The 252,893-nt window shown below is 47.2% G+C and overlaps 3 protein-coding genes across 4 annotated transcripts; 1 reads left to right on the top strand and 2 right to left on the bottom strand.

Annotated features, from left to right (window-relative positions):
- Positions 1-23,967: 23,967 nt before the first annotated feature.
- TECPR1 (tectonin beta-propeller repeat containing 1) lies at positions 23,968-59,473 on the top strand (the record flags this gene model as incomplete). Its single annotated transcript, NM_001133184.1, is given in 26 exon segments — positions 23,968-24,047; positions 24,623-24,779; positions 29,981-30,224; positions 31,080-31,262; positions 31,459-31,581; positions 32,565-32,690; positions 34,884-35,058; positions 35,177-35,277; positions 37,525-37,626; positions 39,246-39,391; positions 42,256-42,746; positions 43,195-43,340; positions 44,211-44,366; positions 44,853-45,002; positions 45,108-45,265; positions 47,042-47,169; positions 48,091-48,193; positions 51,110-51,206; positions 51,332-51,411; positions 52,495-52,551; positions 53,042-53,222; positions 53,691-53,826; positions 54,439-54,531; positions 58,189-58,295; positions 58,420-58,539; positions 58,694-59,473. Coding segments are annotated over 24 exon segments (3,498 nt in total). The 3' UTR covers positions 58,808-59,473.
- A 1,293-nt stretch (positions 59,474-60,766) lies between these two features.
- BHLHA15 (basic helix-loop-helix family member a15) lies at positions 60,767-64,859 on the bottom strand. The gene is made up of 2 exons (XM_009242546.3): positions 64,683-64,859; positions 60,767-63,952 (listed from the first exon to the last, which is right to left on the bottom strand). Exon 2 carries the CDS (start codon positions 63,896-63,898, stop codon positions 63,326-63,328), a length of 573 nt encoding a protein of 190 aa, XP_009240821.1. The 5' UTR covers positions 63,899-63,952; positions 64,683-64,859; the 3' UTR covers positions 60,767-63,325.
- Positions 64,860-66,504: 1,645 nt separating this feature from the next.
- Positions 66,505-169,415, bottom strand: LMTK2 (lemur tyrosine kinase 2). 2 transcript variants are annotated; one of them, XM_024250151.3, is made up of 14 exons: positions 168,969-169,415; positions 138,764-138,891; positions 134,756-134,900; positions 124,517-124,590; positions 121,094-121,212; positions 116,497-116,584; positions 104,201-104,334; positions 90,840-90,924; positions 88,976-89,097; positions 85,091-85,240; positions 81,388-84,346; positions 72,409-72,541; positions 71,928-72,170; positions 66,505-70,642 (listed from the first exon to the last, which is right to left on the bottom strand). In XM_024250151.3, exons 1-14 carry the CDS (start codon positions 169,069-169,071, stop codon positions 70,614-70,616), a joined length of 4,512 nt encoding a protein of 1,503 aa, XP_024105919.2. In that variant the 5' UTR covers positions 169,072-169,415; the 3' UTR covers positions 66,505-70,613. The 2 variants fall into 2 exon arrangements, with proteins under 2 accessions (XP_024105919.2, XP_024105920.2); XM_024250152.3 differs by having other exon boundaries at positions 168,975-169,394.
- Positions 169,416-252,893: the final 83,478 nt, after the last annotated feature.

The raw sequence follows: 252,893 nt of genomic DNA, 5'->3' as shown, positions 1-252,893 counted from the left end.
TGGGGGACGAGGGAGATATCTTGTTCCGGAAACCTTGACAGTCACCATTGACTCTCCTCCAATGCACCAGAGGAAACCTAAACCAGGATCATGCCCTTTCTTGAATACTCTTGAGAAAGGCTGATAACCCACCACGTGAGCTTCTGGGAACACACAAGCAGCAAGTATCTCACATGGTAGAGACTGGGACCAAAAAGAAAAATAAGAAAAAAAAAAGGAAGCAAATATAATTTCAAAATCCAAGGCTGTAACCAATTACAAGCGCCTGGCTCAGGGAAGGCGCTTGCCAAATATTTGCTGAATATTTGCTAAATGTTTATCTTAGATAAACACTTTAAGTTCTGAGTTTTATGGTTAGCCTGAGGTAAGCCTTACGGTTCTACTAGGCAAATATTTCTAAATATTTTATAACTTAAGCACGTAAGTTTCTACATGACACAGACAAAAATTTCTCTTGCTGAGTGACAAGACAAATTATATCACAAGTCATGTGTGTATATATATATATATATCCTCTATGTATGTATTTACATATTTAAATCTATATTACACTCTTCATTCTCTAATGGGGTAGTCCTCACTACATAAATCTGCTTGGTAGAACATACTTAACTCACACAATGAAACATAGAAAGCATTTCTTTTGTAATCCACATTTTCAAGCACTTGCCACAAGAACAATGAACAAATTCTGGGCCAGATATGGTGGTTCATGCCTGTAATCCCAATACTTTGGGAGGCCAAGGCGGGAGGATTGCTTGGGGCCAGGAGTTCGAGACCAGCCTGAGCAACATAGTGAGACTCTGCCTCTACAAAAAAAATGTAAAAAGAAAGCGCAGTGGTTCACACCTTTAATCTCAGCACTTTCGGAGGCCAAGGTGGGTGGATCACTTGAGGTCAGGAATTCGAGACCAGCCTGGCCAACATGGTGAAACCCTGTCTCTATTAAAAACACAAAAATTAGGGCTGAGCACAGTGGCTCACACCTGTAATCCCAGCACTTTGGGAGGCCGAGGCAGGCGGCTCACGAGGTCAGGAGTTCGAGACCAGCCTGGCCAGCATGGTGAAACCCCGTCTCTAATAAAAATACAAAAAAAAAAATTAGCCGGGCGTGGTGGCACACACCTGTAGTCCCAGCTACCTGGGAGGCTGAGGCAGTAGAATTGTTTGAACCTGGCAGGCAGAGTTTACAGTGAGCCGAGATTGTGCCACTGCACTCCAGCCTGGGCGACAGACGAGACTCCATCTCAAAAAAAATAAAATAAAATAAAAAATACAAAAATACAAAAATTAGCTGGGCGTGCTGGCGCATGCCTGTAATCCTAGCTTCTCAGGAGGCTGAGGCAGGAGAATGACTTGATCTCAGGAGATGGAGGTTGAAAAAAAAAAATTAACGAAAGCACAAATTCGGAATGGCAAGTTTCTAGCTAAGTAAGTTTCCAAGCTGCTGTACTCAAAACCCCTGAGAAGCAGCTGCAGGATTAACAGATGCACCGATACCTCCAGGCTAAAACGTGGATGTGAACACATTTCTGGCAACACATGCAGAATTCAGTGGACACCTTTTATCTCTGCTATATTCAGAGTAACAGAACAGGGTGCTTTTCCAAGACTTCTTCTTGATCGGTGGCAGGGTGGAATCCAATAAAACATCAGCCAAATTTGGATGTCAAGGGCAGTGAGTTGTGATTGAAACAAGTGGTTCTTATTCAGACTGTTCTATCTCCTCCCTGGGGGACAGGCACAGGTCAGTTAACCTCAGGGAGCCAGGCTTTCTAAAACCAGAGACCTCAAGCATCCTTTCCGAATTATAATCATGTGTATTCTTTGGGGGCATTTTTATCTCATCACCTTCCAGAATGACAGAGTCATCATTTCTAAATGCAACTTCACGGCCAGGTACGGTGGCTTATGCCTGTAATCCCAGCACTCTGGGAGGCCAAGGAGGGAGGAAAACTTGAGCCCAGGAGTTCAAGACCAGCCTGGGCAACAAGATCTCTACAAAAAATAAAAACCAGGCTAGGCGTGGTGGCTCACGCCTGTAATCCCAGCACTCTGGGAGGCCGAGCAGGTTTGGAGTTCAAGACCATTCTGGCCAACATGGTGAAACCCCATCTCTACTAAAAATACAAAAATTAGCCAGGTATGGTGGCGGACACCTGTAATCCCAGCTACTTGGGAGGCTGAAACAGGTGAATTGCGTGAACCCACGGGGCAGAGGTTGCGGTGAGCCAAGATCACGCCACTGCACTCCAGCCTGGGTGACAGAGCAAGACTCTGTCTCAAAAATAAAAAATAAAAATAAAAAAGCTTAGCCGGGCATGGTGGCATGCACCTGTAGTCCCAGATACTCAGGAAGCTGAGGCGGGAGGATCACCTGAGCCCGGGAGGTGGAGGCCGAAGTGAGCTATGATCGCACCAGTGCACTCCAGCCTCGGTGACAGAGCAAGACCCTGTTTCTAAATAAATAAATAAATGGAACTTCAGGGGAGAAGGCAGCAGCATATCCCACTGCTCTCTTTTGTGTTGAGTACCGTGTTGTGATTCATACTTCCATATTCTGTCGTCACGATTAACCCCAGAGCCATGATGAACAGATATTATCATCCCCGATTTACAGATGAGGCAAGAGCCGGGCTGTTCATTGAGCAGGTCCCCTGAGCCCTTTGTGGGCCTTATCTCTGTATCCACAATGCCTCAGATGTAGTAGGAGCTCACTAAATGTTTAATTGAACTCAAGGTCATGTGCCCACAATCATTTGACTGCTAAGTGGGGATTCAAACCTAGGTTCTCCCACCTCCAGACTCAAGCTCTGGTTCCTAGACCATAAAGGGCATCCTCTCTTCAGGCTAGAAGTATGTCTGGATCATGACATAAGGCCATTCCTCATTTTAAAAAATCAAGAGCAGCCAGGTGCGGTGGCTCACTCCTGTAATCCCAGAACTTTGTAATCTCAGAAGCTGACGCGGGAGGATTGCTTGAGCTCAGGAGTTCGAGACCAGCCTGGGCAACATAGCAAGACCCCATCTCTTTTTTTTTTTTTTTTTTTGGAGATGGAGTCTCACTCTGTCGCCCAGGCTGGAGTGCAATAGTGCAACCTCGGCTCACTGCACCTTGAACTCCACCTCCTGGGCTGGCTCAAGTGATTCTCCTGCCTCAGCCTCCTGAGTAGCTGGGATTACAGGCACCCACCACCACGCCTGGCTAATTTCTGTATTTTTAGTAGAGATGGGGTTTCACCATGTTGGCCAGGCTGGTCTTGAACTCCTGACCTCAGGTAATCCACCCGCATTGGCCTACCAAAGTGCTGGGATTACAGGCATGAGCCACCACGCCTGGCCCCCATCTCTATTTTTAAAAATAAAGAAAAAAGAAAAACTGAAGCCAGGCATGGTGGCTCATGCTTGTAATCCCAGCACTTTGGGATGCCGAGGTGGGCAGATCATGAGGTCAGGAGTTCCAGACCAGCCTGGCCAACACAGTGAAACCCCGTCTCTACTAAAAATACAAAAATTAGCTGGGTGTGGTGGCAGACACCTGTAATCCCAGCTACTTGGGAGGCTGAGGCAGGAGAATCAGTTGAACCCGGAAGGCGGAGGTTGCAGTGGGCTGAGATCATACCACTGCACTCCAGCCTGGACGACAGAGCTAGACTCTGTCTCCACAAAACAAAAAAAATTTTTAAAAATAAAATAGGCCGGGCGTGGTGGCTCACGCCTGTAATCCCAGGACTTTGGGAGGCCAAGGCGGGTGAATCACAAGGTCAGGAGATCAAAACCATCCTGGCTAACACAGTGAAACCCCGTCTCTACTAAAAATACAAAAAATTAGCTGGGTTCGGTGGTAGGCGCCTGTAGTCCCAGCTACTCGAGAGATTGAGGCAGGAGAATGGCGTGAACCCAGGAGGTGGAACTTGCAGTGAGCAGAGATTGCGCCACTGCACTCCAGCCTGGGTGACAGAGCAAGACTCCGTCTCATAAATAAATAAATAAAATAAAATAAAATAAATTGAGAGTGCCTAGATGGCAGGGAAGATGCCAGTGGAGATGATTGATGCTCTTTGGGATCTCACTCGATAGTTTTGGAGATTACGAGTGTCATTCAGGGAAAATGAGGCACCTCTGTGACTTTTCTATTCTCTATCAGATGACAATGAAAGTTATCCTGATTGTTGGCCAGGCGCGGTGGCTCACGCCTGTAATTCCATCACTTTGGGAGGCCGAGGCGGGTAGATCACCTGAGGTCAGGAGTTCGAGACCATCCTCGCCAACATGGTGAAACCCCGTCTCTACTAAAAATACAAAACTTAACTGGGTGTGGTGGTGCGCACCTGCAATCCCAGCTGCTCAGGAGGCTGAGGCAGGAGAATTGCTTAAACCTGGGAGGTGGAGGTTGCAGTGAGCCAAGTTCACGCAACTGCAGTCCAGCCTGGATGACAGAGTAAGACTCCATCTCAGAAAAAAAAAAAAAAAGTTATCCAGACTGACAGAAGGTCTTTCCCTATTGGATCTGTTAGCTGTGGTTTAATTTATGATGGCATGTTCTCACTTATATGTGGGAGCTAAACGATGGGTACCCACAGACATACTGAGTGGCAGAATAGACGTTGGAGACTGAAACAGGTGGGACGGCAGGAGGGGGGTGAGGTCTGAAAATTACCTGTTGGGTACAATGTTCACGATTCTGGTGACAGGTGCACTGAAGGCACAGACTTCAGCACTATGCAATACCTGCATGTAAGGCATCTGTCCTTGTGGCTGGCTGGCTGCAGTGTCTCACGCCTGTAATCCCAGCATTTTGGGAGGCCAAGACAGGAGGATTGCTTGAGCCCAGGAGTTTGAGACCAGCCTGGGCAACACAGCAAGACCCCGTCTCTACAAAAAAATATTTAAAAATTAGCCGGGCATGGTGATGTGCACCTGTGTTCCCAGCTACTCAGGGTGCTGAGGTGTTTTAAGGCTGGGAGGTTGAGGCTGCCTTGATCTGTGATCGTGCCACTGCACTCCAGCCTGGGCAGCAGAGCGAGACTCCATCTCAAAAAAAAAAAAAAAAAAAAAAGCCAGGCGCGGTGGCTCATGCCTGTAATTCCCTCACTTTGGGAGCCAAGGCGGGCAGATCACTTGAGGTTAGGAGTTCGAGACCAGCCTGGCCAACATGGTGAACCTCATCTATACTAAAAATACAAAAATTAGCTGGGTGTGGTGGTACACACCTGTAATCCCAGTTACTTGTTAGACTGAGGCAGGAGAATCGCTTGAACCCAGGAGGCAGAGGGTGCAGTGAGCCGAGATCACGCCACTGCACTCCAGCCTTGGACAACAGAGCGAGACTCCGTTTCAAAAAAAAAAGAAAAATAAAAAAGAAATCTGTACTTGTACCCTCTGAATATATAAACATTATATTATAAAACTGAAATAATCTACGATGGTAGAGAGAATTGAAGTGGAACTTGAGGCAAACTTGTCCCCAATCACCAGAGCTCTGAGTGTGGTGACAGGAGGCATCATCTTTGGTTAGGATGAAGCATAAAAATGACCACTCCCAGGCTGAGATGGAGAGGTCACTTCCTTTGGTTAGTAAGGGAGCGGCTTTCAGGACCCACCCCCAAACGATGATGTTTAGGGGACCCTCTCAGGGCCTACAAGGATCTGGGTCTCCTCCTCTCCGTCATTATTCTGTTTTGCCAGCAGTGCCCAGAACTCGATTCTGCTTCAAGCCACAGAGTGGAGAAGACACCGAGGCTTGGAGATGCTGTTTCATGGAGTCTTGGCTTTGTGGAACATGTGAGCTTGGGGGGCAGCAGTGGGGAGGGGTTCTCCAAAGAAGAGAGGCTGCCATGGTGAAGGGACAAAGGGAAGGAGCCCCCAGGGCCTCCCGATGCCACTGCGGCAGGAGGGTCCCCTCTCCTCTCCCCCATCCCTTCTCTTCCCCAGCAGGTACCCCCCATCCTCTCTCTGGCCCAGCCCACCCTCCGCTGCCTCCCTGGTCTGTTCCGGGGGCTCCTACCTTCAGCTTGCACTGTGGAGGCCATGGCCGTTCTTGGGGACACGCCCAGGAATGATGCGGGGGTGCCTCAGTACGGGGCGGGGGAAAGCCCCCTTAAGCTCCAGCAGAAGCCAAGCAGTCACCGGTGGGCCAGCGACCGACATGAAGGAGGGACCAGACAGACAGCCAGGGGGAAGGAGCCATCGGGGGTGTTGGGAGGCCCGGGAGGAACTGGGCAGAGCCAGGTCTCGCCGGGGACAGAATGTGGCCTCACAATCCTGCCCCACCGCCAAGATTCTCAGGTTCTGAGCCTGGAGTCCGGCTGCTAGCCAGTGACTCATGGTGCCCACAGCCAGGTGCCACCACTCGGAGCAGGAACGGTTTGGGGAGAAGCTGGATTAATACCAATGCCAAGGGAATCCTTGATAAAAACACTGACTTATGAGAAGTGGCAACGGAGAACCAGCCACATGAACACAAAATGTGACAAGACAATGCCCAAGTTGCCAAGTGACAAATGCCCAAGCCAGCAGCTCAGTTTCAGGCTTTCCCTGAGGCCCTAGAAAGTGTCTTTAGGGGCCAGGTGTGGTGGCTCATGCCTGTAATCCCAGCACTTTAGGAGGCCGAGGCCAGCGGATCACCTGAGGTCAGGAATTTGAGACCAGCCTGGCCAACATGGTAAAACCCTGTTTCTACTTAAAATACAAAAATTAGCTGGGCGTGGTGGTATGCACCTGTAATCCCAGCTACTAGGGAGGCTGAGGCAGGAGAATCACTTGAACCCGGGAGGCGGAGGTTGCAGTGAGCTGAGATCGCACCATTGCACTCCAGACTGGAGGATAAAAGCAAGACTTTGTCTGAAAAAAAAAAAAAAGAAAGTGTCTTTAGGGTCAGTTGAGGTGAGCAGATAGTCTGATCCATGAGTAGACAGGAGTGGCCCCTCAGTTCCATGAACTAAGCCCCCCTCAGAGACCCCCACCTCAGGCTGGGCTCATGCCTGTAATGCTCATGCCTATAATCTCAGCACTTTGGGAGGCTGAGGTAGGAGGATGGCTTGAGCCCAGAGTTTGAGAACAGCCTGGGCAACACAGCGAGACCCCATCTCTACAAAAAATAAAAATTAAAAAAAAAAAAGATCATCATTCATTCATTCTAGTGGATCATTTTCCTTACTTTCCTGGGACAATTCCTTTTTTGCATTTATAATATAGCATTAGAAAAAGGGATATGGGCCGGGCGCGGTGGCTCACGCCTGTAACCCCAGCACTTTGGAGCCAAGGGGGATGGATCACCCGAGGTCAGGAGTTCGAGACCAGCCTGGCCAACATGGTGAAACCCCATGTCTACTAAAAATACAAAAACTAACCAGGTGTGACGGTGCGCACCTATAGTCCCAACTACTCAGGAGGCTGAGGTGGGAGGATCGCTTGAGGCCACAAGGTCAAGACATGGCCTCCCAAAGTGCTGGGATTACAGGCGTGAGCCACCATGCCTGGGCTCTTCAGTTTTTGAGAAACGCTTTTCCATGGAAACACACAAACACACGATCCTCTTGTATTCCTCTATCCAGGAACTATGACTTGTAGTCTGTCGTGTGTGTGTGTGTGTGTGTGTGTGTGTGTGTGTGTGTGTGTGTGTGTACAGCCTTATTGAGGTGTAATAAGGGTGTCTTGCTTTTTTTTTTTTTTTTTTTTTTTTTTTTAAGAGACAGGGTCTTGCTGTGTTGCCCAGGCTGGTCTCAAACTCCTGAGCTCAAGTGATCCTCATGCCTTGGCCTGCCGAAGTGGTGGGATTACAGGCGTGAGCCACTGCTCCTAGCCCTTGTGTCTTGCTTTTAAAGCCTACACAGCCTTCTTATCCATCTCATGACCTAGACTAGTCCCAGCCCCTGTCACCTGCAAGCCTCCTGTCTCTGCGTATCCCTCCCACCATCAGAGTAATCTTCCTTGAGTGGCTGTGCTCAGCTGAGCCACCAGCTCTCCCTGCTTAAAAACCTTCAGTGGCTCTCGGCAGCCCATGGTGTGAGATCCTGGCCCTTCAGCGTGCCATTCGGGACCACCCTGCCCTGCATCCATTGACCCTGAGTGCCCAAGAGAAGCACCTTCCACACGAGCTGGTCTTTTTTTTTTTTTAGAAGGAGTTTCGCTCTTGCTGCCCAGGCTGGAGTGCAGTGGCGTGATCTCTCCTCACCGCAACCTCCGCCTCCCAGGTTCAAGCAATTCTCTTGCCTCAGCCTCCCGAGTAGCTGGGATTACAGGCATGTGCCACCATGCCAGGCTAATTTTTCTGTTTTTAGTAGAGATGGGGTTTTACCCTGTTGGCCAGGCTGGTCTCGAACTCCTGATCTCAGGTTGTCAGCCCACCTTGGCCTCCCAAAGTGTTGAGATTACAGGCGTGAGCCACTGCACCTGGCCTTCTTCGTGTTTTTCTTAATTTGACTTCCTTGAGATCAGCAGGCATATTTATCTATGGCTCCCTCTCCATACCAAGATCAAATTATCTTTGTCTCACTCATTCCACTGTGGCTGACAGACCCTAGGGTGGCTCCCAGCCTCTCTGCCTCCTATGTAACCCCCTTTCCTTGAATTGAACCCTATCTTCCTTCTAGCTAATAGAATATGGAAAAGATGAAAGGGTTTGGCAGATGTACTTAACTGAATTGAGTTGCTTTTGAGTGCCTCAAAAGGGAGAATATCTTGGGTGAACTTGTTTTAATTAATAGAAGCCCTTGGAAGAGGGATTTGGCCCTTTTGGAGGCTAGAGCCTCTCTGTCCTGCTGGCCTTGCAGAAGCAAGCAACTATGTTGTGATCAGCCCCTGGAGAGGGTCATGTGGCAGGAAATGGCAGGTGGCTCCAGGACCTGAGGGAAGCCAGCAGTCAGCGAGACACAGGGTGCCTTCCATCATCGGTTGCAAGGAAATGAATTCTGCCAAGTTGGACGAGCTTGACAGCAGATTCTTCCCCACTCGCACCTCCAGATGAGAATGCAGGCTCTCCCTCCAACACCTTGACTGTAGCCCCAAGAGACCCTGAGCAGAAGACACAGCCAAGCAGTGCCCAGACTTCGCCCGTGGAAACTGTGGAAGAATAAATGTGTGCTGTTGGGAGCTGATAAATTTGTGACCATTTGTTGTGCAGTGTCTTAGTTTCTTTGGGATGTTACAACAAAATATCTTAGACTAGGTAATTTATAAATGATAGAAATTTATTTCTCATGGTTCTAGAGACTGGGGAGTCCAATATCAAGGCCCCAGCATATTCAACGCTTGGTCAGGGCTCACTCTTGCTTCATAGTTGCCCGCTTGCTGTGCCACCGTGTGGCAGATGGAGTGAACAGCTGCCTCAAACCTCTTTTTTTCTAAGTTATCATTATTATTATTATTTTTGAGACAGTCTTGCTGTGTCGCCCAGGCTGGAGTACAGTGGCACGATTTTGGCTCACTGCAACCTCCTGCAGCCTCCATCTCCAGGGTTCAAGCAATCCTCCTGCCTCAGCCTCCCGAGTAGCTGGGATTACAGGCACGTGCCATCATGTCTGGCTGATTTTTCTATTTTTAGTAGAGACGGGGTTTCGCCATGTTGGCCAGGCTGGTCTCAAACTCCTCATCTTACATGATCTGCCCGCCTCAGCCTCCCAAAGTGCTGGGATTACAGGCATGAGCCACTGTGCCCGGCCTATGTTTTTCTTTTTTTTTTTGAGATGGAGTCTCACTCTGTTGCCCAGGCTGGAGTGCAGTGGCGTGATTTCAGCTCACTGCAAGCTCCGCCTCCTGGGTTCACGCATTCTCCTGCCTCAGTCTCCCGAGTAGCTGAGACTACAGGCGCCCGTCATCACGCCTGGCTAATTTTTTGTATTTTTAGTAGAGATGGGGTTTCACCATGTTAGCCAGGATGGTCTCGATCTCCTGACCTCGTGATCCGCCCGTCTCGGCCTCCTAAAGTGCTGGAATTACAGGCGTGAGCCACCGCACCTGGCCGTTTTTCTTAATTTGACATCCTGTAGATCAACAGGCATATTTTATCTTTGGCCGCCTGTGGAAGCCTTTTCATACTGCAATCAAATTCTCCTTCTTGTTTCTCTGAATCACTTCCACCGTCTGCCCCCATCTCTGACCTTTCACAGGCGCTTACTGAACACTTACAATACCTAAAGATCTATGCCTGGCAGTGAAGGAGCTGGTCAAACTGTGCATTAAGAAATCCACATTCCTGGCCAGAGAGAGCCTCGAGCGGGAGGCCTTTAGGGACACAACACCATTTACCCACCACGGGGCATGGATATGGCCCCTGGTGACTTGTTTAAAGAAAGACAGAAGGAACAGGAGGAATTCATGTCATCCCAGGCATCTGTCCCAGCCCTGCCGCTGAGCTGATGAGCTCGAAGGGACAATGACTGGGTTTTTGACAGTTCAGTATGTGAAAGAATTCAAATTTACAGCTGTTGGAATTTTAAATTATTCTGACCTCTGAGAGGAATGTGGCTAGGTGACTTGACTCACGTGGCATGCAGCTTTTTTTTTTTTTTTTTTGAGACAGTCTTGCTCTGTTGCCCAGGCTGGAGTGCAGTGGCACGATCTCGGCTCACTGCAACCTCCACCTCCCAGGTTCAAGCGATTCTCCTGCCTCAGCCTCCCGAGTAGCTGGGATTACAGGCACCTGCCACCATGCCCAGCTAATTTTTGTATTTTTAGTAGAGACAGGGTTTCACCATGTTGGCCAGGCTGGTCTCGAACCCCCGACCTTGTGATCCACCCACCTTGGCCTCCCAAAGTGTTGGAATTATAGGCATGAGCCACCGTGCCTGACAACTTCTGTCTTTTTTTTCTGTAAATAATTAGGAAGACTAGGCTGGGTGGGGTGGCACATGTCTATACCCACTGCTTTGGGAGGCTGAGGCAGGAGAATGGCTAGAGCCCAGGAGTTCCAGACCAGCCAGGGCAACATAGTGAGACCCTGTCTCTATAAAATTGTTTTTAATAAATAAATACTTAGGAAGACTAAATGGAGCCAGAGATAAGACCCTCACAGATTACGATCCCTACAGAGGGAGTAATAAATTATCTTCCTTGAAACTACACCAATAAAATTGCTGTAATGTATACACTGGTCTCGTATGGAAAATGTAATCCTGGCAGGGCGTGGTGGCTCATGGCTGTAATCCCAGCACTTTGGGAGGCCAAAGCAAGCAGATCGCTTCAGTTCAGGAGTTCGAGACCAGCCTGGGGAACATGGTAAAACCCCATCTTTACTAAAAATACAGAAAAAATAGCTGGGTGTGGTGGTGCATGCCTGTAGTCCCAGCTACTCGGGAGGCTGAGGTAGGAGAAACACTTGAACTTGAGAGGCAGAGGTTGCAGTGTGCTGAGATAGTGCCACTGCACTCCAGCCTGGGAGACAGAGTGAGACTCTGTCTCAAAAGAAAAAAAAAAAAGGCAGACACGGTGGCTCATGCCTGTGATTCCAACAATTTGGGAGACTAAGGTGGGCGGATCAACTGAGGTCAGAAGTTCAAGACTAGCCTCGCCAACATGGTGAAACCCCATCTCTACTAAAAATACAAAAATTACCCAAGCATGGTGGTGGGTGCTGTAATCCCAGGTACGTGGGAGGCTGAGGCAGGAGCATCACTTGAACTCAAGAGGCAGAGGTTGCAGTGAGCCGAGATTATGCCACTGCACTCCAGCCTGGGTGACAGAGTGAGACTCTGTCTCAAAAAAATAAATAAATAGCCAGGCATGGTGGCTCACGCCTGTAATCCCAGCACTTTAGGAGGCTGAGGTGGGCAGATCACCTGAGGTCAGGAGTTCAAGACCAGACCTCTATTAAAAATACAAAATTAGCTGGGCGTGGTGGCAGGCGCCTGTAATCCCAGCTACTCGGGAGGCTGAGGCCGGAGAATCGCTTGAATCCGGGAGGCAGGGGTTGTGGTGAGCTGAGATCGCGCCATTGCACTCCAGCCTGGGCAATAAGAGCAAAACTCCATCTCAAAAATAAATAAATAAATAAGATACAATAATTTTTTTAAAAAAGAAAATGTAATTCTGCTAAAACTTCTGTCTCTGCCTATCTCCACCAATGTAAGTTAAATCTTAACTTCTCTGCTTCAGAATGCTGGCCTTCATTTGTTGGGAGTTGGTGTTCCCGGGTGGTCATCCTTGAGCTCTATAACTAACTGTATTTTCTCCATTACATTATTTAAGGTGGACAAGTATGCCAACTCCCCTCTGTTGCTTGGGAAATCTGGATGTCTTTGTAGGTGTGGTATAATAAGAAATATATTTGACTTCTGTCCCTAGTTCTTGGCTCAGAGCACCCCTTGACCTTGGAATTTCCTGAGTGATAGGCGTGTCTTTTGTTATTAATCACACCTGAGTTTCTGCTAATATGGTGACTTTAGCCCCTCGACAGTGGCTGGCAGTCAGAAAGACCAAGTGATTAGAGTTGGAATTGTAAGCCCCACCCTTTGACCTCTGGAAACGGGGAGGAGGCTGGAGATTAATCTCTATAAGAACTTTTGGGCCAGGCACTGTGGCTCACACCTGTAATTCCAGCACTTTGGGAGGCCGTGGTGGGAAGCTCACTTCAGCCCAGGAGTTCAAACCAGCCTGGGGAACATAGCAAGACCCCATCTCGACGAGAAATTTAAAAATTAGCCTAGGAAGACTATAGTCCCAACCACTCGGGAGGCTGAGGTGGGAGGATCGCTGGAGTCCAGGGAGGTCAAGGCTGCAGTGAACCAAGATTGTGTCACTGTACTCCAGCCTGGGCAACAGAGCAAGACCTTGTCTCAGAAAAAAACTTTTGGCCAGGCATGGTGGCTCACGCTTGTAATTCCAGCACTTTGGGAGGCTGAGGCGGGCGGATCACCTGAGGTCAGGAGTTCCAGACCAGCCTGGCCAGCATCGTGAGGCCCCGTCTCTACAAGAGTACAAAAATCAGCCAGGCATGATGGCAGTGCCTATAATCACTTCAACCTGGGAGGCAGAGGTTGCAGTCAGCCGAGATCGGGCCATTGTACTCTAGCCTGGGTGACAAGAGTGAGACTCCATCTCAAAAAAAAAAAAAAAAAGAACTTTTGATTGAGATCTGATGAGGAAGGTGGAGTGCCCAGAGAGGGTGTAAAGCTCCATGTGCCACCGTCTCTCCATACCTTGCCCCATGCACCTCTTCCATCTAGTTGTTCCTGACTTTTAACTTTTATAAGAACCTGGTCGGCCGGATACGGTGGCTCATGCCTGTAATCCCAGCACTTTGGGAGGCCAAGACAGGCGGATCACAAGGTCAGGAGTTCGAGACCAGCCTGGCCAATATGGTGAAACCCCGTCTCTACTAAAAATACAAAAATTAGCTGGGCATGGTGGCGGGTGCCTGAAGTCCCAGCTACTCAGGAGGCTGAGGCAGGAGAATCGCTTGAACTTGGGAGGCAGAGGTTACAGTGAGCTGAGATCACACCACTGCACTCTATCTAGCCTGGGGGAACAGAGTGAGACTCCATCTCAAAAAAAAAAAAAAAAATGAGCCTGGTCAACATAAGTGATGTTTCCCTAAATCATTCTAGCAAATTTTTAAACCCAAGGATGGGGTTGTGCTGTTAATCTGGTTTGGATGTTTGTCCCCTGCAAATCTCATGCTGAAACGTGACCCCCGGTGTTGAAGGCACGGCTCAGTGGGAGGTGTCTGGGTCATGGGGGCAGATCCCTCATGAATGGCTTGGTACCACCCTCATGGTAATGAATGAGTTCTTGCTCTAATAGTTCATGCAAGATCTGGGTTTTTTTTTTTTCTTTTTTTTTGGGCAGAGTCTCACTGTCACCCAGGCCAAGGAGGGTGGATCACCTGAGGTCAGGCGTATGAGATCAGCCTGGCCAATATGGTGAAACCCCATCTCTACTAAAAATACAAAAGTTAGTTGGGTGTGGTGGCGCGCGCCTATAATCCCAGCTACTCGGGAGGCTGAGGCAGGAGAATCACTTGAATCTGGGAGGCGGAGGTTGCAGTAAGCTGAGACTGCGCCACTGCACTCCAGCCTGGGCAACAAGAGCAAAACTCCATCTCAATAAATAAATAAGTCAATAAATAAATGGGAAGCAGAGCATAAAAGTTTGGAAATTTGTAGCCTGGCCATGTGGTACGTAGAGAAGGAAAGAACATTTTCGGGGGTGGAATTCAAGGAGCTTGTGGAGCAATCATTTGGTAGAGAGATTTACATGACTAAAAGGGAGCCAAGTGCTAAGAGTCAAGAGATGGAAAACAGGCCTGGAAGCCATTTTGGAAGTCTTCAGGACAGCCCCTCCCATCACAGGCCCAGAGGCTTAGGAAGAAAGCATGGCTTTAGGGGCCAGGCCCAGGGCTCCACTGTCCTGTGCAGCCTCAGGACACTGCTTCCTACATTTTGGCTCCAGCTCCAGCCGCAGGCCAAAGGTCCCAGATCTAACGGAACTGCTACTCCTAAAGGCACGATCTGTAAGACCCGGCAGCTTCCACGCGGTGTTAAACCTGCAGGTGCACAGAATGCAAGAATGAAGGAGGCTTAACAGCTTCCACCTAGATTTCACAGGATGCATCAGAAAGCCCAGGTGCCCAGGCAGAAGCCTGCAGCAGAGATGGAGCCCCTGCAGAGAGACTCTACTAGGGGAGTGCTGAGGGGAAATGTGGGGTTGGATCCCACACATAGAGGCTCCACTGGGGCACTGCCTAGTGCAGCTGTGGGAAGGGGACCACTACCCTCCAGACCAGACCCAAGAAAGGTAGATCCACCAGCAGCTGGCATCCTCAGCCTGGAAAAGCCACAGGCAGCAGACTCTAACCTGGGAGAACAGTCATGGGGGCTCTCCCTTGACATGGAGTAAAAGGAGACTAAGCTTTAAGGCTTAATGTCTGCCCTGCTGGGTTTCAGACTTGCCTGGAGCCTGTTACCTCTTTCTGTTGGCCAATTTCTCCCTTTTGGAATGGGAATGTTTACCCATTGCTGGTATCACCATTGTATATTGGAAGTAACCAACTTGTTTTTTATCTTATAGGCTTTTATCTTACAGCGATTCTTCTGCCTCAGCCTCCCGAGTAGCTGGGATTACAGGTGCTCGCCACCATGCCTGGCTAATTTTTGCATTTTTAGTAAAGATGGGGTTTCGCCATGTTGAACAGGCTGGTCTCAAACTCCTGACTTCAAGTGATCCACCCACCTGCCCAGGCCTCCCAAAGTACTGGGATTACAAGGTCTTGCTATATTGCCCAGGTTGCAATGGCTATTCACCAGCAGAGTCCCACTACTGATCTGCACCTGGCTACTCAGGCAGCTGAGGCAGGAAGATTGCTTGAGCCCAGGAGTTTGAGGCTGTCGTGTGCAATGATCACACCTGCACTTTGGCTTGGGCAATATAGTGAGACTGCATCTCTAAAAACAAAAAAAGAAAAGCATTTACTAAAGATAATCTCTCTACAAAATGTGATTTGAAATATGTACATAATGGCTGGGTGCAGTGGCTCATGCCTGTAATCCCAACACTTTGGGAGGCTGTGGCGGGTGGATCACTTGAGGTCAGGAGTTTGAGACCAGCCTGGCCAACATGGCAAAACTCCGTCTCTACTAAAAATACAAAAATTAGCCAGGCATGGTGGTGAGCACCTGTAATCCCAGCTACTGCAGAGGTTGAGGCACGAGAATCACTTGAGGCAGAGGTTGCAATGAGACGAGATCATGCCATTGCACTCCAGCCTGGGTGACAGCGAGACTGTATCTCAAAAAAAAGAAAAGAAAAAAGAAAAATGTAGGTAAAACCAAATTAATAAGTATTATAAATAGACATGTATTATTTTCATTCTCAAAAAGTTGAGCCAACGTTTATAAAATTATTTGAAGGAGTTTTGACCTATTTCATTTCCAGCCTATGATGGTTCATCCTTCCTCAGCAACCCAAGAATTCTGACTAGCTGTGTGAACTTAGGCAAGTTACTTTCTCTCTGTTGACAGATGGGGCTGATAACAGCTACTGGGTCTGCCCTTACATGTGGTGAGCTCCAAGGAAGGCTCTCTCAAATAATCGTGAGATCACGCCACTGCACTCCAGCCTGGCGATAGAGTGAGACTCCGTCTCAGAAAAAAAAAAAAAAAAAAAGTTAGTGGCTGGGTGCGGTGGCTCACACCTGTAATCCCAGCACTTTGGGAGGCCAAGGCCGGCAGATCACAAGGTCAGGAGTTTGAGACCAGTCTGGCCAACATGGTGAAACCCTGTCTCTACTAAAAATACAAAAATTATCAAGGCGTGGTTGTGTGCGCCTGTAATCTCAGCTACTCAGGAGGCTGAAGCAGGAGAATCGCTTGAAATCGGAAGGCGGAGTTTGCAGTGAGCCAAGATTACGCCACCGCACTCTGGGCTGGGCAATAAGAGCAAAACTCCATCTCAAAAAAAAAAAAAACAAAAAAATTAGCCAGGCATAGTGGTGCAGACCTATACTCACAGCTACTCAAGAGGCTGGGGGTGGAGGATTGCTTGAGCCCAGGAGGTTGAGGCTACCGTGAACTATGATTATGGCACTGCACTCCAGCCTGGGTGACAGAGCGAGACCCCATCACACACACACACACACGAATCATGTGATGCTGTCACTTGATAAGTTATCCCATTCATGTAAAATTAGGTGAGTTGCTCCACCTCCCAGGCTCAAGTGATCCTCCCACCTCAGCCTCCCAAGTAGCTGGGACTACAGGCCTGTACCACCATGCCCAGCTAATTCTGCATTTTTCAGTAGAGACAGTATGTTTAGTAGAGACACTATGTTGGCCAGGCTGGACCATATGTGCTTTGTAAAACCCTTCCTTAATTGTAAAACATAAGACACAGAGAAAAGCATATCAGACATAAATCTTGTGAATTATTTTAAAGCAAAACCTGACACCACCAAGGTCAAGCATGAGAATCTTGCCGGCCAGGGCCAACCCTCTGTGTTCCTTTGCTGCCCCAAAGGCATCCACATCCTAGTTGTTGTAACATTATGCTAATCACCTCCTTCTCTTTATACCTTTTTTTTTCTGAGATGGAGTCTCACTCTGTTGCCCAGGCTGGAGTGCAGTGGCGCTATTTCAGCTTACAGCAACCTCTGCCTCCTGGGTTTAAGCGATTCTTCTGCCTCAGCCTCCCAAATAGCTGGGATTACAGGCGCACACCACCACTCCCAGCTAATTTTTTGTATTTTTAGTAGAGACGGGGTTTCACCATGTTGGCCAGGCTGGTCTCGAACTCCTGACCTTGTGATCCACCCGCCTCGGCCTCCCAAAGTGCTAGGATTACAAGGGTGAGCCACCGCGCCTGGCCGTCTTTATACTTTTACTACCAAACATACACTCTCAAACACTATAATAAAGTTCTTGGCTGTTTTTGAAATTCACATGTCAATGGGATCACATATATTCTTTTGTGTTTGGTTTTTCTCTCCTTGGCATGTGTTCAAGACTCACTCATGTTGTTGCATTTAGTTGTACTTCATTGTTTTGTTACCAATAATATTACACTGTATTAGGTTGGTGCCAAAGAAATTGTGGTTTTTGTCATTACTTTTACTTATTTATTTTTGAGGAGTCTTACTCTGTCACCCAGGCTGGGGTGCAGTGGTGTGATGCGATCTCAGCTCACTGCAACCTCCGCCGCCATTGGGGTTCAAGTGATTCTCCTGCCTCAGCCTCCCGAGTAGCTGGGATTACAGGCATGTGCCACTATGCCCAATTAATTTTTGTATTTTTAGTAGAGATGAGGTTTTGCCATGTTGGCCAGGCTGGTCTCGAACTCCTGACCTCAGGTGATGCACCTGCCTCGGCCTCCCAAAGTGCTAGGATGACAGGCGTGAGCCACCATGCCTGGCCTTTTTTTTTTCTTTTTGAGATGGAGTCTCACTCTGTTGCCCAGGCTAGAGTGTAGTTGCATGATCTCATCTCACTGCAACTTCCACCTCCTGGGTTCAAGCGATTTTCCTGCCTCAGCCTCCTGAGTAGATGGGATTACAAGTGTGTGCCACCATGCCCAGCTAATTTTTGTATTTTGAACAGAAACAGGGTTTTGCCATTCTGGTCAGGCTGGTCTCAAACTCCTGACCTCAAGTGATCTGCCCACCTCGGCCTCCCAAAGTGTTAGGATAACTGGTGTGAGCCATCGCACCCACTCTGTCATTACTTTTAATGGCCAAAACCGCAAGTCCTTTTGCAGCAACCTAATGTGACTCCATAACACCGATCATGCATTCCACTACAGGTGGACACCTGGGGCTGTTGTTACATAGAGAATGCTGGTAAGGTGTGTACGTACAGCACCTAAATCACTGCTGGGCCACAGCACAGTCCTAGCTTCAGTTCTATGAGGTCATGTCACTGATTTCCCCAGTGATGGCACCAGCTCGTACTTCTACTCCCTTAGCCTGTCTGGCAGGCAACTCATTGTGGGTTTAATTTGCATTTTCCTGCTTATCGCTGTAGTTGAGCACTTTTTCATAAGTTTATTGACCATTTGTTTCTTTTTCTTCTTTCTTCTTTTTTCTTTTTTTCTTTTTTTTTTTTTTTTGAGACAGAGTCTTGCCTTGTCACCCAGGCTGGAGTGCAGTGGCACGATATCGGCTCACTGCAACCTCCGCTTCCCGGGTTCAAGCGATTCTCCTGTCTCGCCCTACCGAGTAGCTGGGACTACAGGCATGTGCCACCACGCCCAGCTGATTTTTTGTATTTTTAGTAGAGACAGGGTTTCACCGTGTTAGCCAGGATGGTCTCAATCTCCTGACCTCGTGATCCGCCCGCCTCGGCCTCCCAAACTGCTGGGATTACAGGAGTAAGCCACCGTGCCCGGCCCTTCTTTTTTCTTTTGAGACAGGGTCTTGCTCTATCGCCTAGGCTGCAGTGCAGTGGTGCAATCACAGCTCACTGCAGCTTCAAACCTCCTCGGCTTAAGCGATCCTCTTGCCTCAGCCTCCCTAGTAACTGGGACTATAGGCACGCACTACCACACCTGGCTAATTAAAAAAATGTTTTGTAGGGATAGAGGCTCGCTTTGATGCCCAGGCTGGTTTCAAACTCCTGACCTGAAGTGATCCTCCCACCTCCGCTTTCCAAAACTCTGACGTTACAGGCATGAGCCACCATGCCGGGAGATTACTGGCTTTCAGAGACACATAAGAGAATGTTGTGGAAGGTCACACCTGCTGCCAGGTGCCATCAATCCTCAGGACCCTGTTTGCCTGGGATTTGCTATGGAAGGCTCAGCAGAGCAGAGACCAGGAGGTGCTTCAGTTGTTCACAGGTCCTGCCTTTGGCGATGGTTAGTGGAATCTGTTTCTGTGCTGGAAAGAGAGCTGACAAAGTTGGGGTGAGAAACATCACACTGGACTAGGTTAATTACATGAAATGGAACTCATTTGTGTAAATTACTATAAAACACAGCGCAAGACATTTTCGGTACGATAAGTGGTTTGACAAATTATATTTCTGGAGTCGAAATATACAGACATGTTCCTTGTGAAACATACAGGCGTAACACAGATTGTAGGTTGGTTTTGAACATACTGTGCAAGTTTACCATCATCAGAAGCTCCTCAAATTACTGTCAGGAGCAGTCATGTGGTGTCGTGCAGAGTAATGTACGAAGCGAGCTTCCAGCCACTGGTAAATACAGAGACCATATGGATGCCTACTGGGACACAAACATTAGGGACTTCAATTAAAGGGAGATAGCAAGTTTTATCTTGTTTGCTGGAGAGTAGATTCTGTTGAGCCAGGGACCTGGACTTTTCTTTGTCTACTCCTGATCCTTGTTATACTGCAAAGGGGCCTCGATCCAGACCCCAAGAGAGGGTTCTTGGACCTCACATAATAAAGAGTTTGGGGCAAGTCCATAAAGTGAAAGCAAGCTTATTAAGAAAGTAAACGAATACGCTGGGTGCAGTGGTTTACATCTGTAATCCCAGCACTTTAGGAGGCCAAGGTGGGCGGATCACTTGAGGTCAAGAGTTCAAGAACATCCTGGCCAACATGGTGAAACCACGTCTCTACTAAAAATACAAAAATTCGCTGGGTGTGGTGGCGTTCACCTGTAATCCCAGCTACTCAGGAGGTTGAGGCAGGAGAATTGCTTGAATCCGGGAGGTGGAGGTTGCAGTGAGCTGAGATAGTGCCACTGCACTCCAGTCTGGGCAGCAGAGCAAGATTCTATCTCAAAAATAATAATAATAATAAAGCAAAGGAATAAAAGACTACTCCAGGCCAGGCGTGGTGGCTCACGCCTGTAATCCCAGCACTTTGGGAGGCCAAGGTGAGCGGATCACCCGAGGTCAGGAGTTCGAGGCCAGCCTGGCCAACATGGTGAAACCCCATCTCTACTAAAAGTATAAAAATTAGCCGGGCATGCTGGCGTGCGCCTGTAATCCCAGCTACTCAGGAGGCTGAGGCAGGGGAATCGCTTGAACCCAGGAGGCGGAGGTTGCACTGAGCCAAGACCGCGCCACTGCACTCCAGCCTAGGTGACAGAGACTCCACCTCAAATAAAATAATAGTAATAATAATAAATAAAAAATAAAAGAAAGTAAAGGAATAAAAGAATGACTACTCTACAGCCAGAGCAGCAGCATGAGCTGCTGGACTGAGTATACTTATAGTTACTTCTTGGTTCTATGCTAAACAAGGGGGTGGATTATTCATGAGTTTTCCAGGAAAGCAGAGGGCAATTCCTGGAACTAAGGTTTCCCCTCCTTTTCAGACCATATAGGGTAACTTCCTGACGTTGCCATGGCATCTATAAACTGTCATGGCACCGGTAGGAGTGTCTTTTAGCATGCTAATGTTTATAATTAGCGTATAATGAGCGGTGAGGACAACCAGAGTCACTTTTATCACCGTCGTGGTTTTGGCGGGCTTCTTTACCGCATCCTCTTCTATCAGCAGGGGCTTTGTGACCTGTATCTTGTGATACCAAACCTGCTGACCTCCTGTTTCATCCTGTAACCAAGAATGCCCAGCCTCCTGAGGATGGAGCCCAGCCGTTCTCAGCCTCATTTTACCCAGCCCCTGTTCAAGATGGAGTCGCTCGGGTTCAAACGCTTCTGACCCTTGTACTGTAGCACTGACCTGATCAATGTATCCTACTGTGAAAGGAAAATAAATCTCGGGACCCCAAGATCACTAAGCCAGAGAGGTCAAGCTGAGGGTCGCGTCAGACAAACCTGCCTCCCGTTTTATTCTTCAATAAGATAGCTAGAAAGTTCAAAAGAGCTACATACCCCCCTCACAATTTCTCCACAGACAAATTCCTTTTGGGCCTCAAGATCTTTGTCCTAAAACAGTTCTGATGAATTTTCCCTGGCAATGTAAATTGATAGCTTATCTTCACAGGTACAATGCAGAAAGTCATCCCTCCGCTCACTGAAGACAAATGCATATGGATTTCTTCCTCTGACCTATTGTTTATACAAAAATGCAGATTCACTGAGCCAGACAGTGAGTAAGGCATATGTGACTATTCCTCTACCCACTCTCACATGTAAATTGTGTATTCAGTGAAAGGCTGATCACAGACTCAAAACAAAGCAAACTTCTGGCCGGGCATGCTGGCTCACGCCTATAATCCCAGCACTTTGGGAGGCTGAGGTGGGTAGATTACCTGAGGCCAGGAGTTCAAGACCAGCCTGGCCAACATGGTGAGATCCTGTCTCTACTAAAAATAAAAAAATTAGCCTGGCGTGGTGGCACACACCTGTAGTCCCAGCTACTCAGGAGGCTGAGAAAGGAGAATCACTTGAACCTGGGAGGTGGAGGTTGCAGTGAGCTGAGATCTCACCACTGCACTGCAGCCTGGGCGACAGAGTGAGACTCCCTCTCAAAAAAAAAAAAAAGAAAAAAAGAACTTGGGGTAGGGGGACATGGGTCCCCAGCCCCTGAATTCAGGAAAACTGTATTGAACTTTGTCACCACACATGAAAACTGCAAGGGGCCACAGAAAGCTCCTAATTCAATGCCTCTTTTTCATTTTTTTTCAATGTCTCTTTTAATGTGGAAACTAAAGCTAAAGAAGAGATAAATGGCTACAGAGTGTCACAGGCAGGACAGAACCCAGGGCTCCCTACCTCTAGACTGTTTCTCCAGCAGTCTACCAACCACTCATCCTCCTCCTTTTTTTTTGAGACAGAGTTTCACTCTGTTGCCCAGGCTGGAGCACAGTGGCACAATCTCAGCTCACTGCAACCTCTGCCTCCTGGGTTCACCCCATTCTCCTGCCTCAGCCTCCCGAGTAGCTGGGACTACAGGCGCCCGCCACCACACCCAGCTAATTTTTTGAATTTTTAGTAGAGACGGGGTTTCACCATGTTAGCCAGGATGGTCTCCATCTCCTGACCTCGTGATCCACCTGCCTCAGCCTCCCAAAGTGCTGGGATTACAGGCGTGAACCACTGCGCCCGGCCCACTCATCCTCCTTCCGCTAATAGTACCCTCATCTTCCTCTGAGGAGCCATCCCCTGTGCCTGGCTGAGCCCTTATGCTTGAGGGGGGCTCTGCCCACATCTCCAGATGAAGTCCACAAATGCCAGTCCCTCAGGCCCAAGCTAAAGTCAGGGTCAGACACAGGACTCCGCAGAGCCATCTGGGGTGAACAAGAGGCTTCTGGGGGCGTTTTCTTCCACTGGAGCTGACCTGTGTGGGGCTTCCCCAGAGATGAAGGCCCAGGAAAAGCCTGTCTGCAAGCCCAGAAATGAGACAGAACTTGGGGGGGGAGGGGGAGAAGGAATAGGTCCCTAGGTCCAACCAGGTGACATTGTTTTAGCTCAATGTCAGGTAGTATCTAGCCTTTCACCAGATGCCCTTTTTTTTTCTTTTTTGAGAAGGAGTTTTGCTCTTGTCGCCCAGGCTGTAGTGCAGTGGCACAGTGGCACGATCTCAGCTCACTGCAACTTCCACCTTCCCGGTTCAAGCGATTTTCCTGCCTCAGTCTCCCGAGTAGCTGAGATTACAGGCATGCGCCACCATCCCTGGCTAATTTTGCATTTTTACTAGAGTCAGGGTTTCACCATCTTGGCCAGGCTGGTCTCAAACCCCTGACCTCAAGTGATCCGCCCGCCTCGGCCTCCCAAAGTGCTGGGATTACAGGTATGAACGGCCGCACCTGGCCCAGACATCTTTCTTTTTTCTCCTTTCTCCATCCTAACCTTGCCAGTTTTCTGCCAGGCGGGATACAGTGCTTTCAAATCCCAGCTCCATCGCTTACAACGTGAGTCGCTCCACCTCTGAGCCTGTGTTCGCATTTGTAAAATGGGAATGACGCCGCCAGCTCTTTGGGTTGTCGGGAGGATGAAATGAGAAGACCCAAGTAAAGCACTTAAGTCAATGCCCGCCACCCCGGAAGGACTCGCATATTACTATTAATATATTAGGCCAGCTTACACTGGGTTTTGTCACTGACAATAGAGTTTGAGCAATCCAGGGCCTGTTACTGACACCACACCATGCTATAGTCACAAAATCACATATGCTTCCAGGACTCCTCCTCGAAAGAGTAAAGCTTTAAGTGTAGTGTGTGCTCAAGGGCTACGTTTCAGTTCGATGGATACCAGGAAGACACCTGTTCCCTGCGTCCTCTCCACGCCCCAGGCCGGGCGCCCACACGCTGCTCCTCCTGTCGCCGCAGAGCCACGCACCCAGGTACCCTCCCCGCTACCCCTTCTCCTCGCCTGCAGGGGGTGTCCACACCGCCCTCTCCGCTCCTGCAGACCGGGTCCCGAAGGGCGGCCGGGCGGTCCACGGGCCGGTGTCGCGCCGCCAGAGAGAACGCGGGAACTCGCTTCAGCCGACTCCGGACTCCTGACCTGGCACGACCCCGGAAGTGGGCGGGCGCGCGACCGCGAAGCCAGCGCCGACGCGGCGCACCGCAGCCAATCGCACATCCCAGGCCGCAGCGTCCTGGCGAGGCTGGCCAATGGGCACGGGGCCTGATGCCGCTTCCGGCCCACCCTCTCGCCTGGGCCCCGGGAGGACCGGTCCGCTCCTCCCGGACGCCGAGGACCTACCACCACGACTCCGCCCCGAACGGTGCGGGCCCAGGTGAGTGCAGCGCGGCGCCCCAGCTGCAGCGGCGGCCAGGGCCGTGGGAAAGGTTGGGGCGATGAAGGGCCGGGCACGCCGCCTTCCCCACCACCCCCAGGCTGTTTGCTCGCGGGGAGGGAGGAAGGAGGGACCGCACTTGTCCTCTCGCCTGCACACCTGGAGGGTGCCGCCCCCGTGCCTTGCCCTGGAACGCCCACAGGCTAGCGAAGTGGCCTGGTGCAGGTGACGCCCACATTCCAGCCTTTGAACTGGAGACAGGAGAAGCGGATCGCGGCATCCTGGTTGTTTTCGAGAATCACGCAGCAAGGGGCCTGCCTAGCCCTCTCCCTGGGCATTGATTGGAGCAAATCTGCTTGTCGTAAGATTAGCTTTGGCAGATGGTCAGGGCCCAGAGCTCCGACATATGCTACTGGTGGCAGTGCAGGGGCCCCACCTGTCACCCAAGTGCACAGCACTGGGCTGAACGCCAGGCTGACTCAGGGCACCTCCTGCCCGGTGGGGCTGGGCGGACCCTATTCTTCAGGAAAGAATCAACTACCATGCAAGTTCTGCTGCTTTTTCCCACCTTTTAGGACCCCGATGTCGCTTTTGAACAGCCCCTGCACCGGGCAGCCAGCGAGCTACTGTAGTAGGCATTGCCGACTCTGTTTGCATACCGGATCGGAGTGACAGTGTAATAGAAAAACAAGCAAGAAACCTTTTAGGTAGGACTCCTAAGGCTCAGAGGAAGTAAGTGCTTGCGGAGCGTTCTTGGTACTGTGTCTTTTCCTCTACCACATCTCTGTGCCCGCCTCTCTTGGGTGCTTTTTTTGGTCTCTGAAAGGATCTGTGAATAAACTGAGACAGAAAGGCAGATGGCTTTGAGGGTGGCGAGCAGACCTTCTTCGTGGAACGACTGAAGGTTCAACTCAAATTCATCTGGTAGAAATTCTTGGTGAATTCGAGGCTGCTGATTTGGAAGATTTTCCTCCGTCCCTCTAACCCTACAAAACAAACAAGTCCCAGGATCCCTGAATCATGGGGCTTCATGTTCCAACCCCCCTTTCAAGAGTCCTCTGACCCAGTGACCCTGTGTAAGTTGCCTGATCAGCTCACAGCCAGAAAGTGGCCCATGAGGAGCTAGGGAGAGCCTCTTGGCAGAGGCAGAAAGAAAGTGTGGCTGACCAAGGATGGTTACCGCATGTCAGCTGTAGCTGGGAAGTGACGACGGGTGCCTGGGTCTCCACTCTGAAGGGAGTTTGTAAATACAGCAACCCCCCACCCCTTCCTTTCACTGTAGCAGAGTCTCCTCCCATTAACTGCCCAGAAGATTCAATGATGTCTATGAGGAAATTAGTGCTTAGTCATTTATCTTAAGTCAAAATCTCCTTTCATTCAGCTCAACCTGCAGACTGAGTCTAGCTAACCTGCTTGCTTATCCAGTGAATTCTGAGCTATCTTTGTTTTTTTTTTTGTTGTTGTTGTTGTTTGTTTTCCTTTTTGAGACAGGGTCTCACTCTGCTGCCCAGGCTGGAGTGCAGTGGCACAATCATAGCTCACTGTAGCCTCAAACTCCTGGGCTCAAGTGATCCTCCTGCCTCAGGCTCCCAAGTAGCTAGGATCACAGGCATGTGCCTGGCTAATTTTTTTTTTTAACTTTTTATTTTTGTAGAGATGGGGTCTCCCTGTGTTGCTTAGGCTGGTTTTGAACTCCTGGGCTCAAGCGATCCTCCCACCTGAGCCTCGAAAACTGCTGGGATTACAGGCATGAGCTACTGCACCTGGCCTCTGAGCTGTCTTTGAAGACTAACTTACATTTAACACTATAGAAAGTGACAATTTAAAAAAAAAAAAAAACCTTCATCTTCCCCTAGCATTTTATTGAAGATTTTCACACATACAGCCAAGTTGGAAGAATTATACAGTCAGCATCCCCATCCTCACCAACTAGATTCTACTATTGACACTTTACTTGCTTTATCACATATCTGTCCACCAATTATGACCTTACTTTTCAAGTTATTTGTGGCATTTATTTTCCCTGGAGAAGTATTTCTGTTTTAGATCAGGGAGTTGGCAGTGTGTTGGAGGTAGGTGGTGGTGATTATCCTTAAATGTTGTTTCAACACCCACTGTGTGCAGAGACTGTTATGGAAATGAAGAGGCTGAAGACTCAGACCTGAAAGGGACTTGGTTTTTTGTTTTTCTTTCTTTCTTTTTTTTTTTTTTTTTTGAGATGGAGTCTTGCTGTGTTGGCCAGGCTGGAGTGTGGTAACACAATCTTGGCTCAGTACAACTTCCTCCTCCCAGGTTCAAGCGATTTTCCTGCCTCAGCCTCCCAAGTCAGCTAATTTTTGTAGTTTTAGTAGAGACGGGTTTCACCGTGTTGGCCGGGCTGGTCTCAAACTCCTGGCCTCAAGCGATCTGCCCACCTTGGCCTCCCAAAGTTTTGGGATTACAGGCGTGAGCCACCACGCCCAGCCCCATTCTGCCTTTTATAGATTAGGAAATTAAGGCACAGAGAGGTTAGTTAGCTTTTGGTGGTACAAGAAAGTGAGGACCCCAGAATGCAGCATTCTGAGATCCAGGCAGCTCTGGACTCTCTTAGTCACTGTGAAGGTGCCAGAGGGACGCTTAGTCCTGATCAGTGAGGCACGAAGGGTCATCAGGGGTCCCAGCTCAGTTTCAAAGCTGGTGTTCTGATTTTCTCATATGTTTGACGGGCATTGTTGTCCTGGGGTGGAGGAGGTCAGCTGCTCTGGGAGGAGCTCTTACTCCCGGGGCTTCCTCCATTCTGCTGGGCAGTCTCCCTCCTATTCTTTTCCCCTACTTCCTGTTATGGGAGTTTCCCAGAGCTGAGCTTTTGTTCTGCTTCCTGTCTCCCTGTTCCTCACCCTCTCACTCACTTCCTTCTCAACCTGCATTCCGTCTTCTTGGTGTTTGTAAGATATACCTTGTCCCGGCCGGGGCCAGGGGCCTATGCCTGTAATCCTAGCACTTTGGGATGGATCACCTGAGGCCAGGAGTTCGAGAACAGCCTGGCCAACATGGCAAAACCCCATCTCTACTAAAAATACAAAAATGGGCCATATGTGGTGGTGCAGGTCTGTAATCCCAGCTACTTGGGAGACTGAGGCAGGAGAATCACTTGAACCCAGAAGGTGGAGGTTGCAGTGAGCCGAGATCATGCCACTGCACTCCAGCCTGGGAGTAGAAAAAGACTCTGTCAAAAAAAAAAAAAAAAAGATATACCTTGTCCCCAAAGAGCCTAGTTTTTTTTTTTTTTTTTTTTTTTTTTTGAGACGGAGTCTCGCTCTGTTGTCCAGGCTGGAGTGCAGTGGTGCAATCTCGGCTCTCTGCAACCTCCACCTCCTGGTCCCAGCGATTCTCCTGCCTCACTCTGCTGAGTAGCTGAGGTTACAGGCACGCGCCACTGCGCCTGGCTAATTTTTGCCTTTTTTTTAAATAAAGATGGAGTCTTATCATGTTGGCCAGGCTGGTCTCGAACTCCTGGCCTCAGGTGATCCATCCGCCTCGGCCTCCCAAAGTGCTGGGTTTACAGGCATGAGCCACCGCACCTGGCTTTTTTTTTTTTTTTTGCCAGTGGCAGCTGCTCCTCTTTTCAGACATGCTTCTATCTTGTGTCATCGTCACAGTCACCCGGCCGTCTGGAGCACCCGCATGGCTCTGGCATGCTGCGGGAGCACTGGGCCCAGCCTCCAGGCACCTAAATAAACTCTGCCTGTCTCCTTTTGCTCCGGTTTTTAAGTCAGACTGGCCATGTCTTCATCTGTAGGCTCTTTCCTGTCTTCAGGCCCCGGGGCAGTGTTCTGTGTTGGATCTAGGAGCCGCCCTGTCGGGCAGAGCTTCTCAGGTGATGGCCCTGGTGGCTTCATCCGGTAGCTCTGTGTTTGGCTGCCTTGTGCCTGGCCACCTGGCCCTGCCACAGTGGAAAGACTGTTCCTATCAGGAGCCAGGGCTCCAGGAAGGACACCCCTGGGTGCGACAGCACTGTGGGTCCTGGAGGTGGGGCCAGGGGTGGTCAGTGGCAGAGCTTAGCAATAGCCTTGGCTATGCCTACAAAGCACAGAGAAAGAAGAAAGGGCTGGGTGCAATGGCTCACGCCTGTAATCCCAGCACTTCGGGAGGCCAAGGTGGGAGGATCGCTTGAGGCCAGGAGTTCAAGACCAGCCTGGGCAACATAGCGAGACCCCATCTCTACAAAAAAATTTTAAAAAATTAGCCAGGTATGGTGGCACATGCCTGTAGTCCCAGCCACTCAGGAGGCTGAGGCAGGAGGATAGCTTGAGCTCAGGATTTCAAGGCTGCAGTGAGCTATGATTGCACCACTGCACTCCAATCTGGACAACAGAGCAAAATATTCTCTTAAAAAATAAAAAAGAAAAATAAAGAAAGGAGTAGAGAATGGCAGAAGAAGAGAGCCGGGGGAAGAGAAGGAGGGAGTCACTGAAGGCGCATGAAGAGAAGACCCCTATGTCCTTGAATTCACATGGTCACGTTGGCTCTGGCTAGAATGCCCTCACTATGCCCAGATAGAGGCCAACATGGCGGGGAGACCTGCCCACTCTGGGGAAGGACCCCTGGGAAGGCAGTGGCGTAGTTATATCTTTTGAGATTCAACTAAACCTGTAAGCTTTCATTGATTCTTTTGAAAACAAAGATCTGGCCAGGCACGGTGGCTCAAGGCTGTAATCCTAGCAGTTTGGGAGGCCGAGATGGGAGGATTGCTTGAGACCAGGAGTTTGAGACCAGCTTGGGCAACATAGTGAGACTCTGTCTCTACAAAAACATTTTTTAAATTATCTGGGTATGGTGGTGCATGCCTGCTGTCCCAGGAGGCTGAGGCGGGAGGATCACTTGAACCCAGGAGCTCGAGGCCGCAACGAGCTGTAATCAAACCACTGCACTCCAGCCTGGGCGACCGAGCAAGACCCTGTCTCTACTTTTTAAATTCTTTTTTTTGAGACAGGGTCTCCCTCTGTCACCTAGGCTGCAGTGCAGTGGCACTGTGTCTGCTCACTGCAACCTCCATCTCCCCGGTTTAAGCCATTATCCTGCCTCAGCCACCCGAGTAGCTGGGACTACAGGCACACACTACCGTGCCTGGCTAATTTTTGTATTTTTAGTAGAGATGAGGTTTCACCATGTTGACCAGGCTGGTCTTGAACTCCTGGCCTCAAGTGATCTATTTTTAAATTCTTTCAAAAACAAAAAAGAGGCCGGGCATGGTGGTTCATGCCTGTAATCCCAACACTTCGGGAGGCAGAGGCAGGTGGATCACCTGAGGTCAGGAGTTCGAGACCAGCCTGTCCAACATGGTGAAATCATGTCTCTACTGAAAATACAAAAATTAGCCAGGTGTAGTGGCGTGCACCTGTAGTCCCAACTACTGGGGAGGCTGAGGCAGGAGAAAACCTGGGAGGTGGAGGTTGCAGTGAGCCAAGATCCCAAGATCGTGCCATTGCACTCCAGCCTGGGTAACAGAGTGAGACTCCGTCTCAAAAAAATAAACAAGAAAACAAAGAATAAGCAGTTGGCCGGGCGCGGTGGCTCACGCCTGTAATCCCAGCACTTTGGGAGGCCGAGGCGGGCAGATCACAAGGTCAGGAGATCGAGACCAGCCTGGCCAACGTGGCAAAACCCCGTCTCTACTAAAAATACAAAAACTAGCTGGGTGTGGTGGCAGGTGCCTGTAATCCCAGCTACTCGGGAGGCTGAGGCAGGAGAATTGCTTGAACCCGGGAGGTGGAGGTTGCAGTGAGCCAAGATTGCGCCACTGCACTCCAGCCTGGGCGACAGAGTGAGACTCCATCTCAAAAAAAAAAAAGAGAAAAAGAATAAATAGTCACAGTAGAAGTCTCCCAGGTTTCACATGACTCTGATGTCCCCTGGGCTGGGAGCCTGAACGCTGGCCCTCGTTCCTGCCGCAGGTTACCTCCAGCCTCCGCCATGCCCAACTCAGTGCTGTGGGCGGTGGACCTCTTCGGGAGAGTGTACACGCTGTCCACAGCAGGCCAGTACTGGGAGCTGTGCAAGGACTCCCAGCTGGAGTTCAAGCGCGTCAGCGCCACCACACAGTGCTGCTGGGGCATTGCCTGTGACAACCAGGTCTACGTGTATGTGTGTGCCAGCGATGTCCCCATCCGCCGCCGAGAGGAGGCCTATGAGAATCAGGTAGCGGCCCTCATGGTTGGAGCTGCCGAGCGGGTCAGTCTGCTGGGTTATTGGTTAAAATGAGGAACCACAGAAGGGAAATAGAGTCCCCAGATTCCCCACCAGTTCCTGCCTTCATTTCCTTCCTTGTACTTAAAATCTGTGTTGCTGCCAGGCGTGGTGACTCACGCCTGTAATTCCAGCAGTTTGGAAGGCTGTGGCGGGCAGATCGCTTGAGCTCAGGAGTTTGAGACCAGCCTGGGCATCATGGCGAATCTCTGCCTCTACAAAAAAAATACAAGAATTAGCAGGGTGTGGTGGTGTGCACCTTTAGTCCCAGCTACTCAGGTGGCTGAGGCAGGAGGATCACTTGAGCCAGGGAGGTGAAGGCTGCAGTGAGCCATAATCGTGCCCTGCACTCCAGCCTGGGAAACAGAGCAAGACCCTGTCCCCCTGCACCCCGCCCCTCCAAAAAAAATCCAAGTTGCATAGTATCCAGGGTCTTTGAGGCTGAAGCCACTATTGTGTCCTCACCAAAGCAGTCTGGCCAGCTCCCCATGAGAGCAGGCTCCAGTGGTTTCTGGGAGCCCAGGACAAGGTGTGCCCTCCACCGCCTGCCCTGCTCACAGCGCCGTGGCTGGCAGGATGGTTCTTTGCCCTTTGGGGCTGCGCTGATGTACTTGCTGGCTCATGATGAAGTGGTATGGGGATCCCCAGTTGCTGGGTCCCACACAGGCCCTCTGCTCACTTCCTATTCTGGAGATCAATGATGGGGTCGGCTGGGCAGGGTCAGCTGGTCCTGGAGATACCTGGCCCGCCTGGGTTCCCGCCCAGCAGGCTTGGGTCCAAGGCTGCCTCTGTGTCCCCGGCCCTCAGCGCTGGAATCCCGTGGGCGGCTTCTGTGAGAAGCTCCTGCTGAGTGACCGCTGGGCGTGGAGTGATGTGAGTGGGCTCCAGCACCGGCCACTGGATGGGGTGGCACTGCCCTCGCCGCACTGGGAGTGGGAGTCTGACTGGTATGTGGATGAGAATTTTGGAGGCGAACCCACCGAGAAAGGGGTAGGTGAACTCGGGACCCTCCGTGACTGCCCTGTGGGGAGGGGGGGCCTGGGGCTCCGCCTGTCGCTGCTTCTGTCTCCTGCACCCTGTGGTGCCTGAGTTCGGGTGTTTTAGGCCACACCCTCCCTCCCCACCTTCCCCAGCTCTTCAAATGCCTTCCCCGCAGAGCCTGAGAGCCCCTTCCTCGGTGTTTCAGGGGTGGACGTATGCCATCGACTTCCCCGCCACCTACACGAAAGAAAAGAAGTGGAATTCTTGCGTGCGGCGCCGGAAATGGATCCGGTACAGGAGATACAAGTCCCGGGACATCTGGGCCAAGGTCTGTGTTCCTGAATGTGGCTTGGGGGCAGGACAGGGCCAGGACAGACTGTCACATGCAGCCTCCTCTCCACCTTCCCCACCTGTGTGCACCAGGGGACGCCACGCCCACCTCGGGACCTGGCCTTTGAGCTGTTTCCTGTCCCGGGAACACCACGGCACTGTGTGTCCCTTCACTTGGGAGATAGTCACACAGGGAGCCAGGCCAGGCCCAGGACGGCACAGAACTTGCCCTGATCCTGGTGTCCAAGCTGCTGTGTCCCAGACCGAGCCTCCATCTGGCACTCTGTCCTCCCCCTCAGCCAGGGGAGGCACCTCTGGCTCTAGTGTTGCTCCATGACCCAGAGGAACCTCCCAGCTTAGGGAGCACAGCCCTGGACCCGGGTCTTGGCGTGGTCTCCAGTGAGTGGAGGCCTCCCTGGGATGTCCAGGGCTCTCAGGTGGGGCTGCCCCTGGGACTGGGAGAAGCCAGGAGACCAGGGAGCTGGCCCTATTTTTTTTTCTTTTTAGAGATAGGGTCTCGCTCTGTTGCCCAGACAGTGCTCTCTTGCACTCTGTTGAGTGCAGTGGTACAGTCACAGCTCACTGCAGCGTCGAACTCCTGAGCTCAAGCAATCCTCCCACCTCAGCCTCCCTAGTAGCTGGGACTACAGGCATGCACCACCATGCCCGGTTAACTTTTAAATTTTTTGTAGAGGCTGGGTGCCATGGCTCATGCCTGTAATCCTAACACTTCAGAAGCCAAGGCAGGTGGATCACTTGAGGCCAGCCTGGCCAACATGGTGAAACCCTGTCTCTACTGAAAATACAAAAATCAGCCGGGCAGGGGCCCCCACAGTCCTGATGCTGCCTTCCCTGTGAATTAAGGCAGCTGCAGGCTGGGCTGGAGAATGAACGTCCAGATGGCAGGCGGGCGGTAGGTGGGTGCACGCCCAGGTGCCCACTGGGCGCTGACTGCTACCGCTTCTCACTTCCTTGCTTCAGATCCCCTCGAAGGACGACCCCAAGGAGCTGCCCGACCCCTTCAACGACCTCTCTGTAGGGGGCTGGGAGATCACGGAGGAGCCCGTGGGCCGCCTGTCAGTGTGGGCTGTGTCTCTGCAGGGCAAGGTAAGGCCAACCCCTCTCTCTGCCCTGGCTCTCCACGATCCCACCTCCTGTGGGTCCTGTCCTGTGCACCCCCTGGGTCTTGCTCCTCCCAGGAGCTCCAGCCCCCCCACCCCATGCCAGCTCCTGGCCTTTCTCTCCTCCGAGCCCCCAGCGTGCTGATCAGTGCCCAGCCTCAGCTCAGGTACATCAGTGCGGCCTCCTCAAGACAGATTCTGAGCTCCCTGCCCGCTCCCTGCTGGTGCCTCCCACAGTCTTCAGGAATAGTGTGGGGGTGGGTGTGTGGGTGACAGAAGGTGTGCCAGTGGACGGATGGGTGGTGTGTGGGCAGAAGGATGGATAGGTGGGTGTGTGGATGGATGGGTGGATGGATGGGTATGTGGGCAGATGGATGGGTGGGTGGGTGGGTGTGTGGATGGATGTGTGGGTGTGTGTGTGGATGGATGGGTGTGTAGGTGGGTGTGTGGATGGGTGAGTGAGTGGGTGGGTGGGTGTATGGGTAGATGGATATGTGGGTATATGTGTGGATGGATGGAAGGTATGTGCAGATGGACAGATGGGTGGATGTGTGGATGGATGGGTGGGTGGGTGTGTGGATGGGTGGGTGAGTGGGTGGGTGGGTGTATGGATAGATGGATAGGTGGGTATATGTGTGGATGGATGGAAGGTACATGCAGATGGACAGATGGGTGGGTGTGCGGATGGATGGATGGATGGGTGGATGGATGGGCAGATGGATGGGTGTGTGGGTAGATGTGTGGATGGATGGGTGGGTGGGTGTGTGGATGGGTGGATGGGTGTGTGGGTGGGTGGGTGAGTGGATGGATGGATGGGTGTGTGGGTGGGTGAGTGAGTGGGTGAGTGGGTGTATGGATAGATGGATAGGTGGTTATATGTGTGGGTGGATGGAAGGTGTGTGCAGGTGGACAGATGGGTGGGTGTGCAGGTGGACAGATGGGTGGGTGTGCAGGTGGATGGATGGATGGGTGGATGGATGGATGGGTGGATGGGTGGATGGGTGGGTGGGTAGGTGGGTAGTGGATCTGTGGCTGTTTAGAGAGAGGCAATCCTGTCTCAAGGAGTTTGTGAACTAAGCAGAGGAATCGAAGCAGCCCCTGAGGGCAGCAGAGGCCCCGAGGTTCCTGAGCTCAGGGCACTGACACTCGAGTCACGGCTTTCAGTTGCACAGCAGGATTCTTCAGTTGCTCTCACCACACACTGACCACAGCTCCCCAGTGGGCTTAGCAGTTATCAGAAGTTGTGGGTTTTGTCGCAGCCCCCCTCTGCGGCCACGTTGGCCTGGGCATAGGCGAACACAGTTGCTTCCTCAGCCCTGCTGAAGGGCGGTGGCGAGGGGCCAGGCACAGTGAGGGCCTGGCCCAGGACTGAGCCCCCATCGGGGCGCCATGCCTATCTGGATGCAAAGAGAGAGAGGGGAGAACAGGGGCCCCAGAGCTGTGTTTGTGTTCCGGAATGTCAGCCATGAGCTGGTGCTGCCTGCACCACACCTGTGGTCCATAAGAGATGGCACCAGGACCTGGGCTTCTGTAGAAGCTGGGGAGACAGATGGGCCACCTGCTAGCCAAAGGGAGGCTCCTAGGCCTAGTCCTGCAGGACCTGCTGTAGGGGGATGGTGGCAGGATTGGGAGGCTGGGTCCCCCATCTGAAGACAGCCCTATGGGGAGGGTCCCTTGCCCTTTCTGGATCACGAAGTGACATGTAGTCTCCCCCAGGTAAAATGAGCCAAACAGTTCGGACACTCTGAGCACGTTGCTCCCAGTCTTAACCATTCAGTGAAGGAAAAAAGAACTGACGTCTTAGATAGTTTTATGAATGGGAGTTGGAGCCTCCCCTGGAGCCGGGTGTCGTGAGAGCACATCGCCACAAGGGGGCGTGGGACACACGGGCTGGCCAGAGTGGCTGGAGACCCACGTGCCTGAGACTGGAATCAGGTAGTGGGTGGGTGTCCATGAGTGGGTGGGGTTGGGGGCGTCACCTCAAACAGATGAATGGAACAAGTGTATCCCCCAGGACCGCCAGAATCCAGGGTTTGCATTTTTTGGCCGGGGTAGGGGTCAGGAGTGAGATCTGGACGGTCAGGGGACATAGGTCCTACCCACCACCATACCGAGACCCCCATGCTTGGCTGGTGTGAATGAGTTGATGCAGGTTCTATGTCCCTGTCTTGCGTCCCAGGTGTGGTACAGAGAGGACGTCAGCCACTCCAACCCCGAAGGGTCCTCCTGGTCCCTGCTGGACACCCCCGGGGAGGTGGTTCAGATCAGCTGTGGGCCCCACGACCTCCTGTGGGCCACACTCTGGGAGGGGCAGGCCCTGGTCCGGGAAGGAATCAACAGGAGCAATCCCAAAGGTGGGCAGCCCGGCCCCCCCACCCACATACCCTGTACTGGGGAGAAGGGTGAGGGTCACTCGCTCCCCAGCTGTCCAGGCTGATGGGGGCCACTGGGGGTTTCTTGGGGGCCCGGTAGGAAGTTCCTGGTCCATCGTGGAGCCTCCTGGATCTGACAATGGGATCATGCACGTCTCGGTGGGAGTCAGTGTGGTCTGGGCTGTCACCAAGGACTGGAAGGTAAGATAGGGATGAGGCTGGGCAATCACTTGAGCCCAGGAGTCGGAGACTGCAGTGAGCTGTGATCGCACCACTGGACTCCAGCCTGGGTGACAGAGCAAGACCCTGTCTCAAATTAAAAAAAAAAGAAAAACCCAGGCCGGGTGTGGTGGCTCACGTCTGTAATCCCAGCACTTTGGGAGGCCTAGGTGGGCAGATTGCCTGAGGTCAGGAGTTCGAGACCAGCCTGGCCAACATGGTGAAACCTTGTTTCTACTAAAAATACAAAAAATTAGCTGGGTGTGGTGGCGGGCACCTGTAATCCTAGCTACTTGGGAGGCAGGAGAATCGCTTGAACCTGGGAGGCGGAGGTTGCAGTGAGCCAAGATTGCACTACAGCACTCCAGCCTGGGCAACGAGAAAGACTCCGTCTCAAAAAAGAAAAACCCATTAGAACAAATCCGGCACCAGCCGAGCACCATGCATTGTTTGTTGCTGAAATTGTTGCCAATCTCCAGGACGTTTGGTGCCGTAAAATCCTCCTCCACCCACACGCTGGTACCCAAATGCAGCAACTGCGAGTATCACCTAATAGGCTGCAACATTTCGAAGAATCAGAAGCGAATTTCCTGAAGCCCTCGGTTAACCGAGCGCCTCCCCATCCTCTAGTCACTGCTTGTCTTTTGCATCTTATCAGTGGCAAGTCCAATAAAACCAGCTGATTTCCGATTACTCACAGGGTTTTTCTTTTGTTTTTTTTTTTTTTTTTTTTTGAGATGGAGTCTCACTCCATCGCCCAGGCTGGAGTGCAGTGGCGTGATCTCGGCTCACTGCAAGCTCTGCCTCCCAGGTTCATGCCATTCTCCTGCCTCAGTCTCCCGAGTAGCTGGGACTACAGGCGCCCGCCACCACGCCCGGCTAATTTTTTGTATTTTTAGTAGAGATGGGGTATCACCGTGTTAGCCAGGATGGTCTCGAACTCCTGACCTCATGATCCGCCTGCTTCAGCCTCCCAAAGTGCTGGGATTACAGGCGTGAGCCACCATGCCCGGCCAGTCACGGGGTTTTTCTAACTGCTTGTCAAGGGGGTTTCCCTGGCCCGGGGGATGGACAGCCCACACGTCTGCGTCTGTATCTCCAGTGCTGAAGCTCTCAAGAACCTGAGGCCACTCCCAGCCCACAAAAATACAGACCAGACTGTCCCCTACATTGGATCCTGGTCACCCCACTTCCCAGAGACCACAACTTCCAAGCCCCTCTTACAGCAATGTGTCACTTTCTTTGGATTAAATGGGCAACATTGGATTTCTTTTTTTTATTTTTTAATTTGAGACAGAGTCTCGTTCTGTCGCCCAGACTGGAATGCCATGGCGTAATCTCAGCTCACTGTAACCTCCGCCTCCTGGATTCAAGCGATTCTCCTGCCGTGGCCTCCCAAGTAGCTGGAGTTCCAAGCGTGTACCACCACACCCGACTAGTATTTGTAGTAGTTTTTAGTAGAGGCAGGGTTTCACCATGTCGTTCAGGCTGGTCTCCAACTCCTGACCTCAGGTGATCCACCCGCCTCAGCCTCCCAAAGTGCTGGGATTACAGGCGTGAGCCACCGTGTCTGGCAGCATCTCGGGAGTTCTGATAGCACAAGGTCTCCAGTAGGTCTGAGACTAACGGGGCCTCCCAGGCCACCATGGAGAATGTATAAGAACAGCCCAGATGGAATGCCAGGTGGCGGGGTGGAGCATGAGCAGCCGCTGAATCACAGAGCCACAGGTAGTCTGGGAAAATCTAGTGGGAGTGTGTGTGTTTTTACACGTTGACATGAAAATACTTTAAGTACTTCTTGAAGTACTAAGAATAGACCCAAAATAGGGGTCTTGTTTTTTCTAATAATGAGCTTTTTAAAAACTAGTTTTCCTAAATAACAGTATTAAGGCCGTTGTCTTTCACAGGGACCAACTCAATTCAAATAAAGTAGCCTTTTCCAAGCGTTAGGCTGGAGAATGGGCAGGAAGCTGCCAGGACACATGTGGCTGAGGCCAGGGGATCCTCAGCCCTCGTGGGACAGTGCCAGGCACAGGAGATGCGGTCGGGGTGTGGGAAGAGCAACGTAGATCATGGATAAGGGCTTCCTCGCTAAATGCTGTGCCACTGCTCATTTGTGACGTGAACCAAAGGATCAAATTATTCACTTGTTCTCCCTGAGGCTTAAACGAACGAACCGTCTGTTTCAGTGGCCCTCCAGGAAGGCATGTTTATTTCTGACTTCCCCAGGTGTGGTTCCGAAGAGGCATCAACTCTCACAATCCCTGTGGCACCAGCTGGATTGAGATGGTTGGTGAGATGACGATGGTGAACGTGGGAATGAACGACCAGGTGTGCACGTGGGTCCGCAGCCCCTAAACAGCAGGGGTCTCAGAATGGGGGCTCCTGATGCCACACAATAGCCCAGTGGCCCCTTCCCACTGTAGGAGAGCCCCCCACTCCATTGTACTGAGCAAGAAGTTCTTTCTGAGGTGCCAGGCTTCCCTCTGCTGCCACACCCTCCTCCCACCCCCCCTGGTGGCACAGCACCCAGAGGCCAGGGGGAGACAGGCACCTGCTAGCGCACAGGAGTGCTGAGCCCGAGGTGACTCAGCTGAGCCTGAGCCTGAGCCTGCCAGGGCCAAGGGACAGAGATGCCACAGCCTACCTAGCCAGGCCACCTGGGCCCTTTAGCAAACCTTACTTCTTGCCCAAAGGCAGAAAGTAGGATGCCTACCCAGAAACCTTTTCCATGGAAAGTGAGGTCAGAATCAGGGAGGTTACTTTGCATCTTAAAAAAAAAAACACACACACACACACCACGGCCAGGTGTGGTGGCTCACACTTGCAAATCCCAGCACGTTAGGAGGCTAAGGTGGGAGGACCACTTGAGCCTAGGAGTTTGAGACCAGCCTGGGCAATATAGTGAGACCCCATCTCTACAAAAATTTAAACATTAGCCAAGTGTGGTGGTGTGCACCTGTAGTCCCATCTACTCAGGAGGCCAAGGCAGGAGGATTGCTTGAGCCCAGGAGGTCGAGGCTGCAATGAGCCATGATTGCACCACCGCACTCCAGCCTGGGTGACAGAGTGAGATCCTGTCTCTAAAAAAGACACCAAAAACATTCCGGGCACAGTGGCTCACGCCTGTAATCCCAGCACTTTGGGAGGCCGAAGCGGGTGGATCGCCTGAGGTCAGGAGTTTGAGACTAGCCTGGCCAACACAGTGAAACCTCGTGTCTACTAAAACTACAAAAATTAGCTGGGCATGGTAGCACGTGACTGTACTCCCAGCCACTCTTGAAGCTGAAGCAGGAGAATCAGTTGAAGCTGGGAGGCGGAGGTTGCAGTGAGCCGAGATCACACCACTACACTCCAGCCTGGGCGACAGAGCAAGACTCCATCTCAAAAACAAAACAAAACAAAACAAAACTTAGCCGGGTGTGGTGATGGGAGCCTGTAATCCCAGCTACTCGGGAGGCTGAGGCAGGAGAATCACTTGAGCCCTGGAGGTGGAGGTTTCAGTGAGCCAAGATTTTGTCATTGCACTCCAGCCTGGGCAACAGAGCAAGACTCTGTCTCAACAGCAAAAACAAAAACAACAAAACCAGGACCACCTCGGGGTTCACTGGGGGCATCTGCTTCCCACCAGAGGGCACACGCAAGACAGGGAGGCAGGTGAACCTCATTTCCTAACACAGCGTCCCCCAGCCCCGCCACTTCCCCTGGACCTTGTCACCTTGAAACTGTGGGTCTGCCTGAGGTCAGGGAGACGGGACCAGGTCGCAGCTTCTCCTGAGCCCCCTTCCAGTATTTGACTTCTGTGCCCACCACACAGCCCCAGCATGGACTTTCCCAGCCCACACACACCTGCACATGGAGGACCCTGCCTGCATTTTGCACCCCTAGGAAGTGAGAAGAGCCCCCGGGCCTGCGCCCAGCTTCCCTGGAACACAACCTCTCTCTTCCAGGTGTGGGGCATTGGCTGTGAGGACCGAGCCGTGTACTTCCGGCAGGGTGTCACCCCCAGCGAGCTCAGCGGGAAGACCTGGAAGGCCATCGTCGCGGCCCGAGAGTGTGACCGGTCACACTCTGGCAGCTCATCTAGTCTCCTCAGGTGACCAGGGGTGGCAGGGTGCGCAGAAGTCAGGCTGGGATGGGCTGTCTAAGCCTAGGTGGTCACGTCCAGAAGAGGCTGCCACCTGCCCCACTGGGTCTTGGGAGTTGTCCCAGGCAGGAGAAAATGGGTCTCCACTCACAAGAGCCACAAGAGCCAAAGCCCTCCTGCCTCGGTCCCACAGAGAAGAGGTCCTGGGGGCAGCCCCGGGTGGCCGCTGGAGGTGTTTGACACACTCTGGGCTACTGGTGGCGGCAGCCTGGGAGCAGGGTAAGGCTGGGCAGTCGTGATGGAGGTGAGGCTCGACCCTGAGCTGGGTTGTCCCATTGGGTCCAAGGCTGAAGATCTGGGGCAAAAACAGTTTCTCTGGGGTAGAAGTAAAGGCCCCTCTGTCCAGGGGAAACAAGGACAAGACAGAGGGTCTCTGCCTAGCCTGCAGCAGTGGTCTCAGGGTCAGGCATCGGGGTCTCCTGGAGGGTTTGTTCAGACTTTGATCTCCGGGTCTCACCCTGAGTTTGTTTGAGACTTGGTATTTCTCACCAGCCCCCAGGTGATGCTGCTGCAGTTTTGGGGCTGCACCTGGTGGTCCGTGGGTCTAAAGAGCATGGACAAGCCCCAGCTCTGCCTACCGGCCGTGAGAGCACAGGCAGACAACTCAGTGGATGAGCTGGGGACATCTCAGCTCTGCAGCAGGCGTGTCCACATCATGGGCGTGGATGGAGATGGCGCTCAGGGCCCGGGCTCTGCAGCCGTCCACGTTCCCACCTGTAGTTGTGACCCCTCCCTAGCCCCCGGTCCATACCCCTCTGGGCCCTGAGCCTGGTGGTTGCCACCCTGCTGTGCTGTCAGCCCAGAGGGCCAGGGAGGACGGCCAGGGCAGGTGTTTGCTCATGTGTCACCTGAGGGTTTAGTCTGCTCAGATGGTTGGTTTTTTTTTGTTTTTTTTTTTTTTGAGACAGTCTCACTCTGTCATCCAGGCTGGAGTGCAGTGGTATGATCATGGCTCACTGCAGCCTCAAACTCCTGGGCCCAAGTGATCCTCCCACCTCAGCCTCCCAAGTAGCTAGGATTACAGGTGTTCACCATCACACCTGGCTAATTCTTGTATTTTTAGTATAGACAGGGTTTCCCCATGTTGGCTAGGCTGGTCTTGAACTCCTGACCTCAAGTGACCCTCCCATCTCTGTCTCCCAAAGTGTTGGGATTACAGGCATGAGCCACCGCACCTGGCCAGCTGGTAGTTTTTTTTTTTTTTTTTTTAGACGGAGTCTCGCTCTGTCGCCCAGGCTGGAGTGCCGTGGCATGATCTTGGCTCACTGCAAGCTCCACCTCCCGGGTTCACGCCGTTCTCCTGCCTCAGCCTCCCAAGTAGCTGGGACTACAGGCGCCCGCCACCACACCTGGCTAATTTTTTGTATTTTTAGTAGAGATCAGGTTTCACCGTGTTAGCCAGGATGGTCTCGATCTCCTGACCTTGTGATCCTCCCGCCTTGGCCTCTCAAAGTGCTGAGATTACAGGTGTGAGCCACTGCGCCTGGCCCCAACTGTTAGTTCTTAAACTGGAAAGCACATTAGAATCAGCTGAGAAGCTTCAAAAACTACAGATGCCAAATCTTTATAACTTTGAGGTTAGCGATAGCTTCTTAGATATGACACCAAAAGCACCGGCAATGAGGAAATACAGATAAGTTGGACTTCATCAGAATTAAAAACTTTTGTGAATCAAAAGGACATTATCAAGAGAGTGAAAAGTCAGTGGAAGAAAGGCAAGGCTGGGTGCGGTAGCTCACACCTGCAATCCCAGCACTTCGGGAGGCCAAAGTGGGAGGATTGCTTGAGCCCAGGAGTTCAAGGTCAGCCTGGACAACGTAGTGAGACCCCATCTCTACAAGAATTAAAAAAAAATTATCTGGGTGCTGTGGCATGGGCCTGTAGTCCTAGCTACTTATGAGGCAGAGGTGGGAGGATCACATGAGCCCAGGAGGTCGAGGCTGCAGTGAGCTATGATCATGTCACTACACTCCAGCCTGGGCAACAGAGAAAGACTGTCTCAAAAAAAAAAAGACAATAACAAATGCTAGTGAGAACATGGAGAAATTGGAAGCATCATGCACTGCTGGTAGGAATGTGAAATGGTACAGCCACTGTGGAGAACAATTTAGCAATTCCTCAAGACATGAAACCCAGAACTGCCATGTGAGCCAGCACATCCACTGCTGGGTGTATACCCAAGAGGCTTGAAAACATGTTTTAGTCCATTTTGTGTTGTTATAAGGGAATCCTGAAGCTGGGTCTTTTTTAAAGAAAAGGGATTTATGGTCGGGCATGGTGGCTCACGCCTGTAATCCCAGCACTTTGGGAGGCTGAGCCCAGCGGATCACTTGAGGTCAGGAGTTCAAGACCAGCCTGGCCAACATGGTGAAACCCCGTCTCTACTAAAAATACAAAAATTAGCCAGGCGTGGTGGTGCATGCCTGTAATCACTCAGCTACTCGGGAGGCAGAGGCAGGAGAATCGCTTGAACCTGGGAGGCGGAGGTTGCAGTGAGCCAAGATTGTGCCGCTGCACCCCAGCCCGGGTGACAGTGAGACTCCGTCTCAAAAAAAAAAAAAAGAAATACTAATTCTAGATCTTCACTCTCAGATATGTCGATGTGATTGGTCTGCAGGGTGTCCCAGGTGTCAGCTCCCTGGAAGCAGGTGCTGATGTATACCTTGCACAGGGGAAGAGACAGGAGTTCAGAGAGGTTCTGACTTGCCCAGGGTTCCACAGGCAGTCATGGTGGAGCATGCTGGAGCCAGGCCTGCCTGACAGCGCCTGTTCCCCTGCAAGGGAGTGATGGGTCTGCCCTGATTTGTCCCCAGTGCCGGCTGCTTCTTCGGTGACGAGGTGAGGGGTAGTGGCGAGTCTGCCCCCAGCGACACTGATGCCTCCTCGGAAGTCGAGAGACCAGGGCCTGGCCAGACTCTCCCTGCAGAGCCTCTAGACGATTCCAAGAATGCCATGGAGAACTCAGCCTCAGGCCCAGGGGCTGGCAGGACCACAGAAGATACCGTGGAGGATGCCTGCCCAGCCGAGGGCAGCAGGGAGGCCAGACCCAACACACACCCCGGCCCAGCCACTACCCCGGCCGAGCTGCCCTGGACCAATATTGACCTCAAGGAGCCCAAGAAAGTGCCCAGCCACTCGGCCGCTGGCTTCCCCGAGACCACCAGCCTCTCCTCGCTGGGGCTCTTCCCGCTGGGCTTGGAGGAGCCGTATGGGGTGGATGACCACCCGCTGTGGGCCTGGGTGTCGGGAGGCGGCTGCATGGTGGAGGCATGTGCCGTGCCCAGGTGGTTCACTGTCCAGGCGGGTAAGGGCTCCTGCAGGGCCTGGGGGCATCCACATGGCCAGGTGCCCTGGGGGTGTGGGGTATGGGAGGAGGCCGGGGTGGGGGGGCTCGGGCAGGCCTGCTGTCCTCCCTGGATGCCTCACTGTGCTCAGCAGCCCTGAGCCAGACATTGCGCTCCTCTGTGGCCTCCAGAGACCAGCCTGAGGCTGTCAGGACCTGGAAGCACAGTGGCCAGTGCCCCTTCCCCTGTCTGCAGCCCCTCCCCTGTGCTAGCGGTGGTGGCCGCTTTCTAGGCTGAATTACTTGGGGAGAGCAACTTGTCCATCAGGGCGAAGAGTGGAAGGAGGCTTAACAGAGAGCGTAGCTTTTGAGCTAGAAAGGGCTGATTTGGTGGAGGGGAGTGCCGTGGCTTCCTGCCCAGCTGCGGGCAAGACGGTGCCCCGGCCCTGAGGCTCTGTCTGCCCCACAGGCCTGTCCTCCTCGGTACACATGCTGTCCCTGTCCATCACACCGGCCCAGACCGCTGCCTGGAGGAAGCAGATCTTCCAGCAGCTCACAGAAAGGACCAAGCGGGAGCTGGAGAACTTCAGACACTATGAGCAGGCCGTGGAGCAGGTGGGCGTCCCAGTGGCTGTGCACACATTTTTTTTTTTTTTCCAGCAATCATTCATTAAGCACCTGCTGTGTACCAGCTCTGAGAGAAACGGATGCCTCCATCCCCCGGTCTCCCTCCCAGATGCAGGCATAGAGAAATGAGCTCAGGGTTTCTTCATCCATCCTGAAGACTTTGGTTTGGGCCCCACTGTGTTCCGGACTCACTGGAGGCCCTGGGGACCCAGAGACGGCAGCAACCTTAGAGGGTGGTGGGTGGGGAGGGGAGGGTGACCAGGGAGGGGAACCACGTCATCCTCTCCCTGCTGGAGGGAACCCTGGGAGCCCAGGGGTGTAGCGTGTGATTGCAGGGAGTTAGCACAGAGGGCGGCCGGAGACCCCACCCATGGGCCGACCCTGCTTCTGCCCCGCTATCCTGTGGCAGAGCCTGGCCCTCAGAGGCTCACAGTCAAGTGTGGGGGTGACAGGGAAGTCACACAGAGCATGTGACCCACCTCATTCCAAAGGCCCCTGGACACAACTAGGCTGTGGTTTGGGTTCTAGCTCTGCCACTGGCTCACTCTGTGACACCAAGCCAGGCACGGAACCTCCCGAGCCTGTCTCCCCATGCAGAAGGTGGGGTGGCAGTGCCCACTCTCTGGCTGTTTGAGAGAGAGGAGGTTGTATGGAACAGCCCTGGCTCAGCCTGCACCTATCGGGTATCTGGCAGTGTCACTGTTATCATTAGCGTAGGAGGAGCTGGGCTGACGGCCGGGAGTGCCGGGTGGGCCCTACCCCAGCCCTGCCTCCTCCTCTGGGCACCCCCAGCCCCGCCCTCCTCCCCTGGCACCCCGGGCCTGCCTGTGATGGTGTCCACTGCCCCGGCCTACGCAGTCGGTGTGGGTGAAGACCGGGGCGCTGCAGTGGTGGTGCGACTGGAAGCCCCACAAGTGGGTGGACGTACGCGTGGCCCTGGAGCAGTTCACGGGGCATGATGGCGCCCGGGACAGCATCCTCTTCATCTACTACGTGGTCCACGAGGAGAAGAAGGTGCCCGCAGGTCCCACGGGAGATGGGGCCAGGGAGGGGGTACAGAAATGGGGGTGCCCAGGGGAGGGGTACAGAAATAAGGGTGTCCAGGGAGGGACACAGAAATGAGGGTGCCCGGGGAGGGGTACAGAAATGGGGGCACCAGGGGAGGGGGTACAGAAATGGGGGTGCCCGGGGGAGGGGGTACAGAAATTGTGCCCCAGGAGAGGGAGTACAGAAATGAGGGTGCCCAGGGGAGAGGGTACAGAAATGGGGGCACCAGGGGAGGGGGTACAGAAATGGGGGGTGCCCGGGGAGGGGGTAAAGAAATGAAGTACCAAGGGAGGGGGCAGGGCTGGGGGTACCCAGGGGAGGGGGCAGGGCTGGGGGTGCCAGGAGAGAGGGTGTCCGAGGGCCAGGGTCCCAGGGCAAAGCACAGTGGGGGTTGCCCTCCAGAGGCCTCCTGCCCTGGGTGACAGCCCTGCCGGGCGCCTGCTCTGTGAACAGTACATCCATATATTCCTGAATGAGGTAGTGGCGCTGGTCCCGGTGCTGAACGAGACCAAGCACTCCTTTGCACTGTACACCCCCGAGCGGACACGGCAGAGGTGGCCGGTGCGTCTGGCTGCCGCCACCGAGCAGGACATGAATGACTGGGTGAGTGGGTGGTGGTCCCCTCAGGCCGGGGGGAGGGACAGCCATGGTGGGGCAGCCTGGCCTGGCCTGGCCTGCTCAGCAGTGACTGGCGTTGTGGCACACCAGCTCGCCCTGCTCAGCCTGTCCTGCTGCGAGAGCCGGAAGGTGCAGGGCCGCCCGTCCCCGCAGGCCATCTGGTCCATCACCTGCAAGGGGGACATCTTCGTGAGCGAGCCCAGCCCGGACCTGGAGGCCCACGAGCACCCTCTGCCCTGCGACCAGATGTGAGTGGGCCGCACTCCGGGTGGGTTCTGGGGCCTGGCCTCACCCCGAACTCGTGGTTACAGAAGGGGGATCCAGAGGACTGGAGTCCACGCAGGGTCAAGCTTCTCGCTGACCAGCCAGAGGCACGGCTACTGGTTCCTAGGCCCCCAAGTCCCCCTGGGCCTGTCCAAAGACCCCAAGAGGGGGCACCAGAAGCCCCACTGGGCCCAGGGTGGGTCAGTGCCGCCCAGCAGCCTCTGAGCATCGGGAGGAATGTGGAGTGTGGGTGAGGGGCACAATTCTCCACCCCAGGGGGCTTGCAGGCCATAGCAAAGCAGTCACGTCTCTCCACCTGCACAGGGCACAGACCCGGTGCTCAGCCACCTCCAGCTCCAGCTGAGCGGCCTGGGGCCTGGGGGCAGAGAAGAGAGAACCGCTGTGGGAGAAGAGTTTGGGGGCGTGGTGAAGGCAGAGCTGGTGGGGTTTGAAGTCCAGCGGGAGTGGGCGGAGAGAGGACTTGACGTTTGGCACTGGGAAGTGCCGGTGGATACCGGACCAGGGGGACCCGGAGTAGCCAGGCTGGAGTGGGGTGAGGGCGGGGCCGGGCGCACAAGCCTAGGAGGCATTGTTCTGCTGGGGACATTGAGAGCCACAAGGCGGGGCTAGGCAGGTTGACTCACGCCTGCAATCTCATCACTTTGGGAGGCTGAGGTAGGAGGATCACTTGAGGTCAGAAGTTCAAGACCAGCCTGGGCAACATAGCCAGACTCGTCTCTACAAAAAACAAAAAGAAACCAAAAAAATTAGCAAGGCATAGTGTCACGCACTTGTAGTTCCAGCTACTTGGAGGGCTGAGGTGGGAAGATCACTTGAGCCCAGGAGTTCAAGGCTGCAGTGAGGTGTGATCACACCCACACCACGGCACTCCAGCCTGGGCAACAGAGCGAGACCCTGTCTCAGAAAAAAAAAAAAAGCCACAAAGGGGGAATGAGGTTCCCTGGGGGGGATCTGAACTGAGTCCTGAGGAGGAGGGCCCGGCAGGGGACATGGGGGCTATAATTCTGTCCCCTGTGGGACAGAGGCTGCCCCGGGGGTGTTCCCAAGCTGACGAGGTCCTGGGCTTCATTACCCATGGGCACTGGGGCTGGGGACATAGTGAGCCAGAAGCCCTGGCTGCAGGAGGAGACAGCAATATCCTGTCAGAGGATTCAGACTACCTCTGGTGACAGTGACAGTGACAAGGTCTCAGCCACAGGAGGCTGTGACCTGCACCAGCCACAGCCTGCACTCTGCCCGCCCAGGAGGCCATGCTGTGCTGGCGCCACCTCCCATCGACACCCTGGAAGCCCAAGGGCCGTGCTGTCACTCATGCAGAGGATTAGACGTCATGTCCGGCTCTGCTCTGTGATATTCAAGCCTGGCTGCACCTGCCACTGTGGCCAGCCCGTTCCCCCAGGTCCCAGACCCCAAGGGGCCCTGTGAAACACGCCGCTGGCCTCATCCCCCTCCATGTCACCATGGGGCTGAAGTGGGTGGGTTCCAGAAGACTCCCAGCCCGTGGAGAGGGTCTGACCTGCACAGCCCCAGTGCCGAGACCCTGCACCTCTCGTGGGCTGAGTCTCTTTAGCGTTGATTAATATGAACACGGAGGTCAGGCAGGGTGGATGGTCTGTGCTTGGAGACCAAGGGCTGGGAAAATCCCAGAACCACGGGAGGCCACGGAACAAAAGGGCGGCCAGGCAGGGTTGGAAGGTGGGGCCTGAGGGGTTTCCACCCGCCCTCTCCCATCCTTCCAGGTTTTGGCGGCAGATGGGAGGCCACCTGCGGATGGTGGAGGCCAACAGCCGGGGCGTGGTGTGGGGCATCGGCTATGACCACACGGCCTGGGTGTACACAGGTGGCTATGGAGGCGGCTGCTTCCAAGGTGAGGGCGGCCCGCGCCCCCCCCGGAGCCTTCCTGGGCGTTCTTTCCTCTAGTCCCCGTCTGGGTTCCCTGCCCAAGGCCAGGGCCACTGTCCCAGTGTTCACACTCGGCTAACAGCTGGCCGACAGGTGACCTTCACCACTGCCAGCCTCCACCCGGGATGGTCCCTGCCAGTACCCACTTCCAGCTGAGGGCCTCGAAGGTTCCAGAGAGGCAGCGGCCAGGGTCCACCGGCATGTCCGGCCCCTCATTTTCAGGGCATTCGGTGGGTTCTTCCTTCAGGGTAGGCACTCGCTGAACTTCTGTGGCCCCCCGATTTCTAGGAGCCAGGGTCCCTCTGTTCCTGCTGGAAAACGAAGGCAGAAACAGACACTGAAATGGGGCGTTCCAGGTCACAGCCCACATGCCCCATGGGGGAGCAGCTAACCCCAGAGAACTGTGGTCCCCTGACACCCCAGGAACGCATATCTGAGCAGGCTTTCCAGCTTCCCTGTGTATGAGGCAGGAATGACCTCTGTCTTCATTTTACAAGTGAGGAAGCCGGGGCTCACGGAGGTTCCGTTGATGGTCCCAGGTGCCTTTGGTAACAGAGTGAGCTGGGTGGGCCTCATGTCTCCCTGGTGCTAAGTAGGAGGGCAAGGTGGGAAGAGGTGCTGGAGGGGTGTGGATGGGAGGTTTAATGCACAGCAGGCTGTGCTCATCGAGGTTGCATAATCCCAGAATAATCACAGTCCCAGAGGAGAAAACCCAAGCCAGGCCGACCCCCATGAGATAAGCTCAACAGGACTGTTTGCCCCTCTCCGCTGACCTGGCTCCAGCCCGCCCTCCCCGTCTCTCTGGGAATCTGTGCTTCAGACGGAAAGCCAGAGTCCCAAGCGGAGCGTATGTGGCCTGGGTCCCAGCAGCCACCTCTCCCCACAGGCCTGGCCAGCAGCACCAGTAACATCTACATGCAGTCAGATGTGAAGTGTGTTCACATCTATGAGAACCAGCGCTGGAACCCCGTCACAGGCTACACCAGCAGGTAGGTGGCACAGGTGCCCGGCCAGGATGCTGCCTGGCACAGGCCTTAGTCCTGGCAAAAACAGGACAGCAACATCCACCGTACCGTGGAGTCCAGCAGAGCCTGATGTCAGGCCCCCAGCAGGAAACTAACCGGATCTTACCACTCACTGAGATTTCTTTTTCCTTGAATGTTTTTTTTTTTTTTTTTGATACAGAGTCTTGCTCTGTCACCCAGGCTGGAGTGCAGTGGCATGATCTCAGCTCACTGCAACCTCCGCCTCTTGGGTTCAAGCAATTCTCCTGCCTCAGCCTCCCGAATAGCTGGGATTACAGGCGCCTGGCACCACGCATGGCTAATTTTTTGTATTGTTAGTAGAGACAGGGTTTCACCATGTTGGCCAGACTGGTCTTGAACTCTTGACCTCAAGTGATCTGCCCACCTTAGCCTCCCAAAGTGCTGGGGTTACAGGCATGAGCCACCGCGCCCGGCCGAAAGTCTCTAACTGTATTGACAAAGTTTCTACCTCCAAGAAATGTATGTAATTCCTCCTTAATCAGATTCTGTTCCTGATTCAAGCACCAGAGATAGAAGAAAGAGAGGTTTTGTACTTTTGTTTTCTTTTTCTTTTTTTTGAGACCGAGTCTTGCCCTGTCGGCCAGGCTGGAGTGCGGTGGCGTGATCTTGGCTCACTGCAACCTCTGCCTCCCAGGTTCAAGCGATTCTCCTGCCTCAGCCTAACAAGTAGCTGGGATTACAAGCATGCTCCACTATGTCACGGCTAATTTTCGTATTTTTAGTAGAGACGGGGTTTCACCATGTTGGTCCGGCTGGTCTCGAACTCCTGACCTCATGATCCGCCCGCCTCAGCCTCCCAAAGTGCTAGGATTACAGGTGTGAGCCACCGCGCCTGACCTATAGTTTTCTATATTGGAGCTTTGACATCTTTTATTAGATGGTATTTCATATTTTTGGACACTATTATAAGTGGCATATTCAAAGTTTTACATTTTTTTTTAGCTTTTTGAGGCTGTCTAAAGAAATGCAGTTGATTTCCTCTCCTGCTTTTCTTTGTTTTTTTTGTTTTGTTTTGTTTTGTTTTTTGAGACACAGTCTCACTCTGTCACCCAGGCTGGAGTACAGTGGCGCGATCTTGGCTCACTGCAGCCTTTGCCTCCTGGGTTCAAGCGATTCTCCTACCTCAGCCTCCCAAGTAGTTGGGATTACAGGCACGTACCACCACACCTGGCTGATTTTTGTATTTTTAGTAGAGACAGGATTTCACCATGTTGGTCAGGCTGGTCTCCAACTCCTGAACTCTCGAAGCCCGCCTCAGCCTCCCAAAGTGTTGAGATTACAGGCATCGTCAGGCGTGAGCCACCGCGCCTGTCCTCCACTTCTGCCTTTTCCAAATTGATGAAATAAACACTTAGTAATAGAAACAACAAACTCTCTGACGACTCTAATCTCACCAGCCAAAGACAGCAACTGCGATTAGCATGTGGGGTGTGGCCTTCCAGCCATCCTGTGTGTCCGTGTTGGGGGCAGACAAGGCCAGGCACAGGGAGGTGGCTCCATGGCCTCACTGTTCCGTACCCAGAGTGGACCCAGTGTATCTGACTTTACTCAGCCTTGGACGTCTCGACCATATGTGACCTTTTCAGTGTCCTATGGAACCATTTAAAGGATGTCCCTGTGTGTAAATATTTGTGTGTCTGTGTGTTTACCCCAGTAAATCAGGGGATTTGAGATTTTCTAAGGCGGTTGGCACATATCGCCAAAATATTTCCATCCTGAAAACCTCCGCCTCAGCTGTGGGCAGTGTCCACACAGCCTGGCAGCACGCTTGTATCTCCACCCCCTCCTCACATCCTCCTCAGTTCCGACGGAGGGCAGGGCAGGGCAGGGCAGGGCTGCGCGCCCACATCTGTCTCAGAGAGGCCGAAAGGGCCACAGCTGGTCATCACAAATGCGTGCCCCAGCTGCGTTCTCCAGGCATCTCAGCCTCAGCCGCCCCCAAAACTGCCCTATGGGCTGCTTCCTGCCACTGGAGTGTCCTGTGGTGACACTAACAAAGTACCACAGACCACATGGTTTGAACAAGAGAAATGTGGCCACATGTGGGGACTCACGCCTGTAATCCCAGTGCTTTGCAAGGCAAGATCAGCCTGGGCAACAAAGCAAGACTCCATCTCTACAGGACATTTAAAAATAAATTAGCCAGGTGTGGTGGAATGTGTCTGTAGTCCCAGCTACTCAGGAGGCTGAGTTGGGAGGATCACTTGAGCCCAGGAATTCGAGGCTGCAGTGAGCTATGATCATACCCCTGCACTCCAGCCTAGGTGACAGAGCGATAGCCTGTCTCTGAAAAGTAAGAAAGAAAGAGAGAAAGAGAGAGCGAGAGAGAGAAAGAGAAAGAGAGAGAGAAAGAGAGAAAGAAAGTCTTCTCCCCTCTATGCATGTGTCTGTGTCCAAATCCCCCCCTGCCTTTTTTTTTTGAGACGAAGTCTTGCTCTGTCGCCAGGCTGGAGTGCAGTGGCGTAGTGGCACAATCTCGGCTCACTGCAACCTCCGCCTCCCGGGTTCAAGCGATTCCCCTGCCTCAGCCTCCCGAGCAGCTGGGACTACAGGCATCTGCCACCACACCTGGCTAATTTTTTGTCTTTTAGTAGAGATGGGGTTTCACCATGTTGGCCAGGATGGTCTCGAACTCCTGACCTCAGGTGACCTGCCCGCGTCGGCCTCCCAAAGTGCTGGGATTACAGGCGTCAGCCACTGTGCCCAGCAGGCTGTCACCTCTTAGGAGTGCGAGTGCCTGAAGGTGGCTGGTTCTGAGACTGGAGCTCGGTGCTTCCCTGTGGGGTGTTATGGGGGTGTCTGAGTGAGCCAGTTGGTTACCCAGTCGCCCTCGTCACCCGCCCTGTCGTCCTGCCGCAGGGGTCTGCCCACGGACCGGTACATGTGGAGCGATGCCTCGGGGCTGCAGGAGTGCACGAAGGCTGGCACGAAGCCCCCGTCCCTGCAGTGGGCCTGGGTGAGGCCCCGCTGCCCCCTGGGGGGTTGGGAATCTGCCCTCCCACCCCTCGTTGCCCCTCCTCGAGTGTTCTGACTGCCCTCTGGATTTGGGGGGTCCCAACTTCACTGACTCACTCCTCCCAGGTTTCCGACTGGTTCGTGGATTTCAGCGTTCCGGGGGGCACGGACCAGGAGGGGTGGCAGTATGCCAGCGACTTCCCTGCGTAAGCCTCTCCCTGCACAGGGCCTTTGGGCTGGGTCCTGAATGTCAGGGCCCTGGAGTGTGTGGCCTCTGGCCTCACTGCTCTTCCAGGCTGGACCCTGGCCCCTAGGCCTGGCCAAGGAGCAGACCCCTGGTGCCAGCCCTGCTACTGGAGGGGGAGGAGCCAGCGGAGGGGCCGGGAGGGGCCCAGGGGAGTGCTCCCTGCACACGTGGCACCCCTGGCCTCCGTGCGTGGCATGGGTAGGAGCGCCATGGCTCCCCCGCGCCACGTTCATCCCTGCTGTGCCAGGCACGGGCTCTGGGAGGATCAGATGGTGGCATCCAGGGCACCAGATTGAGGGGCTTGAGGAGGGCGAGTGGCCTCGACAGCCTTAGCAGGGTGAGCTCTGGGGGGCTTTGAGCCAGGCCCTGAGTGTTGGGGGGCCCAACACGAGATGTTAGGTGAAGGGGCAGTGTGAGCCCCTTGGAGAGATGCAGTCGCTGTCGCGAGGCCCTGGACCCTGGCGGTGCAGGTGCACGGTGTGGGCAGGCCCTTCACGGCACAGTCTCAGCCTGTTGGAAGATGGAGCCAGGACAGCCTGAGCTGGGGCCCAGAGCCAGGTGGCTTCTGAGCAGACCAGGACCGTCCCCTCGGCCACAGCCAGGCCTCCTGGACCACCCTCTGCTCAGCCTCGGGCCTCATCCTGACCGAGGGCTCTTGCTCCCCAAAAGGGCTCTGACGGGGCCTGGGGAGGGGAGGGCTGAGTCCCCTTAGCCTGACCCCTGACAAGTGACTGCTCTGCTCCAGCCCCAGGGAGGCCCCGACCCCCTTCCCCAGGGAGCGCCCTGCCCCTGGGAGGCCCCAACCCCCAGGAGGCCCTCCCTGCAGGTCCCTGGGGCTGCACTCAGCCCTGACCCCGCCGGGGCAGCCAGGAAGCACCTCCTGAGAGCCGCGCGTGGTGACACCTCCTCCTCTGAACCCCATCCGTGACTTCCACCCAGTCCCCATGCCCTGTAACGGGTAGAACAAGAATGTTTACATGCACGGTCCCTTTCCGGAAACTTCCACGAAGTGGCCCTGATTTCATCTTCTTCCTCCTTGCAGCTCATACCATGGGTCCAAAACGATGAAGGATTTTGTGAGGAGGAGGTGCTGGGCCAGGTGAGGCAGGGCTGCGGGTGACTGTCACGGTCAGGCTCCTGGAGGAGCCGCCCCTGAGGGAGCTCTGGTTCCCCGCACCCTGGGCCAGATCTCCTGGCCTCTGACCTCAGTCCCAAGGGAAGAATCAGTGGGGAGTAGGGTGAAGAGGGAAGCCGAATCTAAGTAAATGTCAGCCCAGGAAATGCCCGCAGGCTCCCAGTGCTCTCTGGTTTCAGAATAGTTTGTTTTCATGAACAAATAAGAGAAATGTCACTGGCACACTCCGCCTGTGAGCTGGACAGAGAACGGGGCCTGGCTGGAGCTGGGGGTGGGGGTGGGGGCCTGGCTGGGCCTGGATAGGGGTGGGGGTGGGGAGGAGGCCACCTCTGGGCCCCTCTTTCTACCCACCCCGGGGTTGGCTGCTTTCCTCCTCCTGGCTCCAGGGGCAGAGGCCCTGGAGCCTGGCAGTCACCTTGGGGTCCCCGGGCTGTGTCTTCTCTCCACTGTACAGAAAATGCAAGCTGGTGACCAGTGGGCCCTGGCTGGAGGTGCCCCCCATCGCCCTCAGGGACGTGTCCATCATCCCGGAGAGCCCGGGTGCCGAGGGGAGCGGGCACAGCATCGCCCTCTGGGCCGTCAGCGACAAGGGGGATGTGCTGTGCCGCCTGGGCGTGTCGGAGCTCAACCCTGCGGTGAGTGCTGGGGCCAGACGGATTCTTCTTAAAATGAGACCCTTGCTCTGGAGTCCGGCTGGGCTCGGACCCTGCTCAGGACAAGCCCCTAGGACCAGTGGACACTGCCTGTGCTCCGAGTGGGTCCCTGTGCCCTGGGGCAGTTGGCCCAGGAATGAGGCCGGTGGGGCGGGGGTGACAGAGGTGGGCCCAGGGGACACCGCGGCTCTTTGGCACCCGGTCCTTGGTGGTCAGCACCCCGGTGAGGTGCACACGCCCATGGAGGCGCTTTCCCTGCTCGCAGGAGGGTGAGATGCGCCCAGGATTTCAACAAGCACCGAGATCAGGCCGGGTGGGGCTGTGTGACTCCTGGCTGTCCCCCAGCCACCTGTGCTGCCCACCCGCTAGGCCCATTTCTGCTGGGCCTGGAGGTGGGGCCCTGGGGGTGGAGGTCCTGGTGACCTCAGCGCCCCTCCTTGCCGTCCCCAGGGCTCCTCCTGGCTGCACGTTGGCACCGACCAGCCCTTCACCTCCATCTCCATCGGGGCCTGCTACCAGGTGTGGGCCGTGGCAAGGGACGGCTCCACCTTCTACCGGGGCTCTGTGTACCCCTCGCAGCCAGCCGGTGAGTGCCGCGCCCCAGGAGCCCCTGCGGTGTTCACCTTCCGTCCAAGCTGATGTTTGCTGAACATCTTCTCTGGGCCAGGGTCCCCCAGAAGCCGTGTCCCCCTCCCACTGGGACTGACTGGGAGGTGGTCACCCTGGTGATGGGGCAGCCAGAGCCAGGCCTGCCTGGCCCTTCCCGGGGTGGCCCCTGTGTCTCGGCCCTGCAGGGTCCACTCCACAGTGACCAATCTGGTGGCCGCCCGGGAGGACGGGCTGTGCTGGCTTGTTCTTCTCCAGATGTCCAGTGTCCAACACGGGGACGCTGGTACTCAGCTGCCCTCTGCACAGGGATGGGTTAGCAGGGCAGCCCCTGAGGCTGGGTCTCCACCATGAGCTGCACAGGAAGCCTTCGTGTTGTGCTGGCAAGATGAGTCCATCGGAGCCCGCCACGGCTTCCAGAGACCCCAGGCACAGTGCTGGGTGGACGGCAGGGCACGGGTCAGCTCTGTGTGGCCCACAGCTGACACCAGGCTACACATCCGAGAGGCAGCTGGGGACCGAGGCCCACAGCCCCACCTGGCCCATGCGAGCAGGAGAAGGCCGCATGCCTGAGTCAGCGTCCCCTTCACAGGTGACTGCTGGTACCACATCCCGTCCCCGCCGAGACAGAGGCTGAAGCAGGTGTCCGTGGGGCAGACGTCCGTGTACGCCCTGGATGAGAATGGCAAGTTGCTCTTTTTTTAAATTTTTAATGTTTTGGCTGGGCATGGTGGTTCACACCTGTAATCTCAGCGCTTTGGGAGGCTGAGGCCAGCGGATCACCTGAGATCAGGAATTCGAGACCAGCCTGGCCAACATGGTCTGCATGACACAGCGAGACTCTATCTCAAAAAAAAAAAAAAACTTTAATTTTTATGGGTACAGAGTGGGTGTGTATATTTATGGGGTACATGAGATGTTTTGATACAGGCATGCATGCATAATATCACCTCAGGGTAAAGGGAGTATCCACCTCCTCAAGCCTTTATGTTACAAACAATCCAATTATACTCTTTTAGTTATTATTATTATTATTATTATTTTTTTTTTGAGATGGAGTTTTGCTCTTGTCTCCCAGGCTGGAGTGCAGTGGCGCGATCTCGGCTCACTGCAACCTCCACCTACTGAGTTCAAGCGATTCTCCTGCCTCAGCCTCCCAAGTAGCTGGGATTAGAGACACGCACCACCACACCTGGCTAATTTTTATATTTTTAGTAGAGGCGGGGTTTCACTATATTGGCCAGTCTGGTCTCAAACTCCTGACCTCAAGTGACCTGCCCACCTCGGCCTCCCAAAGTGCTGGGATTACAGGCGTGAGCTACCACGCCTGGCCCTCTTTCAGTTATTTTAAAATGTACCATTAGCCAGGCGCAGTGGCTCATGCCTATAATTCCAGCACTTTGGGAGGCCGAGTTGGGCGGATCACTTGAGATCAGGAGTTTGAGACCAGCCTGGCCAACTTAGTGAAACCCGTCTCTACTAAAAACACAAAAATTAGGCCAGGCGTGGTGGGTCACACCTGTAATCCCAGCGCTTTGGGAGGCCGAGGCAGGTGGATCACAAGGTCAGAAAATCGAGACCATCCTGGCTAACAGTGAAACCCCATCTCTACTAAAAATACAAAAAATTAGCCAGGCGTGGTGGCGGGTACCTGTAGTCCCAGCTAATCAGGAGGCTGAGGCAAGAGAATGGCGTGAACCCCAGAGGCGGAGCTTGCAGTGAGCCGAGATTGCGTCACCGCACTCTAGCCTGGGCAACAGAGTGAGACTCCGTCTCAAAAAAAAAAAAAAAAAAAAAGCCAGGTGTGGTGGTGCGCACCTATAATCCCAGCTACTCAGGAGGCTGAGGCAGGAGAATCGCTTGAACCTGGGAGAAGGAGGATATTGATTGCAGTGCACCAAGGCATGCCACTGCACTCCAGCCTGGGTGACAGAGCAAGACTCTGTCTCAAAAAATAAAATAAAATAAAAATAAAAATAAATAAAGTAAAATGTACCATTAAAAAAATTTTTTTGTTGTTTTTGAGACGGAGTTTCACTCTTGTTGCCCAGGCTAGAGTACAGTGACATGATCTCGGCTTACTGCAACCTCCGCCTCCCAGGTTCAAGCGATTCTTCTGTCTCGGCCTCCCAAGTAACTGGGATTACAGGTCCCCGCCATCATGCCAGGCTAATTTTTTTGTATTTTTAGTAGAGATGGGGTTTAGTAGAGATGGGGTTTGTATTTTTAGTAGAGATGGGGCCATGTTGGGCAGGCTGGTCTCGAACTCCTGACCTCAGGTGATCCGCCGACCTCCGCCTCCCTAAGTGCTGGGATTACAGGCAGGAGCCACTGCGCCTGGCTCTGTTGTTTTTTGACTTTATAATAATGGCCAGTCTTGCAGAAATAAAGTGGTATTAATATCTCAGTGTGGTTTAGATTTGCATTTCTCGGATGATTAGTGGTGGTGAGCATTTTTTCATGTTTGTTGGTCATTTGTATATCTTCTTTTTTTTTTTATTTGAGATGGAGTTCTGCTCTTGTTGCTCAGGGTGGAGTGCAGTGGTGAGATCTCGGCTCACTGCAACCTCTGCCTCCCGGGTTCAAGCGATTCTCCTGCCTCAGCCTCCCGAGTAGCTGGGATTACAGCCATGCACCACCACGCCCGGCTAATTTTGTATTTTTAGTAGAGATGGGGTTTCTCTATGTTGGTCAGGCTGGTCTCGAACTCTCAACCTCAGGTGATCCGCCTGCCTTGGCCTCCCAAAGTGCTGGGATTAAAGGCATGAGCCACCGCGCTCGGCCGCATATCTTCTTTTGAGAAATGTCTATTCATGTCATTTGGCCACTTTTGGATGGGATTATTGGTTTTGTGTGTGTGTGTGTGTGCTGATTTGTTTGAGTCCTTCTAGATTCTGGTTATGAGTCCTTTGTCAGTTGCATAGTTTGCAAATATTTCCTCCTATCCTGTGGGTTGTCTGTTTACTCTGATGATTATTTCTTTTGCTCTGCAGAAACTTTTTAGTTTAATTAGGGCTCATTTATTTATTTTTATTTTTGTTGCATTTGCTTTTGGGATCTTAGTCAGAAATCCTTTGCCTAGGCAAAGCTCTTGAATAGTTTTTCCTAGGTTTTCTTGTAGAATTTGTATGGTTTTAGGTCTAGATGTAAGTCTTTGATTCATCTTGAGTTGATTTTTTAACATGGTGAGAGATACGGATCCAGTTTCATTATTCTACATGCGACTATCCAGTTTACTCAGCACCATTTATTGTATAAAGTGTCCTTTCCCCAATTTATGCTTTTGTATGCTTTCGCAAAGATCAATTGGTTGTGGGTATCTGGCTTTATTTCTTGGTTCTCTCTTCTGTTCCACTGGTCTATGTGTCTACTTTTATAGCAGCACCATGCTGTTTTTGTTACTGTAGGCTTGTAGTATAATTTGAAGTCCAGTAATGTGATGCTTGCGGATTTGTTCTTTTTGGTTAGAATTGCTTTGGGCATTCAGGCTCTTTATGGGTTCCATATGAATTTTAGGATTTTTTTTTTTCTAATTCTGTAAAAAATGATGACAGTATTTTAATAGGAATTGCATTGAATCTGTAGATTGCTTTGGGCAGAATGATCATTTTCATGATATTGATTCTTCCACTGATTCATCCCATACTCATCAATCCATTTGTTTCTGTCATCTATGATTTCTTTCAGCAGTGTTTTGTAGTTCTCCTTACAGAGATCTTTCACCTCCTTGGTTAAGTACATTCCCAGGTATTTTACGTTATTTTTTGCAGCTGTTGTAAAAGGGGTTAATTTGATTCTCAGCCTGGTTGCTGCTGGCATGTAGCAGTGCTACTAATTTGTGTGCATTGATTTTGTAACCTGAGACTTTCCTGAACTCATGTCAAATCTAGGAGTCTTTTGGAGACGTCTTTAGGGTTTTCTAGGTATTTGATCCTATCATGGGCAAACAGAAACACCGTGACTTCCTCTTTTTCGATTTGGATGCCCTTTCTTTCTTTCTCTTGCCTGATTGCTCTGGCTAGGACTTCCCTTGTCCACAGTTTCTGCCTCAGCAGAAAGAGGATCAGGACGCCGGCCGTGCCCAGCACAATAGGGTGATTATGAGGCTTGGGGGATGCCCCGAGTGTGCAGAAGGCGGAGCTGGCTACAGCCCAGGCTCCTGAGTGTGGAGAAGTGGAGGAGGCTGTGGCCCTGACTCAGGGGCCAGGACCCTCCTGCCTCCCCGGCAGCTTCCCAAACCCCGAAGTGGTTAGAGCAGGATCTGGCCACCGGCTGCCGGGCCACACGGGAAGGAGGGGCCCGAAAGGTCTTCCCCTTTGACCCTCACTGCTTCTCTCCCCAGGAAACCTGTGGTATCGCCAAGGGATCACGCCCAGCTACCCGCAGGGCTCCAGCTGGGAGCACGTGTCCAACAACGTGTGCCGGGTGTCCGTGGGGCCCCTGGACCAGGTGGGGGTGCTCAGGGGGTATCGGGCACTTGGGGTGCTCTGGTTCCGTCTCTGGTCTCCCCCATCCCATGCCCAGCCGTCCCACGGCAGGTGGGGCTGAGGGCTTCATGGGGTCTGTGCTCCAGGTCTGGGTGATCGCCGACAAAGTGCAGGGCAGCCACAGCCTGAGCCGGGGGACAGTGTGTCATCGCACCGGAGTGCAGCCTCACGAGCCCAAGGGCCACGGCTGGGACTACGGCATCGGGGTGAGCGGGACCCGCAGCCTGGGGCTGTGTTGTCACCTTGTGCCTGCACTGGGTGCTGGAGATGGGGACGGCCACTGTGGGAGGCCCCCAGGCAGAGCCCCTCCAGGATCCTCGAGTCCCCGAGTCCCCTGGTGACGCAGCTCTCTCCTTTCAGGGAGGCTGGGACCATATCTCTGTCCGGGCCAACGCCACCAGGGCCCCCCGGAGCTCGTCCCAGGAGCAGGAGCCGAGTGCCCCACCAGAGGCCCATGGCCCCGTCTGCTGCTGAGGCCTTCCCCACACACCTACATGCAGGGACGGTGCCCAGTTTGGGGGATCAAGGCTGAGCCATTCTTGTGCTGGAGTGTGCACTGTGGGAGCGATGTAGCCCAGGCGGACTCAGGAGGGAACCTGGCCCCAAGGCTGCGGCCACTTCAGAGGCACTGGCTGAGACGGCCCTGAAATGTGAAGCTCCGCGGACACTCCCGCACGTGTCCCCGTCTGCGAGAGTCCCCGGGGTGTGGGGCATGGGGTGGAGCTGCACTTCCCAGAGGCCCCTCCCACCCTTCCCTTCCCGTCTCCCTCCTGCCTTTCCAGGACTAGAACCCAGAACCTGGAGCCCTCCGGGAACGCCGGCCCTGGGGCAGCAGAGCCCAGGACGGAGCCCTTCTGAGCCGGCATCTCAGACAGCACCCGGGCCCCACCAACCCTCACCAAGAGAGACGGCCGTGGGGCTCAAGGCCTCTTTACCATGTGCAGTGACCATTTCTCAGAGCAGGACTTGCAAAGAGGCTTTAATTTCAAAAGTGAAGGAAGGCGGCCGGGCGCTGTGGCTCACGCCTGTAATCCTAGCACTTTGGGAGGCTGAGGTGGGCAGATCACCTGAGGTCAAGAGTTTCAAACCAGACTGGCCAACATGGTGAAACCCCATCTCCACTAAAAATACAAAAAAAAATAAAAAAATTAGCAGGGCGTGGTGGTGGGCGCCTGTAATCCCAGCTACTCGGGAGGCTGAGGCAGGAGAATCGTTTGGACCTGGGAGGCAGAGGCTGCAGTGAGCCAAGATCGTGCCACTGCACTCTAGCCTGGGCAACAGAGCGAGACTCCATCTCAAAAAAAAAAAAAAAAAAAAAAGTGAAGGAAGGAGACAGCAGATTGGAAATAACACTGGAGTGGATGGGATGTCCTCTTCCCTGAGGGAGCCGGGGTACCAGACGGGAGGCTGGGAGAGGACGAGAGGCTGCCCCGTGGCTGGAGGCAGCGTCCATGTGCGCAGTCACCATCATCAACCCCCATTTGGCCCCTTCCCCAGACGTGCTGGCGACGGGCTTCTTGGATGTCAAATCATGTTGTAGGGGGGTGCAGACTGCAGGCTTCTGTGGGGAGCAGTACTGTGTCCGTCGGCAGTGGCCATGGGACCCTCAGCCCGTCCTGCACATGGAGCAGGGCGCACAGTCACCCTCCGTCCTGTGGCAAGAGCCCAGCCTGGCCCAGCCCGGCCAGGCGAGGCAGAAAGTGTCGGCCAAGTGGCCCTGAACCCCATCCCGCAATCTCTCAGCTGCTTTTTATCCCTTTGTGCCCCACTGGGAGTTTGCTTCCTCTAACTGCACACTTTGCCCGGGAGGTCATCAGAGCCCAACCCCAGGCTCTGCTCGGTTGGAGAGGGGATGACTTCGCCACCACCTGACCTTCCTAGGGTCCTGGTCTCACTGTCAGCAGGGGGTCTGTTGTGTGTATTTGTACAGTTTTGCTGTATGGGGTTTGTCACCCAAAAGCTGATGCTGAGGAAGCCCTCCCTGGGGCCCTTCCCGTGGGCATCTGAGAGACCTGGTGCTCCAGTGTTTCTGGAAGTGGGTCCCAGTGCCGCCGGCTGTGAAGCTCTCAGATCAATCATGGGAAGGGCCTGGCGGTGGCGGCCACCTGGAACCACCCTGTCCTGTCTGTTTACATTTCACTATCAGGTTTTCTCTGGGCATTACGGTTTGTTCCCCTACAACAGTGACCTGTGCATTCTGCTCTGGCCTGCTGTGTCTGCAAGTGGCTCTCAGCGAGGTACGGGGAGGGCGTCACCCTGCAGAATGGCAGAGCGACGCGTCCCCTCGCTGCTGAGCCCCAACTGTTTACCTGCCCTGCATCACTTCCTCGGATGCTTTACTCAATAAACATTTTTCCTGGCGCATCCATGCCCTGGTGTTTTTTATCGATACGTTGATTAAAACGCGTGGTTCCCCATGTGCCTGAAGCAGACATTGCCGTGAAATTTTTTATTTTTGTTTTATGACACAGCATCAATTTCATGAATACTTTGAAAGGGCCATTAGAAAAAATAAGAGCCAATTTGGGTCATTTGAGAAACATTTTCAGCACAATTACAGCGGGGGCACAGGCCGTTCGGCTCCAGCTGGGTTTTCCCAGACGCAACAATTGTGGTTCTGGCTTCTCCGCTGGTGGGGATCGGGCTCGCGCCTCCGGAGCTCTCAGGGCGCCTGTCTGCTGGGGGGGTGGGTACATCCACAGCCCTGGGGGACGGCGCATGGGGTAGCCCAGGAACGGCATGTGGGTCTCTGACCCACTTGTGCAGGGACTTGAGGGAACTCATCCCGATGGCCGCGGCAGGGGCTCCCCACAGGATAAAAGGATCCGGCCTGGCCTTGGGGTCCAAGAGGAGGGCCAAGGGAGTGGACCTGGCCCCTGTCCCCTCTCCTCCTCGAAACACTGGACACCCTGAAGCGAGACTATGGCTGCTGAGGATCCTGTGTGATGTGGCCGCGGGGCGTCCCCTCTGGCCTCAGGGGAAGAAGGACTGGGTGGCTCGGCCCAGGTCACCCTCTAGGAAGCAGAGGAGGTACAGATGCCAGTTCTGGGCAGAAAGAAAGAGCCACTGAGGCCATTGTCCTGAAGGCGGTGACCCCCAGGCCTTCCTGTTGCCCCCCGGGAAGCCCTGGGCTGCGCTGGACACCAGGCCGGGTCTCCATCTCCTGGACTGAGGCTCTTCTGGGCTTTCAGGCTTAGCTTGTCGGTCCATTCAGCAAGTTCAGGGGCGGACTGAGCCCTGCTCTGGCCATGGTTGAGCCGGAAACAAGAGCTGCCATGTTCATAGCACCTGAGTACCCCCGCCGGGGAGGTCTCTGTCATCTCGTGTCCCCGCTGGGCAGGTGCCCCGCAGCAGGGGAGCCCCGGGCTCTCTCTGTCCCAAGTTCCCAGCTGCATCCAACCTCAGCTCACAGTGGTGGATCACCCTGACCTTCCAGAGTGCCCCTCCCAAGGGGCAGACCCAGCGTCCTGGAGTCCCCACTCCAAGCTGTGCTGAAGGACAGCTGGGGAGGTAGGGCCAGGACCAGACCAGGCCTCTGATAAAATCTCATCGAAATGAAACCAATGTGCCCAGGCCACCTTAAGGGGCCCTGACCAGGAAAGTTAGGCCTGAAGCTGCCAATGCCAGATCCTCAGGGTGTTACCTGTGTCCTTATGTGGCTAGGCCTAACCCCAAGTGCCACGACCCCCAACTTGGGGAGGGCAAGGCCACCTGGTGGGGATGGGCCAGCCAGAGCCCTTGGTCTCAGCTGTGGCAGCCACATCCCTGGCCCGGCTTGGCCCTGAGGGCCTTTGGGACATCTCTGGGCAGACGCATGAGGGAGGGGAGAGTCAAGTAGCCAAGTCCGGCAGAGCCAGTGAGGCAGGAACGCCCAGCAGAAGGAAGCTGGGCTTGGGGCAGCAGAGACGTGCCAAGCCACCAGGCCCGGCCATGAGGATGAAGCACCTGGGCGGGGGAAGGGACGTACCTGCCACCCCAAGGCTCCACCAGGCAGAGAGACCCAACGGGCTGCCAACTCAAACCAGGACCCAAGCACGTCGTAATGTCCTACAGACAGCCAATTACATGATAACCCCCCATCAGTGAGAATAAGTAATGGCGGTGGCAGGGGCTGGGTGGGGGGCACACTCGCTCCCCGCACAGGCCAGGGCTGAGCAGGAGGCCTCAGATCAGCTCCTGGGGAGCAACCCAGGGCCTTGGGGCTTCTCTCCCATGCCCAGAAGGGCTGCTCCAGGAACACCCAACCCTGTCTCCTGCTCCAGCTCCACGACGCCCCTCACACCCTGCCCCAGACCCTCCACAACCAGGCACAGCCTAGGGTCAACACATCCAGGAGTCCCAACTCGGAAGGAGGGAGGAAGAGACTCCAGCCCCTCCCCACCATTCAACTTTTGAGGATGAATTGAAGGTCATCCTGATTAGAGTTTCTGGCAGCTCCAACCATCTCGGATTGGCCCCACTCCCCGAGCAGCCTTGGGCTCTGCCGGGCTTGTCCCGGGACTCAGTTTACCCCAAATGAGGATGCTGAGCCCAGGCCCCATGTGGCCCTATAACAAAGGTTAGAGAGGGGATCCCTTGCTGAGGCTTTGGCCTTGGAAAACCTGCAGGTAAACCTTTTCCTGGAATCTCCCTTGCCCTGGAGGAAGTCAGGGTGAAGAGACGTTAGTTCCAAGGCTAAGGAGGCCTTTCAACTCCGGCTGAGACTGCCTGACTCAATGAAAAATCAGGATCCGACTGGGCCCTACCCAGAGGTTTGGGCCTCACGGCGCTGTCCAGGGCCACAGCCGCAACTAGGCCACTCGCTGGTCCCCAGCGGGGCAGGAAAAATTGCTCCAGGGAAGTGGCTGAATGTTCGGGGGAAAATGGAACCGCTGAGGCCGCGTCCTTGTGGGGTGTCACCACCCATCTGGGGCTCGCGGCTTGGAGGGACTGGGGCTAGGAGGAGCAGGCCGGGCAGCTGCGGCCACCACCACCCCCACCCAGGGCTGGGTGCTAGGTGCCCTCTCGGAAGCTGTGGATCTGCGTGGAGTACCTCTGCAGGTGGCCCTGGGGCTGGGCCTCGGTGGCCCCCAACGCGCCCCCCGCCACCTGCTGCTGCTGCTGCTGGTAGTGCTGGTAGAGCTTGGGGCCCGGCCCCTCCAGGCCCGGGAGGCGGCTGCTGGACATGGTCAGGATGGTGGCCGTCAGCGATTTGATGTAGTTCTTGGCCAGCGTGAGCGTCTCGATCTTGGAGAGCTTCTTATCCGCGCGCACGTGCGGGATGACTTCACGTAGGGCCTGGAAGGCGTTATTCAGCTTGTGCATCCGCTGCCGCTCCCTCTCGTTGCTCTCCAGACGCCGCTGGATGCTGCTGTCACGACGGCCAGCGGGCCCCGAGGGTCCGGGCCGCCTGCGCCTGCCCTCGCCCGGAGCCCCTGCTGCGGCCCGGGCCGGCCGGCTCCGCAGACCCTTGGCCGGCTCTGGCCCCGGGTTCGGCAGGGACCCGTCTGGCGTCCCTTCCCCGGGGGTGGCCTCTGTGTCCTGCACCGGGGCCCGGCGCCGCGGGGGCCGGTTCTTGGTCTTCATGGCCCTAGACTGGCTGTCCTAGGAGCTGGTGGCAGGGAGGTGAGGCCCTTGGAGCTGAAATCCAGAACACAGGACACTCTGTGTTCACCCCACATGGCCAGGGGACCCGCTGGGGTGCCGTCCCCGGCAGCTTCCTCCTTGCTGACAGCAATGGTACCAGGGGCAGGGGTTAGCGCTCCGCGACTGGAGGTCCTTCTGTTCACACGCTTAGCCCTGGGCTGACCCTCCACACACCCACGCCCTTGCTTTACCTCATACAGACCTCTGGAACCTGTCCTTGTCCCTGCGTCCCCGTTCCCCCAGGGTGACTCACCCTGACCCCTAGATCTTCCTCTGGCTCATGCCCCTCACTGCCCCCCGAGTGCCTCCTGAGCTCGGTGACCTTTGACACTTTGCCTAGACCACCCTGAGATGCGTCCCCCACCCTAGCTTAGGGGGCGTCTCTGCCGGAGGCGGCACTGACTCCTTCATCCCGTGGGCGGGCAGCGACTCCAGCCACCAGGCTCTCGCTGTCCTGACCCGCTGGACGTGACACGTGCAGGGACAGCACTGGGGCCAGAACCGCTGCGGACATGGGGCAGCCGTGGAGGTCAGAGGTCGGCAATGGCCAGGGCCTGGCGGCAACCCCCAATCCCACCACGTGGATGGCCCCCGTGGGGGCTCCAGACAGACCAGAAGTCCCCCACCCGGGTTTCCCCACAGCCCCCACAACCCAGCCGCCAGGTCCTGCCCCTGGGTCCCCTCCCCGCGGCCCTCTAACCCGAGTTCCCAGCTCCCGGGTTACCTGGGGATCCGCGGCCGCACGCGCCGAGGCTGCCCACGGGGGACAAGGACACGTCGCTTTAGCCGCTCCGGGCGGGGCCGCGGACGCATGCAAATGAGCCCTCGGGGCGGGGCCGGGGCCGGGTGTCCCGGCGGGCGCGGGGCAGCAGTGGCGGCACCTGCGGGCGGACGGCCGGCCGGCGCCTGGGGCTCCCGGACCAGGTGGCCACGCAGCCCCGCCCCCAGCTTCCGCCCCGCCCCCAAGATAGACAACCTCCCCCGCCCGCCTCTCCCTATCCTCTCCCTACTGCCCCCCAACCCTCGTCCCCCAAGACAGCCACCCCCGCCCGCCTCTCCCCATCCTCCCCCGACAGCCCCCCACCCTCGTTCCCCCAGACAACCTCCCCCACACGCCTCTCCCCATCCTCCCCCGACAGCCCCCCGACCGCCCCGAGATACCCTCCCCCCATCCGTCTCTCCCCATTCTCCCGCTACAGCCCCCCCAAGACAGCCTGCGTCCCCACCTCCCCTACTCCCGTCCCCCGACAGCCTCCCCACAACCTGCTTTTTCCCATCCTCCCCCTCAATTTCCACCCGCACTTTCCGCACCGGCCTACCCCATATCCGTGCCCGAGACAGCCTCCCACCGCCCGCTTTCCCCGACCCTCCCCCTGACACAGCACCCCCGCATCCATGCCTTCCGCGATCCTCCTTGCCCGGCCTCTCCACTCGTGGCGGGGTCCCGGGCCCATTCCGCCAATGGGAAACAGGTCTCTGGGTGCCGCCGGACGGAGAGGTGGCCCGGGTTCAGGCTCAGCACACAGAGCCCAAGTCCCAGGAGCACCCCGAGACGAGCCACTCCGCGAAAACGCGGGCATCTCCCAGGGGCTCCCCTGCCCCGCCCCCGGGATGTTTAGCGGAACCTGGGGCTCCTACGGGCTGAGGGCGGAGCCCGAGTTGGGGTGGGGGTGGGGGGCTCCTTGGGCAGGTGTGCAGTCCACGGGAACGCCTGTTTGTTTTTTTTTTTTTTGAGACTGAGTTTCGCTCTTGCTGCCCAGGCTGGGGTGCAATGGAGCGAGATGATCTCGGCTCACGGCAACCTCCGCCTCCCGGGTTCAAACGATTCTCCTTCCTCAGCCTCCCGAGTAGCTGGGATTACTGGCATGCACCACCACGCCCGGCTAATTTTTGTATTTTTAGTAGAGACGGGGTTTCTCCACGTTGGCCAGGCTGGTCTTGAACTCCTGACCTCAAGTGATCCACCCGCCTCGGCCTCCCAAAGTGCTGGGATTACAGGCGTGAGCCACCACACCCAGCCAAAGCAGCATCTTGCTCAGGGACCATTCGGGGCTGCTAGGGGTGCGGTGACTGCGAGTGTCACGCTGGCTGGCAGGCCTGGGCTCCACACTCATGGGTCTGGCTGCTCTGTCTCAGTACCTCTGGGTGGGAACTCAGGTTCTGAGTGGGGTGGGGGGCCGGCACAGAAAGGCTGGCTTGGAGCCAAGGTTAGTTAGTTCTTCTCTTGGCCTAGAGGCTCATTTGAGGCTGGGCCAAACGAGGTCCTTGGAAATGAAAATGCTTCCGAAATTCATGAGTGCAAAGGCATGGATTATAGACACGCTTCAAGGTGGCAGGAACACTAAACAGGTTTGGTTTTCCAGTGGTTATACAAAGCTTTATGTCCTCGGGAGTGCGGGGAGTTTAGGTCTGTCACGCAAGCTCCAGAGGGTCCAGGGCAGGGGCCCGGGGCACAGGCTGCGGGCGCTCACAGCAGGGCAGGGCCAGGCCACCCACCCAGGTGGCCCTTGCACGGTGGACAAAACACAGAAGAAACGCGGCCAACAGAGTTTATAAATATATAACTATATTTATTTTGAATATTAAATAGTTTTTAAATTACAAGCAATTTATTGAATCACACTATGCATCAATATACAGTAAAAATCTTACAATTTAAAAATGTACACAATTTAAACTGAAAGTTCATTGACTGTTATATTGCCATGAACCTCTTCTGCCTGTGTTAAAGGACAGCACGGAGGCCTGGTGGCTGTGACGGCCCCCTACGTCCTCCTCTGCAGACGGAATCCGACGGTGGATCCATACACCAGCCCCATGATCAAGATCCCGCTTGGCACATGTAGGCCTGAGCACTTAACCAGCACGTGTCCAGGCCGGTCAAACTGATCTTCACAGGCTGTTGGTAATTCAACACTGTCAACGCATCTTTAAGAATTTCTTTATAGATGAAAGAGAATGTTCTTTGTTAATAAAGACTTGAGCCAACCCCATTGCTACTTAGGAATATTGTTTTGGAGATTTCCATCGGAAGTCACTGCGTATACCCATTCTTTTTTTAAGGCTACTTCTCATAAGGCTCATGTTTTGAAGCCACTCTAACAGAAGCCCAACCTTTGGCGTCTAACCCTTGGTTCACTTCTGAATTTTCAGATGATGGGCTGAGTCAAGGAAGAGCAGGTGCTGCCTTCCTTCCACTGGGTCCCTGGGGACAGACATGCAGTAGGTCCTTAACTCTACAAATACCCTATTTTGGGAAACAGGAATAAAAGGAGGGGTTCGGAAAGGCCTTTTACAGCAGCAAGACAAACCAAGAATTTTCTTAGATAAACCCATTTCTATAGAAACGATCGAACCTGTACATTTAAAAATAGAACGAACGCTGTTTGCAATTCGGCTTGGTCGAGCTTTCTGCACCCTTACGGTGAATGGCTTCTCGTCCACACACACACGGGCCAAGTCTCAGAAGGATTTGGGGAGCACTTTTTCTGTGTTGCCCTTTCTGGCTTATTGACAGGATCATTTGAAAAGACAAATTCGCATCTAGCTAGGAAGGAAATGAAAACTAGATTATTTTTGTTATAGGATTTAAAATGCACAAACTCCACCAAAATAGGACTGATTCAGATTGATTCTGGGTTGCTACCCCATAGAAGGCCAGAAAATATTCTAACCTTCCCCCACATTATCTAGAGAATGCCACTGATTTCACTGTACAACTTATTAGAACAAGTACATTTTGAAAACCCACCACTGATGACCAACTTATTAGTTAAAAAATAACAAAACAAACAACAAAAACCTGAACTGAACACAGCACATGCTGACATTTCAAAAATGGGCTGCAATTTTTATTCTACTTAAATTTCCTGTGTATTGCTTGGATTTCAAAAAAACATGTTAACCCACATGTTGATTATAAATATAAAATCTCGCCCCTCCATGCAACACCACACTAAGATCCACTACCCCCCAACTCAATGTATAAAATGCTTTTTTGGCAATTAATTATGAGAGACTCAAAATAAATAAAAATGGGAATTATATTATGAAAAAAAAATTTTTTTTTTTGAGACAGGGTCTGGCTGTACCCAGGCTAGAGTACAGTGGCATGGTCTCGGCTCACTGCAACATCCATCTCCTGGGCTCTAGCCACTCCCACCTCAGACTCCCAAGCAGCTGGGACTACAGGTGCACACCACTATGTGCCCAGCTAGTATATATTTTTTTCTTTCTTTTTTTTTTGTATTTTTAGTAGAGACGGGGTTTCGCCATGTTGCCCAGGCTGGTCTTGAACTCCTGGGCTCAAAGTGATCCGTCCGCCTCGACCTCTCAATGTGCTGGGACTGCAGGCATGAGCCCCCGCGCCCGGCCAAAATCTTAATCCTAGTGGAAAACTGACAGCCCCAAAAGGTCAATAAATGTACTCGAGGCTGACACTGTATAAGAAGACGACAGATTCCATGATCTGCGTGACTTTGGTCATTAAATCTGAACTCCTTAAACCTGCAATTGAAAAGGTAGTATAATCACGTCTCATTTCTCCTCAGCCAAGACTAATCTTAGATGTAAAAACTGAGAAAACTCAGGAAGTCCCCACAGCAAGAATTCAGAGTCATGGCAATTTTGGCAAAATCATCTTCTAATGCCCTGTTAATTAAAAAAAAAAAAATTCGCGCATCCTGAGAGCCAGTGGTGCTCCCCACACAGCCCAGGTGGGCACCGCGTCCACCCCATTCCTAGACAGGAGTGGACTCTCTCCATCCTGAACGTCTTGCTGTGGAAAGTTATTGCTTAGTATAAAAAATGAGAGAAGTGGGGTGGAACTGGCAATGAAGGTCATTTGCTGCGCACGCTCTGGCAACGTCCGCCTGCATTTTGCACTAGGACTCAACTTCCTTCCGTGTACCCCAGGCGGCCCCTGCATGGGTCTGGAGAGTGCCCCAGGTTGCGCTGGAGTCTGGAAACGTATCAGCACCGGAAAATATGTGGGGTGAAGGGCGAGTGTGAGGGGACTGCAGGCCCGAGGACCCCCGAAGGAACGGCTGCCTCCCCAGCACAGCACGGCACGGCCGCGCTGCACCAGCCACCGGGGATTTCTTATGTCAGAGCAGAACTCAGGGAGGGAGGTGTGAGGTCGCCCATGACCACACGGGCTCGTGCCGATGTGACGAAGCTACACTGGGAGCACTCGGGCCCTTTCAAAGCCAGAAGAGAACCTGGGGCTTAATGCAGAACGGAGGGTCCGTGAGATGAGTCCCGGGCCACGCAGGACCACCCAAGGCCCCGACCCGGACTATGTGTCGGCTGCTGATGCTCTGCCGTCGTCCCTTGTCTGCTCCCCTTCACAGCTGCAGGATGTGGTGTTATCTCATCCCACACGGATAACCACAGACTGGCCAGGCCCAGCTGGACGTGACGTGGAGTGGCTCGGAGGAGAAGATTCGGCTGTGGAGGTTTTTTTAAAGCTCAAGTTCCCACCACCTGAAGTGTGCACACATCATCAAGTCAAACCGTCCCCCACGGCCGGCGTGCTCTGCGGGGATGAGTCTGCCTGAGTTCCCCGGCTTCTTCCCAGCAGCCTGGCCTCCGAAAACCAGGCAGAAGAGCTGCGTGGAGAGAAGCGGTGCGGTGCCCCGTGCGGGGTGCAGCTCTCTGGACCTGCCACACCAGCACGTCCCCAGGGATGGGCTGGGTCCATCTGAGGTCGGCGGCCACAACCTGTCGGTTTTTACCAAAAGGGCTTTAAAAAATGGGACGTGGGGTGGAAGAATGACAAGGAGAGGCTGCAAGACCTCTCAGCTCCTCAGAGAGAAGCCTCATTTGCTGCGGGGAAGCCACTTCATCAAGAAGAGACAAAAATGCATTCAATTCCATCAACAAAACAGTGGTATTTTGGACTCATTGAAAATATTTCCTATATGAACATAAAACACTAACATTCAGAATCATTTATCATTTATGAAAGAGTACCATATGTACAATCCCAACAATCCTAGACACAGTAGAACACTCAAAATATTTAAGCTTTACAAGTACCATGCAGCGCAAACTATAAAACAGAAAAAAAAAAATCAAACTAGTGGATAGCATCGGCTTGACCTGCCTCATTTTCCTTGAATAATTTAAGATTCTGTACAACAATGGAGACTCTCGGAACATTTATCCACAGTGCAATTACAGAAAGCAATTCGTGATTTCTCTAGAAATAATAAATATGGCTCACTGGTGACCATTCCCCTCACGTGTCCTCTGTGGTGCCCACACGTGTGCCGGGATGTGCAGGCGTGGACGCAGAGACGCCCCTGTGGAAAGCACACACGTGGTGCGCACAGCTCCACACACGCGCGCACACTGAGGCCGTGCCCCTGCCTCCCCCGACGGCCAGCGCGTGAGCACTGCCTGGGAGGCCGCGGCCGCGGGTGCACGGGGCACTGAGGGACGCCGGCTCCTGGACACGGCCTCGCTCCGCACCTGGGCTCCCGAGGGCCCCGCCTTGAACGCAGCTCAGAGCCATCTCCCTCTTCACCTCTGGATTCTTCCTCCCAATCTCATGTCAGCAAATGGCGAGTGGATGTCGCTGCTCGGGCTGAGGGCGCAGGGGCGCCGCTCCAGGGGAGCAGCCTCGGACCCGAGCGTGCGCGTTGGCAGCCACCTAGTCCTTTTCTCCGTCTTCGCTGCTTCCTGTTGAGAGAGGAAGCGAGACGACAAAGCTGGGTTTTCAAAATTATCAGACAGGCACGGCGTGGAGGCCTGTGCGCCGCACCACAGGAACGGAAGCGGGTGTTTTGAGCCCAGCACTGCGCGAGCCACCCTTCCCGTCCTTTCCTTCGGAAGCAGCCCCTGCCTGACTCTCCCACAAACACATCTGCTAAGCTCAAATGCCAGCTGGGCGCTAAGGGTCAGGGTGCAGAAGAAGTCAGCTGGGATCCACACATCTGCCCCCCACAGACTGGCAGATAGCAGGTGTTATCTAATCGGCACAAATGAAGCCTAGCGCCGATGCAAATAAAGCCTCTTTGTATTCCATATTTATTATTTGATCTGTAAACTTCCAGTCAAAAAATGAGCCTATTAACCTTTATCTTTCAATCTAGTGATGGGGAAAGAAGGCTCCCTATGTTCAGATACCTCCACTTCAAACGGCCCCTGCCCATTCACCCCACCTCGCCCTCGGGAGCCACACCAGGACCAAGACTCAGTAGCAAACCCAACATTCCAGGGGCAGCACCAGAGGGCATGTGGGCTGGTCCCAAGGCCAGGGGTCAAGTGCTCTTACGAGCCTGCTGAAGAGCAGGTTCTCTCTGGGAAAGGAGGAGACAGAGTGTGGAGGGGGGACTATGCAGCCACAGGAGAAAAAGAGGAGATGGCGCGCAGCCTGGGCATTCCTGGGACCCAGAGCCCCTCTGCCTCAGCCTGGCCCCACAGGGTGGGCGATAAGGAGCCTGAGAGTGACCACAACAGGCAGCGGGCGTGGCCCCGAGAGCACACTCAGGATGCTGGCAGTTTTACTTATTTATTTATTTTAGAGACAGGGTCTTGCTCTGTCACCCATGCTGGAGGGCAGTGGCACAATCATAGGTCACTGCAGCCTTGAACTCCTGGGCTCAAGCATTCCTCCCACCTCAGTCTCCTGAGTAGCTGGAAGTGCAGGTGCACACCACCACACCCAGCTAATTTTTTAGTTTTTAATTTTTGTAGAGATGGGGTCTCACTATGTTGCCCAGGCTGGTCTCACACTCCCAGGCTCAACTGATCCTCCCACCTCAGCCTCCTGAGTAGCTGGGATTACAGGCAGGAGTCACTGCACCCAGCTGATGATGGGAGTTTTATAAAAACGAGTTTGTAATCTACTCAGCAAATGTGAAGAAGACATGAGATTATCAGGCCTGCAAGACCACCGTCTCCCAGCTGCAGCGCCCCACCCCCGACCCCGCACTCCCAACCCCCAGCACGCGGCGCCTCTCACCGCCCTGCTCGATGTCTGAGTCGGTCAGGTGTGTGAGGGAAAAGCTGGCAATGTTGGCGGGAGAGATGGAGAACCGGGAGTAAGGCGCCAAGTGCGGCCAGCTCTGCTCCGTGCTCCGGGCCGGTGGTGGCGGGGAAAAGTACTTGGATGTTTGGAGAGAAGGCTTGGAGCTGAGCAGGTTACTTGTTGTCTTTGACATAAAAGGATCTGGGGAGAAGTCATCATCCCACTCAAAGCCGCCGCCTAGAAATAAAAAATAAAACCCCACCCTTTTTATCACTGCGTGATGAGGGAGAGGGGGAGCCTCTGGGCAGGTGCACCCTGCAGGTTGGAAGACACAGCCCGGCCCGGCTGGCAGATGGCAGCGCTGTGCCCATGTCAGGGGGGCGTCACTAAAGCAACATGGGAAGTTACCCTCAAAAAACCTTTACATTACTCAATTTTTCAGTTTCCTTTAAAACTAGTCAATGACGTGAAATACCTTCTTCGTCGGTGGAGCTTTCAGAGTTGATGCACCTGCTCAGGTAGGGAGAGCCTGAGGCTGGGGCTGGGCTGCTCAGGTCCGGGCCACACGCCTCTCCTCCACAGGGCCCCAGCTCTTTGGTTGGGGTCTCCTGAAAAGCCAAACAGAAACTCCTGTCAGCAAAGGCCTGCTCACAGGAACCCCCGTGTGACCGCTTCCCCACTGGCAGGCGCATCAGACTGATTGACTGAGAAGTGAGCGTCTCAAGACAAAGGCGGCTCCGGGCCTGGGAGGACGGACAGACACGAGGCTCCGTCTCTCCCTCTGCCTGCAGCTCTGACCTGGGCAGAGGCATGAAGCACCTCTCTGAGGCTGCAGAGAAGCGCAGAGCAGCAGGCAGGCGGGGACGAGCAGCAGCGCTCCAGGTGCCACCCGCCAGCAACAAGTGTGTCGGCTTCTCCTCCACAATCCCCTGCCTGGACTCAGTTCAGCCTGGAATCCAAAGTGGGCACTGCCCTGGACAGAGTGCTCCGGGAGAAGCCCTTGGTTCTGGCTTCGGAGCAGGAAGGGGATCTTCTGATGCTCAGAAAGAGAAGGGGGAATTCCAGCTTTCTTCTCTTCTCTGTTCTCTTGCTCTCCAGTCCCAAGCAATCCCGGGGCAGCAGCTGCCTATAATCCTGAGGGCCATGAAGCCTCCTCTCCACTGGAGGACTGTGACCCAGAGCGGGAGGGGACCCTCACTGGGTTTTTTTCCCTTCTGTCCTCCCACTGCTTGGCTCCAGATGTGCGTGCGATTGCAGGAAGTATGGCACATCATGTAACTAAAGCCTCAACTTTCTAGCTAGGGGACCAGAGAGGCCCAAATAACTGCAAGTATCAGGGACATCACAGAAGAGGGAGGAGCTCAAAAGGGTGACCTGACGAGGCTGTTGGGGGGCTCCTGGGCTGTGTGTGGTAGATCTGACTCTGAACACACCAAAGCTTTGAAAATGAACCTCAGGGGAGACCGGGGTGGCGTGCGGGGCACACACGTGGGGCAGGTTCAAACAGCACAGCGAAGGCTTTGAAAGGGGAACTGGGAACTGACACTGAAACCACAGCCCACAGAACGCCGCTTGGAACTTGTGGCCTGCACCCACCGGGTTAAGGCCTGCTAAGATAAAAATATCAACATGATTCACAGCATTTAAACATGGCACAGACTGCCTAACATGATAGGAGGATTCAAAAGCTAAAATTACTTTGCATTCAAAAAACGAGGAACACCTCAATTTACCTGGGAAAAGAAAATCAACAGGTGCCAGTGTCACGGTGCCACCGATGTTGGAATTATCTGAAAAAGGACTACTATAAAAATGCTCCTACAACTAAGGGGAAACACTCTTACCATGAATAGAAATAGGGAAAATCTTAGCAAAGGAACAGATGATAAGAAGAATGACAAAAAGCAAAACTCAGAAAAGTACAATAACCAAAATCTAGCAACTCAATGGATGGGCTCAACAGCAGAATGGAGATGACGAAGGAAATCATCAGGGACCGTGAAAATAGAGCAACAGAAATCACCCAATCCAAACAAGAGCAAGAAAGAAAAAACCTGGAGGAGGAAAGGACCAGAGCCCCAGAACCTGTGAGAGAATACACAGGGTCTAACCCTGGAGTCCCAGGAGGAGAGGAGACAGGGCGTGGGGCAGAAAAAGTACTAGAAGAAAATACTGATTGAAAACTTCTCAAATTTGGTGAAAGATACAAAACTACAGATTTAAGAAGTTTAGCAAAACAAAAACGGGATAAATACAAAGAAACTAGGCTAGGTGGGGTGGCTCACATCTGGGATCCCAGCACTTTGGGTGGCTGAAGCAGCAGGATCCCTTGAGGCCAGGAGTTCAAAACCAGCCTGGGCAACACAGTGAGACACTGTCTCTACAAACAATTTAAAAATTAGCTAGGAGTGGTGGTGCATGCCTGTAGCCCCAGCTACTCAGGAGGCTGAGGAGGGAGGATCGCTGGAGCCCAGGAGTTCAAGGGTGCAGTGACCTATGATCGTGCCACACTGTACTCCAGCTGGGTGACAGAGCAAGACTCTGTCTCAAATAAAACAAAACAAAACAAAACACACACACGAAGAAATCCACCCTCAGATGCACCATAATCAAACTGCTGAAAGCTAAAGACAAAGATTTGAAAGCAGCCAGGGATAAAAGATGTATTACAGCTCGAGCATCCCAAATCTGAAAACCAAAAATCCAAAATGCTCCAAAATCCAAAACCTTTTGAGCGCTGACATGACGCCCAAAGTGTTCACTGGAGCACTTGGCATTTCGAATTTTCAGATTTGGGATGCTGAACTGGTGCATATAATGCAAATATTCCCAAATCTGAAAAAATCAGAAATCTAAATGCTTCTGGTCCCAGGCATTTCAGACAAGGGACGCTCCACTTGCACTTCTAGGAGAAGAATGATCTGAGTGACTGCAAATTTCTCATGAGAGACCGTGGAGGGCGGAAGGAAGGGATACATTTTTAAAATGCTGAAAGAAAACAATTATCAACACAGAATTCTACACTCAGAGAAAACAGGCTTCAGGAATGAGTGTGAAATAAAGACAGCCTTAGATGGAAAAAAAAAACTAAGAGAATTTATTTAAAAATAAAAGGAATCCTGCAAAAAATGGGTTTTTAAAAAAAAAGAGAGAAAAGAAAAGCTAGTTCAATTTCTTTAATTAGAAGGGAAAGAGTCCCAGAAGGAAACCTGGAACATCAACAATGAAAAAGAACAACAGAAGGACAGGAGGCCCTCCAGATCAGAGTTCCACATCCTCAGAGTCAACCAACCAGGACAGAAAACATTCAGAAACAACCACAAATAAGAAATAACAGTATAACAACAACAAAAACAAAATAAATAATACAGTATAATAACTATTTTCATGGCATTTACAGTGTATGAGGCATTATAAGTAATCTAGAGATGACTGAAAGTCTGTAGAAGGATGTGTGTAGGTTATATGCAAATATGATGCCATTTCATATAAAGCACTTGGGCATCCTCTAATTATGGTATCCAAATTATGGAACCACCACTTCTTGGAAACCAAGGGACAACTCCAGAAATGATCTGAACAGAGGTCAGTGACAAGACCGCCCGTGCATAACCACACCTGTGCATACTAAGTCCTGTGGTTAGCCTTGCGGAACCCACATATACAAAAAGTCAGCCCTCCATATCTATACACAGGTTCTACATCCCGAGAATACTGTGCTTTTGATCTGTTTTGGGTTGAAAAGAAGCCATGTGTAAGTGCACTCACACAGTTCAAACCCATGTTGCTCCAGGGCCAACTGTATAATACTATTCATTTCCTCTTGAGTTTCTTAGAATGTGTTTGATGACATAAAGTCAAATGTGTTGCACTGTCTTGAGGGGTTATCAGTGTACATGTATGCAACATAGAAGAAAGAGCATGTCAAGATGGGGACGGAAGGCAAAAGGCCTAAGTGACAGTAGGGTTTCCACATTCCATCTGAAATATGCAAATACAGATTCTAAGTAGATTGTGAGAAGTTTAATACATACATTGTAACCCCCAGAACAACCACTACAAAAACTACACAAAGAGAACAGTGTTAAAAAAAAAAAAAAGAAAAAGAAAAATGTAATACTAAAAATGTTCAATTTATTAAAAAGAGGAAGAATAGAAATAAAAATAGAACAAATAAAATGGTATACATAAATCCAAAATAGCAATAATTTTATTAAAGGTAAATGATCTAAACATACCATTAAAAGGCAGATTTTTCAGAACAGAGTTTTAAAAACCCCACCTAACTATAAGATCTGCAAGAAACTCATGTCAAATATAATGATACAGGTAAATTAAAAGTAAAAGGATGCAAAAGATACACCACGCAAACATTAACCAAAACAACGTGGCCAGGAGCGGTGGCTCACGCCTGTAATCCCAACACTTTTGAAGACCGAGGTGGGTGGATCACTTGAGCTCAGGAGTTTGAAACCAGCCTGGCCAACATGGTGAAACCCCATCTCTACAAAAAATACAAAAATTAGCTGTGTGTGGTGGTGTGCGCCCGTAGTCCCAGTTACTTGCGGGGCTGAGGCAGGAGGACTGCTTGAGCCCAGGAGGTCAAGGCTGCAGTGAGCCAAAATCATACCACTGCACTCCAGCCTGGGTGACAAAGTGAGACTCTGTCTCCGAAAAAAGAAAGAAAGCTGGAGCAGCTCTATGAATATAAGACAAAGGAATACGGAAGGACATTACGAAAGGATAAAAAGGTCAATTCAGCAAGAAGACCTCATCATCCTAAATGTATATGCACCAACAGAGCTGCAAAATACAGGAAGCAAAAATGAACAGAAATGAAAAGAGAAACAGACAAATCTAAAAATCACAGCTGGAGACTTCAACAACCTCTCTCTGAGTAATAGAACAAGCATGCAGAAAAATCAGCAATGACAGAGAAGAACTAATACCATCAACAAATTAAATCTGACATTTATAGAACGATCCACCCACTAAAACCAAAATACACACTCTTTCAGGTACACATGGAATAATTCACCAAGAAAGACCACATCCTGGCTCTAAGATAAACCTTAACAAATTTAAAAGCATTGAAACCATATTAAATATGTTCTCTGCCCATAATGGAATTAGACTAAAACTTAATAACAAAAAGATACAATAAAATCTCCAACTCTTGGAAATTAAACAATATACTTATTAAACAATATATTAACAAATTATTAGTAATTATTAATTATAACAATATATTAAACTATACTTATTAAACTATGCTCCCAAGACGAAGTCTTACAAAAAACTTTTTGATCTGAATGAAAACGAAAACTCCACACATTAAAATTTGCTGGGTGCAGCTAAAGTAGTACATAAAGGGAAATTTATAGCATTAAATTATTAGAAAAGAAGAGGCCGGGTGCAGTGGCTCACGTCTATAATCCCAGCACTTCGGGAAGCCAAGGCAGGCAGATTCACCTGAGCTCAGGAATTCGAGACCAGCCTGGGCAACATGACAAAACAAAAAATACAAAAATTAGCCAGGCACGGTTGGTGGGCACCTGTGGTCCCAGCTACTTCAGGAGGCTGAGGCAGGAGAATCCTTTGAGCCTGGGAGGTGGAGGCTGCAGTGAGCAGAGATTGCACTACTGCACTACTACAGCCTGGGCGACAGAGCGAGACCCAGTCTCAAAAAAAGAGAAAAGAGGTCAGGCACGGTAGCTCAGGCCTGTAATCCCAGCACTCTGGAAGGCCGAGGTGGGCGGATCATGAGGTCAAGAGATTGAGACCATCCTGGCCAACATGGTGAAACCTCGTCTCTACTAAAAATACAAAAATTAGCCAAGCGCGGTGGCACATGCCTGTAATCCCAGCTATTCGGGAGGTGGAGGCAGGAGAATTGCTTGAACCCGGGAGGTGGAGGTTGCAGTGAGCCGAGATCACGCCACTGCCCTCCAACCTGGCGACAGAGTGAGACTTCGTCTCAAAAAAAAAAAAAAAAAAGCAAAATAAATTCAAAGCAAGGAGAAGGAAGGAAATAATAAAGACAAAGCAGAAAAATCAATGAAATAGAAAAGAAAAAAAAATCCATGAAAACAAAAGCAATTTTTTGGAAAGATCAACAAATCTACATAATCTCTTCCAAACACTATCAGAGAAGGAAATACTTTCCAACTCATTTTATGAGACCAGCATTAATTACTCCGATAACAAAACCAAAGACAGTGCCAGCAAACAAACAAAACCCAAACCAACGAAAAAAACCTAGGTGGAGCCCACGAATGTTTATTCCTCAAAGCTGGAGAGCAGGAGCCTCTCAGGGTCTCACCCTGCCGCCCCAGCTGCAGTGCAGTGATGCAATCATAGCTCACTGCACTCTCAAACTCCTGGGTTTAAGCGATCCTCCTGCCTCAGCTTTCCAAAATGTTAGGATTATGGGAGTGAACTACTGTGCCCAGCCTTCAGTGCTTGTTTATAGTATGATGGATCAGGCTGGAGGGAACGCTGTCGCACTAATTGCAAATAAGCATCATTACCTGCTACTTTTGTCTCAAGAACACTGTGCACTGAGGAGGGACATTGCAAGTGCTAAAAGTTGAATGCGATGCCAGGCTGCAGACTGTAAAGGCGCATGCAAGATGTGGCAGGGCTCAGTGGTGAAAAGTTCTGTGCTCGGTCCAGGAGACTCGGGTCAAGCCCTAGCACTGCTACTCACTGGGGCCAGACCCTGTGCAAAGTTTACCTACTCTGAGCCTCAGGGTCCTCTCCATGAAGATGGTGACAACCACCCCCACATGGGGAAGCAAAACAAGACTCAATGTATAATAAGGTGCTGGCGCCCACAGACTGTTCACCAGCCTTTACTACTTTACACGGTAAGTGCTGGTTAAGTATTTGCTGAACTGACAAACAGTGATATAACCGAGAAACAATGCTGCCCAATCTCATGAACACTCAGTTAAAAGTTTGGAGCCAAGATACTTCAACTGCTTAAAAACTACACAACTTCAAAACCAGCTCATTAAAAAAGAAAGCAGGAGTGGGAGGAAACCCTCAGTCCTCGGCCTGAACGCTTGGTGGCTGTCGCTTCAAGGCACGCTGCATGAGACGCATAAGCAAACGAATTTCAGATCATCAGAAAGATCTTCCTCATTTTCTTCTGGCCCTGACGCACCTTCCGACTTTCTCCTTGACACTAACTTCCTTGTCAAAGCCTCGCGTCCATTAAGCATGTCTGGTATTTGATCTCTGTACTTTCCATCCCATAACTAGTGTGCCCTTGTCACAGATCTTCATCTTTTGCAATTCTGTCTTCTAAAGCCGGAAAAACATAACATCCTCCACAAAGACTTGTGAAAGGGGCCCATGCTCTGCGGCCCCAGGGAGTTTTCTCCGCACGCTGCTTCCACTGGGACTGCGTCCCTCTCACTACTCCAGCTACCCCCAGGCTTTCAGGAAGTGGGGACAGCGTGCTCCCTAGCTCCTACCCGCAGTGCTCACCGAGCACAGTTGACAGTTCCGTCCCACCTACACATGACCCCATCCATGGAGAAATGCAGCAATAATCCAAGTTCACAGACATGGTAGAGAAAGGGCTATGTGGATGCATTGAAAACAAAACACAAACCCGAGGGGCCAGGTGATCCCTTCTCCCTTCCACTCTTACTAGAAAACGGCAGCTTGTTTTCCCAGGCTCCCTGAGCTCAGAGGCTCCTGAGTTCGAGATCTGCCTAGGAACCACCTGGGGAATGAAACGAGAAAGACGGCCTCCTGGCCCCTCTCACAGAATCAGGTTCAAGAGGTCAGGCTGAGCTCAGGAGGCTACTTTTTTTTTTTTCCTGAGACAGGTCTCACTCTGTCACCCAGGCTGGAGTGCAGTGGTGCAATCTTGGCTCACTGCAACCTCTGCCTCCCAGGTTCAAGCAATTCTCATGCCTCAGCCTCCCAAGTAGCTGGGCCTGCAGTCTTGCCTACCATGACTGGCTAATTTTTACATTTTTAGTAGAGATGGGGTTTCGCCTTGTTGCCCAGGCTGGTCTTGAATTCCTGACGTCAGGTGATCCGCCCACCTTGGCCTCCCAAAGTGCTGGGATTGCAGGCATGAGCCACTGTGCCTGGCCTTAAACTTTTCATTTTTAAACATCCAGTTCCCCGCCGTATATGCTATAGCTCAAATGTGGGTGACTTAACGATTTTTAAAGAAACATCATAAAAACCAAAGTGAACAGAACACAGAGGAACAACAAGGCATAAAGTGATGTTCAACAGACGCAGCTCCTGGGGGAGGAGGTAGAACAGTGCTTGGACCCGCCATAGCCACGGACCCATGAGGGATGGTGCCACGCAGGGGCTGAGACCAAGGTCTGGGTTCCCAGAACGGAGCAAAAGGGAGGGTAAGCAATGTGAAGGAGACGGCGACGACTCCTGCACCTTCTAGAAGGTGAGGGGACCCCATTCTCATGTCCCACCACTGAGCTCTCCCAACAATCCAGCTGATTCAAGCAGCAAATTCAAGGGCTACAAAGACTAGTATGAAAAGAACTTTTTTTTTTTTTTAAAGCATGCTTGAATTATACGGCGTTACATTTTTAAAGGAGCCTAAATCCATGCCCACTCAGCAGTGCACACTAAGCTGCCTGCTCCAAAGCAGGGAAAGAGGACAGGTCAGGGGACAGAGCAGAAGGACCACAGACACTTCTGCTGTGTGTCCCACCACCCTCCAGACACCCACCGCAGGGCTTCTGGTTGGCCCCTCTCCTGAGCTGTCTCCAGGGCTGCACGCCAGCCATGGTTCCAGGCTTGTACCCAAGTGGTGGGTCCTACTGCCAACTGTCAGGTTCTAAAAATTGGAGGCCGAGCGCAGTGGCTCATGCCTGTAATCCCAAAACTTTGAGAGGCTGAGGTGGGAGGATGGCTTGAGCCCAGGAGTTTGAAAGCAGCCTAGGCAACATAGCAAGATTGTGTGTCTACAAAAATTAAAAAAAAACAAAAACAAAAAAACCCACAAAACCTTAGCCAGCCATGGTGGCATGAACCTGTGGGCCCAGCTATTATGGAAGGTGGGAGGATCGCTTGAGCCCAGGAGTTCAAGGCTGCAGTGAGCTGCAACTGTACCACTGCATTCCAGCCTGGGCCACGGAGCAAGGCTGTCTCAAAAGAAAAATAAAAAGTAAAACAGTAAAAATTTGGTGTGTAAAGGGTGACTAATTCAGGAAGACTCCATTAGAAGACCCAGGAAGAGCATTCAGGTCTCTTTCTCTTAATTTAATACGAACTCCCTGAGCAGATGACATTTCTGCATATTCTTAGAACTCTAACCAAGCCCAAATTACTTTTTATGAGTAATCACAATCTGCTGCCTCAAAATGGCAACTAGAAAACAGACCACACTCAATTTCCTAGCACATTTTGGAATCCTTATATGGATATATAGAGAAAATGATTTAGAGGGAACAGATACCTGGTCAAACAGGTAGACTGTGACATCATCGAAAAACGTGACTGCCTTCTTTTCCTTCTTCCAGTCCTCGGGCAGTGGGTCGGGGGCATCGGCTGCTGTGGGCTTCAACAGACTCCGCAGGTGCCTTCCGTCCTCATTGCTGAGGATGATGGGCACGGGGTGCTCGGTCTCATCCTCCGACTCGGAGCTGAGGCTGTGCAGGTTGAAGGCCCGCAGGTCCTCGTCCGAGTCGTCGCTGTTTTCGTCCTCCTCGTCCGCATCCATCCCGTCCTCTGAGAGGTCGAGCATCCCCGACACCCCGAGTTTCCCCAGGTACTTCCCTTCGATGTCCGGCTCCTTCAACTTCAGGCCCTCGGTGTGGCTGGACAGGGACTTGTCCAGCGCGGAATTGGTGTAGGCAAGGAGTTCGTTCGTGTTGGTCCCCGTGGAAGCGAGGGTGCAGGGGTGATCGTCCTGTGTCTCGAAGTCATCACCGCTGCTAAGTTCTGCGTTCAGCACACTCCAGGGACTGCTGGCCTCATCTTCCGTGGGATGCACCTGCTGGGCAACACCAGTCTGTGCTGGCTCCGGCGTGGCTCTTAATTCCAGGTCACTGGAGTTGTGCAAAGCAGACAGACAACTTTCATCTGGCTGGCTCTTTCTGGCTTCCAGGCAGCTATCCTGGGCAGCAGGACTTTGCTCGGGGAGGACTGGCTCAGGTAGGGGCTGCTCCTGTACCAACACCAAGGCGGATGGGGAGGTTCCCGGGACCTCCTCAGACCTTTTCTCGGGCTCAGAGTCATTGTCTGAGAAGTACGCAGAGTCTCGGTATGAACCCTGGGAGCCAGCTGTGAACGTCTGAGGGGTCACTTCTGTGCCTCTGTGACCATCGCCGGCATCTGAGATGACAATGACCGGGTTGGGAGGGAGACCGCTGTGGCCGCCATCGCCTGCGGTGGCTGGTTCTGAGTCTGCAGTGCCCTCGGGAGCGGGATGCAAGGTCCACTCAGGAGACTCCAAGTTCTCTGTTTCGTAGCCGCTGTCTGCCGGCTTATCGGGGGGCACTAATTTCTGGGGAGTGTGAGATCCTAAAGAGTCCAGTAGCGCTTCGTGGACATCCACTGACTCCAGAGAGTCCGGCGTTTCCAGGGACGGCTCAGAGGCTGGGAAGGGTGCTGACAAGCTGTCTTCCAGGAGGCTGTCCTGACTGGTTGAGTCTGAGGAGAGGGCAGACACCAAGCCTGCTTCTTTTGCTGCATCTTTAGAATTGAGCTGATTTAAAGTCTCCACAGCCTCCAAGTTTTTCTCTAGCTGGCGATGACTGTGATGGTCTTCCGAAAATGGTTTATTGTGTACTTCCTGTCCCAGTTCTGGGAGACTACTCCCCACACTCACCCTGCTGGCAAGGATGTCATCAGCAAGAACAGAGTTACTTTCGGTGAGTTGCAGGGTCTCCTCACTCTCGCCAGGAGAGTCCTGGGACCTGTCATCCAGGCTGTGGGTTTTGGCATCGGTCGAGAGAATTTCAACCGGGACAGTCACAGCGTCTGGACTGATGTCCTGGCAGAGACAGTCCTCCGGGACAGTAACGTCTAAACACGTGGGCTGGGTTTCTCCCTGTGTCGGGAGTGAGTCTGGGGGTACCCGACGGGGCGTTTCTTCTGTTTCGAAGGAGGTAGGAGGTACCTGCACTTCCGGGGAAGACTGCAATGAGGTGCTCAAAGTGTCACCTGTGAGCATGACATCTGTATCGTCACCCTTTGTGCTTATGTTTTCCTGCAACAAAGACAAGCCTGGCTTATTTTCAGCAAACTGAAGCTCAGTATCTAAAGAGTTTCTACGTGACGTTTCTAACATAGCTTCAGTAAAACCAGCATTCTTAAGTTCTGTCTGAAGATCATTTATGTGTTCTTTGCTGGACAATGAGCCTTTTAGTAAGTTTTTCTCTTGAAGAAATAAAAAGTTTTCGGACAATTCTTGAACATTCAATGGATCAAAATTATCTTGGTGCATAAGATTATCTGATAGGCAGAGAGGCTCACTGTCAAAAAGCTTACGGGGCTTTTCTTTCTCAAAGTGGCCCGTTATGACTGACTCTTTGGGGTTATCCAAACTGGAACTTAAAGTGGCAGGTTTAAAGTCGGCCTGAACTCCGTTTAATTCCATTAAGTCGAATATTTTTTGGTGACTGGGCAAATCTTCCGATTTGTCCAGATCATTAAATATATTGTTGAAAGGGCTCTCGGGGCCACTGGTCATGTGTAAGTCCCCTGGTACGCTAGAGTCTTTGGGGTCTGTACTGCTTTGGAAGAAGTCCTCATCCGTACTGGACTCCTCAAGTTCAACGCTCCTGAGCGCCGTGAGCTGGGACGGTTCAGGGCCAGTCCTTTCTGGATTATCCATGTCGGTTGTGAGCAGCGCTGGTGGGTAATCAAGCTCCAAGTTACTACCACTTTTTTCTTCTAACTGGATATAATAGTCACTTCCAACAGAAAGGTTGTGGGCATCAAAAACAGGAACCACTCCGGGGACCCTCAGGGGGACGTCCTGGCCGCTGTCATCTTGCTTTCCGGGCCCGGGATCTGAAAGCGAACTCTCAAAAACTTCAACCGGATAGAAGATGCTCGTGTAGGACAAGGCTTCGTCCAGGTGGCCCTGGCTGCGCTCATCGAAGTGGTCGTGCTTAGCGGCCTCCCAGACATACTCGAAGCTCAGGCCCTGGCTGGTTTCGGTCACGGTGAGGACTTCCTCCATTTCACGACCCAGCCGGTCCCTGGCAAAGTGGTCAAGAATTGGGAATGCAGCATTGTTGGAGGAGTCTCTGCTGTTTGTGTTCGGCTTCAGAGCGTTCCACTGCTGTTCAAAGTCGACCTCTGAGTCCCGCTGGCTCTGCAGCCTCAGGTAAGTCAGCAGCCTGTGCACGTCTTCAGCTGCAGGTCTCTTTTCTGGTGACAGCCAACAGAACTGTAAGACTTCATACCTGAGCAGCACATGACAAGCAATCAGTGGAACCATCACGAATCTTTTTTTTTTTTTTTTTTTTGTTCGAGACAGAGTCTTGCTCTGTCACCCAGGCTGGAGTGCAGTGGCATGATCTCGGCTCACTGCAACCTCTGCCTCCTGGGTTCAAGCAATTCTCTTGCCTCAGCCTCCCGAGTAGCTGGGATTACAGGCGCCTGCCACCGCGCCCAGCTAATTTTTGTATTTTTAGTACAGACGGGGTTTCACCATGTTGGCCAGGCTGGTCTCGAACTCCTGACCTCGTAATCTGCCTGTCTCAGCCTCCCAAAGTGCTGGGATTACAGGCATGAGCCACTGTGCCTGGCCGAATCAGTTAAAAATATCAAAAGAGGCCAGGCACCCTGGCTCACACTTGTAATCCTGGGGCAATGGGAGGCTGAAGTGGGAGGATCACTTGAGCCAGGAGTTTGAGAACAGCCTGGGCAACATAGTGAGACCCTGTCTCTACCTTTTTTTTTTTAAAATACAAATAAATAAATAAACAATATGAAAAGACTTTACAAGGACCCTAAAGCCAACTCAACACCCCAAACATTTCTACACCTTCATCACTGCCAACCACATTAAGTAGTTCAGCTCATGGCGAGATCATGGTGAAAGAGGAAATGAAGAAATATAATATTTGGCCCACGAATTTTTTTGTGTTTTGGGGACACCTCACAGTGAAGACTAAACAGAACAGGCGGAATGTGAGGCTACCAACCATCTATCAGAGTAGGGCTGCTCCAGCTGGGGCTTCGGGAGTTTTGTGTCTCTCTCTCTAATGACTTGGTTGAGGACGTCTAAGTTGGAAAGGTTTGAATACGGCTGTGTGGCATTGTCAAAAAGCTCCCAAAGTGTCACACCCAGGGACCTGTTGGAAAAAGAAAATGGCTGTTTCTCTCTCCCTTTAGATGTCAAATTTTTAACACTCACACTTGTTACATAGCCAGTAATTTTAAGGACAAGGTGTGTATTGAAAAGATTATTAATAGGATCTTTTTTGTTGTTTTTTTTTTTTTTTTTTTTGAGACGGAGTCTCACTGTCGCCCAGGCTGGAGTGCAATGGCGTGATTTCCACTCACTGCAACCTCTGCCTCCCGGGTTCAAGAGATTCTCCTGCCTCAGCCTCCCAAGTAACTGGGATTACAGGCACCAGCCATCATGCCCTGCCAATTTTTGTAATTTTAGTAGAGATGGGGTTTCACCATGTTGGCCAGGCTGCTCTCAAAGTCCTGACCTCAGGTGATCCACCTGCCTTGGCCTTCCAAAGTGCTGAGATTACAGGCGTGAGCCACCACAACCAGCCAAGACCGTTCTTTAATCTCAAACCAATAATCAACAGCACAATAGCAAAAACAGAGGCATTTCTATTAAAATGAGGAAGACCACGCCTATTTGCTACTGAATACCACCCTAGAAGTTTTGGCCAATGAAAAAAGTACAAAACAGAGATAATAGGTGTAATTATGTGGATGAGATGACTATCAACTTTTAACTACTCAATAAATTATTGTAAAGACCATCAGAATGTTCTAAAACTTTGGCAGAATGGCTGGAAACAAGATAAATACCCTTAATTCTGATTTTTTTTTTTGGTAGAAAAATACACCTATTAACAACAGTAGTATACACCAGAAAGTATCTAAAAGGAATCTTTACATGGGCAAGACGATGTCCTCTCTGTGAGACCCACAAGTTTGGTTTGAGTTACTCCCCAGTATCGTGGGTTTTGCTGCTATTCTGAAGGGATCCTCCATCACACTGGCAGCTGTCTGTATGCCAGGAGAGGCCCTGAGGGCTGCCTCACCACAGCAGGAACGCCCTTCTCAGTCTCAGCCCTATCCTCTCTCACACCCTGGTGCTCTGTCCCCACTGAAACAGCCTCTGCTGGCTTCCTGGGTCACAGGAGCTGCCTCTCATTTCCTCCACAAGGTCTCTGCATTTCCTCCCCACCACGCACTGCCTCCATCCTGCATTTGTGTCTATTTACTGCAATGTTCCCAAACCTGACTCTCATCTGTGTCCTCTAGGAAGCCGTGAACACACACACTGGTAGGTCAGGTCCACCCCTAAGGATGCTTAGTTGGTAGATCCAGGTGTGGCCTAGAAAACTCGCGTTTTAAAAAGTTCCCCAGTGATTCTGATGTCCAGCTAACCCCTCCACGACACGCCCCAAACAACAAAGAAGCAACTACATTTTGACAAAAATCACTAAAGGAGAGCACCAGAGCACATCAAAGGAGTAACAGGGACTCAGGAAATTCAGGACAGCCACAGCGAGAGTGTGGAAGGAAACGCCTGGCCTCCACCACCCCATCCCCGGCAAGGGCAGCCAGGAACCAGGAGCAACTTTCTTTTCCAGGTAACGGCAAGTAAGAGGATCTCACTGTGGACACCTACATCCTCACACTGCTCACCGTGGACACTACGGTCCTCACACTGGGGTCGCCTGGGGTCCTCACAGGCAGTAAGCCCAGCTGAAGAATTCAATAAATGAAATAAAAAGAAAGACAGAACTTCAACAACAGACTCAAGCAGAAGAACCTCTCAACTTGAAGAAAGGTTGTTTGAAATTACCCAGTCAGAGGGAAAAAGAGAGAAGAATGAAAAGGAGTGAAGGAAGGCTTCAGGGCTTATGGGAGACTACAGAGCAAACAAATACACACATTACGGGAGTTACAGAAATAAAAGAGCTAGGAGAAGGCAGAGAAAGGCTATTTAAGGAAAGAACAGCTAAAAACTTCCCAACTCTTGGGAGAGATACAGACATCCGGATCCAGGAAGCTCAAAGGTCCTCAAAATACAATCAACCCCAAAAGGTCATTTCAGAGGCACATTATAGTCAAATTGTCAAAAGCCAAATACAAAGATAAAAATTCTAAAAACACCCAGAGAAAAGCATTAAGTCACATAGGAGGGAAGTAGAGAATGGGATGATATATTCAAAGTACTGAAATTGGCAGCCAAGAACACTATGCCCTGCAAAGATAATCCTTGAGAAATGAAGGATGGCTGGGCGCGATGGCTCATGTCTATAATCCCAGCACTCTAGGAGACTAAGGCATGAGAATTGCTTGGGGCCAGGAGTTCAAGACCAGCCTGGGCAACACAGCATGACCTCGTCTCTACTAAAAAAATATATATAATAACTTTTTTTAAAAAAATGGAGAAATAAAGTCTTTCCCAGATAAGCAAAAACTGAAGGAATTCATCACTATGAGACATGCCTTAAGAGAAATGGTCCAGGAGTCCTGTATCTAGAAGCTAAAGGAGGATAACCATCATCATGAAAAAACACAAAAGTATCAAACTCACGATACACAAGGTAGAGCAGATACACAAGAGAGACAGAAAAAGGAAGAAAACCTCATCACTCATGTGGAAGCTAAAAAGGTTGATCTCACAGAAGTAGAGAGTAGAAGAGTGATTACTTGAGGCTGGGAAGGGGAGGGAGAGGAGGAATAGTGAGAAGCTGACTAACGAATACAAAATTTCAGCTGGGAAGGAGGAATAAGATCTAGTGTTCTAAAGCACTGAAGGGTGACTATAATTAACAACACATTTTTGTATATTTTCAAACAGCTCTAAGAGCAGCTTTTGAATGTTCCCAAAAACAAAAAGAAAAAATGATACATGTCTGAAGTGAAGGGGATACTAGTTACCCTGATCTGATCATCACACACTGTATATAGGTATCAAAATATTACACTGGGCCAGGTGCGGTGGCTCACGCCTGTAATCCCAGTACTTTGGGAGGACAAGGCAGGCGGATCACTTGAGTTCAGGAGTTCGAGACCAGCCTGGCCAACATGGCAAAACCCCATCTCTACTAAAAGTACAAAAATGGTGTGGTAGTACATATTGGTAATCCCAACTACTCGGGAGGCTGAGGCACAAGAATTACTTGAACCAGGGAGGTGGACACTGCAGTGAGCCGTGAGCCGAGACTGCACCACTGTACTCCAGCCAGGGCGACATTGAGACTCTACCTCAAAAAAAAATATATATATATATATCACACTGTACCCCATAAATATGTCCAATTATACACATCAATGAAAAAAATAATAAAAGCAAAAAAATTGTTTTAAAGAAATCAATCCAAAAGAAAGCAAGGAGAGAAAAAAAAAACCAAAAAGCAGGACAACAGCACATAAAACATAGCTATAAATTAAGAAGGCTGTGACAAAAACTGTTAGTCAAAGTTTTAGGTGCATCTTTTTAGCTCCCATTAAACTGACTCCTATAAATCATAGTATAAACATGATAGTCCACACCCCTTTCAGTTTCTTCTTTCACTTCAATAAATACATATTAAATATCTATTATATGTCAGGCCCTGTGGGAGGCACGGAATATGAAACAGACTTGGTTCCTGCTTTTCTAAAGGAAAATGGGTAGCAGAGGCAGTATTCAAAACGTTAACTCCATCACCACAATTGTGATAATTACTATTTACGTCTCTTAAACTGTCTTTTTCATACCATCAGGCACTCTTTTCTTCCTACATCTTATACAACTACTTTCCTTTAAGGAAGTACTCAAAGAGGAAGAAGTTAGGACTTTGCCAAAGAAATGCCTAATAAAACGGTAAGCCAATACATACCAGATATTACTATACTTAGTCTGATCTGCAGTTAGCAGTCTGTCTTGAAAGCTGGTTACTAATTCTGGAGCAGTCCATCGCAGAGGGAAAACTTTTTTATCATCTGTTTCAATATAATCCTCCTGTTTTGTTAGAAAGCACACAGAATTTTGAATACAATTATACTTTTGGTGAGTTCAAGAATTTAAATCCATGGTATTCTCAGAAAACATATACCCAATCCAAAAAACCAGGTCAGAAAAAAAAGCAGGCATGAAGAGCAACTTTCTGGGCAGAAAGTGGGTAAGGAGTTTCTCTGAAGCCTCCTGGGCTTCATTAGCTCATCTGCGAGCCATGAACGCTTGCTAAGTCATCCTTCTTAGAAAAGGAAAGTACGCTGTGTCTGATGCGTATAACATAGACTTTGAGCAAAACACTACAACAATATATACTGGGCCTTATGCGCTGAATAGTGAAGCCAGTTAGTGAGTAAGACCGTGGGCTTTAGACTGACAGATCGGGGTTTGAAGTCCTCATTCTACCATTTACCAGCTGTGTGATTCTACGCGAGCAACAACTTTGTGAAGTTTTTTCCTGATCTGTGAAACGAGGAGAACACAAACCTCCCCTCTGTGGTGAGGATTAAATGAGATGATGCAGGCTGGGCTCAGTGGCTCACGCCTGTAATCCCAGCACTTTGGGAGGCTGAGGTGGGCGGATCACAAGGTCAGGAGTTGGAGACCAGCCTGGCCAACAGGGTGAAACCCCGTCTCTACTACAAATACAAAAATTAGCCGGGCGTGGTGGCGGGAGCCTGTAGTCCCAGCTACTCGGAAGGCTAAGGCAGGAGAATCGCTTGAACCCAGGAGGCGGAGGTTGCAGTGAGCCGAGATCGCGCCACTGCACTCCAGCCTGGGTGACAGCGAGACCCCATCTCAAAAAAAGAAAAAAAAAAAGAGATGATGCAGGATGCAGGCAGGTGCTAAGTGCCTGGCATCTAGCAAGTGCTCAAGACACTAGAGCTACTATGTAGATGAATAACCAATTTCTATTTGCATAATATTTTTTGAAAATATTACCCGTTTGGTCCTCACAAGAACTCCGAAAAATAGAACAGATCTTATCCGTATGTTGCTGCTCAGAAAGCGGAGGTCAAGGCTGGGTGGGGTGACTCACACCTGTAATCCTAGTACTCTGGGAGGCCGAGGCAGGCAAGTTGCTTGAACCCAGGAGTTTGAGAACAGCCTGGGCAATATATAGCAAGACTCCATTTAAGAAAAAAAAAAGGAAAGGAAAAGAAAATGGAGGTCAAGTGGCTTATCCGAGGTCTCCTGACAGCCTGGAGCTGGGACAGTCCCATTCCCTGCCCCAGAACGCTCTACCTCATTCACTGGGGCTACATAGACACACACAAATGGAAACTTCATTGACTTCTTCACTTATTTCCTTTAGGATATATTCATGACAGAGTTTAAAAAAACCTAAATCCCCAGGTTACTGAACATGAGCTGAAATTTTACTGACCACGTAATGGAGAAACATTTATACGATATGTATATTTTATCATAACAGGTAATAATAATAACTTTTGCTCATGTGTTCACTCTAAAATTTATTATGTACCATCAGACTACATCATTTACAGTGTTTATAAATATTTTTAAACAAAACTTTTGGAAAGCTGTTGCAAAACCTCGGACGCAAAGCCGCAGACTTACACAAGCCACACACCAGAAGCCTAGACCACCTTAAGATGACTGCTGCAAATCCCTCTCCAGAAAGCCTCATGACTAAGATTCTTATACAAACAGTGGGGCATTTGGTGACATTACAACTTCACAATTCAAATTAAATCAGACTGAAAACATTTAAACCTCTGGCTTACCTTGTACCTGCTGAATCCTATTCCGTAATCTCCCACTTTCACATTTAAGTCGGAGGTGAGAAAACAATTCCGCAGGGCTAAATCACTGAAAACAGAGGGAAGTGAACACGGCAAGAAGAATCAACAACCAGGATCATGCTGTATGGAAATGCCACAGAAATGGGCTTTCTCTCGGGATCCGAGTAAGTATATTGAGCTCTCTGCTTAAGAATTAACCTCTTAAAATTCTTTTTCATAGTAGAAGTATTATATATGTCATCAATCACTTAAATAATAAAGATGATCACACTTTTTGGCAAGTAACTAGCTCAGGTTAAATACTGACCATATCTGTACCATGTTCTGCATTAAAACCGGATTTACGGCTTGTTTCCTTGTATTTTCTTTTTTTCTTTTTTCTTTTTTTTTCTCATTCAATTTAGAAGTTTATTTTGCCAAGGTTAAGGACATGCCTGTGACACAGCCTCAAGAGGTCTTGACGACATGTGTCCAAGGTGGTCAGGCTACAGCTCAATTTTATACATTTTAGGAAGACATAACACATCAATCAATACATGTAAGATGTACAATGGTTCAGTCAAGAAAGGCAGAACAACTCAAACACTCTAAGTGGAGGCCTTCCAGCTCATAGGTATGTTAGAGTAGGTAGTTAGGCAGATGTGGACAGGTCAGGAGAGCACCCCCACACACATACCCCCAACCCCTGTTGCCCCCAGGACTGTCAGGTGACAATAAAGTGATGGTCAGGTGGTTGTTAAACTGTCTCTCTAAAATGGTAAGTGGTCACAGCCAGCACCAGGAAAAGACAGTCTCCTAACAGACAGAAAACACTCAGAGCTGGTGTTATCGTCTTCTCAGTAAGACCTCAAACAGGCACACTAAGAGGCAAAATGGCCCCTTATATGACCTTCCACTGGGAACGCTCGACAGGTAAGGGAAAAACTCCTCAAGTGAACATGTGCGCAACTTCAGCAAACCCCAGAACCATAACAATGTATAAAACCCCAAGTCAAGGGATGAACAGGGCACTTGGATCATGCAAGTCACCCGCTTGGCCCTTCCAAGTGTACTGCTTCCTTTCACTCCTGCTCTAAAACTTTTTAACAAATTCTCACCCCTGTTCTAAAACTTGCCTCAGTCTCTCCCTCTGCCTTAAACCAACTACTGCCTCTCAGCGAAATTCTGTCCTCCAAGGAGGCAAGAATCAAGTTGTTGCAGACCCATATAGATTCACCACTGCTAACAGGTGGATTCAAAGATTTTCCGATTAGCAACTTGTCAAATGAGTTTACCTAAAGACCAGAAACCCAATCGGGCATGGTGGCTCACACCTGTAATCCCAGCATCTCGGGAGGCTAAGGCAGGTGGATCACTCGAGGCCAGGAGTTCAAGACCAGCCTGGCCAACATGGCAAAATCCTGTCTCTACTGAAAATACAAAAAGCTGGAGTGAGGCCAGATCGTGGTGGATCACGCTTGTAATCCCAGTACTCTGGGAGGCCGAGGCAGGTGGAACACTTGAGGTCAAGACCAGCCTGGCCAACATGGTGAAATCCCATCTCTACTAAAAATACAAAAAAATTAACCGGGCATGGTGGTGCATGCCTGTAATCCCAGCCACTCAGGAGGCTGAGGCACGAGAATCATGTGAAACCCAGAGGCGGAGGCTGCAATAAGCCGAGATCACACTACTGCAATCCAGCCTGGGTACTCAAAAAATAAAAAATAAAAATAAATAAAAAATACACACCTGAAATTCCATATAAGGGAGTGTCTGGGTTAAGATAAGGGGTTGTAGAGACCATGGTTCTTATTATGCAGATGAAGACTCCAAGTAGCAGGATTCAGAAAGAATAGACTGTAAATGTTTCTTATGAGACTTAAAATGATGAAAGACTCAAGATAATTCTCTCCAGGATCAGAGAAAAGACCTAGAAAGGGAAAGGCATTCTCTACAGAATGTAGATTTTGCCTGTAAGAGACAGTTTTGCAGGGCCATTTTTAAGTATGTCAAAGGAATATATTTTGGGGCAAAATACTTCAATTTCTTCCAGGGCCTGCTATCTGTCATGTGATGCTTTACTTTAGTCAGGCTGGAATATGGTGTCTTATTGCTACAAAAAGTCATAAGATCTCTGTTTTAATGTTAATGCTGGTCAGTTATGCCTGAATTCCAAAGGGAGAGTATAATGGGGAATCTGATCGCCCCCTCCCCATCATGTCCTGAACTGTGACATGTCCTTGGCTGACAGGATGAGTTCATTCAGACAATTAGGAAGCTTAAAGTTTTATTTTTAGTTTACACTTCCATATTTCAGCTATTGTGAATAATGCTGGTATGAATATGGGTGTACAAATTATCTCTTTAAGACCCTGTTTTCAACCATTTTGGGGATACACCCATAAGTGGTATCACTCCATCATATGGACATTCTATTTTCAATATTTATAAGGAGCCACCATACTGCTTCCCACTGTGACTGTACCATTTTACCTTCCCACCAACAGAGCACAAGGGTTCCAATTTTTTCCACATCCTCACCAAACATATTATTGTCTGATGTTGATAGTAGCCATCCTAATGGGTGTAAGGTGGTATTTCATTATGGTTTGACTTGGATTTTCCTAATGATCAGTGATGCTGGGCATCTTTTGGTGTACCTATTGCCATTTGTATATTTCCTTTGGAGAAATGTTTTTCCAAGTCACCCATTTTCCAATCAAGCTGTTTGTTTTGTTGTCGAGTTGCAGGAATTCTCCATATACGCTTTATATAACCCTTTTCAGATATATAATTTGCAAATACTTTCTCCATTCGGTGGTTATCTTTTTACCCAATTGATAGTGTCTTTTGATTAACAAAGTTTAAACATTTTCATGTAGTCTTCTATGTTGTTGTTGCTTGTGCCTTTGATGTCATACCCAATAAATAACTGCCGAATAAATCACTGTCATAAAGTTTTTTCCTTACTTTCTTCTAAGACTTTTATAGTTTTGGGTCTTACATTTAGGTCTTTGATCCATTTTGAGTTAATTTTTGTATATGGTGTTAGTTAAGGGTTCAACTTCATTTTTTGCATGTGGATATCCCATTTTCCCAGCAGCATTTGTTGAAAACACTATCCTTTCTCCATTGAATAGTCCTGGTACTCTTGTTAAAAATCATTTGACCGGCTGGGCACAGTGGCTCACACCTGTAATCCCAGCACTTTGGGAGGCCAAGGCAGGCAGATCACGAGGTCAAGAGATCAACATCTTCCTGGCCAACATGGTGAAACCCCATCTCTACTAAAAATACAAAAATTAGCCGGGCATGATGGTGGGTGCCTGTAATTCCAGCTACTGGGGAGGCTGAGGCAGGAGAATCACTTGAACCTAGGAGGCGGAGGTTGCAGTGAGCTGAGATCGTGCCACTGCACTCCAGCCTGGCAACAGAGCAAGGCTCCATCTCAAAAAAAAAGAAAAAAATCATTTGACCATACAAATGAGGTTTTATTTCTGGGCTCTCTCTTCTATTTCATTGGTCTATATGTCTTCCTTATGCTAGTACAACACTGTTTTGATTACTGTAGCTTTGTAGTAAGTTTTAAAATCAGAAAAGGTGAGTCTTCTAGCTTTGTTCTTCTGTTTCGAGACTGTATTGTATTATTTGAGGTCCCTTCAGATTCCATATGAATTTTAGGATATGCTTTTCTATATCTGTAATCCCAGATACCTGGGAGGCCTAGGAGGGAGGATCCCTTGAGTCCTTGAGATGGAGGCTACAATGTGCTATAATTGCACCACTATTCCAGCCTGGATGGCAGGGTGAGAGCCCATCTCTTTGGGGAGAACTTTACTGGTCCACAAATCTAGCTGACATGTGAAAATGCATGTTCTTGTTGTAGATCAAAAATGACTTAGGCTTAGTACAATAGAGTTCTCCAAACACAAGTCTTGGTTTGCAAACAGAAATTGAAGAGGAATCAAGAAACAGAGACAAGCTAAGTTCTCCCTCAACTGAGCTGCTGGAAAAACAGCATCTCCAGATTTTCTTTCAGGCTTTGAGAATTTTTCTCCCATTCCACACTTTTATCTTGATACTGGTATCACTGTGGTGCAGAAGGGCTCCCCAGCTTCTATTCCCTGAATCCTCCTCCTCCTCCCCTCCTCTTTCTCTCTCTCTCTCCCTCAGTCTGCCAGGCACTCATGGAACCGGAACCAGCTGGGCCCGGCCCGACCTGAAAGAGCATTTCCTTGTATTTTCAGAGTGACTAAGAAGGAACTCTAAAATTCTATTAGCAAAATTGGTGAATTTTTTTTACAGCTTGTATTACTTGAGTAATAGTCTAGTAATAGTCTGTTATAAGTAAATATTAATATAATTTATAACTTCAAGCACCCCAAAATAATCCACATTATTAAAAATGTTTATTTTTCCCCTTTTTCAAAGATATGCAAGCGTTGTGGTCAGGCCCTTTCCAAATTACTTTCATGATTTCCAAACTCTACTTCTCCACAAGGGAGGTAAAGAGCATATTTCAAGACATAGAACAATTATAGAATTTATTTTAAGAAAAAGTTAATTTTCAAAAACACAATTTGACAAGTAAAAACTACTTTTTCTAAAGGAACTTCCCATACACACAACAGATTAAGTTTTCTGGCTTTTGGCTTTAACCCTTAGAGTCTTTATCATCACCAACTGGTATACAAATAAAAAAGCCATTAAATTAAAATAGAAAAGGAGGCCTAATCTACAGTTTTAAGTTGTAAACTGAAGATATCAAAGCTGAATTTCCATAGTCCAAAATGTATGCCTTTACAGAACGGCAAAAGACCAAAAACTTAAACTATTACATTCATATTTTCAAAAATTTTAATTTCCAAAGCTCACATGTCCAAAATACAAGGATAATGGAGGTGATGATGGCAATGGCTAACACTGATATAATTCGTTAACAGCTTGGTACATAACACTGATTCAATAACATAATCATGGCTAATATTCACAAAGTACTTACTTCACAAGAGGCATTTTACATTTTCTCTAAGTATTTAATCTTCACAACAAACCTGTGAGGTGGGTACTATTATTTTCCTCATTAACAAATATGGACACTGAGGCAGAGAACTGAAGTGACTTCGCTAGGGCCACAAAGCTAGCAAGGTAGTGTTCGGTAGTATGTTTGTGTTTTCACCGTCAATAACTCTCAACGACGGTGCAGTGACACTTGCAGCTGCTGTTCCAAGCGTGCAGCTGGTCCTCAATGTGGATTCCAGTTAGCTACATCACATCACTTGCCACACTCTTTGTGCTTACAAGTGATTTTCTGCACTCCATCCAGAAGCCTTCAGGCCTGCTGAAGTGCCTGGGAAAAACCTTGGGACACCTGTGACTCCACTGTTATGAACAACATAGAATCTTCTAATTGTAAGAAGAACGTTGGTCCCCACTTCTTGGAATTAAGCAAGGGAGAGAGGGAGGGAGGGAGACAGGGAGGAGGAACATGCCATTTGAGGACAGAAAACTGAAAATGCTTTAAGTAAGGCTGCTCTATCCACTGGGCCAACAGCTGTGACTGCAGATACAGGTTTTGCCAATAGAGGCTCCATCACTGGGCACCACCAATGACCGCCTCTAGGGTCTATAAACAGACCCTGTGAACCTTCCCGACATCTCCCTCCTGAGACCAGGACAAGGAGCTGGATGCCAGCATCCCAACAAGGGCAAGCACGAGTCCTGCTAGGCCAGGGGCAGCAGCCTGAGGCTAGCTTGGGTGATGTCGAGCTCAGGCACTTCCTGGACGGCAGGATGACTGTCCCACTCCCTCCCTCCTCTTCTCTCTCCATACTAACATTCCACGTAGGTCTTTGGATACTTAAAATGTGAAGGCTTGGTAAAAGATGAACAATTACGCCTGCAGAAGGTCCTTGGCTCTCATTATAAAACTCCAAAGCAAGCAACTGGTGTTCCTGGGGAAAAGGCAATGCTTCTCACGACCTGAAACCCAGAGGTGGTGAGGAAGCAAACAGTGGCAGGACTGGGTCCTGCCCCACTCCTCCCCAAGCGCCCAGGCTCCACAATGCAGTGGGAGGGAGCCCTGGGCAGTCGGGAGGCCAGGAGCTCATCTCAGTTCCACTGCTGCAAGACCATGTGATGCTGGGCTGGTCACGTGCATAGCAGAGGAGCCTCAGTTTCCTCACAAAACAACAGGATGCACTTGAAATGGTTAACTCACAAGGCTGTTGCAAGGGTAACACTGAAAAATACATGAAATGTTTTGAAAACATAAAAGTGCTGTACAGATTCAAAGTAATGATACAATTTGGGCCAAAGTTGGTAAAAATAAATACTATCTGAAGCCCAACAACGTGCAAAGCTAAAGAAAAACACACAGGTGTCACTTCTTAACAACAGAGGGAACTCTTGACGTCAATGGCTGCTTTTGTCAGGAAATGCAAACACACAGCCAGTCTGCTCTCCCTTCAAGTTGAAAAACAGGTCCAGGGATGAGGCTACCAGTGGCACCAGCCCCGAACGGCTCTCAGAAAGCTCTGGCAGGGTCGCCTGAGCTTGGCAGCACTTGCTGTGACTGAGACCACAGTAACCACGAGACTCAGGGCCGCATGAGCAGAGCGATGGACAGAAAGTGGGAGCCCACGGTTCTGAAGGGTTCCCACCCCGATTCACAAGGAAGCACTACTGCTTGCTGCTCACTCATGCTAGGACTAGTTTGCACGTCTTCAGGGTTCTCCAATGCAAACTCAACATGCAGGAGGCATTTTCAAAATAATCCACACCTCTATTATGTGAACTACTTATGCTTTCCAGAGTAACCTGGATTCCTGATAAGAAGAGTTCACAGACAGGAAGCAAAATACCGGAAAGTTACTGAATACTCTTCTAGCAGCTTGGCATACTTTATCTCCATCTTGACAACAGCACTCCAGGGCTTTAAAGATGATCCCCATTTTATAGAAGAGACAGAGCTCCGAAGGATGAAATAACCAGGCTTATACTGGTAAAGCTCGTGAGAGGTGAATGAAAACTTCAATTCCAAAGCCTCTCTCTGCTCGTCACGTCATTCTGACTCTGGCAGCCACAAAGACTTAAGCTTCCGAAGGGACTCTGCACTTAACACTCTAAGATGGGATGGAGACGTACCAGGAGAGGATTAAAACAAGAGGATTCCGATAAAGCACACAGAGGCAACTTTATACTAGAGTTTTGACAGTGTTTGCCCTGCTTATTAGGTCAGTCTTTGCTAGCTGGGCAATGGTACATTTACTGAGTGCCTGCTGTGTGTAACTCAGGCACCTGCTAGGATTTGGGTACACAGAGTTCTTCCACAGGGTGTGAAATTCTTATTACACCCTAGGGAAAACGCTTCTGGCTGGAATAGGGTCCACCACTGATAGTGCATATGTATAGCCCCAGCTACCTGCGAGGCTGAGACGAGAGGATTGCTTGAGCCTGGGAAGTCAAGGCGAAGCAAGTCAGCCATGATCGTGCCATGCACTCAAGCCTGGGTGACAGAGCAAGACCCTGTCTCGAAAAAAATAAAAAATAAATAAAAACCCTGTTCAGATTCGAATGGGAATTCTTTGAGTGAACTGGCATTTTTGTGTGGCCTCCCCACCATAAATCATGGTGCATCTTTCCATGTGTCCACGTTATTTTACATTCTTCAATAAGATTTCACAGTGTTCTTCATACAGTCCTGTATCTTTCTCACATAATATATACCCAGATAATTTATAATTTTGGCATTATTCAGAATAAAATGGTTTTTATCCATCTTCACTGCTGGGTACATAATTACACCTTGTAGACTTATGTATAATGTCTTATAAAAAGCCACAACAAATTCTTTTATGAATTCTAATTTTTTAAAAGCATAGTTTCTTGGTTTTTCTAAACATACGACATGATGGCACCAGTAAAGAAGGGCAATGTTCTCTTCTTTTCCAATGATTGTGTGGTGTAGCTCGGTGGTTAACAGTGTGAAATGTGGAGGCAGAGGGTGTAGCTTTGAATCCCAGCTCTGCTGGCTTCCAGCTGCACGACCCTGAACAAGTCAGTATACCTGTCTGTGCCTGCGTCTCCTGACCTGTAACACAGATGGGAAAACCAGCACTACCACTTAAGAGTTGGTGTAAAGTAGCTGGCATGTGGGAAGCATTCAGTAAATCATTATTATTGAGATGGAGTCTCGCTCTGTCATGCAGGCTGCAGTGCAGTGGCGCGATCTCAGGTCACTGCAACCTCTGCCTCCCGGGTTCAAGCGATTCTCCTGCCTCAGCCTCCCGAGTAGCTGGGATTACAGGCGTGTGCCACCAGGCCTGGCTAATTTTTTTGTATTTTTAGTAGAGATGGGGTTTCACCATGTTGGCCAGGCTGGTCTCAAACTCCTGACCTCAAGTGAACTGCCCACCTCGGCCTCCCAAAGTGCTGAGATTACAGATGTGAGCCACTGTGCCTGGCCTATTATTATTTTTTTCTTTTTTTCCCCCTTATTTCTTGGGCTTATTATTTTTAAACTGATAATTTTATAGTTTGTGTTTGTATTCGCTAGTACCTCCAGTGAAATGTTGGAAGGTAACAGAAACAGTGGGCATCTCTGCCTGGTTTCTCATTTAATTGAAAGGACTTTATTATTTTGCCATTTAGCAATAGCATGATATTGCTATTGAGTTTTGGTAAAGTTTGGAGTCTTAGTCCATATGATATTTAAGTTGTATCTTTCCTTTCCTATCCGAAGAAATGTTTCCCATTAGAGGAGAATATGTTTACATAGTTTATGTAAACATAGAATAGCTGCTGAATTATACTAAACGATGTTTCTGCGATCTACTGCTATAATGTATTTCTCCTCTTTTATTCTGTCAATGGAATGAATTATGTGGACATATTTTTATAATACACATCTACCCTTACAGTCCTAGAATAAGTCTTAATTGTTTTGTTCACACACTGCTAGATGCGGTTTGCTAGTATTTGTGCCTATGTTCATTCAGGAGAATCGTCAATAATTTCTTTATGTCATCTTTTGCTATTAAGCTTGTGTTGGATTCATGATGAGTTATAGAAATTTCCATCTTCTTTATGGTCCAGAATAGTTGAAATACACTGGAGCCACCTGTTCATTAAAGGTCAGACAGAGGACACCCATGAAACCCTCTGGACCTAGAGCCTTTTAAAATGAAAGCTCTTTAATCACCTTCCCAGTGTAGCTACTCGGCTGATTACAGTCTTTCCATCTCTTCCTGGGTTGTAGCTGCAGTCAAACTGGTTCCTTTCCCTTGAAGCCTTTCCTCATTTCTATGTGACATACATCATGGGAGATACAAAGGTCAGGAAGATACAATCCCTGCCTTCAGCAAGTCTTCCATGTAGAGAGGGAAATAGGGAAACTTCATGGACACCCGCCACATGTAAATTCCTGTTTGGTTTTCTTTTCGGTAGTGTCTTCTCTTTCTAAACCAGCCTAAGCTGTAGTGCAAGTGATTAAACACGCACACACGTGAACACACAAAGCTCTGGGCATGCCATCCCACTGCCTACAGAACACAGCCTGAAGGCCTTTTCCTGGCACTCAGGCCCTCTGTAATTTGGTTTCAAGCTGCGTCTCTATTCTTATCTCCCACTATCTTCTCTCCTGAGTCTTCTGTTCTAGTAACACTGGACTATCTGACATTTCCCTAAACTCCCTTTCTTTTCCTCCTACCACATACATCATCTTGCTACTCCCTTCTCCAGCAATTCTGAATGTCCTCCAGTCTTCAACTGATGCCCATTCTTCAAGGATCACTAAAACGCCACCTCCTTCCAAAAACCGACCTGGACTCTTCCCAGACAAAAGTAACTCTTCCTCCTCCTGCAGAAATGACCACACACGGTATGTGCACCTGGGTACAAACTGCTCATCAAATGATCAAATGAGTGGCTGAGACAGACCAACCACTCAGCACCCCGAGCCTCAGTATTCTCCTCTGTGAGTGGGATGAATAATGGCACCTGCCTCGTGGCACATGGGGTGGCCCTGACGATCAAATCACTACTCACAGAAAGTTCTGCAAATGCATGGAACACGGCAAACACCCTGCCAAATGAGAACGCGTGTTTCCACTCTCCTGCTGGGGTGGTAGTGAGCAACAGGTGTGCATTTTGCTTTGATTTTAAATGTATTTCTCTGTCTCTCACCTTGTCACTGGATTTTAAATGCATTTCTCTACCTCTCACCTTGTCATTGAACTCTGCAGGCAGTGGAAGTTCGCTGCACACTAACGCCAGTGTTGCACAGCAGAAAGTAACTGTAACACTACAACTGGGCAAATCCTATAGAGGTTCTTTTGTACACAATGGTCACCCAGGTACTCCGCGAGGCTACCCCCTCCAGGTCTCCAGCTCCATGAGCTGCTGCGAGGAGACAGGCCGCCCATGAGAACTCCCTGGCTCAGCTCATCACAGCGACCTGGTGGCATCTCACAGATGGGCTGCTCAGGAGACTGGCAGGCAGGGGACAAGAAGTCCTGGGCTCCAGGCCAGCAAGGCGAGCGGGATGGCACAGCAGCAAGCTGGCAGCGCCTGCTGTTTACATGGCTTTCCAAAACTCACATGCACGACTTCCGAGACGCAGGCTCCTCAGACTCCAGGTTAAGGCTCTTCTTAAACAATAGGTAGAAATACAACTTCACCGTGGGTGCCTTACTAGATTAGTTTCCAAATGGAGCTAAGAACTTTAATTGGACGTGTAGGTTGTTCTATTTTCAACCAACAGAGGAAGTCCTACTTTAAGTCAACCAATAAATATTCTAAATTCCAACTTAAAAATATACTATATGATATGCTACTGACAAAAAAGATCTTAAAACACAAAACTTTGGCCCAAACAGAAATTTAATATAGATATGATTTTTTTTTTTTTTTTTTTTAACAACAAAATGAAACAGCTGTCAATGGTTTCAAGGGTTTTTTTTTTTTTTTTTTTTTGAGACAGAATCTCGCTCTGTCACCCAGACTAGAGTGCAGTGGCGTGATCTTGGCTCACTGCAAGCTCTGCCTCCCGGGTTCACGCCATTCTCCTGCCTCAGCCTCCCGAGTAGCTCGGACTACAGGCGCCCGCCACCACGTCCAGCTAATTTTTTGTATTTTTAGTAGAGACGGGGTTTCACCGTGTTAGCCAGGATGGTCTCCATCTCCTGACCTTGTGATCCGCCCGCGTCGGCCTCCCAAAGCACAGGGATTACAGGCATGAGCCACCATGCCCGGCCTCAAGGATTTTCTTTAACTTGAGTTTTAGAACTTGAATAAAATCCAAACTATGTGATTTACTCATCATCTTTACTTGTTCTAAAGTCCACAAGATTTGAAATTAAGTAAAACTTTAACTTGAAACTCATAGGAAAATACTATTTACTCTGATATCTTTGCCAATTTAAAAAATACAGATTCTAGTTGTCTTTGATAATTTGACATTGCTGATTCCAATATGATGCTCTTTTAAAATTAAACCCCCTTCTCCAAAATTTAAGAATTCCTAAACCAGTATTAGTAATTATCTGCATTTTGTAAGATATTAACAATGTAAATTATGCTAGATAATAGCCTGCTATAAAAGACATCAAAAGCTAAATATAGGCTTTCTCCATTATGAAATCTTTATAAAGCTTCATGTAAGGGATTCTGCTTTGGGTCTTAAGAAACTGGTAACTTTTTGAGTCTTTAAAAAAAAAAAAAAAACACTTTACCAGAGTGATTTGTTTACTATCGCAAATCAAACAAGATATAAATGTGTAAGAAGAAGGTTAATAATTTTCCTCCGTCCCCCCTTGAAGGAATGTTGACAGTCTGATAGGCACAGTACTTTTCCACGCCTGTTTAGACACACACACCTCTAGAAATACAACCAGGTGTTTTCATACTTAAAACAAAAAATGGAATCACACTGTAAGTATATTACTGTGAAATCTGCTTTTTACAAAAAAGAATACTTCAAGCCAGGCACGGTGGCTCACACCTGTAATCCCAGCACTTCAGGAGGCCGAGGCGGATGGATCATCTGAGGTCAGGAGTTTGAGACCAGCCTGGCCAACATGGTGAAACCCCATCTCTACTGAAAATACAAAAATTAGCCAGGCCTGGTGGCGTGTGCCTGTAGCCCCAGCTACTCGGGAGGCTGAGGCAGGAGAATCACTTGAACCCCAGGGGTGGAGGTTGTAGCGAGCCGAGATCACATCACTGCACTCCAGCCTGGGCGATAGAGACTCTGTCTCAAAAAAATAATACATAAATAAATAAAAAATAGAATACTTCATACACATCCCTTCAAGTCAAGACACACAGGTGTTCCTTTTTAGGTCAATGGATTACTAAGAGTTAAATGATTTACTTAAAGTCGACTAAAGAAATACTGCCTGGTTTCCCTGGAGACCTAAGAAATAATTTTAAATATATCGTGTTGTTTTTAAACATAAAGCACAGCTCAAAAGCCTAGAGGAGAATAAGCAGAAATCTCCTTTCGGGTTCACAGAACAGACTCGTCATTTGAGACAGGACTCCAAGTCCTTTGATGTTTTAATTACGAAAATCACCATCGATGGTCTGAACAAAATACAACGTGTTCCAAAGAACTATGGTCATTCAAGGCGTGAACCCGGGAGGCGGAGCTTGCAGTGAGCCGAGATCGCGCCACTTGCACTCCAGCCTGGGCAACAGAGCAAGACTCCGTCTCAAAAAAAAAAAAAAAAGAACTATGGTCATTCAAGTGGGCCTGAAAGGTTGCAACAGAAATGTGCTACACAGATCGCTGTGCTGCTCACAAGCAGCCCCTGACTACCCACCCGGGGGGGGGGGGGGGGCTCTTCAGATCGGATCCCATGACACCTCTGCTTCCAAATGGGCACCTGAAGCCCACCCTTCAGCTGGCCAGAAACCAGTGTTATGACCTTGTACAAACAGAAGCTGCTGGCCTAGAGATTCTCTCTTCCTCTCTCAGGAATGTGAACTGGGACGCACCGTGAAACCGGGCGGGTGGCACCAGAAGCCTAAAGCTGGTGTGGCAAGGATGAAACACGCGAGGTGTCATACGGTGGATCGGGACTGTTTACTCCCAACTCTGAGGCAGGTACAACTGTTCACATTCTTTGAAATGCTGGAAATAATAAACGTATTAAGACATCTTATTCCCTGGTACTGGTTTCAATGAAGCCCAACTCAACCCTGATCCGGACATGGGCAAGAACGAGATCGCTTCTACCTACATGTGCTGGGTTCATTCTGCCACCTCCTGTCCTCCTTAAGTTTCACAAACCCGGCAGCGTCTCTGGACTGGCCCGCCGGCACTGTGTGGGGCGTGCACCGTTGACGCAGGGACCCACCTGTGCAGGAAGTGCAGCTTGTGCATGGCGGCCAGCCCCGCGGCGATCTCGCATGCCATCCTCTGCAGCAGCATGGTCTGTGAGTCCCCCCGCATGTGCTCCTGCTCTGTGCGCAGGTACGCCTTCAGGTCGCCCTGCAAAAGTCAGCCCCTTTGAGTTTCAAAACGAGCCACAGGAACAAAGTGAGCGCTTAAATACGTGCCTCGGTGAACACTAACTGTTAAGATTATTTATTGGAAACTTCTTTTGTTCATACTTAAAGAAGTTCCAACCCAATACTGCAAAAGTATAGAACACTATTATGCTTTTAGGAACATTCTAACTAGTTAACATTTTTGTCACATAAACACATGGAAAACAAAACAGTTTAAAAAAAGATAGTTTTGCAATGATGCACATTTAAACTAAATGCTGTGTAGAATTAAAGAAACTCCCAGGTTACCTAGGAGATGACACGGAGAGTGTAAGAAATGGTGCCATTCACACTGCCTGTTCTATGGACTCCAGGCGGCCCCTGGGCAGTGAGCGCTTCATCACGAAGGCGCCGTGGCTACTGCCAAAGCTTGGAGGAGCAATGGAGTGGGAGAGAGGGAAAGAAAAATGGGTGGGAAAGGAGGAGAAGTCCAGGCAGTGCAGCAACAACTGCTTCAGGTCTCCCCCAGCTTCCCCAGGACCCTGGGCTATCCTGAGACAGTGAAGAGAAAGAACATTTCAGCCACTCCAGAAAAACTCACCATGTTAACAAGCCTACTCTTCAAAGGGGAGCAACCTGAGCAGGAAAATAAACAAACTTACAGTCAGACGCCCAGCACACGGCCATGACACTGCGGGGCTCCCCAGGCCTCCTCCAAGACTTCCCTGTGTTACGCTGTCTTTATTTCATGATTTTCATTTAGGATACTATGTTTCAGGGAGTTTACAGTGTATCTGTTTATAGGGAATACCCTTTTGAGGGAATAAAATCTTCCATATTCTCCTTACCACATGATTAAATATTTATTGATACGATTTCATTCCAAATTAAAGTTTCCTCGAATCAGTTAATAAAATTTAGAAAGCAAGCCAATAGCTTTCAGTGTTCTTTAAATCTGAGTCAAGAAAAGACGGCTGGAGGCGGGGAGCGGGAAAAAAAAGAAAAAAAAAAAAAAAGACTCCTGAGGAAGGACATTTTCCTTGACCAACTAAAGAGTACATGTCTTGTAACTGTTACTGAAGATAGCCAATTTATCAAATACCTCCCAGAATAAAACCTTAAAACACAGTATTCCTTTACAAACATTTACCCACATTTAATACTGAGTACATTCTGAGGTAACTTCTAGGTCCACTCCAAGAATCTAAATTTGTTTCCATTCCCAGTTTCCAAGATCTTTACATGAGTGATAATGTTGATATTAATAGTTGCCACCATTTGTGCTTTGAGCCCTGAGCCAAGCGTTATGTTAGGAGTTTTTGCACTTGTTACTGCAAATACAATGTGAGATGTTTACCAGATATGGAACTGAGGCTTAGGGAGGGTAAGAAATTTGCCCAAGGCCACAGAGCTAATAAATGGTAGTGCCGTGCTTCTACTTTTCGGTTTACCAACTAGTCAAGAAAGTTCTATTTAGCAAGTGAATTAAATCAGTATGCAGACAACATCAATGTATTTTATAAGAATGAACATAAAATAACTGAAGGTCCAACCCATCAATCTGCTGGGGGTCTCCCAAGCGTCATGTGACTGTTCTGCCAGTGGAGCAGTGGCCTTCCCTCGGTGCCATCCACCCGGCCATCGCTGTCCTTCACACATTTCCTTCCAAACGTGGTGCCCTCTCCTTTGTTTCCAATGAAATTAGAAGCCACTCCAGAGGAGAAAGAGACAACTTTTTTTTTTTTTCTTGTAAAAACATATGCCCCTCCATCCAGGTTAGGCTCTGTGGAGCTTGGGAGTTGTAAGGATAACAAATGATTCAGAAGACAATTAAATTCACCCAGAAAAATTCCAGCAAAAAACTCCAGGACTACAGGCGGATGGGAATTTCATAAGGTAGCCCATAGAGAAAGTACACATGAAAAAAGCTTAAGTCTATCTACATTACCAATGAAATGGCAATGAAATTCTTCTGCCTAACCCCTCCGCCACCAATACCCATCTAAGGAAAAACTTACTCTCACACGAAAACATGGTTTTGCTGGGCTGAATCTGGCCAATCCTCAAATCCAACAGCAGCTGCTGCAGGCAGTGAACTGCCACGAAGGCAGAGGAAGCGCAGAGAGGGCGTGGCTGCTTCTCAAGGGTATCTAAAGTATATTCACCATCACTCACTGTTCTTAAAATGTCTTCTCTTCATAATAGCCCACTTCCCAAATTTCACTCAAAGACAGAATATAATCAACAGAAGGGGATTTTACTTAAGAATAGATAAAATCAGTACATTCCAGGCAAAAATATCTTTAACCCAGGAACAGGGAAGAACATCAAAGATTACTGGAGGCCCCTGGTCATGGTTCTCATGGCTGAGACTTGTCATGGATTGTGTAGGATCCAGGGTTAGTTCTATGTTCCAGAAAGGTCCATAGAGCTCTCCTGGTACCACAGTTTAAAAGAAAAAGTCAACATAAAATCTTTAATTAGAGTAAAGATGTTTATGTTAAGCAAGTACTAAAATTTGATTCATTCTATCCAAAACAGACATATTTAGTTACCTGATTTATTTGTACTTTAATGGTGCCTAGTGAATAGACATGATTATTTTGGTCCACTGTTTAAAGAAAAAAAGCTCAACAGCAATGTATTCTGAATTAAAATAAACATTCCTTTATCCAAGTTTTAAAAATTTCTCAGCTTCCCAAAACCCCCCAAAAAAACTCCCGAAGGAAAACTTATGACACTAGATGGCAGCAGAGCGCTACACCAAGCTCTCCACCAGCAGAGCAAGTGACCTGCAACGCCTTTGTGGAATGAGTCATTCAAACACCTGTAAATGGGTTCCTCGCAAGCCCCCTCCTCAATACTGACATGAATGGCCAGGGGGGGCTTTATATAGCTTTTCTGCAGGACACTAGGAGCAATTAATTAATTTCAATACTGTGTAAAAAGTCAACAAGTAAACAGCTTTAGAACTGAAAAATTAAAGTCATTTATATGTTTAATAGGATGATTCTGGGGAAAAACATAATCTTCAATAATTTTATTGAAAGGATGAAAGAATGATATAGACAGCGCAACACCCCCGCTTCTGCTAATGAAATAGAAGACCTGCAGACTGGGGCAGCTGACGCCGCCACGCCTCCGCGCAGCCCGGGGCCTCTCTTCCCTCCCAGCAGCTCTCTGCCTGTGTCTATTTTTTCTCAGCACCACTGGTCCCCCCGCCCACTGGCATCCATAACCTTATACATCATCTCCTCTTTGGTTGCCATGGATTCTTCGTCTTCTGCCTTTCTAAGCTCAGTCCTCTCGAGGGTCCATCTCTTCTCTGCTGTGGCCCCAAACACCTCCCAGGTAAACCCAGCCCTCCCCTCCCCAGCCCTCCACTTCTCTCTCCTTTCCGTGGTTAAACTCCTCAGAAGCCTGGTCGATCCTGGCTCCTTGTTCAGGAACCCCTTGCCGCCATCAGAAGCACTTGCATCCACCATTCAGTGGCAGCTGCTCTCGCCAGGCCTATCAAGGAGCGACCTGCCCACTTCTCCCCAAGCACAGCTGGTCGGGTCTCATCTCACCAGCGTTAACAGAGACCGGCCCGTTCCTTCCTTGCTTAAACATGTCCTTCTTCACCAGCCTTTGGGCACCGCAACCTCCTGTGTTTCTTCTTATCCCACTGGCCGCTCCTTCCTTGGCCCCCCCAGCTGGCTCTCCCTCCTCTCGCTGATCCATAAGGACCCCGGAGCTCCGTCCTGGTCCTCAGCCCTGGGGACGCTCTCCACCCAGGGGTTTCAGCCACCCCATGGCTTGAAAGCCCATGCCTCACGTACACCTCTCTGGCCCAGCCCCTCATCTCCTGACTCGACTTCCCTCCCTGTATGCCTAAGAGCCCTCTGGCACAAACCTCTGCCAATCTCAGTAAGTGGCATCGCCGTTTTCCAAGTAGGTCAGACCAAAAGTGAAGATGTCATTTGTGAGTTCTGCCTCTAGGCGGCCACATCCAACCTGTCACCAAGTTCTGGGTCTGTTTTCAAACTACCTCCCACGCCTCCGCTGCTGTGGTGTTGGTCCCAGCACCACCCCATCTTGAGGACACATCTGCGCCAGTCTCCCTGCAGCCTCCCTGCATCCATTCGCCTGAGCAGCCAAAGCCAGTCCCTGAAAACATAAATCCAACCGTGATAGCCTGGGTTCCTCCCTGCTGTTTTATTTCCTTGTCTGTCTCTATCACTAGAAAGCAAGCTAGACATGGCTAGGACTCCGTCTAGTTCCCTATTGTGTCTCTAAAACCTAGAACAGTGCTGGGCACACAGCATGTGTTTAATATTTGCTTAATGAATGGGAGAAAAAAGAAAAAACACTTAGGCAGACATTCTAAATGATGTCCTACAGGTTAAAGTCGGGACAACTGTTTTCCCAAAGCAGCCCCATCCTATCATTTCCATTTCATAATCTAATAAGAATGAACTTGGGAGTAAATCTGAAATTTCACATTTTTACTGGGCTTTTAAATTTATTACTTCATTACTCTGTACATTAAAGCTTGCCAAAGACACTTAATTTGGGAAAATAATATTCTTTTGTAAAATCTGATTCTCTTTGAAAGTTTATCTTTGTATAGTAAATGTTACTTGGAGAACAGAGTCTAAATTATTCCAAAATTCTGTTAAAATACAGTCATGTGTCACTTAACACTGGAGATGCCTTCTGAGAAATGTGTTGTTAGGCAATTTCACCATCGTGCAAACGTCACAGAGTATACTTACATGAACCTAGACGGTCAGCCTACTGTACCCCGAGGCCACAGAGGGTGGTTTCTTGCTATAGCCTAGGCTTCAAACCTATAGAGCATGTTACTGCACTGAATAGTGTAAGCCACTGTAACACAATGGCAAGTATTTCTGTATGCAGCCTTGACCTCCTGGGCTCAAGAGACCCTTAGGCCACACTAAATCTATATAAAAATTTTTTCTTTCTCAATAATATACCTTAGCTTACTGTAACTTTTTTTACTTTTTAATTTTTTAAAACTTTTGAGTCTTTTTGTAATAACACTTAGCTGAAAACAAAAACACATTGTACAGTTGTACAAAAATATTTTTCTTTATATCGTTATTCTGTAAGTTTTTCTATTAAAAGTGTTTTTCTTTTTAAACTTTTTCGGACAACAGTGAGGCCCCCACTAGCCTGCCCAAGCACCATCGGAGGGCGCCAGAGAACCTCTGCTGAGATCACAGCTGCCACTCCGTGTGGCTCCAGCGCTCCAGCTACAGGTGCACACCTTGGTTATAAGCAGCAATGACCTGTCACTGCAGCAACAGGGGAGAATGAAGACAGCACCTAGGAGCAGGGTGGCCACTCACATGGGGAAGCAGTGCTGATGGAGGAAACGCAGGGGAGGGGGAGCAGGCACCAGGGAAGACCGGAAGGGCCTGGCCAGAGGCAGCCGGGGCAGATTCGGCAAGGGCCAAGGCCATAGTGCCCGGGCTGCAGCCAGCCGTGGGGAGGGCCAAGGCCATTGGCAGGGCCGCAGCACAGGGCCGGGCACCGGAACAGGGCAGACCCAGGGACTGGGAACGTACCCCCGACCCAATCACCCCCACACCTCAACCCATGCGGTCGCCCAGCACAGGCCTCCCCTCTGCTGGCTCTGGTCAGGGACCCCGTCCACCTGTGCCCCTGGCTCTCCTCACGCCTGTTCCACCGTGACTCCGTGTCCCCTCTCCTCTACATGAGCTCCTTAGGGGCAATGACACGTCATCCATCTTGGTGTGCCCGGTGCCTGAGGAGAAACTGCTGACCTGAGGTGCCCTGGTGCATGGGGCTTATTAATAACTACATTCATAAAGAAGAGCTGCCCATTAATTAGGCATTTCTGCACCAAAGGCCGATTCTAAAATGGAGGCCTCCCACTGGTGGTGGCATTAAACCACGTGGTATAAAAGCATACAGGGCCGGATCATTCCAGCACTTTGGGAGGCTGAGGTGGGAAGATCGCTTGAGACCAGGAGTTTGAGACCAGCCTGGGCAATGTAGTGAGACCCCATCTCTATTTTTAAAACAATAGAATAAAATTAGAATAAAATCAAGCCACCCGTACACACACTCACTTTGGCACTGGTAACTCTGCACCCTCAGGCAAGTCCATCACCAACCCTGACACACGCAGCCTGGGTCTGATTCTTCAGCCAGTCCCTTCCCCTCTCTCAGCCTCGGTTTCCTCATCTGTAGACTGAAGCTACTGCTACGGGTCTCACAGCGTTGTCAAGACAACTCACTCGATGGGAACACATATCAAATGCCCAGCACTGGGCCTAGCCCAGAATGCTCAGAGCTTCCCCATCGTACTCCCCATTGTGGGCTGTGGCCAAGGTTCCTTCCAGGTCTAAGAGCCCATGGGTCTAAGCTCCTCTGATTCTGCCCCCAAGTCACTGCTCTTCATGAGGGACAGAAGAGCACAAGTCCCACAGAGCAATGCGCTGCTGTCAAAGAATAGCCAGTGGATGCCCTCCCCTTCTCCACTGCGAACTGCCTTCAGAAACAGTGGACGTCCTTCCCCTTCTCCACTGCAAACTGCCTTCAGAAACTGACTCCGTGTTTTACTGGCTGAATTTAGTAAAGGAGCTCAGGATACAACATTAAAGAACACAGTATCATCTGCTCCGGAGCCAGGTGATGGAGCTGAAGAAACTGCTGACCAATAAGAAAGATTAGGATGTGGCAAAGGTTAGTCTACATCCTCCTTTTTCTCTCCCCGCTGGCAGCCTGGTCTCCAGCGTGCTTTTTTCCCTGTCCTTACCCCTTCCACTTGAGCCTTCCCAACAGACCCAGCTGGCCTTGCCACCAGGGCACAGCGTCCCCCATCTCCTCACTTCCTTTACAAAGCCTTCCCTAGTGATCCTGGTTAGGACTCCCGTACTTCTATACGCACTACCCAAGCTTTTATTTAATAATTAGAATCAATCAATTTTAGTAACTAAAAATGGCCACCACTTACTGAGCATTTTCCTTCTGCTCGGTAATTTCATCCATCATCTTACTTAATGGTCAGGGCAGTTCTAAGGGGAGACAGTATTACTGCCATTTTACAGAAGAGGTTAAGGGATTTTCCAAGGTGATAAACCAGTGAGTGGCAGAATGAACATCTGAGCAGGCAAGTCAGGGGCGGGGCTTATTCACTTCTGTGTTCCTTAAAGCACCAGGCAGCTCCCGGCACTTCGAATTTGCTCAATCCATTTTTGTTGAGTGAGTGATCCTTAATCAAAAGTCTCATTGCCTTGATATTCACGTGAGAGCGGTGTGTACCTGCCATGGCAACAAGTTCTATAAAACACCCTCCAGTCATCTCTCGGCTCCTTTCATAAACATTGTCACCATCAGCATTGCAAATCTGTGGCTGCAGGCCAGCTACCAAATGCACTCAGAAGAGTTTTCATTTACTTTCATAAAAATTCCATGATTAAGTGCCTTTTAAAAACAGGCTGGTTAATTCCATCTTACAAGGAATTAAGTAAGTGTAAAAATATTTTCTCCTTTCTACTTGGGAGATGTTATCACTGGGCATGAAGACTGCAGGATGACGACTGACACGGCCACTGTTCATTCAATCGCTCTTGACCTGCTAAGACAGGCAGCGATAGCCGGTCCTTCACCGTGGCCACAGTGGCTTTTTACACAGCCCGGACCGCTGCCCTCTGTGCCCTTTGTATTGCGGCCAGGGGGCAGGTCCTGCCTTGGGTTATGCCCCTCTGATCAGAAAGGCCTATTTCTGGGCAGGTTTTGGGTCATCCAGGCTGGGAGCTGGGCTCAGTGTCAAAGTGACACTTTGGTGTGTCCCATGGGACAACCCTCGGTCCCTTCAAGTGGATGCCCTCTCTGGCTCCCTGGGCTGGTGCTACCTGACTGCTCTTGCCACACAGTGGGAGCCCAGAGAAACTGGACTTCAGTGCCAAGAACCCTGTCAGGTCCCTAGTCCTTGCTGCTGGAAAACCTGTTCCTTTTCAAGTTTACGAGGGCCCAGAAGTGATATGTATGAAATTGCCCAAGGAAACAATGTGACCTCCCACTGCTGGACAAGTTGGTGGCACCCTGTGTTTATGACCTTGACTCTGACACAAGACTGGCCACGCCAAATGACAACCAAAGATTTCCAAAGGGCATCCTAGCCTCCTAACATAGGTAGCACCTGACATGGCACCTTAAATTGTGGGAGGTAATTATCCATTTTTTTTCTACTGGGGTAAAAAAAAAATGCACAAAATACCATTTGGCATTGTAACCATGTCTAAGTTTACAATTCCAGAGTTAAGTACATTCTCCTTGCTGCACAACCATTACCGCCAGCCCCCTCCAGAACTTGTTCAACTCACAGAACTGAAGCTTTGCATCCATTAAACAACTCCCCATTTCCCAGTCCCAGCTCGCCCCTGGCACCCACCTTTCTACTTTCTGTCTCTAGGAATCTGACTACTCTAGGTCCCTCCTGTAAGTAGAATTACCCAGAACTTGTCTTTTTGTGACTGGCTTGTTTCACTTCCCATAATGGCCTCAAGGTTCATTTATGCTGTAGCCTGTGTTGGAATTTCCTTCCTTTTAACAATCCTCCATTGCACAGAGAGAGCAGATTTGGTTTATCCATTCACCAATCGATGGACACCTGGCCACTTCCACCTGCCAGCTACTGTGAACAGTGGTTTCGATATTAATCCATTATTGTGAATAACGTGTGCAAATATCTGCCTGAGGGCCTGCTTTCACTTCTTTTGTATATATCCCCAGAAGTGGAACTAGCTGGATCATATGGTAATTGTATTTTTAATTATTTGAGGAACGATGATTGTTTAAAAAATTTTATTGATCAACGTACCATTAGGTGGGACGCTTAAATTAAACACAGCTATTAGCTCTGCACTGCCAGTGGAAGCTTTTGGTGGGGACCAGAGCTCCTCGGGATGTTCAGGAGTGACCGTCCCCGAGTGACTTAGGAGGGTCACATAAAATGTGTTTCATGAAGTCACATCTGCTCATTCTAGAAGGCTGTATGCATAATATTCACCCCAAAGTATAAGAGCCAATCAAATTTAGGTAAGTTAATATGCTTTGAATACTTAGTCTAAGTATTTGGATAACATGTATTTAAGTCTGAGCTCTAAAATTGCTGGGGAAAAAATTATAAGGATGCTGAGTTAAAGAACAGATGTATTTCTTATAATTTCATAAAAATGATGTCTGTACAATGATAAAGATACAAATAATCCTCTAGATCAATACTGGGTCATTTATGGTAACATAAAGGAGTTATTTCGCTATGTTTTTGTGTTTCTTTATAAAACAGGTTAAATTACTAGTCCCAAAAAGGACAGCTGCCATAAAAAATAAATTAAAATAGCATTAAAACAAAGCCCATCTTCTGAACCCATTCAGGAGAAAACATGAAGCGGAGTGGCCAAGGTCTTTGACCATTGTATGAAAAAACTAACATTGTCTACTGGAACTTTCAGGAACGGATGCAGAAGGGCAAAGAACTGGAAAATGCTAAAATATATGAGATAGTTTTCCAAGCCACCTCCATCAGCTGGGAAATGGGCAACTGTCAAATAGATGCTGACTCCGGCTCTATTGCTGTGATGGTCACTCACAAAGACTATGCCTCAACTGTTATTTATAATTAATATAAGGAGCTTAGGGACCAAAAAAGGCAACATGAAACAGCTCAGAACAGTGGACCTCTGACAAGCAGACTTGCCTTGTCACCTAAGGGCGCATCTCTGTGTCCTAACTTTTTTTTTGTTGATGCTGTGTCAGTGCCAAAATCACCTTCCACGGGTCACACAGAGCTAGACTAAAAGGAAGCTATTTTTATATCACAATAACCTAGGATCATAAATTTTATAACTCTGATCATATTGAGATCATCAAAACCAATTATATAATAATATGCAATAACACCCTGAGAAATCCCAGCGAGAACTCCTTCCTCTTAGTTCTCACGCCTCTACTAAATAATTGATCATGTGTCACCTCTCACTGGGAGACCTGGAGGACAACAAGCACACTGAGTCTCGGTATCTCCAGGTGAGTCTCGGTATCTCCAGATACTGAGCCTCGGTATCTCCAGGTGCAGATACTCCATGCTGCCTTACTTCAGTTAAGTGTCCAATGAATAAGCATCCTCCACAATGGCAGAGAATATGGGGTGGCCCAGAAAAGTAGGTTTAATTCCAATTTTCCTTACATGGAGAGAGAGCTCTAGGAGGTTCCAGCTCCTTTGGGGGCAGGATTAAAATATTAATTTTAGACTTTGTTAGGTTAAAAAATGTGCATGCTGTAATTTCTAGTGCGAACACACAAAAAATTAAGAAACAAATATCTCAAGTCCAGACTTGTAGATGGGGAAAATTGCAACAAACAAAAAAAATTGAGAATCCCAAAGAAGAACAGAAAAAAAGCAAAAAAGAAAAATTGTAACAGGTACAAAAAAGAATACCAAATAGGCAGATAAAACTACAAATATCTCACTAATTACAAGAAACGTAAATGAACTACATATTCCATTTTAAATGACCACGATTGCAAGATTTAAAAATTTTTTAACAACAAACTATTTACAAGAGGTGTAAACCAGAGAAGAAAAGGATTGACAGAAATATAATTTGACAAGCAAATTCTAACCAAAAGAAAGTTGGTCTAACTATATTAGTATCAATAAAGCCAGACTTTATTAATGCTTTTAACCTTAAAGATAGCCCCTTCATAATGACAGAAGGTTCAAATTATAGGAAATTATACCAACCTTAAATGTTCATCCCTACATAACAGGGCATCAAAATGTAAAAACAACCAGAATTATAAGGAAAATCTATAACCAGAGCCTCTCTCAGTAACCAATAGAAAACTGACTCAAACCCCCTCCACACTCCTTCCCCCAAATCAGAAGATATGAGAGATTTAAACAACCTCACAAACTTGACCCAGAGGACCCATGAAGAATGCTTTAAGGAATGACATCAGAATACACTTTTTCTTTTTTTCTTTTCCAGCATCTACAGGCACAAAAAAACACTGATCCTAGAGTGAAGATGAACGCAGCCCAGAAGAGAGCCACAGCTGACTGAAAGCCAACACCTAAGATGAGCGAGAACTACTTTGTTGCAATGAGCCACAGATATTTGAGGGTAACTATTACATAATCCAATGAAAGCTAATGTTATCAAGTTTATTAATCAACCACCTCTGCCAATGAGAGAAATATTCGAATCACACTTAGGAATTAAAACAAAAAATCAGGATGCTTACTGTTCTTTATTTAAACAGATGAAAATGTTATTTGAATTAACTGGGAATTTGTTTTGGGGTACTCCTATTTTTCTATGCACAGCCACGGAAGTTTCAACGTTCCGAAAACTGAGATGATGCAAAGAAATCAATGAAAACCTGACTCATCCAATTAACAGCTCACCACTGTTTTTGGAAGATAACAATTACATGCTAAAAATGGGCTTTTAAAAAAGATGAAATATTCTGCATGCAGGAAAAGATGTTTAGAGGAAATTTCACACAGAAATTACTATTGAAATTATTCATAAAACTGCACAAAGAACAATCTTTCCGACTGTCCGATAAATAATACTATCATGCTAAGAAATAAGGTTTTTAAGAAAATAAATCTAACTCTTTAAACATATAAATGTCACATACATTTGCTATTTTCAGATGCTGACAGATGAGGAGTACTCTAGGTAAAGGGATTCTTGGGCTCTCTCAGGGGGTTAAAGTGTTTCAAGATGTTTCAAGGCCGGTTCAGGCTCTTAGGAGGGCACATCTAGATCCAAGCTCTGGCTCTGGCTCTGGCTCTGCTATACACTTGATCCACACCATGGCCATCACATGGAAAGTATGGACAAATATTGGTACCTAACTCTGGAGTTTGTTATCATTAAGTGTGGTAAGGCAATTAAATAGCTTAGCACAGGGACTGGAGTGTAACAAACCACTATGTAAGTGTCAGTCAACACTATCACTATCACCAAAGGTAATAAAAGTAACTCATCATAAAGTTCTTCAACTGGGGGACAGACATGAAAGCAACCCCTCATCCAGCACGTCCATCTGTCAAAAACGCTTGAATACAACCTTTGGAATGCTCGAACCTGAATTCCTTCAAAAAACTTACCAAGTCACAGAACTCAAACACCAGGAGGTAGGGGATTGCTTCTACGCACTGTCCAACACACTGAAGAATATTTGGATGCTGAAGAATGCTGGGAAAAATAAAAGCCATAATATTGTTTATCAGGAAGCATGATAATAACATTATTCAAACAAAAGCATAATAATAAAATTATTCAAACAGTAATCCAAATTTTTTCATAATTTATACAATATTTACATAAATGACAGGCTAAAAAGATCACGAAGATTATACTTAAAAGGTGTATACTAAGTTATCTAGCAAGTAATTCAAAGCCAATCAAGTGAATATTTTCACAAAGTAAAAAAGAAATCTTAACATAAGAAACTTTAAAACATTTTTTTCAAGAGACAGGGTCTCGTTCTGTCACCCCGGCTGGAGTGCAGTGGTGCAATCATAGCTCACTGCAGCCTCCAACTCCTGGGCTCAAGTGATCCTCCCACCTCAGATGGCCAAATAGCTGGCATTACAGGCACGTGCCACCATGCCTGGCCTCAAGAATTTTTATCTTTAGTAATTTAAGTTTAGAGATAATATTTTAAAGCAGCATTTAAAAGAGGGCAGACTATACAGTCATCCCTTAGTACCTGTGGGAGACCGGTTCCATGAATCCCTGAAGATACCAAAATCCAAACCAAAGATGATTAAGTCTCTTACATAAAATGGTGTCATATCTACACATAACCTATGCACATCCGCCCATATAAATAGTCTCTAGATTACTTGTAATACCTAATACGATGTAAATGCTATGTAAAAAGCTGTTATACTGTATTGTTTATTTACATATTTTTTACTATTGCATTGTTATTTCTTTCCATTTTTTTTTTTTTTAATATTTTCCATCCACCATTGGTTGAATCCATGGATACAGAACCCGTGGATACAGAGAGCCAACTGTATATACAAATTCAATAAGTATTTCAGCCAGGACAAAAAAGGGAGACCAGAGATCTGTGCAAAAGACAGAAAAACTAACTGGGTGTGAGGACGCGTAACTGTGGTCCCAGCTCCTCAGGAAGCTGAGCCAGGAGTACTGCGTGAGCACAGCTGGTGGAGGCTGCAGTGAGCCATGACTACACCACTGCGCTCCAGCCTGGGGGACAAAACAAGACCCTGCTTCAAAACAACGACAACAACAAAACAAATTCAATATGTATTTCAATCCAGATATTAAATAGCTCAGTTTCTCCTTCAGCCTATCTAGCTTATACATTCTTTTCCATAAATTTCCATAGTATATGCAAACTCCTTTTGGAAAATATTGTGTCCAAAAGAAAATATAGTTAAGTAAAAGGTATGCCAAAATAATTTAAAAAAAAAACCTTTATTTTGATACAATTATGAATTTACAGGAGTTGCAAAGACAGCAGAGAGAGGCCTGGATACCCTTCACCCAGTTTCCCCTGTTGGTTACATATGACACAATGACGTATAGTACAACACCCAAACCCGGGAACTGCCACTGTGATAAAGTGTGTGCAGGGCTCCATGCCAGGTCTGCATGTGCACAGATGTGTGTAACCACCACCTCAATGGAGACTCAGAACTATCCCATCACCACAAAGATCTTCCTACCCCACCCATGTGTACCCCTGGCAGCCACTAACCTGTCCTTCATTTCTAGAATGTTCTCATTCTAAGAATATTATATAAATGGAATCGGTATAGTATGTGACCTTTTGAGATTGATTTTTTCACTCAACATAATCCCCCTGAAGTCATCCAAAGTGTTCCATGTGTCAATGGTTCATTTTTTTTTTTTTTAATGTGGGAGCAGTGCTCCAGGAATGTACCGCTTTGCTGAACCACTCACCTACTGACGGACATGTTAGTTTTTCCAATTGTTAGCTATTACAAATAAAGCTGCTATGAACAATCATGCAATGGTTTTTGTATGGAAAAAAGTTTTCACTGCTCTGGAATAAATGACAAGGGATGCAACTGCAGAGTTGTATGATGTGCCGGTTAATTTTGTGTGTCACTTTGGCTGGGCCATAGTGCCCAGGTATTTGGTCAAATATTATCCTTATTATGTTTCTGTGAGGGTGTTTTTTGATGAAATTATTGTCTGTCTGTATCTATCTATCTATCTATCTATCTATCTATCTATCTATCACCTATCTATCTATCTATCTATCATCTATCTATCTATCTACCTACCTACCTACCTACCTACCTACCTACCTACCTACCGAGACAGGGTCTCACTCTGTCATCCAAGCTAGAGTACGGTGGTGTGATCATGGCTCACTGCAGCCTTGTACACCTGGGCTCAAGTGATCTTCCTGCCTCAGCCTCCTGAGGAGCTGAGACTACAGGTGCGTGGTGCCACCATGCCCAACTAATTTTTTTGATTTTTTGTACAGACAGGGTCTCACCACATTACCCAGGCTGGTCTCGAACTCCTGGGCTCAAGCAATCCTCCAGCCTCAGCTTCTCAAAAGGCTAGGATTATAGACCTGAGGTACCGTGCCCAGCGATGACTACTTAAATCAGTGGACTTGGAGTAAAGCAGTCCCTGCAACAATGGTGGGCCTCATCTATCAGTTGAAGATCCTAACAGAACAAAGACTGACCTCCCCCACAGAAGGAGGAATTCTGCCAGCAGACAGCCTTCAGCCTTGAACTACAATATCGACTATTTCCTGGGTCTCCAGCCCCCTGGTCCACCCTGCAGACTCTAGACTTTCCAGCCTCCATAACTTCATGAGCCAATTCCTTTAAAAACATCTCTCTCTAGATATACATGTACATACACATCCTATTGGTTCTGTTCCTCTGGAGAATGCTAATATATAACTAATGCTAAAATATAACTAAATGTATGTTTTGTTTAAGAAACTGCCAAGCTATTTTCTACAGTGGCTCTATCATTTTACATTTCTACCAGCGTTGTATGAGGGATCTAGTTTCTCCACATCCTTGCCAGCATTTGGTATTGTCACTATTTTTTCATTACAGTTTTTTTTTTTTTTTTTTTGAGACGGAGTCTTGTTTTGTCGCCCAGGCTGGAGTGCAGTGGCGCGATCTCAGCTCACTGCAAGCTCCGCCTCCCGGGTTCACGCCATTCTCCTGCCTCAGCCTCCTGAGTAGCTGGGACTACAGGCGCCCGCCACCATGCCCGGCTAATTTTTTGTATTTTTAGTAGAGACGGGGCTTCACCGTGTTAGCAAGGATGGTCTCGATCTCCTCACCTTGTGATCCGCCCGCCTCGGCCTCCCAAAGTACTGGGATTACAGGCGTGAGCCACTGCGCCCGGCCATTACAGCTTTTCTAATAGGTATGAAGGGATCTTAATTCATTACTTTAGTGGCTCGTGACACTGAATGTCTTTTCATGTGCTTATTTGCTATCCATGTTATCTCCTCTTTGGTGAAATGTCTCTTAATGTCTTCTGACAATTTTCGAATTAGGTTATTTTTTTTCTGTTGAGTTTTGAGAGTTTCTTATAAATTCTAGGTGTGAGTCCTATGTCAGCTATGTGGTTTCCAGCTATTTTCTCCCAGTCTGTGGCTTGTCTTTTCACTGTTACCAAGGTCTTTCACAATGCAAATGTTTTTAATTCTGATGATACAATTTATCAGCTTTTTTAAGGAAGTTTAGCCATATTTTTGTTCTTCTTTTCTGATGTTCCAAGACGCCTCCTTTTATCAGTTCTTTTCTGTTTAGAAAACTCATTCTTTTCAGGCAGGTCTGCTGGTAATAAATTCTCTTAGTTTTCTTTCATCTGAGAATGTCTTGATATTCCCCTTCATTCCTGAAGGATATTTTCTCTGGAGAAAGAATTTCAGAGTTCTTTTCTTTAGAAAAGTGAAAAACGTGCTGATTCCTTCTGGCCTCCAGGTTTCTGATGAGAAATCGGCTGTCCTCCACATTGCTTCCCGCTATAGGTAAAGTTCTGTTTCTGTCTCCCTGCTTTTAGGATTTTTTGTCTTTCATTTTCAGAAGTTTGACCATGTGTCTTGGCATGGATTTCCTTGGGTTGATCCTGTTTAGCATTTTCTCAATTTCTTAAATCTATAGGCTTTTTCTTTTCCAAATGTAGAAAATTTTAGCCACTACTGCTTTGAATTCTTTTTCAGCCCCATCCTCTACCTCCTTTCCTTCTGAGACATCTATGACATGAATAATGCTGGATCTTTTGTTATATTTCCCCATGTCCCTGAGGCTGTAACTGAAATGATGAGTTCCTGTATTTCTCAGTCCTGAGGTTTCCATTTAGGTCTTCTTTATGTCTTCTATTTCTCTGCTGAAACTGTATTTTTTTGTTTTAAATGTGATGCAATTGCTCACAAAGCATTTTTATGATGAGTGCTTTAAAATTCTTGTCACGTAATTCTAACATCTCTGTCATCTGTGTTGGAATCTGTTGTCTTTTCTGGTTTAGGCTGAGTTCTCCTGGTTCTTGGAATGCTAAGTGATTTTCAGATGACGCCTGGACATTTTAGGTCTTATGAGACCTTGGAACTTACTTAATCATGTATGTTGCAGGCAGAAATCCCACAGCAGTTTTAAACACCTGACCTTCAACAGACCACAGACTAGCCTTACAGAACACATGACGAGGTTTACTTACTAGTAAGGTTCTCCATTTTTCAAAAAAGTGTCTTGTTCCTTTGGGCTGGCACTTGCTTTTAACTCCTTCACAATGACTCTTGCTACGCTAGTGCCCGTGTAAATCTCTCCCAAGAGAACCTAAAATCAAAGAACAGTTTTTTGTGTCATTTCCATCAAAATGATAAAGGAGTCTGTCGCATTTACCAGGAAACGGAATACAGGTGAACAAGTTAAGCAATAAGCAGGTGACCTTCTATTCTTTTACATACCAACTCACCAAAAGTTTGGAAAACTCAAATATTTTTCTTCAGTAAAAGGAGCATTTTAAACCATTCACCAGATATTTACAATGTTCACATATTTACGTATATTTCTTTTCTATTTATTTTAAAATGTATTTATACTTATTTGTGTTTGATTTATTTAAAAATGTATTCTACTTCAAGGAAATTCACTAGGACTTTATGGAAGTGCAATTTATAGGTTCAGTTCCAACATAACTCAACTCAAAAACACTTCCACTAAGTTTTGTTATTTAGTCTGCTATACATATGAGAAAGTAAACTGACAAAAGCTAATTACAGTCAATCATTGCCCTGAAACTTAAACACCCATCGCACTCCATCCAATGATACCCGGCCTTGATCTCCTACCAAAACTCCATTCAAAACACCCACTGAAATCAACAGAACACAAAATAAGAATCTGCTGCCTCACATGAGAACTAGCTACAAGGGAAATGCTAAATATAAAACAGGACAACGCCAAGGTATTCCAAAGTGCAATATTTAAGATGAAAATGCGAATAAAGGTTTTTATTTAACTCTAGAGAATGATTTTTAAAAAAAGAGAATGATCAAAATAAAAATACTTCTTTTAAAATATTCCTTTTAAAATAGATTTTAATGTCCTGAAAATACAGTAAGAACCTGAACAGAAATCAATGTGTTTATTAGAAATATAAGGACAGAAAAAAGGAGAACAAGAAATTCTGATAATTAACTAAATCACCCTCTCTCTCTCTCTTTTTTTTTTTTTTTTGAGACAGTCTTGCTCTGTCACTCTGTATGGAGCACAGTGGTGCAAATATGGCTCACTGCAGCCTCGAACTCCTGGGCCCAGGTGATCCTCCTGCTTCACCCTTCCATGTAGCTGGGACCACAGGTGTGTGCCATCCCACTCAGCGAATTTTTTTTTAGAGATGGGGTTGTGCTATGTTGCGAAGGCTGGTCTCAAACTCCTCGCCTCAAGTGATCCTCCCCACCTGGGCCTCCCAAAGCACTGGAATTACAGGCGTGAGCTACCGCATCCAGCCTATTGCTCCTTAAGGAGTAAAACTCCTCAAGAGAGTTGTCTAAATGCACCATCTCCTCTTTCTCTCTTGAATCCATTCCATGCAAGGATGTGCCATCACCATTTCCCGCTGAACAACTTTTCTTTCAAGGACGCCAAGGAACTCACGCTGCTGAATCCTCATTCTCCCAGGCTTCATCTTACTCCATTTATAAGCTGCAGCATTACTACAATTAATCTTCTTGGAACTTTCAGAAGACTCCTGTCTCCTGGGCTTCTCCCTCCTCACTGCTTCTCCCTGACTGCACTGGCCTCTCCCTGGGGCAGAGCCTCCCCCTGGTTTCCACTTTGAAATTCTCCATGACTTCACCTAGTCTCCTAGCTTTGAATACACTCTATAAAATGAGATCACTAGGATTTACATGTCCAGCCAGGACCCTCTCTCCTTAACTCTGCATTTCCAGTTCAGCTACTTGGTGCCCCCACTGAGTTGTGTAACAGCCAACTCACACCTGACATAGCAAAGGTGAACTCCCGACTTCCTCCTGCCTCTCCCGCAGTGTCTGTTGCATTTCAGTTGACAGCGACTCTATTCTTCCAGTTCATCAGGCCCTCAGCAGTCAACCTGACTGCCTCTTCCTCCACAGTCCATGTCTCATCCCCCCTAAGTCTACACTCGCATGCTCCCGTCTGAACATCTGTCTTGGGTCCTACCACTTCTTGCCGCCTCCACCGCTAGCATCCAGGTTCAAGCTGCCTGGGCCTCTCCCTGGATGCCTGCAGGAGCCTTCTAGCCCATCTCCTCCCTGCTTTCACCTTCCCCCTCTATGACTTCCAGAATGATCCTTTTAAAAAGGTAACTTAATTACATCATGATCTCTCAAGCACCAGAGTATTTCCCCATTTCACTCTGAGCAAGGCAGTCTCTAGGCACACAATATCCCAGATCACCTGCCTGCCCCCTACCTCTCTGAGCCCACCTCCCACAATTGACTGTTTGCTGTGTGACCCTCCCAACTAGATATCTAAGCCTTGTGAAGACAGGGTTTTGTTTGATATCTCATACAGGACTCCACACAGGTCAAGGTTTGACCCATCTTCCTCCACATCGTGCCCCTAGCACCAATAACAATGGCTGCTACGTAACAGGTTTTGCTGAATGGTGCAGAAGAGAACTCAAACAGTTGGGAGGACGTGAAAGATACAGACAACGCTGAAGGGAAGGAGAAGCAGCAGCAGATGGCTGACTACTGGGAAGTGCATCCTCCCGTTGTAAGCACCGTGCTTACGATGTAATCCCTACTCCATTAGGAACCTCTTGCAGAGCACGACTGCAGTACTGTGGAAATGGCTGTAGGAGATTACTCCTTCTGAGCCATCTATGATAAAAAGATCAACAAAGCATTGTTACTACAGGCCACTAGACAGGCTATGAGAGAAGACTAGTTGTTCATGGTGGTCTTCATTGTAAGCCTGTATTTACAGTTCTAAAGTGGCTTAAGTGCTATAAGGGCAAGGGATTAAAAAAACAATCTAACCTGAGGAGGATACAAAGCTGAAGCTGCTAGGATTCCAGGTCTCTTCTCCCCTCTTACTTTCTTATGTCAACAATTAGAAAAGTCTCTGATATATTTTTTTAAAGGCCTTTGTTATGATCGAAATTTTGCGTCCTGTGTCCTGCCCAAATCGGTAATGACAAATGTGATGGAGAGGAGGAAGGCCTTTGGGAGGGAACGGGATTCGCATCCTTCCAAAAGGTTCCAGAGAGCTGCCCTGCTCCTTCAACCACGTGAGGACGCAGCAGGAAGGCGCCACCTTCAGCTGATCCTGAATCAGCCAGCACCTTGATCTCGGACTTCCCAGTCTCCAGGATTGTGAGAAATAAACTTCTGTTGTTTATAAGCCACCCAGTTTATGATATTTTGTTATAACAGCCTGTATGCCATAAGACATCCTTCCTGGAAAAGGCTCGACATACAGCAAGGCTGAAGCTCACGCCCCCACACTGCCACAGGGGGAATGGGGAAACTCAATTAGTACTGCAGGGCCCACAGGGCACATGGAACTCCGCACAACACAATTCTTCATCAGCCCTGCACTGAACACAGATCATTCAGAGGAAAACAAACGCAAGTGAAGAGCATCTTACCTTTCCAAACCAGCCATTTCCAATTTCCTGTATGTAGTTTAGACTGTGGCGGGCAACTTGAGACTTCAATCCCTCTGTAGAGAAAAAAACATTAAAAATGAAATATAAGTATCTAAATATTAAATATATAACCTATAAAGTATGAACACTAACATAAAGGCTTGTGCAAATAAAGGTAGGAATAAATACATAAAACACCTCTTTTAAACGAATCACGCCAAAACAGTTTTAGGCTTTAGAACTGACAATATTTTTTAATGAGTTTCCTACCAGTTCTTTAATACCTTGCATTGTTTTTTTTCCGATCCAGCTACTCTCGTGTAACCACCAATCACCATGCCAATGGCCTTTACTTAGTCTTCATTTTCATGTCTCTTGAACAGCTCACCTAGACATATGATTAGCGCTCTTAAACTACTCTCCTTAATTTTTAAAAGTTTTACTGAAGTATAATCAATATACAATGAAGTCCACATAAAGTATACATTTTGATACACTTTAATATTTGTATGCACCTGTGAAACCATCACCTAAATAAAATACGGAACATCTCCATTACCCCAAGTCTTCTCATACCCCCAGTAATCCCTTTCTCCTGCCCCCATCTCTACACAACCATTCACGTGTTTTCTGCACTATAATTTACATTTTCTAAAATGTTATGCAACTAGAATCATATGGTATGTACTCTTTTTTCGATGGTATGGCTTACATAAATTATTTTAAGATTCAATCAAGGTCTGGAGTGTATCAAGAGTTTATTCTTACTTTTATCACAGAAGAGTTGTCCACTGAATGAATATACCACAGTTTGTTTATTCATTCACAAGTGGATGGACATTCATGTCGTTTACAGGTTGCGGCTATCACAAATCAAGATGCTATAAATACACGCGTGCAAATCTTTGTAGGGACAAGTGCTTTCATCTCTCTTGAATAAATATGAAGGAGTGGAATGATGAGATCATATGGGAGGTGTCTCTTTAACTTGTAAGAAGCTGCCAACTGCTTCCTAAAACATGAGTAGCACATGAGGGTTCCAGTTGCTCCGTCTCTTTGCCATCACTTGGTGTAGTCAGTCTTATTCATGTTAGCCATTCTAAAGGGTATGCAATCTTACTTTAGTTTTCATTTTTCCTTTCTTTTTTTTTTTTGAGACAGAGTCTCACTCTGTCACCCAGGCTGGAGTGCAATGACGTGATCTCAGCTCACTGCAACCTATGCCTTCCGGGTTCAAGCGATTCTCCCACCTCAGCCTCCCGAGTAGATGGGACTACAGGCACCTGCTACCACGCCCAACTAAATTTTTGTATTTTTAGTAGAGACAGGGTTTCACCATATTGACCAGGCTGGTCTCAAACTCCTGACCTTGTGATCCACCTGCCTTGGCCTCCCAAAGTGCATTTTTATTTTCTTAATGCCTAATGATCTCAAGTCCCTTTTCATTTGCCTATCTGCCATCTGTATATCTTCTGAGGTGACATATCTATGCAAATCTTTGCCTCATTTTTATTGCACTGTTTCTTATTATTGAGTTTTGAAAATTCTTTCTATCTTCTGAAACCAAGTCCTTTAACAAATATGTAATTTGCAAATGTTTTCTCCCAGTCCATGGCTTCACTTTTCATTCTCTTAACACTGTTTTCCAAAACACTTTAAATTTTAAATTTTAATTTGAATTTCCAAAAAGCTTTTAATTTTGATAAGGTCCAATTTATAAATATTTCCTTTTGTGAATGATGCTTTTAATGTCCTATCTAATAAATCTTTGTCTAACTAAAGATTATAAAGAGTTTATTCTAGAAGTTTTATAATTTTAGGTTCTACATTTAGGTTTGTGATGCATTCTGAGTTAATTTTTACATATGGTGCAAGGTATGGATCAAAGTTCATTTGTTTGCCAATGAATATCCAGTTGTTCCAGTACCATTAACTGCACCTCTATTGAATTAACTGACAGCAGTGGAAACGGTGACAGCAGTGGAAATGGTGGAGCAGAGACGTCTCCTCTGGCAGCCGTCCCTTCCAAGAAACACTAAAAGACTTTTTTTAAACTGCCAGTGTCAACCTTACAAAAACTCTAGAAGATGGTCAAAGGTTTACAGCAACCAAAGCGAGCCAGGAGAAAGTCCACTGACATAGGGTGGAATATCTTTGTGGCTTTGACTTACCCTACTTCTCCAATCTCCCTTCCCAGTGCAGCCGCAGTCTTAAAGATGACCTGTGTTCCCAGGTGGGTACCAGGGTCCACAGGGAGCACAGTGGACCTTATTCCCAAGGAACTATGTTTGTATTGACCTAACTGGGGTTGTCCTGAGGAACTGCCACAAGTGGCTTCTCTTTGTTTCACATAACTCACAATTCTATCAGGATGGAGTGGTCACATATTCCTCGAAAACAACAAAAGGCAAATGAGAACAAGCTACTGCCACCTAGGACAAAAAATAACAGTTGAGGCCAACAGTACACATGCTGAAAGTTTTGGTAGAAAAGCTGGGGAGTGAGATTTTGGAGGAGAAAGGGGGCTTTGGAAAGCTCCTGTGTAGACGGGAACACAGATAGCCGCGTGTATGCTCAGGGCAGGATGCGTGCTCAGAAAGGCTGAGGAAGAACACAGGCTTTCAGCTGGAGCCAGTTTTCAGGCCCAACACAAGAAGGAAGCAAAGGCTAAGGCAGGGTTATAAACAGCCTGGCTAGGTGTTGAAGGAGTGCCCTAGCAGAGCCAATCTGCAAAGATCTAGACAATATTTTTTGTTTTCTTTCTTTTCTACTACTTCTCTTTTGCACATCATATTATTCAAAATGTCCAGTTTCCAACAAAGAAATTATGAAACATGCAAAGAAACAAAAATGTGGCCCATTCACAGGTAAAAATGAATGAAAGGAAACTGTCGCTGAGAAAACAGATATTGGACTAATTATTAGACAAGACTTTATTTTTTATTTTGTTTTATTTATTATTATTATTTTTTGAGATGTAGTCTCTCTCTGCCACCCAGGCTGGAGTACACTGGCACCATCTCAGCTCACTGCAAGCTCCGCCTCCTGGGTTCATGCCATTCTCCTGCCTCAGCCTCCCGAGTAGCTGGGACTACAGGTGCCACCACCACGCCTGGCTAATTTTTTGTATTTTTAGTAGAGACGAGGTTTCACCATGTTAGCCAGGATGGTCTCGATCTCCTGACCTTGTGATCCGTCTGCCTCGGCCTCCCAAAATGCTGGGATTACAGGCATGAGCCACCGCGCCTGGCCCCAGACTTTATTTTTGTAAATTAATTTTTTTTCTTTTGAGACGTAGTCTTGCTCTGTCACCTAGGCTGGAGTGCAGTGGTGCAATCTTGGCTCACTGCAACCTCTGCCTGCCGGGCTCAAGCGATTCTTCTGCTTCAGCCTCTCAAGTAGCTGTGACTACAGGCAAGCGCCACCACGCCCGGCTAACTTTTTTTGTATTTTTCGTAGAGATGGGGTTTCCCCATGTTGGGCAGGCAGGTCTTGAACTCATGGCCTCAGGTGATCCACCCACCTTGGCCTCTCAAAGTGCTGAGATTACACGCATAAGCCATCACACTTGGCCTAATTTTTTTTCTTTGAGACAGGGTCTCACTCTGTCACTCAGGCTGGAGTGCAATGGTGCGATCTCACACTGCAACCTCTGCCTCTTGGGTTCAAGTGATTCTCCTACCTCAGCCTCCTGAGTAGCTGGGACTACAGACACAAGCTACCACAGCTGGCTAATTTTTGTATTTTTTTGTAGAGATGGGGTTTCCCTACGTTGGCCAGGCTGGTCTCAAACTCCTGACCTTGCCTCTCAAAGTGCTAGGATTACAGGTGTGAACCACCACGCCAGGCCTAGACAAGACTTTACATCAACTGTGGTGAATATGTTCAGAGAGCTAAAGGAAATGATGGACAAAGAACCAAAGGAAACCAGGAGAATGAGTTTCTCCCAAATAGAGAAGAATTTCTCTAGAAATTCTAGAAGAAGCTTGACCTGAAAAGCACAGTTAAGTGTTTCAACAACAAATTTGGGCAGACAGAATCAGTGAACTTAAAGATGGATCAAATGAAATTATCTAGTCTGAAAAGCAGAAAGGAAAAAGGATGAAGAAAAAGGAACAGAGCCCAAGGAACTTGTGGGACACTGTCAAATAAACCAAGAGACATATTATCAATTAGAGTCCCAGAAGGAGGTGAGAAAGAAAAGGAAACAGAGGGCATGAATCTACACACTCAAAAAACTCCAAGTAAGATAAACTTGGCCAGGCACAGTGGCTCATGCCTGTAATCCCAACACTTTGGGAGGCTGAGATGGGAGGACTGCTTGAGCCCAGAAGTTTGAGACCAGTTTAGGCAACACAGTGAGATGCTGTCTCTATAAGAAATTAAAAATAAATTAGTCAGGAGTGGTAGCGTGCAACTGTAGTTCCAGCTACTTGGGAGGTTGAGGTGGGAGGATCACTGGAGCCCAGGAAGTCGAGGCTGCAGCGAACCATGATTGCACCACTGCAATCTAGCCTGGGTGACAAAGCGAGACTTTAAAAAAAAAAAAAAGTGACATAAACTCAAAGAGATCCATAATGAGACACAAACTGTAGAAAACCGAAGACACAGAATCCCGAAAGCAGCAAGAGAAAAGCAATTCATCATGTACAAGGGATTCTCAATAAGATTAACAACCAATTACTCAAAAGAATCCGTGGAGGCTAGAAGGCAGTGGGATGACACAGAGAAAGTGCTGAAAGCAAACACCTGTGAATTCTGTATCTGGCCAAACTATCTTTTAAAAATGAAGTAGAAATTAAGATATTCTGAGATAAAAGTTTAGGGAGTTTGCTGCCAGTATACCTGCCCTACAACAAAAGCTAATGGGAGTCCTCCAGGCTGAAATAAAAGAACACTAAACAGTAACTCAAAGCCATCTGAAGAAATAAAGATCTCCAGTAAAGGTAACTATGTAGGTAAATACGAAAGCCGTTATTACTGTATTATTGATGTCTAACTCCTCTTTTTATTTCCTACACAATTTAAAATACGAATGCATTAAAAAAATTATAACTCTGTGTTAATAGGCACAAAATGTATAAAGATGTAATTTGTGACAACAACATAAAGGGATGGCACTGAGCTGTAAAGGAGCAGAGTTTGTGTGCTGTTGAAGCTAAGCTGATATCAATTCAAAAGTGTTATCAATTTGGGATGTTAATTGTAATCATTATAATCACTAAGAAAACATCTAAAAATATAATCCAAAGGGAATGAGAAGGGAATCAAAATGGTACATGAAAAAAAATTCCTTGATTACAACCATTACAGATTATTTTGTTCCTTCTCCACTCCCACTAATTCACTTGGACTAAAAAAAACAAAAAACAAAAAACACTATCAGAATCCCAGTGGCCTGTTTTACAGAAATAGGAAGGCTGATCCTTACATTCAGTTGGAATTGTAAGAAATCCCAAATAGGCAAAAGGATTTTGAAAAATCAAAACAAAGAAGACTCATACATCTTGATTTCAAAACTTACTATAAAACCAAAGCTACAGCAATCAAAAAGGTGTGGTACTGGCATAGGGACAGACATACAGATCAAGAGTCTGTATCAAGATGGACATACAGCCAAAAGTCCAGAAATAACCCCCAAAAATATAGTAAACTGATTTTCAAAAAGGGTTCCAAGACAATTCAATAGGAGAACAACAGTCTCTCAAACACTGTTAACTGAGACAACTGGATATCCACGTATACAAGAATTAAGGTGGATCCTGACCTCACACCATATAAAAGAATTAACTCAAAATAGATCAAGGAGCAAGAGCTAAAACTATAAAACTTACAGAAGACAACATAGAGATAAATCTTCATGACCAGGGATTTGGCAAGTTTCTTAAATATGACACCAAAAGCACAAGCAACAAAAGTAAAAAACAGATAAACTGGACTTCATCAAAATTAAAACGGAAAACTTTTATGCATCAAAGGACACTATTAAGAGAGTGAAAGAGAACATATAGAATTTGAGAAATATTTGTAATTCATGTTATTATGACATGATTATGGTTAAGAGAATGGTATTGGGACAAGAAATACACAAATTAATGACAGAGAATAGAAAGCCTAAAATAGACCCATACAACATATGGAGGCAGAGAGAAAAGGAAAGATCAGTGCATGAATGAAGCTGAAAAATCACAGCAATCTATAAGGAAAGCTGAAGTTGGATTTCCTCCTAACACCATCCTCAAAAATCAACTCAAGATGGGTTTTAGATCTAAATGTCAAAGCAAAAGCTTAAAATATTTTTTAAAAAGGTATTATTTTAATCACAGAATAAGAAAGAATTTCTTAAGACCACAAAAAGTTCTAACTCTAAAAAGGGCTTAAATTTCAAACTCTAAAAAAAACTGTAAAATTTACTATATTAAAATTAAGAATCCTGTTCATCAAAAATCCTTTTTTGTATATGTGTGATTGATTTTTTTTTTTTAGTGTACCATTTTGATTCCCTCTTCATTTCCCTTTCTGTAAATTTTTTAGTGGTTACCATGGGGATTACAGTTAGCATCCTAAATTTATAACAATCTAGTTTGAATTGATACCAATTTAGCTTCAAAAGCAATGGCATTTACCATTAGATACCCAACTGGCAGGAAGATAAATTGGTACAACTCCTGCAGAGGGTAAGCTGGCAAGACCCATCAAAATTATAAACACATGTACTCTTTGACCCACTTTAAGAAATGTATTCTATGGATACCAGTACAACCACCACCTGCAAAACAACACAGATACAAGCTTTATTTGTTTTCGCATTAGAAACAAGCCAAATATCCATCAACAGGGGGCTGCTTAAATAAACTGTGCTAAACTATACAATCTACATAGTACGAACCTAGAAGCAAGAATACATATGCTTTAATGATATGGAAAGATCTCCAAGGTACATTGGTAAGTGAAAAAAAAGCAAGATGCAGAATAATGAACTTATCATGACACCTTTGAGTTAAAAAAAAAAAAACAAAGAAGGACTATGCATGTGTGTGGGTGGGGGCATATAGGTATGTCTGTACCTACCTTCCTCTAAATTTTCCTGTGAACCTCAAATTTCTCTATAAAAAGTCTTTTAAAAAACAAAAAATTAAAAAATTAAAGTAAATGTGAATGGGAGTGAGGGGAGATACCTGCATCAACAAATTCTAGAAAGCTGTATGAAAAACCAGAACCAACAGTGCAGCTGTTACTTAGAGAAGGCAGCAGTGGAAAATAGGTCAGATTTAAATACCACAGGGAGACTTTTCAATATATATATATTTTTTTCTTTCTTTCTTTCTTTTCTTTTCTTTTTTTTTTTTTTTGAGACAGAGTCTCGCTTTGTCCCCCAGGCTGGAGTGCAATGGTGAGATATTGGCTCACTGCAAGCTCCACCTCCCGGGTTCACGCCATTCTCCTGCCTCAGCCTCCCGACTAGCTGGGAATACAGGTGCCCACCACCATGCCTAGCTAATTTTTTTTTGTATTTTTAGTAGAGACAGGGTTTCATCGTGTTAGCCAGGATGGTCTCAATCTCCTGACCTCGTGATCCACCTACCTTGGCCTCCCAAAGTGCTGGGATTACAGGCATGAACCACCGCTCCCAGCCTAAATATATATATTTTTTGTAATGTTATGGTTTTTGAACCAAGTGAATATATTATCTATGCAAAAAATAAAATACATTTTAAAAACAGAAAAAAAGAAAAAAATGGTAGAACTTGTAGAACTGGTTGTATGTGGTATATCTTTTTCATGTAATATATCACAAATATCTTTCATAGTCAAATACAGTTCACCTTGATCCTTTTATAGGAACACATAAATCGCCATTGTATTGATTGACTGTAATTTAGCAAATCGCATATTGACAGACATTTAATCTGTTTCCATCTTACCCTGCCAAACAATGCTGCAATAAATTCCTTTGTACGTGCATATTTGCGCACTCGCCCAATTAGTTCCTAAAGATAAATTACTAAAAGTGGAACTGCTCAATCAGGAGTCAACATGTCTCATATTTTGATACATGTTGCCCGACTACCCCTCCAGAAAGAACACCTTCAGCAATTTATAGCTGCACTAATCCTAGTGGATGAGACTCCCTGCTGCCCTCCACACGCTCGCGGATCACTACCTGGTATCATTTCATCTTTACCTATCTGCTCTCAGCTTAAGTCAGCATTTCTTTAATTAATAACAAGGTTACTATGTTTATTGGCCATTTGAGATTCTCCTTTCATGTTCTCAGCTTATTTATTCTAGTAGCGTGTTACTTTTTATCCCACGTTTGTTTGTACTCTTGATATGTAACCGTTTTTAATCCTGTTTGTAGTTCACAAATATTTTTTGAGACTCTGTCAATTTGTGTGTGGTGTCTTTTTCTATAAAGAATATTTCATTTTTGTAAATCAGATTTGGCAGTATGTTCCTTTATGGATTCTGGATTTGGTGCATGCTTGGAAAGGCCCCTCGTATCCCAAGATGATAAAAATATTCTGAGGGTATTCTACACAGAGAAATTTAAAATAATTTCTTCCTATGAAGAGGGATATTAGGGTACGGGGCTTCAGTAAAACAGAAAGTGGTGTGTATATAAACAAAATTACAATGGCTGCCCAGGTCACCATAATTTCTCTTCTGCCCGCATCTGACTGTGCTCCCATCCATCCCCAGTAGATCCTGAAGAGAAGCTGTCTGTCTGTCCCCACCTTCCTGACCAGTGATGGCTCTGCATCTCGTGACTTAGGTGAGGATAACCAGAATGTCCCTCCAAAGGGTTTTCTTTCTGGTCTAAGGAGAGAGAGAAAGAAGCTCCTTTCCTCTATGGTTATAAAACTACAAGGGAATGGGCGTGGAGCTGCTGGCAGCCAACCTTCCTACTGAGCAGAGAAGCTGCCTAAGAGATTCAGCAGATATGCAAAGAGAAGAGAAAATCAGAAATGAATTAAAATGCTGATGATGTTCCAGGCCCTGGTTCTAGCTGTCTCCAAGGTCAGCTGAACCCCTGCTCTTCCTACGGTCTGGGTCCATGTGTGAGAAAATTCTCTTTCCACTTAGGCTGATCTAATTTGGAATTCAGCTACTTGAAATGAATCCACCGGGGATTGACTATGGGCCTGTAAAAGCTCTGAGAAGTCTCTCAAGGTTTTTCTTAAGTATAAAGGAAAGCAAATTATCAAACAAGCAACAATAAAATATTTCCATTTAAAGTAAGTATACTTAAGTTATCCCAAGAATATATTAGACCTCTTTTTAAACTTCATTATTTTGGTTGGAGTAGGGGTATTGTTATTTACAGCAATTAAACACTCCAGGTTGTTTTTTTTAATGCTGCAAAACCTATAAATTTAAATATATTCTTACTTTACAAATATTTAAATGAAATGCACCAGCTATGTCACGTTCCATCTGGCTTTTTCTTGTAGTCATGCCTGCCTGCAGTGGCATCAGTTCAGGGGTTTATTCTGCCCTAGGCAGAGCCCACAGCGTGTGTCACACCAGAAAAGGTAGTCCTAGCATCTACAGACTTACACAGCCTTCTTGCAGCAATCTCAGAAAACCCTACTTCTTGAACCTACTTCTTTTGTCAAAGCAAAAGCTTAAAATATTTTTTAAAAGGTATTATTTTAATCACAGAATAAGAATTTCTTAAGACCACAAAAAGTTCTAACTCTAAAAAGGGCTTAAATTTCAAACTCTAAAAAAAAAAAAAAAATAGTCACATTCTATTTTTCTAGTCACATTCTATTTTTTCACAAGACATCAATTAACATAGAACCAAACCTGTATCTGAAGAAGCTTAGAAAAGTCAATCTGATTAACATATCCAAACTTTCCTCTCCTACCCAAATGCAGGGCATCCCAGTAGAAGCCAGCAGTGTCCTACTCAGCAAGGTCAGCCGTGGCCAGAACTAGCAGAGAAACCAGCTCCAAAACAGAGCCTGGGAGTTCTGTCCAAGTGTTCAATGTCAATGAATCAAGGAGATCCGTTTTATTCTCATACCAGACCCAGGGTCCAGAAAGCAGAAGACAAAGCTATTGCAGGAATACGATGGGCCTGACCACTAGAATTCAGCTTCACTGGGAGCAGAAGGAAGAGAAATAAACCAAAGAGGAGATGGGCGGTCCAATATTTATGATGGCTAGGCTCCCATTCTCACATCTCAGAAACAATTCATGAAAACGTGGCATTAGGCTGTACGGTCTTACCTACAGAAGGCTGGAATTGCGAGGGAGCTGGGAGTGAAATATTTGGTACTGAAAGTGTGAAGACCTCTGCTGGGGACTGAACAGAGGGAGTATCTTCTGCTGGTGGTGTGAAATCTATCTCATCATCAAAATTATCTTCAAATTCCTAAAATGAAAGAGAGCAAGCATTAAAAACCATTGGCTAACACTTAAAATAGGAACATATTTGCGCAATCATTTGGAACTTGCTGCCACAATTTTTTTCCAGTTCATACTTAATGTTAAGTAAAAAGCATATGTAATTTTGTTCTCTGACTCCCAACAGCAGAATACATAAGACAGGAAAATAAATTATACATATTTCATGTAACTTTTTAAACTGTTAGTTTGAAGTTAAATGCAATGGAATTTACACGAAAATAGTTTTCTAGGCTTAAAAATTTACTCTTAAATGACTACAGTTTAAGCAATTCTTTCTTTTTTTTTTTTGAGACAAGGTTTTGCTCTGTTGCCTGGCTGGAGCACAGTGACTGGAACAGTGGCATGATCATGGCTCACTGCAGCCTGGACCTCCAGGAACCAAGTGAAACTCCTACCTCAGCCTCCCAAGTAGCTGGGACCACAGGCACGCATCACCACGCCCAGGTAATTTTTTGAATTTTTTTTTTTGTAAAGGCAGAGTCTCCCTATGTTGCTCAGGCTGGTCTCAAACTCCTGATCTCAAGCAAGCCTCCTGTCTTAGGCTCCAAAAGTGTTAGGATTACAGATGTTAGCCACAGCACCTGGCCAAGCAATTCTTTTAAAATTATTACTTTTGTGACATGATTCTTTGTACACTGAATCAAAATAAATCATTTTATTTTGAAGTTGTATATGCATTTCTAATTGAAATGTGATTTCTATCAAAATAAACGTTGAAAGACTCAGAAAAGATATTTTTAAGTGAGTTCTATTTCTCTGAAAAGAGTAACAATGGAAACATTACTAAATTAGCTAAAAAAACCACCAGGATCTGAACCACAAAGGTCACTAAAAAAACTGTGCGACGCATAAGTGTAATTAACATATAAGCACATCTGGCTTTCTAAAGATGACAACTTTACAATTGAGGATGCAGGCAGGCGAAGTGGCTCATGCCTATAATCCCAGCACTGTGGGAAGCTGAGGCAGGTGGATCACTTGAGCCCAAGAGCTCTAGGCCAACCTGGGCAACATGGCAAGGCCCTGTTTCTACAAATAATAATTTAAAAAAATTAGTCAGGCAGGGTGGCGCAGGACTACTGGAGTAGTCCTAGCTACTCAGGAGGCTGAGGGAGGACTGCTTGAGCCTGGGAGGTCAAGGCTGGGTGATAGAGCGAGACCCTGTCTCTAAATAAATAAATATATAAATAAATAAAGTTGTGGAAATCTTTTACATGACATTCGGTGGGAAGCTATCGCAATTCTTCTGTCACCATTCTGGTGAACTGGTATACCTTGATATCCATGTTAGTTTACCATAGACACGGCCAATTATCAAGTCATTCATCAAATCATTTGTTCAGATAATTAACATGTATTACCCCTCCAGGCACCATAACAGAAGCTGGGAACAGATCATTCAACAAGACTGTTCTCCACTGAACGGTCTATGAACTTTTATTTTCATTTTCTCTACTACCTCTCCTAGCCCCCATCTAATACAAGAAAGAAACTAAAAGTTACAATGGTAGATTTCTCTAACACTTGTGTTTCCATATGCATGTGAGAAGACATTATTCTCATGTATGTTCTCCAGTGCATTAAAGGACATTATTGCTATTTGTACTGATGGAGTTGGGAGCAAGAAAAATGAGGCACTGTAACTTCAATCTGGGAGTGGATTTTTGAACAGAGGAAATCCTTCAATTTTCCTTTTGGACATTCCTAAATAGGGCTCTCTCTGTAAAATGATTTTGTCCATCACTCCTACCTGAAAATAATGCCATTCAAAATCTGGCAGCAGCATGATGTACCACTAGATATACCAACAGATGATTCTTAAGATTCAGACCAGGTTATGTAGTATAAAAATAACAAAAATGGCCAGGTCCGGTGGCTCACGCCTGTAATCCTAGTACTTTGGGAGGCAGAGGCAGGAGGATCCCTTGAGCCCAGGAGTTCAAGATCAGCCTGGGCAACATGGTGAAACCCTGTCTCTACAAAAAATACAAAACTTAGCCGAGAATGATGGCGTGTGCCTGCAGTAACCTTAGCTACTCGGGAGGCTAAGGTGGGAGGATTGCTTGAGCCTGGGGGGTTGAGGCTGCAGTGAAGTGTGATCCAGCCTGGGTGACAGAGAGAGACCCTGTCTGAAAAAAGAAAAGAAGAAAAATTAGATAAGCCTGGGTCACTTTTAAAGTTTTGCTGCTGGCTATCTGGATGAACGTGGGCAAGTCACCTGTGTTACTAGACTGTAGCTTCCTGGTCTGTAAAATGACTTCCATGGACCATCAGCTCTAAAACTGCACAGCTTTAAATCTAGAGAAAGCCAACAAATCACAGATGGAAATACTCTTATGCAGCCAGACTCTAGAGCTGGAGAGTCCTCTAAGACACTGCGGCCCCTGCGCCAGCATCTCCGGGGGAAGCTTGGTAACAACACAGATTCCTGGCTCTCAAATGAGCTCCCGCATTCAATCCTGAGATTCAAAAAGCTTTGCATGATCTAAGGCAAGAATGAGGGATCATGAAATGTGAGATGGAGACTGGATTTCAGTATCAGCAACACTGATCAGGCTTTATCTTTGTCCTGAAATGGCCAGGTTTCTGCGTAAAGTCCCACAGCAAGACTAACAAGCAAGGGACACAAACTGTCTACCTACAACTGTGCCCCTACTACTAGTGCAGTCAGCAGGTGCCACAGCAGTGTGTGTAGGGGTTCTAAGGCCTAGGGACTGATGTTGTGAGTAAAACTCTACAGGTCTGGGACAAAATCTTCTAAAGGAACTGATCTCCATTAGTGTTTTCCGACTGCCCTCCTGTGTTCTCAGCCCTCTGTGTGTATACGGCCAGTGCTGACCCAAGAAAACAGCACATCTGTGTGTCTCCTCAGGGCTACTAGAAGGCTCGGGGTAAAGACAGCACACAAAAACAGCCATGAGGTTCTAAAGACCAGGGCCCCATGTCCAGGGAAAACAAGGCTTTAGCCAGAAGACGACCTTTTTTTTCCCTCAATTTGAACCACTGGACCTCCAGGCTCCTGGGCCAGCCCTGTGTGGTCAACAGGGAGCGACATTAAGGACCATTTTCTCTGCATGCTGCATTCCTTCCTTCTTCCCTCCGTGTATTCCTTTATAACGAGTATTTACACAGGCCGAATGCACTCCAGCAGGCATGCAGTAAGTTCTAGAGGCCTTCCCGGCTGGTTCACTGGTCGATTCCACTGTCTGCTGCTACAACCAGATCTTCTCTATTACCCTCCCCGGCCAGGACTTTACAATCTGCAGCCTCCTCCTCCCTGTTAGGGAACTCGAGGTTTCGATGATCTTCCTCTTTCACGAAACACACTGGGGGATCCCTCTGCCTCAGTAATCTCAGTGACCACAAATTCACCGGTCTACAGAAGTTTGGGGGTGGAGGGGAACAATCATCTTGCTCTTCCTCATAGGCCTTATGGACAACAGTGAATTCAATCACCACGCTTCACTCCTCACTCAGCAAAAACCTCAACTCACCACAGGCAAGTGGTTATTGTCAATGATGGAGGCGGGGCAAACGACAGCCGGTGCACCAAATCCAAACCTCCTATTTGTGTAAATAAAGTTTTATTGGCACAAAGCCATGACCATTTGTTAACAGTGTCTATCCTGGCAGAGTTGAGCTGCTGTTTTAGAGACTGTATGGCCCACAATATTTACTATTCACTAAGGTAGAAAATATTTACTATTTTTTAGCCATTAGGGGGAAAAAAATATGCTGATCCTGTTCTCAAAGGACGGTGCTATCCAGTTATTCTATTGAAAAACATTTTGGAAGACCATTTTAAATGTTCCTACCCTCTGTGCTCACCTTAAAGTCTATTTCTGGGTCCTTACAGCAGGACACACAGTTTGCAATTAACACTATTAATATTATTAAACTGCACACACACAGGATCACAAAAGATGAGGAAACTTCTGCAGCAGGTGGCGCCTCCCCTGGAAAGAGAGATAAATAATATTACAAACATGTACATTCCAAAATCAACTTTAATTAGTGAATCAATATATTTTCCTCTACATACAAATGGGTGTAAGGGTTAATAAAATAATGCTCGAGAAAAAGCTGATGATCCATCCAGGATAAGAAGCTGTTGTTTCTTTGAAATAATTTAGATTTACAGAGGAGTTACAGAGACAATGCAGAGAGTTCACATACACCCTTCACCCAGCTTCCACTAATGCTAACATCGTACATTACCATAATACGCTGATCAAAACTAAGACAGTAACGCTGGTAACAAGGCTATGAAGTGAACTTCAGACTTTATTCAGATTTTACTGTTTTCTCCACTTTAGTCTTTTTTTCTTTTCAGACTCAATCCAAACTACCAATGTTGCATTTAATCACCACATGCCCCTCAGCTGCTCCTCCAGTCTCTGACAGCTTCTCGTCTTTCCTCGCATTTCATAACTCTTGACACTTGAAGAGTGCTGGTCAGTTATTTTGTGGAATGTCTCTCAACCTGGGCCACCCAATGTCTTCTCAGGATTAGACCAAGGTTGTGGCTAGCTGGGAAGGAGTCAGAGAATTCCAGTGGGGTGAACTGTCCTGCTTGCACAGCAGGGCGCATGACCTACGCCTGGTGAGGTGACCTTTGATCCCATGGGCCAGGTGGCTCCCACCAGGCGTCACCAAACCACTGCAGGCCTACCTTTTCCTTCTCATACTCTATTCCTCGAAAGCAATGCTGGCCCACAGGGAAGGGACGTAAGCTGTACTTCCTGGAGGGAGGAGTGGTAGAGTCTGTAGACACAGGTTAAAAACCCTCCAGTAATTAGTAATATCAGGGGAAGAAATTTTGAGGCTATGCAACTGCCTGTTTCTCCTTCAGGTCTTGCATACTAGTTTTCTGCATCTGTCAGCGCATCTTGCCTATAGCAATTACTACTGTGATGTTTGGAAGGTGATTTTCTATTTCCCTCATTTCTTCTACATTTGTTATTTGGAATTCTGTAAGGAAGATTGGTCTCCTCTCCTCCCCTTATTTATTTTATTCAGTCATGTATATACTTATGGACTCATGGATGTTTATTCTCCGGGCTGTAATCCAAAGTCATCATCACTTATTTTGTGGCTCCAATGGTTCCAGCCTTGTCACTGGGAGCTCTGTCAAGGTGACTACTGGATCTTTTTGGCATGCCCCATCCTTCCCTTTTTCTCCAACTCTTCCTTACTTCCGGGCACTACAGGAAGCTCCAGGCTCCTCATATTTTCCCTACTCTGCTTGAGAACCAGCCATTGCTCCAAGGAGCTCTGGTCATGATAAGCAGGGAGGGAGGCGGCCTGCAGACTACAGCCTGAGGCCTGCTGTTGCGTGGGGGGCCTCCCCTGACTCTCCAGCAAAGAATGATTTCTACATCTTTAAGGGGCTGTTTAAAAAAAAAAAAAGAATATGCCAAGGATACTGCCTGTGAGCCACAAAGCCTAAAATATTTTACCGCCTGGCCTTTTCCCATCCCTATCTAGAGCATAAAGATTTTTACATCTTATTTTTAGCAAGTTCTTCGTTATCCGGAAAACATATTATTCAACTAGGATAGTTGTGAACCTTTTCTTTGTTAGAGCAAACTATTAAAGTCTCAGCTACTGGAGTTTTACTGAGAAATAAACTTTTCCTTAAAATCCTCATCCATGGCAGGCACAGTGAGCACGCCTGTAATCCCAGCACTTTGGGCGGCCAAGGTGGGAGGATCGCTTGAGCCCAGGAGTTCGAGACCAGCCTGGGCAACAAAGTGAGACTCCATCTCTACAAAAAATAGAAATAAAAATAAAAATTAGCTGGGCGTGGTGACATGTGCCCGAAGTCCCAGCTACTCAGGAGCCTGAGGTGGGAGGATGGCTTGAGCCCAGGAGGAGGAGGCTGCAGTGAGCTATAAGCACATCACTGCACTCCAGTCTGGGTGACAGAGCAAGACCCTGTCTCAAAAAATAAAAATAAAAAATAAAAATAAATCCTCATCTATGGCTAATTAAGTGTTCAAATGCACCAAAAGGAAGGTAGAGAGATAAATTAATGAGGCTATTTTTTTCTTAAATGAAGCTAGGGTACTTGAAGAAAAGAAAAACTAACCCAAACTCCTAGGTGAGCAAAACACATTCTTGAATCTAAAATAAGCTTCAGTGAAGATCAGGGCAGTCTAAAATGAACTGCAAACAGAACTAAGTTCTTTTTCAATAACAAAAGGTCCCTTTGTGAAAGCAATGCTGAAACACCATTGTTACATGCAGGCTCAGTCTGTGCTTAAGAATAATACAGTTAACCAATGGGTGTCGAGAATCTCCGAGTTCTAAATCAACAAAGTCTAAAACAGAGGAAAGCCCATACATTTAACACAGGAGGTAACTCGGTGCTTCCTCTTGAAACCAATCTGGAGGAAGTCAGCTTTCAATGAGAACAAGAATTTCCTAACCACAGACACACTTGTGTCCATTTGGAAAACCTAAACTAAGTGAGGAGCTTGAGGCACTGACAGCCAATTCTTATGAAGACCAAGAGGGATGATTTTCTTCTCTTCCTCCTTGCAGTGAACTGTTCACTCATCCAGACAAGTGAAGCCTGTGCTTCCCCACTGGAATTTCTTCTTTTTTTTTTTCTATTAAGAGATGGGGGTCTTACTACGTTGTCCAGGCTGGTCTCGAACTCCTGGGCTCAAGCGCGCCTCCCACCTCAGCCTCCCAAAGCGCTGGGATTACAGGCATGAGCCACCGTGCCAGACTGCTGGAATTATTTCTGAAGAACTGTGCTTCACTCCCGATTCACATAATAAAAATTAAATTTGACTCCCGAGGATTATATTGCAAAGCACTTTCACATACATCGTTTTTTATTGATTGTTTTTAAAGACGCATTTGGATTGTAAGGGAGAATAAAAAGAAAAAATAAGACATAGTTTGTCCACTGCATCTCTGAATTTCAAGTGCATCTCACACTTCAAATTAGTTTAACTGGCAGCATTTCTTCTTTTTAATGGTACAAAAATAAGGGTGTGACTTATCATCAACCTCATCTGACATTTGATAAAATACAGTATTATTTCATTTGGTTGTCACAATACCTCTGAGGTAATACGACCAGCTCCACGTCACAGATGAAGAAACTGATATGCCCATGAACCCAGGGGGGACAGTGGCAGGCCAGACTGAGTTTAGGTGTGCTGGGTGCAAGTTCCCTCGCTTTCCTTGAAACCCCACTGCTCTGCCTCAACGTGGCTAACTTTTAACACTTAAAAACAGCCCACTGTCCTTTGAACCCAAGTCTGTCATTAATTAGGGTAGTTTATACTTCTTCAAACTCCACAAAGCTGATCTTGACTTACTTTTTCCTCTCTTGCACCCAGAGTTTTTGTTTTGTTTTTTTTTAATCATCACCAACTACCCATTTATTACAGAACCGGATAAGGACTGTATGAATGCCAGCCTAATTATCTGACTCATGAAAGTGTCCTCTGTGAGTCACTAGATAGGCATGAAGAGTATAACTAGGTTAAGACCAATGAACTATGCCAAGCTTTGCCCTAGCTCTCTGTTATACTTACTTCTGCTAGGGGCTGCAGGGCACCTACTCTCCCTTAGATTTCCTCAGTGTGAACCACACTTACTCAACCTCAGTATCTAACAGTCCCATTAAAACTACTGCCTGAGAAATTGACTAGGTAGCTTCAAGCAGACATTTTTAGTTACTCCTTTTTAAAATTTTAAAGTATTTTTCTTTTGATGAGTCCAAAAGCACTGTGCTTTAAAAAAAAACTCTATTTAGTAATGAAAAAAAAAAAAACTTCCATGAAATGAGGAAATCAAACATAGGCTGGAAGGTGAGATGGGTCTGCAGAAACCACAGAGAGGAAGTAAATTCTAGACTTGAGGAATCACAAATAAAATCCCCATACCACCGTGGTCAAACTAGAAACCAGGCCCTGACACAGTTCCTGACTGCAGCTGTTAGAACCTGATAAAGAAAGGCAGCTTTAACATGCAGCCTACAGCACTGAGAAGTGCATACGTCGAGCCAGTCATCTACCAAACAACATCAAGAACAGGCATCACCATACATTTAGGCAGCTTTCCCCATCACAAATTGAGAGCAAGTACCACTTAAGGTCTGGGAGACTACGTAGGCTTCCCCCAAGACACTGATGAAAAAATACCTGGCATGTCTACAGCACATTCTGTGAGTTTTCATTTAATAGTTTTCAAAGCATTTTAATAGCTATCTAGAACTTGATTCAATAAGCAGAAAACTTGAGAAACTCTAAGAGGTAGGTACATATTATCTGTTTTAGAGACAGGTAATTTGCAGAATGCAATTTCTCAGTAATGACTCAGGGTAAGCCAGGAATACCACCTATTAATTCAACCATTATAACTCCAGCCCAATTATCTGATTCATGATCTCTAGAACCTCAGATGAAACTGGACCCATATGTAATTAACTAAGGAGTTGTCTGTGAAGCCATTTTGGGACTCAATAAAAAAAAAAATTAAAGGCCACAGATAAAAAGAAATGATGATCAACGTTTAGATCCAGTAGGGATTACAAAATGCTGGATATCCTAATGTTGTCATTCCTTGTTCATTCACTAGTGGATATGCTTTTATAAAGAGAAATTTCCTCCCATTAACTATTTGGTTACCCAGTGGTTCAAGTCATAAGGAAAAGGCAGACTAGATACTTAAATCTTTCTCTTTCTTTGCCAGTTTTTAAAAAATGAGTTGGTGGTTGGGTGCAGTGGCTCACGCCTGTAATCTCAGCACTTTGGGAGGCCAAGGTGGGGGGACCACAAGGTCAGGAGATTGACACCATCCTGACCATCATGGTGAAACCCCGTCTCTACTAAAATACAAAAACTTAGCCAGGCGTGGTGCTGTGCACCTGTGGTCCCAGCTACTCGGGAGGCTGAGGCAGGGGAATTGCTTGAACCCAGGAGGCAGAGGTTGCAGTGAGCCGAGATTGCGCCACTGCACTCCAGCCTGGGCGACAGAGTGAGACTCCGTCTCAAAAAAAAAAAAAAAAAAAAAAAAAGTTGGTTCACTAGCACCCTCTGGCAGTGACCAGTTCAGAGAGCTGCTGTCACTGTTTTGTGATATCATTATGAGCTAATGGATCTAAAGCACCCACGGGCTTGTTGTGGTTGTTCTGATTGACACTCCCATTGTCCTGTCTTTGGCAAGCAGGGCCTCTAAAGCGGTTTGCTCCCAAGCCCTCCCACAGGGTCGCAGCAGGCCTGGGTGGAGTTCTTGTTCCCTGGGTTGTTCCAGGCTCATCTTTTATAGTTTCTGTTTCAGACCTCCTATCAATCATTTCCCCAAAGAGCCCCGGTTTCTTTTAAAGTAAACTGCTAATGTAAAGACCTCAGTTTCAGGAAGTAGAGCTGCTTATTCACTGCCGGTGTCACAACTACCTTAGAAAACAATGTATCATGGTTTTGTAACATTGAACTTTGGTGCCCCTGTGGTCTAAGCAGCTGCCCTCTTCGGGTAATAGGGATCAGGAAACTGTGGCCACTGGGTGAAATCCTGCCCACAGTTTTTGTTTGGGTATGGCCTGAAAGCTAAGAATAATTAAGAATTCACGTTTTTAAATCGTATTTTTAATCCAAAATAACATTTTATGACACATGAAATTTATATCAATAGCTGACAACACAGAAAGACAGACATTATGTATCTCCTGATAGAAAAACACATCACCACTTATGCACCAGTACTGCCCAAAACCAGCAAACAAAAACAATATCAAACCTGAATCTAATCAACCACCTAGATCCAAATGTCAATGTATAGGAAACATTATGAATAGTGAGACATGTGAAATACCATCACAAGAATGTAATCAGCAAAATACAGGCTGTGAAAAACACTTGGGGAGAAAAGCCTAGGAAATTGTAAAAAAGAAAGAGATGAAGAGAGGGAGAATGGCGAACATTAAAAGACTTAAACAACCTACCCACCAATTCCAACATATGGATGTTATTTGAATCATGATTCAACCTATTTTAAAAATTATGACATTTCAGGCTATTGGAAATCTGAACACTAACTGACCATATTAAGAAAATGTAATTCATTTCTCCTTGGAGTGATAATGGTCATGTGCTTGTTTTTAAATGTAGTCCTTATCTTTTGGAGATAGTGACCTACTTAATGATGTCTGGAATTTGCTTCCAAACAGCACGAGGGCGTGGAGAAAGTGGACGGGGGCAGCATGAAGAAAGATGGGCCGCAGCTAATTCAGGCTGGGTGGAAGCTGTGTGGGAATTCATTACAGTATCTATGTATTGCATGCTTGAAGCTTTCATTTATTAAATGAATTTAAAAGTTTAAATGGAAGAAAGCAGATATCATAATTTATAATCCATATTCTTGCCTACTCTTGATATGGCCATTAACGTGCTAGGGCTGTCATAAACCAAGCATCACAAACTGGGTGACTCAAATAACCAAAATTTATTCTTTAGTTTTGGACGCTCCAAGTCCAAGATCAAGGTGGCAGCAGGACGTGCTCCTTCTGAGGGCTGTGGTGGCAGGGTTTGTTCTAGGCCTCTCCTTGCTTCTGGCAGCTGGCTGCCTTTTCCCTAAGTCTCTTCCCATCATCTCCCCTCTACGTGTGTCTGTGTCCAAATTTCCTCTTCCTATATATAAGGACAGCAGTTACACTGGATTAGGCCCACGCTCATGACCGCATTTTCACTTGATCATCCCTGTAAAGACCCTCTCTCCAAATAAGGTCACATTCTGAGGCACTGAGGTTAGGGTTTCCATGTACGAATTTAGGGGGAACACCATCCAACCCATCTGTAGTACAGATGCCTAAATGAAAACAAGGAAAAACAAAGAAGAGCCAGAGACCAGTAGGTGCACATATCAACAGCAGCTACCTGCAAGGACGGAAACAGAGTGGCTGGGGGACAGGGTGTGCTATATCCTTTCCTATTTGTTGGTATAGCACAAAGGTGCTATATCCTTTCCTATTTGTTGAATTTGGTACCCCCAGCTTCTCGCCATCTTTAACCTAATGGCAAAACTCCTTAACAAGGCTTTAGCATCCATCGTTGCCTGGCTACTCCTGACCTCCCAGCCCCGACTCCATCACACCCCGCCAGCTCTCTACTATGAGCTATGATGACCCTCTCTCCATCCTTCCAGATGGTTCTTCTGCCACTTCATTCTCATATCTTCCACCACCCAGAGACGTTACCAAGACACGCTCCCCTGCCCCCACCATTCATTCATCCCTGCCCATCAGAGCTCAACTCGGAAACCATCCTTGAGGCCCGCAGTTGGAGTCCCTGCCTGTGCACCCCCAATTACCCTGCATCGCCCCATGGAATCTGTCACTCCATGTTATAAATGCCCATATGCCTTCCCCACTAGGCTGCAAGCTGAATGGGGTCACGGGCCAGGCTTGTATAATCCACCAATGACTCCCCAGAGCCTAGCCTAGCGCCTAGCATTCAGGTAGAAGTCGGGGTAAGAAAAAGGGAAAAAAGTTAGAGAGCAATGAAGGGGCATGAGCAAGTGAGGGAAAATAAGCAAGCAAGGGAACGAAACAGGAAAAACAACAACAACAGAAAGAAACCATAACCAACCTACCAGATCACAGAATAAATTTACGAGCTAGGCACGGTGGCTCACGCCTGTAATCCCAGTGCTTTGGGAGGCTGAGGTAGGAGGATCACTTGAGCCCAGGAGTTCAAGACCAGCATGGGCAACATAGTGAGACATCATCTCTACAAAAAGTATGAAAAATCAGCCAGGTATGGTGATACACACCTGTAGTCCCAGCTACTTGGGAGGTTCACCTGAGCACAGGAGGTCAAGGCTGAAGTAAGCTACGATCACACCACTGCACTCCAGCCTGGACAACAAAGTGAGACTCTATCTCCAAACAAAACAAAACTGAATAAACTTATGGGCCAGGTACGGCGGCTCATGCCTGTAATCCCAGTGCTTGAGCTCAGGAGTTCAAAACCAGCCTGGGTCTCTACAAAAAAATACAAAAACTTAGCTGTGCGTGGCGGCATGAGCCTATAGTCCCAGCTACTCGAGAGGCTGAGGTGGGAGGATGGCTTGAGCCCAGGATGTTAAGGCTGCAGTGGTCTGCGATCATGCCACTGCACTACAGCCTGGGTGACAGCCTGGGTGACAGAGTGAAGACTGTCTCAAAAATAATAATAAACTTACGTTTTCAGGGTCAAAGAAATAAGATTATAAGAGAAGCATCCTTCAATAATTTTACACCCTTACTCGGGACATTTTCCCACTGTTAACATACACTGTATTGGGGTGGCGAGATGCTTACTCCCCAGGGCTCCAAGAACTCCCACAAACATGTACCAATTTTGCTTCAGCTGCCTAACTAAGGTGTTTTATTAAGAAATACATTATCTCAAAAAGTGGATTTCCTCCCATTTATGTTCTTCCTCAAAAACGGGTGTTTACCCACATGCACCATATTCTCGCACAGCCTCGTCTCACTGGAGGCCATCAGTGCATTCTACTCAGTGCAGGCAAAGCGAGAATCCAAAGGCACCCTCTTCCCCAGGGAGCCCCTGGAGCACAGAACTAAGAAGAAAGCCCCACACGCGGGCAGAGCCACAGCCCTCGGACCTCTACGCCAACATGTGTTTAGGAACAAAACAGGAATCTTAATTGGTGCCATCTAACATGTGATTTAAATTTGTTTTAGTCTGAACACTGCGTGTATTAGTTTGCTAGGGCTGCTAAAACAAAATACTACCGGCTGGGGGCTTCAACAGCAGAACTTGACTTTCTCACTCACAGTCCTAGAGGACTAGGTGTTGGCAGGGCTGGTTTCTCCTGAGGCCTCTCTCCTTGGCCTGTGGACAGCGGTCTCCTCCCTGCATTCTCAAAGGGGCTTTCTTCTGTGTGCATCCCTGGTGTCTCTGTGTGGTCTAAAGTTCCCCATTTTACAAGGACAACAGTGAGAATGGACTACGGCCCGCCTTCAGGACTCACCTGTTTAAAAAGCCCTATCTCCAAATACAGTTACAGTTTGAGGTACATGGAGGGGTAAAACTCAGCCCCTAGCACTGTGTCAATTTACTAATCTTTTCACCTTTTTAATTATGTATTTACTTATTTATTTATTTAGAGATGGAGTCTTGCTCTGTCTCCCAGGCTGGAGTGCAGTGGCGCGATCTCGGCTCACTGCAACCTCCACCTCCTGGGTTCAAGAGATTCTCCTGCCTCCGCCTTTCGAGTAGCTGGTATTATAGGCACCTGCTACCGCGCCCAGCTAATTTTTGTATTTTTTAGTAGAGACTGGGTTTCGCCATCTTGGCCAGGCTAATCTCAAACTCCTGACCTCAGGTGATCCACCCACCTTGGCCTCCCAAAGTGCTGGGATTACAGGCATGAGCCACCACACCCGGCCTTAGTTTTTTATTTTTAAGTGTATAAATAGGTGTATATATTTATGGCATATGTGTGACGCTCTGATACAGGCTTACAAAGTGTAATAACCACATCAGGGTATTTGGGGTGTCCGTCACCTCAGGCATCGATCATTTCTTTGTGTTAGGAACACTCCAATTCCACTCCTTTAGTTATTTTAACATATACTTTGGTCCATGTGTTAACTGAAGAAAGCCAATCCCACTGGCAGGGGTCCATCCTTGACAGCACAGGCACGGGCATGGGGGCATCCTGCCTTCTAACTGGAAAAGCAAGTGTAAAGCAAGGGCCAGGTCCTTACACAGTGCCTGTTTTCTGTTTTGCCCAGACCCTCTCGCCTCAGGGAATTTGCATAGGAGAATTCTGTGCCTACTTGAAAATTAACAATGGTGGCTACTTAGACAAAGGATTAGACAAAGAAAACTCATAGAATCGAGGGAAGCTAAGGGCCAGCAACCTTGCAAATGGGCCCAACATAAAGTCCATCTCTAAAACACATCGTTTGGGCCTTTTTCTCTTAGCACGTTAGGACCACTAAGCTTGTCTTCCTCTTCTAACACCCTGACAAGTAGCATTGCAGCCCAGAGACTTAATAAAATGAATCATCATCACTCTACTTGGGGAAAAAAATTTGAACAATTATTGCAGATCACACATTTTTATTTAACGCCTCAAACTTAAAAACCCATCTATCATCAAGGTTTCCTGTACACAGAATTTTAAGTCACAAAAGTGTTTTCCTTGCCATAATATAACAATATATCTATTTATAAGAATATTAAATAACCTAGAATCTCCCTCAGGTATTCTAATACAGGAAAGGAAAAGGGAAATGAAGCATGGCAGTAAATATACTCAGCCACACACAACAGTAAAGAGTGCACTGATGATCCCGTTCACTAATCAGAGATTCCACAAAGACCCTAAGCCAGAATCTCAACAGCCTAGAGAAACAGATCGCTCTGTGCGCTCATCACAGACAGGGAAGAGTTCCTCTGTTCAAAAGTGATTTTCAAGGTCAGCCAGCCCAACTGCTCCCTCACACTTGCAGAAAGGTTATATAATTTGAGTGCTAATTAAATACCTGTGAATGAGATCATTTTATACGAAGCTGCTGGTTTCTCTCAGACTATTCCACAGACTATTCCACTAAAATTTGTTATCAAAGAGCCATTTCATTCCCATTTTAAAACACTAACAAGGATGGAGACTACTACAGAAAAGCTCATCTAAGGCAGCACGGTGTGGCCAAAAGAATGTCGGGCTTGAATGACTTCTGCCAGATGACTGGGCCCCCACACCCCAAGAAATGAAGGGCTGGATATTCCGGGAACTGGAACCTTGGTTAAGTTGCTGGCATAGCTGAGCTATGGCGTCATCCATGGCGCTTCCATGTCTTTAACAGCTTTGAATGGTGGTTCCACACTCCAGGAAGCCGATGCAGGAACAGGAAGCATCTAGTCCCAGAAGGAGAGACTCAGAGCCAGATTCCCAGGGCTCACCCCTACAACCATCTCTGCAGTGGACCACCAACGTCTAGGGGAAGGATATTCTGTTTTGTCACACAACTTCCCATGTGCGTCTGCAGAGATGTGCAGGCAAGTCAACGGCAGTACTAGATTCACAACACTTACCCAATCCAACTTCGCACAATACAGCTGAAAGGATGGGAGAAGTGCCCTAAATGTCTGCTCCTTACTTCCCATGTAGGGCAGACCCTAAATAGCCTAGAAAAACATGTCTACTTTTTCTTTCAAATCTCCTACAATCCCTTGATGGAGTCTATGTTCTCAGAGCCCTTCTGGCTTCCTAAAGCCTAACTTAAGTTCTTGCAAATATAACTGAAATGCAATCTTAGGCAATGTGTCCTTCCAAGTTCGCTCTTCAGAGAGGAAGTACCTGGTAGTACTATTGAATATTGAAGCAGGACTGGCGATGAGAGATGGCCGGGCCCGGGTATGGGGAGAGAGAATTCATTATACTCTTCTCTCTACTTCTGCATATGTTCAAAATTCTCTACAATGAAGTTTTGATTTTTAAGCACTATCTTCAAACTAAGTCAGAAACTGGTTACAACAGTGACCTTGACAAGGTTCTACAGCACACAAAGGCAAGATCATCTAGGGTTTTCTATTTGATAATGCTTCAACTGTTGTCTTTATGTCATACAGAAAAATAAGCCCAAAGATAATTCAATATCTAATTAGGTGCTTCCAGATACTCAGGTATCCAGCCCAAGATAAAATACCCCCAAATAGTTAAGAGGGCTATGGGACAGAGGTGTCACCTACTGAAATGGCTGTGCAGTCAACCTACTGTGAAGCTCACCAGGCAGAAAGACCCACCAACACATTCATTCATTCAACAAACATTTACTAAGCATCTTATAAGACAGGTGCTGCTATAGGTTCTGAGAATAAAGAAGTGAAAAAAACAAAGTCCCTGCACACAGGGCAGGCAATAAGCAACTAAGTAAATATATGATATGTCAGATGGCAAGAAGCAATATGGAAAAATAAAACAAAGGACTGGGGAGTTTTTTGTTTGTTTTTTTGAGATGGAGTCTCGCTCTGTCGCCCAGGCTGGAGTGCAGTGGTGTGATCTCGGCTCACTGCAAGCTCTGCCTCCTAGGTTCATGCCATTCTCCTGCCTCAGCCTCCTGAGTAGCTGAGACTACAGGTGCCCGCCACCACACCCGGCTAATTTTTTGTATATTTAGTAGAAACGGGGTTTCACCGTGTTAGCCAGGATGGTCTCAATCTCCTGACCTCATGATCTGCCCGCCTCGGCCTCCCAAAATGCTGGGATTACAGGCATGAGCCACGTGCCTGGCCTGGACTGGGGAGACTGTTATTTTATATAGAATGACCAGGGAACACATTTCTGATATTAAAACTAAATCATGCAAGAAATGACAGTGATTTGGTCCCAGGAGGGTTATAAAAATAGTCAATATTTACATGTTGCTTACAATGTTCCAGGCAGTATCCTAAACTCTTCCAATTCCACAACAACTCTTTGAGGTAGGTAGTATCATTAGCCCCATTTTATGTTATTTTTTAGAGACACAGTCTTGCTCTGTCACCTAGGCTGGAATCAGTGGTATGATCACAGCTCACTGCAGCTTTGAACTCCTGGGCTCAAGCGATCCTCCCACCTCAGCCTCCCGAGTAGCTGGGACTACAGGTGTGCACCACCACACCCAGATAATTTTTTAATTTTTTGTAGAGACAGGGTCTTACTATATCGCCCAGGCTGGTCTCCGTCTCTTGGCCTCAAGTGATCCTCCCACCTTGGCCTCCCAAAGTGCTGAGATGACACGCATGGGCCACCACCCTTGGCTAATTTTTAAAATTTATTGCAGAGATGGAGTCTCACTATGTTGCCCGGGCTTGTCTTGAACTCCTGGCCTCAAATGATTCTCCCCACTTTGGCCTCCCAAAGTGCTGGGAAACAGTCATGAGCCACCGTGCCTGATGAGCCCCATTTTAAAATGAAGAAACGGAGCACTGAAGAGGCAAAGTAACTTCTCCAAGGTCAGACAATACATGGTGAGGCTCAGAGTGCAAGCTCTTCCCGCTCCATGACAGCGCAGGGGACAAAAGCAGGCGGAGCCAGGACTTGCTGGCAGATGCGAGGTGAAGCTGGAGGGAAAAGGAGGCATGGAGCGCATCTCCAATCCATTTATCAACTCCCTGCTCTGAAACAGGAACAGACTTTCAAGTATCACCTGACATTTGAAAAACCTCTTAGGTAAAAGACAGTGCCCAACCCAAACAGATACAAAGGAACCTGAGGGAAACAGACAATGCAAGGGCTAAAAAATAATAAAAAACAACAACTATATTCTCAGAAATAACAAGAGACAGTATACTCATCAGAAGAAAGAGGCTATTTAAAAAGTGGGGAGAGGAGGCCTCCTGGAAATCAAATGAAATTGAAAAAAATACTTGCACATAGCAGTAGAACACAGACAAAAAGATCAACAGAAGTAAAGTAGAAGCTCATTCCCAAACATCCAACGATCTGCGGATAGAAGCTTTAGATGGAAAGAACTAAGAGAAGGAAGAAAAGATAATTCTTTTCAAAAAGTGTGTGCATATATACACATACATGTGTATGTCTCTGTGTGTTTGTGTGTATATATATGAAAATTGTCCAGAACTAAAGCACACAACTTTCAAGGTTCAAAGGGCCCATTGTGCATCCATGTTGATGAATTAAATGGATGAAACGAGACTCATACCAAGGCACAGCTTTACAACTGTTCAGAATATAGACGCAGAGGAAGTCTTAAAAGCTTCAGACCTCTCTATAGGCTGGACAGCGGCCACAGACACACCACTGCAAGACTGGCATAGGACACAGGGTTCCAGGACACAACAGCCAAACACACGGAGAGGAGATTTAAGCTCCTGACGAGGCACCTGGGACGGATTAATGATGTACTCATAAAAAACTAACAAAAGTAAAAGAACTGTAATCATCACCAACACTATAGGGTCAGTTGTAAATAATGTTTGTAGCCATAAAAATGTAAATAATGAATGGTGATTTAATCGAAAAGTTTAAGTGACTGTGTTGAGAAGAAGGGTGAATGCACGTATATGTGTGTGAATATATAAATCCTTGTCATGCATAGTAGAAACTCAGTATCTGATGAAAGCAACAAACAGTGCTACAAGCACATTAGCCCACGATGTGGCTAAAAGAGCTGCAGGGCGTTGCCACTGGCAGCCAGCAGCAGGGATGAGGAGGAATGGGACAGGACAGGGATTCACTATTTTTATGATAAACCCTGAAAAACTATTTCATTTTTTAAAACTATTTACATGCATCATTTGCAAATATAATTTATAAAATAGATCAAGGGGGAAGGAAAAAAAAAAGAGAACCAAGGAGATAAGAAACAACATTTAAGGGAGGGGACAAAGAAACAGAGCTGATAGGAAACAGCAAAGAGGATGTTTCGGAGGCAACACGCAGGCACGCCACCGTGGAAGGCAGAGGAGAAAAGCATGTTTCAAAGTGTTATGGAGGCCAGGCACAGTGGCTCAGCCTGTAAGCCCAGCACTTTGGGAGGGGACACTCCAGCCTAGGGGACAGAGTGAGATCCAGTTACACACACACACACACACACACACACACACACACACACACACACACCATGTAGAGATATTCACTGAACTGTTATTTATTATATAAGCTGAGAGCAAGGGTCCAGGAGCGGGAGGCAAAGAGGATGTAAGTGAGGGATGCTGCAGCTGCCAGGAAAGGGTGGGATGAGAGGCAAGGGTCACAAAGCTTGTCTTAAAGAGCTGAGAGAAAGAGGAGGAGAAAAATGACATTTGTTGACTGTTCCACACGCTTTTTAAAATACCTGTCCATGACTCTTGAAAGGATATACAAAATATCCGCCAATGAGCATTATTCTTGGGATCTACAGCAGTCGGCGGATTCCTAAAACCATCCGGGGTTGGAGGAGGGTGAGAACTGGGAAACTGCCTATGGGGTACTATGCTGATTGCCTGGGTGACAAAATTATCTATACACCAAATCCCCACGACATGCAATTTACCCACGTGACAAACCTGCACATGTACCCCCCGAAACTAAAACAAAAGTTGGAAAGAAAAAAAGAGTCCAGACCTCCACAAAAGCATATAAATCAATGGTGGTGTTTAAAGTATCTTTCATGTTTACAAATGAATGCTTACAAGTTTATGATTACACTTCTTAAAAGTCAGAAACATTTTTATCACCTTTAATTAAATGGTATAATGTCATCTCATAGGTAGAAACTAAATAGTTGTTCTTACAATTTTTTTTTTACCCCGAGATAGGGTCTCGACAGTCTGGCTCTGTCGCCCAGGCTGGAGTGCAGAGGTGCGATCACAGCCTAGACCTCCCAGGCTCAAGCGATCCTCCCACCTCAGCCTCTTGAGTAGCTGTAACCACAGGTGCACACCACCACGCCCAGCTAATTTTTTAAAAAACTTTTTGTAGCGTCAAGGTCTTGCCATGTTGCCCAGGCTGGTCTCGAACTCCTGGCCTCAAGCGATCCAGCCGCCTCAGCCTCCCAAAGTGCTGGGATTACAGCCCTGAGCCACCATGCCCAGCACAAATTTAAAAACAATATGAATGTGATTTTTTTCAGCCTAATTATGGAAGCTAGCACTTTGGTTTCCTAATTTTCTTTCTTTTTTTTTTTTTTTTTGAGATGGAGTCTGGCTCTGTTGCCAGGCTGGAATGCAGTGGCACAATCTCGGCTCACTGCAACCTCCACCCTCCTGGGTTCAAGCGATTCCTCTGCCTCAGCCTCCCGAGTTGCTGGGACTAAAGGTGCACACCACCACGCGTGGCTAATTTTTTTTTTTTTTTTTTTGTATTTTAGTAGAAACAAGGTTTCACCACGTTGGCCAGGATGGTCTTGATCTCCTAACCTCGTGATCCACCTGCCTTAGCCTCCCAAAGTACTGGGATTACAGGCGTGAGCCACCACGCCAGGCTTAGTTTCCTAATTTTCAATATGGCATTTCTTTAGTACTTCAAGAGTCCATCTTATGATTCGTAGTTTAACATTTCACCCCAGTACTTTCAGAGAATATATAGAAATCAATATCCAGAGAAGTGGCTGGAGTTGGGTCTCCGTGTGTGTGCGTGTGCATCACACTACAGAGGTTCTTTAAAGCACAATGCGGTTCACCGGGGTGAACTGGTGACCTGGACTTTAGGATCCTCACTCTTGAATCGGATCTGCCCCTAACTGGCGGTGTGGGACTGATTTCACTAATCAACTTCTCTGGGCCTCAGTTCCTTCATCTGTAAAACTGGCATTTTAACTCTAAAATTCTACAGACAAGGATTTACGGCCCCAACATTTTCTAAGTCTACCGAGTGCCTATACGGTTAATATTGGTGATCAGATCTTTATTAAAGTGAATTTTCTTTTCAATACAGAAAACCAAGTTAGATGACAGATTCCTGAACTGTACTGCTGTGGCAGGCCTCTGGGAGAGCGTTCCCAGGGGGCTATTTTGGTAAGTTGGTTATTTTTCAGTGCCTTACCAGCAATCAGTGTCCGGGTGTTGCATTTTAATAACAGTCTGAGGTAAGAGTCAAGTGGGGCTCTGCTCAGTAACTGACAGGCTGGATCCGGGGAAGCAACCACTGCTACCTAGATAGGGAACCCTTCTACAGGGGCAAACTGCCAGGAGGGAATGGGGACAGGATATCTTTTCCTCTTGAAAGGGGCACAAGTTTAATTTATTGAGGGTTCTGAGAAGAATCTACGATGAGAAAAATACTTTAAACTTAAATTTAGTGGCTAATCTGAGAGGCCACCAATAAATCACAACACTTTAGTTTTGCAGTAAAAAGCTGAAACTACAAAATTTTATAATTACTAGTTGGTTAAAACAGATATTTTAAACATGCAAAATGATTGCAAACTTCTCCTCCTTTATCTTCTAAGTCCAAGATGTCTTGGGGATTTACTTCCTGTAATTAAAGGTTGCAATTATACCATGTCAAACTCAAGTCCCTTCTTCAGTCTAGCAAAAACAGGGAAAACAAAGTTTGGGGATGGACTGAGAATATGAGCCTGAAGGGTGAAAAAAGACATAAGCCTTTTAAAATTACAGTGGTTTCACTTTTAAATAAGAGCAGCTCCTCTCTCAAAAACCGCTATCATAGATGTTTGTAACTAAATTCTTTTCTCCCACCCAAGGCATACATGTTGCCAAAAAATAGTCTGTACTAGTACAAGAGCCTATGGTGTTCTTCATTAAACCCGACTGATGATTATACAATCATTATAATGTAGCAGCTTCAGAGACAGTTTACTTTTTTTAGCTCATCATAAGAAAATTTTGTACAGATCAATCATCCACAGCAAATATATCAAAATACAACAACAAACAGCCTTTAAAAAAAAGTACCTATCAAAAAATATGAAATAGGCTACAAATCCCAGGCTATACCTAAATGAGTTAGCTTAGAAAAATAAACTTTTTAAAAGCAAGATGCTAACAACATATTATCCCAGCAAAACAAAACACCCTGCAAGTTACCGTATAGATCATGAATCAGGGGTTCTCATGTTACAGCACACACATTTATCACCCAGGGAATTAAGAATGTCACAGTTTTATACCTGCTCTCAAAATTTCCCTAAGAGTCACCTGCCACCCCGACTCTAGCTGCAGTGAGCTGAGGCCTGGTGGTCCAGGACTGGCACCAAGATTCTCAGCTCACGGTACCAGCATCTGATTGTCGGACTACCTGCTGTTTTCCCTGATATTTATACAGGATATTCGTAAAATGTAAAGAAGCTATTATTCATACAGACATCTAGAGAAGGAGTGAAGTTTTTTAAAAAATAAAAAAATACTTATTTCAAGCTTTAGCTGTGTTCTGCCCTGGAGCGCTTGAATTCCTTTGTGGTGATGGCATATGTACTCACAGGGAGATATTTACACGTGGTGCTCAGGATGAGTGAGCTCTTCAGATTTCAGGTGTTGGCATTCATTTTAAAATCTCAAGTTTTTAATTAAATGGAATGTTTTCCTCCTTTCCCTGATTCTCACTAGTTACACAAGTCAATAGATTTCCAGTAAATAACTGGTATTCTTTTGTATGTAGTAGAAGATGAAGTATGTGTGTTGTGGCAGTGAGGGGATGAGGGGAGAAATAACCAGAAAACTATGATAAATGCAGAATTCCAGCCCAGCCTTCAGCATTTTGATTCAGCTGGTTAGTTTGGGACCCAGAAATCTGCATTTCTATTTTTTTTTTTTTTTGAGACGGATTCTCACTCTGTCGCCCAGGCGGGAGTGCAGTGACACTATCTTGGCTCACTGCAACCTCCGCCTCCCTGGTTCAAGTGATTATCTTGCCTCAGCCTCCTGAGTAGCTGGGACTACAGGCGCCTGCCACCACACCCGGCTAATTTTTTGTATTTTTAGTAGAGACGCGATTTCACCATGTTAGCCAGGACGGTCTCGATCTCCTGACCTCGTGATCTGCCTGCCTCGGTTTCCCAAAGTGTTGGGATTACAGGCATGAGCCACTGCGCCCGGCTGAAATCTGCATTTCTACAAATACTAGGTGATCTTCACACAAGCCATCCTGTTTTATAAAAACACCCTTACTTCTTCCTGAAGCATTTTCAGCTGCACTGATCCATCACTGAGATTTACATCAATACAACAAAGGCCAGGGCAGAGGGAAGGGTAAAGGTGAAACAAGATGAACCACAAATGAAAATACTGTGGATGCTGGGTGACGGGAACACGAGGGTCCACTATACCACTTCACTCTATTTTTCTGTATGTTTGAAATTTTCTATAATAAAAAGAAAAAAAAAAAAAGCAAAGCAAAGCTCAGTAAACAGATCAAAGCAAGTCTATAGCCCCATGCTCTTCAAGAGACTTGCCAGTAGAAATTTCATCTGAACTTTTACCAATTCAAGGAGTTGCCTATAATCCCTTTCAGCAATTCCAACACTGAAAGACCCCCCAAAGTAATCCTCTCTAACTAAATTCTTAAGCCAAAGAGGTTTCGTTCATATTCTCAGAGATTAAGCTGCTCTTGGAGGAGGTAAATCGAATCTATTTTTCATATATCTATTACTCTAAAAAGAAAAATAAGATTCTGCCAATATCATTATAATGCAGTTAGTACCACAAACATGGTATTTAGAATGTTTATGGTGGTATTTAATAGTTTCAGTGACAGGGAGAAAACATGGACAAAGTCCTTCCAGCTCATCTGTCTCTAAGAAGTCCGAAAGTTGCTCTCTCCTCCCCTCCCCACAACCCCAAAGATTAGGCACAGGAAGCAGAGGATCAAAAATCTATTAAAAATGCCCAGAAGCAATGAGCAAACCCAGCACCCAGATCCTGTTCTGCTTTTTTTTTTTTTTTTGAGACAGTCTCACTCTGTCACCCAGACTGGAGTGCAGTGGTCCGATCTCGGCTCATTGCAACTTCCATCTCCTGGGTTCAAGTGATTCTCCTGCCTCAACCTCCCGAGTAGCTGAGATTACAGGCGCGCACCACCACACCTGGCTAATTTTTGTATTGTTAGTAGAGATGAGGTTTCACCATGTTGGTCAGGCTAGTCTCGAACTCCTGACCTCAAGTGATCCGCCCACCTCGGCCTCCCAAAGTGCTGGGATTACAGGCATGAGCCACTGCGCCTGGCCCAGATCTTGGTTTCTCCTATCACTCTCCAATCAGAGGAACCAGAGCTCCTTGAAGAAAAGGCTGATTCTAGGACTGGGGCAGGGAATATACAAGATGAACATGTAGCTTCTTGAAATGCCAGAAAATAAGGAAATGCTTAAAAAAAAAAATGAGGATATGTCAGCAGGGCACCCAGGAGCTAACTGAAAGAGCTCCCAATGGCCAAAGCTGGTACAACGTAAGAATAAATAAACCACACCCTGGAATCAACTCGAAATATAAAATAAATATCCATGCATCCACACTGACATAAGTAAATGCTTGAATAAAGAAATAAACAGAGGATCGCTTGGGCCCAGGAGTTCAAGACTGCAGTGAGTCATGACTGTGCTACTGCACTCCAGTTTGGACTACAGAGCAAGACCTGTCAAGGAAAGGGAAGGGGAAGAGGAAGAAAAAAAGAAAAGAAGAGAATAGGCAAGTCTCCTAAACAGAACTCCAAAGAATGTCTACAGACACTTCCTTGCAAAGAAGTGGAGCATAGCTTGCCACTCATCAAGTGTTGACCCTGCACTCGTACACCATGGGGAGGGGAGGACAGAGTAACTTTACACGGTGAACGCTGACAAACACTTCTCAGCCAGGTGATCAAGTGACAAGTCATGTTGTATGATGTTGTGTGCACATGCCCTTGATGTGATATGATGAGAATGGCACTTTAACTCTGTGGTCTTCCTCCCAAAAACCCACACCCTCAGTCTAATCGTGAGAGAAACATCAGACAAATCCCAGTTGAGGGACATTCTACAAAATATCTGACCAGTATCCTCAAAGCTGTCCAGGTCACTCTAAACAAGGAATGGACTGGGGGAGCCCAAGGGGCATAACTACTAAATGTAATGTGGTTTCCTGGAAGAGAAAAAAAGACACTAGAGAAATATTAAAGAAACTGAATAAGCTGTGGATTTATTTAACAGCAATATATTAATACTGGTTCCTTAGTTGTGACAAATGTACTACATTAATATAGGATGTTAACAACAGGGACTGGGTAAAAGATACACAGGAACACTCTGTACTATCTTTGCAATGTTTCTGTAAATCTAAAATTGTTCTAAAAGAAAAAGGTTTTAATAAAAAAAAAACTATAAATGGCCTCATTCCAGGTGAAGGTCTGTGGCTGCATGGAAAGTCAAGTCTGCAAGAGAATGAGAGGCTCCAGCTCATACCCTCTCCTTCACACACACACACACGCACACAAACACACACACACGCACATGCACACACACACACGCACATGCACACACACATGCACACACACACACACACTGGGGTACTGGTTTGGAGAACTTAGTTCTCTAGTATCATCTTCATCATCCTCAGTTACAAATGCTGACGGAGCATCTACAACCTGTGACATACCATCCAAACACCAATCCCAAAAATGTGCTATCCCAAGGATATAAGACACAGTCCTTGCAAACTAGGTAAAGAGACAGGACTTAAACAATGATGTAGGCCGGACACTGTGGCTCACACCTATAATCCCAATACCGTGGGAGGCCAAGGCCAGAGGACTGCTTGAGGCCAGGAGTTTGAGACCAGCCTGGGCAACATGGCAACTTTACTTTGGTAGCCCATCTCTACAAAAAGTAAAAATTGGCCAAGCATGGTTGCATGAGCCTATAGTCCCAGCTACTCAGGAGCTGAGGTGGGAGGACTGCTTGAGCCTAGGAGTTCAGGGATGCAGTAAGCCATGACAGTTCCTCTGCACTCCAGCCTGGGCAACAGAGCAAGACTTTGTCTCTTAAGCAAACAAACAAAAAACCAATGATATGAAGATATAAAGTGGTATTTGGTATTTGTTAAGTGCAAGTAGTAGACTGGTATGATGAAACCAAACCTTTCTTTTTTTGCTTTTTTTGAGGTGGAGTCTTGCTCTGTCACCAGGCCCAGGCACAGTGGTGCAATCTCAGCTCACTGCAACCTCCACCTCCCGGGTTCAACCTCAGCCTCCCGAGTAGCTGGGACTACAAGTGCCCGCCACCACACCCAGCTAACTTTCTAGTAGAGACAGGGTTTCACCATGTTGGCCAGGATGGTCTCAATCTCTTGACCTCGCAATCCACCCGCCTCGGCCTCCCAAAGTGCTGAGATTACAGGTGTGAGCCACCGCACCCGGCCCGAAACCAAACCTTTTTTAATTTCAGCCAGCAGTAATTTCTCTCTCCTCTCTCCCTCCCTCCCTCCCTTCCTTCCTCTTTCTTTCTTTCTTCTCTTTCTTTCTCTCTTTCTTTGAGTCTTGCTCTGTCGCCCAGGCTGGTGTGCAATGGCATGATCTCGGCTCACTGCAACCTCCACCTCCTGGGTTCAAGCGATTCTCCTGCCTCAGCCTCCTGAGTAGCTGGGACTTTAGGAGTGTGCCACCATACCCAGCTAATTTTTGTATTTTTAGTATAGAAGGGGTTTCTCCATGTTGTCCAGGCTGGTCTTGAACTCCTGACCTCACGTGATCCACCCACCTTGACCTCCCACCACGCTGGGATTACAGGCATGAGCCACTGTACCCAGGCAGTACATTTTATGTTCTTTCCATCCTATGTCATTGATAAATAAAAAAATGTGTTAGTGTACCACACGTTCTATACCTTAAAACATCACATAAGTTGACCTTTTAAGAGAATGAAATGAGAATAAACATCGGTTCCAATGTTTTCGTCTGGCACCCCATGAAACATCTTGCTCCACAGGTATACACTCTCAAGTTCACCAGCGGAAGGAATCTCTAAGGGCTGGGCCAGGATCAATAACTCAGTAGAGAAGGTGGGTACGCAAAGAGGTTTTAAAAAAATAAAAAGATGGCAGCACTTAAAGAAGCAGGAAAAGAGGCAACTGCAAACAGGGAGAATATATGGAGAGCCAGAAGATGGGAATTTGCATGGAATATTTTGCAAGCAATAGGCAGATCAAGTTAGCTCTGAAGAAAGTGCTGTGGAAGGTGGAGGCAAGAACAACAACAGATGCGCTGCAGCAGACACCCCGATGCAACGGTCTCCCTTCACCAGATGCAGGGAGCCAGGGGCTACTTTAGCCATAGCACATGGTCCTGGCACACCTAATTTGACCTGATGGTAACTCAAGCCTTTTAAAATATGAAAACTACCCAGGTGCAGTGGCTCATGCCTGTAATCCCAGCACTTTGGGAGGCTGAGGCGGGAGGATTACTTGAGTCCAGGAGTTTGAGACCAGCCTGGGCGATATAGTAAGATCCCATCTCTATAGAAAAAAAATGTTTTACATCAGTCAGGCATGGTGATGTGCACTTGTAGTCCCAGCTATTCAGGAGGCTGAGGTGGGAGGATCGTTTTAGCCCAAGAAGTTGAGACTGCAGTGAATATGACTGCACCACTGCATTCCAACCTGAGTGACAGAACAAGACCGTCTCTAAAAAAAAACAAACAAAAAAAACTTTAAAAAAACACATATAATAAAATGCAAAACCTACCAAATTGTCAAAAATTAAACAGAAGGTTTACCACCACCACCCCCTCCCATCAAAGGCCCAGGTGGGCAGAGGAGTACAGAGTCACTCTTTTGTGGCTGGGGAAGGAAAAAAAGGCAGAGAAAATGAAAGATATTGATCAATGTTGTGGCTGCGGGTATCTGAGACATCTGGCATAAATAGTGCTCACTTTTCCCACCTGAATCACAATACAATAAATGAGATTTGGAATCACTGCACTGAGCTAACTTTTGCAAAAAAAAAAAAAAAAAAAAAATGTAATGATGAGGTTACTTTTCTGATATGCCTGCTCTTTGTGACAAACAATTGTAATGCCAAGGCAGGGCTCCGAATTAGCCACTTGCTGCAATTTTAAAAGACATCAATCCAATATTTTGCTCTGCAGACACACTAATTTTACCATACTTCCCCAGTTTTCTGCAACAGTATCTTCACAAGAAGATTCAAAGAAAAGCTGATAATGGAATCTAAAAACCCTAGAGGGAGCAGTCTTTCTAGATCAGAGATGGTTGTCCAGCATCTCCTCCGAGAATATTCCTTCCCTCATTTTAGTAAATACAAAGTTTTAAAATAGTAATAAAGCACAGCCAGTCGACTATAAAAGCACATGATTTTAAATGAGAAAGGGCCGGGTGCGGTGGCTCACACCTATAATCCTACCACTTTTGGAGACTGAGGCAGGAGGATCACTTGAGGCCAGGAATTTGAGACCAGCCTGGGCAACATAGTGAGACCCCAGCTGTATTAGTCCATTCTCACAGTGCTATAAAGAACCGCTCAAGACTGGATAATTTATCAAGGAAAGAGGTTTAATTGACTCACAGTTCCACATGGCTGGGGAGGCCTCAGGAAACTTACAAACATGGCGGAAGGGGAAGCAAACATGTCCTTCTTCACATGGCAGCAGGAGAGAGAAGTGCCAAGCAAAGGGGGCAAAGTCCTTATAAAACCATCAGATCTTGTGAGAACTCATTCACTATCACAAGAATAGCATGGGGGTAACCACCCTCGTGATTCAACTATCTCCCACGGGGTCCCTCACACGACACATGGAGATTACGGGAACTACAATTCAAGATAAGAATTGGGTGCGGAAACAGCCAAACCATATCACCATCTCTACAAAAAAATAAAGTGGGCATGGTGGCACACACCTGTAGTCACACACCTACAGCTAAGTGTGTGTAGGTGACACACACCTACTCAGGAGGCTGAGGCAGGAGGACTGCTTGAGCCTGGGAGTTTGAGGCTACAGTGAGCTATGATCGTGCCACTGCACTTCAGCCTGGGTGACAGAGCAAGACTGTTTTTCCCTTAAGTCTCTTTCTTCTGTTCTGCAGTGGGGAGCTGAGGTTGTGCTACCTCAGTTCTCATCTCTTCACCAGCAAAAACTCCGCAATTATTTTGTCTTTTCTTTTTTCAAAGCCCTCTTCTCACTTCCCTCACCCTTGTAGTGGGCCTAGATTTGGGAGTTCACGAAGAATCAGGATCACAATCATAATTATAATCCCAGCTGGCCTTACATGTCCTAACCAAGGACTGGGCACTGTACCTGCCTCACACCAGCACTGTCCCACAGAACCTTTTTCCATAATGGGAAGTTCTCTTCTGTGCTGTCCAATGCCGTAGTCACTAGCCACCTGTAGTTATCAAGCCCTTAACTTGTGGCCAGTGCCACTGAAGAACTGAAGCTTTCGTTCTAAAACATTTACGTTTAAGCAGCCACAGGGCTACTGTAAGTGGCTACTGTACTAGACGACACAGGTTTGGACCTTCACAAGACTGTAACTATTCTCCCCGTTTTACAGATAAACCAAGTCTTGCCTGGTGCAGTGACTCATGCCTATAACCCCAGCACTTTGGGAGGCTGAAATGGGAGGATCTCTTGAGGCCAGGAGTTGGAGGTTGCAGTGAGCTATGATCGCACCACTGCACTCTAGCCTGGGCAGCAGAGCAAGGTCCTGTCTCTTAAAAAAAAGAAAAATGAGAGGGAGAAAGAAAAACATCAGTCACATTCATCTCTCTGGTTTCTAAGAGAAAGCATCAGCTCTGGGCCTGTTCCACTACAACCTGGGTTAATCAGGGATGCCTCATGACAATATACAATTGTGTTTAAGATCAAGAAAAACTTTCAAGTGCTCATGATTCCTTTAAATAAATTAAAATCAGCAACTGTTCACATGCAAGAGCTTTAGTCATCTTCCACTTTAAAAACAGGTTTATTACATAAAAGCAGACTAACCCAGATGATCCTAAAAATTTCCAGCATAGTTCTCCAACACTACGAATTTCAAGTAGTAACAATACCAGCTTAGACTTAAATAAACCAGATTTCTCTCTAAAGCATCTCCATCCACCATAAAAAAGCTATTTTGAGCAACAAAGATTTTTTAAATCCAGTAAATTCTAGACATGCCATGTTAAGCAGCTACCACTTTGAGCTCCTGCTTTGAAGCCATACCACCTACCATTAGTCAATTTGATGATAACCAAATTTACAAAGAAATCTGAAACAATGAAGCAATCTAGTGTGAGAGGGTATACCACTGTGCCCCCCACAACCCTTTGGGTAAATATTGTCATCGCCACCCTTTTTAATGATGGAGTTCTAAGCCCAGAGGTCGAGTAACTGACCCAGGGTCCTTAAGCTATTCCAGTGGCAGCCAAGGCTTCACACTCAGATCTCACTACAAAGCCCAAGCTCTTCCTATACAACACTCTGTTCCAGCTAGGATTGGTTCATGAATTTTACTCTCAATTAAACGAAAAAGCTGGATTATTTCTATATGTCCATTTACAAGAACTTTTTTGAGGACTCATTTGTTTACTGTTTCAGAACCCTGGACGTCCCTTATTTACATGACAGTGTCTTTTTAAAATTATATCTACAGCTGTTATCTAAGTGACACAATACACAGGGGCCAGAGAGGGCCCAAGGACTCTAAATTTTTAAGACAATTTGCAGGAACACTCAGCACACTGATTATCAGCAAAACTGTAAGGATTTGATAACTTCAGTGCTAATCAGCTACAAAACTGCAGGACAGACTTCCTATTACTGTTCAAATGAGCATATTTAGTTAACCCCAAAATATCACCAAGTAAAAGTAATTGTAGCAATCCCAACCAAAATCAAATTTCAAGATTTATAGCTGTAAATCCTAAAATAATTTGCATAGAAAGCCTGTTGAAAATAATTTTCTCAGAGGCTGTTAAACACAATAATTCATAATTTAGAAAGCATTTCCTTTACTTTAGAAATCTTTTTCAAAATACAAGTCTGTTTGTTTAATCTAAAACGAGAGGCTCGGTTTCACAAGCTGCGGTTTAATCAGTAGCTGAGTCCCACTGGCTTCACGGGCTTCCGTGAGGTCCTTTATCTGGAGCTGCTAAAAGCTTCCTCTGTACTCTGTGACCTAATATGCTGCAGAACAATAGAACTGGGTTTCCTTGTCTCACCACTATCCTAATATTAATAAGAAAGTGTGAGCTTAGAGAAATTCCTTCACATATACTAGATCTTTCTTTATTTCTAGTCCTCGTTTATGATGTGAATCCTGAGAATCTTGGAAAAGCCGCATCCATGTTTTCTAAGAGAAGAATGATCTGATAACTATGATTTGGGGAAAAGAACTGAACTGTAATCTTAGTTTGGCAATTTAACTGGGTGTGAAAACAGTGAACTTTCTCCCTTTACATAAAAGCTTCCTAGAGAGGACCAGCAAGTCTTAGTCTACATAACAACAAGGGCCCTAACAGAAACACAGATTCTCAGGAAAAGAGGCTCCTAGACGGGGCGGGGGTGCAGGGCATAAGGGCATCCCAGCTCAAAGAAGAGGCCCAAAATAAAGTTCAACCAAGAAATGCCTTCTTGCCTGATGGGCAAGTGCAATCTATATATTTACATAGCTTTATTATGACTGAATGAGAAAATATCTTTTTCAGCTTCCGAGCCTAGCAATGAATCTAGATGATGAAAACACCATAGATAAATTATCTTCAGTTTAAAAGCTGAATTTTAGTTAACTGCATGCTTTCTCTAAGGCACCATTAAACTGGATAGACTGATCAGGCTTCAAGCAGAAAGAAGAACAAGGAGGCGAAAAACCCTATGAAATGGGTCTATCCTTATTTGAAAGTGTCTAGCTCTATCTTCACGAGTGCAGGCTCCTGGATCACCACAAGCTTTAGTTATGTTTTCGGCGTGTAACTGCTCTTTTATCTACCATACATGGTCAAGTGTGATTCCTCTTTTTTAACCAGCGAGCTCACTAGTCAGGATTAGCTCAAAGTTTTTTTTTAAATCTTGGTCTAATATATCTTGGTCAAGAACCCACCTCGGTTAATGAGGATCAATAAACTCTTCTGGGTGGAGAGACAAGCCCCTGAATCTACGTCTGACTGTGCACCTTTCTTTCTTTCTTTTTTTTTTTTTTTGAGACGGAGTCTCACTCTGTTGCCCAGGCTATGATGCAGTGGCACAATCTCGGCTCACTGTAAGCTCCGCTCCCTGGGTGCAAGCAATTTTCCTGCCTCAGCCTCCCAAATAGTTGGGATTACAGGCTCCCACCACCATGCACGGCTAATTTTTGTATTTTTAGTAGAGAGGGAGATTCACCATGTTGGTCAGGCTGGTCTCGAACTCCTAACCTCAAGCAATCCACCCACCTGGGCCTCCCAAAGTGCTGGGATTAACAGGCATGATCCACTGCTCCCGGCCTGACTGTGCATCTTTTCCACAGACTTTAACCCTAGGTACCCATCATTCATATGCAACACATCAAAACATATACACCTATCCTACAAAGATCAGAATATGAAAGGAAAATTTGTAGCAAAAGTTGCTACAAATTACCAAATATTTCCTTATGCTTTATGTATGTCAAGATTTGATATCTTTATTTACAGATTAACTTTTCTGATTGCTTTGTTCTACAACACCCCAACAAAACTCAGTTTTTTATAATTCATGACACCATAAAATTGTAAAAGAACGGAATAAAAACCATGTAAGAAGTGTACAGGTGGCCAGGCGCCGTGGCTCACGCCTGTAATCCCAGCACTTTGGGAGGCCAAGGCGGGTGAATCACGAGGTCAGGAGTTCAAGACCAGCCTGGCCAAGATGATGAAACCTGTCTCTACTAAAAATACAAAAATTAGCCGGGCATGGTGGCAGGGGCCTGTAGTCCCAGCTACACAGGAGGCTGAGGCAGAGAATTGCTTGAACCCGGGAGGCGAGGGTTGCAGTCAGCCGATATCACCCCGATGATGCACTCCAGCTTGGGTGACAGAGCAAGACTCCATCTCCAAAAAAAAAAGGTGTGCAGGCAGACATAGGTTCCTATAAAGAGTCAATACTTCAAAATATATAAAAATCCAATTAAGTGTAAAGTCATCTGGAAACTTCTTGAATCCCCATCATATAAATGCTCTTTACCTACTACCCTATACTAGTGCTAACTTTCAATATCAATATCTTTAAATATCAACATCACCATCCTTCCACATAATCTTTCATTATTTCCCAGGTACTTTCTGTGACTCTTACCGGGGTTGCCTATACACATCTGATAACATTTACTCTTCTTATCTATCAGATCAGAAAACAGAATTCACCTCACAAGTACTTGATCTAAGGCAGTAACAGAAATTTAGTGCTACATTATACGGTACAATGAGGACATTTAATGTTCAACTAAAGGGCACTCAATGACAAACCCTGATGCAGCTCTGAAAGCAATTACATGTAGCTTTCATCGTAGATTTGTTTGAAAAATACGTCTTTACTGGAGACAGTACATCCACATTCTGTACCCAATTAACATTATTCCAAAATAACTCTTGACCTCAAGAGTATTCCAAAACAGTTACAAGACTTAAAAAAAAATCATACAACTAGGGGTATCTAAGACCTGGGGTTGGGGCTCTGCCTACAATGAAGCTGTGTCACCTTGGGTAGGTCATTTGACCCAACATGCCCAGTATCTCCTACTACGTAACGAAGAAATTAGTCTAAATTTTCTTTAAGGTCTCTTCTAACTCTAACATTCTATGAATGTATGAAATTTCAATCTTTCCCCATTTCAAAGGTAATGGCGGCAGTCAATAATGCCAAGTTAGCCTAGATATTTTTTTCCTTTTTAGAAAAATGATCCAACTTGGGATGTTTTCTTGGGTTGAAGTTTTATTTAGGAAAATAAACCCCAAATAAAAACGATGTTGAGAAAATGGGGGGGGGGGGGGAGAAAATCATACACTGACGTTAGCTAAAATAGAAACTTCCCTCACCCTTAAGCCAGTTTGTCGATAGTTATTCAACGCCTGCTACTCTATGGCTTCCTAAAATAGAAATATTTATAGTTGTTTCCTTCTCATCCCCGGAGATACATTCCGAATAAAAAGCACAGCGTCTAAAATCAATTTACAACTTCAGAATAAGTTGCAGGGAGCGAAACAAACTCCGCACAGCTCGCCAAGTTATTTGCATTTAAGTATGATTAGGGCTAAGAAACGGTTCTTATTAGGAGATGCGAGAAAAAAGCACAAGAGGCAGGTGACATCTGGAAAGGGAAGCTGAATTGCCAGGAAGCGATATAAGCTGAGGATCTTAAGGCAACAGGTCCAAGGCCGGTACCGCAGCCTATCCCGGGAGGGGTCGGTGGCTGCCACCTCGCCCGCCGCCCTCCCCAGCCCCAACGACGTCGCCTCGCCCCCGCCCCCCCCATCCCACGCCCCTGCGGCAGAAATCTCCCTAATCACTCGCCTCCCTGGGCTTCCCGCCCCCGGCAGGCCCTCCGATCCCTCGGCGTTGAGGCCGGCCCGGCCCTGCCGCCTCCTCCCCTCCACGCCGAAGACCCCGCAGCCCCGTCCCCGCCGCGGGCCCGCTCACCTGCACCTGTTTGCGGAAGTGGCGCGGCCGCAGCACTGCCGGCGATCAGGAGGACCAGCAGCAGCAGCAGCAGCCTCCGCCGCAACGCCGGCGGCCCCGGCATCTCGCCCACGGCGCGGCTCCGGGGCCGGCTCTCCAGTCGCCTTCCGTCCGTCCGTCCGTCCGTTCGCCCGTCAGTCGGTCCTGCCTCCCTCCGCTGTCTCAGCGGCACCCGCGCCGGCTGCTCCCGAGCACACGTTGCTTCTGCCAAACCTCGGTCCGGCTCCCGGTCCGCACCTGCCGCTCCAGTCGCAGAAACACCATCCTTCCCGCCAGCCTGAGCCGCCGCCGCCGCCGCCTCTCAACAGCAGCAACGGCAGCAGCCCTGCGGAGCGGCGGGCCCGGGCAGCCGCGCTCCCGCCGCCATGATGGGCTGCGTCATGTGACGTAGCGCGGGGGCGGGACGTCGTGATGGACAGGGCGGCCAGCCACTCGTCAGTCCACACCGGCCCAGAAGGCCCCGCCCATCATCCTGAAGGAGTGAGCGGTGGCGGCCTGTGCGCCCCCTGCAGACGGAGGAGTGCGTGGGCAGCAGGTAACACCAACAATTATTTTAAATTGAAAAATACAGGAAAATGTAAAGAAGACCATGACAATCATCCTGATATTTTTTTATCAGTGTTTCATAACATGCAACAATAGGCCTGTCTTGTCTTCTGCCTTTTTTTTTTTACTTGTCAGAGCTGTTTTAGGCTCTTCTCCTTAAGTTGACCTACACATCCTCTCAGCCATCAAACAGCTTTGGGCTTTTCACTTGAATTGATCAAGAAGAGAATGCCTCTCTCGGCATCACCCACTGACTCACCTCCTGAGCTCAAGCTGTTGCCTCTTGTCCACCTGGCAGACACTCTTCCTTTCATCTGTCGAGACTCACCTGACATATGACTTCATCCATGACTCTCTAGGAGAAATGACTGTCATCTCCTTAGTGCCCCGCCCTAGCCCTGTATGGACTGCTATCCCAGCTGCAGTGTCCTATTGACCCGTGACTGTAAGCTCCCTGAGGACAGCAACTGTGTCTGATTCAGCTGGTGGGAAATCCCTGGTGCAGGACCTGGGTTGGAGCAGGTGTTCTCTAAAGCAATGGTGCATGGCCCTGGTCCCAGGTACCAGGGCAGAGCAGCTCCCAGGGGTGGCCTTCTCCCCACCAAGAGGTGAGGTGAGAACACAGTCCTGCAGAGAGGATAGAGAAAGCACTCTCCAGACACAAGTAATATAGTGGTCAGAGGCATGGGGGTTGGGAAAATGCCAAGCTTTTCTGGAGAGGCACTGTGGTTCAGTGTGTGCATGAGAGGAGCTGATTTCAATCTTATCAGATGAGACTTTGCCACCTGGCAACAGGGTAACCTCCCCAATTCTCCAAACTCCCCAAATGTCCATGCTAAATGCCAGCTGTCGATGATGTTAGCACAGCACTGGACACACAGATGATGCCCAGGGAATATTTGTTGGATGATTGAGGCAAGCCAATAAATATCTAAGGAGACAAATAGCTGGAACGAGAAACATTGAATTTAAAGGTCCATGGCTTGGCCGGGCACGGTGGCTCACGCCTGTAATCTCAGCACTTTGGGAGGCCAAGGTGGGTGAATCACTTCAGGCCAGGAGTTCGAGACAAGCCTGGCCAATATGGTCATACCCCATCTCTACTAAAAATACAAAAAATATTAGCCGGGCATGGTGGTGCGTGCCTGTAATCCCAGCTGCTTGGGAGGCTGAGGCAGGAGAATTGCTTGAACCCAGGAGGCGGAGGTTGCAATGAGCTGAGATCACACCGCTGCACTCCAGCCTGGACAACACAGCGAGACTCTGTCCTAAAAAAAAAAAAGTTCACGGCTTTCTGCTGATTATATCCGGAATTGGTAAGGAAGGCAAAGGTCTGAGAAAGAGACACAATCGCCCTGTTGTACTTCTACTTCTTTTTTTTTTTCTTTTTCTTTGAGACAGAGTCTCTGTCTGTCACCAGGCTAGAATGCAGTGGTGCGATCTCAGCTCGCTGCAACCTCTGCCTCCTGGGTTCAAGCAATTCTCCTGCCTCAGCCTCCCGAGTAGCTGGGACTACAGGTGCCCGCCACCACACCTGGCTAATTTTTGTATTTTTAATAGAGACAGGATTTCACCATGTTGGCCAGGATGGTCTCGATCTCTTGACCTCGTGATCTGTCCACTTCGGCCTCCCAAAGTGCTGGGATTACAGGCATGAGCCACCGCACCCAGCCTATACTTCTACTTCTATCAGGAAGCTTCTCACTTTGAGTTCAGAGAAGCCAGGGACACCCACACTGTGTACTGCGAGGAGGCTCGTGACTGCCTGCTGCAGTGCTGGCCTAAGGAAGGCCTTGCCTGATAATCCTGGCAGTGGTTATTTACAACTAAAGTGCACTCCGGCAGCACGTCGGACCAGAGTCCCAAAGTAGATTTTGCTATTATTTGAGCAAACCCAAAAGTTAAAACAAACAAACAAACAAACTTCTTTTCCTCTTTCACAGAACAGGGGTTACAGTACACATCCTCCAGAGGATGTCTAAAGGCAACCTTTGCCGCACCACCCACCTCACCGTGTATGCCTTTAACTCAATACTTGAAGACTTCAGTTAGAGATGTTCTTAAACAAACAAAAACCTGTTGGCTTTGTTTAGTTTCACCTAGAAGTCAGAAAACAGCCTTTAGCACAATTTGGAAATCGATGCCTAGATTAGAAGCAATATCTTTCAGTGTTTTACAGCCATTCTTTTTTTTTTTTTTTTTTTTTTTTCTTTTTTGAAACAGGGTCTCACTCTGTCACCCAGGCTGGAGTGCAGTAGTGTGATCTTGGCTCACTGCAACCTCTGCCTCCCAGGCTCAAGTGATTCTCCTGCCTCTGCCTCCTGAGTAGCTGGGGTTACAGGCGCCCGCCACCACACCTGGCTAATTTTTGTATTTTTAGGAGAGATGGGGTTTCACCATGTTGGCCAGGCTGGTCTCGAACTTCTGACCTCAAGTGATCTGCCCACTTCGGCCTCTCAAAGTGTTGGGATTACAGGCATGAGCCACCATGCCCAGCCCTTTACAGCCATTCTTGCAAGTTTTCCTTCATGCCAAGCCTCTTTCAAGTTTTCCTTCATGCCAAGCCATCGCTTGGAAGACCCTCCTGCCTGTGTCTGTCCTGCCAGCAAGCTCTGGCTGAGGCCTGGATGCTGAAGAATGTGGAGTCAGCTTAGTATTGGATGAGCACTTCTGGAGCTCTGGCACCTAGCAGATACTCTAAAGGTTCACAGAGCTCAGCTGGATCAAATGGGGCACCCAGGAGGCCTGTTGGTGTGGTCCTGGAGCTGCTGGTGCCAACTCATGAAAGCCAATTGTTAAATGTTCAGGAATTTTGCACACTGGTTGTTCAACACAGCCATTGTTAAAATTTAAGTTATAGGCAGTGGCTCACGCCTGTAATCCCAGCACTTTAGAAAGCCTAGACGGGTGGATCACTTGAGGTCAGGAGTTCAAGGCCAGCCAGGCCAAGATGGTGAAACCCCATTTCTACTAAGAATACAAAAATTAACCGGGCATGGTGGCGGGCGCCTGTTATCCCGGCTACTCAGGAGGCAGAGGCAGGAGAATCACTTGAACCTAGGAGGCAGAGGTTGCAGTGAGCTGAGATCACGCCATTGCACTCCAGCCTGGGCAACAGAGCGAGACTCCATCTCAAAAATAAATAAATAAATAAAATGAATGTATAATTAAACAAATTATATTAAAAACAAAGGTCATGAGGGAAGCATTTTGATATGATTTGGATTTGTGTCCCCATCCAGTCTCACGTGTGGAGATGTAATCCACAGTTTTGGAGGTAGGGCCTGGTAGGCCATTCATCCATCCATGAGGATCCTCATGAATGGTTCAGCACCATCCTCTTGGTGCTGTTCTTGTGATGGTGAGTGAGCTTTGACGAGATCTAGTTGTTTAAAAAGTGTGTAGCACCTCCTCCCTCTCTCTCTCTCTCTTTTGTTCCCACCATGTGAGATGCCTTGCTCCTCCTTTGCCTACTGCCATCATAGTAAGTTTTCTGAAGCCTTTTCAGAAGCCAAGCAGATTCTAGCATCATGCTTCCTGCACAACTTGCAGAACCATATGCTAATTAAACCTCTTTTCTTTATACATTACCCAATCTTAGGTATTCCTTATAGCAATGCAAGAATGGACTGGTACTTGAAGAATGGAAGGCAGAAGAACACTAATTGTCCACATAAACTTCTTCAGAACTCTAGGAATTCGCCAAAGGTTTGCAATATCATGAGTCAATTTGTTAATGAAAAATGGCTGAGGCTAGGTGCGGTGGCTCACGCCCGTAATATGAACACTTTGGGAAGCTGAGGTAGGAGGATCACCTGAGCCTGGGAGTTTGAGAGCAGCCTGGGCAACATAGTGAGACCCCCATCTCTACTAAAAATAAATAATTAGCCAGGCACAGTGGCACATGCCTGTAGTCCCAGCACTTTGGCAGGCTGAGATGGGAGGATTGCTTCAGCCCAGAAATTTGAGGCTGCAGTAAACTGTGATTGCACCATTGCACTCCAGCCTGTGCTACATAGTGAAACCCTGTCCCTTAAAACAAAGAAAAGGAAAATGGCCAAATCTCATAAGAACAATGAGCTTCATGAAATTTTTACTTGCCCTATATCCATTCTTCTCTCCCCACCTCTGTGATAGCCTTGAAAACCAGCAACTTCACCACCATGGGAACTGTGGAAATAAGCAGCCTAGCAGCTACCAGAGGGGGCAGAATAGGTTTGGAGCTCCCCCAAAACCTGTATCCCCAAAGAACTCTGACTATCTGACCTGTCTGGCAGCTCCTTAGAAAGGCACTATTTTCAGGGCTTTTCTTCATTTGATATGACTCAGAAATGCCTCAGTGAAAATAGTCCTATCCTGTTTGTTGAAAATAATCAGTGACAACTGTTTAACATTGCAATTGCTTGAGCCAGTGATACCAGTTGGCTGATGAGAAACTTAAAATAAAAATCTAGGGAATAATATGTCAGTGGGAGCTTTGAAAAGATCCACCATATTATTGGAAATCTAGAAAGCCATGTGCATGTACAAGGCTATGAACATGGCTAGGAAATACATGAGAAGGCCCTCGTTTCTCATTCCTAGTTGATCATGAGGCTATGCAAGCAGAAAGTGAGGACTGGGGCAGAATTTTAAACTGCCAGAGCATCAGATGCATGCTCCAACACACATACAGAGACCCTTAGCAAAACCAGGGAGACATATTGGCTCAAATAATTTAAAGACGCCAGGCACAGTGGCACACACCTGTAATCCCAGCACTTTGGTAGGCCAAGTTGGGTGGATTGCCTGAGGTCAGGAGTTTGAGATCAGCCTGGCCAACATAGTGAAACCCTGTCTCTACTAAAAATACAAAAATTAGCTGGGCATGGTGGCACACGCCTGTAATCCCAGCTACTCAGGAGGCTGAGGCAGGAGAATCACTTGGACCCAGGAGGTGGAGGTTGCAGTGAGCCGAGATCACACCATTGCACTCCAGCCTGGGTGACAAGAGCAAAACTCTATATCAAAAAAAAAAAAAAAAAAAAGAATTTAAGGAAATCTCTGTAGTCATTAGCTGACCACTAAGCTAACTAAACAGAGACTTTGGTGGCCATTCACAAATTTTTCAAAATACAGAATTAGACCAGGAAAGTCCCTTTAAAAATGAATGATGGCAGCGGTAGCAATAACAAACAGCAACAACAATGCAAACCCTGGGGAAGGGGAATATCAGGGAAAACCGATTTCCAGAGTTTCCACATTATGCAATTTTAAATGTCCAGTTTTCGAAAAATGGTTACAAGACAGAAAAAGAAACAAGAAAATATGCTTCATACACGGGATGAAAAATTAGACAACAAAAACTTTCCCTGAGGATTCTGTATTAGTCCATTTTCATGCTGCTCATTAAAGACATACTCGCCGAGACTGGTCAATTTACAAAAGAAAGAGATTTAATGGCCGGGCGCAGCAGTCATGCCTGTAACCCCAGGCCTTTGGGAGGCCGAGGCAGGTGGATCACGAGGTCAGGAGATCAAGGAGACCATCCTGGCTAACACATTGAAACCCCGTCTCTACTAAAAATACAAAAACAAAATTAGCCAGGCATGGTGGCAGGCGCCTGTAGTCCCAGCTACTCGGGAGACTGAGGTGAGAGAATGGCGTGAACCTGGGAGGCAGAGCTTGCAGTGAGCCGAGATGGCACCACTGCACTCCAGCCTGGGCAACAGAGCAAGAATCCGTCTCAAAAAAAAAAAAAAAAAAAGAAAGAGATTTAATTGGACTACAGTTCCACATGGCTGGGGAAGTCTCACAATCATGGCAGAAGGCAAGGAGGAGTAAGTGCTGTCTTACATGGATGGCAGCAGGCAAAGAGGGAATGAGGAAGACACAAAAGTGGAACCCCCTGATAAAACCATCAGATCTTGTGAGACTTATTCACTACCACAAGAACAGTATGGGGGAAACCACCCCCATGATTCAATTATCCCCCACCAGGTCCCTCCCACAATGCATGGGAAGTACAATTCAAGATGAGATTTGAGTGGGGACACAGAGCCAAGCCATATCAGATGCTGAGAAGTTGGACTTAATAGACAAAGACTTTAAATTATAATTATAATTAAATAATAATTATTATAAATATGTCTAAAGAATTAATGGTTGATTGAAAAACAATAAAGAAGACCTCAATAAATGGAAAGACATCCCATGTTCCTGGATCAAAAGACAATATTGTTAAGGCAATACTCTCCAAATTGATCTATAGATCTAATGTGATTCCCATCCATTCCATCTGGATTCTTTCAGAAATTGAGAAGCTGATCCTAAGATTCATATGGAAATTTAAGGGCCCCAGAATAGTCAAAACAATCTTGGGCAGGGTTCAGGAGACAAAGTTGGAAGATTCACATTTTCTGACTTCAAAATATATTCCAAAACTATAGTAATCAAAACAGTGTGGCACTGACATATATACATCAAACAATATAATTAGGAGTCTACAAATAAATCTTAAGATTGACAGTCAGTTGATTTTCAACCAGGGTATAGGACAATTCAATGGAAAAGAATAGTTTCTTAACAAATGGTATGAGACAGTGGATATCCACATGCTAAAGAATGATGATGATCAGCCCCTACCTAACGTCATGTACAAAAATTAACTAAAAATAGATCAAGAACCTAATGCAAAAGCTAAAACTATGAAAATCTTACAAGAAAATGTAGGCATAGATCCTTATTACTTTGGATTAGGTTGTTTCAGAGATAGGATACTATAAGCACAAGCAAACAAAGAAAAAATAGATAAATTTGGCTTCAAAATTTAAAACTTTTGTGATTCAAAAAGCACAACCAAGAAAGTAAAAAGATAACCCACAAAATGAAAGAAAATATGTGCAATCCATATATATGATAAGATACTTGCATCTAGAATACAAAAAGAACTCTTACAAGTTGGGCACAGTAGCACATGCCTGTAATTCCAGCTACTTGGGAGGCTGAGGCAGGAGGATTGCTTGAGCCTGAGAGTTCAAGACCAGCCTGGGCAAATAGAGAAACCCCATCTCAAAACATAAAATAAATAAAAAATAAGAAAAAAAACAGAATACCTCCCAAACCAAACACCAAAAAGAAAAAAAAAAAAAAAAGAACAAAAAGAAGTCTTAACAACTCAATGACAAGAAGACAAATAGCCCAATTAATTTTTTTTTTTTTGAGATAGAGTGTCTCACTTTGTCATCCAGGCTGGAGTGCAGTGGTGCAATCTTGGCTCACTGCAACCTCTGCCTTCTGGGTTCAAGTGATTCTCCTGCCTCAACCTCCCGAGTAGCTGAGACTACAGGCGTGTGCCACAATGCTCAGCTAATTTTTGTATTTTTGGTAGAGACAGGGTTTCGCCATGTTGGCCAGGCTGGTCTTGAACCACTGACCTCAAATGATCCACCCCCCTCGGCCTCCCAAAGTGCCAGGATTACAGGCATGAACCACAGCACCTGGTCGGCCCAATTAAGAACTAGGCAAAATGGTATGAATACACACTTCTTCAAAGAAGATATACAGATGAACAATAAACAAATGAAAAGATGCTCAACATCATTAGGCATCAGGGAAATGCAAATCAATGCCACTTCATGCACAATAGGATGGTTTTAGTTTATAAAAAGACAGGTCTGATTTTTAAAATATGAGACACAAGACTGGTGAGAATGTAGAAAAGTTGGAACTCTCATGCATTACAAATGAGAATGTAAAATGGTATCGCTGCTTTGGAAAAGAGTCTGGTAGTTCCTTAAAATGTTAAACACAGAGGTACAATATTACCCAGCAGTTCTATTCCTGGTATATACCTAACAGTATTGAAGATGTATGTCTATATAAAACCTTTCCCACAAATGTTCATAGTAGAATTATTTATAATAGCCCAAAGGTAGAAATAACCCAGATGTCCATCAGCTGATGAATGGATTAGCAAAATATGGTATATCCTTAAAATGGAATATTAGTCACCAACAAAAAAGGGAATGAAGTATTGATATGCGGTACACCATGGGTAAACTTTAAATATATAATGCTTAGTGAACAAAGCCAGTTAGAAAAGACCAAATATTGTATGATTCAATTTTTATGAAATGTCTAGCATAGGCAAATCCATACAGACAGAAAGTAAGTTAGCGTTTGCCAGAGGCTGAAGAGGGAAGGGAATAGATTAGTAATTGCCTAGGGCTGACAGGGTGGGGAAGAAATGAGGAATGACTGCTAATGGGTATGGAATTTCTTTGAGGGATGATGAAAATGTTCTAAAATTTTATCTGTAAATATGTTTAAAACTATTGAATTGTACTTCAAAAAAGGGAGTTCATTACCTGTGCACACAATTACTTAAAAAAAGAGAATATTGACAAAGAGACAGCAGTTACTTTAAAAAGAACCATATAAAAATTCTGGAGTTGACAAGTACAATAACTGACATTTAAAACTCTCTAGAAGGACTCAATAGCAGATTTGAGCCAACAGAAAAAAGCATCAATGAACTTGAAAATAGGTAAATTGAGATCATCCAGGCTGAAGAGTAGAAGGAAAACCAAATGAATAAAAATGAACAAAGTATAGTGTGGGGGTGGGGGGAGTAGCTTTAACAAAGTGTGGAGAAACCTGACAAACTCTACCTCAGGTAGATGATCAAGGTCTGCATCAACAATGTTAAGTCATGTTGATACTATGTATTTTTGATATGATGTGATGAACTGTGGTCTTCATCCTCAATGTATAACATTAGTCCAATCAGACAAATCCCAATTAAGGAACATTCTACAAAATACCTGACCAGTGGTCTTCAAAAATGTCAAGGTCATTTGTTGCAAGTATTTGGTTATTTAAAAAACATTTTTTTAATGTCAGGGTCATGAAAAACAAAGAAAGTCTGAGAAATTGTCATGGTCAAGAGGAGTCTAAGGAGATATGATAACTAAATATAATGTGGTATCCAAAATAAGATCTTGGAACAGAAAAATGACATTAGGTGAAAACTAAAGAAATCTGAGTAAGATATGGGCTTTAGTTGGAATAATATATCAATAGCAATTCATTAATGATAACAAATATACCACGTTAATGTAAAGTAATAACAGGAAAAATTAGGTGTGGGATATATAGGAATTCTCTGTACTAGCTTCACACCTTTCTACAAATCTGAAACTATTGAAATCTTATTTTAAAAGAAAAAAAATAACAAAGCCTCAAAGCTCTGTGGGATGCCATTGAGCATACCAAAATACATAAAGTGGGGGATTCCCAAAAGGAGAGGATAGAGAGAAAGGGAAAAAATATGTACATTTGAAGAAATAATGGCTGAAAATCTCCCAGATATCATGATAAGTGTTAGGCTACACATCCAAGAAGCTCAAATAACTCCAAGTAGGATAAACTTAAAGAAATCCACATCTGGGCACATCATAGCCAACTGTTCAAAGACAAAGACAAAGAGAGAATCTAGAAAGCAACATGAAAAAGAACCTCATTATATATAGAAGTTCCACCATGAGATTAACAGCTGACTTTTCATCAGAAACCATGGAGGCCAGAAGGTTGTGGGACAACAAATTCAAAGTGCTGACATGTTAAAGACCTGAAAGACAAAGACTGTCAAACAAGAATTATATGTCCAGTAAAGCTTCAAAAATAAAATAAATATCCAGACATTTCCAAATACACAAAAACAGAGTGAAATTGTTGCTAACAACGTTTACTACAAGAGATACTAAAGGGAGTCCTTTAAACAGAAATAAAAAGTCACTATTCAGAAACTTAAATTCACATAAAGAAATAAAAAACACCAGGAGAAGAAAACTATATCACTAAATATAAGAATATAAATATAAATGTATTTTTGTTTATAACTCTCTTTTCTCCTATCTGATTTAAAAGACTACTACATAAAGCAACAATTATAAAACTGGCAGAGGGACTTATAATGTATAAAGATGTAATTTGTATGACAATAATAGCACAAAAGATGGATGTGGGAAGAAAGCTATACTGGAGCAAAGTTTTAAATACTATTGAAATTAAGCTGGTATTAATCGTATCTAGCTTGTTTTAGGGTATTATGTTAATTGTAATCTCTAGGGCAACCACTAAGAAAACTTGAAAAATATATTTAAAAACGAGTAACAAGTGAATTAAAATTGTACACTAGAAAATATCTACTTTACACAAAAGTGGGCAATAATGGAGGAATAGAGGAATAAAAAGCACATAAGACATATAGAAAATACATAGCAAAATGACAGACATAATCCTATTTTGCTGATGACCAGTACAGTGACTCACACCTGTACTCCCAGGGATCTGGGAGGCCAAGGCAGGAGGATCACCTGAGTCCAGAGTTTGAGGCCAGCCTGGGCAACACAGTGAGGCTCCATCTCTACAAAAATTGTTTAAATTAGCTAGGTGTGGTAGCATGCAAATGTAATCCTAGCTTCTCAGGAGGCTGAGGTGAAAGGATTGTTTGAGTCCAGGAGTTTGAGGCTGCAATGAGCTATAATTGCACCATTGCACTCCAGCCTGAGTGACAGAGTGAGACCCTTACTTTAAAAAAATTAATAAATTATCCTCATCATCTTCATCTTATCTTAGTGATAATTACATTAGATGTAAATGGGCTTATCACTCTAATCAAAAGTTAGAGATTGGCAGAATGAATAGGAAAACATCATTCAACTATATGCTGTCTACTAGAGACACATTTTAGATTCAAAGAAAAATAAATTTAAAGTGAGACAAAAGAAAACCAGGCAAAAAGCATCTAAAAGAGAGGTGGAGTGGCTATACTAATATCAGACAATAGAATTTGAAACAACAACAAGAAAAAGAAGGACATTTTATAATGATGGTCAGTCTATCAAGAAGATATTACAATTATGTAGAAACATGCACCTAACTACACGGCTTCAAAATACATGAAGCAAAAACTGACAGAATTGAAGAAAGAAATAGACAATTCCAAAATAATACTTTAGCCTTCAATACTCCACTTTTGGTAATAGATAGAACAACTGGGTAGAAAGCCAAGGACATAGCAGACTTGAACAACACCATAAATCAGCTAGACCAACAGACATCTGTAGTACACTCCATCCTAGAAGAGAAGAATATATATTCTTCTCAAATGCATCTGGAACATTCTTCAGAATACACCATATCTGGGGCCACTTTTAAAGCCTCGATAAATTTAAAAGAATTGAAATCTAATGAAGTATGTGTTCTCTGACAAGAGTAGAGTGAAGTTAGAAATCAATAATAAAAGGAAGTTTGGGGAATTCACATATATGCGGAAATTAAGCAACACACTCTTACATAACAAATGAATTAAGAACTCACAAAGGGATGGAGTGCGGTGGCTCACACCTGTTATCCCAGCACTTTGGGAGGCCAAGGTGGGTGGATCATGAGGTCAGGAGTTTGAGACCAGCCTGGCCAACATGGTGAAACCCTGTCTCTAGTGAAAATACAAAAATTACCCAGGTATGGGTGGTAGGTCCCTGTAATCCGAGCTACTTGGGAGGCTGAGGCAGAAGAATTGCTTGAACCTGGGAGGTGGAGGTTGTAGTGAGCCAAGATCATGCCACTGTACTCCAGCCTGGGCGACAAAGCTAGAAAAAAGAAAGGAAGAAAGAAAGAGAGAGAGAGAGAGGGAGGGAGGAAGGAATCACAAAGGAAATTAGGAAATAATTTGAGATAAATGAAAATGAAAACACAACATACAAAAATTTATAGGATGTAGATAAAGTTGTGCTTACAGAGAAATATATAGCTTTAATCACCTAAATTATAAAAGAAGAAAGATCTCAAATTAATAACCTAGTGTTCCACCTAAGAAACTAGTAAAATATGAAGCCAAGTGTGGTGGTATGCACCTATAGCTTGTAATCCAAGCTACTTGTCAGGCTGAGGCAAGAGGATCACTTGAGCCCAGAAGTTCAAGACCAGCCTGGGCAATGTGAGATCCCATCTCAAAAACAAACAAATAAAAAAAGAAACTAGGAAAAGATCAAACTAAACCAACAGCTAGGAGAAGGAGGAAATAAAGATTAAAGCAGAAATAAATGAAGTAATAGAGAAAAGACAACAAGACCAAATGTTTATCCTTTGAAATGATTGACAAAAATGAAACTTTTAGCTAGACTGACCAAGAAAAAAAGGAGATAAACCTCACATTACTAAAGTAAGAAATGAAATACAGGATACCACTGCCAACCTTACCGAAATAAAAAATAATTATAAGGGAATATTATTAACAGCTGTATGCCAACAAATTAGGTAACCTAAATGAAACAAATTCCTAGAAAGACACAACTACTAAAACTGACTTAAAAAGAAATAGAAAGTCTGAATAAACCTATAAACAGTAGAGACAGAATTAGTAATCATAAAATTTTCCACAAAGAAAATCCCAGGCCCAGACAGCTTTATTACTGAATACTACAAAACATAAATTAATAGAAAGGAATGACACCAGTCCTTTACAAACTTTTCCAAATAATAGAAAAGGAATCCTGTCTCATTCTATGAAGCCAGCATTGCCCAAGAAAACTATTTACTGATATCCTTTATGGATATAGATGCAAACATCCTTAACAATACACTTGGAAACAGGATCTAAAAGCATATGAAAAGAATTATACACCATGACCAAGTGAGATTTATCCCACAAATGCAAACTTGGTTTAATATATGAAAATCAATCAATGTCAACATATACCATATTAGTAGAATAAAGGACAAAAAACACATGATCATCTCAATAAGCATGGAAAAAGCATTTGACAAAATCCCTTTGACGATAAAAACACTCAACAAAATAGGAATGGAAGAGAACTTCTTTAACATAATAAAGCACATCTGTGAAAACCCTATAACAAACAGCATACTTGCTATATGACTGAATGTTTCCTCCTAAGATCAGGAACAAGACAAGGATGTCTACTCTTGTTACTTCTATTTCACATTATATTGGAGATTATAGCCAGGCAATTAGTCATGAAAAAAAATGAAAGGTATTCAGACATAAAAGGAAAAAATAAAACAATCTCTGTTGACAGATAACAACGTCCTTTTGTATGCAGAAAATCCCAAGGACTCCATTAAAATACTATTTGAACTAAGAAATGAGTTCAACAAGGTTGCAAGATACAGCTCAATACAAAATCAATTGTGTCTGTACACTAGCAATGAGAAATCAAAAAAGAAATTAAGACAATTCATTTACAATAGCATCAGAAAGAATTAAATACTTAGGAACAAATTTAACAAAATACTTAGGAATAATTTATACTCCGAACACTATAAAACATTACTGGAAGAAATTAAAGATCTAAATAAATGGAAAGACATCACATGTTCATGGATTAGAAGATGTCATGTTGTTAAGACAGCAATACTCCCAAACTGATTTACAGATTGAATGCAGTTCCTATCAAAATCCCCAAAAAGCTGCCTTTTTGGCAGAAATTGAGAACCTGATTCTAAAATTCATTTTGAATTCCAAAAGATCCACTATGGACAAAACAATATTGAAAAATAACAGAGTTGGAGAACTCACACAGTCTGATTTCAAAACTTACTACAAAGCTACAGTAATGAAAACAGTGTGGTACCGCATAAGAAGAGTTAAGATAGACATAGATATCAATGGAATAAAATTGAGAGTCCAGAAATAAACCCTCACATTTACTGTCAATTCATTTTATGCAAGGTTGTCGAGACATTTTAATAGAAATAATGGTTTTTCAATAAATGGTTCTGGGACAATTCACATGGAAAGAATAGAGATAAACTCCTACTTTACATCATATAAAAAATTAACTCGGCTACTCTGGGCATGCTGCTTATGGGTTATCCCTGCTCTGCAAGAAGCAGTTTAAAAAATTAATTCAAAATGTCCTAAATGTAAGCACTAAAACAATAAATCTCTTAGGAGAAAACCTAGGTATAAATCATCACTTTACACTAGGCAATGTTTTTGTAGAAAGCACATCAAAAGCACGAGCGAAAAAAAATGATTGGACTTCATCAAAATTAGCCTTCATCAAAATTAAAGACTTTTGTATTTGAAAGAACACAAGTGAAAATGCAACCCACAGAATGTGAGAAAATATTTTCAAATCATGTATCTGATTAAGGACTTGTGTTCAGATATATAAAGAACTCTCTTAACTCAATAATAATATAAATAACCTAATTTTAAAATGGGCAAAGGATTTTTTTTTCTTTTTTTGAGACAGAATCTCACTCTGTTGCCCAGGCTGGAGTGCAGTGGCACAATCTTGGCTCACTGCAACCTCCGCCTCCCAGGTTCAAGTGATTCTCCTGCCTCAGCCTCCTGAGTAGCTGGGATTACAGGCGCCTGCCACTGCACCCACCTAATTTTTGTATTTTAGTAGAGTGGGGTTTCACCATGTTGGCCAGGCTGGTCTCGAACTCCTGACTTCAGGTGATCCGCCCAACTTGGCTTCCCAAAGTCCTGGGATTACAGGCATGAGCCACCACACCCAGCCAAATGGGCAAAGGATCTAAATACACATTTCTTCAAAGAAGATGTACAAATGACAATAAGCACATGAAAAGATGTGCAACATCATTAGCCATGAGGAAAAGGCAAATCAAAATCATGATGAGATACCCCTTCACATCCACCAGGATGGGTATAATAAAAAAGACAGACAAGTATTAGGAAGAATATAGAGAAATTGGAACCCTCATTCATTGCTCATCAGAATACAAAATATTTAGCTTAGCTAGGCACAGTGACTCATGCTTGTAATCCCAGCAATTTGGGAAGCTGAGGCAGGAGGATCACTTGAGCCCAGGAATTCAAGACCATCCTGGGAAACATAGTGACACCCCAATCTCTACTGAAAATTAGACAAGTAAGGTGGTGCACACCTGTAGTTGCAGCTGCTTGGGAGGCTGACACAGGAGGATTGCTTCAGCCCAGGAGTTTGAGGCTGCAGTGAGCTACGATTGCACCACTGCATTCCAGTCTGGGGGACAGGGCAAGATCCTATCTCTTTAAAAAAAAAAAAAAAAAGATTCAGGGGTATTGAAAAACAAGCAGTTCCTCAAAATGTTAAACACAGAGTCACTATATTGTCCAGCAATTCCATTTTTAGGTTTATACCGAAGAGAAATGATAACAGACATCCCAACAAATGCTTTTGCATGAATGTTCATGACAACGTTATTCATAAGAGCCAAAAAGCCAAAGCCCCCCAAATGCCCATCCACGAATAAATGGATCGACAAAATGTGGTATATCCATACAATGGAATATTATTTAGCAGGAAAAAAGAAATGAAACACTGATACATATTATAACATGAATGAACCCTGAAAACATCATGCTAAATCAAAGAAACCAGCCACAAAAGGCTACATCATCATATGATTTCATTTTCAGGAATTTAGAGTAGGCAAGCCCATGGAGACAGGAAGTAGATTAGTAATTTCCAGAGGCGGAATGGAGAAAGGAATGGAGAATGACAGTGAATAGGTATAGGGGTTTGGTTAAATGATGGTGATGGTTGCACAATTCGGTGACTATACTACAAAATTCACCTCTGTCAAGGGGTGAATTTTACAGTCTGAGTTCTCTCTCAATAAAGTTGTTATTGAAAAAACAAAGACAATAAATGCTTAAAAGTTATTGATGCTTAATTATGTTGCCTATGCTCTTAAGGTTATTGACTTTTTTTTTTTTTTTTTTTGAGGTAGAGTTTCGCTCTTGTTGCCCAGGCTGGAATGCAGTGGTGCAATCTCGGCTCACTGCAATCTCCCCCTCCCGTATTCAAGTGATTCTCCTGTCTCAGCCTCCCGAGTAGCTGGGATTACAGGCGCATGCCACCACGCCTGGCTAATTTTTGTATTTTTAGTAAAGACAGGGTTTCATCATATTGGTCAGGCTGGTCTCGAACTCCTGATCTGCCTGCCTCCATCTCCCAAAGTGCTGGGATTACAGGCATGAGCCGCCGTGCCCAGCCCATCTTTTTTCTTTTTTTTATGGTGGGAATTATAATACTGTACCTCTTCCCACCTTCAAGTTCAGTGACATCATGTCTATAGCTTGAATAAGCCATGATATGAGTATTTATACCACAGGTAATTGGCAAACACTGTTAATTGGGGCTCCTTTTCCCCAGAAAGTCATTTTTTTAATTGTTTTGTTATTTACTTTTATTATTATTATTATTATTATTTTTTGAAACAGAGTCTCACTCTGTTGCCCAGGCTGGAGTGCAGTGGCACAATCATAGCTCACTGCAGCCTCAAACTCCTGGGCTCAAGTGATCCTCCCACCTCAGCTTTCTGAGTAGCTGGGCCACAGGCATGCATCACCATGCCTGGCTCATTTTTAAATTTCTTTTGTAGAGATGGCAGTCTGACTGTATTACCCAGGCTGGTCTGGAACTCCTGGCCTCAGTGCCTTGGGAGGCCAAAGTGGGAGATCACTTGAGCCCAGGAGTTCAATTCCACTTAGGCAACATAGGGAGACCCTGTCTCTATTTAAAAAAAAAAAAAAAAAAAAAGCTTTTCTTTCTTTTTTTTTTTTTTTTTGAGACAGAGTCTTGCTCTGTCACCCAGACTGGAGTGCAATGGCACGATCTCAGCTCACCGCAACCTCCACCTCCCAGGTTCCAGCAATTCTTCTGCTTCAGCCTCCCCAGTAGCTGGGATTATAGGCACGCACCACCACACCTGGCTAATTTTTGTATTTTTAATAGAGATGGGGTTTCACCATGTTGGTCTGGCAGGTCTTGAACTCGTGACCTTGTGATCTGCCCTCCTTGGCCTCCCAAAGTGCTGGGACTACAGGCTTGAGTCACTGTGCCCAGCCTAAAAAAAAGAAAAAAAAAAGGTTTTTTTAAAAAAAGAGAGTGGATGCATGGATGTCTAGTTATAGGGTGCACACTGCCCAAATGACAGGAGGCCCATGTGTTCTTTGATACATTTCTGTTTGTGCCTCTGATACATGGGCACCTCCAGCACAAGAACCCTGGGCAACCCTCCCTGCCTAGTCTAAGGGCAAACTGCTCTCTGAGTCTATTAGTTTACATGGGCTGCCATAAAAAAATGCCGTAGACTGGGCGGCTTACACAACAGAAATTTATTGTCTCATAGCTTTGGGGGCTGGAAGTCCAAGATCAAGGTGTTCACCAGGTTGGTTTCTTCTGGGGCCTTTCTCCTTGGCTTGTAGATGGCTGCGTTCTCTCTGTGTCTACACATGGTCTTTCCTCTAGCCACTTGCATACCTGGTGTCTTTTCCTGTCTTCTTTTTTCTATTATTTATTTATTTCTGAGACAGGGTCTTGCTCTGTCGCATAGGCTGGAGTACGCAATGGCATGACCATAGTTCACTGCAGCCTCAACCTCCCCAGGCTCAAGTAAAATCCTTCCACCTCAGCCTCCCAGGTAGCTGGGATTACATCCACACACCACCACGCCTGGCTAAGTTTTTTTTAAAAATTTTTTGTAGAGATGGGGTTTTGCTGTGTTGCCCAGGCTGGTCTCCAACTCCTGGGCTCAAGCGATCCTCCCTCCTCAGCCTCCCAAAGTGCTGGGATTACAGGAATGAGCTACCGCACCCAGCCAAGAGCCACTTGTTAACCCCTAGCCGGCACATCAGTGGTCTTGCCATAGGACACCCTCCCGCGGGTCTTTACGATCGCCTTTGCTTGACTTGAATCCCTGTCGTGGTTGTGTGACTTTAATTCGGCATTAGGCAAATAAGGAGACCAAGTGGGTTAAAAGTCATTTGACTCTCCCTAGTTCTCTGCCAATCAAAGGCCGTGTGCCTCATTCTGGATGACAGCCGACTTTATCTGCATAATGATGTGTGGTATATATCATTAATGCAAATGATACATCAATTACCATGCTGGGCAATAATGAGATATCATGATGGACAATTGGCTGTCTTTCCAAATGCCTTTGTGCAAAGTCCTTACCTGCTGTTGCCTCTAAACCTGTGTGACTCAGGGACAGCTCACCAGCCGCCAACAGAGCCTTGAGCCACCTCCCATTTTTGGAGGGGGTGCGGAAACCACCCAATATGTTAAAAAGTGCTAACACGTTTAACAAATTAACACTTTTAATATACATAATTTATACAGCTATATAATGATGCTATGCACAAAATAATTACAGCAGGATTTATAAAAAGCAGATAGTGAGATTCGGGAATGAAATACCATTTTAAAATTGTATTATGAACATTTTTTTTCCAAGCTCATTAGTATTCATGCCGTCCTTTCGAGGTAAGTTTTATTCGACAATGACTTGCAGATCACTTTTGATGTGTCAGACACTGCTGTAAGCACTTTATAAGTAATAACTCTTTAAGCTTTATCTAATTTTAGAATATTTTTATCACCCACAAAAGAAACTCTACCCGTTAGCTGTCATTCCCCATCCATTCCCCCTGGTAACCACTAATCTACTTCCTGCTTCTGTGGATTTGCCTGTTCTGGGCTTTTTTGTTTTTATTTTTGGTAGAGACAGGGTCGTGCTATGTTGCCCAGGCTGGTCTTGAACTCCTGGCCTCAAGTGATCCTCCCTCCTTGGTCTCCCAAAATGCTGGGATTACAGTCAGGAGCCACTGCATTCAGCTGATTCTGGACATTTTATATAAATGAAATCATACAATACATTGCTTTTGGTGATTGGCTTAATCGATCCTTATTCCCATTTTGTGGATGAGGAGACAGAAACAGAGAAGCTGGCCAAGGTCACATAGCTAGTAAGTGACAGAAGCAGGGTTCACACTCAGGTAGCCTGGCTCCGGCATCCTTGCTAAGTATCAGAGTCAAAACCGAATAACGTCAAAAGTGTACATTGAGGCCCATCTCATGCCTCGGTGGCTCATGCCTGTAATCCCAGCACTTTGGGAGGCTGAGGTGGGAAGATCACTTGAGACCAAGAGTTCAAGACTGCCCTGGGCAACATAGCAAGGCCCCGTCTCTACAGAAAAAAAAAAAAAAAAATTAGCCAGGTATGGCGGCGCACACCTGTAGTCCCAGCTATTCAGGAGACTGAGGCGGGAGGATTTTGATCACTTGAGCCTAAGAGATCAAGGCTGCAGTGAGCCATGATTGAACCGCTGCACTCCAGCCTAGGCAACAGAGCAAGATCCTGTCTCAACAACAACAAAGTATACATTAAAAGCTTTTTGTGAAGATGAGGTGTGGACCAAATTGCTCCTGGATACCCCTCAGGTGAGAGACCCTATTAAGGGTTGCTTTCTGGTGAGATCGGGGCTGGGGAGTAGGGTGAAGAGCAGAGGTGGAGAACAAGCTCTACCCTGAAGTTAATAGTTGCTGAGTAAACCTTTATCCTTCGAGAAGATAGACTCAATACAATTACATGTATTTTAAAACAGTAATATTAAAAATTAGCTGGGCATGGTGGCACATGCCTGTGGTCCCAGCTACTCAGGAGGCTGAGGTGGGAGGATCCCTTGAGCCCCAGCGGTAGAGGCTGCAGTGAGCCATGATCACACCACTGCATTCCAGCCTGGGTGACAGAGCAAGACCCTATCTTAAAAACTGAAAGAAAAAATTTAAAAAAGAAAAGAATTGTAAGTTTCTGGGGACTGCGGGCTTCTCTTGCGCAGGGCACGTGTTCTACTCACATCTGCTCCTTACCAATCCTTTGACAATTTTTTCAACACACACAGGAAGTGCCTGTGATGTGTCAGGTTATGTTCCAGGGAGGCACCAGGGTAAACAAGAAGATGACTTGTTAGACTTCTAGGATAAGGAGAGCCCAGGCCGCTGTGGAAAACCCTACCTGCCTCAGCCACTCTACTGGCCACAGGACCTTTGCCCCAAGCCCATAAAACCGAGGGAGTCACCTGCTGCGTCAGTTTCCACCAGGCCAGCTGGAACAGGCCGGGCGAGTTGGTGCCAGACTGGCACATGGGCAGGTAGGGCAGGGCCCGTTGTCTTCCCAGGGACCAATCGGCTCGTGCGGCGTCATCCTCTGTCCCTTCCTCGGCATTGGACCAGAACAGGGATTGGAGCCTTCCAGCAAAGGGAGTCCTTGGGGAGCTCCTCCAGCAAGACCGGCCTGGGACTCTCCACCACCCCATGCAATGCCACCCTGTCTCATCCACATATCTCAGTGAGGGGCAGCAGGAAAGAGGAACGGGGGGAGCTTTTTCTGTGTCTGTCTGATTGTAAGCCCCTACTTCAAGATGCTCTAAGGAGTCGCTTCTATCTTCCCCAAATCGCGGGGGAGCAAACGCTCCATGTGACCCTATAAGGTGAGAAGTGAGGAAGTGACTCTCCTGTAACCCAGCAGTCCAGAATCCTGGGTCCAAGGTCACCCAAATCAACCATCTCATCACTGTTTGCAGTTTCTCTCTGGGTCTGCCTTTGGCTTCTTTTTGGGCTCAGAGCCCAGCAGGAAGCCAGGCCTCACCAGCAGGCCCCCACTCCCGCTGCTGGGGGACCTAGGCTGGGAGGCCCCAGGAAACTTCCTGCACCTCCCTCTGCCACACCTGCTTGTACCTGAAATTGTTTATTAGGGCGGTTCCAACAGCCACCAACAGGCTTGGCCGGAATTTGTGGTTCTTTCTGTGTAACACTCAATGGCTTTATTATTTAATAGCAGAAGGAGTTGTGGCTACTTATTTAATTGCCAGACTTTATTAGAAATGGGGCTTTTCGCTGGGCACGGTGGCTCACGCCTGTAATCCCAGCACTTTGGGAGGCCGAGGCGGGTGGATCACGAGGTCAGGAGATCGAGACCATCCTGGCTAACACAGTGAAACACTGCCTCTGCTAAAAATACAATTAGCCGGACATGGTGGTACGTGCCTGTAGTCCCAGCTACTCAGGAGGCTGAGGCAGGAGAATCGGTTCAACAAGGGAGGCGGAGGTTGCAGTGAGCCGAGATCGTGCCACTGCACTCCAGCCTGGACAACAGAGCGAGACTCTGTCTCAAAAACAAACAAACAAACAAAACAAACAAACAAAAAGAAATGGGGCTTTTCGCTGGGTGCGGTGGCTCACACCTGTAATCCCAGCACTTTGGGAGGCCAAGGCAGGTGGATCACTCAAGGTCAGGAGTTCAAGACCAGCCTGTCCAACATGGTGAAACCTTGTCTCTACTAAAAATACAAAAATTAGCCAGCTGTGGTGGCGGGCATCTGTAATCCCAGCTACTCGGGAGGCTGAGGCAGAAGAATCACTTGAACCCGAGAGGTGGAGGTTGCAGTGAGCTGAGATCGCGCCACTGCACTCCAGCCTGGGTGACAGAACGAGACTCCTTCTCAAAAAAAAAAAAAAAAGAAAGAAAGAAAGAAAGAAATTGGGCTTTTCACTGCCCCTCGTACACCCAGGCTGTAATCACAACCCACAGCTCATCTGCTAAGAGGGCAAGCGTGTTTGCCCTTCTCTGATTCCCCATGAATAAGCCACAAACAATTTCAGACTCGGTTCAGGATGCCTGGACAGCTGTGTGTCCCACGTGGCACACAGGCATCTCCTGTGAGGTATGTCATCCCTCCCAGGAATAAGTCCTCTGAGGGTGGAGCTGTGCCCATTTTACCTATGCAGGAATCAGAGTGCCTCTGTTTTCCTGTGGGTGATGCCTAAGAAGACTAGGGCAGTATTTGATCATCAACAGGAAGAAAGGGCTCTTGAGGAAGACGACCTTCTGCTACTGACTTCATTTGGGCCTTGAGGTTATTAGTTTCTCTCTCTGCGTCTATTTCCTCTTGGGGGAAATTGACCAACCCTACCTGCTCACCTAGTAACCGAGTACCCCTACTTTTCTAAGAAAAAGAGAATGAGTAATTATTTATTGTTTTTTTCCTCTTTTCTCTGTTTCCCCCGTTCCTCATTTCCTACTTAGCCCTTTAGAAATGCAATTATACCTTGACTGGGCACGATGGCTCACACCTGTAATCCCAGCACTTTGGGAGGCGAAGGCGGGTGGATCACTTGAGGCCAGGAGTTTGAAGCCAGCCTTGCCAACATGGCGAGACCCCATCTCTACTAAAAATACAAAAGTTAGCCAGGCGTGGTGGCACATGCCTGTAATCCCAGCTACTGGGGAGGCTGAAGCACCAGAATGGCTTGAACCCAGGAGGCAAAGGTTGCAGTGAGCCAAGATCACACCACTGCACTCCAGCCTAGGAGACAGAGCAAGACCTTGTCCCTCCCCTGCCACACACAAAAAGGAATGACATGATAACCTTTTACCTCCCCTTCACCAGACACTCCCTGCAGGGCAGGCTTATCTAACTATGTGCTTAGAAACTCCAGAGTGGAACTCACTCCCATCAGGAGATTGCCTTGAGAGACAACGGTCTATTTACAACCCAAAGTATGCCCGCTATGAAACTCTCTCCCACTGGATAGTTTCACCCACTCTGAAGACTGAAACTCTCTCCCACCTGGAGAGTTTACAACCTAGTTCCGCCCATGAAGGTGCTAGCTTGACTGCCCAGTAAATAAGGCACCAAACAAATTTGGGCAGACCCCCACCTGCTCACTTTCTCCCCTGTATGCCATTCATGCCAGACCCCCCCTTTAAAAGTGCACACTTTCTGCTGCAAAAGCGAAGTGGTACCCTTAAGCCAGGAAGCCTGTACTTCTTCCCTCAAGCTAGCTTTAAAATAAAAAGCCACCAGACCTCGCACTTATTAATGGAACTTTGCAAATGGTGAGTGACCGAACCTGTGATTCGGTTACAACCTCTCTTCTGGAAGGGCTGAGGCTCTGTCCACCTCAGGCAGATGGATGGAGACCCAGGGAAAGGACACATCAGAGGGGGCTTGGGCACAGAAGCCAATACCAGAAGATAAAACAACTCAGCTATCTCTTAGCTGGAAAATGGGGACTTCCTTGCCCCTAGGAGGTATCAGGTGACAAAAAATGTGTGGGACATCTCTGGGCAGCCCTGGAAACAGCCTCTGTTCTCCTCTGCTGGTGGCATTTATGTGGGTCTTGCTCGATGACCCCCCAATTCCTTGGAGAACAACCATTTGTGATTTTCTTCTTACTGAGGTGACTAAGAAATGGAAAATTTGTGAGCTAATAATTCTCACAGAGAAAAATGATTGCAAACTCTTTCACTCTACAAAAAAAAAGTGGGGGGGATTTCAAAGAAAAGAATGGGACCAGGTGTGGAGGCTCACATCCATAATCCCAGCACTTTGGGCGGCTGAGGCAAGAGGGTCACTTGAGCCCAGAAGTTTGAGAGTGGCCTGGACAATATAGAAAGACCCATCTCTACAAAAAATTAAAAAATTAACCAGTCATGGTGGTGTGTACCTGTAGTCCTAGCTACTCGGGAGGCTGAGATGGGAGGATTGCTTGAGCCCAGGAGGTTGAGGCTGCGGTGAACCTTGATCATACCACCGCACTCCAGCCTGGGTGACAGAGTGAGACTCTGTCTCAAAAAAAAGAAAAAGAGAAAAGAAAAGAAAAAGAAAAAAGGGGGGGGGGCCTCAGGTTTTTGGTTTTTTTTTGCTATTTTATTATTTTTTATTATATATATTTAAGGTGTACAACATGACGTTTTGATATACATATAATCAGTCAAATGGTTACTATACTCAAGTAAATGAACATATTCATCATTTTACATAGTTACCCATTTGTGTGTTTGGCAAGGGCAACCTAAAATCTATTCTTTTAGCAAAAATCCCAAATACAATATGATATTGTGAACTACAGTTCTTATGGTGTACATTTGATCTCTGTCTGGTGGGAGAACGGGTAGTGAATGGTGACTCTCAGGTAGTGAATGGTGACTCCCTGGAGAGGCTGCCCATGGGAGCCAGAGACCTGGCCAGAGAGCTGGGGTCTGGCAGTGTCAGCTGCTGCGTCCCCAGAAAGGCCTGATTGCCCAGTACAGGCCCTGAGCACAGAAACTCCAATGCAGGCCGGGCACGGTGGCTCACGCCTGTAATCCCAGCACTTTGGGAGGCCGAGGCGGGCGGATCACGAGGTCAGGAGATCGAGACCATCCTGGCTGACACAGTGAAACCCCATCTCTACTAAAAATACAAAAAATTAGCTGGGCGTGGTGGTGGGCGCCTGTAGTCCCAGCTACTCGGGAGGCTGAGGTAGGAGAATGGCGTGAACCTGGGAGGCGGAGGTTGCAGTGAGCCAAGACCGTGCCACTGCACTCCAGCCTGGGCGACACAGCGAGACTCTGTCTCGAAAAAAAAAAAAAAGAAACTCCAATGCAGCCATGAGGTCAAGACCATGTGAAATGAGCCAGGCATGGTGGCTCACGCCTGTAATCCTAACACTTTGGGAGGCCGACGTGCACAGATCACTTGAGGTCAGGGGTTTGAGACCAGCCTGGCCAACATAGTGAAACCCCATCTCTACTAAAAATACAAAAATTAGCTAGGCATGGTGGCGCGTGCCTGTAATCCCAGCTACTCTGGAGGCTGAGGCAGGAGAATCACTTGAACCCAGGAGGTGGAGGTTGCAGTGAGCTGAGATTGTGCCAAAACACCCCAGCCTGGGTGACAGAGAGAGACTCTATTTCAAAAAAAAAATATATATATATATATATATATAATGTAAAATGTACATTTCAGAGAGGCGTAAATAGCAGAGAATCACATCTTGGTGAGGTTGGACAAGGCTGGAAAGCATTAAGGAAGGTGACAGTATTCCAGCCAGAGGACAGAGGTCAAAGGCTGTAAAAAGCAGGAAAGCAGGAACCATGCAAATGTGACCCAACGAGGAGTGACCGTGTGAACAAGAGAAAATGCCCATGTGACCGTATTAGTAAAAGGAGGTCGCGTGATCTCATACTCATATGCATATTTATACTCACGCATATTCATAAACTGGAAGGAAATCACCAAAACATTAGAATACTAACGGTGATTGTCTCTAAATGATAGCACTGTGGATGTTTCTTCTTTTCTTTTTTTAAAGGTTCTCATTTTTTTGTAATGAACCTCAATTATTTAATAGGCAAAAGGGAGGACTGTTGTTTGTGTCTGTTTTTATGTTTACGTTGGCAGATGTTCTTCTTTTTTTTTTCCTTTTTTTGAGACAGAGTTTCGCTCTTGTTGCGAAAAGCGAAGTCCAGCCAGGCTGGAGTGCAATGGCACAATCTCAGCTCACTGCAATCTCTGCCTCCCAGGTTCAAGCAATTCTCCTGCCTCAGCCTCCTGAGTAGCTGGGATTACAGGCATGCGCCACCACCATGCGCCCGGCTAATTTTGTGTTTTTTTTTAGTAGAGATAGGGTTTCTCCATGTTGGTCAGGCTGGTCTTGAACTCCCAACCTCAGGTGATCCGCCTGTCGGCCTCCCAAAGTGCTGGGATTACAGGCGTGAGCCACCGTGCTCGGCCTACATTGGCAGATTTTCCAGGTGAGAATTTCAACTCAGAGCAATATCATGTCAAGGACAGAGACTTTGTCACAGGGATGGCTTCACAGTTAGAAAATCATTAGTGGGACGCGGTGGCTCACACCTGTAATCCCAGCACTTCGGGAGGCTGAGGTGGGAGGATGGCTTGAGCTCAGGAGGTCAAGGCTGCAGTGAGCTGTGATCACACCACTGCAGTCCAGCCTGGGCAACAACAGAGCGAGACCCTGTCTCATGCACACACAAAAGGAAATCATTAAGAGTTCCAAAACATGCTCTACATAATGCAAAATATTCCAGATGGCACTAGGCAATAATATTCATTTCTAAACATTTATATTCATGGAGCTTAGACACTGCTGCTCCTAGTCGAGCCAGTCCATGTTTTCCTTTACACCTTGGGCACTGGTTGCTTAATTATTCACTGTTATCCTCACCAACTCACTGAATCTGCTGCCTGCTGGGAGGTGTTAAAAAAAGCCCTTTTTTAGAGAGATAATTGAATCGGCTGAGGGAAGTGGAGTGTTTTATTTTTGGTGGGGATGGTTGGCTACATTCCATGTATTCTTTTTTAAAATCTGACTTGAAGGATTGTTGCTGTCTGGTGATGGCATATAGCTTTTCCATTTTGCTATTCTGCCTTGTTTCTGAGCAAGGTATAGACGTATGGAGATAGAATTCTATTTGTCGCATCTTCATTCCAATCTGGGTGTGCAGTTCTGTGTTCAGAAGGCAGCTGAGGTCATTAGACAGCAAAAAATCCTATGCAATTTTGGACTAGGTAAGAGGAGTTGCACCTTTCCACAAGTCAGGTTTGCTGGCTCGGGGGAGCCATGTCTCCAGGCCATCAGCTCATGCTGGTTAGGGAGTCATGCGGCTCTTTCCTAGAACAGGTGCAGAAAGGGTCGGCTAGTTTTTTCCTCTGTATTGATTACAATTATCAATGAATCGACTGAATTGATGAGATATTTTGGCACTGTGTTACTTGCCTTTAGTCCTGCTAATAGGACCCAGCAGAGAGCTTTTGAAGACACTGAGCTCAGAGCGAGCAGACTTTAAAAATTGTTATTATGGTAAAATATGCATAACATACAATTTACCATTTTAACCATTTTTTTAATTAAATTTTTTTTCTTTTTCTTTATTTTTTGAGATGGAGTTTCACTCTTGTTGCCCAGGCTGGAGTGCAATGGCGCGATCTCAGCTCACTGCAACGTCCGCCTCCCAGGTTCAAGTGATTCTCCTGCCTCAGCCTCCTGCGTAGCTGGGATTACAGGCATGTGCCACCATGCCCGGCTAATTTTGTATTTTTAGTGGAGAAGGGGTTTCTCCATGTTGGCCAGGCTGGTCTTGAACTCTCGACCACAGGTGATTCGCCCGCCTTGGCCTCCCAAAGTGCTGGGATTACAGTCATGAGCCACCGTGCGCAGCCTTTTTTTTTTTTTTTTGAGACAGCGTCTTACTCTGTCACCAGGCTGGAGTGCAGTGGTGTGATCTTGGCTCGCTACAACCTCCACCTTCAGAGTTCAAGCGATTCTCCTGCCTCAGCCTCCCAAGTAGCTGGGATTACAGGCACGTGCCACCACGCCTGGCTAATTTTTGTATGCTTAGTAGAGACGGGGTTTTACCATGTTGGCCAGGCTGGTCTCGAACTCTTGACCTCGTGATCTGCCCACCTCAGCCTCCCAAAGTGCTAGGATTACAGGCATCAGCCATGTGCCCAACCCCAAAATTTTTCTTCAAGAGATGGAGTCTCGCTATGTTGCCCAGGCTGGTCTCAAACTCCTGGGCTCAAGCAATCCTCCCATCTAGGTTTCCCAAAATACTGGGATTACGGGCGTGAGCCACTGTGCCTGGCCCATTTCAACAATATTAAGTGTACAGTTTAGTGGCATTAAGCATATTCACATGGTCGTGCAACCACCACCACCATCTAGCTCCAGAACTTTTTCGTCTTCCCAAACTGAGACTCTCTCCCATGGAATTCTCACACCCCTTTTACCCCATCCCCTAGCCCCAGGTAATCACCATTCTACTTTCTGTCTCTATAAACTGGACCAATCTTGGAACCTCATTTAACTGGAATCATAAGGTGTTTGTCTTTTTTGTGACCAGATGTATTTGCCGCATTTTGTTTATCCATTCATTCGTTGACGGCCCCGTGGGTTTTGTTTCTACTTTGGGCTGTTAGGAAGAAGGCTGCTATGAACACAGGTGTGCAAATACCTGTTCATGTCTCTGCTTTCACTTTTCTTTTGGGTATATGCCCAGAAGTGGAGTTGCTGAACAAGCAGACATTTTAATAGAAACTAGGCCATTTGGAAAGCTCTCTGCCTCCTGAGCCATGGTGTCGACACCTACGTCCAGGAGGGGCTCCCAGGAAATTTAGAAACCACAGCAGCATCAAACCCTGAAACATCAGTCTGAGCTGGAGGGGTCTTCAGAAGTCTCGGAGTCCAAAGCCCTCGCTTTATGCAGAATCTGCATTGAGTCCAAGTTATGCAGCAAAACAGTTCCTCTGTCCTGGTGGTAATGGCTGGGTCTGGAGAACAGCTGCTTAATGGAGCCTCTCAAGGATAAAGCAGAGAGGAACAGCAACCTCGACAAGGCGTGGTAGGGGAAATTTTCTGCTGGGTCAGGAACTATCTGCTGCCCACGACCTGCCTGGTGCATGGACAAATTTCTCCTCGAGGTGGGCCAGGGAATTTCAAGAGGCACCACTCAGCCTCATTCAATCCAAAGTGACAGGCAATGTAAAGCATCCATTGGTGCTGCTGATTAAGTCAGGGAGATAAGCTGCTGTCCATCAGGGATTTCCTACACGCAGACATTATAAATCAGAGGCTCTATGCAGCAAACATCATCTGAGGTTCTGATTCAGCAGCAGCTATAGGGAACACTCGGGTGGATGTTGTAGCCATTGATTATTCTTCCTGGCGGTCCAGCACTGGCCACTGCAGACTGATGATCGTTTTCCCAGCCTCCCTTAAAGCTGGGATCCTGCCATGTGACCTGTGTACCACCAATCAGAGGCTAGGGAGAAAGAGGCGCAGGTACCAGGCATGTTCACTTTGAAACTGGGTAGCCACAGCTACATCTAATTTCTAGAGAGAGGGAATCAGCCAGGTTGCTTTTTGCTTCTAACAGCATGAGCTGTGATAGCTGCATTGAACCAGTTCTATTCTGTGACTTGAGGCTTGTTCCTGACTCTATAGACTCCAAGCCAGGATCTCCAGCCTTCCTAGAGATCTGAATTACCCAGTATTCCCCTTCTCCTTCTTTCCCTTCTTCTCCCTTCTTTCTTTCATTATTTTTATTTTTTATTTTTTTTGAGATGGAGTCTGGCTCTGTTGCCCAGGCTGGAGTGCAGTGGCGCCATCTCAGCTCACTGCAACCTCCGCCTCCTGGGTTCAAGCGATTCTCCTGCCTCAGCCTCCCAAGTAGCTGGGACTACAGGCACCTGCCAACACACCTGGCCTAATTTTTGTAGTTTTAGTAGAGACGGGGTTTCACAGTTTTGCCCAGGCTGGTCTCGAACTCCTGACCTCAGGTGATCCGCCCGCCTCAGCCTCCCAAAGTGCTGGGACTACAGGCATGAACCACCGCACCTGGCCCCTTCTTTCTTCTTCTCCTTCTTCCTTTCTTCTTCTCCTTCTTCCTTTTTCTTCTTCTTCCTCCTCCCTTTCCCCTTCTCCTCCTGCTCCTCTTCCTCCTTCTTCTTTTTTCATTCTTTTTGAGACAAGATCTTGCTCTTTCGCCCAGCCTGGAGGGCAGTGGCACAATCACAGCTCACTGCAGCCTTGACCTCCCAGGCTCAAGCTATCCTCCCACCTCAGCCTCCCAAGTAGCTGGGACTACAGGTGCACACCACTATGCCTAACTCATTTTTGGCTTTTTTTGTAGAGATGGAGTCTCACTATGTTGCCCAGGCTGGTCTTGAACACCTAGGCTCAAACAATCTCCCACTTCAGCCTCCCAAAGTGCTATGATTACAGGCGTGAACCAGTATTCTTTGATTACATTTCTTTTCTGCTCAGACCCGTTAGAATTAGTTTCTGTGTTTATAACTAAGAACTCAGACTGATTCATCAGATTGCTTGCTATCAGTTAGCATTAGATTCAGCTGTAGACGGTGACCCACCCCCAGCCAATTAAGAGTGCCCTTTTCTTCCTTTAAGAGACCAATTCTCTGGCCAAGCACCATGGAACACACCTGTAATCCCAGCATTTTCAGAGGCCATGGAGGGAGGATGGCTTGAGCTCAGGAGTTTGAAACCAGCCTGGCAACATGGTGAAACCCCATCTCTACAAAAAGAAAAAATACAAAAATCAGCCAGGCATGGAGGTGCGCACGTGTAGGCCCAACTACTCCGGAGGCTGAGGTGGGAGGATCCCTTGAGCCCTTGAGCCCAGGAGGTTGAGGTTGCAGTGTGCTAAGATGGCACCACTTCACTCCAGCCTAGGCAACAAGGTGAGACCCGATCTCAAAAAAAAAAGAGAAACAGATTCTCACTGTCACCCGGACAGGAATGCAGTGGCACAATCACAGCTCACTGCAACCTCAAACTCCTGGGCTCAAGCGATCCTCCTACGTCAGCCTCCTAAGTAGCTACAGGCATACACCAACATGTCTGGCTATTTTTTTTTTTAAGAGAGAGTCTTCTCACTATGTTGCCCAGGCTGACCTTAAACCCCTGGCCTCAAAGGATCCTCCTGCCTCAGCCTCGCAAAGTGCTAGGATTACAGCTGTTAGCCACTGCACCTGGCCAAGAGTCCCTTAAGCAAGACAAAAGTTTATTCCTTTTTCATTTAAAAGTCTAGAACGATAGTCTTGGCTGCTATGACAGCATAAAGGCCTCTGGTATTTTCGCTCCTTCAAGCTTCTCATTTTGCCATCCCTGGGGTGTGACCTCATCCTCATGGTCCCAAATGGCAACTGAAACTCCAGCCACCCCATTCACGTTCCAGGTTTAATAAAAATAGAAGGAAGGACAAAGAAGAAGGAGCAGATAATTTGTAACAGCCACCTTTCAAGGAAAGTTCCTGAAAGCCTAAACCTCATTGGCCATTCTGGAGGTAGATAATGGTGATGACTGTACAACATTGCAAATTATACTCAAAACCCCTGAATTGTATACTTTTTTTTTGAGACAGGATCTCACTCTGTCACCCAGGCTGGAGTGCAGGCATGATCATGGCTCACTGCAGCCTTGATCTCTCAGGCTCTAGTGATCCTCCTGCCTCAGCTTCCTTAGTAGCTGGGACTACAGAAATGTGTCATCACACCAGGCTAATTTTTGTATTTTTAGTAGAGACAGGCTTTCACCATGTTGGCCAGGCTGATCTCAAACTCCTGAGCTCAAGTGATCCACCTGCCTTGGCTTCTCAAAGTTCTGGAATTACAGGCATGAGCCACCACCATGCCCAGCCCTGAATTATATACCTTAACAAGGTGAATTTTGTGGTATGCAAATTTTATATCAATTAAAAAAAAACACACCCATTGACCAGGACTTAGATATATAGACACACCTAGCTGCAAGGGAGGCTGGGAAATGAAGGCTTTATTTTAGGTGGTTTCACGGCCAGCTAAGAATTGTAGCTTTTCACTGGGCGCGGTGGCTCATGCCTGTAATCCTAGCATTTTGGGAGGCAGAGGCGGGCAGATGACGAGGTCAGGAGATGGAGACCATCCTGGCTAACATGGTGAAACCCTGTCTCTACTAAAAATACAAAAAATTAGCCAGGCATGGTGGTAAGCGCCTGTAGTCCCAGCTACTCGGGAGGCTGAGGCAGGAGAATGGTGTGAACCCAGGAGGCGGAGCTTGCATTGAGCCGAGATTGCACCACTGCACTCCAGCCTGGGCAACAGAGCGAGACTCCGTCTCAAAAAAAAAAAAAAAAAAAAAAAGAATTGTAGCTTTTCCAGCCTGGGCAACATAGTAAGAGCCCACAGTGGAAAAAAACAAATGACAACAAAAAGAATTGTGGCTTTCGTTTACTAGAGAAGAAAGAAACAACAGATGGGCGGTCAGCAGTGTCTACCCCAATAAGAGAACACAGAAAACGGTGCCCAAACACTTGCAGGCTAGATCTTACTCCTCAGCTCTACCATTGCCAGCCAGGGTCCTGGAATTAGTGCCTTTGTTTTTGTTTTTGTCAGAGACAGGGTCTCCCTTTGTCACCCAGGCTCGAGTGCAGTGTTGCAATCATAGCTCACTGCAGCCTCAAACTCCTATGCTCTAGTGATCCTCCCATCTCAGCCTCCCGAGTAGCTGAGACTGCATGTGCCACCATGCCCAGCAAATTTAAAAAAAAAGTTTTTTTAGAGATAGGATCTCACTATGTTGCCCAGGCTGGTCTTGAACTCCTGGCCTCAAGCGTTCCTCCTGCCTTGGCTTCCCAAAGTGCTGGGATTATACACATGAGCCCCTGTGCTTGGTCTTGGTGACTCTGTTTTCATAAAGGGATGTCCTCCTGGTTTCTAATGACCAAGACCCAGTTAACTAATGACAGATAATTTTAGCATCGGGCCCTGGCTGCAATACACATCCCCAAATGGCCCACAAACGTCTACTGATAGAAGGCTTCTATGTGCCACCCTCAAGATCTGAGCATCAGAAGTCAGAGTAGGAGGCCAGGCTTGGTGCGTCACGCCTGTAATCCCAGCACGTTGGGAAGCCGAGGTGGGAGGATCGCTTGATCCCAGGAGTTCAAGACCAGCCTGGGCAACAGTGAGGCTGCAGTGAGCTATGATCACACCACTGTACTTCCAGCCTGGGTGACAGAGCCAGATCCCGTCTCTAAAAAAATATTTTTTAAAAAAGAGGTCAGGGGGGTCCCTAAAACAGCAGCGTCTGTATCACCTGGAAACTTGTTAGAAGTGTACATTCTCTGGTCCTAGCCTTGAGCTCCCGAATCAGCGGCTGCGGCCAGGACCAGCGATCTGCATCTATTACACGCAAGCCTCCCAGGGGCTTCTGGTGCTGAGGTTTCAGAATCACGTCCCAAAGTTCACATACCCGGGCCACATGAGTTCTGCCTCTCACAGAGCTGTCTTCACTGGAGTTTTTTTGTTTTGTTTTGAGATGGAGTCTCACCCTGTCGCCCAGGCTGGAGTGCAGTGGTGCAATCTCAGCTCACCGCAACCTCCACCTCCCAGGTTCAAGTGATTCTCCTGCCTCAGCCTCCCCAGTAGCTGGGACTACAAGTGCGCACCACCACGCCTAGCTAATTTTTGTATTTTTAGTAGAGGCAGAGTTTCACCATGTTGGCTAGGCTGGTCTCGAACTCCTAACTTTAAATGATCCACCCACCTCGGCCTCCCAAAGTGCTGGGATTACAGGCATAAGCCACCGTGCCCGGGCTTCGCTGGGTTTTTTTGTTCACTACTGTAATTCTCAGCAACTAGGAATGATGGCAAGTCACCATGGCAGGTGCTCAATAATTATTTGGCAAATGAGTGAATGAGATGTTCTTGGCTCTCATCGAAGGAAGCAGTCCATTAAAATTCACTGCTGCTTTCGCCTTTGCTATGGGGAACTTGTTCATCGCCCTCCATTCACTAGGTCTCATATCACCACACGAGAAGTTTATTTTATCTTATCTCATTTTATTTTATTATTTACTTATTTATTTATTTCAAGATGGAGGCTCGCTCTGTCACCCAGGGTGTAATGCAGTGGCGCGATCTCAACTCACTGCAACCTACGCCTCCCGGGTTCAAGCAATTCTCCTGTCTCAGCCCCCTGAGTAGCTGGGATTACAGATGTGCACCACCACGCCCGGCTAATTTTTTAATGTTTGGTAGAGACGGGGCTTGTCCGTGTTGCCCAGGCTAGACTCGAACTCCTGACCTCCAGTGATCCACCCACCTCGGCCTCCCAAAGTGCTAGGATTACAGGTGTGAGCCACCGGGCCCAGCCAGAAGTTTATTTTAGGACTTAGGGCTAGGCAGGGAAATGGAAAACGTATCAGTTAGGGTCCCAATGAGGGAGCAGGCAGGACTCAACTCCAGAGGCGGGGCCCAGATACTGGACCTAATTGAAGACCAGGTGAAGCAGACTGGTGGAAGCAGCTTTCCATAAGACACCCACCAGTGCAGCATGTCAGTTTACCATTGCCATGTCAACACTTGGAAGTTATCACCCCTTTCCCTGACAATGACCCCACAACCTGAAAGTTACCACCCTCATACTAGAAATGTCTGCATAAACCACCCCTTTATTTGCATATAGGGAAAAGTGGGTATAAATACCAGTGCAGGCTGGTCGCGGTGGCTCATGCCTGTAATCCCAGCACTTTGGGAGGCTGAGGTGGGCAGATCACAAGGTCAGGAGTTCGAGAGCAGCCTGGGCAACATGGCAAAAGCCTGTCTCTACTAAAAATACAAAAATTAGCAGGTGTGGTGGTGGGTGCCTGTAATCCCAGCTACTCAGGAGGATGAGGCAGGAGAATTGCTTGAACCTGGGAGGTGGAGGTTGCAGTGAGCTGAGATCACACCATTGCACTCCAGCCTGGGTGACAGAGTGAGACTCTGTCTCAAAAAAAACAAAAAACAAAAAAGGCCGGGCATGGTTGCTCATGCCTGTAATCCCAGCACTTTGGGAGGCCAAGGTGGGTGGCTTGCCTGAGGTCAGGAGTTCAAGACCAGCCTGGCCAACATGGCGAAACCCTGTCTCTACTAAAAATACAAAAATTAGCTGGGCACAGTGGTAGGTGCCTGTAATCCCAGCTACTCAGGAGGCTGAGGCAAGATTATTGCTTGAGCCTGGGAGGTGGAGGTTGCAGTGAGCCAAGATCGCACCACTGTACTCCAATCTGGGCAACAGAGCAAGACTCTGTCTCAACAACAACAACAACAGTAAAAATACAAAAAAAAAATAGCTGGGTATGGTGGTTCACACCTGTAGTCCCAGCTACTTGGGAGGCTGAGGCAGGAGAATTGCTTGAACGTGGGAGGTGGAGGTTGCAGTGAGCTGAGATCACGCTACTGCACTCCAGCCTTGGTGACAGAGCAAGACTCTGTCTCAAAACAAACAAACAAAAAAACAGTTGCTGTTTAACACTACTGGCTTGGCCAGGTGCTGTGGCTCACGCTTGTAACCTTAGCACTTTGGGAGGCTGAGGTGGGTGGATAACCTGAGGCCCAGAGTTTGAGACCAGCCTGGCCAACATGGTGAAACCCTGTCTCTACTAAAAATACAAAACTTATCCAGGAATGGTAGCACATGCCTGTAATCCCAGCTACTCGGGAGGCTGAGACAGGAGAATCACTTGAACCCAGGAGGCGGAGGTTGCAGTGAGCCAAGATCGCACCACTGCACTCTGCACTCTAGCATAAGTGACAGTAAAAAAAAAAAAAAAATAAATAAAAAAAAAATAATAATAATAATAAAGACACCACCAGCTTGCCCTTGAATTCTTTCTTGGGTGAACCCAAGAGCCCTCCCAGACTAAGCCCCAATTTGGGGCTCACCTGCCCTGCATCACCATTAGGATCCTGATGACACACTCAGAATAGGATCATTTTAGAAGGGGCTATTTACAATGAAATTATTTACAAAGGTGTGGATAACAGCAGCAAGTTGTTATCACCCCTGGCTGGAAGAAGTGGGAAAGGAGGAGCTGCCAGAACCCAGGAGGGAAGACAGCTAGGTGTAGGAGGATGACCTTCAGTTAAGGGCCATAGCCAGCCCAAGGCCACTTGACCTTGAAGGATTAAGAAGATGGGATAGGGAGGAGATGAACAGACTTCACTGTTCTCCCTCCCTCTGATCTCATGCCAGAGCTCAACCCAGCTAGAAGCTGGAGAGTACAAGAACCTGTTGATAAAGTCCCTACAGCTCAGCTTTGTAGGATAGAGGATGGCTTGCAGAAGGGTTGAGAGCAGGCCTGAATTGGCAAAGGAGAGATACCTGGCATAGATGTGTTTCTTTCCCTGACAATAAGAAGAATGCAACTCATTGGTCACATCTCCCTTTTCACTTTGCCTGCCAGGAAGCTCTGAGCCAAATAAGAGGCTTGCCTAGAGCAACTATGTCAGCCTTTGACTTGCCTTTTGAATTCTTCTGTCCCTTGCTGTCACTTTTTTTCCGCTGAACTGGCCCTGATTCCTTCTTCTTATCTGAATTAAGATTATTTTGTGGTACATTTTCTTTTTGTAAGCCATCTCAACCTTGGTGGCAGGAATCCTGGCACTTATATAAATTTTTAAAATTAAAAATAAGGCCGGGCGCGGTGGCTCACACCTGTAATCCCAGCATTTTGGGAGGCTGAGGCAGCTGGATCACGAGGTCGAGAGATTGAGACCATCCTGGCCAACATGGTGAAACTCCATCTCTACTGAAAATACAAAAATTAGCTGGGCATAGTGGTGCGCACCTATAGTCCCAGCTACTTGGGAGGCTGAGGCAGGAGAATCGTTTGAATCCGGGAGGCGGAGGTTGCCGTGAGCCGAGATTGCGCCACTGCATTCCAGCCTGGTGACAGAGCAAGACTCTGTCTTGAAAAATAATAATAATAATAAATAAAAATAAAACAGCAAATGGCTATCCTATGCCAGACACTGTAATAGGTGCTACGGGATGTAGAAAAATAGGTGAGATGCAGCTTCTGTCCTCAACAAGATCCCAGTGTACACAGTGAGGCATGGGAATTAATTCATTCTTGTCTTCACAAAAACGTGAAGACACCATTATGAGGGAGAAAAAAGACTGAAGCCATCTGGAGGAAGAAGGACCTGCTGCAGTCTCTCTCAAGTTGAGTAAGAATACCTGTCTTTTTGGCTGCCAAAGGTAAGCATAGGACTTGGGGCTTTGTTTGTACCATCAAGTCCAAGTCTTCTAACCATCAGAGAAGATGACAGTAAACCTCCCTTGGCGTGAGGGGCGTAGAAATGCTTGCAGCTCCCTCTCCTTGTCTATAAGTCTCATGCTTGGGAATTACATCAATGAGAAGCAGCAGGTCTGGGCGTGGTGGCTCATTCCTGTAATCCCAGCACTTTGGGAGGCGGAGGCGGGCGGATCACCTAAGGTCGGCAGTTCAAGACCAGCCTGGACAACATGGTGAAACCCCGTCTCTACTAAAAATATAAAAATTAGCCGGGCGTGATGGTGTGCACCTGTAATCCCAGCTACTTGGGAGGCTGAGGCAGAAGAATCGCTTGAACCCGGGAGGTGGAGGTTTCAGTGAACCGAGATCGCGCCTCTGCACTCCAGCCTGGGCGACAGAGCAACACAGAGCAACCTCCTGGGTTCAAGTGATTCTCCTGCCTCAGCCTCCCTAGTAGCTGGGATTACAGTGCACCACCACAGCCAGCTAATTTTTGTATTTTTAGTAGAGACGGAGTTTCACCATGTTGACCAGGCTGATCTCAAACTCCCGACCTCAGGTGATCCACCCTCCTCGGCCTCCCAAAGTGCTGGGATTACAGGCGTGAGCCAGTGCTCCCGGCCCATGTTAACCATTTGTAAGTGTACCGTTCAGTGGCACTAAGCACATTCACCTTATTGTACATTTATCACCATCATCCACCCCCAGCACTTCTCATCTTCCCCCACTGAAACTACCCATGAACTCTCCTCATCTCCTTCCCCCAAACCCCTGGCAGCTGCCAGTCTACTTTCTGCCTCTATGATTTTTTTTTTTTTTTTTTAAAGAGAGACCAGGTATTGCTCTGTCACCTAGCCTGGAGTGCAGTGGTGTGGTCATGGCTCACTGCAGCCTAGACCTCCTGTGCTCAAGCGATCCTCCCCGCCCAGCCTCCTGAGTAGCTGGGACTACAGGCATGCACCACCATGCCAGCCTACCAGCCTCAGCATCCCAAAGTGCTGGGATTTTAGGTGTGAGCCACCACGCCCAGCCCTGTCTCTTTGAATTTGATACTCTAAGTGCCTCATAAATGTGGAATTATACAGTGTGTGTCCTTTTGTGACTGGTTTATTTCGCTAAGCATGAAGTCTTCAAAGCTCATCAGTGTTGTAGCAGGAGTCAGAATTCCCCTCCTTTTTAAGGCTGAGGAATATTCCACTGTATGGAAACATCACACTTGTTCATCCACTGATGGACATTTGGTTGCTCCCACCTCTTGGCTATTGTGAATAATGCTGCTGTGAACACAGGTGTGCAAATACCTGTTCCAGACTCTACTTTCACTTTCTAGGGGGGGTTACAGCACCAGATGTGAAATTACTGAGTCACAGCGTAATTCTGTTTGATTTTTTTTTTCAGGAATCATTATACATAGGAAGTAAATTTCACATTTAAATTTAAATAGCCACATGTGGCTAGTGGCTACATACTGGATGGCAGAGATACAGAGCACTTCCAGCATTTGGCCAGGCTCCTTGGGGAACTGTCCCCATCATTCTCTCCTCTAGGTAACCACTACTCTGCCTTTTGTCATCACAGGGAGGCCAAGGTGATAGGAGGATAGCTTGAGGCTAGGAGTTCGAGACCAGCCTGGGCAACATAGCGAGACCCCTTCTTTACTGAAAAAAAGAAAAAGGCCAGGCACAGTGGCTCATGTCTGTAATCTCAGTACTTTGGGAGGTCGAGGCAGGAGGATCTCTTGAGCCCAGGAGTTTGAGATCAGCCTGGGCAACATGGTAAGATGTCATCTCTACAAAAAATAAAAATATTAGCTGGGCGTGGTGGTGCATACCTGTGTTTCTCAGCTACTTGGGAGGCTGAGGTGGGAGGATGACTTGAGCCTGGGAGGTTGAGGCTGCAGCGAGCTGGTGATCACGCCACTACATTCCAGCCTGGGTGACAGGGCGAGACCCTGTCCCAAAACATAAAAATTTCAAAAAATTTTTAAAAAGCGAATGTTTGCAGATTCGTAGGCTAGGAGGTTAAAGGCTGGAAATGGAGAAGTGAAAATAGTCAGTTTTAGCACACATAAATCTCCTGTATGTAACAACAAACCGTCATGTTCATAAATGCTTAAGTAAAATGCTTAAAGCATGGGGTTTGCATCATAAAACAAGATGGTTGTTAATGTACAGTTGCTTTTTATTCAATACTTACCTTTTTTTTTTTTTGAGACGGAGTTTTGCTCTTGTTGCCCAGGCTGGAGTGCAATGGCACGATCTTGGCTCACTGAAACCTCCGCCTACTGGGTTCAAGCGATTTTCCTGCCTCAGCCTCCCAAGTAGCTGGGATTACAGGCATGCACCGCCACGTCCAGCTAATTTTTTGTAGTTTTAGTAGAGATGGGGTTTCTCTATGTTGGTCAGGCTGGTCTTGAACTTCCAACCTCAGGTTATCCGCCCGCCTCGGCCTCCCAAAATGCTGGGATTACAGGCATGAGCCACTGCGCCCGGCCTGTATTCAACATTTTCTTTTCCATTGCCATCACTTTTCTCAGTCGCCTTGCTTCATTTTGAAAAACAAAAATAAAATCCTAAGTTCCTCAACCAACTGAACAGGATCCCTCTTGGCAAGGGGGACCGCAGAGATAGTTTACACATGGAGTTCCCAGCCATGATGAAACGGGGGGTTAGACAAGCTCCCCGTGTCCTCTCCCTTGCTAACTGCAATTAGACTTTCTTTCCTAAGGGTTAAACAAAAACCAGCGCTTTTGAAAGACTTGCCAGACTCCCCTCCCTGTCTGCAGTTTCAACACAGCAACTGCCCAGCATTCTTTCCTGATAAGAGATCGCTGAGGTCCCGTGTGGTGCCTCCTGCTTGTAAATCCCAGCACGTTGGGAAGCTGAGGCAAGAGGATCACCTGAGCCCAGGAGTTCGAGACCAGCCTGGGCAACACAGCAAGACCCCATCTCTATAAAAAAATCCAAAATATTCACCAGGCATGGTAGTGCACACCTGTGGTCTCAGCTACTTGGGAAGCTGAGGTGGGAGGATCACTTGAGCCCAGGAGTTGAGGCTGCTGTGAGCCGTGATTGGGCCACTGTACTCCAGCCTGGGCAACAGAGTGAGACCCCTGTCTCCAAAAAAAAAAAAAAAACAAAGAGAGGCCAGGTGCGGTGGCTCATGCCTGTAATCCCAGCACTTTGGGAGGCCGAGGCGGGCAGATCACGAGGTCAGGAGATTAAGACCATCCTGGCTAACATGGTGAAACCCCGTCTCTACTAAAACTACTAAAAATTAGCTGGGTATGGTGGCACATGCCTGTAGTCCCAGCTACTCAGGAGGCTGAGGCAGGAGAATGGTGTGCACCTGGCAGGCGGAGCTTGCAGTGAGCCGAGATTGCACTCACTGCACTCCAGCCTGGGCAACAGATTGGGACTCTGTCTCAAAACAAAACAAAAAAAGAGACCACAGATCATGGAGTGGTTCTGACCGGTCTACAGATGCTGCACACTGAGCGCCTTCGTGTCCTCTGCTTCACGTCCTTTGATGTGTAGGGCTTCATTGTAATACATTTAAATGTTAAGTCTCTGCCCAAAGTGAACATAGGATGCATATAACACGCTGTTTGCTTACGAGGCACGTGTATGTTCTCTCTTCATGAATATTCATAGCTCCTCCCACAACCTGTTCAATATGTATAGTCACCTGTTGAATATGTATAGTTCAATATTTATAGTTCCGTGTAAATTCCTGTCTCCTTCTTTCCTCCCTCCACATACCTGCTTCTGCCTTCTCCCTGAGGCTACACTTCCCAGCCTGTGGGATGGCAGCCTGTAGGCTGCAACTCTTTGTAAGAAATAAAGCTCTCCTTTCCAAATTTGTGAACCTCGTGATTCTTCAGTTGACATTTTGTGTAATTTTTTTCATCATTTTCTCAATTTTGGGAGAGGGACTCATTGTATACAAGGCTAGGCAGAAAGAAGAACCACACGGAAAGCATTATGAAAAATGCTCTGTTGCTGAGAATGGCTCCCTTGGTTCTGTCCTCTCTCTACACCAACATCTTCCAGGTTACACATCCTTCCAAAGGGCAACAAGGCTCTAACGTGCTACCAAATGTACTTGGACCATCGCTGGCATGCTTTTCTTAAAATGTTTTTAGACCAGGCACAGTGGCTCATGCCTGTAATCCCAGTGCTTTGGAAGGCTGAGGTGGGAGGATTGCTTGAGCTCTGGAGTTCGAGATCAGCCTGGGCAACATAAGAAGACCCTGTCTCTATAAACATTTTTAAAAATTAGCCAGGTGTGGTGGTGCTTACCTGTAGTCCCAGCTACTCAGGAGGCTGAGGCAGGAGGATCACATGAGCCTAGGAGTTCCGGGGTGCAATGAGCTATGATCACACCACTGCACTCCAGCCTGGGTGCCAGAGTGAGACCCTATCTCTAAAAATTAAAAAAATTAATAAAATGTTTTTAATGTCAGGGATGTCAATATTAAATATAGATGTTATAAATAGCACTCAAAAATGCTTCATTGAGGCCAAGCATGGTGACCTGTAATCCCATGCCTGTAATCCCAGCACTTTGGGAGGCCAAGGTGGGCGGATCACTTGAGGCCAGGAGTTTGAGACCAGCCTGGCCAGCATGGTGAAACCCTGTCTCTACTAAAAACACAAAAAAATTAGCCAGGCGTGGTAGCAGGCACCTGTAATCCCAGCTACTCAGGAGGCCGAGGCAGGAGAATCGCTTGAACCCGGGAGGCGGAGGTTGCAGTGAACCAAGATCTCGCCGTTGCCCTCCAGCCTGGGCAACAGAGCAAGACTGTGTCTCAAAACAAAACAAAACAAAACAAAAAACAAACCAAAAACAAGAGCTGGATTTTCTCCAACATCTCATCACAGAGCCTTTGCACTTGCTGTTGCCTCTGACCCAAACACCCTTCCCCCCATGCTGACATCTGCCTGCCTGGCTTCTTCATTTTATTTGGGTATTTACTCAAATGTCACCTGCTCGCTGAAGCCTTCTCCGACCACCCGCTACTTGTAGCCTTTTCCCCACACTCTCCATTTACCTCTCCCCACCAATTCATTTCTTTATTGCACTTCTTTTTTTTTTTTTTTTTGAGACAGTCTCCCTCTGTCACCCAGGCTGGAGTTCAGTGGCACGATCTCGGCTCACTGCAACCTCCGCCTCCCCAGTTCAAGCAATTCTCCTGCCTCAGCCTCCTGAGTAGCTGGGATTACAGGCGTGTACCACCACGCCCGGCTAATTTTTGTATTTTTAGTAGAGACAGGGTTTCATCATGTTAGCCAGATTGGTCTCGAACTCCTGACCTCAAATGATCCACCCTCCTTGGCCTCTCAAAGTGCTGGGATTACAGGGATGAGCCACCATGCCCAGCCTCTCTATTGCACTTCTTAACCCCTGATTTTTATCATTCTTGGTTTTGGTCTGTCTCCCTTCATTAGAACATAAGTTCTGGAGGCAGAGGGGATTTTTCCTATGTTGATTATCTTGAAACTCAAGAGCCTGGAACAGTGCCTGGCACATAGTAGGCACACAATAAATAATTTTCAACTGCCACCGGCCTTTTTTCTGAGATGGGGTCTTGTTCTGTTGCCCAGGCTAGTATGCAGTGGCACAATCATGACTCACTGCAGCCTCCAACTTCTGGGCTCAAGCAATCCTCCCACCTCAGCCTCCAGTAGCTGGGACAACAGACGTGAGCCACCACACCTGGCTATATATTTTTTTCAACTCAATTTTAAATGGCTACGGTGATTGGTTTAGAAACAGACATGTAATCTGCCAGTCATGATGGCTCATGCCTGTAATCTCAGGACTTTGGGAGGCCAAGGCAGGAGGATTGCTTGAGCCCAGGAGTTTGAGACCAGCCTGGACAACATAGTGAGACCCTGTCTCTACAACAAAATTTTTTTAAAAAATTAGCTGAGTGTGGTGGTGCATGCCTGTAGCCTCAGCTGCTCAGCAGGCTGACACAGGAAGATTGCTTGAGCCCAGGAGTTTGAGGCTGCAATGAGCTATGATTGCACCACTGCATTCCAGCCTGGGTGACAGAGCAAGACCCGTCTCTAAAAAAAAAAAAAAAACAAAACAAAAAACGAAAACATTGTATTTTGTTGTTGTTGTTGCTGTTGTGTTTGAGATGAAATCTCGCTCTGTCACCCAGGCTGGAGTGCAGTGGTGTAATCTTGGCTCACTATAACCTCTGCCTCCTGGGTTCAAGCGATTCTCCTGCCTCAGCCTCCTGAGTAGGTGGGACTACAGGTGCACACCACCATGCCCAACTGATATTTGTATTTTTAGTAGAGATGGGGTTTCATCCTGTTGGCTAGGATGGTCTCGATCTCTTGACCTCGTGATCCACCCCCTTTGGCCTCCCAAAGTGCTGGGATGACAGGTGTGAGCCACTGCGCCCGGCCCAAAAACGATGTTTTTAAAGAAAAGAAACAGATATGCAATCCACTTTGAGCTAGAGAGACAAAATGAGGCTTTGACATGGGAGAAAGGGGTCCTTTCTCTTGCCCTTGGCTTGCCCTAGAAGCTTGCAGGCTAGAACTGTCACCACTGTCGCATAACATAAAGGGAAAGCCTGCTTGAGAGTAGCCAGCAGAGGAAAGCCAAACGGAGAGATAAAGCGAGGTCAGAGGTTGGTGACGTCGTTTGGCCTCTGTATGCAGCCATACCTGAAATAAACATCCAGTGGTGTGCTGGTAAATGTTTAACAATCAGCTCTGGGGTGATGGGTAAGGGAGCCCTGATTCATAGCATCTGCCAATTTCCATAGTGTAAATATTCTCACCAGGCTGATTGAACTCAGGCTTGGGAGAGATTGCACACAGTGAGTAAGCTGCTCCATCATATCACTGCCCTGACCTCAAGTTCAGTGAATAACCTGAGATATCCCCTTCTTGCTTAAGTCAGCTTGTGTTCAGCTTTCTGTCACCCAAAGATCCCTGATACAGGTGCTGATAAAATAACAACCCAAGGCTGGGCTTGGTGGCTCACGCCTGTAATCCCAGCACTTTGGGAGGCTGAGGCAGGCAGATCACTTGAATTGAGGAGTACGAGACTAGTTTGGCCAACATGGTGAAACCCTGTCTCTACTAAATACACAAAAATTAGCCGGGGGTGGTGGCACATGCCTGTAATCCCAGCTATTCGGGAGGCTGAGGAAGGAGAATCGCTTGAACCCGGGAGGCAGAGGTTGTAGTGAGCTGAGATCATGCCACTGCACTCCAGCCTGGGTGACAGAGTGAGACTCCATCTCCAAAAAATATATAAACCACAATAAATAACAGCACAAACAAATGTGAAATTGCCCTTGTGACAGGTACAAAGAAGAAAGGCCCATGAGAGAGCTTGCTTGGCTGTGCTTACAAAGCCCTATGGAGGGAGGCATAGGAGGGAGGACCAGCCTGGGCAACAAAGTGAGACCCCGTCTCCATAAAAAAATTAAAAAAAAAAAATAGCCAGGCATGATGGTGTGCACCTGTAGTTTCAGCTACTCTGGAGGCTGAGGCAGGAGGATTGCTTGAGCTCAGAAGGCCAAGGTTGCAATGAGCTATGATTGAGCCACTGCACTCCAGAGCGAGACCCTGTCTCAAAAAAATTGACAATGAGATATCACTTCATACCTGTCCGAATGGCTATCAGAAAAAAGTCGAAAGATTAAGTGTTGGTGAGGATGTGGAGAAAAGGGACCATTCACATACTGTTGGTGGGAATGTAAATCAGTACAACCATCATGGAAATCACTGTGGAAAACAGTATGGAGATTCTTCAAAAAATTAAAAATTTTAGCATATGACCTAGCAATTCCACTACTGGGCATATATCCAAAAGAAGCAGAATCAGGTTGGGGCGTGGTGGCTCACGCCTGTAATCCCAGCACTTTGGGAGACCTGAGGTCAGGAGTTCAAGACCAGCCTGGCCAACATGGTGAAACGCTGTCCCTACTAAAAATATAAAAATTAGCCAGGTGTGGTGGCACGTGCCTGTAATCCCAGCTACTCAGGAGGCTGAGGCAGGAGAACTGCTTGAACCCAGGAGACAGAAGTTGTGGTGAGCTGAGATCGTGCCTCTGCACTCCAGCCTGGGTGACAGAGTGAGACTCCGTCTCAAAAAAAAAAAAAAAAAAAGTAGAATCAGTACATCGAAGAGATATCTGCACACTCATGTTAATGACGGCATATACTTTTAAAAATATTTTCCCTTTTTTTTCTTTTTTTTGAGACAGAGACTCGCTCTGTTGCCCAGGCTGGAGTACGGTGGCACAATCTTGGTTCACTGCAACCTCTGCCTCCCGGGTTCAAGCAATTCTCCTGCCTCAGCCTCCTGAGTAGTTGGGACTACAGGCACGTGCCACCACGCCCAGCTAATTTTTTGTATTTTTAGTAGAGAGGGGGTTTCACCATGTTAGCCAGGATGGTCTCGATCTCCTGACCTCATGATCCACCCACCTCGGCCTCCCAAAGTGCTAGGATTACAGGCATGAGCCACCACGCCGGGCCAAATTTTTCCTTTTTTAAGTCTTTTGCACTCCTGATTGACAGCATTATTCACAATCGCCAAGATGTGAAATCAACCTAAGTGTCCATCACTGGATGAATGGATAAAGGAAATGTGGAATACTATTCAGCCACAAAAGGAGGAAATCCTGTCATTTGCAACAACATGGGTGAACCCGGAAGAAATTATGTTAACTGAAATAAGCCAGGCACAGAAAGACAAATACTGTGTGATCTCACTTACGTGGGGCATCTAAAAAAGTTGATTTCAGAGAAGAAGAGAGTAGAATGGCTTGTTATTCCATCGTCTGCTCTGTGATATGGCAGAGCCCAGGTTACCAGGTGGCTTGGGGTGGTGATCGGGGAGGAAGTTTGGGAGATGTTGGTCAAAGGTTACAAAATTTCAGTTAGATAAGAGAAATAAATTCAAGAGATTGGTTGTACAACATGGTGACCAATATATTGGCTGGGCAAGGTATCTCACACCTGTAATCCCAGCACTTTGGGAGGCAGAGGACAGAGGATTGCTTGAGCCCGGGAGTTCAAGACCAGTCAGAGCAAAATACAGAGACCCCATCTCTACAAAAAGTTTAAAAATCAGCCAGGTGTGGTGGTGTGCACCTGTAGTCTCAGCTACTCGGGAGGCTGAGGAGAGAGGATCACTTGAGCCCAGGAGTCTGAGGCTGAAGTGAGCTGTGATTGTGCTATTGCACTCCAGCCTGGGTGACAGAGAGATACCCTGCCTCAAAAAATAAAAACAAAAATAAAAATAAAATAACAATATGTTGTTTTCTTGAAAAATGCTAAGACAGTAGATTTTAAGTGTTTCCACTGCAAAAATTACGACTGCAAAAATTACAAATGTGAGGTGATGCGTATGCCTGTTTGTTGGCATGGTTTGGCCATTCTGCAATGAATATGTGTTTCAGAACATCATGTAAAAAATAAACATGTACAAATTTAGCTGTCAGTTAAAAAATAAGTAATAACAAATGCAAAAAAACTGACTGGGTGCAGTGGCTCACGCCTGTAATCTCAACCCTTTGGGAGGCCAAGGCTTGCAGATTGCTTGAGTCCAGGAGTTTCAAGACCAACCTGTGCAACATAGCAGAATCCATCTCTATAAAAAATACAAAAAGTTAGGTAGGCATGGTGGTGCACACTAGTGGTCCCAGCTACTTGGGAGGCTGAGATGGGAGGATCGATTGAGCCCAGAAGTTGGAGGCTGCAGTGAACTATGATTGAGCCACTGCACTCTAGCCTGGGCAACAGAGCAAGATCCTGTCTCAAAAAAAAAAAAGCCTGGGATTTTAAAGCAGCTAAGACAGGCAGTATTTGGAAGTTTTATGTTCCACATTATGAGGGTTTGATGTGTCTTCTGCAGGATTCTCCTTTAGCGCTTCAAGATTGGCTGTGGCTTGGGAGTTCTAATTCTCCAGCAGTGGCCCAGAGCTCTGCAGAAGAGGCAACAATGCACCTTGTTCAGGAACTCTTAAAAAAATACAACTTGGCAGGGCGAGGTGTCTCACGCCTGTAATCCCAGCACTTTGGGAGGCCGAGGTGGGTGGATCACAAGGTCAGGAGATAGAGACCATCCTGATGAAACCCCGTCTGTACTAAAAATACAAAAGATTAGCTGGGCGTGGTGGTGGGCACCTCTAGTCCCAACTACTCAGGAGGCTGAGGCAGGAGAATGGCGGGAGGCAGAGCTTGCAGTGAGCCGAGATCGTGCCACTGCACTGCAGTGTGGGCGACAGAGTGAGACTCCATCTCAAAAAAAAAAAAAAAAAAAAAAAGACAACTTTCGCTCCATTCACAGTGTAGCCTAGGGCAGGGTGGTGGATGTGTTGGAAAGGACAAAGGACACTTTGAGTGTACGGCTCTGAACTTGTTCACTCACAGGCAAGCAATGCCCATCATTTCCCTTTTGATTTCTGCTGCTCAGATTTCCACAAGCCATTGAGAGGCTGCCAGCTTGGATGGAACACTCTTCATCTCAGCCCTGTTATTCCATCATCTGGGCTGTGATATGGCAGAGCCCGGGCTGGTTAAACACACACAATTCCTGCTCTATCCCTGTATGAGTCTGTTCTTGCTCTGCTGTAAAGAAATACCTGAGACTGGATAATTGAGAAAGAAAAGAGGTTTTAATTGGCTCATAGTTCTTCTGCAGGCTGTGCAGGAAGCATGGAGGCTTCTGCTTTTGGGGGAGGCCTCAAGAAGCTTCCAATAATGGTGCAAGGCAAAGCGGGAGCGGGCAATCTTACATGGCAGGAGCAGGAGCAAGAGAGAGAAGGGGAGGTGCCACATTTTCTTCCTTCCTTCCTTCCTTTCTCTTTCTTTCTTTCTTTCTTCCTTCCTTCCTTCCTTCCTTCCTTCCTTCCTTCCTTCCTTCCTTCCTTCCTTCCTTCCTTCCTTCCTTCCTTCCTTTCTTTCTTTCTTTCTTTCTTTCTTTCTTTCTTTCTTTTTTCTTCTTTCTTGTCTTCCTCCCTGCTTGCTTGCTTGCTTTCTTGCTTGCCTGCCGGCCTTCCTTCCTTCCTTCCTTCCTTCTTTCTTCTTTCTTTCTTTTTTTTTTCTTTTGAGGCAGAGTCTCACTCTGTCACCCAGGCTGGAGTGCAGTGGCAAGATCTTGGCTCACTGCAACCTCTGCCTCTCTGGTTCAAGCGGTTCTCCTGCCTCAGCCTCCAGAGTAGCTGGGATTACAGGTGCCCGCCACCACGCCCGGCTAATTTTTGTATTTTTAGTAAAGTCTGGGTTTCGCCATGTTAGCCAGGCTGGTCTCGACCTCCTGACCTCAGGTGATCCGCCTGCCTCGGCCTCCCAAAGTGCCGGGATTACAGGGGTGAGGCACCGTGCCCGGCTGCATTTCTACTGTTTTAAGCCACCACCTCTGTGGTAACTGGTTACTGCAGCCAAGGAAACTAACACTCTTGTAAACCCCAATCTGTCCCCCGGCCCCTACCCCAGCAGCTGGAAGGATCTTTTAGGTCACGTCCCTCCAGCGTCCTCCCCTGCCATGCAGAATGAAATCCACCTTCCTCCCACAGCACCAGGCTCCCTGCCAGCACCCCGGCCATACACCTCTCCCCATTCCTCTCTTCTCCTCCCACACTGGACTCCACCCATCAGCTGTCATCTGCTTGAAGTCTTTTGTTTCTGGAAACTTCTGTTCCAAGAAAACCTGCCGAGCTCGTTCCCACATTGGGTCCTACACGGTTATTGTTCTCTGTTGCAGGACGTCCTTCCTGTGGCTCAGTCAGTGATTGACTTTTCCTCCTGTGGGACACGTGATCTGGCAACATTTTGGTTGTGGGGACTTGGGGGCTGGGGGATGAGAAGGGGGCTACTGGCATCCAGAGGGCAGAGGCCATGGATGCCGCTCAACACCCTATTGGGCACAGGGAGCACAGGATAGCCCAGTTCCCCCAACTGCAAAGAACTATTTAGCTCCAAACATCCACAGTGCCCAGGTGGAGAAATCCAGTTTCACATCTTTCCATAACTCATTCCTTAACTCAGTCCTTTTTGCCTTTCAGGATTCAGCTCCAAAGCCACCTTCTCGCAGTGGCTCACACCTGTGATCCCAACACTTTAGGAGGCTGAAGCGGGAGGATCACGAGGTCAAGATTTCGAGAACTTCCTGGCTAATATGGTGAAACCACGTCTCTACTAAAAATGCAAAAATTAGCTAGGCATGGTAGTGCATGCCTGTAATCCCAGCTACTTGGGAGGCTGAGGCAGGAGAATCCCTCGAACCTGTGAGGCGGAGGTTGCAATGAGCCGAGATCGCACCACTGCACTCCAGCCTGGCAACAGAGCGAGACTCTGTCTTAAAAAAAAAAAAAAAAAGCCACCTCTTTCTCCAAGAGACACTCTCTCACTATCCATTGTAAAGTAGCACTCCTCCCCATCACCTGCCTTCATTTTCTTGTTTTGTGAGAATGGGGTCTCACTATGTTGCCCAGGCTGGTTTGACGTCCTGGGCTCAGGCGATCCTGCCACCTCTGCCTCCCTAAGTGCTGGGATTATAAGCAGGAGCCACCATGCCCCGCCAAGCTTCATTTTCTTCTACTGTTATTACTATTGTTATTTTAAGAGATGGGGTCTCACTATGTTGCCCAGGCTGGTCTCAAGTTCCTGGGCTCAAGCAATCCTCCTGACTCTGTCTCCCTAAGTGCCAGGATTACAGGCAGGAGCCATCATGCCCAGCCAAGCTTCATTTTCATCTACCATTATTACTATTATTATTTTAAGAGATGGGGTCTCACTGTGTTGCCCAGGCTGGTCTCAAGCTCCTGGGCTCAAGCAATCCTCCCACCTCAGCCATAGCACCCTGCCTGGCTTCATTTTCTTCATGACATCATCATCACTTGAAGCCATCCTGCATACTTATTTTTTGTTGTTTTTGTCTGTCTCCCTGCTCCCGGCCCTCCCCAAGACATCCCAGAAGATTTTCACAGCCACTGTGGATGGGAATTATTACTGTCTAGCCATCCCTGCCCCCGTCGTCACCCCCACCACCCCCAGGGAGTCATTAATTGAAGGTTTGTTCTTTCCTTGTAGCCAACAGATACTTTTCCCCCTCTCCTAGATCTCCTTCTGAAGGTGAGTGCTGCTGGCTTGGACCTGTCTGAACAAGCATCACTTTATGCGATTTTACTGGTACTTTCTAGTCTTGCCAAGGCTGTGAGGGTGGCTATAAAGACAGTCGGCCTAGCTTTGCGTTGGAACAAGCTACTGAGGCTGTCCTGTTCCTTCTGAACACACCTCATTGACTGGGTGTTTCCCTGTGGTCTAGACATAGCCCTGGAACCAGAGCTGAGGCCAAGGTCCCAGCAAATCTAAACCTCCACTTATTTCAGAATTAGAACCCCAAGATAACAGGAGAAGAGGAGCTGTTATGGGCTGATCATGTTCCTCCAAAATTCATACGTTGAAATCCTAACCCCCATACCTCAGAATGAGACTCTATCTGGAGACAGGGCCTTTAAAAAGGTGATTAAGTAAAAATTAGGGCGGGCTTTAAACCAGTACGACTGGTGTCCTTATGAGAATAAATGAGTGGCCAGGCACGGTAGCTCACACCAGTAATCCCAGCAATTTGGGAGGCCGAGGTGGGAGGATCACTTGAACCCAGGAGTTCAAGATGAGCCTGGCCAACTTGATGAAACCCAGTCTCTACTAAAAATACAAAAATTAGCCAAGCATGGTGACACACACCTGTAGTCACAGCTACTTGGGAGGCCAAGGCAGGAGGATTGCTTGAGCCCAGGAAATGGAGGTTGCAGTGAGCTGAGATGGCGCCACTGCACTCCAGCCTGGATGACAGAGAGAGACCCTGTCTCAAAAAAGAAGGAGAAGAAGAGGGAGGAGGTGGAGGAGAAGGAGAAGGAGAAGTGATTAGCACACAGACACACACAGAGGGACGACATAGGAAGACCCAGGAGGAAGACAGTCATCTACAAGCCAAGGAGAGAGAGCTCCAAAGGGCACCAACCCTGCCAACACCTGGACTGTGGGCTTCTGGCCTCAACAATTGTGAGACAACACATTTCTGTTGCTGAAGCCACCCGGACTGTGGTATCTTGTGATGGTGGCCCCAGAGAACTAATACAGGGGCCAGCCTAGGCTGTAACCCCTCACTCCTCAAGCACTGTTAGGAAGGTAGCCTCATCTCCCCAAGGGTCCTATTCTTCCTTTGTAACAAGGAGATGGTAAGATGCTGCTACTTTATTGAGCTGCTATGAAGAGCAAATTAGATAGACCCGATGTTTGTTTCTTTCTTTCTCTTTCTCTCCTTCGTTTGTTCCTTTTCTTCCTTTTTCCTTTCCTTTCTTTCCTCTCCTCCCTCCCTCCCTCTTTCTCTTTCTCTCTTTCTTTCTTCTTCTTTCTTTCCTTCTTTCTCTCTCTCCCTTCCTTCCTTCCTTCCTTCCTTCCTTCCTTTTCTTCCCTTCCCTTCCTTCCTTCCTTCCTTCCTTCCTTCCTTCCTTCCTTCCTTCCTTCCTTCCTTCCTTCCTTCCTTTCTTTCTTTCTTTCTTTCTTTCTTTCTTTCTTTCTTTCTTTCTTTCTTTCTTCCTTCCTTCCTTTCTTCCTTTCTTCCTTTCTTCCTTTCTTTCTCTCTTTCTCTCTTTCTCGCTTGCTTTCTTGCTTTCTTGCTTTCTTCTTTCCACAGACTCTTGCTCTGTCACCCAGGCTGGATTGCAGTAGTGCAATCCTGGCTCACTGCAGCCTCAAATTCCTGGGCTCAAGCAATCCTCCCACATCAGCCTCCTGAGTAGCTGGGACCACAGGTGCATGCCACCAAGCCTGGATAACGTAAAAAGTTTTTTTTTTTTTTGTAGAGATGGGGTCTTACTATGTCACCCAGGTTGATCCTGAACTCCTGAGCTCAAGCAATCCTCCTGCCTTGGCTTCCCACAGTGCTGAGATTATAGGCATGAGCCACCATGCCCAGCTGAGCCAACCCTTCTTGAGGGCACCAAATATGCCCCAAGCTTTTGTGCATGATCTAGTATGCACCTACCTTGTTCAATTCTCCAGCAACTCTTGGCAAGGGGTTCTGTTTTATCCATTTTACAGTTCAGGAATCCAAGGCCTAGAGAGATCAAGTAACTTGCTCAAGAGCACACCAAGATCAGCATAGATATGGCGCTGAATGTGAATGCAAGTTTGCCTAACTCCAAAACCCGGGTCTTTAACCACAAGGTAGGTATTTGGTGCTCTGATGTACAGGAGAGCCCTGCACTTATTAGTTCTATTATTTACAATACACTAGTAAGTTACTATTCACCACTAAAAAAAATTGAAGGCCAGGCACAGTGACTCACACCTATAATCCCAACACTTTGAGAGGCTGAGATAGGAGAATTGCTCGAGGGCAGGAGTACAAGACCAGCCTGGGATCCTATCTCTACTAAAGATTTTTAAAAATTAGCCAGGCATGGTGGCACATGCCTGTGGTCTCAGCTACTCAGGAGGCTGAGGGGGGAGGATCACTTGAGCCCGGGAGGTCGAGGCTGCAGTGAGCTATGATAGCGCCACTGCACTCCAGCCTGTGCAACAGAGCAAACCTCTGTCTCTAAAAATAAATAAGTAAATAAATAACTTAAAAATTGAAAATCACATCTGTAGCTTAGAACATCCTCAATTCAAGCCTATAAACATTTATTGAGCACTTACTGTATTTTTAGCAGTATTTTAGGTGCTTTAAGGAGAGGCATTTAAAATTTATAATTTATTTCTGGAAAATACACTTACTATTCCCTAGGGTTTCCTGCAAGGCAGGAGAACATGTCCTATAAATTAGCTATTGCTGCATAAGAAATTTCCCCAAAACAGTAGGGGTGATGTCTGTGGCTCAGGCATTTAGAGAGAGCAAAGCAGAGATAACTTGGTTTTTGCTTTTTTTTTTTTTTTTTTTTTTAGTATTTCTTATTGTGGTAAAATGTACCTAACATAAAATTTTAATCATTTTAAGTGTACAGTGTTCAGTGACATTAAGTACACTCACAATTTGTGCAACCAGCCAGGTGTAGTGGCTTACGCCTATAAGCATTCTGGGAGGCTGAGGCAGGAGGATTGGTTGAGCCCAGGAGTTGGAGGCTACAGTGAGCTCTGATGGCGCCACTGCACTCCAGCCTGGGCAACAGAGCAAGATCCTATCTCTAAACAAAACTTTAAAACTAAGAAAAATAATTTGTGCAGCCATCACCATGATCCATTTCCATAACTCTTTCATCATCCCAAATAAGATGTCTGAACCTATTAAGGGTTCAGAGGGCACACAGACTCCACTTTTCAGGAGAGGTCTATCAGTCAATTTGTAAAAAGAGCACATAGGATAGATAAATATATTGATGAGGACATCTTTGAAAAATACAATCTGCTCCAGATGAGGAGGCTGAATACATAAGTGCTAAAACATTGCTCAGTCATAGAAATGGCCATGGGTAGAGGTGGCTGATCATGGACAACGTGAATTGGGGCTTGGCAAGAATATAGGATTTTACATGGTGGGAAAAAGGAAGCAAAGACAGCCAACACCGGCTGGAGAAAAGCCTAAGACTTGGCAACTCCTTTTTGACACGTGTGGCCAGTGCTGTGAGTTTGAGTTTCCATGGGACTCTACAAACTGATGGCTTGTGACCAACACTGCTACATATAAATCCAGCACATGTCTTTGGGAGCCAGAGCCAAGAGCCCAACAAAGAACCAGTTACACAGACGAGTTTAGAATCCAATGAAGGTGGCCTAGTAGCTCATTCCTGTAATCCCAGCACTTTGGGAGGCCGAGCCCAGAGGCTCACTTGAGGCCAGGAGTTCGAGACCAGCCTGGCTAACATGGTGAAACCCCATCTGTACTAAAAATACAAAATTGCCCGGGCGTAGTGGCTCATGCCTGTAATCCCAACACTTTGGGAGGCTGAGGCAGGAGGCTCACTTGAGGCCAGGAGTTCAAGACCAGCCTGGCCAACATGGTGAAACTCCGTCTCTAATAAAAATGCAAAAATTAGCCAGGCATGGTTGCACACGTCTATAATCCCAGCTTTTTGGGAGGCTGAGGAAGGAGAACTGCTTGAACCCGGGAGGCAGAGGTTGCAGTGAACCAAGATCGTGCCATTGCACTCCAGCCTGAGCAATAAGAGAGAAACTCTGTCTCAAAAAAAAAAAGAAAGAAAGAAAGAAAGAAAAAGAAAAAGAAAACCAAGGAGGAAATATTGGCTGCTTCAAGAGATGATGCTGGGACAATTGGTTAGCTTATTATGAACAAGAATAAAATTAGACTTCTTAACTCTCACTTTATGGTATCAGAATAAATTCTAGGCCAGGCGCAGTGACTCGCGCCTATAATCCTAGTGTGTTGGGATGCCTAAGTGGGAGGATTGATTGAGGCCAGGAGTCCAAGACCAGCCTGGGCAACATAGCAAGACTCCGTGCCTATAAGAAAGTTAAAAATTAGCCAGGCATGGCGATGTGTGTCTATAGTCTCAGTTACTCGGGAGGCTGAGGCAGGAGGATTACTTGAGCCCAAGGAGCTGGAGGCTGCTGTGAACCATGATTGCACCACTGCACTCCAGCCTGGGCAACAGAGCAAGACCTTGTTTCTTAAAAAATAAAAATAAAAAATTATTTTAAAATTTAATGAAGCCATAAAAGAACTAAACATATTTAGGAGAATGTTGATCTGATCCTAGAGAGAGGAAGGCTTTCCTGAACATAAAGACATTAAAGTAACATTAAACATCCAGTAAGGGATTTCCTCTGCAGTATTGTCTAGAAAAGGAAAAGATAAGGAAACCCTCGCCTTCCCCGGGTCCAACGATGGAGAATTGGCTAAATAAATTATTGGATACATCCCTATATTGAATAGTCATGTGATAATTAAGAATCATACTTAGGTAATATTTAAGGATATAAGGAAAATGCTTGTGCTATGTTAAATTTTTTTAAAATTATGTTGCAGAATGTTATAATTATACCACACTATACTTTGCTGCTGTGATTGAAGAAGGGGGTGTGGTTCTACTGACGGCTTACTGGGTATTCAGCACCATGCTAAGCATTTACATGCATTTGACCATTTCCCCGGCTGGGTGAGGTGGCTCACACCTGTAATCCCAGTACTTTGAGAGAACTAAGGCTGGAGGATCACTTGAGCTCAGAAGTTCAAGACCAGCCTGGGCAACATAGAGAGACCCAGTCTCTACATAAAATAAAAATAAAAAATTTTTGGTGGTGCGTACCTGTGCTCCCAGGTACTCAGGAGGCTGAGGTAGAAAGATCTCTTGAGCCTAGGAGGTCAAGGCTGCAGTGAGCCGTGTTTGCATCACTGCCTGGGTGACAGCAAGGCCTTGTGTCAAAAGAAAAAAGAGAATATGCAGTAGATACTGTTACTATTATTCCCATATTACAGGTCAGAAGACTGAGGTGTAGAAAAATTAATTCGTTTGCCAATGGTGGCAGGTAAGCAAAGATGCTGCGATTGTAACTCATGTCTACTAGTTTCCAGAGCCCTGGCAGAAGATCCCTTTGAGGCTATGAATTTCCAATGTTGCAAGACACCAACTCTCAAAGTGAATGGGGAAGGAAAGGGGATACTGGAAGGATACAGAGATCTAAATGTTAGCTGTGGGCCGGGCGCTTTGGGAGGCTGAAGCAGGTGGGTCACTTGAGCACAGGAGTTTGACACCAGCCTGAGCAACATGGCAAAATCCCATCTCTACCAAAAATACAAAAATTAGCCGGGCGTGGTGGCGCACGCCTGTAATCCCAGCTACTTGAGAGGCTGAGGCAGGAGGATCTCTTGAACCCAGGAAACAGAGGTTGCAGTGAGCTGAGAGCATGCCACTGGACTTCAGCCTGGGCGATAGAGTGAGACACTGTCTCAGAAAAAAAAAAAAGAAAGGTTAGCTGTGGTTATCCATGGGTGGTGAGACAATTTCCCAGATTTCCTACAGATTCATGTGACTTTTAGAGTAAGATCAATTTATAAAACATTTTATAAAAGGGTGGGCGTGTAGCTAGATAGACGTCCACACGGGCAGGTTATGAAGCTCTCTCCTCTCTTGGAGTCCCCGAGTGACTTGTCCCTGCGGAATCTGGAGGTCCCCACAAAGACACACACCCATCATAAATGCGACAAGCAGTGCGTGACACCAGGCAGTGCCCGGCAAGCCCTTGATGGCTAATGGCTGTAGGTGAAGTTTCTGAAATGACTTGCTCTTGTCCTAGGGTGGCAGATGCAGTTACAAGGGACCCAGCGGGACAGGACAACGCTGTTCTTTATATTCAAGAAGTGCCCCTTTGATTCATAGCTGGGGAGGCCACCGGTGGCGCCCGGGAGCCCGTCGTGGCGACTGGTCCAGCCTTGCAAAGGAGACCTGGTTACCATGGATACAGCAGGGCGGGGGCGGGGCCAAACCGGATCCCGGAAGTGTGTAACCAGTGTCATCTTCCTGCCACCTGCCTGCTCCCCTCCTCACACCCCATGGCCTCCAATCCTGTTGCCTTCCCGCTACCCCCTGCAGGCTTAGGTTTTCCTTGTCTTTAAAAGGCGGGAACTGGGGAGGAGTGGGTTGGCAAACAAAAAGAGAAATTTGGCAGCCCCACTTTAAAAAAAATTGTGGAATTGTTCAAACCTACAGAAAACTATAGGGAGTAAAATAAACACTCATGTACCCTCCACCTAGAATTAATATATGTTCACGTTTTTGCTTGGAGGTGTTTCTGATTTTGATCTTCAGAAACCCCCTTTGCCAGCCGGGCGCAGTGGCTCATGCCTGTAATCCCTGCACTTTGGGAGGCCAAGGCAGGCGGATCTCTTGAGGTCAGGAGTTCAAGACCAGCCTGGCCAACAAGGTGAAACCCTGTCTCTATTAAAAATACAAAAATTAGCCGGCCGTAGTGGCGGATGCCTGTAATCTCAGCTACTCAGGAGGTTGAGGTACAAGAATCGCTTGAATCTGGGAGGTGGGGGTTACAGTGAGCCGACATCGCACCATTGCACTCCAGCCTGGGCGACAAGAGCAAGACCCTGTCTCAAAAAAAAAAAAAAAATTTGGCATTACACAATGTAAAGATGAATGGTAAATTCATGCTAATAATTTAGATTTCTGAGTTTTCTTTACTTAGAATGATAGTAAGGAGCAAATAAAAAAATTGGGACAAGTCAATAGACTGCAGTAAAAAGAAAAAAGCTTTATATGTTATTTTTGTTTTGTTTTGTTTTGTTTTTTTGAGACAGAGTCTTACTCTGTCGCCCAGGCTGGAGTGCAGTGGCATGATCTCAGCTCACTGCAACCTCTGTCTCCCAGGTTCAACCAATTATCCTGCCTCAGCCTCCCAAGTAGCTGGGACTACAGGTGCACACCACCACGTCTGGCTAATTTTTGTATTTTTACTAGAGATGGAGTTTCACCATATTGGCCCAGCTGGTCCTGAACTCCTAACCTCAGGTGATCTACCCTTCTCAGCCTCCCAAAGTGCTGGGATTACAGGTGTGAGCCACCACACCCAGACACCATTTTCTTATGATTGAGTTTTAACAGTTCTTTGTATATTTGGAATACAAATCCTCTATCTGATATACGTTTTGCAAATATTTTCTCCCAGTCTTTGGCTTGTGTTTCCTTCTCTTAACCCTGGGTCATTTTGGAAAATCAGGGTAAAATTGAGTTAGGCCCACCAGTTAGGATGAGGGGAAGATTAACCAGTGATCTCAGGGGAATAGTCTGGACTGGAGAGGACTGGCTGGTAAAATTGGCCTCCAAACAAACATGCCTGGCCCTTTTATCACATGGGAAAATATTGGGCTTCTTTTCCATTTCCAAAAGTCTTCTGGGTCTTTGGGGGTGAGGACTCTGCTACAGGGCCAGTTCCATAATTTGTGGAGCTCAGTGCAAAATGTAAATGCAGACCTCTTGTTCAAAAAGCAGGAAAAAAGTGTTGTTCAAAATACTTAGCCAGGTGCAGTAGCTCATGTCTGTAATCCCAGCACTTTGGGAGGCTGAGGCAGGAGCATCTCTTGAACTCAGGAGTTCAAGACCAGCCTGGGCAACATAGCAAGATCCCATCTTTAATTAAAAACAAACAAACAGGCCAGGCAAGGACCCAGACAATTGTGGGTTGTATTTTTAGTAGAGACAGGGTTTTGCCATGTTGGCCAGGCTGGTCTTGAACTCCTGACCTCAAGTGATCTGCCCACCTTGGCCTCCCAAAGTGCTGGGATTACAGGTGTGAGCCACTGTGCCCGGCCCCAGGAATAGGTTTGATCCTCAGCTTCTGCCCAAATCTAGGCTGCGGCTCAGCACCCCATCCCATCCTGCCTATTCCCCAGTCTTGCAAGTGCAGGACACCGATGGAGGAATCCCAGAGTAACTTAGCAAATAGGTGATCTGCCAAGGAAGGGAACAGGCAGGCCAGGGCGGTCCTAGCCACACTAGGAGGGGCAGAGCCCCGTCAACACCTGCTCAGGCTCAGGAGTGAGTAACTAGCCAGGAATGCAGGTTGCCAGAGGGCTCAGCTGCTATGAGATGCCAAAATCTTTTGTGCAGATGTGAATTTCCACCATCTCAGGAAGTGGCTGCTGTTTTCACACTAACTCTGCCACAGCCAGGGGCTTTTCTAAGCCTCTCCATCTCACACTACACTGAAATCTCTTCAGACCAAATTAAAGCATCAGGGATACACTTGTGAGATTTGAGATGGGGGTTCCCAGTGGTGAACCCCACTGGAGTCGCAATGAGAGCTGTTGTGTCTTGAGGCTCACTGACTTTGGGGGAAAAAGCCCTGATCTGTAGCAGTTGCTAATTTCCACAGTGTAAATACTCTCACAGTGGCCAATTTCAAATAGATAACAAGTTGGACAAGAATCAGGCACAAGTTCATTGTCAGAAGTTAGAGGAGAAGAGAGTGAATGTGGGGGAAAAGAGAGAGACTTTGGGGACAGACTCAGAGACTCAAGTTTGCGTCCAAACTCTGCCACTTGCCAGCTCAGACAACTCATTTCTTCCTCCAAAGCTTAGCTATCTCCTATAGAAAACAGGGGCACTTGGCCGGGCACAGTGGCTCACACCTGTCATCCCAGCACTTTGGGAGGCCAAGGCTGGCAGATCACTTGAGTTCAGGAGTTCGAGAGCAGCCTGGCCAACATGGCAAAACTCCATCTCTACTAATAATACAAAAATTAGCCAGGCGCGGTGGCTCACACCTGTAATGCCAGCACTTTGGGAGGCTGAGGCAGGCAGATCACTTGAGGCCAGGAGTTCAAGACCAGCCTGGCCAACATGGTGAAACCCCATCTCTACTAATAATACAAAACTCAGCCGGGTATGGTGGCACGCACCTGTAATCCCAGCTACTAGGAAGGCTGAGGCAGGAGAATCGCTTGAATGTGGGAGGCAGAGGCTGCAGTGAGCCAAGATTGCACCACTGCACTCCATCCTGGGTGACAAAGCGAGACTCTGTCTCAGAAAGAAAACAGGGACACTAACAATGCCTACTTCATTGGATCACTATGGGGATGAAATTTGGGGCAGTTGCAACAGCAGTTGGCAACTGACCACCTCATATCAATTTCTTCTTCTGAACACTATCCTGGCTGGATGCAGTGGTTCATGCCTGTAATCCCAGCACTCTGGGAGGCTGAGGTGGGAGGACTGCTGGAGGCCAGGAATTCAACACCAACTTGGACAGCATAGAAGACCCCATCTCTGCAAAAAATTTAAAAACTATGTTCACACCACTGCACTCCAGAGCCTGGGTAACACAGCATGACCCTGTCTAATATATATATATATATATAATATGACATATTATGTATATAAACATATATATAATATACATATATACATATGTGTATGTCTATTTATATATGTGTATATATAAATATATATACGTATATATAATATGCCTTATATATAACATATATAATATTCCTTATATATAACATATATAAAACTTATATGTCTAATATATATACTATGTGTGCATATAAATTTTTTTTTTTTTGAGACAGAGTTTCACTCTTGTTGCCCAGGCTGGAGTGCAATGGCACGATCTCGGCTCATCACAACCTCCGCCTTCCAGGTTCAAGCGATTCTCCTTCCTCAGCCTCCCAAGTGGCTGGGATTGCAGACATGCGCCACCACGCCTGGCTAGTTTTGTATTTTTAGTAGAGACGGGCTTTCTCCATGTTGGTCAGGCTGGTCTCGAACTCCTGACCTCAGGTAATCCACCCACCTCAGCCTCCCAAAGTGCTGGGATTACGGGCATGAGCCACCATGCCTGGCCGTTTATATAAATTTTTTAAAAAACAGATACCCCAACTTTTCTGAAGATATTTACCCAAAGGTATCAGTCCAATGTGTTTGAGGAAAGCAACCTCCTCCTTCTCACTCTCATGACCCCTCCTTACCAGGAGAGGAACACGTGATCAAGGACTAAGCTCATTGGGACATCACGTTTTCTGGCAACAGCGATTGGTTCAGAGACAGCCTGTGACCTCAGAGGGTCCAACTGGGGCAAAGCCTTGGATTTGTTTGGCGGTCAAAGGCACTCTCCTTCTTGCTGGCTGAAGACCCAGAAAGAGTGTAGCTTTGTGAACTGCTTGCTGCATTTGTCTGTGATCACACACACACACACAAAAAAGCATTTTTTTTTTTGGCCAGAATCCTGGGATGCGGAGCTGAGACGTGGATGGTGGTAAAGCTGCGTGTATGTTTCACCAAGCCCTACCTGAAGCCAAAATGACTGCTGTGTGTTCACGGGCTTTCACGGATATGGTTCCGGGATTCTATTTATGGTAGTGATAGACAGTTTATTTTTAAAATAAATACATGTACGTTTGAAATGTGAGTCACTATACTTTCTCTTTCTGCAATACATTTTCTTTCTGTGGAAATTTGATAATGTTTTCTGTCACTAGTAACAAAAGGTTCTTCCTGTATTGGTTTTCTCCTGTGTATTAGAGGGCTGCCATCACTCAATACCACAGACTGGGCGGCTTAAACAAAAGAAATGGACTTTCTCACAGCTCTGGAGGCTGGACGTCCAACAGCAAGATGTAGACAGGCTTGGTTTCTCCTGAGGCCTCTCTCCCTGGCTTACAGATGGTCATCTTGTCACTGTGTCTTCAAATGACATTGCCTCTGCACGCAAACATCATGGTGTGCCCCTGTGTGTCCCTCAGTCCTCTCCTTTTTTTTTTTTTTTTTTGAAATGGAGTCTCGCACTGTCACCTGGGCTGGAGTGCCATGATGCGATCTCGGCTCACTGCAACCTCCACCTCCCGGATTCAAGCAATTATCCTGCCTCGGCCTCCCAAGTAACTGGGATTACAGGCATGCACCACCACGCCCAGCTAATTTTTTGTATTTTTAATAGAGACGGGGTTTCACTATGTTGGCCAGGCTGGTCTCGAACTCCTGACCTCGTAATCTGCCCGCCTCAGCCTCCCAAAGTGCTAGGATTACAGGCGTGAGCCACCGTGCCTGGCCCCTCGTTCCTCTTCTCATAAGGACACCAGTCAGATGGGATCAGGGCCCACCCTAATGACCTCATTTTAACTTAATTATCCTTTTAAAGGCCCTGTTTCCAAGCACAGTCCCATTCTGAGGTACTGGAGGTTAGGACTTCAACATATAAACCAGGTGCAGTGGCTCATGCCTGTGATCCCATCACTTTGAGAGGCCAAGCCAGGCACATCGCTTGAGGCCAGGAGTTCAAGATAAGCCTGCAACATGGACAAATCCCATCCCTACTAAAAATACAAAAATTAGCCAGGCATGGTGGTGCATGCCTGTAATCCCAACTATTCTAGAGGCTGAGGCAGGAGAATAGCTTGAAACACAGCACTCCAGCCTGGGCGACAGAGTGATGAGACTCTATCTTGAAATAACTAAATAAATAAATAGGACTTCAATATAGGAAAATGAGGGGGACACAGTTCAGCCCATAACACTGCAGCTGCTATAACAAAATGCCAGCTGGGTGCAGTGCCTCACGCCTGTAATCCCAGCACTTTGGGAGGCCAAGGTGGGCAGGTCACCTGAGGTCAGTTTGAGACCAACCTGGCCAACATGGCAAAATCCTGTCTCTACTAAAAATACAAAAATTACCTGGGTGTGGTGGTGCACACCTGTAATCTCAGCTACTTGGGAGGCTGAGGCAGGAGAATCGCTTGAACCTAGGAGGCGGAGGTTGCAGTGAGCCGAGATTGTACCACTACAGCCTGTGAAACAGAGCAAGACTCCATCTCCAAAAAAAAAAAAAAAAAAAAAAAAAATGCCACAAACTGGGTGGCTTCAAACAACAGGCATTCTCTTTGCTCTCACAGCTCTGGGAGCTAGACGTCCAAAATCGGTGAACAACAGCAAGAACAAAAAAACTTGCTTCTGTTAAAATCAGGTGGGATGTGTCTCACACTGGGACACGCAGGTCCAGATGGCAGCCCTTAGCATCTGTGGTCCTGTGAGCACCTCGAGATGATCGCCTGCAAACTGTCCAGCTGCCCTTGTGTACAGAGTGCTGCAGGAAGGACAGGCGTATCTTCCCTGATCACACCACCCTTCAGTGAAGATGCAAGAGGTTTACGCCTGGCTCTCTTATTGTCAGGCTTCTTACTCATTCCCCCTCCCAATCTATACCCATCGATCCACCAAATACCAAGGACAAAACCAAGAAAAACCGTTCATACCAATCTCTACACTTTTCTACCTTCTGTCCAGTCTCCATTCACCTGCAGGTGTATTTTCACACAGTTCTAGTCAGCACGGATACGATTTTGGATTCTGCTTGTTTTGCTTAAAATTATGTGGACGTTGGCTGGGCGCAGTGGCTCACGCCTGTAATCCTAGCACTTTGGGAGGCCAAGGAGGGCAGATCACGAGGTCAGGAGATCGAGACCATCCTGGCCAACAAGGTGAAACCCCATCTCTACTAAAAATACAAAAATTTGCTGGGCATGGTGGTACATGCCTGTAGTCCCAGCTACTCAGGAGGCTGAGGGAGAAGAATCGCTTGAACCCAGGAGGCGGAGGTTGAAGTGAGCCGAGATTGCGCCACTGCACTCCAGCCTGGCGACAGAGCAAGACTCCGTCTCAAAAAAAAGGAAAAAAAGAAAATTATGTCGACATTTTTTCTGTATTCCTGCAGTCTTTGTAGTCGTGTGTGTGTGTGTGTGTGTGTGTGTGTGTGTGTGTGTGTGTTTGTGTATGTGTTTTGGGGGGTGGGGAGAGACAGGGTCTTGCTCAGTTGCCCAGGCTGGAGTGCAGTGGTGCAGTCATGGCTCACTGTAGCCTCCAAGTCCCAGGCTACAGTGGTTCTCCCACCTCAGCCTCCCAAGTGACTGGGACCACAGGCACATGCCACCATACCCGGCTAATTTTTGTGGATTTTTTTTTAGAAATGGGATTTCACCATGTTGCCCAGGCTGGTTTCAAACTCCTAGACTCAAGCAATTCTCTGACTTCTGCCTCCTAAAGTGCTGGGATTACAGGTGTAAGCCATTGCACCCGGCCTGGTTGTTATTTTGAAGAGCTGTGTAACATTCCACCTAGAAGATGTACCATAATTTTTTGTTTGTTTTTGAGACAGGGTCTTGCTCTGTCTCCCAGGCTGGAGTGCACTGGTACAATCACTGCTCACTGCAACCTCCAACTTCCAGGCTCCAGTGATCCTCTGGCCTCGGCCTCTTAAGTAGCTGGAACTACAGGCACGCACTATCACATCTGGCTAATTTTTGTGTTTTTATGTAGAAACAAGGTTTTGCCATGTTGCCCAGGCTGGTCTCAACCTCCTGGGCTCAAGTGATCCTCCTGCCTTGGCCTCCCAAAGTGCTGGGATTACAGGCATGAGCCACGGCTCCCAGCCTGAGATAAAATTCTTTACTGCACAATAAATTATACTTCTGGGAAACCAAAAAGACTAACAAAATCCAGAGTAGTGAGAGAACAAGGAGACAGGCCTTCTCATGCTCTGTTTTGGGGGTGTCAATGATTATCATCTTTCCAGAAAGCAGATCGATGTTCTCATACTTCATTGGTGGGAATAAACTGGAACAGACTTTGGAAGACTTCTTGGAAGGCTTATTTAACCACCCAAAAATGTAAATGAGAGGATTCTTTGAAACAGCATTTCCACTTTTTCTGAAGGAGATCATCAGACAAGAGTGCAAAGCCGCATGATTTGCGCATTGGAGTTTAATTTCGGCTGGGCGCAGTGGCTCACTACCTGTAATCCCAGCACTTTGGGAGGCCAAGGCGTGCAGATCACCTGAGGTCAGGAGTTCGAGACCAGTCTGGCCAACATGGTGAGGCCCCATCTCTACTAAAAATACAAAACATTAGCCAAGTGCGGTGGTGGGCGCCTGTAATCCCAACCACTTGGGAGGCTGAGGCAGGAGAATCGCTTGTACCCAGGAGGTGGAGGTTGCAGTGAGCCGAGATCATGCCACTGCACTCCAGCCTGGGCAACAGAGCAAGACTCCATCTCAAACAAAAAAAATTTAATTGTTTAATTTCAAATATTGAAATACTGGTAACAACAGGCATGTTCATTAATAGGGAAGGGATTGGTTGAATAATTCATTGGGATTGTGTTGAATCTACAGATCACACAAATCACTGTACAACATGATCAACCTCACTCAAAATAAGAAATATAAATTAAAACCACAAGGAAATAGTATGTTTCACATCTCAGATTGGCAAAGATAAAGAAGGTAGCACATTATTACTCAGGGTGTGGGGAAAGTCTACATAGTTGATGGGACGGTCAACTATAGGGTAGTTGATCCTATATTTGTAGGACAATTTGGCAACATCTATCAACCCCCAAATGCATAAGCTCTTTGACACATCAGTTCTGTTACTGAGAATCTGTATACGCTCTAGCATGGACTCAAAGATCTAAATACAAAGATATTAATTGCCACATACTTAGTAGTAGTTACTAAGTAATAAATTACTAATACAGTAAGTAGTAAGTTACATAGTAGTAAGTTACTAAGTAGTAAGTTACATAGTAGTAAGTTACTAATACATGAGTTACTACTAACTAATATATTTAAGGCTGGTTAAATCATTATATGACAGGGCCAGGGGCAGTGGCTCACGCCTATAATCTAGCACTTTGGGAGGCTGAGGCGAACAGATCACTTGAGGTCAGGAGTTCAAGACCAGCCTGGCCAACATGGTGAAACCCTGTCTCTACTAAAAATACAAAAATTAGCAAGTCATGGTATCATGTGCCTGTAATCCCAGCTACTCAGGGAGGCTGAGGCACAAGAATCGCTTGAACTCAGGAAGCAGAGGTTGCGGTGAGTCGAGATCTCACCACTGCACTCTAGCCTGGGCCACGGAGCAAGACTCTCTCTCTCAAAAAACCAAAACGAAAAACAAAAAAAACATGGAGCTCTGCATCCTCTCAACAAATATGACTGAAGCCTACCATAACTAGGCATATTTGAGGGGTCGAGGACTAAAACAGTCTCTCCTCTCACCATGCTAAGATTCCAGCTGGAGAAGACAGAAAATTGTTCTAAATGTTTATAATAGTCAAGTGGTGAAATGCACTAAGAAAAATAAGGCCGGGTAAGGAAGAGAAAGCGCTGGGACTGAGTGTGTGCTATTCTGTGGGTCAAGGAAGGGGTCTCAGAGCACATCTGGGGAGAAAGCTGAAGGAAGTGAAATGCAGGTATCAGGAAAAGAGTTCCAGGCAGAGGGAACAGCTCATACAAAAGCCCTGAGGTCAGGGTGTCCTAGGCACACTGGAGGAAGAGCAAAGTGGCCCAAGTGGTTTAAGGAGTGAGTGAGGAGTAGGGAGAGAAGCTCACAGAGGTATTGGGGGGGTGGCAGCTCCCTGAAGGCCTAGTCAGGTTAAGATTTCAGCCCTGGAGGTCACTGACCTGAGATAAGACTTCTTTTTTATTTTTTTAAAGACTAACTTTATTGAGATATAATTCACATAACATGCAATTCACTCATTGAAAGTGCACAATTCAGGCTGGGTGCAGAGGTTCACACCTGTAATCCCAGCACTTTGGGAGGCCAAGGCTGGCGGATCCAGATCACCAGAGGTGAGGAGTTCGAGACCAGCCTGGCCAACATGGTGAAACCCTGTCTCTACTAAAAATACAAAAATTAACCACATGTGGTGGCGCACATCTGTAATCCCAGCTACTCGGGAGGCTGAGGCTGGAGAATCTCTTGAACTCTGGAGATGGAGGTTGCAGCAAGCTGAGATTGTGCCACCATACTCCAACCTGGGCAACAGAGCAAGCCTCCATCTCAAAAATAAAATAAAATGCATCACGTCACATGGGGATGGCATGTTAGCAGCACCCAAAGCGAGGGGTGCAGAGTGAAAATGTACACCCTTCTGAGTGAGCACCCGGGGCTGACCAGGAGGTGTTCACAGCTGCCCTCCTCTATGGCCGTGCCCGCCGGAAGAAGATGTTCTGCAGATTGTTCCAGTTGAGGATGCGTGGCAGATGGGGATAAGTCTGCAGAGCAGTGATCAGGGGAAGAGGCTGAGGAAGGCAGGCTGGGAAGGAAGCAGGATTGAACAGCGGGGAAAGCTGAGCTGCGATGCAGTCTCGATGAAGGCCTCAGCCGCCTCCATAGGGAGTGCCGGAACTGGGAGGGCTGTTCCGAGTAGGCTTGAGTCAAGACAGGAAATTGGGTCTTCAGACCTCTTTGCTGCTAAGCATTGAATGCAGTTGCCCTGGGAAGGGACAGGGCTCTGTGCAATCTGAGGACTCTCTGCAGCCAAGGTAACACCTGCAGAGGGCCAGCGGGGGAGGGCGGTGCTCTCAGCAGTGACGGGAGTCAATCCTTCCCTCCTATCGGGAGTCTAGGGGTTGCCATCATAGGGTTACCATGGCTGGCCATTGGGCTGTACTCCTTGGGAGAGTGGGTACAGGAAAAGACTAAGTCCTCCCAGGACACCATCTGACCAGGCAGTCCTCCCTCCTCCGTCATCCTCCTTTCCCTGGGAGATCTGGGGTTCGAATCTTGGGGTGGACTAAAGGAAGTGGGCGTCAGAAGTGACCCAACCTGGGTCTGCCTTTGATCAGGCAACGAGTCCCTTCCACACGGCCACACTTGCTACCACCTGCCTTCTCTCTCTCTCTCTGCTCCCTCAACGCCCAACAAGCAGACCCCCCATAACACAAAAATAGGACTCTGGAGCCTGCAGCCCTGCCTCTCGGTGGCCAGGTAGCCTTGGGTAAGGCAGCTCCTGTCACTTGTGATTCACTCTACTTTCTCAACCATCCAATATGGATAAAGGTTCTTTTTATACAGGGTCTCCGGGGTCTCGATCTGTGGCCCAGGCTGGAATGTAGTGGTGTGATCACAGCTCACTGCAGCCTCAACCTCCTAGGCTCAAGTGATCCTCCCGCCTCAGCCTCCCACGTAGCTGGGACCACATATGTGCACCACCACACCTGGCTGATAAAGGTTCATTTGGAGGCAGATCACTGTACCTAGAGCCCAGTGCCTGGCAATCAATGGGTCCTCATCAATGGAAGCTGTTGTCACGATTGTGCACAGGAACACACCCTTGACCTATAGAGAAATTATGAGGACGTGGTCATAGGATGGCTTGGCATCACGTGGAAAGATGGGTTTGTGCCAGTGGGGAATTTCTTAGGGGAGATGGGTGCTCTTTATCTGCTGTGAGTTGAGTTGTGTGTCCCCAAAAAGATAAGGTGAAGACCTAACCCCGGTACTGTGAGTGTGACCTTATTTGGAAATAGTCTTGTTAGCTGTCATTAAGATGTAAGTTAAGATGAAGTCAGACCAGATAAGGGAGGGCCCTAAATTAAGTGACCGATGTCCGTTATAAAAAGAGAAGAGGGCCAGGCACAGTGGCTCACGCCTGTAATCCCAGCACTTGGGAGACCGAGGCGGGTGGATCATGAGGTCAGGAGTTCGAGGCCAGCCTGACCAACATGGTGAAACCCCATCTCTACTAAAAATACAAAAATTAGCTGGGTGTGGTGGCACGTGCCTGTAATCCTAGATACTCAGGAGGCTGAGGCAGGAGAATTGCTTGAACCCAGGAGGTGGAGGTTGCAGTGAGCCAAGATTGTGCCACTGCACTCCAGCCTGGGCAATAGAGTGAGACTCCGTCTCAAAAAAAAAAAAAAGAGGCTGGGTGCATGTCTTAATCCCAGCACTTTGGGGAGGCCAAGGCAGAAGGATCGCTGGAGGCCAGGAGTTCGAGGTCAGCCTGGGCAACATGGTAAGACCCTGGCTCTACAAAAAATACCAAAATTAGCTGGGTGTGGTGGTGCGCACCTGTAGTCCCAGCTACTTGAGAGGCTGAGGTGGGAGGATCGCTTGAGCCCAGGAGGTCAAGGTTGAAGTGAACTGTGATGGTGCCACTGCACTCCAGCCTAGGCAACAGAATGAGACCCTATCTCAAAAAAAAAAAAAAAAAAAAACGGAAAAGAAAAGAAAAGAACCTTTCAGCATCTCTCCTGCCAAGAGGACGGGTGAGAAGACTGACAAGCGCCCTGAATCGGTGACCTGAGTGGAGGGATGGAGAGAGAAAAGTTTCCAGAGAAAGGATCAGATGGGAGGCAGTGAGTTTAGAGAAATCATTGGAGGAGGTTTGGCTGAAAAAGGAGAAGAGAGAAAGAGGGAGGATAGCTGGAACGGGGTGAGGCATCCTGAAGGGTTTTTAGTGTTTTGTTCTGTTTCTAACAAGAAGCCTAAAAGCCTGTTGAAAAGTGATAGGGAGGGCCCAGTGGACTAGGAGAGGTGGCGGGAGGGAGGTGGGGAGGGTTCCGAATCATGGATGGGGAGCAGGCTTGCAGAGAGGAAGGGATGATGGGGAGGGCAGGTCTGTGTGTTTGGAAGAGGGGTTTGGAGTTTCTTTCTTTTTTGTTTGTTTGTTTGTTTTGTTGTTGTTGTTGTTGTTTTGAGAAGGAGTCTGCTCTGTCGCCCAGGCTGGAGTGCAGTGGTGCAATCTCGGAATCTCAGCTCACTGCAACCTCCGCTGCCTCCCGGGTTCAAGCGATTCTCCTGTCCTAGCCTCCGGCGTAGCTGGGATTATAGTCGTGTGCCACCACACCTGGCTAATTTTTGTATTTTTAGTAGAAACAGGGTTTCACCAGGTTGGCCAGGCTGGTCACGAACTCCTGACCTCCAGCGATCCTCCTACCTCAGCCTTACAAAGTGCTGGGATTACAAGCATGAGCCACTGTCCCTGGCCAATGGGTGTTGGAGTTTCTAGCTGAAGGCTTCGAGGACCCTCATGAGGGGGAAGTGAGGCCACCATCTGAGTGAAAGGGAATGGAAGGGGCAGGGACCACAGGCTTGAGGAGAGAAGAGAAGGGAGTTTAAAACAGTTACTACAGGCCAGGTGCGGTGGCTCATGCCTGTAATTCCAGCACTTTGGGAGGCCGAGGCAGGCGGATCACTTAAGCCCAAGAGTTCGAGACCAGCCTGGGCAATCTGGCAAGCCCCTAACTCTATAAAAAATACAAAAATTAGCCAGGCATGGTGGTGCATGCCTGTAGTCCCAGCTACTCGGGAGGCTGAGGTGGGAGGTTCACTTGAGCGCAGGAGGTTGAGGTGGCAGAGAGCCATGATAGCCCCACTGCACACCAGCCTGGGCCAAGAGTGAGACCCTACCTCAAAACAAACAAACAATAGAATAAAATAAAATCAAACAATGACTGCAGGGTGAGGAGGAGTCATGAAGCCCCAGGGTCCCCGGGAGGGTGGTAGCCTCTTAAAGAGCACCATGGTAAATTTACAGGAGTGTCCTGAGTGCCCGAGAATCTTGAGCTCAACTACCCCATGCCTTCCCCCAAATCCTCACCCTAGACAGAGCAAATTACTTTTGCTTCTGAAATTCCTGCCAAGTCAATTGGCCATTTAGCAGGATCACTAAGTGATACTAGTTAAGGAGAGAGTACACCTGTAGAAATCCAAATTTATAGAGCCTTCTGTCCATAAACAATCAAAATCTCAGCCCAGGGAACAGGCAACAAATGTATGACATATTTACAAGATGCAGGGCTTCCAGCAATGGGCGTTAAAAAGAACTTTGGGGCCAGGCACGGTGACTCACACCTGTAATCCCAATACTTTGGGAGGCCAAGGCAGGAGGATTGCTTGAGCCAGGGATTCAAGACCAACATAGCAAGACCCAATCTCTACAAAAAAATAATAATTAAAAAAATTAGGCCAGGTGCGGTGGCTCACACCTGTAATCCCAGCACTTTGGGAGACCGAGGCAGGCAGATCACGAGGTCAGGAGTTCGAGACCAGCCTGACCAACATAGTGAAACTCCATCTCTACTAAAAATACAAAGATTAGCCAGGCGTGGTGACATGTGCCTGCAGTCCCAGCTACTCGGGAGGCTGAGGCAGGAGAATCGCTTGAACCCAGGAGGCGGAGGTTGTGGTGAGCCGATATCACGTCACTGCACTCCAGCCTAGGGAACAGAGCAAGACTCTGTCTCAAAAAGAAAAAAAAAAAAACAAAACAAATTAGCAGGGTATGTGGTGTGCTCCTGCAGTCCCAGCTATTTGGGAGGCTGAGGCAAGAGAATTGCTTGAGCCCGGGAGGTCGAGGCTGCAGTGAGCTGTGATTGCACCACTGGACAACAGAGGTAGACTCTGTCTCAAAAAAAAAAGTTAATTAAAAAAAAAAATAAAAGGGGCCAGGTGCAGTGGCCTGTAATCACAGCAATTTGGGAGGCCGAGGCAGGTGGATCACTTGAGGTCAGGAGTCAGAGACCAGCCTGGCCAACATGGTGAAACCCTATCTCTACTAAAAATAAAAAATTAGGCGGGCGTGGTGGTGGGCGCCTGTAATCCCGGAGGCTGAAGCAGGAGAATTGCTTGAACCCAGGAGGCGGAGGTTGCAGTGAGCCGAGATCACACCATTTCACTCCAGTCTGGGCGACAGAGCAAGACTCCATCTCAAAAATAAATAAATAAATAAATAAAATAAAAGGAACTCTGTAGCCAGCTCTTTCTGATTCCAAAGGGTGGCCAGGAAGCTGGCATCGTTCCTCGGGCACGGGTGGGAGAACCAGAGCAGGCTCCTCTCCCCCACGGTGCCATCTGTGCCCAAGAACCACTCTCCCCACGTGGCTGGCTCTATTTCGGCAAGAGAAAGAAGCTTCTCAGATGTGAAGCCCACGGGAGACCCACACGTATGAAGCAGTAGACCAAAAAAAAAAAAAAAAAAAAAAAGCAGCTCAAAATAGATTCTGTCTACAGCAGAAAATGACCTGGTGCCAGAATGGAGAAAAATGGCCAAAACGAGCCAGTTTCAAGGCTTTCTAGGGTGCACGCCAGCATTCTGTCTGGAACAGGGGGTACCTCGGGGACTTCAGGATTGTGTGGGCCCCTTGGGGGGTGCAGACGAACCTCCTCCTTCATTCAGAAGCCCACCTCTTTGGCCTCGTCTTTAAAAAACACCCATCTCCTGGGATGAACCGGAGGCAGAAGTCACAGCAATTACTTGGAAGGAAGATCTGACTGCAGAAACACAGTGATCTGCATAGCGAGATGTTTCTAAGGCTCGTGGAAGAAAAGCCATGGCGGTTTCCAAGTAAACGGCTTTTTACAAATTAAGCACAGCTACAGACAACAGAAGCAAAAAATAGATAAATTGGATTACCTCAAAATTTAAAACTTTTCTGCATCAAAGGATATTATTGTCATAGCGAAAAGGCAACCCAGGAGAATGGGAGACAATATTTACAAGTCATATATATATATATATAATATGTATATTTATTAATTTTGACTTAATAAAAATTAAGTCAAAAATAGGGCCAGGTGTAGTGGCTCATGCCCATAATGCCAACACATTAGGAGGCCAAGGCAGGAGGATCACTTGAGCCCAGGAGTTTGAGACAAGCTTGGGCAACATAGTGAGCCCCCATCTCTTAAAAAAAAAAAAAACAAACATACAGAAATTTGTTGTGTGTAATTGTAGTCTCAGCTACTGGGAGGCTGCAGTAGGAGGATCGTTATATATATATATATTCTTATATATATATCATATATTATATATAATATATGTAATATATATATTATTACATATATTAATATATATGTTACTATATATATGTAATATATGTTATACAATATATGTTATAATATATATATGTAATATATAATATATATTATATATTACATATATTATATATATATTCATATATATATATTCTTATATATATATTCTTATATATATATATATTCTTTCTTTGAGACAGGGTCTCGCTCTGTCACCCAGGCTGGAGTGCAGTGGTGAGATCTCGGCTCACTGCAACCTCTGCCACCAGGGTTCAAGTGATTCTCGTGCCTCAGCCTCCCAAGTAGCTGGAATTACAGGCACCCATCACCATCCTCAGCTAATTTTTGTATTTTTAATAGAGACAGGGGTTTCACCATGTTGGCCAGGCTGGCCTCGAACTCCTGATCTCAAGTAATCCGCCTGCCTTGGCCTCCCAAAGTGCTGCGATTACAGGCGTGAGCCACCAGGCCTGGCCTGCAAGTCATATATCTGATAAGGGGTTAATATCCAGATTATACATAAAGAACACCTACAATTCAACAATTTCTCTTAAACCTGATAAAAATGGATTTGAACAGATATTTCTCCAAAAATATACAAATGGCCAATAAGCACATGAAACGATGTTCACCATCATGAATCATTAGAAAAATGCAAATCAAAACCATAGTGAGATAGAGCACTCTACCCATTAGGATGGTCACTCAAGAAAAAATTGAAAATGAGTGTTGGTGAGGATGTGGAGAAATTGGAACTCTTGCCTACTGCTGGTGGGAATGGAAAATTGTGCAGCCATTGTTGAAAACAGTTTGACAGCCCCTCAAAAAATTACGTCAAAAATAGGGCCAGGTGTAGTGGCTCATGCCTATAATGCCAACACATTAGGAGGCCAAGGCAGGAAGATCACTTGAGCCCAGGAGTTTGAGACAAGCTTGGGCAACATAGTGAGCCCCCATCTCTACAAAAAAAAAAAAAAAAAGTACAAACATACAGAAATTTGTTGTGTGTACTTGCAGTCTCAGCTACTGGGAGGCTGCAGTAGGAGGATCGTTAGAGCCCAGGAGCTGGAGGCTGCAGTGAGCTGCACTCAAGCCTGGGCAACATAGCGAGATCCTGTCTCTAAAAAAACTTTTTTGGGCCGGGTGTGGTGGCTCACGCCTATAATTCCAGCACTTTGCGAGGCTGATGCAGGTGGATCACCTGAGGTCAGGAGTTCAAGACCAGCCTGGCCAACATGGCAAAACCCCCATCTCTACTAAAAACACAAAATTAGCTAAGCATGGTGGCACATGCCTGTAATCCCAGCTACTCAGGAGGCTGAGACAGGGGAATCACTTGAACCCAGAGGTGGAGTTTGCAGTGAGCCAAGATTGTGCCATTGCACTCCAGCCTGGGCAACATAGAATTATCTTACGAGCTAGCATTCCAAAGAACTGAAAGCAGGAACTCAAACTATTTGCACACCCATGTTCACAGCAGCATTATTCACAATAGTTAAAAGATAAATACAACCCTGTGGGCGCGGTGGCTCATGCCTGTAATCCCAGCACTTTGGGAGGCCGAGGCTGGCGGATCATGAGGTCAGGAGATTGAGACCATGTTGGCTAACACGGTGAAACCCCATCTCTACTAAAAATACAAAAAACTAGCCGGGCATGGTGGTGGGCGCCTGTAATCACAGCTACTCAGGAGGCTGAGGCAGGTGAATCGCTTGAACTCAGGAGGCGGAGGTTGCAGTGAGCTGAGATCGTACCACTGCACTCCAGCCTGGGCGACAGAGTGACAATCTGTCTAAAAAAAAAAAAAAAAAGATAAATGCAACCCAACTGTCCACCAGCGGATGGATGGGTAAACCGAATTGGCCTATCCATAAAGTGGAAGATTATTCAGCTTACAAAGGAAACAAATCCTGGCACACGCTACAACATGGATAAACCTTGAGGACATTGTATTAAGTGAAATAAGCCAATCACAAATGGACAAATACTGCATGACTCCACTTATATGAGTTACCTAGAGTCTCAAAATTGTAAAGGCAGAAAGTAGAACAGCGGGTGCCAGGAGGTGGGGGAGGCGGATGGAGAGTGAGTGTTTAATGGGGACAGGGTTTCAGTTTGGAAAGATGAAAAAGTTCTGAAGATGGAGGTGGATGACGGTTACATCACAGTGTGAAAGTATGGAATGTCACTGAACTGTACGCCTCAACATGGTTAACATGGCACGTTTTATGTTATGGACATTTAAAAACTATTTTTGAAAACGTTTTAAGGCCGGGTGCGGTGGCTCACGCCTGTAATCCCAGCACTTTGGGAGGCTGAGGCGGGTGGATCACCTGAGGTCAGGAGTTCAAGACCAGTCTGGTCAATATGGTGAAACCCCGTCTGTACTAAAATTACAAAAATTAGCCAGGCATTATGGCACACATCTGTAATCTCAGCTACAGGGGAGGCTGAGGCAGGAGAATTGCTTGAACCCAGGAGGCAGAGGTTGCGGTGAGCCAAGATTGTGCCACTGCACTCCAGCCTGGGTGACAGAGTGAGACTCCATCTCAAAAAAAAAAGTAAAATAAACAACTACTAAATAAATAAAATAAACATGTTTTAATAACTAGTGAACTAAAAATTAAAAAAATCACAAGATTCCCTTCCATAAATTCAGGAAACATTTAGAAATCTGCCAATCTACGGTTGAGTGAGCAGCTTCAGGGTCAGACATCCAGAAGTCATCCCCAATTGCCCGGGATCCAGGCCCCCTCAGCTCATAAGGAGGAAACAAACAATGGAAATCCAATCCAACCCCCTTCTCTTTCTTTTTTTTTTTTTTTTTTTTTTTTGAGATGGAGTTTTGCTCTTGTTGCCCATGCTGGAGTGCAGTGGTGCGATCTCGGCTCACTGCAACTTCCGCCTCCCAGGTTCAAGCAATTCTCCTGCCTCAGCTTCCCAAGTAGCTGGGATTACAGGCGCGTGCCACCACACCTGGCTAATTTTTTGTATTTTTAGTACAGGCAGGGTTTCACCATGTTGGCCAAGATGGTTTTGAACTCCTGACCTCAGGTGATCCACCCGCCCTCAGCCTCCCAAAGTGCTGGGATTACAGGCGTGAGCCACCGCACCCGGCTGAGACTGGCATTTGAATCAGTGAATTGTGTAAGGGAGTTCTGCCCTCTCCCAATCTGGGCAGGAACCAACCAATTGTCAGTGGGCCTGCAGAGGATAAAAAAGGGAGGAAAGAATTCTCTGTCTCTCTCCTGGACCTGGGACACCCATCTTCTCCTGCCTTTGGACATCAGAATTCCGGGTTGTCCGGCCTTTGGGACTTGGACTGAGCCACGCTGCTGGCTTCACCAGTTCTCCAGCTTGCAGATGGCACAGGGTGGGTGAGAGTGTCAGCTTTGATAATCTCGTGAGCCAGTTCCCATAGTAATCCGCTTCTCATTTATCTATATTGCTATCTCTCTATCTATCATCTATCTATATCTATCTATCATCTATCAACTATCATCTGTCTATCATCTATCTATCAACTATCATCTATCATCTGTGTATCATCTAGCTATCTATCATCTCTCTATCAATCTATCATCTATCTATCTAGGTGTCATCTATCTATCTATCACCTATCATCTGTCTGTCATCTATCTATCATCTATCTATCGTCTATCATCTATCTTGCTATCTGTCTATCATCTATCTATCTATCTATCATTTATCTAGCTATCTATCTATCATCTATCTAGCTATCATATATCTATCTATCTGTCTGACTGCCTATCTATCTATCTATCTATCTATCATCTATCTATCTATCTATCTAATCTCCTGTTGGTTCTGTTTCTCTAAAGAACCCTGACAAAATACACTTTTCCTATTCATTCGAAACATCATCTTCATTCTGCAGGATTCATCCCTCGCCTAGACGCTGGCAGGGCGGGCCTGGTCTGTCCGCGGGTGCTGTCTGCACACAGCAGGAACGAGTTAGCACTTGCAAATGCTGGCTGCTCCCCGGCGCCGGCGCCGCCCGCATGTCGGCTTGGCTCATCCCGCATCCTGGGCAGAGCCCAGCGCTTGTCTTTGTCCTTGGCCCTGGGCTCGAGGAGACGTTTACACTTTCTGCTTAAATCATAAGAAACTGGATCTGGTCAAGCACTTTCCCCAGATTTAGCCACTTTTCTTGTTTCGATTGCAAATATCTTATCTATTCTCTCGAGACATAAACAGCATGAGGGGATGATTTGGTGTGTTCATGTGACACCAGCCCCATTCAGATGCTGAGTCCAGGGTGCTGTGTGTGGACCAAACATGGGGTACATAAAAGCGGGTATGTCCCCTAGGAGGCAGTACTTGTTTCCCGGCCACCCTCAGGGACCCACCTGGCTCCCAAAGCTAAGCTTGGGGCTCCAACTGCCTATCTGAAGAGGGAGCCTGGGCCGGGTGCAGTGGCTCACGTCAGTAATTCCAGCACTTTGGGACGCTGAGGTGGAAGGATCGCTTGAGCCCAAGAGTTCAAGACCAGCCTGGGCAACATAGTGAGACCCCATCTCTACAAAAAAAACTTTGAAAATTAGCCGAGTATGGTGGCACATGCCTGTAGTCCCAGCTACTCAGGAGGCTGAGGTGGGAGGATTGCTGGAGCCCAGGAGTTCGAGGCTGCAGTGAGCCCTGATCACACCACTGCACTCCAGCCTGGGCAACAGAACAAGACCCTCTCTCTAAAAAGATAAAAATAAAAATATAAAATAAAAAGGGCGCCTGAAGTCTAAGTGTTCCAGAAACATGGAGAGGGAAACAATGATTTCTTTGAGCAACATGGGTACAAAAATATAGCTAAGTAGGTTGAATAAGATCTACTATTTGGTAACAACAGGGTAACTACAGTCAACATTAATTACCATACATTTTTAAATAACTAAAAGAGGCCGGGCGTGGTGGCTCACTCCCGTAATCCCAGCACTTTGGGAGGCCGAGGCGGGTGGATCACCTGAGGTCAGGAGTTCAAGACCAGCCCGGCCAACATGGCGAAACCCCATCTCTATTAAAATACAAAAATTAGCCGGGTGTGGTGGTGTGTGCCTGTAATCCCAGCTACTAGGGAGGCTGAGTCAGGAGAATCGCTTGAACCCGGGAGGTGGAGGTGGCAGTGAGCTAATATTGTGCCACTGCACTCCAGCCTGGATGACACAAGACTCCATTAAAAAAATAAAATAAAATAAAAATAACTAAAAGAGTATAACTGGAATGTTTGTAACACGAAAAAATGATACATGTGTCCAGGCACACTGGCTTACGCCCAAAATCCCAGCACTTTGGGAAGCTGAGGCAGGAGGATCACTTGAGCCCAGGAGTTTGAGGCCATACTAGGCAACATGGCAAGACCCCATCTCAAAAAAATATACAATCGATTAAAAAATTTTTAACAAAATGTGAAACATCACAAATGAGGGTTCTCTGTAAGTTCTCTGACCTGTTTATTAGATGATTAGAAGTATTCTTTTTTTTTTTTTTTTCCAAGACAGGGTCTCACTCTGTCATCCAGGCTGGAGTGCAGTGGCATGATCTTGGCTCACTGCAACCTCCACCTCCCTGGTTCAAGCGATTCTCGTGCCACAACCTGCCAACAAGCAAGGATTACAGGTGCACACCACCACGCCCAGCTAATTTTTGTATTTTTAGTAGACACGGGGTTTCACCATGTTACCCAGGCTGGTCTTGAACTCCTGGCCTCAAGGGATCCACCTGCCTCAGCCTTAGAAAGTGCTGAAATTACAGGCATGAGCCACTGCGCCTGGCCAGATGCATTCTTTCTGAGTTCCACAGAAGGTCCCCCCGTTGACCCTGAGACCTGCTGTCTGGGGCTCTCCTCCTATTTCCAGGCAGGACTCCTTCCCGGGCTGAATATCCCAAGCTTTATTTGAAAAGAGCTGTAATGATGAGGCAAGAAGCCTTTAGCCAATCCTCCCCAAGGGCTGGCCATGAACCTTCCTCCTATTTTTAAAGCATTAGCTCAATGAGGTGGCAGTGAGTTCCAGGTATCCACTTTTCTTGATTAAACTGAGAATGCATTTGCCTTCCATAAGATCCAATTCCAGACTGGGTGTTGGGCTTGATTCAGGTTTGGGGGGCCTCCCGGGCAGGGCAGCAGTGCAAGCCAGCACCTGGTGTGTGGCCAAGATTACATTTCCTGTCCCCAGGTCCAGTGCACGGACACACAGGCTGGCAAAGGAATCGGCCCTCACTGTGACTGCGGGGCTTCCTTCCCTCCCTCCCTGGCCTGTTTCTAAGGATGCCTCACTCATCCCCAGACCCCAAGGGTGCCTCTCCAGCTTGATTTGGGTTTTTGGTGTTTTGGGCTTTTTTTTTTTTTTTTTTTTTTTGAGACGGAGTCTCGCCCTGTTGCCCAGGCTGGAGTGCAGTAGCACGATCTTGGCTCACTGCCACCTCCACCTCCCAGGTTCAAGCAATTCTCCTGCCTCAGTCTCCTGAGTAGCTGGGATTACGGGTGCGTGCCACCATGCCCAGCTAATTTTTGTATTTTTAGTAGAGACAAGGTTTCACCATGTTGACCAGGCTGGTCTCGAACTCCTGACCTCAGGTGATCCGCCCACCTCAGCCTCCCAAAGTGCTGGGATTACAGGTGTGAGTCACCACGCCCAGCCTGGTTTGAGTTTTAAGTGTCACCAGAGGCAGACTGGGGACTCCAGGGCAGAGACTCACTCTTCCTTAGTTACATTTCAGCCCAGCCATGGCCATGACCCATATTGTCTCCCCGAAGTGTATCAAGGCTACTCAGCTGCAAAGTGAGGGGTTGGCTCTCTCCCCAAAATGTGGAGGGTTGGCTGGACGCAGTGGCTCATTCCTGTAATCCCAGCACTTTGGAAGGCTGAGGCAGGAGGATTGCTTGAGGCCAAGAGTTCGAGACCATCCTGGGCAATATAGCCAGACCCCCATATCTAAAAAAAAATCAAAAAATTGGAGGGTCCTGGGGGGTGTCAGGACTAATGTGTTCTAAGGTCACTCTGACCCACCCTCTTCCTTTCAGATGAGGAAACTGAGGCTGAGAAGGCAGGTAAGCCTATCTGGGCTCACAGCAGGGCTTCCAGACTCCCAGGTCCTCCTCCCTGGTGCAATGACCACAGGATACCAGGGAATGGATCATCTCGATAGACAGCAAAGGGACATGGTTAAAAGCGCAGGCCCGAGGCTCACACTGCCCAGGCTCAGCCTCTTCTCAGCCACTTACCAACCCCAGGACACCGAATAGCCATTTAACTCCTCTTTAATAGCTATTGAGCTTCAGAGAGTCCATTCATAAAACAGATAAAAATAGAAGTTGTTTCATGCAATAGATGCCCAGTATCTGACATGCAGTGAAGCACTCAATAAATTCTAGATATTATTGTTATTAATGTTGACATCTTTCATTGGATTCTCTTTGTGAATCACAGCAAGTTTATAGGCTGGGGGGGATATTGAGAGCACTTCTTTGCTATTTGTGGCCAGGCTTGTAAATCTGAAGGGTTGCTTTGGTTTGCTATTAGCATTCAGTTGTGCCTAGAGATACTGTATAAATTTTAAAAAGCCTGTTTATGCCAGGTGTTGCGGCTCACGCCTGTAATCTCAACATTTTGGGAGGCCAAGGCGGGAAGACAACTTGAGTCCAGGAGTTTGAGACCAGCCTGGACAACATAGTGAGACCCTTCCTTCCTTCCTTTTGTTTCCTTCTTTCTTTCTTTTTTTTTTTTTTTTTTAAAAAAAGACTGTTTGTGATGACTGTTCTAGACATAGATACTTTTACTTCAATGGAAGAGGATATTTGATATTATATCTTCCTGAATAAATGTACATAATCTACCCTATTAAAAAAAAAAACAAACCCCTGCCAGGTGCAGTGGCTTATGCCTGTAATCCCAGCACTTTGGGAGGCCGAAGCGGGTGAATCACAAGGTCAGGAGGTCGAGACCATCCTGGCTAACACGGTGAAACCCCATCTGTACTAAAAATACAAAAAATTAGTGGGGCATGGTGGCGGGTGCCTGTAGTCCCAGCTACTCAGGAGGCTGAGGCAGGAGAATGGCGTGAAACCGGGAGGCGGAGCTTGCAGTGAGCCGAGATGGTGCCACTGCACTCCAGCCTGGGCGACAGAGAGAGTCTCTGTCTCAGAAAAACAAACAAACAAACAAAAAACAAATCCCAGCCAGGTGCGGTAACTTACACCTGTAATCCCAGCACTTTGGGAGGCCAAGGCAGGCAGATCACAAAGTCAGTAGTTTGAGACCAGCCTGACCAAAATTGTGAAAACTCATCTCTACTAAAATACAAAAATTAGCCGGGCATAGTGGTGCATGCCTGTAATCCCAGCTACTCAGGAGGCTGAGGCATGACAATCGCTTGAATCCAGGAGGCGGGGGTTGCAGTGAGCCGAGATCATGTCACTGCACTCCAGCCTGGGCGACAGAGCGAAACTCCACCTCAAAAAAAAAAAAAAAAAAAAAAAAAAAAAAAAAAAAAATTCCAGCTCTATCCAAAACACAGGCAATAACAAATGCTGGCAAGGATGTGGAGAAGGGGGAACCCTCATACACTCTTGGTAGGAATGTAAATTAGTACATTTACTGTAGAGAACAGTTTGGAGGTTCCTCAAAAAACTAAAAATAGAGCTATAGCACGATCCAGCAATCCCACTGCTAGATTTATCCCCAAAAGAAAGGAAATCAGTCTATCAAAGAGATCTCTGCATTTCATGTTTATTGCACCACTGTTCACAGTAGCCAAGATTTGGAAGCAACTTAAGTGTCCATTGACAGATGAACGGATAAGGAAAATGTGGTATTTATACACAATGGAGTACTATTCAGCCATAAAAAGAATGAGATTCTGTCATTTGCAACAACATGGATGGAACCGAAGTTCTTTCTGTTAAGTGAAATAACCCAGGCACAGGAAGACAAACTTTGCATTTTCTTCCTTATTCGTGGGAGCTAAAAATTAAAAATAATTGAACTCAGGCCAGACGCGGTGGCTAACGCCTGTAATCCCAGCACTTTGGGAGGCTGAGGCAGGTGGATCACTTGAGGTCAGGAGTTCAAGACCAGCCTGGCCAACATGGTGAAACCCTGTCTCTCCTAAAAATACAAAAATTAGCCAAGCATGGTAGCTGGCGACTGTAATCCCAGCTACTTGGGAGGCTGAGGCAGGAGAATGGCCTGAGCCTGGGAGGTGAAGGATGCAGTGAGCCGAGATCGTGCCACTGCACTGCAGCCTGGGCGACAGAGCAAGATTCCATCTAAGAAATTAATTAATTAATTAAAACAAAATAAAATAATTGAACTCATGGAGATAGAGAATAGAAGGATAGTTACCAGAGGCTGGGAAGGGTAGGTGGCAGGGGCGGGTGAAAGAGGGGATGGTTAATGGGTGCAAAAAATAGTTAGAAAAAATGAATAAGACCTTGTATTTGATAGTACCACAGGGTGACTATAGTCAATAGGAATTTAATTGTGCATTTTAAAATAACTAAAAGAGTATAACTGGATTGTTTGTAACACAAAGGATAAATGCTTGAGGAGATGGATACCCCATTTATCCTGATGTGATTTTTTTTGAGACGGAATCTTGCTCTGTTGGCCAGGCTGGAGTGCAGTGTCACTATCTCAGCTCACTGCAACTTCTGCCTCCCGGGTTCAAGCAATTCTCATGCCTCAGCCTCCCAAGTAGCTGGGATTACAGGCATGCGCCACCACACCCGGCTCATTTTTGTATTTTTAGTAGAGATGGGGTTTCGCCATGTTGGTCAGGCTGGTCTCGAACTCCTGACTTCCTGACCCACTCAGCCTCCCAAAGTGCTGGGATTACAGGTGTGAGCCACTGTGCCCGGCCCCCTGATGTGATTATTATACATTGCATGCCTGTATCGAAGTATCTTATGTGCCCCATAAATATATACACCTACTATGCACCCACAAAAATAAAAAACAAAAAAATTCGAGTCCTTGGTGAAGGATTAGGACGGATCTCAAGGTTTTGTCCCTGGAAGTCCCCTTCACCCTTCTGCACTCACCTCTGCACACGTTTCTGTCTTTACATGACATCCATCAATCAACTACGTTGATGTAGTTGTAGTGCTGCTCACTGCACAATCAGGGCTGTTTGCCGAGTAGGCATTTGGGACATCACGCCATGGGTCGCCACTGAGGCAGAGCCAAAGGTGAGTAACTGTGGCAGCTCACAATGTAGTATTCTGGTGGAGAAAACCAACAAAGTGAAAAAACAGTCTACAAAAGGACACCTGCCTCCTTCCCTCCCTTCCTCCTTCCCTCCTTTCATTCTTTTTTTTTTTTTTTTTTGAGATGGAGTCTCGCTCTGTCACCCAGGCTGGAGTGCAGTGGTGTGATCTCGGCTCACTGCAAGCTCCGCCTCCCGGGTTCACCCGGGTTCACACCATTCTCCTGCCTCAGCCTTCCTAGTAGCTGGGACTACAGGCGCCTGCCACCGCGCCTGGCTAATTTTTTGTATTTTTAGTACAGACGGGGTTTCACCGTGTTAGCCAGGATGGTCTTGATCTCCTGACCTTGTGATCCGCCCGCCTCGGCCTCTCAAAGTGCTGGGATTACAGGAGTGAGCCACCGCGCCTGGCTGGCCTGCATGCCTGCCTGCCTGCCTGCCTGCCTGCCTGCCTTCCTTCTTTCCTTCCTTCCTTCCTTCTTTCCTTCCTTCCTTTCTCTCTTTCTTTCTCCTTTCTTTCTCTCTTTTTCTTTCTTTCTTCTTTCCCTTTCTTCCTTCCTTCTGCCCCCTCTGTTTCCTTTTTCTTTCTTTTCTTTCTTCCTTTCTCTTTCCTTTTCTTTTGTCTCTTTCTCTTTCCTTTCTCTTCTTTCTTTCTCTCTCCTTCCTTCCTTACTTCTCTCTCTTTCTTGCTTTCTCTCTCTCTCTCTCTCTTTCCGTGTGTGTGTGTGTGTTCGCGTGCTGACATTCATGACTCCAGCTCCCCAAGATGGGGCGTCTTTGTCCGTGGGATCCAGTGGAGATTTTGTTTCTGCCTGGATTGCAAATCTGGGGCAGGAAAGCAGAAAAAGTATCAGGAAGCCAGGCATGGTGACACGCACTTGTAGTCCCAGCTACTTGGGACACTGCCGCTAGAGGATCGCTTCAGCCCGGGAGTTCACGACTGCAATGAACTATGATCGCATCACTGCACTTCAGCCTGGGTGACACAGCAAGACCCTGTCTCTAAAAAAAAAAAAAAAAGTATTAGAGAACTGCCACTTAATGCTAGAAAAGGAGGGAAACTGCACTAGGAAAACATATGCATAATTTAACAAAAGGAACAAGAATATTTGATGAAGGTGCAGGAGGAACATACTCTCATACACGGTTAGAGAATGAATTAGTTTCAACTTTCTAAAACCCTACCTGGCAAATAAAGTCTTTACATTTTAAAAGTATATAGTTTTTGGTCTGTGCATATTTGCGTGTGTACAGAAAAACACGGGAAGGCGCTAGGCAAACATTTATAGTGGTTTTACCTAGTTGAAGGAATTATGGATAATTATTTTTATGTTTTCTTATAATTTCTTCCAATGCTTCTGCCTTTCCTCAAAAATCGTTGTTTTTTTGGGTTTTTTTGTTTTTGCTTTTGTTTTTTTTTGAGACGGAGTCTTGCTCTGTTGCCCAGGCTGGGATGCAGTGGCATGATCTCAGCTCACTGCAATCTCCGCCTCCCGGGTTCAAGCAATTCTTCCATCTCAGCCTCCTGAGTAGCTGAAATTACAGGCATGCGCCACCATGCCCGGCTAATTTTTGTATTTTTAGTAGAAACGGGGTTTCACCCTTTGGCCAGGCTGGTCTCGAACTCCTGACCTCAAGTGATCCACCGGCCTCAGACTCCCAAAGTGCTGAGATTACAGGCGTGAGCCACTGCACCGAGCCCAAGAAAAGACATCTTTAAAAGGAAGGCGGGAGGAAAGAAAGGGCTCGACAAATGTAGGCACGCAGGGAGATGCCTTCATTTACACACATGAGCCAGGTCAGATCCACCTGGGGGCAGAGGAGGAAACTGAGCTTCC

Source organism: Pongo abelii, chromosome 6 (assembly GCF_028885655.2).
Source record: "Pongo abelii isolate AG06213 chromosome 6, NHGRI_mPonAbe1-v2.0_pri, whole genome shotgun sequence".
NCBI lineage: Eukaryota > Metazoa > Chordata > Mammalia > Primates > Hominidae > Pongo > Pongo abelii.
Note: the sequence above shows the minus strand (reverse complement) of the source record. Positions and strands in the feature narration are given on the sequence as shown.

What these genes read in the sequence shown, in the direction of transcription:
- BHLHA15 (XM_009242546.3), bottom strand. Translation starts at nt 63,898, where the DNA reads ATGAAGACCAAGAACCGGCCCCCGCGGCGCCGGGCCCCGGTGCAGGAC.
- LMTK2 (XM_024250151.3), bottom strand. Translation starts at nt 169,071, where the DNA reads ATGCCGGGGCCGCCGGCGTTGCGGCGGAGGCTGCTGCTGCTGCTGCTG. An exon ending in GAAATGGCTGGTTTGGAAAG is followed by an intron (nt 121,213 to 124,516) that starts GTAAGATGCTCT and finishes CTTTGATTTTAG; the next exon opens with GTTCTCTTGGGAGAGATTTA. An exon ending in TGTTTGAGTTCTGTGACTTG is followed by an intron (nt 104,335 to 116,496) that starts GTAAGTTTTTTG and finishes TGACTTTTGCAG; the next exon opens with GGCGACCTGAAGGCGTACCT.